Source organism: Cupressus sempervirens, chromosome 9, assembly GCF_028749045.1.
Source record: "Cupressus sempervirens isolate cs-2001-9-10 chromosome 9, ASM2874904v1, whole genome shotgun sequence".
In the NCBI taxonomy this organism is placed as follows: domain Eukaryota; kingdom Viridiplantae; phylum Streptophyta; class Pinopsida; order Cupressales; family Cupressaceae; genus Cupressus; species Cupressus sempervirens.
Window position 1 is genome coordinate 325,280,266 of NC_143126.1, and position 288,358 is coordinate 325,568,623.

Sequence of the window (288,358 nt, forward strand, 5' to 3'; positions counted from 1 at the left end):
CTATTAGCATTCATATGACATCTAAAATGATAAGATACTTCACTCAAAACATTTGCCAGGAACCCATTTAACGAGGTTCCTATCATATTGGTCGATTGTTCTCATTTGTTTACCATTAAACTTGTTGCACCTACATGTGTCCTGATTATCATAGATAACTTATTTGAATTTGAATACATGATTGTAAAAATAACTTGTTTGAAACTATTAAAAGAACTTTTTTAAAAACTTAAATTTAAAAAGTGATTATAAATCACTCTTCTAAAGTTTTAAAAAGGCTAAAATTGGAAGCTTCGCTTTCAAGCCTTAAATCTAGTATCTCTTCAGCCTCGTGGACATTATTAAAATCCTTCATATCATATCTTGCATATGCCACCATAGGATGGATCATAGGGAAGCTAAGAAAAATTTACATGAGTCCACAATGCAAATGCTGATTTGAGATAGGCTGAATATGGCGAAGGGTGATCTAAGAAAAATTTACATGAGTCCACAATGCAAATGCTGATTTGAGATAGGCTGAATATGGCGAAGGGTGATCTAGATGAAAATGCAAGGTAATCTGATAATCTGTAGCTAATGGTTTAACCTGTCCTTGCCAATTTCATATGAATAAATGAATGAATGAAATTTTAAGGACGTCCACAATTATTTTCATGAACTCCTAACTTCGCTTCCTTATCACACCGAGCATGTTTCTCTAATTCTCTTTAACAGTTGAAACTCACGTCCTCGGATTTATCGGGATTTCTTTATAGACAGGGAATTCTCCAAAATTTAAATGACCCTACATAAGCGTAAGCATCACGGGATGGTAATGGATCAGCCAGACGTTGGCTTCTGTAAATAGGAATTTAAAAGATCCCACATAAATACATGAACAAGCATTGTGTATGAGCATCACGTGATGGGGATGGTGATGATGATGGTGATGGTGATCGTTAGCTTTCCTATATAGAGAACTTAGCAACGTACTCCTGATAACAAGTTCAGCATTAAAGAAATTATCACTGGCCTCGTTTAACACTCTAATTTGCATTTACTTATCAGGAGACTGCAGGAACAAAGAGCATTATTCAGCTGCCTGGATTTTCATTGCCCTTGCTCTCTTATAAAGCGAGAAGCCCGTGGATTGAAATATCCACACTTATAACCACGATTTCAGAATAAAATCATTCACTTTTTCATCGTTGTGTATACTTCTGTGCAATGACTGCACTCTTGCATCATTTTCACATAAGAGTTATACGGGGCTCCCTCAAATCATTAGATAATTACATAAACCGCCAACTGGAAGAGCAGTACTAAAACTGACTTGCCCAAATTCACTCATATTTATTACCAGCGGCTTTTAGAGAGTAGGGGAAAGCCTCTTACAGGATAAGCAGAGGTAAAACATTTGAAATTTTACAATTTGCAGGCCAGGTTGATTCCTCCTGCCATTAGGCGTGATCCTTTGGTCACTAGGCTTACATACCTCTGGCAATTGGTGTGTATCCCAGCTGGATTCCGCAGCCAAGATGGAACCGGGTTAACTGAACGAGAGTGTGATTGAGTTTGAGCTCGTAAGAAACAGAATCAAAAATCAAGTAATTGAAGAACGAGTATTAGTGGCTGTTGTGTCTTAGGTTACTTATCATCCAGATAACGAATGACAGAAACTCGCAAGGGAGATTTTCAACCACTGTTTGTGCCGGCTGGGATTATTTATGCAATTATGAGTAAAACACTTCACTTGCATCCAGCAACGAACATAGCTGAATCGGTACAGTTTATAGCCCCTCACATCAAGATGGAATCAGAGAACAATCTTGAGCAACATGTAAACATTTGAGGAAAAAGTTGGCATAATTGATAATTGAGTGCCTACTAATACACAATCCCGATATATATCTAGCTTCTTTTCCTCCGAGTTTCCGTTACTCTAATCATAGTGTCTGATCCAAGGAAATTAAGACGCAATTATCAACTATAACCAGCAACATAATAAACACAAGAAAAGAAATGGTATTTATTTTCAGGACTAATTTTAACTCAATGAAAATCATAAACCATTACAGCCAGAGCATTTATTTTCTATGTTTACAATGGTACATATGAATTCAGATATGCAGCTTTTTATTTACAGTCCTCCCACTGCGGCTAACAGAACTTCCCGGAACTGATGCAGCTTCTGGTGGCTGCATTGCTGATAGTTCTCTTACACGCACCAAAATAGGTACTGGTATGGGAACTGATGCATGCTTTCTACGATTTTCTGCCTGCATTCAAAATATTATATATCTAATCTTAGCTTGTGCCAAACACAATCTTCATATGTTTAATAAAAGGATAATTGTATTAATATAAAATGATTCCAAAAACACAAGTGGCAAAGCGAAACAGGAAAAAACCTTAAAAAACCACTACATTCATGGGGAGTACTGTTGTATAAAATCTAAAATAATGGTTATTTTAGCAAGTCAGAAAATAGAGCCATGACAGAAAATGTGTAACTAATCAGTAAACCTACAGATAAGCAGTTAATTTTCAAGCCGGCACATGTTGGGGAACCCACTGCCTTTATCGCGAAGCATAAATCGTGAAGCATCGAAAGTCTTGTAGTCATTTGTTCCTATCATGAACTATGATAAAGTATAGTCTTCTTTTCTTTTCTGGCATATGGGGAACACAATGACGTGAGCAAAACAGCAAAGTGTTCAGTGATCTGTTGGCAGCCGTGAAGCATAACTTCAACAAGTTGATACCATTGACTCTCTGCATTCATGCATTTTCTGTGGCCTTTTCTCTAAGTATAAATATATATGGGGGAGAGGGACAAGTAGTTGTGCTGGGTTTAATAGTCCATCACCTTCTTGTGAATATATTATCCAATCCTATCACACATTTTTACTATATATTGTAATTAAATCATCCACATAAACCAAATATTAGTTGACTGAACTCCTTGCACCTTGCAAAATGTACTTTTCCAACCTATTTGAAAAGATTCTGAGAAGGGTGTGGGAATAAACATATATTGGCATGATTAAATCTCCATAATTCACATCTACTTTCCTTTATTGGCATTAAATATTCGACTCATATCAATTAAATTTAAAGGGTATATTGTAGGCCATTAAGCTATGTTAGATGGGGACTTGTCCGATGTTCCCACATCCCCGTCCCCAAGATGCCATGGAACATTTAAAAACCAACACAGGTCAATGGTTTTCTTAAGATAGGAAAGTTACGAATCCAAGTCGGCTTTGACATTGTCAGCATGCTTTTAGCACCTGAATTTTAAAATTCTATAACTGAGCCCATGGAAATTATTTCCAAATTTCCCATACCGTGCAGTGATTTTTGGTTAATGGTTTTGTAAAATGATGCTTTGTAAAAGGATAATGCAACAAGGGGATATTGAAATTGAATTTTGAACCTCAAAGTTCATATTTCAAGTTCAAGGTTCAAGTTTGAACTTCAGGTTCATTGGTTTGAAAGTGCAGGTTCAAAGTTCACACTCAGAGGATAAAGTATGCAGATCCAGGTTCATTACTAAAATTTAGTGATTCAGAGTTCAATACAGGTCATCATTTCAAGGACCACCATTCCAGTTCAAGTTCAACGTTCAAGTTCAGCAATTCGAGCTCACAGGTTCAAAGTACAGGTCTAGAATCAGAATTCAATAGTTCAGAGTTCAAAGCTCTAATCAAGTTCAGAATTTCAAAATTAAGATTCAAAGTGATTAAGGAAGTGAAAATTGATAACAGATCTTAGATGGTGGATTATTTGAAGTTACTAATAAACTTGGTGGGTCTCCAAGTTTGACTTCCATCCATTCATCTTGCTATGGGAAATGACAAACCCAAACCACGAGCTAAGTCATGATCCTGGGTAGATTCATGCTATTTTGAAAGTAGTTAAATCAGCCCATAAGGAATATAGAACAAATCCAGTAGATTAAACAGCAAAATAGTGGGATGATTCAAATGAAATTATTTGGCACATTGCTGATCTTGTTGTTGGCCAAGGTGTCTATGCTACGACAACCCAGAGCATTCTAGTGGAGAAGGTTGTCTTGTAGAATGAAAATGCACTCCAACATTGACAACAATGGACAACACTTCAAAGAAATTAATATTGCTATGAAAAGAGTGTAGGCATGCATGTACAAACTGTTTGACATAATGTTGACCTGAGCATGGCAATAGTTGGCACATTCTTAAGGGTAGACATGGCACATATAAATTAAATGGGAATGGTAACTGTAAAGTTTCTGCAAATTTTGTTATTAAATCAGACTTTGATAATATCCTTAGAATTGCTGAAGATGATCTTAATGTTCTGAAAGTATGAGGAGTTATCACCTTTAAATGATGTTCTGAATTTGTTTTATCCCTGCAATAAATTTGTATACGTAGTATTGCTTGAAGGAGCAGACTTATGTTTATTGTGTGTCCTCAAACTACAATAACACCTACCCCTTACATCAAGACCAAAGGGCATGTCCCTTAAAGGGACATGACCCTCTCTAAGTCAGCCCATACACCACTTGTAGAAATCGGAGCCTTAAGGAGATAATAAAATGTTTAACTAACATAACAATTAGTTATAGTTCGTACAAGATATATTTAGTGCCAAGGATTGCCGCCTATCCTATTGCCAAGTCTAGTGTATATATATTGCTTTCGTATGATATAATAGGAGAAGATTAAGGTCCACTCTGCACTTCTCAGACCAGTATGAATATCCTGGTTAATGTTTAACACTCCCTCTTAACTTGATAATCATACTAAGAAATAGCATATCTAGCATCATCAATTATGATGAATAAGCATAGATTGATACTCTATATCTATTTGAATCTTCTAAGAAAATGGTATCATGTAACATATGATACTGAGTCATATAACCATCTTGTGATATAACTTATCACCTATACTAGTGATGTCAATATTGCATGCAATGCAATACATAGGATAAAATCCACAGAACGATTGAGTTCTTCATTTATCTAGGTTGTGATTCATAGGAACCGGCAATCCTATATCACAACTTGATCTTGAGTTAAGATCTACCAGAACATGGGATAAAGTCTAAAAAATAATTTCTTCCTTTATCCAAGTTGTGATTCATAGACATGGAAATGTTTATATCACAAATGATCTTGAACTCACCTAGATCTAACAGTTATACTATTCAATACATTATTTGAGAAATCGTCATTTCTAGTAATATCTTTTATAAGTATTCATTATTTCAGAGATCGTCACCTCTTAAATAATGAATACAGATGGTGGAGCCCATAACAATCAATAGCCTTACAATAAAATTATTTTATTAATAATTTAAAGAATACAAATGAATTACAATTCAACTATACCAAGTCTTTTCCTAAAGTGATCTATCTTCACTCTAGAGAGAGAGTTGGTGAGAATATCTGTTGTTTGAACTGCAATGCAAATGTATTCTAATTTTATAGTATTCTTGTCTACCATATCTCTTACATAATGGTAAGGAATTTCGATATGCTTGGACCTGTCATGAAAAACTGGATTCACCGAAAGCTTGATGGAACTATGATTATCACAATGAATAATCATAAGATTCATGGCTTGCCCAAATAATTCCACGAGTAACTTTCTAAGCCAAACTGCTACCTGATAGGCCATTGCTACTGCAATCTATTCGGCTTCTATGGAACTTTGTGCTACTAAAGACTATTTTCTACATATCCAAGATATCATTGCTCATCCTAAACTGAAACAGCATCCTGAAGTACTTTTTTTGTCTTTAACACTTCCATTCAATCTGAGTCAGTGAATCCATGTAAATCTAAATCAACTTTCTCATATTTGAGCCCAAGATTAAGAGTGCCTTGTATCTCATAATGTGTTTGACTGCAACTAGGTGAATCTCCTTTGGCTCACACATAAACTGACTTAAGGCATTAACAACATAGCAAATATCAGGTCTTGTATTTACCAAGTACATCAAGGACCCAATCATTTGTCTGTAGAGAGTAAAATCTATGGAAGGTGATCCAGCTGTTGCTTCTTTAACTTTATGTAGATTAGTCTCCATTGGAGAAGTGATGCAGGAGCATCCTGGGTTTCTTTGTAATCCTTCACATTAGTTCATTTTGCCTAGTTCCAATTGGGCCGACTTTGCTCACATTTAATTTTGGTATAGTTAATTATATTTGATGAGGGCCGACTTGTGGTTTCTCTATGTTCTAGAATTATCCGTAAGCCATTTTGGCAAGTATAAGTAGGGTGTTTAGGTTTAGGGTTAGGGCAGATTTTTGGGGAGAGTTCAAAAAAAGAGATGTGGATTTAAAAAGCTGATTTGGAGATCTGAAAATTGTACATTTGTTGGCCGTAACCCAAAAGGCCTTACAGTTGGGCATGTATGCTGAATATTTGACGAATCAATAAATATATCCTTGTTCTCTCTCTCCTTGGTGTTGTTCCTCATGTTTGCTTCCGTTGTGTTAACTCTTGCAGGTGGTTTAGATAGTTGGGTGTGCCTTTGGCCCTAGTTATTCATCCCTTGCCTGCATCAAGAAGACAGACTTGCGATTCCATATTCCAAATCTCTTCAAAATATCTAATGTATACTTCCCTTGATTAAGTATAATGCTGCCAGAATTCTGTCATACTTCCAGTCCTAGAAGTAATGAAGGAGTCTCAAGTCTTTCATCTCGAATTCTCTAATTAGATCTTTCTTGCTTTGATCTATGAGATAATCATTACTTGTTATTAGTAAATCATCGACATACAGTATTAGAATTACCATATCATTTTTATCCCTCTTATAATATAGATTTGGATCGGCTTCATTTTTAGAGAATCCTAAGCCAATGAGATACTTATCAATTCTTTCATACCAAGCCCTTGGAGCCTATTTAAGCCTATGTTACCCAGTCACGCATTTCCACCCCTAAACCTGAAGTTTCGGAAACGGGGACGGTTTCGGGGACAGGGGACGGCAAGGGACATTTCCTAGACGTCCCCACTTGGAGAAGAAAACAGGAAACGCGTCCTCGAAACTTCGGAAACGGTCAACGAGTTTCCAAACTGCGTTGACCATTTCGGGGACTGTTTTTCCATTTCTTAACGTCCCGGGGACTGCATAAAAGGTTTCCTATTAAAATTTATTAAACTCAAAAAAACCATTAAAAAAATGATTTTCCAATCATCTGCAGGCCCGGACATGTAGAAGTCAATTTTTTTATAAAATATATCATAAAATGAATGATTAGGGACAACTATAATACCATCTTTATTTTCATTTTGAAGCTCAGGATGATAGTGATAGTGACTTTGATATGGATGATTAGGGGCAGCTGCCTTAGTATCTTTTGTTTTCATTTTGACTTTGATATTTCAGACTTGGAGTGTTCTGTCTTGACATTATAATATTATATGATCATTGATACACTATAGTTGATACTTCAAAAGTTTAAAACTTTAAAGTTTGAGTCTTTATCTATTCAATGTTTCCATTTTATTGAGAGTTGATGTTTTTCATTCTCTTATTTGACTCATTTCATTATGTGCTAATGGTATCTTAAGTACTTAAATGATGATTGAAAATGATGCTATTTAGAATTTTCTACGATGATTCGATTAGATGTTGATTGCTATGCTCTATGATCATTGATGAATCATTATTTGATGAATGAAATTGATAATTTTAAACTATGTTGCTATGATGAATATAGAATTGATGAATATATTTGAAAATTCAAATATATATATATATATAGCCGTCCCCTACCGTCCCCTGTTTTGGCAAAAAAAAAAACCATCTCGGAAACCCGTTTCCCCGTCCCCTCGTCCCAGAAACTTGGGGTAACATAGGTTTAAGCCCATAGAGAGCTTTCTTGAGTTTGCAAACAAAAATGTTAGGATCATGAGTTTCGAATCCTTCAAGTTGCTCCAAATATACTTCTATAATTTTGCCATTCAGGAATGTTGTTTTTAGATCCATCTGATGTACTTTCCATCCCTTCGATGCTGCAATGGCTAGGACTGCTCTTACAGAGGTGTATCTGGCAACAGGAGCAAAAGTTTCTTCATAATCAATCCCCTCTTTCCGAGAGAATCCCTTGACTACAAATCTGGCTTTATATTTTTCAATGCTACCGTCTGCAGCATGCTTTATTTTAAAAATCCACTTGGAAGAAACAACAGATTTTCTTTCAGGTCTTGGAACAATTTCCCAAACATCATTTTTCATAATAGATTGATACTCTTCTGTCATAGTGTCTTTCTAAGCTATATGTTTAATAGCCTCTAGAACATTGGTTGGTTCTGATTTAGACAAATCATTCATGTTTGTTGTGTAACTAGAAAATCTTTTGGGTCTTTTGCTTTCTCTGATTGTTCCAGATGGTGCAGCAAAGTCTTGTACTTCCTCTACTGTCTTAATGGCCCAAAGTGGTCTTTTCTTTGAATTTTGAGTTTCTTCAAGATTAAGATTTTGAATTTCATCTTCAATTTCTTCAATGTTCTCCCTCTAAGACTCAATTTCAGTATTTCTTTTAGAACTAGATAAAGTAGAGGGTTCTTCAAGACTCGGGGCATTTTTGAATGCTAAGTCTTCTTCAAAAATTATGTCCCTACCAAGTTCAATATTTTTCTATCAAGGTATGAAAATCCTATATGCTTTAGATGTTTCACTATACCCTACAAAAATACTTTTCCTCCTAGAGGGTTCTAACTTAGTTCTCTTTTCTTTTGGAACATGGATATATACAGGGCACCAAGAAATCCTAAGATGACTTATATTGGGTTTAACTTTAATAAAGACTTCTTCAGGAGTTTTATCTCTAAGGTAGGAGTGAGGGCTTCTGTTTTGAATATAGACAGTAGTGCAAGAAGCCTTTGCCCAAAAATAATATTCTAGATTTTGATCAAATATCATAGCTCTAGCAACTTCTATAATTGTTATGTTCTTCCTTTCTGCTACCCCGTTTTGTTGTGGGTTATAAGGAATGGTATACTCCCTCTTAATTCATGTTTCTTTACAAAACCTTTTAAACAAATCTCAGGTGCATTCCCCTCCATTATCAGTTTCAAGAGTTTTACTTTTATGTCCTGATAAGTTTTCAGTTAAGGTTTTAAATTCTTTAAATCTCTTTAGGATTTCTTCTAATTCTTTGCATTTTAAAAAGTAAATTCAAGTTTTCCTAGAGAAGTCATCTATGAATAGAATATAGTACCAGAATCCTCCAAGAGAAGGAACAGACATAGGTCCACATAAATCTTAGTGGATTAATTCCAAGACATTGTTAGTTTTTCTAGTGCTGTCGTGAAATGGACTTTTGGTGTTCTTACCCAGAGTGCATCCTTTGCGTATGCTTGAGTGATCTTTATTCAATTTAGGCAAACCAGTAACCACCTTCTCCATAGTTGATATAGTTTTGAAATTTAGATGTCCTAACCTTCTGTGCCATATTTCATTTATATCCAAAACTTCATGAATTAAGGCTTGAATAGGTCAACTGGGTTCTGAGTTTAATTCATACAAATACCCTTTACTCTAACCAATCAATTTTGCTTTCTTAATTGAGGAGTGTTTAGCCCATGTTATGACTTTACCGTCCATGGATGCAACATTATGTCCATCTTCAAGTGACGTAACCGAGATTAGATTCTTTTTTATTTCTAGTACATAGAGTACTCCTTTAAGTAGAGAACTACCTGGCTTTAGTTTCAAGGTGCAATTTCCAATTCCTTTGACGAAATGTGCTGAATTATCACTGATGGTGACTTCACCATTAACTTTTTCTGACATAGAGTCTAGTTCTTTTTTATATTTTGCAATATGTTGAGAAGATCCACTATCAATCACCCATGCTTTATTTGAGACTTCATTTGATAGTGCCTAATACAGTACACGATTCTCAAGATCATAGTTATCTTCTTCCTTGGTGATGTTTGTACAGTTCACTTGTGTTTTAGAATTCTCAGGGCTATTTGATCTACAGTGTCCAAATTTTTCCCATCTGAAACATTTTATTTTCGAAAGATCTTTCTTAGGTTTGTCATTCTTTTGATTTCCCCTTTTCTTCTTGAAATGCTTCTTTTTACCTTTATAGGAATTTGTATTAAGAACATGAAGTTCTTCATCTTCTATTTTTATTTTTCCTCCTTTCTTAAGTTTTCTAGATTCTTCCTAAAGGCAATCTCCTTTAAGTCTATTGAAGTCAAGAAGTTTGTCTCTGGCACTTCCTCCTTGTGCGAGTGTTTCCCATGAATCAGGTAATCTATCTATAGCCATTAGTGTTAGTTTCGTGTCCTAATGATGGTTCTTATACTTGCAAGTTCATCTCTTAGACTGGCAACCCTTAGGAAGAAAGAATTCATCGATTCTCCTTTCTTTATTTGTATGTGATTTTGTTGTCTTTTTAATGTGAGAACTCTAGTTGCATTGTTGACCTCATATGCATTTAGTAATGCATTCATCATATCAAATGTTGTCTGATGTTTTGTTAGCATAGGTACAATATCATTTTTCATTCCATCTAATATGATCTAAATGGCTTTTCTATTTCCTTTACTCCAGATAATTTTATAAAGTTCAACATTAGGTTGTTTGGATGCTAAATCAACAAATTGTTTTACATCATTTTCTTCAAGAATCATCATGATTCTAAATTTCCAGGCATCAAAGTGTTCTTTCTCATCAAACTTGTCCTTGGGTCTAATTGTGTATGCCATTGAAGGTAGGAGAATGATGTTAGATATATATCAAATTTGACTAATTAATTTGTAGACCCTAGGTTCGACTACCAGATCTCTAATACCATGTGAAGTTTCTGCAAATTTTGTTATTAAATCAGACTTTGATAATATCCTTAGAATTGCTAAAGATGATCTTCTTAATGCTCTGAAAGTAGGAGTTATAATCTTTAAATGCTAACATACCCTTATATATTTCATCATCAATCAAGATCATGAATCAACTTACATGTTTAAAGTTTATGCCTATGGTTTTGTTGTTTAAATGATTAACTAAGATTAAATCATATGATTTATGATACTCTATGCTTCTACGCTTCATAAATATATATATATATATATATATTCTTTTATTTACATGTTTTTGTATGAACGAACACAAAACCCTTTCCAAAATTTTGCTGTACCGGTGAACCGGTTCTTCGATTTTGTATTTTGAATCGAACTCAAACCGGTAACAAAGTTGAATATTTTTATAAGGGAGTTGAGCCTTCGTATTAAAACTCAGAGAACACTTACACATAGCCATTGTCAATGACTCAATTGTTAGTCACAAGTTGCACCTTGTTATTGTTGAAGTGTAGCTTCAGTAGAAGTGAAGTACACAGTATATTAAGTATATGTACTCATTATTCTACATATGCATTTGTTTTATATGTCTTATATTCTTGATAAGAGTTCTGTGTGTGTGTGTGTTTATATGTATGTATGTATGTATGTATGTATGTACACACACACACACATATATATTCCTTAACTAATCGGGCTCTTATCATAAGATGAATCGATCTTAATATGGTGATTATGAATAATGGTTCACCATATGGTAATCAGGTTTAATTGCCAAAGGTCATGTCCACATAGGGACATGACTCTACGTGGCCATTGGCCACGTAGAGTCACATCTCTACAGGGACATGATTTATCTTGTATTTAAGAAGGAGATCACTGATGAAGAACTCAGTCTTGCAGCGATCTCTTCTACCTGCAGTCGAAGACATCAATCGATCAGAAGTTGTCCATTCTTCATACTACTGTTTTGTTAGAGAGATTTGCAAGGCATATACAATCAGACTTATTACTGCAGACATTAGTCTGATAAGTTGAAACAATTCTGAGACAACATAATTCTAGTCTGTCATAAAAATTCTTATCTCTATCAGAGATCTTGTTTCGTTTACAGTTATTCGGGCATTCTTGAGTCAGTTTGTAATCATTTATAAAAGGAACAAATCTGTTTGCTAATAGACATTAACTAATGGTTCTAAGCCGACATAAGTTAAACCAATGTTTCATGCACCCACCGAAGTGTTGGAGTTGCAGGCCTATTTTGTGTCTCAAACAAGAGATTTTCTGATTTCACCATAAATGTTGTTATTTAAAGTTATATAAAACATAAAAGTACATATAATATATTGATATATATTAAATATCTCACATATATTTATATATTTAAAAATTTGTAAATTGTCATTCCCATTTTTGGCACTGTAGGGAACATCCCAAAAAGGCATCCCTTGCAGTCTCTAAAAACGTCATGAAACATAGCAATTAAGTAGATGGGAGGATCTTTTATCAAGCTAATTTGGAGTTTGGCAGCTTTTGGGCTTTCCACCTACTTACATGGTGTAAGGAAACTTGTATTTGTTAATTGATATCATTCCCATATACTGTCGTAATATTTTTGCAAGGAACTGATATGCTAATGCATTATTGTTGGGCATTTAGAAAAATAAGTCACTATTGTAAACTAGAGACCTTATGCTAGATGATTTATCTCATATAATTTGTGGAAATCAATGATTTGCTAGAACATGCGAGATGAGTATTGATTGTGTAGCTAATGAGTTGTGTTAGGGGTTGTAATGTCCCCTTTCTGAAATAGGATTTAATAATAATTAATAATATTAAAAGTGTAGCGGAAAAATGGAGACTATGTTCCGTTGAGAGTCAATTTCACAACATACATTTAGATATCTCCAACTAGCTAACAAACTGATGATATTTAATTATAGATAAAGACAATGAAGGTTCTAGTTACAGAAATGGAAAGACTAGAGGACAAAGAGTCTTTGGTCCAAAACTGAGTATCTCGGTTGAGGACACTAGCATAGTGCACAGACTACTGTGGCACATTGTAGTCTGGTACAGACCTAAACAAAAAATGGCAAAACCCCAACTTTGTTCTTCATTAAACCTGAAAAACCTAAGATCGGAAATATGGTAGAAAATAAAAAATAAAAGAAATAAACATAGATAATACAAGAAAATCTGTGTGTTTGAACACCTCCAATAAATCTGCAAACACACCACTCACAAGAGAGGAAAAATGTTTGGGGCTGTTTGGAGGCCTGCCTTAGTCAAGTTTATGTTTTGCCATTTCCACCTCCACAGTAGCCAGATAAATAGATAAATGAAAACGTAATACAAACCCACCCCACTTAATGCATAAAAACCCCTATTACATAAGACAATTTATCGATAAGGATGTGATAAATCCCAGGATGCTCAAAGATACGAGATAGAAAAATATTACCAAACATGATTGAAAAAGCCAAAAGCGCTATGGATATAATGGTAAGATATTGTTGTAGTGAGTGAGAAAGCAAGAGAGTGCAAGATATTGTCAGCAAGAGAACATTCACAAGTGTGAGAGAGATTTTCCAAGAGAACAAAAGAAAATTTAGTCAAAATCTAGGGAGTTTGAATGGAGCAAGAAGATAGATTTAAAAGAGAGAAAAGGTGGGGAAAAGAGGGTTCCAAGCTAGTCTACAAGATCCCAAGTTATTTCCACTAACTTGGATGGGTGACCAGTGGCGAAACACTTTGTACTGACATTTTAATGATAAGATGCCATAGGTTGAATGCGCAGCACGCTAATGTCCAAACAAATTACGCTAATTTAAAAAAAAAAGAACTAAATTAAAAGTTAATTAAGTTCATGAAATTAATAGATGTGACTTCCTCAAACATGGGATATAAAAAGGTAGAGATAATATTATTGGGAAGGGAACAAGGAGAGAAGAAGAAAGGAGAGAGCATAGTTATTAAAGAGTAATTAGAAGATTGCAATGGAAGAATTGATGAAGGGTTGTGACTCTCTTGAAAGGTTGTGACTCTCCCATCATGAAGATATAAGTAGGACAGAAAGTCATTCGTTGAAGGCATGGAAGAAGGGATAATCATAAGAGAGGTAATCATAGCAAATTCTATTCTAAGATATAAGACAGTTCTGATCTGCATAAAGGGTGCATAGGAATTGAGTAAGGATTAATGGAAGAAGGAAGTAACTTTCAAAGTGGCAACAAAGATGGAAGGTTGTGACCCTTTTGAAGGGCGGTAACTATGAAAGGGTGTGACCATTGAACAGGGCAAACCTGATGAAGAGGTGTGACCTTTCCTCACAAAAGATAAAAAGGAGGAAGAATTGTCAATATAGAATGAAATTAGAAACTTGTCTCTTCTTCAAAATAATGATAAATATTCAGGAAGAGAGAATAAGACATTCAATCAATCAAAATAAGAGATAGATATCTGCATATGAGCACAGATCAAACTGCTATAAGGAAAACAACAGACTTATGTATTGATATCATACATAATGATTTGGCTAACTATTATTGGTCTCTCATTTGTTATTTAGTAGAATAATACACATTGCTACTTGTGTGTATATATATGTATATATTCCATAAACAAGAGATATAAGTATGCTCTAACCATTTCTTAATCACTTGATATAGCCCGTTAAGAGGATAGGTTGGCGTTGTGTAGGGAGAGGCAGAGTAAATCCTCACAAGATAGGTGAATCCCATGATGGGTAAAGATATGGGTTTCCAATGCCTTCATGGAAAAGTCCCGAGATGGCTATGAACATGCATTCTCCATACCTTGAGAGAGCCTTCTTGTAGATTAGTGTCCAAGTGCCCTATAACAAGTAAATTCTCATTATCCTGAAGGTTGATGTTTAGGAAAGAAGTAAGGAATCGAGGATCAAGTATGTTAACTGCCAGATGTATCATGAATCATTCATTGTTTCTTAATTCAATTCGATGTAAACGCATAGTGATGTATGTTGGTCATTGGGACTAACTATATTTCTTGACTGAATGGTTGCAAGAGATGATTGTCCCCTAAAGAGGGAAGGAAAGTATCATCAAGTATTGGATGCAAACATGATCATGAGCTTTGAGTGAGTCTCTAAACTAATAAGTATTGATTAGGTCGAGGTTGATATTCAAACCTAGAAAGTACAGTTTGAGCTAGGTTCCTAATGGTCCAACTTTGTCAACTAGTGGAGTTGATAGTATTCTTTTGTTAGGATCTTATGTCTTGGAACCAGACCAATATTTCACCTATTTCCTTTTTAGAATTTAAAGTGATAATCTTTCAGTTATATCGTTTAATGATTTTAAAAATATATTATTACTCTTCATATATATGAGTGTACAATACGTAGTACGTATATACACAGTGGTATAAATACATATATAGGTGTGGACCATGGTAATACAACACACAACTATATATATATAATCAAAATTTTGTTCCATTTAGTATTCATTGAAGTTCATTTAAGTGATCTTTTTATAAGCCATGTGGACAGTGAATCCAAGGCTAAAGCAATGCTATTGTGTGCAACTTATGCAGGTTATTTATATTAAGCCACATGTGAATTTCAACTCCTTGAGCTTTCAACTTCAAATGTAATTAGCCATGTAAGGTAATAGGTGGCATTTGGAACCAATGGAAAACCATGCTTGAGTTTGTTATTAAATTGGCAAATTGGTCATTATTGCTGAACAATAGAAGATTTGTATCAAGGGGCAAACTGCCTTCGAAATGAAAGGAAATGCAACAAAAACTAAACGAAATGTGAATTAGAAACATTTGATGGAATTGGGACATGAACATTGAACATGAATAGTCAAACAAATAGTCAACATCGGGATGTCCCCCATCCTCGGCAAAGGTGGTGAAATCTGGTGGTGCCGCTGAGGACGGGGGACGGAGTTCCCAAGTCCCCAGTCCGTCCAAGTCTCCGAGACGTGGGGCAAAGGGGGGGGGGGGCACATCTCCGTGTTACACTGGTTTTCATAAGGTCAATTCGTTAAAAAGAAAGAGATATGCACACATAAAAGGATTGGATTCTGCTTTGGAAAGAGGATATGAATTATAATTTCAGACCCTGCATATTCCATAGAGCTGTGAGTAGTGTTCTTTAACATTTTAATCCCAGCCTCTGTGTACTTTACAAGCATGTGCTCTTCCAATTAGTTTTACTCACTTCACTTTATATCAAGCTAGTTCTAGCATGGAATTGTGTCGGTAGATAATGGTTCTTAGAACGTAAAGAAATTTATAGATGTATAGCTTTTTATCTTTCGAAGAGTTAATAACATGGTATTACTGTGAGAGTATCCTTTGAGAGATTGTTTCTCACCAAATACATCGGGATTAAACAAAAAAGTTTTCTAAGTTTGTAAAATATTACCAGAAATTATTCCTTTATCTATGTGCAAAAAATATAAGAACTTTTTATGAAAACTTCAAGTACATGGAGGGACAAGCTCAGGTAATTCTGTTAAATCTACTTATTTCAAGCATTTTTTGGACTCTATCTGAGTCAAATTGAGATCATACTGCAACTTACTTCTATGCAATGTAACTTCTATTTGCCAAAAAAGAAGCTAAAAAGAATATATCGGAATTTGTTATTCTCAAACAATATTGAATTCAATACCAAGACAAACAATATTGAATTCAGTACCAAGAACCAAATCCATTCTATAAGAAGAGTAAAACCTTGTATATATTTCTAAGCCAGGTAACAAAAATTACAGTGACTCAACTCCGGTGTGTAGGGTTATGTGACAGGTTTAAAATGAGAATATGGCATGTATTTATGAAGTTCAGATATAGTATGTTCATATGAGATTAGGTACTAGAAATGTCTGCATAATCCGATACACACCAATGTTGATTTCGACCAAGAGAATGTTTCCTGGCTAGCAAGCCTAACTTCAAGTTAACTCAATGAAAAAGCTGTAACAGCAACCTGATTCATTAAACAACCCAGAAGCGTTTGCTTAATAATGTTGATTACTAATGACAAGCGTGTCAAATGTAAATGTGAATATAATTAGGAACTCTGCTGCTTTTATGTACATCAAGACCAGAAAGATTAGGACTAGCTAGGTCATGAATCTTGTATGATGATGAACTAGATAAACTGAATTCATACGAGATGTGTAACCCAAGTTGGATAGCATGTTGAACTTGACTGCATGTCTTAAATGTTCTTACAAATCAGAAACCTCGGCCAAGGCACATTATTCTAGTGTGTCAGTTCAATTGCCTTAGATGCATTACCTAGTCAAAGATCATACTAGATAGGGTTAGCTTTAGCGTATGACCAACTAGATTTGTGAATTATCCACTAGTCTCAGACAACTTATATCATTAACATGTTTATATCCCTACAAAGGGATGGGCTACTTTGAGTAGGAAGCTGTACAAGATGGATCAGTAGATCTGTGGTTGGGTGGTAAAAACACCCTAGTGATACTTTTCCTCTTTAGATTTCACTAGTTCTGGAGACACTGAGCTTGCTAGATTAAGGTAAGAGGTCTGTTCAAATTTGTTTAATCTCTATAGCACATTTCTTGTGTTATCTCTGTATCCAGAATTATAATAGTAGTCTTTAATATTTGTAAGCCTTCATTTCCAAAAGAAAAAATGTATTGCAAGTGTTCTGACCATACGTTCTCTGTTTATGGTTTTCTGCAACCCCATATCTGGTTTCACATAAATCTGAGCCATTCATTAGTAGATAATCTGCCAATGTAGCCTGATCTAGATCAATTTCATCTTGACCAAAATCTGAAACGCTGCAAGTTAACTTTTTCCAATATGGAATCATCCTCAAGCAAAAGAGGTAGTGACTTTTCATTTTTGGTCACTCCCATTTGTGCAACTTGGTCTGAACTACCTTTATTTCAGATGTCTCTATAATAGTGTCTTCCTTAGAAACTAAAGGATTACTACCTGTGGTTTGGATATAAGGATCCACTTCCACACTGTCATGAAGACTACCTCTAGTGTGAACAAAAGAAAGTGCTTCTCCCACTAGTTCATAGCTGCCCAAAGCCTTAGGGTCATTATTTACATGTTCTTCCTCATCTTGTTCATAACCCATTGTTTCAGCATTATTCTCTGCTGCAAAATCAGTATGAAGGCCATATTTTTCCAACCCTTCCACATCGTCATCAACATACAACTGAAAAAAAGGGTTATCTCTGATTTCAAAGGCCTTGTTGGTCTGACTTTTTCTGCAGTAAAAAATTTTTCAGTTAAACCATAGAAAAGTTAGATGTTCTATGTCTAAGTGAAGTATAAGGTTTTGGATAAACCATCTATAAGAAATATTCGCCATATAAGCCCTATATTCATCCCTATTCATAAATGGTCGGGCGCGAAATTTTCAAATTTCAAAAGAAGCGAATATGCTTTCGTATTCCTTTTCCTTTCTCCCGGGTTACCTTTCTTCCTATTTGTCCCAACCGTCAGATCCGATTAGATCTACCGCTGGCGTTACCTCGCTATTGGGAGTTGCATGCTCATTAAGTATAGCGAGATAGCGAGTGTTGAGTTTTTAAGCGGTGGGACCATGAAGTGAAGGTGCGGCGATCGGAGATTTGCTTATTAATTGCTTTATTGTGCAGGTACACTTTGCAATTCGCCATAAAAAGGGGGAGAAGGACCCACTAGAATATCTGACATCAGAGCCGGAATGTTGATTTTTCCGGAAGTTCCGCTACCTCGCTATCGGAAAATTCAAGCACTTCACCGTTAGCGAAGTAGCGAGGCCACGTGAAAATCTAAAAATGATGACATTGCATCTTGCTTATATCATAATTACACCAGTTGGCATGACCAGTCATAAATACCGTTGTCAGAATCAGTTTTAATTAACAGAAGTAATTACTGGGTACCCCCTTGCTTTTTCCGGCACGGAATCCTTTAAAGTGCCGAAGCTTGCTACCTCGCTATCGGAAAATTGAGGTGCTTCACCGTTAGCAAGTTAGCAAGGCCCCGTAAAATGGTAAAAGATCGGCAAGATCTATGATGACGTGTAATGACAGATGACTGTGATAAATTTTGACATGTGCCAGCTATGCAGAGATCCGATTCTCATTAATACCTACCTGACTAAATGTACAAGAAATCTGGAACATCAGCTTGAAGTGAATCAACGGAGCTCGCTACCTCGCTATGAAGAGTTGCAAGGAAGATAATTATAGCGACATAGCGAGATGGGCCCACCGCCTTCTTTCTTAAGAAGTCCTGTAGCGTATCTTTCGATCATTTCTTGATCCGATCAACGGTTGTCGCCGCCTCGTCATGGCAAGGTGCTTGTTTTTTATGCATAACGAAGTAGCGACATGCTGACACGTGTTCTCCGACGTCAGTGGGTCTAAAGGTAAGCGCCATCAAAAGAAAGAATTATGTACGTGGCAAGCTCTCATTGGGTAAAATAACTGACATGGCAAGTATAACTCCTAGTTGTTCTCTTTGTACCGCATGATCGTAGGATCTTTGAAGATCAACGGCGCAGTTTTAAATTAAAAATGTAGTGCCACTCTCTGTATTAATTAGACAAGAAAGCTTCGTCCGTGAGAAAAAACAGAGTATAATACAGAGAGATTGCATCAGTTTCATTTCACGCGAGAAAAGATTTGAAGCCATTCTTGTGCAGAAGTTATTACTGAAAGAAAAGCGTGCCAAGGTTGATAAAAAATTGTCAAGTTATCTGTTCGCTGAAATTTTGCAGGAATACAGAGGAGAATTGAGACAGAATTCAAGTAAGTAAAATTGCCATCATCTTTGTGAGCTTTTAAGTTTTAAAAAGGATAGCCCAAGATGCCTCCTAAGAAGGGATTTACAGGAGCAGTAAACTACCTGGATAAAAATGTGCATGATGATTTGCTTGAGTTACTTCCTGAGTCCACTGTAGAAACGGTGCAAGTTAAGAGGTTAACCTCACTCAATCCTCGGCTTAGGGTAGCTGATGGATTGTATGATAAGGGTAATTGGGTCCGGGATGCTCAAACTGCTCAAACTGGTTTGAGTTTATTCAAGAAATGGTTTGCAGAGAGAAAGTTATATGCCCCTCATGCCAACATTTGGAATTTTGATCTTGGGAAGCTTGTTGTCCCCAGCGTGTTTATGGATTTTGACCTGCTTGAAGCCATAGCAAAAAACTATGACCAAGCCACTAAGGTAGTGAGAAGAATAGATGGTGAGGCTTTAGTTACCATCAGTCCCGAGGAGATTAGGAAGGTTTTCAGTCTAGGACCCCTCACCATGTATCATGTGCCCATTAATCTGATAGATTTAGAAAAAGAATATATATCCAAGAGGGATGTAGTTAGACAGGGTGCATTGAAAGCCCACATAGGCCGAATTGGAGGCCTCCCAAACATAACATCATCTTCTAAAGAGCCCTTCAAGAAATCATGTTTTAATGCCAGGGCAGTGGAGATATATAGGACCCTGTGCAGAGTCTTCGGAGAGGGCGAAGAAGATTTTATTCCGGTGAGCTTCATGTATATGATCACCCAAATCTCTTCTTTTGGTGTGGAAATAATTTTTGATTTTGCATCTTACTTGGCAAATGAGATCCATCATGGATTGGTGGGGATTGCATAGGGCAAGGTGGAAAAGGTTTGGGGTCAGTATTCCTTACTGATGCATATGTTTCTTTTTAAAGGGGCCACTTATTTTGGTAAAGAAATGGTTTTAAATAGAGAACAAGAAGGGGAAGCACTACCAATCCAATTATGGAGTGCAGACATGACCTGGGAAGCAGAAAATGCTAGCTTCGTTAGATTTGATAGGCACTTTGCCTCCAAACTAAGGTGCCTCTTATTGAGTGACAATCCCAGAATCCCTAAGGCATTAATGCACCTTATCAGGCCTATGGACAAAACCCACAATCTAAAAGTTTCACATAATTGGGGAGATATTATCCCATATTCAGTCTCAACGGTCATCAGGGTCTATGGTTTCAAAGGAACACCCCATGTGTTACCCTATCAGGTACCTTTAAAGGTAGGGATAGCTGAATTTTTGTGGCAGTTGGGAGGAGTGGAGGAGGCCTTTTTGCACAAAAGGGGGACAGGATCAATTTTTCCTACTTGTACTATAACCCACCAGTTTGTGATAACTAAAGAAGGGTGGGTCTTTCTCCATAAATTTTTGGATCAATACAAAATGGCAGTGTCTCACTCTCGTTTTTGTGATACAGAAGGTTTCTTTAACTCTGCCCTTAGATTGAGAATCAAGCTGCGCCCAGTTCAGCATGAATTCTATTTTCCTGAAGATATAATAAGAAATGAATACTCTCTCCATGAGCAAGAAATAAAGAAAGAAAAATGGAGAGTCTATTCAAAAGTTTTGGAATTCATTAATTGTTTTGATAAAAATTTCAGTCCTCTTAGTAATGCTGCAAACAATGCAGATAAAGTACATAAGCTCATGAGTAATTTCTCTGAGATAATGGAGGTAATGAATGAGAAGAAACAGCATTTTATTAATTCTTTTCCAGATAAAGCCAGAGAAATTATGAGAAAATTGGGTTTCACTCCCAACATTGGGATAGGTCCACTGGTGGTACGGAAGAAAACAGGATATACTATTGTCCGACAGCAGGTGCCCGTTGTGCATAAAGAAAAAAAGATTGTTGGATCTTCCAGCACTGTCCTAGAAGAAAGACCCCCTGAACCTTCCCCCAAAAGAAGGAGAATAATAAGGGAGGAAGAATCCCCTGATGAAAGTGGCTCACCTTCTCAAACCCCAATAAGAGTTGAGGAAGAACAACTCACCAATGAGCAATTCGAACAAATGGGGTCACAAGGAGAAATTTTTGTTACACAAGCAGAGATTGATGAAGGGAACCCTCAGGAACCCCCTGTACCAAGTTTTGAATTAACTACAGCAGATTTCAGAGGAAGGGAATTGGAACCTGTTTTGGAACAAGCCAGTCGGCATTTTTTGTCTGATAACAATTTTGTAAGATCTAGGGCTTTCCATCAGTTTGCGTGGAGAGTAAACATGCACATTTTTGAGCAAAGGTGCAATAATATGAGAGCAGAACATCCAGAAATGGATGAGACCTCCATTCAAAATCTAATAAAGGAACCAATGGTTCAAGAGTTCCAAAATATAACCCCTGATGAGGGAAGACAGATGGTAAAAAATGCTAATGTTTTATTATTGCCCAATTGGGACATTGCTGACGCATTAGTTTTTAATTCTGTTTCAAATAATTTAGGACTCCAGGATCCAAATAAAGAGGAATTCTTGGGTACAGCATTCAGCAATGATCAAGCTGCCCTTGTTATGTGGTCCCTGAGAAGAGGATCCAGAGTTACTTCATCACAGCCTGATGATTCAGGATTGACAGGGAGTATCATTGTAAGAAGAGTTGCTGACACTTCAAATGTACAGGCAGCCCACATGAATGTGGATTATTCTAAATTTGCCCTGGCTACTGCGGAAAGAGAAGAGAGGGAAATGATTGATATGCATAATAAATATGTAGTGGTGGAAGCCTATAATCAAGAGGTGAAAAGGAGAATTGAATTAGAAAACAGGGTATCTCAATTAGAAAAGGTACTTGGAAAGAGAAAAGTGGGAGAATCCAGTACATTAAGAATTGCATATTCCCCACAGTCATCTGTGGGATTAACCCCTATTATTGAGATACCTGACACCCCTGAAAGACCCCAATTCTATACTGCAGAGGAATTCGAAGTAGAAAAAACCAAATTACATGAGTGGCAGATAGAATTTAGAAATCAGCAGGAAGAGAAATGGAAGCAGGGTGTGACATACTTGAGGGATAAAATACAATGGTCAAATTTTTATGACCAGTTGACAAGGATTGTAGCCCTCATAGATGAGTTAAATAAAGAAAAGAATGGACTAGATTCTCTTGCACAGAAGTGGAGACAGAGAAATAATGATGTTACAATTATTTGTATATCTACAATTCAAATGCCTTATCATCAGGTTGAGAGGATTTTTGATTTATTGAATCAATTAGATAATTTTGAAAATAAAAGAGATTCTTTACAGAGGAAATTGACACTCTGTTTTTCAAGATATCTTGCTAAGAAATTCACCCTATTTCCTTGTGCCTTAGAATCTGTTGATACAGTAAAGGAAAAGGACAAATGGAAAAAGGAAATGGATGAATTATTCGATAACAGAATAACAAACATCATCAGTGAGACTGGCTATTGGTTTTGGGCAAAGACAAATGAAGAGCTGGTAAAAATACAATTGTATTATGCTGATATAAGAAAAGAATTCGATGATTTAGAAGAAAATGCCAATTCTTTAATAAAGATACAAAGAGAAACCCTAAGTTTTGATTGGCCAGATGATGATACTTTCAACAGATGGAAAGATCAGTTTAGTGAACAGATGTCAGGAGAAGATGACGAGGAAGATGTAAGAGTAATAGTTACTCTTGTAGTCAGCAATGATGACATAGAAAATCCCCAGGTTAAAGTGATTTTGCATGTAACAGAAGATGATACATCACTTGCAGACCTTATGGGTATGTACTCTGAAGATGAAGAATGATTGCGAGAGCAGATCATAACAACCAAGAAGCATAACAGAAAGGGACCCGCCAAGAAGTGCTGTTGTAATCAACCTTTCTGTTATTCTTGTTTTTTGTTTTTCAAAAGAAGGACACCTGTCACCTACTGTAGCCTGAAGCTTGTTGCATCTCACATTATTTAAGTGAGATCCCAAGGCTAAAGATGGGTCCGAATTTGGTTTTCACTAAGTATTATGCTTAGTTCTGTTTTTGGTCCAAACATTTTGGAAAGAAATTTATAGTATACCTTTTCTGTCAAAATTTCTGAGATATGGATGAATGTAGAAAGAACTGTGCTTCTTCTCTGAAGGTTTTTCTGGGTCTTTTGTAAAGGATGTATCATTTTCAAAGGAAATGAATACAAATTATGAACTGTCCCCATATCTGTTCTTCTCTGAATTTTGTCTCCTTTTTAATACTGAAATACCTTGATGTTGTGTGAGTAAAGGCTTATGCAATTGATTGCAATTTAGTAAGACTGTACATCCATTTGTTATTGCTGTTAATTCAATGGATTAAGTAAAGGCTTTGATGAATGTGATGAGGTTGCTCGGGTGTTAATAAGGATTTTTGAATGATAAATTCTGGTAAGAATTGCTGATGAAAATTCGTTGCAAGGCAACAAATTAGATCTAAGAATTTACTTGACTCTGAATTCCCAATGGATTAGGCACTGATCGAAAGTATTTCAGCCAAAAGAGAAGTATATTATAACTAGCTTTTTCAAAATACATCATAAAATCAATTTTCATTTATCTTTCCTGTAAGATTTTCAAAGTTGGCCAGCACTTGCCTGCCTAGATTGTTTTAGCTTCATTTAGCCATTGTTGTTGGAAACATCTGCAGAGCTATAGAAGATTTCTTGGCCATATCTGTTCAAGGGATGTGTTTATCAGTTATTTACCTATATGTTTGAGAATTTTAGAGATGAGAATCAAAATGAAACTAAGGATAATTCTCATACAATTATTCCATCTTTGAACCATCCCCGGGTGCACCCGCCCTGGTTTTACAGAGCCAAAAGAGTAGAAAACCGTCTAAGGTTTTGTTGAAGTTGGGCCCTAATACTTTGCATATGCAAGTGATAATGAGAATTGGCTATTCTTTAGGTTGTGTATGTACTGATATCTAGGTACTAAGCCTTTTGTCGCCTAGTAGTTTTAGTACTGTTAACATCAAAATAAAACACCAACAAAATGGCGACTCTGCTGGGGAATCTTTAGTGTCAAAACTTGCGAATCTAAAGAAGATATAAACCCAAGTACCATTGCTACACACTGACGCATCCAGCTTATCCGAGTGTCTTATCTAACAAGCAAGAGTTGCAGTCTTACAACATCAGTGATTGATCTATTCGTGCCGTATTTCTGTTTCCACTTGTGTATTGTTTTCTTTCTGTCAGTAAGAAGTGTTATCATATTTTCCCGAAAAAGGGTGGCGACTCAGTCAAGGTTTTGAAGCTAGTGCTTATTGTAACAAAAGGAGAATATGGCTGACAAGAGAAAAAACACAAGGGCTTACATGAGAGCCAATCCCGATGTATCAATGTATACTGATTTACCCCAAGGTGGTAGGAAGAACCAAAATAAGAAAAGAATAGATCCAAATCCTACTTGGAAGCCTAGAGGTAATGCCTCTGTAAATTCCCATTATCAACCGATAATAGCAAGAGAATCATCTTCGCTTAGTTCCGAATCCGAAAATACAAGACTTTTAGGAGGTATTTTCAGTACCCCATTACCAGATCAGAGAGTTTTTCAAGATAAAGACGTATCTACTATGGGAATTGCTTCACCCAGACCAGGGCCTGTAGCAGATATAAATTGTAGGCTAGGATTCAGGAGTTCATCTGATACCCTTTTTAATCCCAGAGTAGCCCCATATATGGAACCAAACCTTATAGATCTAGATGATCCTGCTGATTCCGAGGCAACCTCTGCTGATTCTAAAGAAGTGCAATCTGAAATAGGATTTTTGAAGAAATGGATTGCTGAGGAAGAAGCTAAGCGCATCCGTCTTGAAAAGGAAAGGGAGCGAGCCACTTTGGATGCAATAATAGAAAGAGATAATTTGCTAAGAAGGATGGCTGCTTTGAAAGAGCAAAATAAAAAATTAGAAGAGAATACCCCTACTCTCCATCAGGACGTCTTTGGAAATATTGATAATCTAAGAGCTAAAGTTCAACAACAGGAAAAACTCCTAAATCAAAGACAAGAACCAATTATTGCTCAAGTCCAAGCTTATAAACCCATTCAAGTTAATCCAATAGAGCCCACTGGAACAGTTCCAGATAAAGGGAAAGGCAAGGCTATAGGAATCCAAATAAATGAGCCTCAAGCCATACCGAGCAAACCTATACAACCCTCCATATCAAAAATAGATCTAGAACTAGAGAAGGCTCGAAAGGAGAAGGAAGACCTTGCAAAAGAACTTGAGAAGGTTGAAAATGAAGCTCAGGCCGCAGAAACCAGAAGGAAAATCCAATTCATAAAGTCTAATTCTGCATTGAATTCATGGCCTAGTTTGTCTATCCCACCTACAAATCCTGCACCAGTTAATGCTCCCATAATCCCGACTCAGAAAGCACCCCAATCTGCTCCTACCTCATCTTCCAATATTGGCACTCAAGTCCCATTTGTCCCACCACAGCTGTCCCAAGCTGCTCTCCTAACTCAAGCTAATGCAGCTAGTACCTCTAACGCTCCTGGTTTCCAGAAGAAGCCTATATACCTCGAAAAATATAGACAAATATCATTTGCCGGTATTCCTGGTGCCCCCCATCCCATATCTTTTGATTTAAGGGATAAAGTGGTTAAGTTTTCTGGAAATAATGCTGTTACTGGTGAAGAACATTTGAGAATTTTCATTGACATGCTCAATAATTATGAGGTTGAACATGAGGACATGGTGATGAAATTATTTGTGCATTCACTCACAGAGGATGCAAGGGATTGGTTCAGGAGGTTGCCTGATGATAGTATTACTTCATGGAGTGATTTGGAGAAATTGTTCAAGGAACAATATGGGGACAATACTAATGCAGGATTCATGTTGAATGAGTTCAACAATATCAAGAAGAATCCAAATGAATCCACATTTGATTTCAATGTGAGATTTCAGAAAGGGATGTACAAACTATTTCAGTTTATGCGGTTAAATGAAGACGTCTGTCTTACAACTTATTTGAATGCCTTTGATAGCAAAATGGCCTACCAACTGAGAGATAAGGATCCTAAAACTCTGAGAGATGCCTATAGAGTTGCAGTGAATATAGAAAATAATAGAAAGGCCTCTGGCAAATTAGGGAGGAGGGATGATCCTAAGCTTTTCAACCCTAAGAATAACAATAAAAGGGAAGGTGACAAAACTCCCATAGGAAAAAGGCCTGAAGAACCTACCATAGGCCATGTTTTAGAAATGCTTAAGAAAATGAATCCCACTAATTTCAATAAGACAAATGTTACTGAGAGAACCCCTATGAATAACAGCAATTTCAATAGACAGCCTAGGATGCAGAATTACCCTTACACCACCCAATGGAAAGATGGTAAACCAGTTCCCAACCAGATCCAAAATATGAAAGATAAGGGTACCCCAGACCCCCTGCAAAGGAACACTGTAAATATGAATGATGATGTACCTTGGTGCATTATATGCCAATCACCTCATTCTGCTGATTATTGTGCTGTTGCCCAATCATTCGCCCAAGCTCAAGAAGTGCAAGCAGAAGAAGAAACAGAAGAAAAAAACCATGATGATATAAGTTGCAATATGGCGAACACATCTGATGATTTGATAGATTCTGATTCAGAAGAACCTGAGAATGATGTTACCAGCCAGAGAATTGCTTACCAGTTACATCATCAGCAAATATTTTCAGATGATGAAAAGAATGATACAGATAAGGTATGCAATACATTTTCTGAAGTAGGTTTCACAAACCTAAGAATCCCCTCCAAGGAGGAAATTGATAGAATTACAGCCGAAATGATTTCACAAGTCCACAGTCATTACAATTTGAGAAATAGAGCAATAAATAATGAGGCAGGAAGGCCATCTAGTATGTTCATCAAAGACACCACTCATAAGACAGATGATCAATACAAGAAAGTCAGTATAGATGTGTCTAAGATCAAGGAGAACAAGGGTCAGAAATGGGAACCAAAAAAGAAGGTTCAATTTCAGAAAGGTGAAGCAACAAAGACCGTAGTGCAACCAGAGAAATCAGAACCGGATGTTGTCAAGCTAAAAGTGGTGCCCACTACTCAAAAGACTCTGATCCCAGGTACTATTGTAAAACCTACTGTGGTTGAACCTGTTGATATGATTGCCATGTTATCTCAAATTACTGTGAAAGTACCCTTGTCTGAGCTTTTTAGAATTGAAGAGCATAAAAATAAGGCTTTGTCATGGTTGGGTGGAATAGCAAACAACAATAGTATTGATAATCAAGCTGTAGCCCAACAGACCCCATCAATAATAGAGGACAGTGGTATTATATCCCAGATTCCTTAGATGTTCTTAGATGATTCATCAGTTGCGTTCATACAAGATATTGATCCTTTTTTCCTTAGTTTAATCATAAAAGGGAAAACCTTGAAAAATTGTATGAAAGATTCTGGAGCTTCCAACACTATAATGCCTTTTAAAGTAATGGAAGCCCTAGGATTGAAGGTGGATACTAAGCAAGGTAGATGCCGAGGGATGGATGCTAGAGAGGTTCCAGTAATAGGTACTATAAATGCCTTACCATTTAAACTGGCTGCATTTCCTGAGGTGGAATTAACCATGTCTGTCCTTGTAGTGGATATACCCCCACATTACGGGATGCTACTTTCCAGAAAATGGAGTGCCGCCATGGGGGGGAGCCTACAATGTGACCTTACTTATGCCACTTTCTATATAGGGGACAAAGCTGTCAGGGTAAATAGGGAACCAAGGGTTAACCACATCTTAGGTGAAGAAATTGACAAAAATACCACCTGTTTCCTAGACACGGGGATTAATGCTTTCAGGGCTGAATTAATTATTCAGGAAGTGGAAAACTTACCTGATATCATTGAAAATGAGGTTGAATGTTGCATGAATTCACCAAAACTGTGGACAATGTTCTTTGATGGGGCTAGTTCTAAAGAGGGTGCAGGGGCAGGTGTAGTCTTTGTGTCCCCTGAAAATAACACCTTCAGGTATTCATTCACCTTGAAGTTTGCTTGCACAAATAACATTGCTGAATATGAAGCATTGCTGCTAGGTCTCAAAGTGGCCACACATCACAAAATTAAGAAATTGTGTGTCATAGGGGATTCTGAATTGATCATCTCTCAGATTAAAGGAACATACTCCTCAAAAAATAGGAGATTAAAACAATATAGAAACGCGGTCTGGGATCAAATAGAATTCTTTGATGCATTTGGGATCTCATGGAGAGATAGAACCCAGAATAAAATGGCTGATCTTCTGGCCAATGTAGCTATCAAACCAAAAGAAATATCATTTGCAGGAATCTCCCAGATTGAGATTCAAAACAGACCTTCTATACCTGACAACATTGACAATTGGCAGGTGTTTGAAGATGACAAAGATATCACAAATTTTTTGCTAAATGAAGACAAATACCATGGGCAGGAGATGGACTGCAATGGACTGATTGAAACCATAAATGGGAAGGAAACCATTTTTGATCAAGAAATCATGCAATTAAAAACAAATAAGATGCCTAAGGGGTTGGTAGTCTTGGAGAACATTTTTGATAACCAAGACAGAGTAAAATCGGGAATAAAGGACCCCAAACCGCAGGAGCTAGAAGAAATGAATTTGGGAACGGATGAAATCCCTAAAAAGGTTTACATCGGCCAAGATCTGCCAGTTCAAATCAGAAAAGCATTGATTGACCTACTTAGAAAGTACAGGCATGTTTTTGCTTGGTCATATGATGACCTTAAAGCTTATAGGGAGGACCTTTTCCAGCATGTCATACCGTTGAAAGAAAATGTAAAACCTTTTAGGCAAAAGCAGAGGCCAATCAATCCTACCCTTGCCCCAAAAATGCAGGAAGAACTGACAAAACTGAGAGATGGTGGAATAATCAAACCAATTAGGCATTCCACTTGGGTTTCAAACCTTGTTCCTGTAAGAAAAAAGAATGGAGATATTAGGCTTTGTGTGGATTTTAGAAATCTAAACATTGCATCTCTAAAAGATAATTATGGCTTACCTAATATGGAAGCCATGTTGCAACAAGTGACCAGCTCTGAATTAATGTCAATGATGGATGGCTTTTCTGGATATAATCAAGTTCTGGTGAAAGAAAGTGAACAGTTCAAAACAGCCTTCACAACCCCTTGGGGAACGTATGTGTATGTGAGGATGCCTTTTGGCTTGATTAATGCAGGAGCTACTTTCCAAAGAGCCATGGATGTAGCATTTCATGAATATATTGACAAATTTATGGTTGTGTACCAGGATGATCTTACAGCGTATTCTAACAAGGCTGAAGATCACTGCAAACATTTGGAAAAAAAATTTGTAAAAGCCCTGGAATATGGGGTATCCCTAAACCCAAAGAAATGCTCGTTTGGGGTCACAGAAGGAAAGTTGTTAGGACACATAGTGTCCAAGGATGGGGTAAAAATAGACCCAGAAAGGGTAATAGCTATTGATAAAGTCCCTAAACCTAAAAACGTGAAAGGTATACAGTCCTTTTTTGGCCAGGTTAATTTTCTGAGGAGGTTTGTTACCAACTTCGCTGAAATCAGTAGACCCATTTCGAAAATGCTCAAGAAAGGAGCTGTTATAGATTGGAATGGTGAACCTTCACAGGCATTCCAGGATATAAAAACTGCGATAAAAAATGCTCCAGTGTTGAGGACCCCAGATTATACAAAACCCATGCATATTTTTTCTTTTGCATCATTCCATACTGTAGCTGCAATTTTATTACAGAAAAACCAAGAAGGGTATGAACAGCCTATTGCCTTTTTTAGCAAATCCCTGCAGCATGCTGAACTGAAGTATGAAATAAATGAAAAACAAGCATATGCTTTGGTAAAGGCTGTAAAAGCATTCAGAAGTTATTTGGTAGGTGCTACTATTATTGCCTTTGTACCTAGTGCTGCAGTTAAAGATATTTTCTCTCAGCAGGAAGTGTCAGGAAGGAGATGTAGATGGATCAATAGAATCCAAGAATTTAACATTGATATGCAGATAACTAAGTTAGTAAGAGGTCAAGGTTTGGCCAAACTTATGGCCGAAACTAACCTGGAAGCTAATCAGATAAACCTAGTAAATGATGATTTCAGAACTGATTTATGCGACATGGACCAGTGTGACTGGTACATTAATGTTATACATTATTTGCAACACATGGAAGTTCCTCCCCATCTGCCTGATAATGAAAAAAGGAATATTAAATTGCAAGCCATCAGGTATGTAATTGTTCAAAATAACCTACGGTGGAGAAACTTTGAAGGAGTTCTGTTAAAATGTGTTGACAGAGAAAGGGCAAAAGAGATTTTGAAAGAAATGCATGCTGGAGTATGTGGAGGACATTACATGGCCAAAACTACTGCGCATAAGATAATGAGAGCTGGTTTCTGGTGGCCCACTTTGTTCAAAGATGCTCAAATTATGGTTAAAAAATGTGATCCTTGTCAGAGATTTGCTGGGAAGCTGAAATTCTCAGGAAATACTCCACTGAAGCCAGTTGAAACTAAAGCACCTTTTCAACAATGGGGTCTGGACTTCATAGGCGAAATTTTTCCCAAGTCCAGTACTGACTATTCTTGGATTCTGGTTGCTACTGACTACTTTACAAAATGGGTAGAGGCTATCCCTACCAGAAATGCAACGAGTAAAGTAGTAAATAATTTCTTATTGAATAATATCATTTCCAGATTTGGATGTCCACAGAAAGTTGTCACAGATAATGCTATGTGTTTTAGGTCTGAGGAATTCATCAAGTTTTGTGATAAATATGGAATGACAAGAACAACGTCTGCCCCATATCATCCACAAGGGAATGGACAAGCAGAGTCCACAAATAAAAGCCTGTTGAAAATTATTAAGAGAACCTTGGACGATAATAAAAAGGCATGGGATTCCAAGTTACAGTTGGCAATATGGGCTGACAGAGTAACTGTAAAGAAGGCAATTGGAGTGGCTCCATTTGATTTAGTGTATGGAATTCAAGCTAGAATGCCCCAGAACAATTTGATGGGATTATACAATTACATCCAGTCATATGATGAAAATACTACTGATGAAATGAAAGAAAGAATGAATGAATTGGTAGGATTGACCGAAGCCAGAAGAGAAGCATCTCTGAGAAATCAAAAATTACAGTTACAAGTCAAAACACTCTATGATAAAAGAACTGTAAACAAGAAATTTGAAAATGGAGACCTAGTCTTAATGTGGAACGCCAGAATTGAAGATAAAGGAAAACATGGTAAATTTGATCCCATTTGGTTAGGCCCATATCTCATTGAGAATGCTTGGGGTGAAGATTCCTACATAATCAAAGATGTATTTGATAATATTCTTGAATTGCCAGTTCATGGACAGTTCTTGAAGAGGTATTTTTCTTGAAAAAATACTTAGTTTCTTCCATGAACATTAGTTTTAGGTTTTCCTAGCGTCCTGTTTTCTGTAAATCCTTGTACAGTCTGAGTTTTTGTTTTTGTGTGTTGCTCTGTGCTCTCTGAAGAAGTTGTCACTTCCCGGATGTGTGGTCTGCTCTCCCATAGATTCTGAATCCTTGCATAGACTCAAGTAGTCTATCATCCCCAGACAGAGCCACTGTTGGTCTGACTTTTTCTGCAGTAAAAAATTTTTCAGTTAAACCATAGAAAAGTCAGATGTTCTATGTCTAAGTGAAGTATAAGGTTTTGGATAAACCATCTATAAGAAATATTCGCCATATAAGCCCTATATTCATCCCTATTCATAAATGGTCGGGTGCGAAATTTTCAAATTTCAAAAGAAGCGAATATGCTTTCGTATTCCTTTTCCTTTCTCCCGGGTTACCTTTCTTCCTATTTGTCCCAACCGTCAGATCCGATTAGATCTACCGCTGGCGTTACCTCGCTATTGGGAGTTGCATGCTCATTAAGTATAGCGAGATAGCGAGTGTTGAGTTTTTAAGCGGTGGGACCATGAAGTGAAGGTGCGGTGATCGGAGATTTGCTTATTAATTGCTTTATTGTGCAGGTACACTTTGCAATTCGCCATAAAAAGGGGGAGAAGGACCCACTAGAATATTTGACATCAGAGCCGGAATGTTGATTTTTCCGGAAGTTCCGCTACCTCGCTATCAGAAAATTCAGGCACTTCACCGTTAGCGAAGTAGCGAGGCCACGTGAAAATCTAAAAATGATGACATTGCATCTTGCTTATATCATAATTACACCAGGTGGCATGACCAGTCATAAATACCGTTGTCAGAATCAGTTTTAATTAACAGAAGTAATTACTGGGTACCCCCTTGCTTTTTCCGGCACGGAATCCTTTAAAGTGCCGAAGCTCGCTACCTCGCTATCGGAAAATTGAGGTGCTTCACCGTTAGCGAGTTAGCGAGGCCCCGTAAAATGGTAAAAGATCGGCAAGATCTATGATGACGTGTAATGACAGATGACTGTGATAAATTTTGACATGTGCCAGCTATGCAGAGATCCGATTCTCATTAATACCTACCTGACTAAATGTACAAGAAATCTGGAACATCAGCTTGAAGTGAATCAACGGAGCTCGCTACCTCGCTATGAAGAGTTGCAAGGAAGATAATTATAGCGACATAGCGAGATGGGCCCACCGCCTTCTTTCTTAAGAAGTCCTGTAGCGTATCTTTCGATCATTTCTTGATCCGATCAACGGTTGTCGCCGCCTCGTCATGGCAAGGTGCTTGTTTTTTATGCATAACGAAGTAGCGACATGCTGACACGTGTTCTCCGACGTCAGTGGGTCTAAAGGTAAGCGCCATCAAAAGAAAGAATTATGTACATGGCAAGCTCTCATTGGGTAAAATAACTGACATGGCAAGTATAACTCCTAGTTGTTCTCTTTGTACCGCATGATCGTAGGATCTTTGAAGATCAACGGCACAGTTTTAAATTAAAAATGTAGTGCCACTCTCTGTATTAATTAGACAAGAAAGCTTCGTCCGTGAGAAAAAACCATAGTTCCAAAAATCGCCATGAAATCGCCGAAATCGCGATAAGATTCATGGCTCCCGATTTTTTTGGAATCGGAAATCGCTGGTGGCGATTTTTTCGCATGAATCGCCTGAATCGCCAAAATCGGCGATTCATGGAAAAAATCGCCAGAATCGCCATCGGGTATCGCCAGAAATCGGCCGCGGCAGCAAGGATAGAAAGTTCAATTTTTAAAAAAAAACACATGTTTTATTTGGTTTCTAAGTTGACTTTCCTCTTTGTTATAACCCTAAAGAGCCTTCTATTTGCTTAGTATGAGTAGAAGAGAGGAAGAGTGAGAGAGAAGAAGAGAAAAGAGAATCCATAGGTTTCCAACCGGCAAGAAGGAAGAGCACCAAAGAGATCAGAAGTCCATTTGGGGAGGCCATAAATTGCATTGGGAGCATTAAGGAGTCAATATCAACACTCCTCAACTCATTTGCAAGAGGTAAGTGTTGGTTTTTTTTTTGCATGTTAGTGTAGTATGCATTTTTTGTTAAATTTTTTTAGTGTTCATTTGCAAATCTTGAATGTTTTTTATTTTTAGTTTTAACTTTTACTAAATTGCAAACTAGGGTTTGTTGTTTTGTAGTTTTTGTTTATTAGTTGCAAACTTTGATTTTTTACATGAATTTTTTTATTGCAGCAGCCCTTTGCTTTTATTTTCCAATTTCCACAATGGGTAAAAAAGATGAATGCTGGAAATATAATGAAGAGTTTCCTGGGAGAACCAAATATCAAACAAAATGTATATTTTGCAAAGAAAAAATAAATTCGGGAGGTATCTATAGATTGAAATACCACATTGCTGGCATACCTGGCCATGATGTCACAGTTTGCACTCAACAAACCGCTGAGGCAAAACGCTCTTGTTTAGTGGCATTAGAAAAAATTGAACAAGACAAGTTGACTAAGAAAATGCAACTTGAAGGGTTAAGAGGTATTGGCTCCCGTGCTCCCACATCCGCAACCGCATCTACATCTGCAAGTGCATCTGCATCAGCTTCCGCATCCGTAGGTTGTGTTGGGGAGGGTTCTTCTAGGCCTCCTTTTCATCCTAGTGCTAGTGCTCATGTGAGTGTTAGTGGTAGTCGGTCTCATACTGAGACAGAGTCCAACACCAACCTATTGCGGCCTAGAGTGCGGAAAAGCAGAATGGATAGTTACTTTGTGCCCCGCACTACTCCTGGCTCCCAACCCACGCTTGAGGGCATGGGTTTGAACAAGGAGATTCATGATGCTGCCAGAAAAGAGATTTGCAAATTCTGGTACTTTTGCAACATTCCATTTATTGCAGCCAGGTAATTGATTCTTTATTCTTTGTTATCTTCAAAGTTAAAGTTAAAAGTAAAAGTAAAACTTTAATTATATCTACTTGTTTTATGATTTTAGTTTTTGACATCTAAATTTCTAATCAATATCATTATCTATTTGTGACAGGACTCCTTATTGGCAGAACATGATAGATGCAGTTGCCATTTGTGGTCCGGGGTTTAAAGCCCCAACTGAGGCTGAGTTGAGTGGATACCTCCTGGAGGAAATGGTTGAAGATATGAGGCATGAGCTTGAGGACAACCGAAAGGAGTGGATCGAAAAGGGTTGCACCATCATGACTGATGGTTGGACAGATAGGAGGGGAAGAACACTCCTCAATTTTCTTGTATCCTGTGGAGGTGATTGATCATTCTACTTTCCTACATACATAATTTTGAATCGTGATTGACTATTTCAAATTTTGATTTGTTGATTGCTAATAGTAATTATAATTCGTTGTTTTGTTACTTGTAGGATATACCATGTTCCTCAAATCCATTGATGCTTCTGCTCATGTAAAAAACGCCACATACTTATGTGAGGTTATTGAGGAAGTTATAGCAGAGGTGGGGGAACAACATGTGGTGCAAGTGGTGACGAATAATGCAGCAAGTTATGTTGCTGCAGGTAAACTTTTAACTTTTTAAGTTTTGAAAATAAATTTATTTGAATTTTGAACTTTTTCTAATTCTAACTTAGAATTTCTAAGTTTCCTAAGTTCTAAGTTCTAACATGTTTGAAATTTGAATTTCTAATTATCTTAAAATTGTTGTAGGCAAACTTTTGATGGAGAGGCACCCCACCATATTTTGGTCCCCTTGTGCAGCACACTGCCTTGACCTCATGTTGGAGGAAATTGGCAAACTTGAGTGGGTCAAGTCATGTGTGGAAAGGGCAAAAAACATATGTAAGTTTATTTATAATCATTCATTTGTCCTTAGCACAATGAGGAAGTACACAGGAGACAAAGAGTTAGCTCGTCCAGGGATCACGAGGTTTGCCTCGAATTTCATCACCTTGCAGTCCTTGTTGACATCAAGGGATGATTTGAGGAGCATGTTTGTTGGGCGGGAGTGGATTTCATCTTCCTATGCTACGACCACTGCAGGGATAGATGTGGTGGATTGCATATTTGATGATGATGGTTTTTGGAAACCTGCTAGAGAAATACTTAAGGTAATTTTATTGCAATTTAACATTTAATATTTTACAGTTTACTATGCTAATTGTTTAATGATTTAGTTTTACCTTATATTATTGAATTATTCTATGTTTAAGTTTTGACTCAAATTTTTGTTTTACTTTATATGTAAGCCACTGAGCCTCTTGTATCTCTCCTACGAACTGCTGATGGGGAGAAGCCCTCTATGGGCTACATATATGAGGGCATGGATAGGGCCAAGGAGGCCATTAAAGCTCAGTATGCAGGAGTGCAGGAGAAGTATGCCCCTATTTGGGACATCATTGATAGGAGATGGCAGAATCAGCTCCACAGACCCATCCATGCAGCAGCTTACTTTTTGAATTCGGCATTTCGTTTCCGTCCTGACTTCAAGGCGGATGAGGAGGTTCTCACCGGATTATATACAGTGATCCAGAGGTTGAGTACTGATGAGGATAGCAGTGCTGCAATTATTGAGCTTGATAAGTTCAATAATAAAGAAGGGCCACTTTTCTCTAGCAGGGTAGCCATAGATGCTCGGGAAACAATACAGCCAGGTAAAAATTAAATAATATATTCAATGTTCATGAATCTAGATTCTAAACTTAAAGTTGATTATGTAATTTTAGAGTTAACTTGTAATTTGTAATTTGTAAATGAGACTAATTATTTTTATTTTCCCTTATTTCAGATAGATGGTGGCAAATGTTTGGGGCCACAACCCCAAAACTTCAAAAAATTGCCATTCGTATTCTGAGTCAGCCAAGCAGCGCTTCTGGATGTGAGCGCAGTTGGTCCATGTTCGAGCACATCCACTCGAAGAGGAGAAACAGGTTTGACAGTGCAGAGGTTCAATGATCTTGTCTTCGTTCATTACAACCTCCGTCTTAGGATCAGACAGATTTTGGGCACTGACTCCTCTCCGATCATTCTGGAGGAGATTGATCCAGAATCAGAGTGGCTCACAGAGGTTGTAGATCCAGTCTTCACTGAGGAAGACCGTGCGTGGATTGACCAGGTGGATATAGAGGCTGAGGCAGCTAGAGCACGTTCTTCAGGCATTGGTAGACGCACACGTGCACGCACAGAGACAGGCCCTAGCGACATTCGTGAGCCCATCTTATATGCGGGAGATATGGCTCGACAGTCCTCTAGGACCTACATTAGACGCCTTGCTACTAGGCAGACTGGATACTCAGAGGCTGAGGCTGAGGCTGTAGCCGAGCTTGAGGATGATGTTGAGGATGATGATGACTATGAGCCTGAGGCTTGAGCTGGAGCCTTGTTTTTATATTTTGTTTACAGATATTGATACTGAATCATTGATAGACATATGTTTCAAAGTTTCAAACTTTCATGGATCTTCATCTTAGATTCTTACATAAATTTATGATTTGATGTCTTATGGATCATCTTACATACATTCTATGATTTAAATCATTATGATCATTTGATTTCTATTTACTTCAGCTAGCCTACAATTTACATTTTAGAACCTTAGATAACATAGTTATGTATGTGATGGATTTTATGTTTCATGTTTATGTATGTTAAGTTTTAACTTCTATTTGATGATGTTATAGTGTGCTTAAGTTATATTCAATAAAGGGTGCATGAAATAAGTTTTAAATTGTTAAAATCTTTAAATTTAAAGGGTTTTTTCAAATTTGCCGATTCATCGCCGATTCATTGCCGATTCATTGCCGATTCACGATTCGATTCGGCCTTGCCGATTCCGATCCGATTCCAATTCACGTTTCTTTGGAAAAAACAGAGTATAATACAGAGAGATTGCATCAGTTTCATTTCACGCGAGAAAAGATTTGAAGCCATTCTTGTGCAGAAGTTATTACTGAAAGAAAAGCGTGCCAAGGTTGATAAAAAATTGTCAAGTTATCTGTTCGCTGAAATTTTGCAGGAATACAGAGGAGAATTGAGACAGAATTCAAGTAAGTAAAATTGCCATCATCTTTGTGAGCTTTTCAGTTTTAAAAAGGATAGCCCAAGATGCCTCCTAAGAAGGGATTTACAGGAGCAGTAAACTACCTGGATAGAAATGTGCATGATGATTTGCTTGAGTTACTTCCTGAGTCCACTATATAAACGGTGCAAGTTAAGAGGTTAACCTCACTCAATCCTCGGCTTAGGGTAGCTGATGGATTGTATGATAAGGGTAATTGGGTCCGGGATGCTCAAACTGCTCAAACTGGTTTGAGTTTATTCAAGAAATGGTTTGCAGAGAGAAAGTTATATGCCCCTCATGCCAACATTTGGAATTTTGATCTTGGGAAGCTTGTTGTCCCCAGCGTGTTTATGGATTTTGACCTGCTTGAAGCCATAGCAAAAAACTATGACCAAGCCACTAAGGTAGTGAGGAGAATAGATGGTGAGGCTTTAGTTACCATCAGTCCCGAGGAGATTAGGAAGATTTTCAGTCTGGGACCCCTCACCATGTATCATGTGACCATTAATCTGATAGATTTAGAAAAAGAATATATATCCAAGAGGGATGTAGTTAGACAGGGTGCATTGAAAGCCCACATAGGCCGAATTGGAGGCCTCCCAACCATAACATCATCTTCTAAAGAGCCCTTCAAGAAATCATGTTTTAATGCCAGGGCAGTGGAGATATATAGGACCCTGTGCAGAGTCTTCGGAGAGGGCGAAGAAGATTTTATTCCGGTGAGCTTCATGTATATGATCACCCAAATCTCTTCTTTTGGTGTGGAAATAATTTTTGATTTTGCATCTTACTTGGCAAATGAGATCCATCATGGATTGGTGGGGATTGCACAGGGCAAGGTGGAAAAGGTTTGGGGTCAGTATTCCTTACTGATGCATATGTTTCTTTTTAAAGGGGCCACTTATTTTGGTAAAGAAATGGTTTTAAATAGAGAACAAGAAGGGGAAGCACTACCAATCCAATTATGGAGTGCAGACATGACCTGGGAAGCAGAAAATGCTAGCTTCGTTAGATTTGATAGGCACTTTGCCTCCAAACTAAGGTGCCTCTTATTGAGTGACAATCCCAGAATCCCTAAGGCATTAATGCACCTTATCAGGCCTATGGACAAAACCCACAATCTAAAAGTTTCACATAATTGGGGAGATATTATCCCATATTCAGTCTCAACGGTCATCAGGGTCTATGGTTTCAAAGGAACACCCCATGTGTTACCCTATCAGGTACCTTTAAAGGTAGGGATAGCTGAATTTTTGTGGCAGTTGGGAGGAGTGGAGGAGGCCTTTTTGCACAAAAGGGGGACAGGATCAATTTTCCCTATTTGTACTATAGCCCACCAGTTTGTGATAACTAAAGAAGGGTGGGTCTTTCTCCATAAATTTTTGGATCAATACAAAATGGCAGTGTCTCACTCTCGTTTTTGTGATACAGAAGGTTTCTTTAACTCTGCCCTTAGATTGAGAATCAAGCTGCGCCCAGTTCAGGATGAATTCTATTTTCCTGAAGATATAATAAGAAATGAATACTCTCTCCATGAGCAAGAAATAAAGAAAGAAAAATGGAGAGTCTATTCAAAAGTTTTCGAATTCATTAATTGTTTTGATAAAAATTTCAGTCCTCTTAGTAATGCTGCAAACAATGCAGATAAAGTACATAAGCTCATGAGTAATTTCTCTGAGATAATGGAGGTAATGAATGAGAAGAAACAGCATTTTATTAATTCTTTTCCAGATAAAGCCAGAGAAATTATGAGAAAATTGGGTTTCACTCCCAACATTGGGATAGGTCCACTGGTGGTACGGAAGAAAACAGGATATACTATTGTCCGACAGCAGGTGCCCGTTGTGCATAAAGAAAAACAGATTGTTGGATCTTCCAGCACTGTCCTAGAAGAAAGACCCCCTGAACCTTCCCCCAAAAGAAGGAGAATAATAAGGGAGGAAGAATCCCCTGATGAAAGTGGCTCACCTTCTCAAACCCCAATAAGAGTTGAGGAAGAACAACTCACCAATGAGCAATTCGAACAAATGGGGTCACAAGGAGAAATTTTTGTTACACAAGCAGAGATTGATGAAGGGAACCCTCAGGAACCCCCTGTACCAAATTTTGAATTAACTACAGCAGATTTCAGAGGAAGGGAATTGGACCCTGTTTTGGAACAAGCCAGTCGGCATTTTTTGTCTGATAACAATTTTGTAAGATCTAGGGCTTTCCATCAGTTTGCGTGGAGAGTAAACATGCACATTTTTGAGCAAAGGTGCAATAATATGAGAGCAGAACATCCAGAAATGGATGAGACCTCCATTCAAAATCTAATAAAGGAACAAATGGTTCAAGAGTTCCAAAATATAACCCCTGATGAGGGAAGACAGATGGTAAAAAATGCTAATGTTTTATTATTGCCCAATTGGGACATTGCTGACGCATTAGTTTTTAATTCTGTTTCAAATAATTTAGGACTCCAGGATCCAAATAAAGAGGAATTCTTGGGTACAGCATTCAGCAATGATCAAGCTGCCCTTGTTATGTGGTCCCTGAGAAGAGGATCCAAAGTTACTTCATCACAGCCTGATGATTCAGGATTGACAGGGAGTATCATTGTAAGAAGAGTTGCTGACACTTCAAATGTACAGGCAGCCCACATGAATGTGGATTATTCTAAATTTGCCCTGGCTACTGCGGAAAGAGAAGAGAGGGAAATGATTAATATGCATAATAAATATGAAGTAGTGGTGGAAGCCTATAATCAAGAGGTGAAAAGGAGAATTGAATTAGAAAACAGGGTATCTCAATTAGAAAAGGTACTTGGAAAGAGAAAAGTGGGAGAATCCAGTACATTAAGAATTGCATATTCCCCACAGTCATCTGTGGGATTAACCCCTATTATTGAGATACCTGACACCCCTGAAAGACCCCAATTCTATACTGCAGAGGAATTTGAAGCAGAAAAAACCAAATTACATGAGTGGCAGATAGAATTTAGAAATCAGCAGGAAGAGAAATGGAAGCAGGGTGTGACATACTTGAGGGATAAAATACAATGGTCAAATTTTTATGACCAGTTGACAAGGATTGTAGCCCTCATAGATGAGTTAAATAAAGAAAAGAATGGACTAGATTCTCTTGCACAGAAGTGGAGACAGAGGAATAATGATGTTACAATTATTTGTATATCTACAATTCAAATGCCTTATCATCAGGTTGAGAGGATTTTTGATTTATTGAATCAATTAGATAATTTTGAAAATAAAAGAGATTCTTTACAGAGGAAATTGACACTCTGTTTTTCAAGATATCTTGCTAAGAAATTCACCCTATTTCCTTGTGCCTTAGAATCTGTTGATACAGTAAAGGAAAAGGACAAATGGAAAAAGGAAATGGATGAATTATTCGATAACAGAATAACAAACATCATCAGTGAGACTGGCTATTGGTTTTGGGCAAAGACAAACGAAGAGCTGGTAAAAATACAATTGTATTATGCTGATATAAGAAAAGAATTCGATGATTTAGAAGAAAATGCCAATTCTTTAATAAAGATACAAAGAGAAACCCTAAGTTTTGATTGGCCAGATGATGATACTTTCAACAGATGGAAAGATCAGTTTAGTGAACAGATGTCAGGAGAAGATGACGAGGAAGATGTAAGAGTAATAGTTACTCTTGTAGTCAGCAATGATGACATAGAAAATCCCCAGGTTAAAGTGATTTTGCATGTAACAGAAGATGATAAATCACTTGCAGACCTTATGGGTATGTACTCTGAAGATGAAGAATGATTGCGAGAGCAGATCATAACAACCAAGAAGCATAACAGAAAGGGACCCGCCAAGAAGTGCTGTTGTAATCAACCTTTCTGTTATTCTTGTTTTTTGTTTTTCAAAAGAAGGACACCTGTCACCTACTATAGCCTGAAGCTTGTTGCATCTCACATTATTTAAGTGAGATCCCAAGGCTAAAGATGGGTCCGAATTTGGTTTTCACTAAGTATTATGCTTAGTTCTGTTTTTGGTCCAAACATTTTGGAAAGAAATTTATAGTATACCTTTTCTGTCAAAATTTCTGAGATATGGATGAATGTAGAAAGAACTGTGCTTCTTCTCTGAAGGTTTTTCTGGGTCTTTTGTAAAGGATGTATCATTTTCAAAGGAAATGAATACAAATTATGAACTGTCCCCATATCTGTTCTTCTCTGAATTTTGTCTCCTTTTTAATACTGAAATACCTTGATGTTGTGTGAGTAAAGGCTTATGCAATTGATTGCAATTTAGTAAGACTGTACATCCATTTGTTATTGCTGTTAATTCAATGGATTAAGTAAAGGCTTTGATGAATGTGATGAGGTTGCTCGAGTGTTAATAAGGATTTTTGAATGATAAATTCTGGTAAGAATTGCTGATGAAAATTCGTTGCAAGGCAACAAATTAGATCTAAGAATTTACTTGACTCTGAATTCCCAATGGATTAGGCACTGATCGAAAGTATTTCAGCCAAAAGAGAAGTATATTATAACTAGCTTTTTCAAAATACATCATAAAATCAATTTTCATTTATCTTTCCTGTAAGATTTTCGAAGTTGGCCAGCACTTGCCTGCCTAGATTGTTTTAGCTTCATTTAGCCATTGTTGTTGGAAACATCTGCAGAGCTATAGAAGATTTCTTGGCCATATCTGTTCAAGGGATGTGTTTATCAGTTATTTACCTATATGTTTGAGAATTTTAGAGATGAGAATCAAAATGAAACTAAGGATAATTCTCATACAATTATTCCATCTTTGAACCATCCCCGGGTGCACCCGCCCTGGTTTTACAGAGCCAAAAGAGTAGAAAACTGTCTAAGGTTTTGTTGAAGTTGGGCCCTAATACTTTGCATATGCAAGTGATAATGAGAATTGGCTATTCTTTAGGTTGTGTATGTACTGATATCTAGGTACTAAGCCTTTTGTCGCCTAGTAGTTTTAGTACTGTTAACATCAAAATAAAACACCAACAGGCCTCACCAAAGTTTTCCAGGTAAGAAGAGTGGGTTAGAAAGAGGTGAAATATACCCAAGATTTTCACCTATGGTTATGTCATCTCCCCACTGTTCATTTTCACTGAATGGCATACCAATTTCAGCCTCGAATAGTGATGGAAAAGCATTCATATCAGCACTACTTTCATATTGTTCCATACTATTGAGAGATTGTTTTCTTTCAACAACTGCAGCATTAGCACTTCTACAAGTGGAATCTTCAAAGTTTGAAGCCAAACCTGAAATATGTCTGTCTTCATCAGTGGTCTCTTCAGTTTGACATTCAAAGGCATCAGTGGCTGAACCAATGGAGGAAAATACTCATTTTCCTGTTCATCGCTTGAGCTATCATAATCATCATTTGAAACAAGATTAAATGTTTTTATTGTTTCAAAGCAGTCATTCAAATGGTTGATTCTATTCTCTTGAAAATGTTCTTGACTGAAATTTGTTAGAATTGACTTTTCAGCTGTGTGAGATAAAAGTTCAGGAACCTTTATTTCAAGATAGCAACAATCAGCACATCCATTATTGGATGGTTTGGTAACTATCTTTTGTTCAATCAACCCTGCTAATAATAGAGCATCTTCAATTCGGATAGCCGCTTGCTTAGCAAATTCAAAGTCACATACCTTATCCTTTTCAAAATGGAATCTAACCTCGGGATGTAATGCTGCAACAAAGGTTGACAGAAAGTTAGCTTGGCTGGGCTGATCAACTTGTGGAATTTTTGCTAAGGTCCGATTGAATCTATCCACAAACTCTCTTATTTCTTCATTCTCCTCTTTTTGAATCTGAAGAAACTGGCACAAGAGTGAGCCCACATCAATTGCTCTCTTGAATCTAGCAAGAAATTTGTCCTCCAACACATTCCAACTTGTGATACACCCATCTTCCAAATGTTGAAACAATGTAGCAGCATCACCAACAAGAGACTTAACAAACAAGTGGACATAGATATTTTTCTTCCAAAACCCCAAGAATCCCACAAGCCGTGTTCAATGCTCGGATGTGACTGTCAGGATCTTGGTCACTTCTTCCGGAAAACTTTGGAAAGTATCACTTTGGTCCTGCAGGCATGGTCATGTAACGAGGCAGACCAAAAGGGCCAAAATGTGACTGCCATGAATGTGCTGCAATCAAGGCCATGATTTACACTAGGGTTCTTCCACTAGTTAAATATAGAATCGCCAACCTCCGTCCTCAGGGACGCACCTTCAGATTTTTGAGAAAAAGAAAGCAATGGACCTTTTCTTTCTTTCCCTAGCAGAGTTGCCAAAAATCTGTTAATTAACAGATTTGTGTTTTACAAACAAACCTTAAAATGACTCTTGAATGCCCACACTAGGAAGACAAACACCTGCAACTAATAGTTGGATTGCTTTGCAATTGAAATGCATAATCGTCCTCTGAATTGTCTTGGTACAACTCCCTGTACAAGATTTGCAATGAATTCACAAGACTAACTATAGAGATGCTTTTAACCTGAAAGCAAATAGGGTATACAGACATCTATTCATAGGCATGGAATGGACGAGGAAGATTTAAATACAAACAAAAGGTGAACATAAGAAACTGATACATAGACCACTTCCTCACATTCACAAACTAAGACTAATTGAGATAACATGAAGAATGCACACTCCCTGTCAGCAAGTAGCTTAATCTGAAAACTAAAATTCTAGAATTAACTACACATATTGCCCATGATACTAAAGATGATTATATTCAAAACACAATTCGATACAATCTGAAGAAAACAATAACAAATTCACAGATTTAGGAATGCTGCCTTTATCTATTCAATACCAAAATAGATGAGCTCACATACTCAACATTTACACAACAATCTGTGCTGAAAAGAAAATCTACTCCCTCCAATTACATGAAAACAGGAAAACCAACTCCCTCGTTGAAGTACACAGGCCTGGCAAAGAAGCAAAACCCCCAAACCTTGAAAACTTCTCCTATTTTTGAGGCTTCAAAGAGTCTCTCATTCAGTTTTAATAACTGAATTTCTAACTTTTGTCCCCTTCCTTTTGATTTTGATGCTTTCCAATAACAAATATTAGTTGCTAATAACCGATTTCACTATTTCTTTAATTCTTATCCCCTTCATCTCTTCATAGGATGGGTATCTTATAAACATTGCATTCATGAGGATAATAATGAAGTCTTTTAGAGCCTCAGGGACAGACACTTGTTTGGATAGGTGGACTACAAAAAAAGAAATCAATTTTGCTAGGTATATTTGGACCTCTTACCACGTAGACCACCCACATGACTTTGATGCCTTTATCATTAAAGCTCTCGGAGGAAGTTTAAGACACCCATAATCACAAATCTTTACCCGAATCACCATCAAATTGACATGAACCTCCATTTTGGAGTTTGTGGGCTCTCCCCTTTTCTCCACATCCAATCGATTTTGAACAATTTTTGGTAGCTTTATTTGTCTCAAACTTTCACACCGACTTCATGAGCTCTATTGAGACATATCATCAAACACATTACATGCTTCCTCATTGATATGCGATGATCTTTGATTCATTGGTCTAGGGAATTGAATGGGGATCCGATAAAAACTACAATGATTATGCCACATAGGCATGAACCACCATTATCATCAAATGAGGAGGCTTAGCTATATTCCCATATCAGTGCATCCTACATTGATGCCACTATCAACAATATTGATTTCTTCCATGTCTATGCAGCATGTAACTTGGGTCTTTGTATCTACACATGTCGAAGCACATGCCTTCAAATTATTGCCTTTGGAGGTGACTTCGAAGCATGAACACGATCATGATGGCCATTTGACCATTATGTCAAACACCTCGTTTGTGTTCTCCATCGTGTCACTGGTTCTAAGTAATGAGTTACTTGAAATGATCGGGTGCTGATAGTATGAATTTGGCATCATGTTTTCGAGGCTCATAACTGCAAGTCAGGGTGATGATGGTCTTAATTGATTTCCGCTTCCCCGGGATAACTTCTCATACCTCAAGACATCGCAAACCATGTTGTCGATAAAACTATACTATTGCCGATGGGATTTGTTAGTCCAAAAGGTTGTGTGATGATTGAGTCACCCTTTCGGGAGATATATGTACATCATCCGGAAGGAATTATGAATCATTATTGTACTCGTGATTGTATACTATGTTTATATGAATAATGTACTTCCTTGTTCTGTGTCATATTCTAGTCTCTAAATGCAATAACTATCCGTTTACCCTATACATTAAACATTGGCACCGTTGTTAGGGATTGAAACCGGGTCACCCGTGTGATAGGCGAGAATACTCACCACTATACTACAACGAAGCTAGTTTGGTCATGCAACAGTCAGTTCAAGAGATTGAGCAGGCAACACTCATTGCTGAGAAGGAATCAGAGAAGACAATATTTGTATCTCAGTTGGGGGATGTGAAGAGGGAGTTGGATGCAAAGGAGGGGGAGCTTCGAAACATAGCTGAGGTGATGAAGAGAGCATTAGAATTTCATATATAGGCTAAGGTGGATTTGGATGCCCAAACGCAACAGGTACACAAGTTGCGGACACAGCTGAATGAGTTACGGGCATAGAGGACTTCTACTACATCGACCCTACCAAGGATGCACCCCTCTTCTTAGTTTTGTTCCTAGTCTTGATGTACTTAGTAGTTTAGTTGTCTCTATTTTGTTGTCCAGAGACGATTTTCTTTTGGGGGGGATGATGCTGTCGATAAAACTATACTATAACTGATGAAATTAGTTAGTCCGAAAGGTTGCGTGATGGTTGAGTCACCCCTTTGGGAGATATATGTACATTGTTTGAATGGAATTATGAATCATCATTGTACTCATGATTGTATACTCTGGTTACATAAATAACGCACTACCTTGTTCTGTGCATGGAACTCCGGTCACCTCTGTGCATGTAACCAGATCTGGAAATTTTTCACCAAATGTTTTTCCCTCAGCTGACAAGGAAGACACCATAAAAACTTTCCACAATAAAATAATTTTTCTGTTTTTATTTAGACTGTCTTTTTCTTTGTTTTTAAATTCTCACAAATTTAAATAACCAACATTGCTCACAGTTCTTTTTATTTGGATAACTTATTCATAATGTCTGATATTTTTGCAAGGAATTTAACTGATAATGCTGGATTGGATAGTGTGTTAGCCCAAAAACACAAAAAAATTTACTTTTATTTTGTCCTCATGATGTAACAGCTGGCACTTCCCCAGCCTTGAAGGGACCTGCTTCCTTTCGTATGGGGGATCAACATAAGACCCTCCACGTCGCCTAATTTATTTCTCAGGCCTGCATCAAAAGCTGTAATCTCTTTCTTGTCTTTGCCAACTCCAAATCCAAATCTTGTGATGACTTTTCCATTGATAATGATGGCTGTAGACCGTTGGAACTTCATAGTAAACACAACAATAAATGTTGTGTTTTATGTTGCAGTAAGCATTTGTCATCTGTTTCCCATTTGTGATCTTGTCATTTACCTGTCCCTCTTAAATATTTCAGACTTGTGCTGGTGCTGAAGATAGCGGGCTCATGGGGCAATGTAGGTTGCCCAAAAACACAATTAATATTGCAGTACTCTTCCAAACTTGTGAATTCGTTGACTTATGATTGCTTTTTTTTTTTGTCTTTTTCCTCAGCTTATGTAAGTGATGGGTCAGCAGGGTCTGCCTTTAATTAACTTTTCTAGTTGAACCCACCAGACTAATACATTGACCTTCTTTTCAATATTTTGTTCCTTTGCCTTTTCCAACTCCTATATGTGGATTTAATGACTACCCCAGCTGTGCTAATTTGTTTTTGCATTTCTCACAAAGTTTTCCATTTTTAATCATGTCAGCTTTTGTTAAACACTTGTGTTTTACGTATTTACTGATCTTTTAATCATATTTGCACTCTTTCCCACGGCTCTTTTGTTAAACCGTTTAAAGTTAATCCATTTTCTGTTTTCTCTTGAGTAGGTTCTTAAATCGCCGGACAATTTTCAAATATTCAATTATTCATTGTTTGTGAAACATTTCAGAGATTCTTGATAAAAACTTTATTCGCCAGGGCTTCTTGCATGTAGTAAGCCTTTGCTGGGTGTTCCTATCAAGCTTAAGTGTGTGTTCCTGTAGAGCCAATGTTAGTATTCCTACAGACCCCATTAAATTTTCACAAGTTAGATCCCTTTTCATGCCAATTCTTCCTCAAATAGACATTTTGTTTTTAATGTGCATATAGCCTTGAACCTTATTGAATCAGATTCAAATGAGTTCAACAATTCAAAGAATTCAATTGGTTTGAGATGGTTCAAGCAAGATTCACAGGTTCAGCAGGTTCATTGCAGGGTTTCCATGATTCAGAGTTCAGGTTCAAAGAAGTTTAATTTCAAGATTCAAGGTCAAGTGAAAGTTCTGAGAATTCATTGAGATCATATGATTCAGGTGTGCAGATTTAAGGGCCCAAGTTCATGAGATCATAATAGGGTTTCAAGGACCTTTTAAAATGGACTTAAAATCATTAATAAAGAGTCCACCAAAAGTTAGTAGACATGAAGATTTTCGACAGTTATTGAAGACAAGGAAGTGGTTTTAGGTTTTTGCTTGAAGATCCACTTGTCACAACTACAAAGGGAATGCATCTGCTTTATGGAGAACATTGTGTAATCCGTACCATTGGTCAAGATGCACACAGAGAAAGTTGAATATCTCGAAGATACATATGTTTCAGAATATCATGTTAATTGTCATAATGTGTTGTTTGGGTATTCATCTTACAAGCACCACGACCCTAGAATGAATGTCTTGCAATTTGTGTAGTGTGCATTGATAAAATTGAACGTACCCTATTCAACATTTTGGCGCACTTGCAAGAATCCGGGTATAGAAGTATGGAAGCCACCAATTTAGTTGTCTCGAGCACAAAATTAACATTTGGAAAGCATCAGGTCCCTGAATGACATACCAAAGGGGGAAATCGAATACAAACAGTTTGACAAAATGTCAATACAGTTTTGGTGCATTAGCAGTCAAAATACTAGTGGCCGAAAGTCCTTAGTTCAAACATTATTTAAAGACCCCGATCAAAGGGAGAAGAATTGGCTCTCATCTCATGCCTTAACTATCAGTTTGCACACCATCTTACAAAATAAGTGAATTTTCAAACACGAGAAATGTTGGAATAGCAAATAGCTTTCACATAAAATGCTCTAGGTTGGGATCCAATTAAACGACCGTGTACTTTGATTTGGAACATATTTGAATACATCAATACACAAAATTACGTGTCCTGTGTTTATTGTGTGTCCTATGTTTATTGTCAGAGACTTCAAATCAAATGATCCCTATTCATATTAGAACCCTATGCTTATGCTGGTCTCTATGAGGGATCGAAAATGGGAAATGTACCAATAACTTAGAATGCAAGCAAGCCCGCAACAAGGAATTTAAGTTTCTTTGATTTGTGCGATGAGAATGAGCATTATAGAGGATCGGGCACTATATCAAAATTATTGGCCCTGAGAATGTTCTCAAGATTTGGATGAGAGCACTGAATCTTATCTTTGTTGCTCCCACACTCCCATAGTCCCCCGATGGCTTGTCCTTCTGGTTTGCGGTGTCTTGAGGTAAGAGAAGTTATCTTGGGGAAGTGGAAATCAAATATGAGCATCATCAATCCAACTTGTAGTTATGAGCCCCACAAACATGATGCCAGATTCATACTATCAAATCCTGATCATTTCAAGTAACTCATTACTTAGAACCAATGACACGATGGAGAACACAGACGAGGTGTTTGACATAATGCTCAAATGGCCATCATGATCATGTCCATGCTTCGAAGTCACCTCCAAAGGCAATAATTAGAAGGTGCATTCTTCGACATGTGTAGACACAGACATATGGAAGAAATCAATATTGTTGACAGTGGCATCAATGTAGAATGCACTGATATGGGAATATAGCAAAGCCTCCTCATTCGATGATAATGGCGGTTTGTGCCTACATGGCATAATCACTGTATTTTTTATCGCATCCCCATTTGATTCCCTGAAACAATGAATCAAAGATCATCACATATCAATGAGGAAGCATGTAATGTGTTAGATGATATGTCTCAACAAAGCTCATGAAGTCAATGTGAAGGTTTGAGACAAATAAAGCTACCAGAAATTGTTCAAAATCAATTGGATGCGGAGAAAAGGGGAGAGCCCACGAACTCCAAGATGGAGTTTCATGTCAATTCAATGGTGATCCGGGTAAAGGTTTGTGATTATGGATGTCTTGAACTTCCACAAAGAGCTCTAATGATCATTTAAAAAAGGCATCAAAGTCATGATGTGAGTGGTCTACGTGGCAAGAGGTCCAAATATACCTGGCAAAATTGATTTCTTTTTTTGTAGTCCACCTATCCTAACAGGTGTCCATCCCTGAAGCTTTAAAAGACTTCATTAATATCCTCATGAATGCAATGTTTCTAAGATACCCACCCGAGAAAGAGATGAAGAGGATAATAATTAAAGAAATAGTGAGATTGGTTATTAGCAACTGATATATGTTATTGGGAAGTACCGAAATCAAAAGAAAGGGGACAAAAGTTAGAAATTTTGTTATTAAAACTGAATGAGAGCCTCATGAAGCCTCAAAAACAGGAGAAGTTTTCAAGGTTTGGGGGATCCGCTTCTTTGCTAGGCATGTGTACTTTAGCGAGGGAGTTTTTGGTTTTCCTGTTTTTCATGTAATTGGAGGGAGTAGATTTTCTTTTCAGTGCAGATTGTTGTGTAAATGTTGAGCCTGTGAGCTCATCTCTTTTGGTATTGAATAGATAAAGGAAGAATTCCTAAATCTGTGAATTTGTTATTGTTTTCGTTAGATTGTATCGAATTGTGTTTTGAATATAATCATCTTCAGTATTGTGGGCAATATGTGTTGTAAATTTTGGAATTTTAGTTTTCAGATTAAGCTACTCACTGAAAGGGAATGTACACTCTTCATATTATCTCAGTTAGTCTTAGTTTGTGGATGTGAGGAAGTGGTCTGTGTATCAGTTTCTTATGTTCACCTTTTGCTTGTATTTAAATCTTCCACATCTATTCCATGCCTATGAATAGATGTTCATATACCTTATTTGCTTTCACGTTAAAAGCATCTCTGTAGTTAATCTTGTGAATTCATTGCAAATTTTGTACAGGGAGCTATACCCGAGACAATTCAGAGGATGCTTATGCATTTCAATTGCAAAGTGATCCAACTGTTAGTTGCAGGTGTTTGTCTTCCTAGTTTGGTCATTCAGGAGTCATTTTAAGGTTGTTTTGTAAACGACAAATCTGTTAACTAACAATAGTATACCATTTAAAAGCTATAAAATTCCATAGTGTGCTTCAATATTAGACACCAAACATCCTACCTACCTTTCTTAAGCCTCTTGCAAACAAGATTCCTTTCTCTCCCTACTAACTGTTTGGTTCCAACAACTGGCTTTATTAAGAGTATTTTGAAAGATACCATAGTGCAATTTGTACAAGGGAACAAAACAATTTTTAAACACAACACTTATCAAAAAATAAAGTGAACATGTAATAAACAGAAGAGCAGAAAATTACCTCTTTGCTAGTCTGCAATTGCAAATTACTGGCCCTCAGTAGATTACGCCACTTATCCTTAAATCCAGTAAAATAATTGTTAACAATAAATACATAAATTAAAACAAAAAAGACACAATATTAAAACCGTATGGTTTTTCATGGATTTCATTAGCCACCTTGAGATCAACAGAGGTGCGATATGCAGATGAAGAGAATGCAACCTTCTTAATATCTGCCCACTTTCCAACACCACAACGAGAAACACCCTCTACTAGCTTCATCACGTCACGTAATGTCCAGGGGCGATGATGTTTTCTTCGAATGCCACCTTTTGCTGTTGGGACTGTTGGAACATATTCTTCATCTAGCAAGTGAGAGTTCAAGTACTCTGATTCACAATGTTTCTCTGTTGCATCTTGAAGCAACAGTGGCTCTTCATTCTCTACTGTTTCATGCACCTAACAAAGATGAAAAAAATTTAATGCTGAACAACCAGGCACATTTTCAAATGAAAGATGATTGCATTCAATAGACATAACGAATGCATATAAAACTGAATAATGGTGAAATATTCTATCCCAGCATATTGTTATTCATGTACAAGCACTAATCTTGAAGAAAACCTTTCAACGTCTCTTACAATTTGTCCTTGATTTGATTCAGTAACAACTCTGGCCTTTTGTCTTATTTCTGAGCAGATACCATCACCACAGATAGATCTCACACCTAGAGCTTTTTTCACAAGTTTGGCAGCTCTTCCACTGGAATTATATTTCTGTTAATTGTAAGAAAATGTGATCAGAAAAAAGTCCATAGCTATTGATTATTTTATACAAAATAATTGAATTTGCCAGTGACTATAACTTCACTAAAGCAAGCAATTTATGTAAATCATACTAAGTTTCCATTTTTCCTTTATTTTTTATGTTTAACATAAAAGCGTCATTCTTTCTAAGAAAACTACTCATCCATGAGACTAACATTCCCCCTTTTCTTTCAAGAAATGGAAAGATTAAATGATCATAGATATGACTGCTCCATATAGCATAGAATACAGTATTTGTTTTGTAATGCATCCCACCCCTAACAAGAGTTGCTGGCTTGGATTGACTGTATAGACTGCTTTTCATCCCCATTGTTAACTTCTACTGTAAAAGCAAACATTGAATGGCATAATTGAGGCACCCGTAATGCATCCCACCCCTAACAAGAGTTGCTGGCTTGGATTGACTGTATAGACTGCTTTTCATCCCCATTGTTAACTTCTACTGTAAAAGCAAACATTGAATGGCATAATTGAGGCACCCACACATGCACAAGCACATGATAAAGATATTGAAGGGAAGCTAAAACAAGATGGAGTAATATGGATAGATCACAATTCTAAAACATCATGTTGTATCAGTCAATACCAAAATTTTGGGTCTTGGCTTCCAAAAATGGAAAACAATACAGAAAAGAATAAATCCTTAAGAGGGAGAGTTAGCATGTATGCATTCCAACTCAAACACTACCTGCACATTGTGTTATCCTCACATATTTTATAGGTATGTTTCTATTAAATTTATTTATTATTTTAATTATGATAAAGTAAAGCCCTGATTCAAGATCAGGAGTAATGTGGTTCCCAATTTCAAGCACACTATAAAGGGAGTGGCAACAAGAAAATCATGCATACCCTGTGGGGGTTCACTTCCACAAATTTTCCACTCAAAGTTTCTTGTCATGTTTTACATCAGGAATCCTTATTATCCTAAATAAGGTTGCACCAAACACAATACCCAACAGTCTAATAGTTTCTTTTTTCATAGACTTTTCCAACTACTTTACATCCTTTTATAGACCAAGGGCTTTCCTTATCTATCCATAACATATACACCTCAAAATATGAGAATCTGTGCAGTATTAAAGTTCTATGAAACACAATACAGGTATGACAGGGTGACCCACATCACAAAGGTACAAACAGCAATATGATACTAGCAAGCAAGCCACACCTGTATTTTTAAGGACAGCCTTCCCTTCACCTACAAATACAGACACAATGTTTTGGATCACTCCCTTTCTCAACACCTGCACTGACAATAATATTAATCAGTAATCAAACACAAGGACTAACGAATGTGATAACCAACACCCAACCTACTTGTAGACAGGCACAATATATGTTCATCACTAGCTGTCCCATTCAAATATATTAATTTGCTAATTTAATGTTCCCACCGTCTCCTCAATGTTAACCGTTCCTTTTAAAGAATAAGATGTCTGGAATACCATCAAAGAATAACCTGTACAAATGTAAATGACCCAAAGGCCATAGGAGAAAATCAAATCGAACACTCTATGGATGTTGTAAAAACTTAATACCAATAGTTCCTACAGCAGCATGTGATGTGTCTGAAAAAAGCTCAAATGCAGCCCTAGAAGAGTAATTTCAGCATTAGATGTCCATGAATGTTAAATTCTTTGAAAACTATGTTGGCAAAAGTGAGAAAAACATGCGTCATAGTTTAACTCCTTTGAGATCCCAATGTTGTCCTGTACATCTGACATCGTAGATGCATATTGTATAGGTAGGGTGTGAACCAGTTTGACCATATTGCCAATTGAATGTAGGTCCAGTTTATCTACGCCCTATATGGATTAACAATTTACGTCCTTATGATGTAAATCATTGTTCTAACCATGTATCACAAAATGTATTTATCATGATCCCCTAGCAAGCATCAATGGAACTCAAAAACTAGGACAAGACCAAATTTTCTGTTTACTTTAACTACATACAGGTATCTTGTTGACAAGAAGCTCCCATTTGTGATTTCAGATGGCATAACTTGACTTTGTGGTTCTACCTTTTGGCTTCAGTTTTATTAGTTCCTTCAATTAAAAATTCAATATTTCTCACATATAAACTTATTGCCATTGATTGTTTAGAACTCTTCATAACATATTTGGCAAGAAACATCTTTTTAAAAAATTTAAAATGACAAGTTCGACTGAGTGATAAGAATGGAATTTCACATATGTTCCTCATTTTTGTGATAACTTTCTTTTATGTTGCACGAATTCTATCATAAGTTGAGAAGAGTTCGTAAATGTAAATCTTTAGAGGTTCTTTCCAACTTCGGTAACATTTGTGGTGTAGGAGCACCTAGGTAGGCTAGTGGTAAACCTAGGGCTTCTTAGATGTTTTGGCTTGTAGTCATGCTAGCCACATCACTAGATCAATAAGGGGACTAACTTCGTCCCAATCTGTGGATGGGTAAGTTAGAAGAGCCCAAAATGATGAAATTGCCATAGTTGCTCAAAAATAGCTCATTTGGCTTAATAGAGCATTTTTGGCTTTTGAAGGCTAAATAGGTCAATTAGGTGTTTTGAGGACCTTATTAGGTGTCTAGTATCCATCTAAGGCCTTTTGCATAGTTTGGTAACAAATAGAGCAAGTTTGAGAAGTAAATTGCAAAAATTGCTCATTCTTGCAAAGTTGTCATTGACAACTTTGGCAATTTTCTTGCAAAATGAGCAATTTCTTCATGCGAGCTCTTCAACCACCTAATTCAGTTGGGAGCGCTCTTGGGAAGCCTTTATAAGGCCAATCTCAACCTGTTCCAAGGGTTGGAGAAAGTGGATCTGACATTGTACGGACTGTGCAACAGCATTTCATATAACAGTTTTGTGTTTTCAGAGTTATTGGCATGTAAATGGATTAGCTCTACATATTTTTGTGTTGGGATAGTTAGGGTGGATTCTTTCAAGATTCTGTGTCAAGTTTTGAGAGCTTAGATTAATTAGTTTGCTTCGCACCACTTTGCTGGTCTTAACAGAGTTGCTAGGACAAATGGGGTTCCAGGGCCACTTCCCACTGTAGTTATTGTACGGTTTCTTGGTATTTGGAACTAGACTCCATGTACAGTAATAAAGGGCTCATGGAAAGCACAGCTGTGGCTTTTAAGGTGATGCCCTAGGCAAGCCATTCTAGCTTCATTAGGGATCACAGAGTAGAAAAGGAGCTATGGAGAGGATTGGAAGTGCAGATACTCCAATCCAAGAACGTGGAGAGTAAGAAGGAGGTGTGGGCTAACCCCAATCCCAAGGACAAGCCTTAGTAAGAACCCTAAGGAGGTTTTTGCATCGGACAGCAAGAAAACCCTTGAAACCCTTATATAAGGCTAAAATTGTGCCCATACTGTACGGACAAGTTGGAAACCCAAGACCTTCAAAATCTTCAAGATCACTGAAAAGGGTACTTGGAATGTAGTGTTACACAGTGACTCACACCCCCCTCTCAAACCTCGGAGTACCCGTCCCCGAGGCGTTCCCGCACCGGGTACTCACGTACCCAAGTACCCCCACCTCTACCATTCTACAATCATGTTGCCACTAGTATGGGGACTTGGATTTCTATTTGACTTTTGTTTTTTGAATGTTACTATTGGGTATGCAATATGTTACTATGTTGAATGTTCAATGGTTCTAGTTCATGTTCCAATTTGGCTATGTTCAAGTATTTTAATTTGGTATGTTCTAGTGAAACATCATTTTATAACAAGCATTTCAAGTTCTATATATATACTATACAACACTCCTCCCTGCCCCGTCCTCCCCTTGCCACCATCCCCTGGCTATCCCCCACCGTCCCAAAAATGAGGCTCGTTTTACCTTCGTCCCAGAAACTCGTTCCAACGTCCCATTGTCCCGAAGTACCCCAATACTAGGGTAACATTGTTGGAATGGTAATTTGTTTGGGTGCTTGTTAAGGGGTTTTGCATGATATCTTGGCCTTTGTGCATTTGGAGGGCTAATCCTTGTAGCCTTTTACCAAGCATTTGAGTGCAATTTCATTAGTGGATTGCAACTCGATTAGGGTTTTGATATTGATTTGGGTTTAATTTCTTGAAAAGAGACCTAAAGCATACCTAAGTGTCCATTTAATCATGTGGGAAGGGCCAATGAGCATTGGGGCTGTGTGTTGAAGTAAGTGATGAGTAAACTTGTACTATCCAATTGATGTGCACCAGTTGAAGGACTAGGATCTATTGGCTAGGATCCTTAAAGGCAATAGGGTGTGTAGAAGCTCTATTTGGTGAAGTAAATGACCTAGTGGAGACCCTAAAGAGTTTGGGGTTTGAGGGCAAGATTGGTTGTCACATCAATTTGCCAGGCTCATTGGATGGCCATCTGCTTCATTTTAGATAGTCTATTCAAGTCTTTCGTAGATTTATTTATTGGCGAATGATGTAAGCTATTTACTAAAGTTTTATTACCTTGCTGAATTCTTTCTTGTATTACTGGGTTGTTTTATAGGTAAGTTAATTTATAATGTTTGAACAAATAACAAATATAGAATTCACTCTGTCTAAGAGGATGATTTACCCAAACTTTTATCCTTTTGTAGTGTGATAAATTCAAAGTTGTTTGTTTGATCTGCTGAGGCGAGGAAAGAACTACCTATGATTCTTATTATAACTACGTTTCGCTCTTTAAGGTTTTCCTTAATTGTCATTGGTTAATAGAAGAGAAATGCAAACTGATAGTTGTCCTAAATCTCTGATCAGGTGGGCCATGTATAATAGCTCTATATATAATGTTGCATGTTAAAATCAAAATATTGAGCCACACAAGTGTCCTGATGAATTTCCTGACATTGGCCAGATTTAGAGGATATTGGGTTGCATATATGCTTAGTTGAGTAAAATAATCCAGCCATGGTGCTTTACATGCACGTCTAATTGAGTGTGGCACATGGTCTTTTACTTTTAATAGATAATGCTCTCATGCGTAGTTGACAGACTCAAACTCGGGAAAAACTCATCAGACCCAAAAAATATCACTTGGCAAAAGATTGAGAACCTTTAAAAATTGCTTAAATCTCTTTAGAAATGTTCTTTTTCCAAAAGCAAGGTATATCCAATGAATCCATAAACAAGTTCAAAAGTGTTTTCAATTAAATTTGATCAATTGAATAGATATTGAGAATCACATCATTATGCAGAGTCCTAAAAACTATAGCCTAATACAATGGATAGTCAACAAAATGAAAATAATAAATACAACATTTTACATCTTCCTCTCCCTAATCTGGTGAAAGCTTGGTGAGAGGTTGAGATCATAATCCTTGGATTTTGCTGGGGTTTCTTGCTAGGCATAGAAGGTTGTGTGGCTCAACCTACATCCTGGTACCAAATGGCAATGGCTCCTCCTCAACCTCACCAATGTCATCCAATCCTATATTATATAAAATAACAAATACAACATTTTACATCTTCCTCACCCCTAATCTAGTGAAAACATTATGAGAGGTTGAGGTTCTTATCATTGGATTTTGTTGGGGCTTCTTGCTTGGCATAGAAGTTTGTGTAGCTCAACCAACATCTTGGTAGCGGATGGCAATAGCTCCTCATCAACCTCACCAATCCCATCCAATCTTATATATCATATTTATTGAGGCACATCACCACTCCTCAAAGGGTGTTGTTGCTTTGTGGACTTCTGCAAAGCCTTTGACATTGTCTCTAGGACAGCTCTCTTCTAGCAACTTTGGGGTATTGCTGTCTTTGAGACTTCTAGCGTCCATCATGAGACTCTGAGATAATTTTGGGTCATTACAAGACCCCTTCTAGGTTTTCAGACTTTATTAAGAGCACTATCAGGGTTATGTGGGGTTGCCCCCCTATTGCCTACCATCTTTGGCATCTATATTGATGAGCTTGAGAGGTATCTTCAAGACCACATTGTCTCTGGTGATGGTTGTCTTCTTCACCAAGTTATAATTTCTATTCTACACTTTGCAGATGATGTTTCCCTCTTAGCTTCTACTCCACAAGGTCTACAACATCAACTTGATAGTCTCGCATACTTTTGACCAAGTTGATGGTCTTCAATGCTCTGAAGACTTCTCACCTCCATTTCTTCTCAAGAGGTTTAGAGGTAGAGATCTTGTCCTCCTATACATATCTGGGGGTCATGTTTTTGGAGCCTTGGTTTACCATGAGACCAATCCTTTAACCACAAATTGATAAGGGTTATGGCCCTTCTCGAGACACAATGCTTTCATCACCATTTTCAAGACACTATGTCCAGGATGACACTAATGGATATGCTTATCAGACCAACTGTCCTATATGGCTTTGTTGTGTGTGGTCCTTTGCTTGAGTTTGATTGGCCTTTTACCAAGAGGGTTCACGTTCTCCTTCGATGGATTATTTGGCACAAGCAATACATCCTGCACAACTTTATTCTTGCAAAGTTTGAGCCTCATCCCTTTAGTCTTAAGGTTATTTCTGATATAGTTTGGTACCTTTACCGACGTTGAGGCTTTACTAATACTTCAAAGGGCCATCGCAGATATCCTTATCTAGCCTATTACTCTCCAAAGTTTATGGTTTCTTCAACCCTCCCTTTTCATTGGGCTCATGGTTGGTTTGATAAGGCCTCTACCCTTCTTAGCTCCATTGGGATTAATATGGATAGCCTTCCCCCTTACAGTACTCAATGTACCTCCCCGTCATCTCCCTCACAACTAGGAGTTGAATGGGTACATCAAAGGTGACATTTGCAATCAGTTCATACATACTAATTGGGTCAATCCCCGTGGGGGTCTTTGCCCTAAGATGACCTTTTATGCAAAGCACTTTCTGGACTTGAAGGATGGACTCATTGTTTGCCCTTCTTACTATTCTCTCCATTGGTCCCATTCTCTCAAGATCCCCCTTAAATACTTTAGAGCAAGTTCTCATAGGCTTCGTTGTGAGAACAGTCGCCTTTTGGACAAGAGCATAGGATTTGTAATCTTTGCAACATTGGTGAAACTGAGTTTGAGGAGCACTTCATTTTTCACTATCCTCTATACTATGAGATCAGAGGGAGGTTCTACTACCTTTTCAAGGAGGCACAGTTGCTCTCCACCTTCTTCAGATGTACAGACCGTCAATGCCTTGTCTTTTATTTTCAAGAAGCCCTCAAGCTTCAGAACCACACGCTCCAACACCAATGTCCCACAACGTCCTCGCCTTGCCTGCTCATTACCTCCTTCCACTAGGACTCACTCGACATGTGGTGCAAAGTAGACACTTTGTACAACCCCTTTTTCTGAATCTATGAGATCCAAGACAATGTCGTATTTGATACAACCCTCCTCCCCCAAGATCACTACAAGGAGGTCCAAGACTTTGACAAGCCGTATTGATTATCCTTCGGTTTGGAAGTTCTTCACAATAGTTTGAAACTTTTAAATGGGTTCGAGAGGGTTCTCTCTTACATTTGTTTCTTCTTTGGTTGCTTTTTTCTTTGGACGTCGTTTGGTGTCCCTACGGTAGGCCCCCTATTATAATTGGTACTCCTTTATACCGTTATCAGTCTTTTGTTGGACATCAATAAATTTATCTTATCTTATTGCATCCACACCCTCTAATGCTTGTCAATCAAAACAAGAATCTCATCTTCAATAAATAATAGAGGTTGCTCATCTTTCCATGTTCAATCACTATACGAATCAATCTCATCCAAGTAATTGGGATCCTTTGATTCATCCCCTACCCTTCATTTGCACAACCAAAGGTTGAATTGCACAAAGACAAGGTTACTAAGGCATTTCGAACTAATTTGTTCCTATTCTTTGTGTGAACCACCTAAAATAAGTTTTGATTGCGCTCACAATTCGATGCAATACAATGTTGGCACAAAATGCAGACAACAAAGCTTTGGAACTTTGGCTATTTGCACCCGAATCTATCCACCAAGAATCTAAAAAATAAAATATTGGATAGTTAGAAAGTAATGTCAAAACATGTTGTATCAAATAATCAATAGTTGTATATTTAAAATTTGGAACTTGTAAGATGCACCCTATATAAAAGACTCCAAAGTTTAAACATGACATCTGAGTGAATCATCCTTTAGTAACTAGGTCTGAAGAAAAGAGCCTACCCCTTGCAGTCCTATACTTGAGTAATTCTTGGGTTGTGAGATATCTAACCTCAACCTGGGGTGTCATCCTCTAAATGCATGTTGTGAGGCCCTCCATAACTTGTCATTATGATCGAAGAAACTATCTAAATCGAAAAAGTAGTGTTGAAAAAGTACCCTGCTATATGGATGGGTTGGTGAAGTTGATTGTTCCACCTCTAATCAATGATCTCCCAAATGGGATCAAAGTTTGAGGTTGTCCCACTTGTAATAATTTTAATGGATTCCTATGCGTTATTTGTGTCTCATAAATATACTTCATTGAGCTTTGATCCTCATTTGCCAAGTAGAGAACTTTAACCAAGGACTCTTAACACCTACAATTTACAAATACAAAAAGATTAAAGTTACAAATGTATAATAAAAGAGTTAAGCAAAAACAAACCAATTTGAATTTAAAATCAACGTTTTGAGGTTACCTTCACAATCCTGGTATCCTCACTGTGGAAGAAGGTTTTCAAAGACTACACCTAAAATCCTTTCTCCTTAAAACTTCTTTGAATAAGATGACTCTAGCATTGCTTGACTCGAACATTTGTTTCAAATAAGTTAACAAGTCAATAGTGCATTGCAATGTTAGGAAAATTCTTTCAAACCTTGTGATGCCCAATCTTACCAACTCTTTCTCTTGGGTGTGATCTCTAATCAAATTAAGAAGCCAAGGGTGATGTAGGCAAATGTTGTTATGTTCCTTCCATCACTACAACCGGTCTCTCCTAGTCAAGTTTGCATATGTCCTCCAAAAGAAGGTTATTGTAATGTGTTGCACAAGGTGTCCAAAAAACAGTTTTATGTTTCTCTTAGAGCAATCTCCCAACTACCACATATGTTGTTGCATCAATTATGATCTATACCTTGAAATGAATAGAGTAAAGCATGTAAAACAAGATAAATGTTAATGTTCAACTTGCTTGCCAAACCTTTATAGATGGATTTGAATCCACTATGTACAAAGATGTTTGATTGCTTGTATATATGTTGAAATATAGAAGTAGAATGTAGGATGTCTTCACTTATGCAATAGATCAACTATTGTGATGAATCATGGATCATGGATCATAGAAGAAGAAGAAATGAACAATGTAGATCTCCTTCCTTGATGGCCAACTCCTTTGCTTCCTATGAAACAAGGAACTCGATCTATGGAAGGAAATACTTCAATGTTTGATGGATGAAAATGCTTAATTGTTTGAACTCCTTGAATGCACAATATCTTGATGGCTTGAGAATGTGGAAATCATAGCTTGCAACTCATGAACGAAAGACCCAAGGATTCGTTAGGACCATTAAAAAATTGGATCAATTAGGACCTAATTGGATGCCTAGTAGGTGAAATAGAACCAAAGACCCAAGAATTATATAAGGACTACCCTACACTCTGCATCAATCCTTTAGACTAGGCTCCAATCGGTTACGTATACAGACCAACCATCATATTGACAGGGAGGAGATGATTCCTCGTTTCTCCCCTCGAGGAGGAGGAGATAGAGCCCCATTTTTTTTTGTTGTCCAATCTGCTATGAGATCAATGGGAGGTTCTACTATTTGTTCAAAGGGTGCAGGTCCCTTTCCTCATTCTTCATGTACACTGTCAGCGGCGTCTTAACTTCTAACTTCAAGAGGCCATATGGCTCCGTGTTCACAGTTTATAGCTTCAATTCCCGTTGAGACACACTTTAGACCAGCTCATCACCTCCTTCTTCCCCTGGGTCTCCCACCCAGGGGATGAAGTAGTTGCATGGCCTTTCTTCGCATCACACCAAATCTGTGAGGCCTCACAAAGGGTACACTTGACAACATCACCCTATCTCCAACAGTTCTCTAAGACGGCTCGGGGTTCACCCTCGCCCCAAACCGTATCCTTTGGTTCTAGACTACTCATCTGTGAGGAGTATCTAGCCTTTTCTTGTTATGTTCTTTTTTTTCCCTATTTTTTCTTTCCACGGACATCGTTTGGCGCTATGTTCTTTTTTTTCCCTATTTGTTCTTTCCATGGACATCGTTTGGCGCTATGGCCTAGGTGTACGTTTTTTAATCCCTTAAACCATTATGGTCTCTTGTTGGAACATTAAAAAAATTATCATATCTTATCTTATCTTATCTTATACCCTCCATATCACCTTCACTTCCAAACTTTTTTTTTGTCTTCAATGGTATACCTTTTTCTAGGTAGTTTTAAAAAAAATATTCCTCAATCTCATAAAACAAGAAATGCCTTGTGAAAACTTATTTTTTCTCCAATTGGCAAGTCGTTACTAGGAGTAAGTATTTACATGTAATTAAGAACTTTCAAATCATTTTATCCTATCATGCAAAAGCAATCTTCTTCGGCATTTCAGTCAAAAATTCACAATTAAATATGCCATAAGCTTTATCTCTCTCTTGTTTAATCAGCATTCTCTACATTCTTGATTTTTTGGATTACATTAAGTACTTTTAACAATTGGTGAGTACTCACCTAACATTTGTCTTCCTGCCATAACACCTTTGTTCTTCTTGAAGGATGTTGTGTAGGCACTTTTTCATTCTATTTTCCATTATTTCTCACACTATTGTAAATTTTGTCATGTGGAGAGATTGGTCTAAAGGCAACAAGGAATTTTTTATCCTCCCTTTTAAGATCAAGGCTAAGACTATCTTTCATTTCTTCTGAAACTAGGTATTTTCTTCCAGAATTTTCAATTGGTTATGCTACTCCAATTTCACCATATGTCAAAAAATTGTGGAAAATCCTACTTGATATCCATTTAGACCTAGGAAGTTTTTTGACCTAGATCTACCATTGTTTTTTTTTTTTTCTTTAGGATCTGCTTCTTGCTTTAAAAAAAACTATTATTCTCTTCCAATAGAATTTTTGGAGTATGTTCTACTATTTCATCATTCTACTTTTATCTCCCCATATTTTCTTAAGCTAATAGATTTATAACATAATACCCAAGTTCTTTTTTTTTATTTCTCAATTGATCAAGATTTTTGTGTTTGAATTTCCATCTAACTATTTTACTCTTTGATTATTACTCCTATAGAGCTACTGCATGTTTTTCTTTCTTTCTAATAAGAGGAAAGGAAAGGGGCTTTTATAGTCCATGACACCAGCTATGGTTTTTGGGTTGACATATGGTGACACTGATATGGGACTACCTCGTACTCCTTTTCAGGAGGTACCTAACTGCACTACAAACAAGGCATACATACCCTACCCCCTAGTGGGATTTGAACTTGTGATCTCTCTTTCGAGAGTACAAGTTCTCTTTCCTTGTCCCTCTTTTTCTCCTTTTGTCATATCCTACTTCCATTATTTATTCATCTCTTCCTTATCTTTAAACAGGTTTCCAAAGAATTTTATTTTTCCATTTTGTAGCATTCTTTACATACATATGCTTTTGTCTCAAGGTATAACATTTAGTCCTACTATATTTTCTTCACCACTCCCTTTGCTTATTTTTCAGCATTGGTTCTCAGTTCAACGGTTAACCTCATGTCAACCTTTAAAAGGAAATTCTGATTTTTTTTGTTGTTTTAAATGCCCACATATATTGACTGGTTGATCAGATCTTGACTTCATGAAAATATGTGAATCCATCTTCTCAATTGTTAACGCTTCAGTAAGCCCTATGAGAGATAGCAAATTTGTAGCATTAATACTTAAACAGCTGACTACCAAACATCATTACATTCCATCATAACTGGTCAAAGAAACATTACCTATTTATTCCTTGATTACAGAGCCTGGGAACATAAGGATGCTACAAGGATTTGTCCCTAGCTTCAAAATTTGCATCCCCATGCCTAGTGGCATTTCCATTACAGCAAGATGGCAAGGAACGATCTCGGCTATATAGCTGTCTCATCAAGATTTTGGAGCATTCCTGAGTTTTCATAGAAACAACTGGAACATCTGTGAGATATTTGGTCATCCACCAGATGGCCAGGGATGTTTGAAATATCCCTTGACTGCCTCGTGGACATCTAGGAATCCCAGACAAAAATAAAATTGTTGATTTCTAAATTATTAAAAAATTACATGGCTTGTTTTTTAATAAACAAGTTTTGAAAGGGACATGGGTATGACAGGATGCTATGCTACGTACATCAAAATAGAAATAAGACAATTGAACAAAGAGATAAGACAGAAAAACTGGTGATGGAAAAAGCATAAGGTTTTGGTGGACCATATTTATTAGTGTCCACATATAATGATATGCACCAACACATGAAAGACAACAAACGAGAATAAATTGCTTGCCACATGATTTCCTGTGCCAGAAGGACAAGGAATATGGGAATACTTAATGTATTGCTAATGTCGGAGCTGGGATTCAACAACAAAGACGGTGAGTATCTAAATTGGCTAAGTGACCATCTTTTTCTCCTCCAAAACAGACAGAAATATTTGGCCTTGAGCTACTAGGGATCAGTTTCTATTTTACTCTAATCTTTGTATTGCTGTGATACTAGCAGCCTACCACTGAATGATTCAGCCATGTATATTCCACTTTTAAATCTTTAATTTTATTTTAATATTGAATTCAATACATTCAATGAATAATATATATTTTGATGGCATGTATAGTTAATTTTGTAGGAACGAGTCCCACCATTCCCTGCCATCCATGTCCCCGGAATGCCATGGAACATGGTAAGTAATATATAGATAATATTAAAAACGATTTGAGGATAGAATATTAGTTAGCGTAGTTTCTTCTTAGGGACTAAAGCGAGGAATATTTACTTAATGTCAGGAAAGTTCTGAAATCCCATTCAAATTTCCAATCTTAACATTTTAACAGTATGCACTGAAATGTAAACTTTCATAAAATCATGATAGGTTTAATACTAAATATAGACCAAGAAAAATGATACAAAAAACAATTTAGACAGACATGATTCACATATCAAATTATTAACTTATTCAAAATAACATCTAGCTTAGTTTTAACACAAAAGTGAAATCGGAAGTTAAAATAGAATGTCAAAAGCCACCTATTTGGAGTCTGGACTATGTTTTCTTTTGTGTGAAACTATAAGTATACACCCATAAATAAAGCTGCGCAAAATTTAAATTTGAAAATGTAATTATTTACACAAGAATGTAATGCATGGTTTCCAATCTGAAAACGTTTATAGACATTTTACTAAACAGTTTTAATATAATTCCTAAAGGAATCTGTGCTAGGCCTCATGGCAATTTTCAAGACTAATCAATATACATACCAGGAGTGCATTAAAATTTTTCCGTGGGCGTCCTCGGCGAACTCGAGAAACAAAAGGAACTTCGATTTCAGATCCTCCCAGAGGTTCGTGCCTACTAACAAACTCTGTTCCCCAGCCCCCATACAAGTAAGGTCTTAACCGAGATGTTGGTGGTGAATAGTCATCATCTGAATCCCCAGGCGTATCAACCATCTTTCCACTGTTTCCTTTTGATTCTACCTCAGATGATTCCTCAATGTATCTTCGAGTCGGTTTCCTCATTCTCTTTGCACCCATCTCTTCTCCATACTGATCGTCATCATCTATGAATTCATCTTCTGCTTTACCAACAATATCAACAAATGGCATCAAGAAAGAGCTCTTGTCATCAGGTTGTTTTTGGAACCCTGTGTCTGTAATAACATCTGTAGTCAATTTACTTTTACCAGCCTGCACAAATGGAGAAACAGGTAAAGGACTCTCTGCAGTCACAGAAATTCCAAGCCTTGTGCTCATCTCCTCTTGCTTCTCAGTGCCCAAAATTTTGTCCTCCAATGCCATCGCAATACGGCGCTTAAGCCACTGCTTGTCTTTCACAGAAGTCTCTCGTCCAAAAGTTGCCTTGAAAGCCTCATGAAGTTCCCTAATAGTGAGGTTGTCCAATGATATTTCACTCCTTATAAACTCAGGATCTTGTTTTGGAATGGCTGTAGCCTGATTTAGTATTAGTCGACCCTCATTTGGCCCATCGACTTCTGTTCTCATATTAGAATAATGACAGCTTTTTATTTCAAGAGCATCATGTCTAACTGGTTTAACACTCAATAAAGCTGCATTTCTACCAATGGGTGAATCTGAAGACTGCAGATTTAATACATCATTTGAAGACAGTTGCCATTTATTGGCAATAGATTTTTGTGAAGCAGCCTTACCAAGCAGATAACTCGAATGATGACTGTTTATACCTGAAGCTAAACGACGGCGTTCATCCTCTTTTACATTCCACAGCAAAAAATTAAAAAACTGCACATAAAGAAGATCAATCATCAGCTCAGTACAAACATGTTACTTCAAAAGCATCATGTCAAGAAGAAATGTATTAGAATTGCAATTGTCTCCTACAAGGCTCAAATTGTAGAACTACGGCTTCAGATCTAAAGCTATACAGTATTGTTCAATATCTATGCCACATGTTCAAGTCTATAAAATCACTACTAATCAACTTTAGTACAAATATAGAAACCAATATAAGATAAGCTTATGAAAATTGATGTTTAAAAGATATATGCTGCAGTTGAAATTGTTGAAATAGCCAACTAAAACAATTGAAAATTGAAGAATACATACATTATTGAAGAGAAAAATTATATATTGGTATTAACAATTTACAGATGATCCAGTAATGTAACATGCTGCAGTAATGTATCACTGAAAATGACATCTTTTTCCAAAACAAGGACTGTTTCAGAATAAGCCCTCCTAAACATTAGAAAATGAGTAAATGGGAATATACAGTTAAGCCATATATTTTCAAACAAAAACATACGTTGACAACTTGAAATATAAGTAATTTAGTGCAAGATAAAATAGTGTGGAAAGAGACGTAAACTAGTAACATTTATTTTCTATGTTGTTCCAAGTTTCCAAGAAGAAGACGAGTGGATGAATTTTCAATATGGACTTTTTGGAAAGCCAGTTTTGAGGGACAGTGGGGCTGAAAATAATAAGGAATATTTAAAAGTATAAGAAATTTTAAATATCCGTACAGTAACATTGATAAGGCATGCATGATATACATTATAAAACCTTGATAGTTGATACAAACAATTAGAGTTGAATTGAGATTTCCCATGAGAGTTGATAAACAAATTAGAAAAAATCAAATTACAACAAAATTCCCAAAGGCTGCAAGTTTCAACTACAAAATGACAAAAAACATAGAAAATATGCTGCTGCCCCTAATCAGCATCTAGTAACAACCAATCAAAATCAAATTGTAAGTCTAGCCATTTACACTTGTGTGTTTGACTCTTTTCCCTTCCTTCCACTATCATCAATTACAGCCTGGAATAGTGTGTCAAAGGAGATGGAAGTCATGCATCTGAATCACTGATTGCTTCATGTTATAGCTGCTAATCTAACTGCACTGATGACGTCGATATGAATAATGAGGGGTTATTATTTACAAAGGTTCTTCCAGCATGTTGTGACTGTAGAAATGCATTTTGGTATAGTAAACACTACTCTCCCATCAATAATCTTTTCAGGTATATTACACAGAGCTGGGATTCTGCTAAGAGAATCCAAGCTACTTTGCAGCTTTATAAATCTCGTTTGGTGGCAATCCAAGTATCAACAAAAAGGTTTTCTTACTTTCCAAGATGTTACAGATATTTTACTGTACACACTAAAACAAACATTAAGCATGCTATTCAAGTTTTATTTTGCTTCTAATCAGATCTTGTTTCACAGACCTTGACCCTTTGCCATCTATCTGCCTCAATTCTGTACCCTATTGATGGCATGCTGCAGAGATTACTTACAAACTAATTTATTCATGTTATTGTTATAGCCCTTCATCACTCCAAGCTTTCGTAGATTGCATGGGCATCCAAGAAAACATCCTTAACAAGAAAATGATAAGCAAAGAAGCAAAGCATCAGAAAAAGAGGTCAAGAGCTTTTGATTTGTAGAATTAAAATTGACGGCCAAAGGAAGCATCCTGAAGTCCTCATGACCTCACAAGGACATTCCGGATGGCAAGCCATCCTCACAACATCCCCCATTTTCGGTAGATGTATTCAGGATATCTCCAAAAAGATAACAAAAGTAAATGGGTAGGGGACATTCTGTCCCTGTCCACAAAACCCTACAGAACCCACAAGGTTGCATCCAAGGAACACTATTTATTACACATTGATTTTTACACTTTGGTGCCCCTTTAATTTATCTATATGCACATTCGATTTCCTGTGCATCCCCACTCCTTATATCTGTCACCATCATATCCCTTTCATCCCTAATCCTTGATAGAATAATCCCTTGCAACCCCACACGTACAAGAACTTCCCTAACACAATAACATCCCTTTGTAACTTGTCTGCAGCCTTCAGAACAGCCATTTGCCTCCTTTATTTGCACTTCACAAATTTATTTTTCCCGTGCCTCATTCCTTAAATTCCATTAACTCACATTTCAATCTATGTACTATATAAGCTAAATACACATCAACTTGGCCATGAGACCCTTGTTTTCCTGGGACAAATATCACAAACCTTCAATCATTTTCACTTCAGATGTAATTGGCTTCCCACACTCAAATAACACTAACAGTAACTTCACATTGGTTATGATTGATGAGGAACTGCATGCTGATCTTTGCTAACCCAACAACCAAACTCAAAAAGAAGTCATTTTCTTACCGAACAACTCTCTGCCAGTATATTCAACCATTACCTTGTAAATATCCATTCGTTGTTGTGGTAGATTGACAAGCAGGATACAAAGGGTTCACAACTGCATAAAGGGTTGAGGCACATGGTCTATCCCCAACACTCAGTCACAGTTTTCATTTCAAGTGGATTTTATCCCCGTACAAGTTGACTCAGCTGTGTCACACTTCTGCCAATCAACTCTTGTATCCCCTCAAAAGAGCCCCAAGGTAAGGCTGAGGCTCATTGTTATGTATTTATTGCAGTTTTGCAGAAGACATTGTTCTCATTCATTTTAGCATGAGTGCAAAAGAGAAAAGAACAATTATGCCAACATTCCCAAATGAATCGTTGGTTCTATGAAATAGTCCTCCAACACGAAATGCCAATAACACCAGTAAGATTGATAAGATAATAAACTAGGGTGGTAGGGCCCCCTACAGAACAAATTATAGAAGGTTTTTACGGAGTGGCCACAACAAGTGGAAAAATTGACACTTTCGACCATTTGGATATTAAGTCGATCATAATAATCTAGGAAGCTTGGAGGGAAAGAAAAAGACGAATCTTTCAAGACAAAAGGAAAGAGATTGATAGATTGAAATAGAGAATTAATAATGCCAGATAGGAAGCAACGGGGGCTGCAGCTTCAAGGTACTTCAACCTGAAAATACTCTTTACATAGTAAGACAAACAGATTCAGAAGGAATGGTACGAAATTAAAATTAGACCTGTGAACGAGCTTGGATGGATTAATCCATCATCTGAGGTGGTAACTCATGTAATGTGGGTAAAACCAATTGAGTGATGGTGGAAGTGCAATTTCGATGGTGCCTCTAAGGGTAACCCAAGCCCTTCAGAAGTAGGATTATCATTCGAGATTGGGAGGGTAATTTAGTTGCTTGTGGGGGTTAAAAATTAGCAATGGAATAAATAATGTAGCTGAGGCTCAAGCAGTGTTACTAACCATTAGAGCAATAAAAAATTGAGGAGATCAAACACTCCATGTAGAAGGAGATTCACAAATAATCAATGAATTGCAAGTCGCACGAGCCAGCAAGTCAAGTCACCGCTGCCAAGTCAAAATGACCCGTGACCCTGACCCACGAGTTGACACATGACCCAGAGAGTCTGAGCCACATGACCCGGTCACAGCTAGAGAAAATTCGTCATGCCATAAATAAATAATATTATGTTTTTTTCTTAATTTTTTTATGTTTCTTTTTGTTATAACCCTAAAAGGGCTTCCATAACATTTTTACATGAGAATCACACAGAGAGAGAGAGAAAGAGAGAGAGAGAGAGAGAGAGAGAGAGAGAGAGAGAGAGAGATTGTTTTGCAACCAGCTGAAAGGAAGTGGAGAAAAGCTTGCACAAAGCACATTGGAGCAGCTATTTACTTGCATTGAGATCATCAAGGAGTTTATAGGAGCTCTTGTCAACACTTATCAACTCATTTGAATGAGGTAAGAGTCAGTTATTTTGAATTTAGATGAATTTTTTCTCTATGTTTATGGAGTTTTTTGTTTATAACTTTATAGTCTTTTTTTTATGCTTGACTTTAAAATCTACGTTGCATTTTATTATCTCAAGTATTTGCAATTCTTTTTATAAAAAAATGTAGGGTTTGCTAATTTTTTCCTTTTAGTTTAAGTCTTCATCAAAAATAAAATGCTTATAAAGTAATTTTTGGTTAAAATTGTCTTATTGCAGCAACCTTGACATTTTGAAAACATTTTTTTCCCTAATCATTATGGCTCCTCCTAAAAAACCCAAAGGCAATCAAAGAGATAAGTGTTGGAAGTACACTATAGACTTCCCAAGTAGAGGTAGAAATCAAACAAAATGCTTATTTTGTAAGATCATTAATAGTGAGAGGATAAATAGATTAAAATATCATATTGGTGACATACATGGCCATGATACTGAGTTTTGTAAAAAGGCAACTGCTGAGGCTAAATGTTTTTGTTATATTGCCTTAGAAAGATATGAAGAGGCAAAGTAATTAAGACAAAAATAATTTGAAGAGTTAGCTCAGATTGGTTCTCGTCCACCCTCGTCTCCATCTGCATCAGTATCTAGTTTTACACCACTAGGTTGTGTTGGAGAGGGTTCTTCCCTTCCTCCCTTTCGTCCTTGTGCTTCTTCTTGTGCTAGTGCTTCTAAATGTGTTCCTACTAGTGGCTCTGCCCCTAATAGTAGTAATGGCATTACCTTTCATCCTAGAGTCAGAAAACCTACTTCTAGGTTGGACAATTATTATGTACCACGCACTACTCTTGGTGCACAACCCTCACTTGAGAGCATGGGTTGGAAAAAGGAGATCAATTTGCAAGTTCTAGTATTTCTACAACATTCCATTTATTGCAGCCAGGTAGTTCATTTATATTTGATAGTTTTACTTTTCAATTAATCTTTGAAAATAAAATTTTATAATTATAACTTGATGTTGGAATTTGCTAATTTAAATATTTCTATATATGTGACAGGACTCCTTATTGGCAGGACATGATCAATGTGGTTGTCATTTGCAATGTAGGGTTTAAAGCCCCCACTGATGTTGAGTTGAGTGGACCCCTCTTACTAGAGATGGTTGAGGAAAAGAAGCTTGAGTTGGAGGACCATAAAAAGACTTGGAGCCAAATGGGTCGCACCATTATAACAGATCAATGGACAGATGGGAGGAATAGGACTCCTAAATATTCATGTTTCCTACAGAGGTGATTGATCATCTTGATTTGTTTATATTTTAAAAATTTATTTATTGATTGGTCATTGATAATTATTTTGTTTTGTTTTCACTTTCAGGATCCACAATGTTTTTGAAGATTGTAGATGCTTCCTCGCATGTCAAAAATGTTGCATACTTATGTGAGGCTATCGAGGAGGTCATAAAAGAGGTGGAGGAAGAGAATGTTGTGCAGGTGGTGACTGATAATACAGCTAATTATGTTGCTACAGGTAAAATTTTAAGCTTCTAAATTTTTTATTTTAGTTTTCAAAATTTCAGCGAAATTATTTCTAATTAATTTTAAATTGCTGCAGGAAACCTTTTGATGGAGAGGCACCCAAAAATTGTTTGGACTCCATGTACAGCCCATTGCCTTGACCTCATGTTAGAGGATATTGGCAAGCTTGAATGGGTCAAATCATGTGTTGATAAGGCCAAAAATATTTGCAAGTTCATCTCTAATCATGCATTGATCCTTAGCATTATGAGGGATTACATGGGGCAAAAGGAGTTGGCTCATCCTGGTATCACAAGATTTGCCTCAAATTTTATCACACTAAAATCTTTGCTGAATTCAAGGTTACCTTTGAGGTGCATGTTTATTGGTCTATAGTGGACTTCCTCATCCTATGCTACCACCGTGGAAGGATAGATGTGGCAAAATTTATTTTTGATGAAGTTTTTGGACTCCTTGTCAGGAGATTGTGGAGGTAATTTAAAAACTCAAAATTTATAAATTCTATACATATTTTGTTTTATTTTCACAGTGCAACTTTGCAAAGTTTCATATTTTAATGATCATCCATTCAATTGGTTTTTTGTTTAACTGTTTTGTAGGTCATTCAGTCCCTCGTAGTCCAACGAGTGTTGACGAGGAGAAGCCCTCTATGGGCTACATATATGAGGGCACGGATAGGGCCAAGGAGGTCATTAGAGCCAAATATGCAGGAGTTGAGGACAAGTATGGCTTCATTTGGGACATAATTGATAGGAGATGACAAAATCAGCGTCATGTCCCATCCATGCAATAACCTATTATCTCAATCCGGCATACCGTTTCTGTGATGATCACAAGGAAGATGAGGAGGTTCTTAGTGGCCTATTTACTATGATAGGGAAGATGGTAGGCAATAATGCCACAAATACATTGCTTAAGATGGATGCCTATAATAATTCATTAAGGCCCATTTTTGGAAGCCAAATATGCAAAGATGGTCGTACAAAATTGGAACCAGGTAAAAGTTGTAGCTTATGCAATTTAATTTTATTATCTAGGTTCTAGCTTTAAAGGTGGACATGAGACTAATCTTTTTTTTCTTTTCCTTTTTTCAGATAGATGGTGGCAAATGTTTGGGGCTTCAAATCAAAAACCTTCAAAAAATTGCCATCCGCATATTGAGCCAGCCATGTAGCACTTCTGGATGTGAGCGTGATCGGAACATGTTCGAGCACATCCACTTGAAGAGGCATAACAGGTTGACTATGGAGAGGATGAATAATCTAGTCTTTGTGCATTACAACCTGTGCCTTAGGACTAGAGAGATTTTGGATAGTGACACCTCTCTGATTATTCTAGAGGAGATTGATCCAGAATTTGAGTGGGTTACTGAGGATACTGATCTTGTCTTCGATGATGAGGACCTAGAGTGGATTGACCGGGTAGACAAAGAGGTCGAGGTCGTGATTATGGCAGGTGACAAGCAAAGAGTTAATACTATTGATCCTAGTGGTACCTTGCAAGCAAAGACTATGGCTAATGAGTCATCCAAGACCTACCTTAGATGCCTTACTAGGAGGCTTAATATAGATTACTCAAAGATTGAGGCTGATGTTGAAATTGAGGATGAGGAGCAATAGCTATAGACTTTTATTTGTTTATGTATGTTTTAAACATTTGATGATGACTATTGATGTGATGGATTTCATGGATTTGATATACATTTTGATTTGACAATATGTAGAATTTTAAAATTTTATATATCTATGTTTGCTATTTCCTTCAACTACAATGTACCTTTGTACTTATTTAATCGATGTAAGTTTGTGTATGTGATCAAATTACTTTCTATTTCATGATGTCATTGTGTCTTTAAGCTTTATACAATAATGGGTGCATGGAATGTTCTTTAAACCCTTAAAAACCTCTAAATTTCAAGGGCTTTGTCGCTTTGTTGAGTCACGGTCGAGTCCAAGCCAGATCACGAGTCGAGTCGCCCTTGCCAAGTTAGAGTCGGGTCCGAGTCTAGGAACTTTGCAAATAATAGTAAATGCTATAATTAAAGGTGTCATGCAATCTTGGCATGTTTCGAAAGGCATAGAACTAATCAATGAGGAGTTAGCTCCCTTAGAATATTATAAAATCATGCATATTGCAAGACAAGGGAATAAAGAGGCAAACACTCTATCAAACTAGGCTTAATCATTTAAAGTGGAAGAGATTAGAATTGAGGACTTTAGAGGCCTATTGATGGACGGAGTTTGAATTAAATAATTGTTACCTTTCATTTATTTTAGAAAAACCCTAAGAGATGTTGTGTGATTCGGCAGTGGAGTACAGGGATAGAGATATTGTGAAAGAGGGGTAATGTGGCATGCAACTCTTTGCTGGGCATCGCATTTATTGCAGGGGAAGTCCGAAATTTTCACCTTTAAGAGTTGACATTTGGTGATTAATTTTGAATGCTTTAAAGTCATTTGGAATGTGTGTTTTGGCTTGACTGCAAAAGGATAGAGACAACTTCCATTTTCACCTCTTCCAAGCAACAAAACCCATATCATGGCCAGAGCATATAGAAAAGGTTGCATAAAATGTTTTTGTTTGAAGAGAACAAAAAATTAACAGATAATATGATGATTATCCTAGGAGAGATGTTTAATGCAGTGGAAAACCACCATAGAACAAACACAAATGTGTTCTCTATGATTATGGCTTGGGATTTGCAGTTAGGTGAAGCGAAGGAGATCGTCAGAATGGTGATGGCGACCATTGTCCCATGAAAATTCTTTGGGGGCATGGATAACATCCTTGAATGGTCAAGTCCAAGGTTGGGGATAAATTTGTCTAATCAACGAGGTGGACTAGAGAAGATTGAAGGGACCAAGTACACCACATTTGTATGGCAGTTTGATGAGAAACATTGGAAGCAAAGATTAAAAAATGTTTTTCGTGGATGGTTAGCACTAAAATCAGTTGTGATGATTCACTTGCTAGATGAAGACATTGAAGAAATGAAGAAGGCAATTGGATAGACAAAGGATGAGGATGAGAAAATGAACAAGTGATTCCAAGTGCGCAGAAATGAACGTTGTAAGAATAAAGTTGTTGGGGTGCCTGAGAAGAATGAGGAGAGAATGAATGAATGGCTACATGCGCACAAACGCAGAACAAACGAGCACAATGTTGTTCCAGCAAGATATGTGATGGCTTTTTGAAAGTTAAATTTTCTGTTTATAATGAATTTGGTCCTTTTTTTGTAAATTGTATACTTGTTTCTGGGGTTGGTGGCATGATAGAATGCCCCTTTTCTTTTTGAGAAAATCTAATGTGTTTCTATAATTGTCAGGAAGGATTAGCTATTGGCAGGGTTGGTGGAGATTTTTTGATGTACTAGTGAACTTCATTTTGGTGTTGTAGGGAGAGTTAGGGTTTCTGCTGTTGTTAAAACTACTTTGTACTTATGCTCTACTCTTAATAAAATCAAAATCTATTACGGAGGAAAAAAAAATGTAAGAACTGTACAGAATAGTGATAAAAGAAGATTGGGAGGTGGATCCTGGAAATCTTAACAATTTCCTTGGCTGCATTTGATAATTGTAATGCTCCACGCATGCACCTTCTACTGGAGCTACAGATGGTCGGTATCCTTCAGGTTCTCTTACTATTCAAAAAATAAATATTAAACTTTTAAATCACATTCCAAGTGAGTTAGGAGCTCGCATTTGCAAATAAGGTATCCACTTTAACATTTCCTCCAGCTTAGCTGTGAGTTTTTTTTATCGCTTTGGTTCTAGTGATATGCTTGTTTTCAATTTAAATCAATCATTTTCTGATCCAGAATGTTTTTTCTATGTACTATTGTTCTATTCAGTTTCAATATTAACATGTTTTCCTTTATATCTAACCAATAGTATATATATACATCAAACATAATATGTCTTGAATAGGACAACAGTTGCAAATAAAGCTGTAGTCTGTGCAGTTTTAAATTTCAAAACTACATCTTGGAATAAGTGGAGAAGAAACTTGTGTATTTGCAAACAACTAATTGAATAGTCGATTGGTGTCCCAGTATCCATTATTATTATGCAATTATGTAATCATACCTGAAGCTTGGCTTTTAATGTCTGATCCTTGTCTCTTAGATCTAAAGGTCCTGCCAAGCCAAAGGCAAATCAGAAATGTTTCAGATTCCTGACATAGTTGCATATAGGGAATCATGATAAATAACTAAAACTTACAGTACAAACATGTAAATGGAACTAACAATTAGGCACAGAAACTATTATAGGATATTGTTACAAGAAACAGAGAATGATAGATAAAGCATATTCTCATTTGATTGTGAAGGCACCCAAAAGTGCTACCCTTAATAGAACTCAAGAGTCTAGAATAATCATACTTGTAGCCATGTTTCAAGTCATTCTTCTCCTATCAATGTCAACTATGCTATCCTTCTTGTCAATCAATCAAGTCCTTGATGTTGGCATGTCTTGGTGTAGGAGGCCACCCCTGTTGCTACCAGAATTTCTTGCACCTATCAGATCTGATTTTCTAATGATTTATTGTTTATAACTTTACACACTAAGTCAAACAATTTGCATTCTCACTCATTTTTCTCCATTGTATGGATTCTTCAATGTGAACATTCAACATTCCGTGTTTGTGCTTGAAGATATGTGTTGTATTTTCTGAGTTTGTTTGAGGAAACGCTTTGCCAAATTTCTGTGCAATGTCTGATAATTTTTGTAGTTAGTTGTGGATTTCAGTGTGATTTGCAATTGCAATGCTCTTTAAGTAACCATAAAAACATAAACATTTATTTTCACAATGGAATGCTGCTATAAATAACAGTAAGCAAATTTAAAAGCTCTGAATGTTGAATTTCTAAGATATAATGGTGTTTACAGGACTGCAAATAAGAGCAGCACAACATACATTAACTTCTGACCTTTAAATATGATTGATCATTGCTCACCCATCAGAGGAGACCACGTCTGAATCTTTTTTCTTCTACACAGCAGCAAAGGCTATCTTGCACTTCATAGCAGGTTCAGTTTCCTCCAAAAAACATGTGATAGTACAAATGATTAGCTACTCTGATACCAGAAAATGCCCAAAACCAGCTATACCCTTCCTTGACATTCCATGAAAATGTCATGAACTTCAGAATAAACCCAAGTTGTTCACCCAATCATATGAGAGGCATGAAAATGTCATGAACTTCAGAATAAACCCAAGTTGTTCACCCAATCATAAGAAAGTCCACGCCCCAGCGAGGGCTCAAACTTCAGACTTATTCTTGTTAAGTTTTTTAAGATCGCTGCAAATGTAATAGCACTGCCTATTTAGTATGTATGTTTCAAATAGAGCAATCTCTCTAGCATTTATATTGTGGCTAAGACAAGAAGAAACATGTCCCTTCATGGGACATGCCTATTCATTGATTTATTATTTCCCTTCATGGGACATGCCAATTCATTGATTTATTATTTATGTTAGACAATTATTAATTATATATATTAATTATCTAATGATTACTAATCATAATAATTAACTAGTAATCATACCAATGTATCTCATGGTTAAATCAATCCCAACTGAAGCTACAACATTACCACTCCCTCTTAGCTCGGGACGATAAACACATGAATGGATACTACCTCAACATAATATCAGAAGTGGTAAATTTTAAGAATATCTTTGATCAGAAGATATCCACCATTTATGAGTAATGGCCTCCTAAATATCAGCACATGATATTCACCAAGCACTCTAAGCAATGGCCTCTTGAATATCAATTTATATGGTATTCACCAAGTACTAAATAATAACAATAAGCTAATGCCCTCCAGAATATCACGTCACATGATATTCAGCAAGTACCTATGACATATCTATACAAACAACTCATAGACCGTCAATGAAATGACATCCATCACTTAGTTCATATACAAGATATAATCTATCATGATCTAATTAGACATCATACGATATCTATCATAATAGAAGAGATTAAGTTATTGTAAGATCGCCACCTTCCAATAACTTTAACAAATACAAGTGATAATCATTTGGAAGTCGTCACTTCCTCATGATGTACACAGGGGACAGGCCCATACACACATGACATCAAAACTTTACATGAAGTCACCACAGACATTGTCATGTGGTGTTGTCATGACATCCAGCATGAACCATATCCGAGAATAAGGTTTTCACCTGAAACTTATCTCTGATAGAGACAAATGTATTACGAAGGATTGCACTAGTAACTTCTCCGTCACAAAGAAAAACTAAACTATTGATCCTCGTCAAGGTTACTTCTAATAAGTGTCAAACTCTCTCTAAATCTAATATCAACTTTTGAGTTCCTCATTCAATGTAAAACTCCCTCTGAATAAATATTATCAAGTTCCTCAAAAATCAACTGAAACATATCCTCTATCTACTCCCTCTCTTTGTCCAAGGTTGCCTCTAATGAACTACCAAGCTTCCTCTTGATATAGAAGGATACTCATAATCTCAATCATCAAGGATATTCACTTCAAGAGCCTCATTTAATCCAGCATGATTATCAGATGACTAATGAATTCTAGATCAAAACTTCTTTTAAGTTACTATCATAAGATTGAATTCTGCACAATATTTGGTAGCATGTGTAAAGTACCAATCTTTTCCTACAAGAATATCTCTAGAGACAAAAAAAAGATTAAAAGCAAATAGCTCTTGATAAATTGTATAGAAATACAAGTAGATAAATGTAATACTCAAAGATAATGAATACTTATCTGTGCGTCCTTGATACGAGTTGCTCCAATGAGGGTCAATATGCAACAAATCAGAAAATGTCTTGATATAAGCATTTGTCAAATAATGGGAATGGAGCATTGGTTATTATACACCCCCCCACCCCCGCCACAATGTAAAATTTCCACTTCATTTTATAGAGTTCCCAGTCACTTTAGAGGTCCACTCTTCTTTTCTACAAGAAATTTTTAATGCAGTATCCTCCATTCCATGATATTCAAATGTAATTTGAACTTTTAATTCTCTATCAATATAAGGTGTCACTCATGTTGTCATCTTCTTTTCTACAACAAATTTTAAATGCAGTATCCTCCATTCCATGATATTCAAATGTAATTTGAACTTGTAGTTCTATATCAATATAAGGTGTCACTCTTGTTGTCATCATCTGTGTCATTATCCAAAGACAAGTTTTGCAACATCTGGACCTGTCGTCATAGTTTCACCAATTCCTCATTTGCAGAAACTAAAACCTCGAAAACAGATCTATCATCATTGGTGACCTCTTGCTAAATATTATAAGGACACCACACATGCCGCCATGAGCACAATGTTTAATGTTCACAACAACCAGTAATGTAATTTTAAGATCTCTGTAAATAATAGATCCTGTAGATGTATGTGAAACCGAGTCCAAGTCTGACAGCTAGAAGACAAGCCATTACAACTGTTCATTAATCCAATTATATGCTGGCATTCGCACACGATAAATTATAAATGCATAATTCAATTCTTTAATCTCTAAAGCCATTCAGACTTCACTTTCTACAACGGTAGTCCTCTATTAAATCTTTCCCACAATAGGGATCAATAATAAATTGAAACGATATCATTGGTTTTGTTTCTCAATCAAATATGAAATCTCTGTATTCTTCCCCTCGAGAATGATACAAAGCGTAGATGTCTCTATTTTCGCACACAATGAATTATTAATTCTTAATTCAATTCTTTAATCTCTAAAGCCATTCAGACTTCACTTTCTACAACAGTAGTCCTCTATTAAATCTTTCCCACAATAGGGATCAATAATAAATTGAAACAATATCATTGGTTTTGTTTCTCAATCAAATATGAAATCTCTGTATTCTTCCCGTCGAGAATCATAAAGCGTAGATGTCTCTATTTTCCTTGATCAGGTTAAGGGTAATTTACCATCTTTGCCTAATAATTTCTCAACAGTCAATGATTCACTCTATAGTATTAGTGATCAATATCTAATGCAATAGATAATAAAGCTGCCTCAAACCAAGGATGGCCACTTTAAACTAGCAAAAGAAAATCACTACCCACTCCAAAACAGAATATTCCAAAATTAAAATGTCCAGATAAATAATATTAAGATCAACAATAAACGGCCGTGAAGCTTCCAAAATAACAATGTGGAAATTTGTCTTTGATTAAAGACTTCACTAACTTCAATCACTTAAAACCAATAAAACACAGCAAACACGAAACCTCTTTTTGCACAAATGCAAACGTTTCTGGATTTACCTCCAAAGATGCACCATGAACAAGGGTTTTCATCCCTACTCAAACATTGAGTACCCTGTCAATAGCTCTATAAAACTGCTCCGGTGAAGCAAGAGAGTTTCTGTTCTTGCTCCGAAAACCATTGGGGTTTTCATCCCACTAGCAAGAATTTGGCAATAGGCACAAAATGGAGAAATCTGTGCAGCTTAGTAAACAAGAGCTCTGTTGAGCTGGAGTCCCTGCCTTTTGCCCAAAAAGGAAGACAGATTTCAGATCTTACATCAATTTTTATATTTTACTAAATTTGTAATAAATTAAAGCTACGTACATGTATCAATAAAATTTGTGTCAAGATAACAATATCATAATCATAATCATTTTCAATGTTTAAAACAAAATTGTCACCTTGTAACACTTTATAATAATAATAAGCTACTTTTAAAAAATTATAATATTTATAATAAGATATTAACTACTGATTAATATAAAATAAATCTTGAAATCTTTCTTAATTTTTATATAAAATAAATCAATATGTGAAACTAAATTTTTTCCCATTTCTAAAAATAAGTATGCTTAAAATATATATATATATATATACTACTTCATTGTTCTTATCGAGCAAATGTTTCCTATTTGAATCATTTCAAGCAATGAGAATTAAAATAATAATAATAACTTAATAAATATATATATATATATATATATATATATATATATATATATATATATATATATATATATATATATATATATATATATATATATATATATATTCTGCCAAAAATAAGCACAAGTTTTCCCATCACTTTCATAAAAATAGACTTAAATAAAATATGATATATAGGTATTAAAAATAATTATATACTTTAACATAAGATTAGATTTTAAATTAAAATAATATTAATAAAATTTCATATGCACAAGAATAGATTTACATGAAATTTTATTCACAAAACATTAATTGAAAAATAATATAAATTGAAATATTGATAAAATATCATAATCTATTATTTTCCAAGAACTTATTCTTATACACTTAAAAATAATTTTGATTAAAGTTTCTACATTAAATATTCTTTTAGCGAATTATAAATATGTTTATAAATCAGCGGCAGAGTCCTCAGATTCATGCTAAAAAGCAATTATGAAGCTTGCATAGAAGTTTGATTCTCTCCATTAAAAAATATATCTTCAATACTTTGGGCATTCTTTAACTCTTAAAGTATTATGATTTTGTTCAAAAAGAAATGGAGCAACTTGTGTAGAAATGCTATGATTCTGAGTTTTAAACCAATTAATCTAAATGTCATGTCCGTTTACATTTCGGCCATAATAAATATGCCAATGCCCACCAAAAAAATAAACAAATAGTATGTATGGATCCTATGCATTATATATTTTTGGAATTGGTAATTAAAAGTTATTTTCTCTCTGAAGTTATATGTGCACACTGTTGTGACTATTTTAAATTGAAAATAATAATTAGTCTTTTTATAATTTGTAACACATTGGATTAATCTTTTAGAAGGACTAATGACATTAGTTAATAGAATGTATTTTAAGATTTATGATAGAATAATTTTATGGACTTGAAACAAATCCTTTTTCACACTGTAAAGAAATAATCATTGATAATATTTTGAAATCTAGACACTTTCTATTCTCTACTGTAATCAGCAGCAGATTCCTCAGATTCATTTCTGCCGCAGTTCTTTCCAAACAGTCACCTACTTCCTCATGCAGAAGGCCCAAAAAATACGAAAGCTACAGGTGGTGTTTGCAAAAGCCCTGAGCCAGAGTAATAAGGGTTTTTTTCCCCAATTCCATAGCTTGCCAAAGCCAGAGATGATTATATCATATCAGGATTCAGACGCATGTCTCAGTGTGCAGGGAGGGCTAATTTCAGTGGCCTGGCTATGGGGGGCAGAAGTAATGATGAATTCGGTGCGCTCGTTAGGGCAGCTTCGAAGAGCAGTAACAGGGCTCAGCATCATCCCTGGATTCTGGCTATGAAAACCCTCTCATCATTCTCTACCGCCATCACGATAGTTTCAGAATGCATAAGAAGCTTCCAGATAATTGGAGAGAATATGAAAACTAAGAAGTTTCTGGACTCTGGGCACACAATTGACTCCTTTTAACTATCTTTGGAGGTAGAACTTCCTAATTTGCAATAAATTCTTTCGCCAGCACCACTGGTCTGTAGTGACTTGATCCTTCTCTGTTGAATATATCAAACGAAATACTACTAATTCTCACAGAACTGAAACTCAAAAGGCGGATTTTGGCTCTGTGTAACCGAATGACTTCAGCAGGAATTTTGGTTCTCTCTACATTTTGCCCAAACCCGGTTCACCTAAATCTTGAGGATGCACATTGCTTGACAGATGGGATAATGGAGGTCATTGTGCAGAGGCTGCTTAATCTAACATACCTCTGTCAGAATTATTGTTCCTTCATGAATTTGAAGCAGTTGCACATAAAGGGATTAAGTTGGGCTTGAGAAGGTGATGGGAGACTGCAGATTGTTGTTGACAGAGCTTTGTGAAGCTTCCAGAAGACTAGCGAAAACAAGAACCATCGAAAGCTTCCAGATAAAATTAGAAGATTTTTGTAATTTTTTTAATTCAAAGAATAAATAAACCCCCAGCTAAATTGGAAACAGCCAATAAGAAAAAAAAAATGTTCAGAAATTAATTTAAAAATTAAACAGTTTCCAAACTTTAGAACTTAATATTTTTGTTTGAAAAAATAAATAGCCAGGGAGTCTGATGAAAACATTAGTTCCCTGCCATAGGCAGGTACTAACAAGTTTCTAAGTCTTCTGTGTGCAACAAATGTGCCCTTGGCCACCTTTTTATCACCATCCTGGGAACTTTCTAGAGAGTACAATATTAAATCACTTTGAGATTTAATTAAACCGTATATCCCTGAAAGTGATTTAATTTGCAACTTAATTATTCGCAGCACAAAAATCACTTTGTATGCATCTCATAACTTAAAATCATCTCATTTCCACCGAGCCATGAGAATAAAAATATCATAAAACTATTTTAATTAAAAAAGCCACCTTAGTAGATTTAATTTAATTAAAGCTCAATATCACACCACAGTTGCGAAAACAATCAAAATGCATCAGAATCAAAAATTGACTGTGCAAGAGTGATGCCAATGATGAATGATGATAATCAGAACTGACAAGGTGACTCATTATAAATAACTCACTCTCCAAGAATCTAGAATCTTGGAAAACACAGCAGACGTCAAAAATGACATCAAAAAGTGTCACCTGAATCCTTTAGACCATGGAAGTTCACCGTAACAACAAATAAACAGTCTGATAATTTTGAGACACACCCAGAAGGTCAAAACCAACTGCGAAACAAGAGAGCTGAAAATTGGGGACAGTACACATGGTTCACTAACAAGGTATGTAGGATAGCGATATTGCTATTAGGATTCAACTGTGTAGTTTTTGAGTCAAACTCATCAACCCATATTTAACGAGTAGCAGTTCACACAAACCCATCTCTCATGAGAATGCATGGGAACACTTAGCACTCATTGGATCTAGGCGATGCTCGCAAAGGTGAAGCACTGGGACTTCCCAGTAGGTCACCCATCCTCAGCTTGAGCATGCTTAACTATGGAGTTTCCTCCATGGTTAAACCCACTTTATTTGCAACCCCATTCACATGGGAAGGAAAGACTGAAGTTGAAAAAAAGACTGTAGTAGTAGGTGCTAGGCATATGCATGAAAGGTTAAGGTTAAGGTGAATCCACTCCACTCAATGACACATCATCATATATTGCAGTCATCTTCCAAGAATGAAATTGTCACTATGGGGAATTCTGAATTCAAGACGAGCAAATTTCAATGCTTACCAAAAATCAAAATCTCTATTTTAAAGAAAATATTTTGTTTTGGCATTTTCTTTATCTTAAATTGAGGAAAGAAACATGGAAATAAAAAACTCTGTTTTTAGAAAGTTATTTTTCTTTCTATGTTTTTATGGCAAATGTTGGTGTATGGCAATCACAAAAGGGTATCAATGAACTAGCATTCAGAAAGTGTTATTCAAACACTTCTTAAAATTTGTGTTAACCAAAAATTCAACTTGGCATTAAATGATCAATATATCCACTTAAACTTCCACCTAGAACCAACTTTGATGGTTTTCTTTTTCTAGCTTAGAGTAATATCCTGAAATAAGAATTGCAATGAGCATACTAGAGCAAATATTCCAGCCAACAGTAGATTAATCCTGAATGTAAGTTTTTACAAGGACTTAGGGATGTAAAGTTCAATTAGATTCGTGCTATGCAAAAATTTCAATTAAATGAAAGAAGGTACAGCTTGATCTAACACTCAAGTCTCAGGGCTATAGTACAAAAATTGAAAGATCCAAGAGCTGATATTTTGCACATGAAGAATGTCCAATGAAGAGCTTCATTTTACAAAGTCATCACATCAAGGAAGGGAATCAAGAGAGGAAGAAAGAGAAATCTGCACTCTACAATTTGATGGAAGTGGTTCATCCAAAGGAACAGCTGCCAGAATGCTATTGATATGTACAAAAGGAGTCATATCCTTTCTCATATAAAATACAGTTTAAATGCACAAACAATACAGCAGAATACAAATTGTCATTGCCTGGATCACTAATGCAAAAAACACCTATTAGTAGAAGAAGTTGTTGAGTTAAATATTATGGGAGTCAAACAACAGTTTCAACTGAAGAAAAATTGCTTGCATCACTACAGAAACTTCATCTGAGATGGAATAGAATATTTCAGTGTTTTCTCCATTTAGTATATGTTAAGACTTTCATTCCTATTGCTGATTTCAAACAGTATATTTTCATAGTGGAATTGGTTTATCAGCAAGCAGTTCCAGATAATGCAAAAAATTGGCAAGCATTCAGATTTATGAAGAGGTCATAGAGATTCTTGGAAAAATCTATACTTTTTAGCTTATTGTATTTTCATGGAAATACTTCAATATATGGTAAAACTCTGATGGAAATTGATAAAGATACATATGATGAAATAAATTCTGAAATTATTCAGCTAAAAAGGATTAAAATTCCTATCACAATATGTTCAAGAGCAAGTGCAATCACAAAACCAGGTGTCTGTAAATTATGAGCAAATTGATAAGTGATTATAATGAGCCTAAACTCGTGAATTTAAAAAATGTTGCATAGTTGATGAGAAAGAAATGTATAATTAGTCGTCTGGTCTTAAGCAAATATTAAAGTTTTTCAGCCCAAGGTATTCTCTCACACCATTCCAATAAAATTTTGAAATAAATCCCTTCAAGCAAAATCTGACTAGCCAATTCTGGTATGGGGACAAGGACAAGTTCGAGTATGCTACTACAACATTCTTTCTTCCCCCGAGCACAGGTATGTACACACATGTAATTTATAATTTTACATATATTAAACTAACGTTAAGGGATTTCCAGAATCCATAAATTTTTATGAACATTGTTTCTGGATCAGATTATGTGTAAATTTTTATATCAATGTTCAAATCACACTCCGTGATCCATCATCAAGATGAGAAGAGCTAACAGATTGTGTATAAGTTTTTGCTCTTTCAGCTCTTCACATCCTGATGATGGAATAACAGAGTGTGATTCAAAACATTAATGTAAGAACTTACACACAGTCAAATCCGGAAACAGAGTTCACTATATACTAGACTTAGAAAAAAAAATGATTTAATTGTCAATAAACAGAATATTTAAAACTAAATACTTATAATTTGCAAAACAGAAGATACTCATGAATGTAAAGTTTCTGCAAATTCTTAATTTTTGGACCAGACTTTGGATCAGACTTTGAATCAGACCTTGGATCAGACTTTGAATCAAACTTTGATTGCTGAGAATGATATCTTAGTATTCTGAAATATTATGAATTGTTTGAAAAAGCAAACACTTTGTATAATGCAGATCCAGTACTCTATGCTCAAACTTGTGATGTACAGATCTCTGCTATGTATTTGTGGGAAGAAGAATGCTTGGAAGATCAGACTGCTGTGAATTGTGTGTCTTCCAATCTACATTCACAACCCGTAGATATATCCTTCTAGAGGGTATGTCCCTCAAAGGACATGACCTTTAGTTTAGAATTAAAACAATATTATCCCTAAATTGGCGACTTCATTAATTCTGTTTAGTATTAACAAAACTTAATATTAGTTTAGTTAAATATAAAACAAGAATGTCTATTTGGAATCACCGGCTCATATAGGAAATGCATAATATGTATTACTTGCCATTCATAGGATATATCAACCATGCTAAGAAGGTACGGTCTGTACTTATCAGACCTGTAGAATTATTCAGGTTATATTCTTAACAACAAATTCATAATTTTTTCATTTGCAAAATGTTTATACACACTGAAAATTACAGTCAATATATTAATTTTCATATTGCTCTTCATCGAGAGCACCAAACTCGACATTATCTTCAAATTCATACAACCACAATCAACAATAATGCCACTTCCACTAGCCACATCATATGTAGAAGTTGCCTCATCTATAGAGATTCAAGTTGTGCAACAAGAGCATCTAAGTTCGCACACTCAAGAGTTGATCCCAATTCCTCATCACCCCTTCATTATAATCAGGTTTCTTCTGTGACAAGAAATGCAAGTTGGAGTGCACAAATACCAAATACTCAACTTCTTTTGTACCCAATTGGCTACACTTAACTATGTGGATAAATGAGTATATGCTCTGCTGACTCCCCGTTGAAAAGCACTTACATGTAGAAATGTTTAACTTTGAGCAAAATGAGCTATATGCCATGGAGTCTTAAGACAAAGCGATGGGGGGATGGGGTGACTAGTCTTGGTGATGGAAGTAAACAACCTAGATTTAAAGAAGGTAACAAAACGGATTCTATAAGTGAAGGCCTCAATGGGGTTGATTATTAAAATAATATCTCCTAAATTACATTATTTCTATATGGTCACTACTAGATATTTTAAATATCTTGTATAATAGATTCTTTGTATGCTTCTTTTTAGAAACATCTCTTTTGTAAACTCTATAAGAACAATTCTTTCTTAGTGAATAGATCATCCAATTCTTTACCAATAACCTCTAGTAATATGGCATCAAAGCTGAAATATAAAGTCTGTTTTTCTAATAAAATTTGATCAAATTTTTTTTGTGTTTTTTAATTTTTGGGGGCCTAGGATTTTCCAATGAAGAATCATATGCAATTCTTTTCGAGTTGCTTCTTCATTACAAATCATGGCTAGTTCAAACACCCTTTTTCATGTGATTTCTTCATTTTTGAAGGACACCTCTCCACAACAATCTAGAATGAGTTGTGTTTCCTTATAGAAGGATTTTTTTGCAATCATTTCCCATCTTTTACAAATGTTGGCTCGCGTTTGTAGTTGTTGGACGATATCTAGCCACGTTTTCTACAACATTTACCCTCATTGACGAGATTTCTCACATCGCTTTGCAGATACACGCGACCTTTTCAGTTTTTTCCACTGCCAAACATTGTTTTATGCAAAGCATCGACCTTTCTCCAAATGACGGGTTTTATTCACCGTTTTTGGCTCCACAAATCACATTTGAGGTCATTCATTGTGATATAAGTGGTTTACTTTGCAGTTCATGGCCCTTTTTTCCTCTACTTTCGTACACTTTCTCATCTTTTTCTCTGGAGTTTGCAAACATTTCAATCAGCCAACTAGGGTTTCTTTTGAAACTTCTATTTTTTCAATTCATTTCAAATTCCAACTACAGTGGGCTTTTTGAGAGCTCAACTAGGTTGTCTTCGATTTTTTTTGCGTGTCTCATTTTTCGTGCCTTGAATGTTGTGCCAACCCGATTCTTATTTTGTTTATAGATTTTTGGTGGACATTTTGAGAGTTCAATTGGGTTGTCTTAAGATTTTTTGTGTATCTTATGTTCTGTGCCTCAAATTTTGTGCCAACAGATTCACATTGTAATATGTGCTTGTACTTTTACCTACACCCAATTTAACACTAGCATTGGGATACGTCAGGATGTTGGTACGCCAGCACAAGTTTCTAGGACGGAGGACAAAGGACCCCAATTTTGGGATGGTGGGGGGCCAACGGGAGGAGGACAGGGGAGGTGTTGTATAGTATACATATGGAACTTCAATACTAGTTATGAAATGATGTTTTGGTATAACCTACCAAATTGAAATACTTAAACATAGCAAAATTGCAACACAGACCAGAACCATTAAACATCCAACATAGTAACATAGTACATGTCCAATAGTAACATTCAAAAATCAAAATTCAAATAGAAACTCAAATACCCTTCCTGGTGGCAGTGAGGTTGCAGAATGGCGAAGGTGGGGGTACTTGGGTACTCGAGTATGCGATGCGGGGACGTCTCGAGTCGGGTACTTCGAGGTTTTGTGGGGCGCCGTGAGTCCCTAGGTTTCACTGCCTACACCTCTAGTTGCCTTTGTAATAAACACATTCAAATTTGTGCATTCAACCATCTAGGCTACTCGTTTTTGGTGCCCTGAAAAGTGTGCAATGGCATCTTTGAACATTCTATTGGAAGGCAATCAAAATTCAATGGAAGGAACTATAATAATTGGAAGCAATACATGATGACAATCATAGAATACAAATGCCTTGACAAAATTGTTTTGGGCACGACTACTTATCCTAGAGATGAAGGTAAAGATCGGGATGAATTTGATGAGCAAAATTAATAAGCTATTAAACTCATCAAACTTTCAGTTACTGATGATTAGCTCCCGCAAGGTCCTTCTAGTAAAACAACTCCAAAAATTTGGAGCCATCTAAAAGATTTACCTGAAACCTTAGATAAGAGCAATGCATTCTTCCTAAAGAACATGATCTCGTCGATCATAATGGATGATCAAGTATCCCTGTAGGATCCTCTCAATAAAATCAAGGATTGTGATCAATTGGAAGCCACCAGACACAAAATGTAAGAGGGCACACTGTTGATCACCCGGAAGAGTCTTCCATCTTCTTATGCACTTTGTTGAGACTCTCAACAATGCTTCCACTCATTCTCATGTTTCATTTTCTAATCTTTGCATATTGCTTGTACAACAAGATCACTAGAAATAACAATTCGACAATGGTACCAACTCATCTCTAAACACCCAAACCTTCTTAACTAAATCTATAGGCAACTATCAGGTCTCTAAGTCTTCTCAACAGAATCCCTTTGCTTAGTTATCAAAAGGCCCCAAAGAAGACAAATTTCAATGCAACTACTACTATAAGTTTGGTCATATCAAGTTGGAGTATCATAAATGCTTAGTTGTTCAAGTCAAGCAATCTAGTTCACAGCTCAAGCTCATGCTACAAAGTATATTGAGCAAGGTGAATCTTCTTTTTAGGACTTCAATGGATAAAAGAGCTACAAATCATGTAAAATCCTTTGCCTAGTATATTGATCAAGGTGCCCCTCACCACTTCACTCAATGGGAAGGATTGGTTCACAGATTTTCAACCATTCTTAGATTTTGTTATTTTTGGAGGGAGAGAGTACACTATTGTTGGAAGAGGCAATATACAGATTCAGTCTAGAGGAAAGAAACTTATTTTCCTTGATGTATACTATGTTCTAGTAATGGAACTCAATCTTTTCTCCATTAATCAAATTCTCAGACATTCCCCTTGGCTTGACATGGCCTTCAATTCACATCAGTGCAGTATTGTTGGTTGGGAGACTTGGACTACTATTGTTATGGGTCTTGAGAGTCATGGCCTATTCAAACTTGTTAACTCTGGTGAATCTGAGGAGCTCACTATGGAAGCGCATCACTCCTTTGTTAGTACACTCTGGCATCAACGATATGGGCACTTAAATGTGAACTATCTTTCTCAGCTTGTTCAAGAAGATCTTGTCATTGGACTACCAGAGATTTAGACCCGGAACCTTGGAGTTTGTAGAGCATGTCAAACTAGGAAGCAGCATCGCACTTTGTTTTCAGATGGCAACTTTCAAGGTATAACAACTAGTCCATGTTGATATCTATGGAGGTATGGCTACTCCTTTTATTACTAGGTCCAAGTATTTTTTACATTTTGTTGATGATTTCAGCCATAAAATGTGGGTGTATTTCCTTCATTAAAAATCAGAAGTGTTTGTTTTGTTTCAAAAGCTCAAACCATTTGTAAAAAATGAGGCTAGCCAACATATTGTTACTCTTACAATTGGCAATGAGGGAGAATTTTGTTCCTCTGCCTTCTCTCATTTTTGTGAACATGGCATAAAGCACCAATTAACATCCTACACCCCTCAACAAAACAAGGTCGTTGATCATAAAACTACACGATTACCGAAATGGCCCAGTCTATTGTTGAACGCGAGTGTTCCCAAAAAGCTTTAAGATGAAGCATACCGTACTGTCGTCTATCTTCTCAATGCTCTCTTACAGTGATTGTCAAGAAGTAGATACTAGAAAAGGCTTGGACAGGATGTAAGCCCAAAATCAGCCATCTCAAAGTTTGTAGGTCCGCTGCTTTTGTTTGGATTCCTAATGCTAATCGCACCAAGTTAGATGTACCAATTACCTCTTCTAATATCAAGGCTTGGCAAACAACACCCCTTACAAGGTTAAGGGGCAACACCCCTTCAAAGGTGTCCAAGAAACTCTATTTTCACAATTTTATCATTTAAGCATGAAATTGAGTGTTTTGGCATTTTCCCCTTATTTGGGCATCATTAGGTCCACCGCAGTTTGCCCTAGTCCACCCCAAAATATTGAGTTATTCTAGGCAAACCCCCAAGTGAACCCCAAATTGTCCTAGTCTAAGATCCAACACCAAGCCCGATCCATATGAGTACGTGGGAGGGTTTGCTGAACTTTGCAACATAGAGCCAAAGAGCAAAAGCATATGCCATACAACCTATACTTAACTAGCAAACATACAACAATATTCAGAACAAATAATCTTACTAACATTTGCAAATTGGCTAAAGACAATCAAAAGATATGGCACACAAAGTTGTTCGGCGCACTTCGGGCTGATAAGATTACACCAAAGAGGTAAATTGGTGCATCACCCTTTTAAATCATGTATGGGACAAAGGCAGCATACCTAGATTGATAAGTAGGAGATATATCCCGCACCAAGTCAATTGTGACATTGCTATCTAGATTCAATTGTGTAGTTTTTTAAGTCAAACTCACTGACCCATGTTTCATGAGTAAAGGTTCACACAAACCCATCTCTCATGGCAATGGATGGAACACTTAGCACTCAGTGCATCTAGGTGATGCCCACAGAGGTGAAACACCAGGAGTTCTCAAGAGGTTAGCCATCCCAGTACTACTCCAGCTTAAGCAAGCTTAACTACGGAGTTTCCTCCATGCTTAAACCTACTCTACATGCAAATGAGAGTGCTAAGTGTTCCATTCATTGTCCTTAGATGGATTCATGTGAGTCACTGCTCATGAAACATGGGTCAATGAGTTTGACTCAAAAAACTACACAATTGAATCCTGATAACAATATCACAATCTAGAGATGTCAACATTAAAGTTAGTTTCAGCCATTGAAGATTAATGAATTTAAGGAATCTATTAAGAAACATATTCTTTACCTTCACAATTTGAACTAGATAGAGCAGACCCTCAATCTAATGTGAAACATGGTTTGGGCAGTGGTAACTATTGTATCCCTGTGTGCTTGACAGTCTGGTACTAATCTGGTCTAATCATTATTTTTCTTGATCTAAGTCTGGCATGGACTATCGATATCTTCTCTGATTCTTATTCTATCTTCGATCCTTGAGGCTTGTTATCTTGGGTAGAGTTTAGGAGCTGGTGCATCTGGTTCGAGCGGCAAACTGCCAAACCTGAAACATAACAGTAAGAGTTATCTCCATGAGTCATGAGTCAAGGAGAACCTAGAGGTATGGGAACATGGTCTTATGGCCTAAAGATATTGATAACATATTTTGTTTCCGGACAATGCGTCCATGAGACTCTGGAGACCTAATTAAGTAGTCATAATGACTCTTAACAAGTTTCGTGGTGACAATGACAACACGAAGTAAACTGTTTGTACTATTAAAATCTTGGCCAAGGTGGTACTATACTACAGGTAGTAACCATCAGTCACTAGAAACAGTAGGGCATTGTCTAGCTAGGAAGGTCATCCTAATAGGAGAAGATGTCTACAGATTGACCGCCTAAGAAAGTTGTGGCTTATGCAACATGTCTCTTATGCAACAAGTCTCAGATGGCATATGAAAATTGAATCCTATATATGCACACCTTGGGGAAGCGCTGGGTCACTTCCATATGGAAGTTGGGCTGGTGACCATTAGGCCAAGATCGAAGGTTGGGTGGCAAAAAATCGTGACGATATTATTTCTCCCGTGAGGAGCCAGAAGCCAAGAAAGATAACAAAGATTGAAGCACCAAGATGCCGAGTTCTACAGTTTACATTCTGAAAGTTATTTTAGATTATATTTATTTGTTTTCAATTAAAAGAAAAGAGAAATCATTAATTCCTTTTGCATGAAAGCATTTGTTTAATATTAGTAGTTAATTAGATTTTCATGCAAAGTTAGTTGCAAAACCTCTTCAGTTAGTTAACAAACTTATACATTCACGATTCATGCAAAAATTATATCAGTTTTTTCTGTTAAATTAATTTCATAATTATTTCATTTACTTCCAAGTTAATCAGATTTCAGTCTGTTTTTTCAGGTAGTTATGGTCTGTATGTTACAACCAGGCCTCTATTCTAAAATACCCCCCTCACTCTTCCACTATATAATAGCAAAATCCCATCTCGTCCACTATTACCGCATTTGTCTGTGCTTTGTTCAGATATCTATCATATACCCAGATCACAGATCTCTAATACATTCTACTAGAGTTTATATTGTACTGCATATTGTGCTTTCAAATGCAATCCAGATATTTTCTTTTCAAGTTGTATGCAGCCTCAAATCTACATTTCCCTACTTTGCGAACTGCACATGTTCATGTTATACATGTTGCTCATTTCCCTATTGCTAAACAGTAATAAAATTGTTGTTGAGCAATGTACTATTTCGCCTCCTATAATCAGTTTTTCCTTAAACTACAGCTTTGAAAAAGATAGGCAATTCTTCGTATAGGCCAGTAAATTGGGTTAAGAGACATCCTAAACCTATGGGCAAAATGGGAACTATTTTAATGATGGGTTTTGTTCTAGTGATCGACTTACAGCAACACATATGGAATCCAGTGTGTAGTCAAACTGAGCTCCTCTAATACAGTACATCAAATTGTATGGCCACTAGTGAATGCATATTCTGTATATTGCCCACATGTTTTGGATGTGCCAATTCTACTTATGCTCCAATGTACTTCAAATTTTCCTCAATCAGTTTCCTTTCTGTTTCCAACTGAAACAAGCATTGCAAATCTTTGTCATGGAACATTCACTAGTTCTAGAATGATCATGTTTTAATTAAATTGTTCTTGCTGCTAGTAGGAATGTCATGACAATAACCCTCCTCTGTCAAAAGTTTGTAAAACCTCAACGTTTCTTGATTACTTCTTTTCTCTGTCCTCTAGAAATGATGTTTGTACAATGCTTTTATTATGTTTTGTTAATATGGTTGCATCCAACTTTGTATAAATATTACACTACTTGTCCATTTTCTTGTTGTTAGTAAAATTCACTTGGTAGAATAATTGTAGTCTTGTCAGCCATTGGATGCTTTAGACAGAAATTGCATAGTCAAAGAAAGCCATAAGGTCCTTGGTTGATCATCTATAATGTAATTCTATAAAAGCTTGATATGAGTAAAGATTATTTATATTACTGTATCTGGTATGCATTGTTATTTCGGCTCAGTATTTCAAGTATTAGTTTTATTTGATGCAAGAGTAAACATGGCCTTTTTGCTTGTAGCTTGGTCAATACTTAAGGTGATTATTTTTACAATACAAAACTGTTTTTAATCTCTTTGCAATAGCTTCTGGATTTGATTGTGTTGAGTTTTTTTTATGCAAAAAACCTCAACACAATCAAATCCAGCAGCTATTGCAAATAATTATCATGGATTGTGGAAATTTGTTCTCATTGGTTTTGATCTCTTCACATTGGTCTGATCCATTTTAGGAAACTCTACATGCAGATCTGATATTTTTCCATGTTCTCAAACACCTTCTTGGCGATTTCCACTTACAAAACTTCTAAGGGTGATAATTTTCACCTATAGAAGAATTAGAGCTCCCTTATTTTTTGAAGCGCTTAATGTTTCAATACCTACGAGTGTAAGGAGAAAAACCTGTCACATTTATCCACCTTTTACTTGTAATTTGCAAACTCTTTTTCTTCACAATTTATCAATATTAGTACCAATATGAAAAAATGGAGGGAGAAGCTAGGGTGCTTCAAACACACTATTTAATGTCTAGTATACTCAAGAAGGTAGAATCGGCACCATTTCTTTGATAGGAGTTCTTTGCATTATGTGCAATGCTTTTTGTGTAACTCATGTCAAAATAGTAGTTACCTGCTTTGCTAAATTCACATAATTATCATTAATGGAAGCTTTCCATGATTAGCATGCTTTGAATCACATGGATTTATAGTGATGCAGATTGTTAAAGTAAATTAAATTTATATCAGACTTATGCAATTCTTTGAATATGCACATTACAATGTACTAATTTCTTCCTTCTTGATTGCAGGATAAATTCAGAATTAATTCTTTAACAAATATGAATCCTAATAATGTTATAGGATTGGTATGAAGCTGAAATGTTTCTTTTCTTCAAGTCTGAAATCCCCGATCCAAAGGGAGAGAGAGTATTTATCAATTTTGATACTTCTCTTTATGAAATCGGTATGTATAAATATAATGTGGAGGGACATGTCATGAGGAAACATGGCATGGAGCCAAGTCCACTCATGGCATGGCCCTCTCCAAACAACACAACACTTGCTGAAGAGGTGCTTTCAAAAGGCCTGATCCTTAATCGGTTTAGTTAACACAATGACTAACATCAATATGAGAAATACGCCGATCTGCTGTGCATTATATTTAGTTATTACATGAGATTTTTTTGTGCATTACATCTGATCATTACTCGATCATTAGTATGTTTGATATATGGTCATTTCTAGATCTGTTATATGTAGATCTAAGTTACCATATTTGGTCATCCAACCCCAAAAACACTAGTCGATCCGCTAGTCATTCGTATGCAGTTTGTATTCGATTCAAAATTGTTATTTTCCTGATGAATTCACTGCAAATTCGATGAAAGGGACCCTGGTCAAATTTGGCATCTTCTACAACGAATGCGGACTAGTCAACACATGCCCAAAACAAATTTCGACAAATTTCAAACCCATGTCAGTGATATTTGTCGTTTGTAAACTTTATTAAATTATTTTAATAGTTTTAACCTATTTGCATTTGCTTTTCTTCGACTTGTGCGGGCTTTCTTCTATTCACGGCACAAAGGTTTTTTTTCTCTCCTCACGGCAACAGTTTTCTTCTAATCACAGGCACGCACAGGTTTTTCCTCTACTCATAGGCACACTGGGTTTTACCTCTACTCGCAAGCACGCATCGACTTTTACCTCTACTCACTCCTTGCAGACAAATAGCAGGCTAGCAACCATAAACGATTTTTTGTGCAGCCATTTTTGCTTACTCATTGCCAACGGTTTTTGCTCTAGTATGTTTCCCTTTCTCAAAAGTTGCTTTATGTATCAGTTTTTGTGCTTGCATTTGTTTTGTTGAAAATGTCCCGAGTTTTTGGTCCATTTCTGTCTCAAGCTATTCATTTCTGTTAATTTATACATAGATTTTCCCCAGTGTTAAACTAATACATAGATTTCCTTCTATAAATAATAATAGTAAATTGATATTGTTATAATTATTACTAGTAAACTAATACTATTACTATTACAGTATTAACATTACATTGTTTATAAATTGATACTCCCCAAAACAAATTGTCCTACAAATGTATTTACTATTTACTGTTTCAATAAACTGATAGTATTTACTATTTACTACTACTGTGTTTCAATAAATACTTGCAAACACTTGTAACTTATAAATACTGTGTTTTGTGTTCTTTGTAGATTTAAATTTTAGAGAATGGTTGCAAGCGGTTCTAGCACCGCAAACCATAGTTGGCATAATCGCCGAATAATCGGCGAGTTTTTACTAATCGCCGAGTTTTTGGGACTGGCGAGTTTTTCTCAGATTTAATCGCCAGAAAAAATCACCGAGTTTTTGTTAAAAATCGCCGAGTTTTTGCAAAAAATCGCCGAGTTTTTCAGAAAAACTCTTTTTTTAATTTTTTTTTTTTTTTTTTTTTTTTTTAATTTATTTAAATTTTTTTTTTTTTTTTTTGGTTAAAAAAAAAAAGGCAAAAAGCCTATATATATTATGTAAGATAGAGAGTTACAATATGCTAGTAGAGCTAGGAAGAGGAAAATGTGATTGTAATGATGTTTTTACTTCTAGTTTGACACAAATTATTTACTATTATGCTTCCCGCCATCAGCATTCAGCATGAGAATATGATTTTGTACCCACTATGCATTTATATATATCTAAACTCCTGCTTCTTTCTTTTGTGTTCTCTATAATGAACTCATTAGATGCATCTTCTCATTGAAATTTGCAAAAAAATGTATTTTGAATTAAATTTTAGCGGTTTTTTTAGGTTCCCAAGTTTTCCCGAGTTTTTTTTTTAAATGGCCGAGTTTTTCCCGATTAAACTTTTGGGGGGCTCGGCGAGTTTTTGGATTTGGCGAGTTTTCCAACTATGCCGCAAACCACCGTTTCAAAATCGACAAATGCTCCCCATTATGGAAATATGTGGAAATGGTTCGACCAATGCCAAGTGGAGGAGGTTATGTGTGGATTTGCAGCCACTGCAGATAGGAATCTAGTAGCTCCTATAGTAGAGTGAAAGCACTTTTGTGCTTTATTCCTTAGAAAGGCATTAAATTTGGTACGAGGAAGCCAAGAGTAAACGGATTGCTACCTAAAATTCTCCTTCCAAACCACATTGTGAACAAATACATTCTAGAACAAAAGCAAGCAAATAAAGTTGTAGGGACGGAAAATGCTTCTCATCCGTTGCAAAGTGGTAGGCCTTCAAAGAAAGGGAAAATGTCATCTATGTCTTCAACTTCCGTTACCAATGAACCACTGACAGAGGATCATCCATTATTACATTTCATCAACATCAGATTGTAAGTAAGAAAGCAACTGGACCATTGGAAGCATCATTTCAAAATGAAGCTATAAAAAATGTTGATCAAGCCATAGCGAAATGTGTCTATGCAAATGGATTATCATTTAATGTTGATTGTTCACCATATCAGCAATACATAGTGAGAGCAATTAATGAGGCTCCAAAGGAGTTCAAGGGACTTGGTTATGAGAAGATACACACCACTTTATTGGATGATGAGGTGACCCATGTAGAGGTTGCCATGTTACCCATCAAGGATTCATGGACCGAAACAAGTGTCACAAAAGTATCGGATGGATGGAAAGATGCGAGGAACCATCCTTTGGTGAATGTTATTGTAGTGTCTACAAGAGGTGTAATGTTCCTGAGAGTTGTGGATTGTGAAAGAGAGGTAAGGGACGGTCCTTTCATTGTACATATTCTCATCCAAGCCATTGAGCAAGTTGGCCCTCAAAATGTTATTCAAGTAGTAACCGACAATGCCAAGAATTGTAGGGCTACCGACTTATCGATTGAGGAGCCGTATGAACACATTTTTTGGAAACCTTGTGATGTACACTCACTCAACCTAATAGTGCAAAAAATTTGACACTTAAGGTTGAGTGGATAAAAAAAAAGTATGAAGAGGCAAAAGATATCCAAATGTTTGTCACAAACCACCATATGACGCAAGCCATGTTTAGACAATTCTCAAAATTGGAGCTCTTGAAGGTAAGTTCAATTGTTTAAAATTTAAAAATATTTAGAAATCTAGTCACATTAGTTTAGTAAACTTTTAATGTTTTTAAATTTAAATAGATTACTTGATTTTTAATTTTTTAATCTGCTATTATTTTGATCTTAAAATAGGTTGTTGAGACCCACTTTGCCTCCAACACTACTGTTTTGAGACGCCTTGTCAAAGTTAAAGAGTCATTGTCTAAAATGGTAACCAATACTAATTGAAGCGTATGGAGGCAATCTAATAGTGAAAAGGCAGTTCTCATTAAGGCAAGGATAGTGAATACCTTTTGAAGATCACTGAGCCTATATTGAGCATGATCTGATACATTGACATGGATAGGCCTTGCTTGGGTGAGGTATATGATAGCATTAACTCCATGATTGAAGATATTTGAACCATCATAAATGAGAAAGAGCAAGATCCTGATGAAAAGTTCTTCAAGGAGCTACAAGTAATCATGGTAGAGAGATGGAACAAAATGACTACCCCTTTGCATCTACTTGCCTTTGCATTGAACCCCAGGTTCTATAGCCAAGTTGTCCTCAAGGAGAGTACCACTAGATTTGCCCCATATAGAGATCTAGAAGTTGCTCAAGAGTACAAGGGAGCCCTCCAAAGACTCTTTCACGAGCACCTACGACCTACAATGAGGTCTGAATTTATGAGTTTCGCGAGCACTGATGATTGTGGTCTTGATGCTCTTGAAGACAAGAACAATGTTGATGCTCATAAATGGTGGTATTTCCATGGACAAATGTATCAATACTTGCAGCCCATTGCCATCAAAGTTTTATCACAGGTAAGTTCTTTAATCTTAAGATTCTAATTTGTAATTTCTTGTTCATAAATATTCAAAACTCTTCATTCTATAATTTCAAATTAATAAATCTTGATAGGTTGCTTGTTCATCATCATATGAGAGGAACTGGAGCACACACTCTATCCACTCAATAAAAGACAACCAACTAAACTCCAAGAAGGCAGATCACTTGGTCTTTGTGCATTCAAACTTGAGGCTCACAACTCACAAAGAGAATACCTACAAAAAAGGGGATGCAAAACAACAGGATGTTGAACCCGAGTCTACAAAGTTGGAAGCCCACTTTGATGCACTTGCAATTGATGATGGCGAACATGAGAGGAGATACATAGTGATGTTGAAGCTGATCTGGAGGCTAAAACTAAGACTACTAATGCTAGTGGCACTAATTGTACTTCTAATCTACAACTTCCTAATGATGATGAATTCTTTGATGATTTTTTATTAGATGATTGATAGTGATTACTGATTAGTAACGTTGACATTACTGTTTTTGAACTAAAACATTGATATAGTGGTGTATTTTGATATTTTGTCACGCTATTCAAACTAAATCAGGAATACATATGGTGGCGTATATTGCTAAATTGCTTTAATATTAGCATAGTGGTGTATAAACTTATTAGCTGCAGCATATGTTTACATATATATAATTTTTTATTTTAAAACGTGTACGAAGGAACCCGAACCCAGCCCAAAAAAAATCGAACAAATGTCAAACCCGCAAACAAACAAAAATCTGAACCGATAACTTAGATGTAAATCAATGCAGCCACCAATGGTCATTGCTCGATACATGGCAAGAGAAGATGAGAGGAATCTTATTTCACAGATTAATATACTTGTATAGTGTTTCGATCAAATACAAGGATGATGGTTTGACAAAGCATTTAAAATTATTATTCTTATATACATAAGCAATGTGTATGTGTGAATGTATGTCAGTTCACATAGTTAAGTGACATACATACATACACATATGTAAATGATCAATAAACAATCATCCTTACCTCTGACCAAAGCTACTATGCATCAACATTCCTTCTTAGCTGGGGAAGATAACTAAGTATAAATCTATTTTGATATCACCAAACTCATGATATTAAGGAATATAGTGTAATATTCCTCCTTGGAACTATAGAAAGAAGATGAATTTCTAACCAAAGAATTTTATCAAACAGTTGGCATATGTAAACTATTGTTAATTGACTCGTTGTAGCTTGGGATTAATGATCATAATCCAATCTAAACAACAACTGTCTAGCATATTTGATTTAGTGTTTACAAGGACTCACAGTATTGATATGTTCGAATACATAAAATTTCAAAATAGAGTTACAGCAATGTAATAATTCAACAAACTCTATAATGACTAATACCCAGTCGGTTTCCTAGATGCTATGGAAAATCATATGGAACCAACTCAGATGTTAAGAAGTTCATAGAGATATAACATCAGGCTGAGTTTACAATGAGTAAGCCACATGAATAATTTGGAAATGAAAATACCCATTTTGGTTGGAAGAAGTAAACCCGTGCAAGCTGGTGAAGTTTCTATGCTACTGGCATGTGAATGACCTTGTGAACTATCTTGAAGCCTCCATTAATGTTCTCAGACTCTCTGCCCTGAGTTAGTTGTCAACCTCGAATCTACTACCCTGCTCAGTATGTATTGCGGCTGCGTGACTAGTCCTTAGCCGTGTGCGTATCACTGAATGACTGAGACTGCTCCAACATCCTTCCAAAGCCTCAATGTTCAGCTACCTGGTATTGTAAGTTGATTTCTATCTAAACTAAGGCAACACTGGTTGTCTGTGTTACCACATCCTCACACTATTGCCACCCCTGCGGATCACTTGTTCTGAGATGTGACCCCACGGAATGCAGATGGCATCGTCCAACTCCCTGAGTTTGCTCCTTATTGCAAATACAAAGATGTTCTCCTTGCAGATATTTTTGACCGTGAGTTGCCCCTATTATGTCCTCAACCTGTTACTCTTGATTGAGACACGTGAATAATGTTGTGAACAGAGCCGAGCTAATTCAAATTCCTCTTGGCGGCTACTCAATAACTGTTACCACCCGACACTAGGTATTCTATTCCAACTGACGGAAGAGGGAAATGTACTTACATCTGAAGTGTTTATCTATTGTCGTGGAGCAACTAATGCCATTCTTAGCCGTCCAGCCTTAGCTATGCAGATATCAATTTGTGTGTTGCTTAATCTCAAGAACTTCAATCACCCATTCTATCCTAGAGCTTCAATCTCAGGATATTAATGAATCATTCTATTCCTCAATTCTGAAAATACCACGTGAGTGCTAGTATTACGTCCAAATTCACTTTTTTTTCCTCAAGGGTTTTCGTCCTTAAGAAAGTCCAGTCACATTAAAGCAACATTTAGGATTTGTTTTATCACACATATTCGTTGTCTTTCCCAAGATGGAGTCTCTTATTTATAACATCTAAGTGAGGGAAAAGTGTTGGAGTAAGAGATGTGAAATAAAACACCAATTTCGTCTTCTAGTCACTTAAGTCACATTATAAAGTGAATGCCTTAATAAAACATAAAGTAACTTTATTAAAGTACTTTAATGCATTAAATGACGAACTTAAAACAAATCTTCCCTTATGACTGGTAGGCATCCTTACTGGAAAAGTCGTTAAATCTATCCGGAGGTGGAGATAGACTAACTAGGCGCCAAAAGAACTAGTGCAAAAGAGGGGACATGATAGTCCTCCCTTCCCAGGATTGCTTCCCCTCAAGCAATCTCAATGCTGGATGCTGTAAAATAGACTCATTTTCCCAAGTGGCGTCTTCATACGGTAAATCCTTCCAGCGTACTAGATATTCTCTAGCAGATCTGTTTCACAGCTTCTTTTCCCTGGTCTCAATCACCTCTATCAGCTCCAATACAAGTTCACCCTCCTCATCAAGTGAAGGCAAGCCCTCTAATAGTACAACCTGCTGACCAATTGCCTTCTTGAGGCATGAGACATGAAACACGTTGTGAATTTGACTATCACCGGGTAAATCCAACTCATAAGCAACCTCACCCACCCTCTTGGTGATGCAATAAGGCCTGTAAAATCTAGTCTTAAGCTTTTCTAACCCACTTTTCTTCAAGGAGCTTTGTCTATATAGCTAGAGACAAAGATAAACCATGTCACCTATCTCGAAGCTCCGTTCAATACGATGTCGATCAGCATATAACTTTTGTTGGTTCTACGACTGTTGAATATTATCCCTAGAAGATCTGAGAATATCCTATTGATCTAGAACCCAATCTTTGGCTAAAGGAGCCCTGCTGTCCTATAAAGCCAAATCAATAAAAGAGAGAGAGGTTTGTAGCCATAACGAGCACAGAAAGGAGTCATCTGAATAGACATATGATATGTGGAGTTATAGCAATACTCCCTCAAATACAACCATTTAACCCAAGCTCTTTGCTGACCTGCAATGTAGTTTCTCAAATACCCTTCCACCCATTTATTCACTATTTCGGTCTAACCATCTGTTTGCGGGTGATAGCTAGTACTAGGTGTCAACTCAGTACCTGCCAATCTAGAAATCTCCTGCCAAAAGGTGCTGAGAAACTTGTTGTCTCTATCACTCATGATAGTCCTAGGTAATCGATGAAAACAAAAAACCTCTCAAAAGAACAACACTGCCACCTGAGAGGCCAACCAATCCGTTGCAACAGCAAAAAAGTGCACGAACTTAATCAATTTGTCTACCACCACAAAAATGCAGTCCCTGCCCTAGATCATTGGCAACCCTGTGATAAAATTCATGGAGATACTCTCCCACCTCTGAGCTAGAATAGGAAGAGGCTGTAGTAAACCTACTGGGAAACCCTGTTCTAACTTGTTCTGCTAACAAGTCTGGCACTCTCTAACATGCTGCAATACATCCTCTTTAAGCCCCTTCCATGAGAATCTCTCTCTAATGTGCCTATAGGTTTTAAAAAAACCTGGGTGACCCACTAAAGGTGCATCATGTATAATGTGCATAATATTCATTTTAAGTTTAGATTCTGGTACGAAGTGGATTTTGTCCTTATAATACATAATATCATTCATTACCTTGTATCAATCATCCTAAAATAGACCATTCATAATCTAACAAGCCTGAGTATTTTTAGAACACTCAACTACCAGTTGGGACCTCCAATCTGCTGAAATCTCGGAAATGGCACAGCACTCCATCACTGAGGGTCTCCTAGAAAGTGTATCAGCAACAATATTATTTTTCCCCTTGACATATTCAATATCAAAATCATATGCTTCAACCTTGCTGACCCATTTTTGTTGTCTTCCATTCAACTCCTACTCTAGAAAGTAACGCAAGCTATTATAATCAGTCTTTACCATGAACTTACTTCCTACCAAGTACTGTCTAAATTTGGCTAAAGCGTGCATTATGGCCAGCATTTCCTTGTCATAAGTAAGTAAAAAATGCTGTCAGCTAATGGTTTCCCAATACCAATGTCGTATGAAAGCATCTAACCACTGAGTGCCCTACTATTATAGCCGGCCATTTATTAAAATAGGTAAATGGCCCATTTTTCTTATTGCCGAAATGGAATTGAACGTATAGACAGGCAAGCACAGAACATATTGGTATTGGATCATGGAAATCAGATTAGAATATAATAGCTCGATGCCCCTAAGTTTCCTGCTCTCAAAAGCTATGGGATGTCGATCCTACGTCAAAATCGCCCCGATTTCGCTCCCTGAAGCATGTTTACCGTACTGGTAAAGAAATCAACGCATACAGACAACGGAACATGAACAACAGAATTATATTCGCATATGCCAGACATACATTATGCTTCATAAGATGAATAATTGATAGATGATAGAAGATGATTTACAATGATCCCAGACGGGATATAAATACTATCCTCCGAACCTTCCCAGAGGAGTCCGTCGGCCACAAACATTATGTCCACTACAAACTATTTACCCATCGGCTACAAAATACAAAACACCGACAACAATCATTCGCCGGCTACAGAAACACCGTCAGGACCATCCAATCGGCTGACACCATCCCCCCCAAAAAGAAAAGTCGTCTCCGAACGACAATTACAAAATATCTGAAACAAATTAACAAACAAAATACATTAACAGAGTGACTACAACAAAAAATCTGCTGTTGTCAAATCACTTCCACATTCATCCCGTTACATCTGTAGCCTCTGCTAACACAATACTATCTCCTCAAGCTGACCTTGATAGCCACCCATGCTGCTTTCTCTGCTTCCAACACTGGGTCCACTGAGCTAAGTGTCGCTACACTGCCTCCAACTGGATGATTAGCTCCTCTCGAGCTCTCTACACATCCACCAAGACAACCTATTGGCCAACACCTACTCCCAGTGCCTCTGGTACACAGAAAGTCCATGTCTGCAACAACTTCAACTCTTCTCAACTAGTCAGACTCCCACGATTAATATCTGCAACGACTGGGGGTCCAGGGGGCAACGCCCCTGGCGGGGTCGAGGGGCAGCGCCCCTGCAGGGTCCTGGGGCAGCTCTCAATTGTTAATCGATGTTCCCAACTCGACTTCAAATGCTGGGCTTCAAAATCCCCAAAACGGTAGAAGACACACAGCAATGCCCAAAAGAAGATTTACGATGCTCAAGAGATTTCTACAGTGACCGATTACGTCATAATCATCCAGGCAGAGAGTTGCAGAATCCTTTAGTTGCTGGTGACGGCAAAAACAGCTCTGTTCCTCCCATGGCAACTCAGCTGGCAGGCAGATTGCATAACATGATGACCCTTGATCCTTCTTCGTGCCTATTACTTCATCACAAATTGTCGGATATGCACCTTAGATCACGAATGCACCAAAGGTCTGTGGACGCTGAAAGAAATTGTGAAATTCGTGGTTTTAAAACAACCCCGCAAGTTGCTTCCGCAAACAAGACAGGCGGGAGGGAGTCAACCTTTGCCCTGCTATCTCCCGCCGAGAGTTGCCTGCGGGACTCTCCCACGGAGAGTTGCCCGCTCGCGGCCCACTCAACATGTGCCCGCAGAGAGTTGCTCACAACCCGCTCAGCTTGCTTCTTATTTTTCTTTTTCTTTTTTCGTTTTTTTTTTTTTTCTTTTTTTTTCTTTTTTTCTTTTTTTTTGTTCTCTTTCTTTTTTTTTTTTTAAATCTTTTTTTTCTTTTTCTTTATTCTCTTCTTTTTCTTTTTTTTTGTCCTTTTTTTTTTTGTAGCCAAAATATATAAAATTAAAATTAAAATTAAAATTAAAAAAATAAACAGCACCTCAATTTCGCCTCCAGGCGTCGCCATTCTGCAACGACGACGGAGTCAGCTGGCCATTCTGTGACAACGACGGAGTCTTCCTGGCACCATATATTTGCAATTTAAATCCGTTGACTACCGGAGGCACCTCTTGCTCGTCCAATGTCTCCAATTTTATCACCCAATTGTCGCCGACCTCCTAGATCTGATATGGTCCAACCCATCTTGCCTAAAACCTTTCCTGTTTGATTTCATCCTGACCATCGTACTTGAGTAGCAACTACCCTGGCGAAAACTTGTTGAGTTTGAGATGTTTGTCATGCAAGGCCTTACGTCTGTTCTGTGTCACCTTCGTTGCCCACTGTGCCTGTGGTCGTCGCACATCTAACTTATTTCCTTGCTGTCGACACCCTTCAACCAATTTTATGGTGCGATGCATTCTTTTCTTCTTGTGCGGTCCGTTCACCGTGTACCGGACAATGGAATTTTTCTTTTTTCTAGGTCTGTATTATATGTCCTTCCCTTCTTCAGCTATAACCTCCTTTGCGTTATCTGCTTCTCTGTATTCCTCCGAACACTCATTTTCCTCCTTTTTCTCACCTTCGTCGACCCTTAGCATATTACAACTCGGAAAGAGTTCGTAATCTTCTATTTGCCAATGGTAAAGGCCATTCACCGAGTCTAAGTCGCCGTCATTCGATCCTCTGTCTAGTCTCAATATTCCTTCTTCGTCCGGTTCCATTCTCCTCTTTCCTTCATTGTCATTTCTTTCGTCGTCACTGTCGCCTTCACCTTCTGAGTCTAACGATTCTGCCTCCTCACCTACCATTTGTGTGTGCAGGTCAATTATGAATCTTTTGCCTCCGCGCTCCATTGATAGGGTATTTCGTTTCCAATCATGTTTTACTTTTGCTTGCACCAACCAATCCCGTCCCAGAATAGCATCATATCCTCTTCTTTTCAATGGAATGACTATGAAATCCAATAAAAATGGTTGCGTACCAATGGTTACCGGTTGCACTTTCAAGATTCCCAATAGTTTGATTCCATGTTGGTCTGTCGTGAGCAACTAAAATGTAGGTGGCCACAGCATCGGCTTTCCCAAATTCTTCCAAGTATCCTCCGGCAACACATTCACGCCGGACCCTCCGTTGACAATTATGTCTTTTAGAACATTTTCCAAAATCCCCATCTCAACGACCGCCGAATATCGTCCGGAGGTGAGTGCCAGCAGCATTGGGTCTGTTGTCATCACTTCCCTATTGTCCCTTCCTGTGTCCTCCGTTGCTTTCGAAAACGGTTTATGATTCAGAATGGCCGTCTGTAACTGGGGCATTGTGAGAAGGTCACTTATCTTGACCAGTATCTCCGTTTGTAAGATCTGTCGTACAATGTTTTGTTCTGCGAAGTTCTTTGCCAAGGTGTCGGTGATGTCCTTCAACTGAGATGTCCCTGCCAACGATGCCTTTCCAATTTCCGCCTGCATTTCCCCCAAAAAAAAATTTTCTTCTGCTTGCCTTTGTGTAATTGCCAGAACCTCCTCTACATCTGTGCTGACAGTGATCAAATTTACTCCAGACTTTGGGCACTTGGAATCTTCGTGATCGTCGAGTCCGCACCATCTGCATAATAATTTTGGTGTGCTTGCCGTTGTACAATCCCGCGCAAAATGACCCCACAAATTACATGCTCGGCATTGAATGATCGGTCGTCCGTTTGCATCATAGTGGGTTCGACTTCGGCTCTGATTATTATTGTTATTGTTCGCATTGTTGTTATTTTGCCCTCTGTTATTATTCATGTATCCTCCGGATGTAGCACCGGAGGTATTCGTGTTTCCGCTACTACCCAATGGGGAAGCCCCTTGTGTAAGAAACACCTGCGGAGATCCTCTTGTCTTCTTGTTAAAGGGGCACTCTTTTGTCGAATGGCCCGTGATCTGACAAATGTCACAAAATTGGTTCTTTGGACACGATCCTTTAGTATGACCGTCGGTCTTACACTCTGTGCACCACAATTCACTGCCTTTTGGTTCCTTCCACATCTTTTTAAACTCCATCATGCGAACCATATCCTTCTATAGGGCACGAACCTTCTTGTTGCTGCCTTCGTCGTCGTTGCTATCATCTCCGGCAGGCTCGTCGTGATCAGAATCAAAGGAGCTAGTTTTCTTCTTCTTTGTCTTCTGCTCACTTTCAAGGTCCAGTGCTCTGTTATACGAGTCCGCATATGACGACGGTGGCACAATTTTCATTTTCTTCCGCAACTTCGAGCGTAGGCCGTCCACGAACCATCTTTTCTGCAATCCGTCGGCCGGCTTGCTTTCCATTTTGCTTATTAAGTCTTTTAATCTCCTGGCTAGACACGGGCAATTTTGTGCTTCCCCTGTTTGGTATTGAAAATCTCTGCTACGATTTCATTATCATCCCGCAAGAGTTTAAATTCCGCCAGGAACTCCTTTTTAATGTTATCCCAGCTATTTAGCTTTTGTGGATCCGTATCCGAAAACCAATCAATCGCCACACCCCGTAGGGTTTTCGAAAATTGCCTGACCCATTCGTTGGCATCTGTGGTTCCATTTGCCCGCCAGATTGTCTCACATGTCTTACAATGTCGGATGGGGTCGACTGTACCATCGCCCTCAAACTTCGGCAGCTTTTCTTTGGGTCCCGCCATCACGACTGAATTTGGTAAAGAGACGTTACTGGGTCCTGCAACACTAGCATTGTTTACTCCCACACCGGAGGTCTGCACTCCCACACCGGAGGTCGGCACTCCCACACTGGCAGTCTGCACTCCCACTCCAGCAGTCTGAACTCCCACACCAGTGGTCTACACTCCCACACCGGAGGCGTCGACAGCTGCGAACTTTGGTGAAGAAGAAGGATCTTTTGAAGTTGTTTCCCACAGAAGTCTATCGCGGACGAAGAGGTCACTCCACGCTCGTGCTCCTTCGGCACTGCGAGCCGTGCAAGTTGATTGTCTTCTGTCTGAATTTTCTTCCGTCGGCGAACACAAATTCAAGAACTCCTCTCGTGCTTCTTCCACCAACTCCACCCGCTGTCGAGTCTCCTCCAACAATTCTTCGACACTCTGTTTCCGTCGGCAATCTTTTGAAATCTCTGCCGGCGTTCAGCTTGCTATGCTAGAATTAAATTCTCTTGCGCAGTACGGATTCCATCTTTTCCCTTGACCTTATCCCAATCCTTGTTAAGCTGATTTGGCATTAATCTTCATTCCTCCCACCTTCCAGATTCATAAGGCAACAGCACCAAATGTTTACCGTACTGGTAAAGAAATCAATGCATACAGACAACGGAACATGAACAGTAGAATTATATTCGCATATGCCAGACATACATTATGCTTCATAAGATGAATAATTGATAGATGATAGAAGATGATTTACAATGATCCCAGACGGGATATAAATACTATCCTCCGAACCTTCCCGGAGGAGTCAGTCGGCCACAAACATTATGTCCGCTACAAACTATTTACCCATTGGCTACAGAATACAAAACACCGATGACAATCATTCCGTCGGCTACAGAAACACCGCCGAGACCATCCAGTCGGCTGACAAAGCATCACACTCCAAAATAAAGGCTCTAGAAAAATCAGGAAGTGCCAAAATCGGGCACGTGCTCATCACCTATTTCAGTCTATCAAAGGCTGCATATGACTCCTCTGTCCATCTAAATGCCCCTTTTCCGTGTCAAATCAGTGAGGGGGGCTGCTACCTGGGAAAAACCTTTAGCGAATTGTCTGTAATAAGAACAAAGGCCAAGGAAGCCCCGCAACTCAGATACATCTCTCGGTGGTGGCCAATCAAGGATTGCCTGCATCTTTCCCTGATGTACCTTAACTCCCTCTGCACCAATCACATGACCCAAATAGAGAATCTCAATTAGTTCAAATTCACACTTACATTCCTTTGCAAATAAAAAGTGTTCTTCCATGAGGCTAAGGATCTCATCTAAGTGTTGCAAATGTTCCTCCCAAGTCCTGCTAAAGATCAAGATGTCATCAAAGAAGACCAGCACACTCTTTCATATCTACTTTTTAAAGATGTGGTTCATGAATAACTGAAAAGAAGTTGGTGCATTAGTAAGCCCAAATGGCATCACCAAAAACTCAGTGTCTGTAGTGGCATCTAAAAGCTATCTTATGCACGTCCTCCTCTCAGACTCGTATCTGATGGTATCCCGATCGAAGATCTATCTTCGAAAAATAAATAACTCCATGAAGCTCATCCAATAATTCATCAATGCAGGGAATCAAATACCTGTTTTTAATGGTCCTCTTATTTAGGGCACGGTAATTAATACACATCCGAAGGGTGCCATCCTTGTTTTTAACCAACACTATTGAAGAGGCAAAAGGGCTGGAGTTGGCCCTAATATGTCCCATATCGAGCAGTTCCTTAATCATCTTCTCTATCTCTTCCTTGTAATGCCTAGGGTGACGATAAGGAGTGGTAATGACGGGTTCGGCACCCTCCTCTAGCTCAATGATATGCTCAAACCCTCTATCTGGTGGAATACCTGGGAGTAAATCCTCAAATACCCTCCTATGTTTGTCAAGCACCGTCTGGATGTCACAATGTTACTGTTGTCCTATATCCTGTGTTTGCTTAGAAGAGATGAAACACTGTGTCACCTACTCAATATCATTGTGCCTCAAAATGGCTTCCATCCTGTGAGTTGTTATCAACCTGGGCTCCTCTTCTGGCATAGCCTTGAGGACCACCTGTCGGCCACCCTATAAAAACTCCAATTGCATCTTCTCATGATCAACCTTATATCTGCCTATGGTCTGTAACCACTGTCTCCCCAACATGGCATCTAGTCCATCTAAATCCACCACATAAAAATCTGCCTCAAGAAGGAAATCATCAAAATGAATCGAAAGTCCTGACACCTTCCCTACGCATCTCAATCTCTCACCTCCTGCCACCCTAACCTCAAACTCATGTATGTCATCAATCTGCAAATTCCTCTTGGTAACCCATCATAAGCCTATTAAGTTATGCAAGGCACCTGTATCCAAGAGACATATAATACGATGTCTCCTAACAATTCCTTTCAAATGAAAGGGGTGTCCTGTGGGATCACTAGTAAGTGATGCTATGATAGGAAGATGCCCCAAGGTACCTTCCCTCTTCTTCTCTCTAGGTGGTCGATCCTTGTTCTCCTCCTCATCACTGCTCTCAACATCATTGCCCTCTTGCGACTCATCCTCCTCTGAAAGTACATCTACATAATGTATCTTGCCCTTGCCAAGGCATCTATGATCCAGCGTCCATGGCTCTTTGCAAGTGATACATAGCTTCTTCCTCCTGAGTACATTCCGTGTCTCAAAGTCCATCCTCCGAGGTGTAACCTTATGTTGGTTTTTGTTCGTTTGGAAAGAAGAGGTCCCCCTATACGTTTTATTAGGAGGCAGTAATATTGAAGAGGGTGACTTAGATCGTGTGCAATCTTAATAGCATCATCCAGAGTGTTTGGTTTAAGTACCTTAACCAAACCTCCATATCTATCCTGCAAACACTCAGTGAACAACATTACCTTACGTTGTTCTATCATGTCAAAAACCATCACCGAGATCCACTGTAACTCCTCAATGAAATCATCTAGAGATCTGTCTTGTTGTAGCTGTGCCAAATCCCTATAATAGACCTCTATATCCTTCCTGTCAAAGCGAGTAATCAGCTTAGAGTTGAAAGTCTCATATGATGTAATGAGACCATGATCCTGTGGTGCCACCAATCATATGCCGCTCCCTCTAAGTGCATCGTAACAAATCTGATGGCTTTTGTCTCTGCCATAGGTTTAAGAGTTAGGTACGTGTCTAGCTTGTGAATCCAAGCTCTCGCAATTGTCTTACTACTGCCATCAAAAGTAGGTAGAGATAATTTGTTCATGGCATGCTTTAGGTCTCTGTTTGGTGCTCTAGGCCTCCAATCCTGCTGCTGTCTATCTGACTCCCTTTTCTAATTTAGATATTGGACAAAGGTCATATTCTGTTTAATAGGATTAGGAAACAAATCCCATTCATCATACATTGCCATAACATTGTCCGATAGTAAATTTGGTGTTGCTGGTGGTGCTACCTCTTCTTCTACATTAAACACTAACATTAAAGGCGTGTCAGTGTTACGTGTGGTAGCCCTAACAGCGTAGGGTGATCCAGCTACACTATTACCTCCACAGTGATGGCTCGGAGCTCTCCTATTAACAAGGGCTAATTGTTGTATATTAATTGCAAGTTGTTGAAGCGCATCAGCTATGTTATTTTGCCTATCTATAATAGCCTGCAATGTTTCCCTTACTTCCCTGTCCTGTTCAGTTTCATTATGTGCCATTTGAATGTTGTTTACCTGTTTCGCCTGTTCAAAATGATCAACCTGTTTAGTTTGTTCACCTATTCCAAAAATCAATTCCTCATCCACTGTGTAGCTATCTTCAATATCAATTTGTTCAGAAGACCATGCTTGTTTCAATAACATTGTGCGGTAGGAAATTTGGTGTTATTGGTCATGTTGCCTCTTCTTTTGCATTAAACACTAGTGTTAAAGGTCTGTCAGTGTTACGTGTGGTAGCCCTAACAGCTCAGGGCGATCCAACTACACTATTACCTCCACTGTGATGGCTCTGAGCTCTCCTATTAACAGGGACTAATTGTTGTATATTAATTGCAAGTTGTTGAAGCGCATCAGCTATGTTATTCTGCCCATCTCTAATAGCCCACAATGTTTCCCTTACTTCCCTGTCCTGTTCAGTTTCATTATGTGTCATTGAATGTTGTTTACCTATTCTACCTCATCAAAATGATCAACCTATTTAGCTTGTTCAGTTTGTTCACCTGTTCCAAAAATCAATTCCTCATCCACTATGTAGCTATCTTCAATATCAATTTGTTCAGAAGACCCTACTTGTTCTGGTTGGAGGTGACTGAAATTATAAAGTTTTTTCTTCATACCTTGCTGTCATTTTATTTCCTGTTTAACCCACAAGATGGCAAGACTTGTGGCTCTAATACCACTATAATATTCCTCTTTAGAACTATTGAAAGAAGATGAATTTCTAACCAAAGAATTCTATCAAACAGTTGGCATGCATAATACTACTGTTAATTAATGACTCGCTATACCTTGGGATTAATGATCATAATCCAATCTAACCAACAACTGTCTAGCATATTTGATTTAATGTTTGCAAGGACTCACAGTATTGATTTGTTCGACTACATAAAATTTCAAGACAGAGTTACAACAATGTAATAATTCAACAAACTCTATAATAACTGATATCCAGTCGGTTTCCTAAATGGTATAGAAAATCATATGGAACCAACTCAGACGTTAAGAAGTTTATAGAGATATAACATCAGACTAAGTTTACAATGGGTAAGTCGCATGAATAATTTGGAAATGAAAATATCCGTTTTGGTAGGGAGATGTAAATTCATGCAATGTTGGTGAAGTTTCTATGCTGTTGGCATGTGAATGACCCTGTGAACTATCTTGAAGCCTCCATTAATGTTCTCAAACTCTCCGCCCTAAGTTAGCTGTCAACCTCGAATATACTACCCTGCTCGGTACTTGTTGCGGCTGCATGACCAAGCCCTTAGCCGTGTGTGTATCACTGAGTAACTGAGACTACTCCAACGTCCTTCCAAAGCCTCAAAGTTTAGCTACCTAGTGCTGTAAGTCAATTTCTATCCGAACTAAGCCAACACCGGTTGTCTGTGTTACCACGTCCTCACATTGTTGCCACCCTTGTGGATCACTTGTTCTAAGATGTGGTCCCGCAGAATGCAGATGACGCTGTCCAACTCCCTAAGTCTGCTCCTTACTTACTGCAAATACAAAGACATTCTCCTTATAGATATTTCCAACCGTGAGTTGCCCCTATTATGTCCTCGACTTGTTACTCTTGGTTGAGGTGGACATGTGAATATAATGTTGTGAAGAGAGCCGAGCTAATTCAAATTCTTCTTGGACGCTGCTCAATAACTGTTACCACCTGACACTAGGTATTCTATTCCAACTGACGGAAGAGGGAAATGTACTTACATCTGAAGTGTTTATCTAATTCCTTGGAGCAATTGATGCCATTCTTAGCCATCCAGCCTTAGCTATGCAGATATCGATTTGTGTTTTGCTTAATCTCAAGAACTTCAATCACCTATTATGTCCTAGAGTTTCAATCTCAAGATATTAATGAATCATTCCATTCCTCAATTCTGAAAATACCACGTGTGTGCTACTTTTATGTCCAGACTCACTTTTTTTTCCTCAAGGGTTTTCGTCCTTAAGAAAGTCCAGTCACATTAAAGCAACCTTTAGGATTTGTTTTATCACATATATTCGTCGTGTCTTTCCCAAGATGTAGTCTCTTATTTATAACCTCGAAGTGAGGGAAAAGTGTTGGAGTAAGAGATATGGGATAAAACACCAATTTTGTCTTCTAGTCAATTAAGTCACTTTATAAAGTGAATGCCTTAATAAAACATAAAGTAACTTTACTAAAGTAATTTAATGCATTAAATGACGAACTTAAGACAAATCTTCCCTTGTGACTAGCAAGTATCCTTACTAGAAAAGTCATTAATCTATCTGGATGTAGAGATAGATTACCAGGCGCCACAAGAACTAGCGCGAAAGAGGGGACATGACATATAGAGAACATTGTCACATGAGATTCTTATATCCTAGTTATGGTATGTGCACTAACATCACGTCTCATGATGTCTATCATAACATATCATGGCATGTCCATAGATATTACATCATGTAATATCCACCATGATTATCTCATAAGGAACAAAATGATACACAACAAATATCACATCTCATGATATCTATCAAAATGTCCAAGAGATACTAACCATCATGACATGTATACGAATATCAAGTCACGTGATAGTCATCATGATAGTAAACATTGTAAAGTCATCACCTTACAATGTTGAATACAAGTGTATATTATCTGAAAGATCAACACCTTTCAATCATGTACACAGGGGGGCCATAAGGTCATAGAGTCACACATATGACAAAAAAATATTACATGGAATCACTGCAGATTCTCTCACATGGTTTTGTCATGACATTACACATATGACATCCACCATGAACTATATCAAAGGGTGGAACAAGGGTTCCACTTTAAGCTTCTCTCTCGAAGTGAATAATCCAATAACTACATTTCAAGAAATCACTGATTCTAAGACTGCCTCTCAACAAGGACTTCATTCTACAAAACTACAAGCTAGTCTCCAAATGCACATACTTTACTTTGGTGAGAATATTAGTTGTTCGTTCTTTGATGATAATGTACCTTGTCTAGAAACCATTCCCATGGTCTACTCCCTCCAAATTACTATGTTCCATCTTCTAGCAACTCTCTCTGTTCTGATAACAACATTATTCGTAGAAGTAGTTTCTCGTAAACAAATGTAATTGTCTGATTTCATAGTAACATGAGTGAATCTAATAAAGCATGGATTTACTCCCAGGCTTGGTGACGCCAACATTCATGAAAATGTGGCACCAACCTTTTGACCTTTTCGTCCAAGGTTGCCTTAGACCTTTTATGAATCTGATATCAACCTTTTGACCTCCTCGTCCAAGGTTGCCTCTGACTCCCTCTGAATTAGATGTCCATTTCCAATTCAATTTCATAACTTCAAGTATCAAGCTTTCTTTCCCTTGAGTGCAATTTCTTGTGCTTCTTGATTCGTCCTGAAGATATTCTTGCATTGCTTGCAGAGGGTGGTAGACTAAATGTATCAAAGAAGCAGTCTACATGATCCTCATCTAAACTCTGTTATGAAAAGAAATTACTCCTTCATAGAAGAAATATCAGACACATCTAGTACTCTAACCTTGGTGCCATCCTTAAACCTTTTCACAGAGATTAATAAAGTTCAAGAGAAATATCAATGCTTGAACCATACTAATAAACATGAATTAAAAACAGCACGAAGGATAGAAGGGCATTATTCAACCATAAGAAATACTTATCTCTTTACACTTCTTGGTTTGTCGTAAGTCAACAAACATAAACATCCAGCAGCATAAAAGTTGGACTTGATTATATGCCCTTTCCTCACCTCCGTACTTTAGTCATTTGGTCTCCTCCATCATTATTAAATAAATCCTTTCACAAAGGGATACACCAACTTAGACTGTAATGTTCTTGTGCCACTGTAATGTCTCCTCCAATATTTCAACCCAATTTTCTACCACCTAGTATAAGGCTCTTGCAGCTGAAGATTTCCCACAGACAACAACTAAGGAGTAACAAGGCTAGATCAATAACCAACATTGTATCCATGATTATCAATAACACAATCTAGAAACAACAACAATCAACACTTGGCCATACTGGAAATCCTAATGTTCAAATATGATTTTCTATTTCTATTCCCCAAAATAACTCATCACTCAGCAAGAATAGGAAGCGACCTCCATGAGTACTTCATGGCTATCCATCTCTGACAATTTCTAAGGTGTATACTCTACTTCAGATCGAACTCCTAAATACACCAAATTCCTTCTAGTTGTCATGCCAGGAGGTTCGTGGAATGTTGCTCAACTAATATTAGTAATTGGAAGGGGCTTGATTTTCCCATCCTCCATGCTCCTATTTGTCACCAAAATATGTCTGAGATCAGAGCTACCATTAAATGGCAGCCCCCTCACTCGAACCAAGTCAAATTAAACTTCGATGGCGCCTCGAAGGGCAACCCAGATAAATCTGGCATAGGCATCTGCATTAGGGATCATCAAGGTTCTATCTTAGCTATTAAATCTGCCATGATTCCCCAAGGGACCAATAATATGGAAAAAGTCTTAGCATTGTTTCATGGTTTAAGTTGTAGCAAAAAAATTGGTATTTTCAAGACTGCACATAGAAGGTTTCTTAACTGGCAAATTAAATATGTCCTCAAACAGATATGGAGCTTGCTAGATTCTCTGTTGGAATGCTATATTTCTCATACATTTAGAGAAGAAAAATTATTAGCAGACTGTCTAGCTAACTTGGGGACAGAGGGTGTATGTATTGATTCTTCAATTTCTCCAATTGAATGAGCTGACTTCCCACGACTAAGCCAAGTAATGAAGAATGAAATGGTGTCCGTGAAATCATAGGAGCATCATCAATGGGAGTGATGGTGGTTGAGCATCATCAATGGAGTGATGGTGGTTGATTACATCCTAATGGCTCATGACTTAGGATATTGATGGGACAAGGGATACAATAATTAAGTCTTTTCACGTATAGAATGTTTTGGCAAACAGCTTGTTATGTCAACCAAACAGTAAAGATTTTGTCCAACAGATTTCTCAGCACATTTTTTTTTAACAAAGTACAGTATGAATGCTGCTATAAAAGAATAGACCTGCTACAGTTTTCTTGATGATTTAAGAGATCCATGCATCACAAGAATCTTCTATAAAAGAACAGATTTGTTACAGTTTTCTGATGATTTAGAGTAACGGTCAGCATCTCTATATGTTAAGGACAATGACTTCCCAGCTTGACAAGAAAATGCAACAGAGATGTCCTAAATCGATTATGTGGACAGCGAGAATGAATTGAGATAAGTCAAACCAGCTGTTTCAATTTCCAATTGGCTTCCATTGGCTTCTTGGACCATCCCTTATTAATAAACAACGGTGATTTCAAGAAAGAGATTGTGTATGATGATTGCCATATGAGAATGTCATATAATTTTTCTACTGTACTCGAGCAAGGAAATAGGATTTTCTTACTGGTTCTTTCCCTATGGAGCTCTTGAACCAGCTTTTATAATAAATGTGTTTAGTGGTACACTCCACTTTCGGAAAAAAAAATCAAGACGGCTCCCACATAGTTAATCTATTGCATTGAAAGTTACAGGTCGCCTTATAGCAACAGAATGTATATTGTGGAGGTTTGCAATTAATGTCAAATAGGAACAATCGCCAAGATTAGTCCTTATTTACTATGTTCAAAATATTACAGAGGGTCATCGATTTGCCCATAAGGTGAGGTGTTGGTTGCTAATAGTTCTTGAAAGCTTCAATATCAGAACCATCCATCACTAGTCATCAATTAGCCTAATTTATTTAAGTCTCATTCAAGGATATGTTCTTGTCAGAATGATATACTATCATATAGACCATTCCCAGTAGTCACACAGGATAAATATTTTGTTCCATAGACGCCATCCCATGACTCTCTTCTGTATATTTTCTGGATGAATGATGAGAAGCATTTATGTTACTAGAGGTGTCGACATTGACAGAGGTCGAGGTCGAGATTTTTATAGCTCATATTGCATATGTGATCTGAATCAAGCCGACAGTCCATTAGCTCCATTTCTGCAATTCTAATCCCTTAGGTTATACTTCCATATATCCTGGTGTTCTTTCCGTAAATGAGATGAATCACCATTGCATAGATTCAATGACATTTATGTTAAGATATTAATATATCCTCATCAATACAGAATTATCTAACAAATGGTTCTTCCACAATATCAGTTCAATTTCTTGCATCAGCATTTAGGATTGTCTCTCTAATTTTTGCAATATTCGCAGTCATCATACTCATGGCTACAATCATTTTGTTAAGTTGTTCATAATGCAGAATGCTTGCTTTGTGTTATTAAAGGACTGCAATGTACTAGCAAAGGCCTTCAAACTTGACTTCACTCATATTGTCCTCTTCATTCTGATTGTATTGCTTGCTATCCTCTGTGATAATTATCTTTTACTGTGTATGACATATCGTCTCCAATATATACTGCAATCTAAAGATATTATCTTCTGTGATAATCTCGTATGTCCTCTGTGATAGATAGATACAACAAAATGAATATTATCCTCTGTGATAATAACTTTATATCCTCTGCGAAATAGTGTAAACAGTGACTTCAATGTTGTACATCGCCTGCAATGTGATATATATCTTCAGCCATGATCTGAAAGTTTTTGTTTTTTGTTTTTATTTTGAGGACTTTGCAAAATTCTTAGCAGTGTCATTGAATGAAATGGGTGAATCGCAGGTGAGGACAGGTAATAAATATAGATGATTGGGAGATTCTGCTCTATCCAGAAAAGACATGCGAATGTTACAAACCATCAACCACTGCTGATTCCCAAAATACTGACGACATGTCTCTTGCAAATCACAAAGTTCTGCTGCAATTTTATTCTATCCACCGCCCAGCTCATTCTATTGATTCTTTAATTGATCGTGTTTCCCTACTATTTTACAACATTTATTTATGTTTTGAGCTTAGGTTGATTCACTCATTCGATAGCAGATAAAATGTCCAGAGATCATGTGACAGAGAGCACTATGCACGTAGTAATCGTGCCATTCCAAATCTAACGCAGCTTGATAAGAAAATATTGACCCCTGCGCAAGCATTTTACCACTAATGCTGCCTACGTAATTTCTTTGCCAATATTTCTTCTTTTTAGCAACTGGGACTGTGTGAAGAATGTCATGTGACTGCAATATCAATATATGACAGTCTGATATCTCAAATTTAATCGAATCTTCTTTATCAAGGCTCTGATACCATGTTAAAGTAAATTAAATTTATATCATACTTGCACAATTCTTTCAATATGCAGATTACAATGTACTAATTTCTTCTTTCTTGATTGCAGGATAAAATCAGAATTAATTCTTTAACAAATATGAATGCCAATAATGGTATGGTATTGATATGATGCTGAAACATTTCTTTTCTTCAAGTCTGAAATCACCGATCCAAAGGGAGAGAGAGTATTTATAAATTTTGATACTTCTCTTAATGAAATTGGTATGTATAAATATAATGGAGAGGGACATGTCAAAAGGGGACATGTCTCCACAATGTGGAGCCATGTCCACTCATGGCATGGCCCTCTCCAAACAACACAACACTTACCAAAGAGGTGCTTTCAAAAGGCCCAATCCTTAATCGGTTTAGTTAACACAATAACTAACATCAATATGAGAAAGCCACCAATCTGCTTGCATTATATTTAATTATCATTAGTATGTTTGATATACGATCATTTATTGATCTATTATATGTAAATCAATGCAACCACCAGTGGTCACTTCTCGATACATGGCAAGAGAAGATGAGAGGAATCTAATTACATACATTAATATACTTGTATAGTGTTTAGATCAAATACAAGGATGAGGGTTTGACAAAGCATTTAAAATGATTATTCTTATACGCACAAACAATGTGTATGTGTATGTGTGTCAGTTCACGTAGTGAACTGACATACATACATACAAACTCATATGTAAATAATCAATAAACAATCATCCTAATATCTGACCAAAGCTATTATGCATCAACACGGATAACAAAGTCCAAACCAAGCAGTGGTTCTAAATAGACTAGTTGCTTCAACTTATGTCGTATTAGGCCTCATATGAATGTGCATCTTTGAAGAACTTAAGTTTCACATCCAGAATGTAACACCTACAAAAGCTAGATGGAATACACTTTCAAGTCTGTTTGAGAAAAGTAACAACATCAGTTATCCCAAGTATCAGGGACTACATGTCCAATTTTGAATCTTTGTGATAAAACTTGTTGGCTAGTGGATAAAATAAATGTGATATACAAGTGGTATTTGGTTATTCTAGCCAGATTAAAGGTCCTTATTAGGTCTTCAATCTACATTTGTCTCCAAAATAGATGCTTTAAAAGATACACATAAAATGCCATTTTTTGATGATTTATGTGGTTGCCTTACTCTAGAGCTATTGGGGTGATTATATCGATGGGTCCCAAAGATCAGGTCTCAATGGCCAACCATCCTATAGATGCAAAGAAAACCACGTTTACAATGGAAAGTGACTCACCAAATAAAGGTACCTTCAAATTCTCCAATCTCAACACTTTTAAAGAAGAAGTATTCTACCAAAAATTGTTCATTTTTTTTGGAGAAATAATCAACAAGAATCCAAATGTTCTAAGAAAATGGCACTTCTAGAGGACACAGTAAAGAAGCACTAAATTTCAAATAGTAACTCTTCCTTATCTATTTCAAGAGGCAAAGGCAAAGCACTTTGAGCAAATGTTTATGCCCTGACTAGAACAAGCTCCTCCAAAGATACATGGATCTTCAATTTAGAGCTACACATGATATGGAAAAGCCAAAAGATGACCTCAATAGATGCACGCTGAATCTTCTACTTTATCAGTCTTCAAATCAAGCTCTATTGACTTGCGAGATGGGAAGGAATTAATGTTTTGTACTTAATTGACCTCTCACTAAATCTTCTCTCCCTCTAGTATATAAAAATTAAATGTTGTAGTTTGAGAACTGCAAAATCCTACGATAGTCATTGGTTCCAGAACAATCAACGATGTCAACTGGATTCATAGGTTTGATCCTCTTGATGACTCTTTCAAATCCAATGCTCTAATTGATCATGCTAATACCAAGAGATTATAGTGGCATAATGAATTTGGACATCTCGCAACCTTAGTAGGTCTGTACATGTCATACCACTATGATTTAAGGGTCAAATGTGCTCACATTGACCTACCTTATCTCTCTCTACTGCCATATATAGAGGTGGTAGACATGGATTTTGATAGTCAACCTTGGAGAGCACTGATAGGCTTAGACAAGGCTCCTCCATAGGTTGTTAACAGGAAGTTTATTCTTAGATCATAGAATTGTCTCTCGTAGCATTTGCATATTCAATAGGCTCCTCCATAGTTTGTTATGGGAAGTTTATTCTTAGATTCATAGAATTGTCTATCATAGCATTTGCACATTCTTATTGAATCTAAATTGTTTACTGTGAAAGGTAACTGTCACTGGTGATCCTTGCTCATTGGCACAACGGAGATGTTCCAACTTCGTCATCCTTAAAGTCCTACTTCCTTCAATAGAGGTCAGAATTTTCAATGAAGATCACTTTCCAAAATCTCTCAAAGAATACTGTCTAATGGATTGAAAATCATTTTGATGGGAACTTGGAAAAATTTGAAATGCAAGATAATGCAATTTCTTTGGAACAAAAAACCAGCAAAATGACCAACACCAACAAATATAAGAAGCTGCTACAGTAAAGTTCTTGTAAAATCATTTTGATGGAAACTTGGAGAAATTTGCAGAGCAAGATAAAGTGACCTCTTTGGAACAAAAAACCAGCAAAAGGACCAACACCAACAAATATAAGAAGCTGCTATTATAAAGTTCTTGCAAAATCATTTTGATGGAAACTTGGAGAAATTTGCAGAGCAAGATAAAGTGATTTCTTTGGAACAAAAAACCAGCAAAAGGAGCAACACCAACAAATATAAGAAGCTGCTACTGTAAAGTTCTTGTATTCCCCATTAATCAAGAACATCATTGCAAAAATAACTTCCAAAATCTGAAGGTTATGGATAAATGTAGATCAAATGGAAGACAAGAGGTAGGAACCTGAGGGGGACTATAACCAGTGCCGTGATGGGGAAAGACCTAAAGTGTGAGAAACACAAAAGGTGGAAACTTCGAGAGAATAAGATCTAAAGGAAAAAGTCAATAAGCCTTAATAGGAAGCATAAAAATATAGATATGGAAATTATATGCACAAGTGAGACCTAGTGGAGCTTAAAGGTAAAAACATTCCATAAAAATAGTTCCCGTACATTGATCACAACAAGCCTCATGACTTTGGATATAGTAAAGTGAAGAAATGGAAACACAATTTCAAGATTTTGATAACTATTGGTACACAATTGTAGCCACGAGGAGAAAGAACACAAAAATATTATAGCAACCATAAATTGTTGGATGCCCATTACAAATGATATCTAAGGAGGCTGGTGCCTTGACTGGAAAAGGTGTAACATGTTAGAAACTTAGAAGTAGTAATCATATAAGATGGAAACTCTTGAGAGGGTTGGACCCAAGGTAGAATTTTGATAAGCTTGGATTTCAAATTATACCCACAAGACAGAGACCTTAAGAGGTAGAATCCTTCCAAAAAAATTGATCTAGTGCATTGATCACAAGAAGCCTAGTGACTTTAGATTTGGAAAAGGTAAGAGACAAGCAAAATTGCAAGGCTTTGATAAAAGTCCATACATATTTGAAGCAAAAAGAAGCAATGACACAGGATTCTAGCAACTATACATTGGAGTATGCTCAATTGAATTCTGTAAAGTGCATTGATCTTAAGAAGACTAGTGATTTTAGATTTAGAAAATGTAAGAGACAGAACCAAGATTGCAAGGCTTTGATAGCTATTGGTATGTACATGTTCAAAGCAACAAGAAGAGATGACACAAAGGATTCTTGCAACTATACATTGGTGTGTGCTATAAATAGATTACAAAGGAAATATAAGGAAGCTTCCATGAGGATAGAGGTGTACATAAAGATATACATTTAGTAACATTTAACATTTAACAAGTAAAAGATTTTAATAATTACACAAATCCCTGTGACTATAATTAACAAAAAGCGTACAGAACATGTGGCTATGCCTTATAGCAACATCTGATTTAATAAACTACACAAAACCCTGTGACTCTATTTAACAAAAAAGAGTCAGAACATGTGGCTAGACCTCATAGCACAAACTCTATAATAGAAGTCTTCTTGTACATCCTTGGTAATCTATATATGCATAATACAAATGAGAGCAGAACATGAACACAATTGCTACCCCACCAACTCATCTCCCTGCCCCTCCCTCTTGTACATCCTTGGTAATCTATATATGCATAATAAAAATGAGAGCAGAACATGAACACAATTGCTACCCCACCAACTCATCTCCCCATCCCTCCCCTCCACTCTCTCAATAGCTACCAAGAGTTTACGCCCCGAGACAATGAAAGCCTCACAACAACATACAACAGGACCACCGGAAATGAGTGTAATTACTTATTGGAACAACCAAATATCTCCTCCATGCTCATTCCTCTCTCGCCCTCATTGCTAGTGTAGCATCACATCCTTGACTTCATCTGGGTCCTGGAAGGATATCACAATCAAAACACCGATCTGTCTATCCCATCTGATTATCATCATGCTTTAGTCAAAGATGTAGGGTCCCAAGTCAGTCCGGTGACAGAATGACAAGTTTATCACTCAACAAGTATCCTGTTGTATATATCCACATTGACTGAAGCTGCATCATAGTCAGTGCCTCCACTACTGGGTTAAAGGGATTTCAGTCTTACAGGTTTACAGTGCCATTGTAGAGCCTGACACATTAAGGCCAGCAACTTGAGAGTGAAAACATCTAGTTATGTTTAAAAATCATATTCGATAAGTGAAACGGTTTTTTGTCCCATTGTCACCCCCTAGTCAGTAATAATTTTCCTGATCTTATAGTATACAAAATCTGCAAACAGTGAGCTCTTTGCTTATAGTTATATCCCAGTAAATGCAAACTCTGCAAGTGCTAAGCTCCTGAGTCTGTGTGTATGATTAAAGATGATCCATCTATTGAACTAAAGGAATTTCAAAATCCAAACCGAAATTAAGAGGAAGTCATACAGAAAAATGTATTATTATACTGAGAAAAGCAAATAAAGGGAAAAGTAGACACAAAGTAAAAATCAAAAAAACTCTCTAGTGACATGGCATAATTGAACTTTACAATTAATATTATCCATAGAAATGGAATAAATAAAGCATAAGGGCAGGATTGCTATATTTTGAAAATAAAGTTTATGGTCCAATCAAGGAAAAAAAGGTGGGCAGGCAACACAGAAAGTTTCCTGTGAAAAGTCAAATCATTGTCAAGATGCAAAATATCACGCCATGACTCCGTGCAACACAACCAAAGAGCAATTAAATTGCTTAACTGAGAATCTTGAAACAAACGATGAAACCTGTTTTATTTAGACTGAAAATAGCATTCTACGTGTTGCCTGTATCTGAAGAAATAGAAGTAACTGTATCCCACCATCATTGACTAGAAAAATATCTTTAAGTTCCCAAACTGGAACAGGCCTATGGTATGGAGATACGGCAGTTCTGAACAATAACTAAAAAGCAGAAATAACTTGGACTAAGTGGGCAAATCTAATATGTCTGAAATTTTTAGCTCCTCATGTTATCAGGCAGAGATATTCCTTGCAAAAGTTTCAGATTTCTCCTCTGTTTTGACTTTCATTTGGATAGCCTATATATAAGGCTTTAATCAACAATCACTTTGTTTCCATATACCATTACAACTCTGTATTCTATAGTTACAAATTCTGGATTTCTCAGTTACTTTGTCATTGTAGCATAGCTATTTTTTTACAAAATGCAGTTCTGTTAGCTGCATTTGTACTTATTAATTTATAACCCCGAGTCTACTGTTCATAGTTGCATGAAAGAACTTAGATTATTAAAGTCCAGTTCTTGACCAAATATTGACCTGGAAAAGTTCTCTCTTCAACAAAATTGTCTCTTTGAGACAAATCTTTGCTTGCTAGACTGTCTACAATTATCTCAGGGAAAGCACAATTTTGAAGGCTTTTAGAGGATTCAGAACTTCCATTATCATTCAACAAACATTCAACCTCCATAACATCATCGTCAGTAGCTGGCACCATTGTTCCGTCTCCTTCAACCTAACATGAGACAAAAAAAACCAATAAGCAAAGAAGCACAAATATCTAAGTTATTAAAAGCAAGATGTGGGACATATAGAGTTCAACAAAACATTAAAACTGGAAATTGTCATTAAAAACGTTTGATCGGATAAAATTACTCACTGATAATCTTGACAAGAGGGCTTAAATACATATTATATTCATCAAATAAATAATTGGAAGAAAAGATAATTGTCGACAATAAACAAAATTTATAAAAATAATGTGACAAAAAACATTGTTCGTAAACTACATCTAGATAGCTTTATCAAGATAAATTTTGAGCATCTAAAGGTAACAATGGTTTGCCTGGAGGTGGACTGTGAATGTGTTGCAATTCCAAAGGATCTCTTATTCAAGAGGTATTTTTCTTTTTCGCAAATGACTCATGAAGAAGCAGAATGGATGACAGTGATGGTGGATTAAATATGGCTCTAGATAACAGTTGCGGCAGGTTATTGTGGCAGGATATTCACTCATTGTTTTTTAGGGGTTTAAAAAACAAGCTTGTGTCAACTGGAAACATTGAAGCTTGATACAAGTGACAATTGATCTGTGTAAAATATTCTCCAATTGTTTTTTTTCACTTCTTTAGTTAAGGCAGTAAATTAGAAAATGCCTGGACAAAGCTGGGGTCAACAAAACTCCATTTTTCTGCTCTTCTGAGTTGCCCTAGTGACACATTCTCTCTTTTTAGAAAAGCCTCTATCAGATGATCGTCCCGCCTCTATCAGATGATCATCCCCCTTGATCTATTCTGGAGGACCCAACGTATCCTCCTTTCACCTTTAGGAATGTGTTCTTGTTATTCCAACTTTACATTTCCCTTACATTTCTGTTTCTAATCATTCATCATTGATCCTTTTAAATTGTGTTGCCATCACATTTATATGAGAGAGGTTTTATTCATATTGTCTGTCATTCCACACGTGCTAACCCGCTGTCCTCTCTATTTCAATCACAGCAGCAGTTAGTGTTAAAATTATAACAATGATATCATACTGGTCTGAGAGTGCAGACCGCACCATAATCTTCTCCCCTTGCATACCATTTAAATCATTATATACTTTACACTTGGTAAAAGGATGGGCGGTGATCCTTGGGAAATATTCATGTTTAACACTAACTATAACTAAACAGTCATGTTAGTTTTAATGTTTGTATTATCTCCATTATTGGACGCCGATTTATAAGTGTAGTATTGGCCGACCTAGAGAGGATCATGTCCCTTTGAGGGACATGCCCTTTGGTCATGGTATAATAGGTGGGTGTTATTGTAGTTTGAGGACACACAATAAACATAACTCTGCTCCTTCAAGCAATACTGCCCCATACGAATTTATTGCAGAGACAATTAAATTCAGAACAGCATTCAATATTCTAATAACTCCTGCATTCAGAATTTAAAGAAGATTATATACAGCAACCCAAGGGTATTTGAAAAGTCTGATTTTATAACAGAATTTGCAGAAACTTTACATGGTATCAGAGCTCTGGTAGTCGAACATAGGCTCTGCAAATTAAGTGATCAGATCTTATATATATATCTAGCATCATTCTCCTATCTTCAATGGCATACACAATCAGAACCGAGGACAGGTTTGATGGGAAAGAACACTTTGATGCCTGGAAATTCAGAATCATGATGATTCTTGAAGAAAATGATGTAAAACAATTTGTTGAATCAGCATCCAAACAACCTACAGTTAAACCTCATAAATCTATATTGGGTAAAGGAAATAGGAAAGTCATTCAGATCATATTAGATGGAGTGAAAAATGATATCGCACCTATGCTAATAAAACATCAAACAGCATTTGCTATGATGAATACACTACCAAATGCATATGAGGTTAACAATGCAACTAAAGTTCTCGCACTAAAAAGGAAACTAATTCATATACAAATAAAAAAGGGAGAATCGATGAATTCTTACTTCCTAGGGGTTGCCAGCCTAAGACATGAACTTGAAAGTATATGAACCATCATTAATGACACGGAACTAACACTGATGGCTATAGATGGATTACTAGATTCATGGGAAACTTTCGCACAAGGAGTAAGTGCCAGAGATAAACTTCCTAACTTCAATAGAATTAAAGGAGATCGCCTTCAGAAAAAATCCATAAGACTAAAGAAAGGAGAGAAATTGAAAACAGAAGATGAAGAACTTCATGTTCTTAATACAAACTCCTATAAAGGCAAGAAGAAGCATTTTAAGAAGAAAAGGGGTAATCAAAAGAATGACAAACCTAAAAAAGATCTATCCAAAATAAAATGCTTCAGATGTGAAACATTTGGACACTACAGATCTAATTACGCTGAGAATTCTAAACAAGTGAACTATACAAATGTTACTAGGGAAGAACATAACTATGATCCTGAAAATCGTGTATTCTATTCGTTACTATCAAATGAAGTCTCAAGTAAAGCATGGTAACCGATAGTGGATCATCTAGACATATTACAGGATACAAACAAGCACTAGACTCTATATCAAAAAAGGTTAATGGCGAAGTCACCATCGATAAAAATTCAACACATTTCGTCAAAGGAATTGGAAATTGCACCTTGAAACTAAAATCAGGAAATTCTCTTCTTCTCAAAGGAGTATTCTATATACAAGGAATAAAAAGAAATATAATATCGGTTGAAGATGATGGACATAATGTTGCATTCACAAACGGTAAAGTAACAACCTAGGCTAAGAACTCCTCAATTAAGAAAGCAAAATTTATTGGTCAAAGAAATGGGTATTTGTATGAAATTAAATTCAAAACCTAGTCGACCTATTCAAGCCTTAATTCATGAAGCTGCGGATATAAATAAAATATGACACAGAAGGTTAGGACATCTAAATTTCAAAACTTTATCAACTATGGAGAAGATGGTTACTGGTTTACCTAAACTAAATAAAGATCACTCAAGCATAGGTAAAGGATGTGCTTTGGGTAAGAACACCAAAAGTCCATTTCATGATAGTACTAGAAAAACTAACAATGTTTTGGAATTAATCCACTCGGATTTATGTAGACCTATGTCTGTTCCTTCTCTCGAAGGATTCTGGTACTATATTCTTTTCATAGTTGACTTCTCTAGGAAAACTTGGATTTACTTTCTAAAATGCAAAGAATGAAAAGAAATCCTATAGAGATTTAAAGAATTTAAAACCTTAACCAATAACTTATCAAGACATAAAATTAAAACTCTTAGAACTGATAATGGAGGGGAATACACCTCAGATTTGTTTAAAAGGTTTTGTAAAGAAACGGGAATTAAGAGGAAGTATACAGTTCCTTATAACCCACAATAAAACAGGGTAGCAAAAAGGAAGAATAGAACAATTATTGAAGCTACAAGAGCTATGATATTTGATCAAAATCTAGAATATTATCTTTGGGCAGAAGCCTCTTGTACTGTTTTCTATATTCAAAACAGAAGTCCTCACTCCTACCTTAGAGATGAAACTCCTAAAGAAGTCTTTACTAAGGTTAAACCCAATATAAGTCATTTTAGGATTTTTGGGTGCCCTATATATATCAATGTTCCACAAGAAAAGAAAACTAAGTTAGAACCCTCCGGGAGGAAAGGTATTTTTGTAGGGTATAGTGAAACATCTAAAGCACATAGGATTTTCATACCTGGACAGAAAAATATTGAACTTAGTAGGGATGTAATTTTTGAAGAAGATTTAGCATTCAAAAGGGCCCTAAGTTTTGAAGAATCCTCTCCTTTACCTACTTCTGAAAGAAACACTGAATTTGAGTCTCAAGAGGGAGAACATGGAAGAAATTGAAGATGAACTTCAAAATCTTAATGTTGAAGAAACTCAAAATTCTAAGAAAAGACCACTTTTGGCCATTAAGACAATAGAGGAAGCACAAGACTTTGCTGCACCATCCGGAACCATTAGAGAAAGCAAAAGACCCAAAAGATTTTCTAGTTATACAACAAACATGAATGATTTGTCTAAATCAGAACCAACCAATGTTTTAGATACTATTAAACATACAGCTTGGAAAGATGCTATGACAGAAGAATACCAATCTATTATGAAAAATGATGTTTGATAAAATTGTTCCAAAACCTGAAAGAAAATCTGTTGTTTCTTGCAAGTGGATTTTTAAAATAAAACATTCTGCAAACGGTAGCATTGAAAAATATAAAGCCAGATTTGTAGCCAAGGGATTCTATCAGAAAGAGAAGATTGATTATGAAGAAACTTTTTCTCCTATCGCTAGATACACCTCTGTAAAAGCAGTCCTAGCCATTGCAGCATCGAAGGGATGGAAAGCACATCAGATGGATGTAAAAACAACATTCCTGAATAGAAAGATTACAGAAGAAGTATATTTGGAGCAACCTTCATGATCCTAACGTTTTTGTTTGCAGGCTCAAGAAAGCTCTCTATGGGCTTAAACAGGCTCCAAGAGCTTGGTATGAAAGAATTGATAAGTATCTCACCAGCTTAGGATTCTCCAAAAATGAAGCCAATCCAAATTTATATTATAAAAGGGATAAATGATATGGTAATTTTGATACTGTATGTTGATGATTTACTAATAACAGGTGATAATCATCTCATAGAACAATGCAAGAAAGATCTAATTAGAGAATTCAAGATGAAAGATTTGGGACTCCTTCATTACTTCTTAAGACTGGAAGTATGGCAGAATTCTGACAACATTATACTTAATCAAGGGAAGTATACATCAGATATTTTGAAGAGATTTGGAATGTGGAATTGCAAGTCTATGTCTTCTCCAATGGAGACTAATTTACATAAACTTTAACAAGCAGCAACAGAATCACCTTCCATAGATTCTACTCTCTACAGACAGATGATTGGGTCTCTTATGTACTTGGTAAATACAAGACCTGATATTTGCTATGTTGTTAATGCCTTAAGTCTGTTTATGTGTGAGCCAAAGGAGATTCACCTAGTTGCAGTCAAACACATAATGAGATACTTACAAGGCATTCTTAATCTTGGGCTCAAATATTAGAAAGTTGATTTAGATTTACATGTATTCACTGACACAGATTGGAGTGGAAGTGTTAAAGACAGAGAAAGTGTTGTTTCAGTTTAGGATCAGCAAAGATATCTTGGATATACAGAAACACAAAGTTCCACAGAAACCGAATACATTGCAGCAACAATAGCCTCTTGGGAAGCAGTTTGGCTTAGAAAGCTACTTGTGGAATTATTTGGGCAAGCCATGAATCCTACGATTATTCGTTGTGATAATCAGAGTTCCATCAAGCGTTCGATGAATCCAGTTTTTCATAACAGGTCCAAGCATATTGAAATTCCTTACCATTATCTAAGAGATATGGTTGATAGGAATACTGTAAAATTAGAATACATTTGCACTGCAAATCAAACAACAAATATTCTCACCAAACCTCTCTCTAGAGTGAAGATAGATCACTTCAGGAAAAAGACTTAGTATGGTTGAATTGTAATTCATTTGTATTCTTTAAATTATTAATAAAAAAAAATTTTTTGTCAGGCTATTAATTGTTATGGGCTCCACCATTTGTATTCACTATTTAGAGGTGATGATCTCTGAGGTAATGAATACTTGTATAAAAGACATTATGAGAGATGGCGATCCCTCAGATAATGTATTGAATAGTATAGAGCTATTGTTAGATCTAGGTGAGTTCAAAATCATTTGTGACAAGCATTTCTATGCCTATTAATCACAACTTGGATAAAGGAAGAATTTATTCTTCAGACTTTATCATGTTTTCTAGTAGATCTTAACTCAAGATCAAGTTGTGATATAGGATTACCAGTTCCTTTGAGTCATAACCTAGATAAATGAAGAATTTAATCATTCTTTGGATTTTATCCTATGTGTATTGCAATACTGACATCACTAGTATAAGTGGATAAGTCATATCACAAGATGGTTATATGACTCAGTATCATGTGTTCCGTGATGCCTTTTGCTCAAAAGATTCAAATATATATATAGAGTAGCAATCTATGCTTATTCATCGTAATTGATGATGCTAGATATGTTATCTCTTAGTATGATTATCAAATTAAGAGGAAGAGCTAAAATTATAACAATGATATCATACTAGTTTGAGAGTGCAGACCGCACCATAATCTTCTCCCCTTGCATACCATTTAAATCATTATATACTTTACACTTAGTAAAAGGATGGGCGGCGATCCTTGGGAAATATTCATGTTTAACACTAACTATAACTAGACAGTTATGTTAGTTTTAATGTGTGTATTATCTCCATTATTGGATGCCGATTTATGTAACTGTAGTATTCGCCGAGCTAGAGAGGGTCATGTCCCTTTGAGGGACACACCCTATGGCCATGGTATAATAGGTGGGTTTATTATAGTTTGAGGACACACAATAAACATAAGTCTGCTCCTTCAAGCAATACTGCCCCATAAGAATTTATTGAAGAGACAATTAAATTCAGAACAGCATTCAATATTCCGATAACTCCAACATTCAGAATTTAAAGAAGATTATCTACAACAACCCATGGGTATTTGAAAAGTCTGATTTTATAATAGAATTTAAAGAAACTTTACATTTAGTTGTTATGTGATTCTCTGGCACATATTCATGACATCTTATTTGTACTTTTCTGAATTTTTGCTATAGTTAGGTGGCATCTGCTTGTGTCTGAATTTTTTTTTTTCTATGACTCTTAAACATTATTCAAGGGCTGCTAGGACCTTTTTATTTGTGGGAAAGTGTCTAATCTTTTTACCACTTAGGGTAAACTAGATTAATACATGCTACAGTAACAAGATATAAGACATAACACGAAAAGACATGTAATGCTTCAGGAACTAGATATATACTTCATTAATGCTTCTTCCAATATATCATATGCCAATACACAAGATAGATAGCAATGACTAATACTGAATGAATCCTTTCTCCCTACAAAGAGTGTACATAAAGATCTCGAAGGGGTGCGACCCAACCATCGCATCATAATAGAATGCCCTTCGGTTACTGACTAACACCCTTAACACATGTTTTACTATTTCCGATGCCATAACACACTTTTGCCAACAACATCATCCCCCCCAAAACGAAAGTCGTCCCCGGATGACATAGAAAAACAGAGACAATGCTACTATATAGAATACATCAAAACATAAGCTAGGAGGATGGAGGGTGCATCCCTGGAGGTGTTAATGCTACAGCCTGTAACTGTGCCCACAACACGTACACCTACTCGGTCCTCTTCTTCAAATCCTCTTCAGCCTACATCTAGATTTTTAGTGTTGTCTTCATGATCTATGCAATGTTCCCAAGTTCTACCTCCTTCGCTTCAGATTTCTCTAGCAGACTCTTCTCTTGCGTCACTGTCTTGAGCTAGGCTATGAATGTTGTCCTCTATGATTCTTTCTCCTACTTGACTGCCTCAAGCTAAGTAATGAGCGCTGCCTATTCTGACTCCTAGGTTGATTGTTGTGTAGCCAAGTTCCATTCTACTGCAACTAATCGAGTAGTTGTTTCTTCCCAAGCCCTCTCTATTGCTACTGCCTTACTTTGTCACAGAACATGGTATATGTCTCCACTTGGCTTTCCACTACCAACTCTCCAGCAATCCAACCCTATCTCATCTTGAGAGTCTCTATGTTAGGCCATCCTCGTGCCTTGAAGCATGCAGTGAATGTAGCCGGACAACCTACTCTCGTAAACGAGAGAACATGCTCCAACTTCTGAACTACCCCCTCGAGTGCTCATGTTTGAGCAAAGATAACCACCTGGTGACCTCAAGTCACTACATTTGCTAAGTAGGCCTCTACATCCTCTCCCATGTCCTTGGATGACCCTAATGTTGGCTACTCCTTGTTGCCCATCACCATGCTTACTGCCTCCAACATCATCTGAGCACTATCTATTGGAGGAGGTCACTCATCCGTAGGGGTGGGGTGGTTCTTTCCATTCGGAAAAATTGTAGGAGATACAATAAGTTCCCTAAACTCAACCTCAGGTACCTCCCTCATAGGTGAGAGAATGCTAGATGCTCATGCCACTGGTGTTCTGTCGAATCTCCAAGCCAAATAAGCACTTAATTTCTATGTTGTATGTGCCCAACCAACATCCTCTCTGGCAGGGGTGACTAGCAATGCGGCATCTACTGTGACAAAGGCATCTAACCCAATGACATCTAACCGAACCTATGGCTCCTCCTAGCTATTGTGTGTCTGCTCTTGCTCAGGCTACCTCCATCACCTCTTTTGATAAAGCCCTAGCTGGCGAGGTGTGGGACTTTGTTTCCAGTACAGTGATGGTCTTGTGTATAATTACTGCCTCAAGAATGGATGTTGGCTCAAGAATCATTGTGGGTGCTCTCTCTGCCACTACTACGATCAGAGTCATGTCGATAGGTTGCCTAATCTGTCTGAAAGCAAGACTGTGCATACCCACAGTGGTGGTCAAATGAGCTACCGTGGAGGAAAGAGGTCAAGTTAACAATAGTGGCGTCATCGTGATTATCTTGACCTCCTCCATTTGTATGTTGTCCCCCTCATCTGTGTCACTGGCACTTTCATACAAGGTGTCCTGTGCCATGCTCGGATCTTGAGTCCATCTCTTGTCTATGTCTTTTGTGCCCTGCCATGGCATTTTGTCCACCTGGTGTCCAAATGCCACCAACGCATAATGGAGGTTATCCTGGAGCTAAGGGTCCTGTCTTGATCTCAAGCCTATCAACTAGGCATAATCTTGTTGTCGCATCCAGAAACAGTCCAGTGGCATAGTAGAACATATAAATTATGTTGCATCGTCACTAATTCATACATACATTTTGAAAGCAGCGCGGTCCAATCATATACCCTTCCTGTCATAATCTCATTCATCAATGCCACCTGTGGATATAAGATGTCTGAAGCACAGCTAGATCCCGTAAGTCTCCTCTTTAACAAGTCCATAATGCAGCACCACGGTCCCTCTCTAATGTTTGATTTCTTCAGCCCTTTTCCTTCTCAAGTCTTTATCAAAGCTTTTATTCTTGCATCAGATAAGTCTCTGCACACCATGTTTACGAGTGGCTTCTTTGTCTCCTATTTCATTTTATTTTCTTTTCAAATTAATCTTTTTGCCACCTTTCGCATATCCAAGTATGTCGAATACTTTGGCAAAATCATGTGCCTTGAAGGAAATTTTTACATCATGGTCTAGATAAGAAAAGGTGCTTGTTTTCGAGTGCCTGTCATAGGTATCTTCCTTAAGGAACCCTCAAAATCTTTAATGCATAAAATTGGCATTTTTATCGCCCATTCTACCTATGCTCTCCTCATGCTACCCTTCGTAGGATCATCATCTGGAGTTTCCTACCACCACTTTCGGCACTCTAAGCCATTCAACCCTTCAAGCAATCTATTCTAAGGCGTTAAATGAGATGTTGCAAGCATGTGTACTTGTGGTCGCACCTTACTTTTCCCTGTGTCTATCTGTCCTGCAACTTTCGCTCCCAAAGGTAGTACTTGGGTATTCTTGGACATGGTGTTGCTCGAACTTGAACCGTTGGCATGCGTCTGTTGTTTAACTTTCCCCGATCGCTTGTCCATAATGGTTTCTTGATTTGTCCAAACGCAAGAAAGGGAAAATGATTAGGGCTTGGCTCTCCCCCTCCAAGTACAGCTAAAAAACCAAGTACAGTTTTAGTCTCTTCTTTGTTGACGTACAGCTGCAACCCTTGGCTATGCCTACGGTTGGTACTAGTCTCCTTCCACCCTGTAGCTTATTTGCCTTGAACATGTCTCTTCCTTGTAACCGTGTTATTCCTCTTACTCCCCAATAAAATAGTGATACAAAAACAATTTTAGGGTGCCTCACTCTGTAGTCGTGTGGTGTCCAATCATCCAAGAAATGAATATGTCCAGGCAATATGTCCTTGTATTCAATAAATATCTTGAATGTCGTTGCTTTCAACACAGGGTTCCAGTCATCACCGACAAAAATGTTCTTCGGATTGGCTTTGTCCCTGATGGAGCCTAATTTTTGTGCTTCCAATTGTACACATTTTCATTATGGACCAGTGCATATATTTTATCTACTCTGCAATTTGTTACATGAAAGGCCGGGTGACCAATAACAACATGGAGACATGCTGACCTGTTGATCACAATTGTTGAGTTTGTCTCATTCAGGAGGCCCCTTATTTGATGTCTACCTTACCAAATGGAGTATATGTGTATCAGCAGCAGGGGCAATGGACAAGGCAAATAGAGAACAACAAAGATTTATGCAACAATGAACAAAAGATGATTATGAGTGATGAGTTGTGCAGGGATATGTCATAACAGGTGTCAAAGACCACACAAATGTTGCTCTCAGCAAATATGTATATGATATAGTGTTTGAAATAGTATCTTGTATCAAGAGATATGTAGCAGCAAATTGAATGTGGAAATGATAATCACACATAAACATCGGCACACCTTGATAACCCTTGGATTTGGAAAGCACAAAAGCAGAAAAGAGGTATGGTGTGGACCAGTCATCAGATATCCAGAGATATGAAAAATCTCAAAACTGCAGACCAAAGGTGTCATGGACTACACAATATTATAAGCAAGCTATGGCTATGAGTAATGACAGTTAACTATTGATAGAAGGAAAACATGAAATGGAAACGACTAGGCAGACAAATGCAGTGGCACCTCTTCCTGAAGCTGACTCAAACATTCCTCCTAAATTTGATAACTGTGAAATAATTCAAACAAATGAGAATACCAGTACAGAAATAGAGGAATGCCTAACCTGGCAGGGAACATACCAAAAATTGGAGCCAAGTTCAAGAAATCAATGCCTGTCTGAAAGATATGAACAAGTTCCTTTAGAGAAGGCTTCCTGGAATAGGGCTCAATTAGCTCATGATTCTCAAAGTGATCATTTTGCGTCAGAAATCGATGTTGAGGCAAACAAAGTAACATGTCCAGAAAAGAGGACGAGATCATTATTAGATGTCCAAGAGCAGTATGAAATAATGCTAGCAGCTGCATTGAAGAAAATGCTATTACTGAGAATCGATTGTCTACTACAATAACAAGTAAAGAGGTAGCTGAAAAGAATCTCTCATCTGTTTTAAAACTCCAAAAATCTGAGACAGCACAGTCAGAAGCTCTGAAGGAGATTGAACTTTTGAAAGAAAAGGTTGTAACCGCTGAACTTGGGCAGGAAGAAGCAAACAATCTTTCAAATGTTGTTCATGCCGAAAATGTTAGGCTTGAGCATGATATGGCATTCCTTAAGGCAGTTCTGGATGATACTCAAAAGGAACTGCATACAACAAGAGGAATTCTTACAGGTGATAGTATCAAAGGATTGGGAAATTGAAAGAAGTGGACGGTATTTGAACAAATATGGAATAACAAGGAACAATTATGTCATCTCCAGCAGCTGTCAGAGATTGCCCTTCGTCCATGAATAACAGCATTTACAAATCTTTATAAATGATTTTTCTGATGTATGTCGTGTCTATTCCATGCTCTTGAGCGTTTGTGGAAAAGAGGACAGGTGGAGGCAAATTTATATGAACAAATGCTTCATTGCTATGTGGATTCAAAATCAGAGAATGAATCGAATACCCAACTGTCCCGATGCATAGAAATGCCATTAATATAAACCAGATGGTTATATGAAAAAGCATTGAATCCAAAGAAGTTGGATATAAACGTACAGGAAGGTCTAGACATATGCGTGCAGCAACATCTAGACAAAGTCTGAATGATATCTGAGGAATACACGGGAGAAAGAAGATCAAATTACAGAGAGTGTTGGAACGAAGTGGAACCTACGCAGAAGGATTTAAGGCCGGTAATTAATGGAGAGATGCAAGCATCCGAGCCTTTATGCATTCTACGGGAAAATCTTTAGAAAATTTGATTTTCTCGGACTATAGTCTTGAATGGAGTTTGAGAGCAAATATAAGCCCGATAAAATACAAGCCTTAAAATTATTAAACCATTGATTGTTTTAATCAGAATTATATTAAAATTTTATATTGGTGGTTATTTGTTATAAAAGGGTGCAATGGTTAATAATGCCCCTTCATCCTTTATAAATAAGGGATGTAAAAGACACAATAGACACAGTTCATTATTTTATATTTTAAAAGTGTACCTATCCTATGCTCAATGATATATTTTTATTCTTTTATTGATAAAGAAAGGATTTTTTGAACTAACCCTGTGGATGGTGGATTATTGAATAAATTATTGTGCGATTCTGGAGTCGAACTGTATTGGATGTGATGGAGCCCAGAAATTCGTTATTATATTTATTTGACCAATGTTGTGGAAAGGTTTCTTTCTTATATTTTGATGAAGCAATGATGTGTAAAAGAAGCAAGTTATTAATATTTGGTCAGCACATCACAAATGGAGGAATTAATGCAGCATGTTACATCTGTAAAGGGACCTGTCATGGATGTTATTATTAAAAATTTTAAGAAGATTACCACAATGGAAATATGAGGTCTGAAATCAAAAAAATCAAAAAATAAAATAAAATAAAGGATTGTCAAAATTTCTGACATTTATAGAATATTTGTTAAAAAGAAGGGCACTGCAAACTTGGATACTGCACTTTTACCAGATGACAAAGAGAGAACATTCACAGATTATTTGATCAGCCACAACAGCAAACTACCAAGATTCAACAGAGCTCCTCCTTGCAACATGTTGAATATGGTGAACTTCTTGATACTTTGGGGCTAATGCTATTCGCAAGACAACTATACTTAACGTCATGAGAAGACTTTTGCAGGCCAAAACATCATGGTATCTTCTTATGTACAAAGGAAACAGACCAAGCAAATTATATATCAATCCTGAACATAGTTCAAGGGCAAGTTGATCCCACACAGGTACATAAAAGTCTTTAGAGAATACGTGAAAGGAAACTTGCTAACTTTATTGAATGGGGTCCAGCAAGTATTCAGGTTGCTTTATCAAAAAAACTTCTTATGTACAAACTGCTCATAGGGTTAGTGGTCTTATGCTGGCAAGCCACGCAAGCATTCGGCATCTCTTTAGCAAGTGTCTAAGCCACTATGAGAAGCTGAGGAAGAAACAAGCCTTTTTGGACAACTATCGGAAGTTCCCCATGTGTGCTGACAATGATCTTTCAGAGTTCGATGAATCGCAAGAAATACTGCAGAGCTTAGTGGATGAATACGAAGCTTGTGAGTCACCAGATTATGAAAAATGGAGCAGGAGGATTCAAAAGCAAGTCGCAGGCGTATAGATGAGTCCCGACAAACAGACTAGGTGCAACCTAGAGATGCTCCTTTTGCTGTAGGAGTCCGGAAGTTCTCACGCGCAAGGCACCCGCGTGGATTCATTATAAACGAAACATTTGTAATACAAATCTTACGTTTGTCCATTTTTTGTTGCAGGTTAATGAGGATTCGCAAGGAGTAATGGACGCAGAGCATTCGTGGGTTGAAAATCAAATAAACCGCCACACATAACAGTTTGGGAAAGCAAATATTTGTCCACGCAAACAGGTATACGAGGAACGGATGAGGCACTAGATATAAGGCGTGCACAGCAGAGGCTTAAAAGACACTTCACGCAAAGTTATCCAGGGATGGACACTTGCCACGAATTGCAGAAAGAAAAAGATTGGTGACTGCCTTTGACACTAGTAAGTTTCAGATGGGCATAGAAAGAGCAGATGATGGTGGCCACAAGCAAATGAAGTTATAATGATTGAGCACGCACCCAGATTTATGAATCGTTAAAATGCAGAAGTATGAATAGATTATGCCTGCGTACACCAGGGTTCAGATGCGCATGAGTAAAGAGGCAAGAGAATATGAAGAGATATAATATGTTAATTAAACCGCCGGCTAAAGAATGGATTGTATTTTGATTATTTCATAAACACTAGCAGTCAGTCATTTGTTTTGAAAAGGTGTGATATTAAAACACAACTTTTCATAAAAGACATAACCTTTCAAAATATGACCTTTCATTGTCTATATATGTAAGATATAAAATGCAAACAAGGACAATGGGAGACCGCTTCCTTTGAAATCTATAAACTTTCTATTAGTATTATTGGAATCTTTTTGTCTGAGAGAGAGGCTGGAGATTTGAACAAAGCAAAGGGGAGTTCGATTTTTTGAGTATTGTTTCCAAAAATTGTATGGATTCAGTTGTGTTGGATTGAGCATCAAGATTTTGAGTGTCTTCATCATGATTTGTCCAGCAATAAATCAGTAAAAAATTTTATTTGTCTTAGAGTTGAACCATACATAACTCGTCCTTTATAGTTGAGTTGTTCATTTGTTTTTAATTTATTAATTTGATAAGTACATTAAAATTGTTCGCTGCTGTTCAGATTTGATCAATACAAATAGTGTAGGATATCATCTTGTTCTCATTATTTGTATCTATTATGCCCGTGTGATGGTTAAATCATAATAGACTGATCTAAATACGTTAAGTTGTGACAATTTGTGGCATGAAATTAACTAAATTATTAATAAATATCATGCCAACAATACTGTAAGGTTGTATGTAAGAAATGTATGTTTGGCTCTATCGCCCAATTAGAATTCAGCACTGATCATAAATCTGCTCATAAATTTTGAACCCAATGCTGGCATTTCTCTATTCTTTTCCTTTGGCAATCTGATTTCATTTAGTAATTTGTCTATTTTCGTTTCAGCAACATATAACATCTTAAATAAAGTAATTGAAGTTTGAAGATAAATAATCCAGAATGTTTCCTTGATGCTTGCCAATTGAGGAGTTTATTTGATTGCTGTAATCCGCTATAAATCGTTTTGGAAATTAAGTTTTGCCATCCAGGATTTAGGTAAACAAGCCTTGGTCCAGTGGAACCAAAAGCGCAGAGGATTGAAGTCAATCCTGTCAAGTTGGCCAAAATCAATTAGATACCCAGCATCGAGCAGGCAAGGCTCGTAGGTTTCTAACCGGTGATTTTGATAACCAACAGGATGGATCATCCGTAAGGAGTGTCTCCAGTACAATTTTATTTCCGGATCAGTAAGAAATATTTATTTGCATTTATTTGAATTAGAGTTTTAAAATTATTATTAAATTGTGTCCTTTATAAATGTTTTTATTATTTTCTATAAATATTTTAATGTTCCGACAAGTGGACTGGGTCATTATTGCATTTTAAAACTTGATAAACATAGATATGGTGAAATATTTAATTGTTTCCATATTTATGTCTAGTTTGTCTCCGCAGGAGTTAAAGTGTATCCTAGACTAGTTTAAAATTGCGTTTATATAATTGATCCAAAGCGTCTAAATTGTTAAAATTATTTATAGTTTAAATACATTGAACTTTATAAAGTTGTATGTTTCAACTTATAATATTGACTCTGATTGCCCATTTAATTAAGCACTGGTCTTTTATTCTTGATTCATAATCCATATGCTGGCAACTGTTTCATTTCTTTCCATTGAGAAAATAATATATTCATTTGTTGCAATCATCTATAATAATCACTTTTATTTAAAAAACTCTCATATTCTTTTATTATTCTTAATCTGTAATTCACAAATTTGAAGTTTTCTATATTTCTTACCATTATGAAAACTTTCATTGTATTCGTGTTTCAATCGATCTGCTTTAAGCATCTTGGATATAAGGTTGTTGTCCAGGATCAAGTACACCTGCCTCGGTTTTGCAAAGCAAGAAGCACAGGGGATTTGGATCGCATCAATCAATCCTGTCAAATTGGCCTTAACTGGTTGGGTATCCCAACATCGAGCAGACAAGGCTCGTAGTATTCCAATCTGCAGTTTTGGGAACCAACAGATTGGCGACTCTGCTAGGGAGAGTTGCAGCTCAAACCTTGAGTTTTTGGTTTTGATATCAGTAAGAGTTAGGTTCTATTTAATTTTTAAAACATTTTGATATATTTGAATTCTAAATTGATGAGTTTTTACACTGCATTTTAATTTCTTTAAAGATTGCAATCTCTTGGAATTATTTTATAAATTTAAAGTGCTTTATGAAGATTTGATTTGGTAGAAGCATTGTATATTTATTTTTAAGCTTTTTCTGCAGATTCGATCTTTGGTAAAGTATACTCTGCTGGAAGGAAGAACTCGGATTCTTGAAAATTCTTCATTTCCTCCATTTCGAGGTGGCGCCTCTATTCTATTTTAATTGGTACTTTAACAAAAGAAGTGCCTAAATCATTAGTGACTTTGCTAAGGAAGAAGACTCAGAAGAAAGTGCTATATAGTTTTTTCAAATGTATTGATCATGTCAGAGAAAGCCTTTTATTCTAGATGGCATCAAGCCATTGGATTTCAGCAATTTTGATTATGAACCTAGCAGGTTATCCCCAAAGCTTTCACAGCTGGTACCAAAGTTCCATGGAGAATGGGATGAATCAGCAGTTCGACATTTGGATGCATTCTATACATTTGTAGAAGATTATGAGATTTGTGCGAAAGATCAAGTGATGAAGTTGTTTGCCAGAACATTAAAGAACGATGCGAGGCAAGCATACGAATCATTACCCACACAGTGTATCTTGTCTTGGAAATGAAGATATGTGCTATGAACAATATGAAGATCAGAATTGCAGCATGGAAGAGGATCCTAATATGTCTCTACTTGATGCATTTTTCAATATAGACAGATATGTGTTGTGAGGTTTTCACAAAATTTTGAGGACCCCCTTTATTAAATCACTTTGGCAAATTTTTTGAGTTGTCCAAAAAAATTCGATTTGAGTCTTAAGAATTCTAAGTCTTGGACACCTTCAAGGTCAGAGGGGAGAGGGGTAGACTCATTTTCACCCCGTTTTAAGCTTGATTTTCCAGAATGACCGATTTCATCCATAGGCCGGACAAATTTCAAAAAACCATACTTGGCAGGATAAAATTGTAAAATTTGTACTTTGACGGTTTCTTTTGAAAATTTGGATATAATTGTGTAAATTTGGATAATTTTCAAAAAGTGAAATTTTGTTAGATTTGAATTTTTTGGAAAATCTTGAATTTCTTTGATGAAAATTTTTCTTTTGTGAAGATGAAATCAAATTGCAAAATCGATTTTAGACTCTAAAAATGATTTTATTGCTTAGCAAAATCGATTTGAATTGAATTGCAAAAATTGGCTTTAAATGGATCAAAATTGCCTTGAAAATTTTAAGCCTTTAGTGAAATTGGTAATTTAATATTGAAAAATGGTTTTTGGCTAGCCAAAATCCGATTTTAATGACATATTAATTGCTAAATCATCATTAAATGGAAACATTTAGCATCTCCAAAGCATTATTTATTTTCTTTTTGCAATTTTGGTCTAATTGGTAATTTTAAAAAGTAAATTTCATCTTGGCAAAGTTAAATTTTAACTAAGCATTTAATTGGGGGCCAGTTTTGTGTTCTAATTAATTCATTTCTTGCTTCTAGGGTCCCAGTCGGCCAGCTATGGAGAGTAGGAGAGTAGGAGAGTTGGGTATAAGAGGAAACTCTTTCCTCTTTTCTCCTAACTTCTCATCTTCTTCCTCTTTGGTGTTTGGCGATTTTGGCAAGGGCACTCTTCTCTTGTTTTGGCGAATTTTATTTTGGAGCAGCTCTTCCATCCCTTGGCATTTTTTTTCTTAAGGCAGATTTCTTTGTTGCTAGGGCAGAACTCTCCATGTTTGGCGATTTTTTGGAGGGAAAAATCTGCACTTTTTCTTGGCAATTTTGCATGCATCTAGGGTTTTGGGGCGTCATTATGGACTGTTATGGGCAGTATTTTCTTCATTTTCAGATTTGATCCTTGGCATCATTTCCAGTATTCAAAGGCAGCAAGATCCATCATATTTGGGCACCTTCATTTTGGGTGATTTTAGGAGGTTATTGTGATCAAAGGTCTGATTTTGGGCAAATGGTGGAATATTCCAAAGGATTAAAATTCTGATTTGCAAGGGATTTGAAATTCTCAAGTCTGATCCTAAATTCCAAAAGGAAGCTCCGGCTATTGGTAAAAGTAACTTTAAATCATTTAGAGTTGAAAGGGGTCCTTAAGCTGATTTCCTTCTTTCGTTCTTGTCTAGATATTGTCTCCCTTGGTTCTTCTCGCATTCATCATCCACCACTTCACCATACTATCATAGGTTGACAAGATGGTAGATGTTAATGCAAGCAAAAATCCTAAGAGAACAAACACTAAAAAAGACAAAGAGGATATGATGCCCAAAACAACTTTCTTCTCGAAAATGAGGCGAATAACTGATACCAATGTCGGTACAGTAAATATGCTATAGATAAAGGACAATCCCCCTTGGCAAAGAAGATACAGAAGGCGGTTGCACATCACGGCCCTAGCGTCGACACTTCTATTTCAACCATGATGAGCAACGTTGGGGTAGCACTTGATTTTGAAGACATCAAAGAAGAGAACGTCAATGAGGCAGAATTTGGGTCAAGATTGGATGAGTTGGGGAAGGCTGCCATCAAGAAGAAACATTTGGACACCCTTGCCTCCCTCAATGCCTCTATCAGATATGCAAAAGAGTATGTGAAGGATCGTGAGAAGACACTACAAGCAGCAAACAGCATGATGAAATCGGCTGAGCTCAAGACAAAGCATACACCTTGCCCTCCCATAGAGGAAGTCAACGAAACGCTAGCTAAGTTCATTGCCTTAGCTGAAAGAATGAAAGAAAAAGGGAGATTTATATTAGAAGATCATTTGATGTAAGCCCAAGTGGCAATTTCTCTTTCTTCTAGGATAGGACAAGTGTCTAATTTTAATTGGCCACCATTTTGGTGCCTCCTCATTGGTTGCCACTTTTCCACTTTTTTCATTGCTCCATTGACAAGGTGGCATCTTCTCATTGGCCGATGGGGTGGCAACTCTAATTAGGATTTCTAGGATGCAATCTGGATCGTTGATTTTTCTCTTTATCTCTACGTCGGTTGTACATTTTGGCCTCTATATAAGGCCATTTTGCTCTCATTTGTGAGGGAGTTATGTTGGAGAATTGTTGCCAAAATACTATCAAAATTGTTCTCTATTCATTGTTGTGGCTTGCATGGTGGATATATCTGATCATTTTGGTGTATTGCATGGTTCTTCTCATCTCTCAAATTAAAGTAGGATTTCATTTCATGTTGTTAGAGTAGAAGTAGATGGCTAATTGTATGGTGATGTTAGTGAATGTTTGATAGGGATCTACAACTAGGCCACTAGCATCTTAGCCGCTGGTTAGGGAGCTTTGTGTGGTAAACTAGTTCTCTTTTCCTTTGAATCATTGCATCTATGGAGGTGGAACCGCTGGTTAACTTTCATTAGATTCGATCCCCGTCCATTTGCTAATCTTTCCATTCATAGGAGTAGGAGTAGAATAGTGAGTAGTTGAGTAATCGAATTTCACTCTAAGAAAGTTAGGAAGGTAGAAGTCATTAGAAGCATTATTGCCTCCTCCTCGCGCAATCAACATTATCTGGCGCTACATCCTCCACCATCACTATCACCATCAACATCACCTAGCACTCATACAAAATCATCACCATCTCACCAAAAAACCCAAGTCATCCTTGAATGAACAACATAAGGCCGCCTACGTGATTACTAGCAAATCACATCGATAAATTGAGCTAGTCTCCACAGGTGTAAAGAAAATTGGAGTTATTCTCATGTCCCATGAGTATTAACTTTTTACGAGAGGAATTGTGTGTTTGATACTTTGTATCAGATATTCAATTGCTAACATGTTATGCAATGGTACAAAAACTCACATCAACAGTATGAAGGCGAGACTTCAGCACATTTGTTTTTAAGGATGATGAACGCTTACCATGAGATTTCATCAAACCTCAAACCTCCTTACAAGGAACTTCTAAGCAAAATTCTTGAGTTGAGAATCTCGCCAAAGAACCCTGATGTGAAACTTCTTCTTCAAATATGGGATTAAGCTATTAACAATGAAGCAAAAGATACTAAAGTAATACAAGAACATAATGCTGTTTTAAATTCAAATGTAGAAGAAATCGAAAAAGAATCTGATCATGATGAGACCGGTAAGGAATTAGACTATGAAGAACATGGAAATGATGAAGAGGATTCTCTCATTGTGGATGAGATTTCGATCTTGTTAGATATGGAATATCAAAAGTATGCTGAAAAGGGTGGTAAAAATTTTCTTCCTGTACACAAAGAAAATCAGATCAAGGAGAAACAAATTGATGTGTCCTATGAAACATTTAATGAACAAGAAAATCTATTCATCTCAACAAATCCATATCACTTTCATGAGGAGGAAAGCAATGAATCAGAAGGATCATACACTCCTCAGAAAGATGATATATTCGTTGAAGATGTGCATCAATTTGGACACAATTTCAAAGAATTTTCAGATCCCATATATGACAAATTAACACAAAGGAATGAAGAATTTAGTTCTTATATACTTCTAGATTTCGAAAACAACGTAAACATCTATGAAGAAGAAAGTGTATCCAAGAATGATCTCAAAATCATTTCAGACACCCTATGCAACGAAATAATGGAGAATCAGGACATAATATTTTGTGAAAGCAAAGTAGGAAAGAAGTTTCAGATGAAGGTTCTCACAAAGATATTTCTAAGGTTGCCTTCTTGAGTCCATTGTTTGAAGAAGAGTTTTTAGAACAAATATATCAGCACTATGATGATATGCCTAAGGATGATTCTGAAAATAATGAAAATCATAGCATATGTGGAGCAATATATTCAAAAGAAGAACTATTTTCCAATCCATTTTACGATCAATATTCTCATGTCCCCTTCTCCGCACTAGTGTTATGGCGCCAGGTTAATCTATCTCCACATCCGAATAGATTAACGGCATTAACTATCAAGATGCCTACCAGTCACGTCGGGGATTTTATCTTAAGTATTCCAGTTATTATATTAAAGTGTGTGGATAAAGTTACTTTATGTTATAAAGTCATTTACTTTATAAAGTGACTTAAGTGACTAAAGGACGAAATTGTTGTTTTATCCCACATCCCTTATTTCAATGTTTTTCCCTCACTTTGAGGTTATAAAAGAAGGGACCTTGCATTGGGATTAACAAAAAGAATTTATGAAACCAATACTTTGGTATGTCCTGGTTGCTTTAATGTAACTAGTTAGAACTCCAAGGACGAAATTTGTCGAGTTTGGCTTTTCCGAGGAAGTTGGACGCTACCCCAAACTCCTCTCTAGAAGTTCAGGTAGAAACTAGCGAGTTCAGATGGAAAGTAAGTGCATTCTATTTTGTTTACATGGAATAAATAATTTATTTGGTCTATAGTGGAAATGAGCAAGGATTGATGAACAATTGGCTACGAAGAACATATCAGTATTGGCACCAGCAGTCAAACACGCGGATTGAGTTTCAGTGAATGTGTAATCTCCATAGCACCTAGCATATGCAGACTGAAATTGCAAACAGGAGCTCCCAAAACGTGGTCAGTCCCTCCCCTTACGTAGCAAGGTGTGTTGACGGGAAGGTTGGTAACACGGGATTCTTAAAATCGTGAGTCTCATTGATTAGCCGCGACCTGGGAAAACACTCGAAAGGCATACACATGTCAAAAGCAGGGTGAAGGAACAACAGCAGTTGGAAATATTGGAGGAGACTTGGTTGTTTTCACAAGGATCTTGGTTAGCAGCAGCAACGTCCTCTACATCCTACCACGGGTCGAGCTGCCATCTTCCACAACACGGCTATTGGAACAACACATTGACAGTCAGCAAGCCGGGTGAGTGCTGGGTAGTGTGACCGGTTGAGTGTTGGGAGCATACATGAACTCCTGTAGGGTACCCTCCATTGTTATGGGTCTGTTCCTTATACGTTCCCATACATTCCCTCTGCATTATTTATACTGAATATTTTTAATAGGGAAGGTCTGCTTATCTTGTTTCTTCTCAATACATAGTTAAGGTCTCCTTGTTGTACTGTCATGTATGCATGATGAAGATTATTAAACTTTAATCTCAAAACATCTTCGATTGGTTGTGTTTCCGTTATCATATTTCATGGCCCTTGCTTCAGTAACTAAGTAATATATCGTGTATAAGCTGAATAATTGCTGAGGGACTGAGTTTTCATAACAACTGTTTGACATAATACTTCAAGTTCAGATTGGAAATTATTGCTCAAAAATAGCAAAGGTTGTTACAAATATTTTCATTCAAAATGTGAAGATGAGATGCAATCGAATGTACATAATAAGGAGGAAGTGTTGGAAGTTAGTCCTGAAAATTTTTCAAATATCTTAATTGATCAAATTCTTGACAAAACGGAAGTAATAATGCTTGATTGCAGGTTATATTCAAAATTTTCTTGTGAGGAAAATCATTTGGAATGTGGGGCAGATTATGTGCAAAAGGAAAATCAAACAAATGTGACTCGTTCTAATGAAAATATGACTTCTTACATGCATACGAACCTTCCATTCAGCAAAGATCACAATATATTTAATGACTCCTCAGCAGCAAAACAAAAGTCATATGCCAAGGATTGCATTGAGGAAGCACAATCAATAAGTATTGTTCACAAAAATGATGCATGTGATACAGGTATGAAATATGAGCAGCATACCGAGGTAAGTATCCTTGAATACCCTGTGGTAATATTTGTTAATAATATGGTTAAAGAATTGCTTTCGAGTTTTCACCATCCTCCTTTTGAGGATTTTTCTTTTATGTATATTAATCAAATGAATGAAGTAAGAAATCATATGCTTGAATTAAATAATCAAATTTATTTCTTTTTAAAAGATCCTATTGATAAGGCAAATGTAAAATCTAATCTTGAACAGGAGATTCACTTGTCGTGTAATGATTGTTTTCTAACACTTGTTAATGGATCAGATTTTATTAAGGAACAATATAATACTATATTCAGCAAGTTCAAAGTGTTACACAATCAGAACCGGGTATTCAATAGAGGAAAGAAGTGATGTTCACTTTTTGAGGGGCCTGGGGCCACCTTGTTTCATCGTGCACCATGTTAAGCATGGTGCTCGGTCTGCTCCTCCAGAGATAGCTGGAATCTCACTATGCCCACAAGGGGTATATGTCCCCAGCAAGAGCCACTGATAAAGCCTAATTTTTGTGCTTCCAATTGTACACATTTTCATTATGGACAAGTACATATATTTTATCTAGTCTGCAATTTGTTACATGAAAAGGCGGGCTACCAATGACAACATGGAGACATGCTGACCTGTTGATCACAATTGTTGAGTCTGTCTCATTCAAGAGGCCCCTTATTTGATGTCTACCTTACCAAATGGAGTATATGTGTATCAGCAGCAGGGGTAATGGACAAGGCAAATAGAGAACAACAAAGATTTTATGCAACAACGAACAAAAGATGATTATGAGTGATGGGTTGTGCAGGGATATGTCATAACAGGTGTCAAAGACCACACAAATTTGCTCTCAGCAAATATGTATATGATATAGTGTTTGAAATAGTATCTTGTATCAAGAGATATGTAGCAGCAAATTGACTATCGAAATGATAATCATATATAAACATCAGCACACCTTGATCACCCTTGGATTTGGAAAGCACAAAAGAAGAAAAGAGGTATGGTATGGACCAGTCCTCAGATATCCAGAGATATGAAAGATCTCAAAACTGCAGACCAAAGGCGTCAAGGACTACACAATATTATAAGCAAGCTATAGCTATGAGTAATGACAGTTAACTATTGATAGAAGGAAAACATGAAATGGAAACGACTAGGCAGACAAATGCAGTGGCACCTCTTCCTAAAGCTGACTCACACATTCGTCCTAAATTTGATAACTGTGAAACAATTCAAACAAATGAGAATACCAGCACAAAAATAGAGGAATGCCTAGCCTGGCAGGGAACATAACAAAAAAATGGAGCCAAGTTCAAGAAATCAATACCTGTCTGAAAGATATGCACAACTTCCTTTAGAGAAGGCTTCCTGGAATAGGGCTCAATTAGCTCATGATTCTCAAAGTGATCATTTTGTGTCAGATATCGATGTTGAAGCAAACAAAGTAACATGTCCAGAAAAGAGGACGAGATCATTATCATATGTCCAAGAGCAGTATGAAATAATGCTAGAAGTTGCATTGAAGAAAATGCTATTACTGAGAATCGATTGTCTGCTGCAATAACAAGTAAAGAGGCAGCTGAAAAGAATCTCTCATCTGTTGTAAAACTCCACCAAAAATCTGAGACAACACTGTCAAAAGCCCTGAAAGAGATTGAATTTTTGAAAGAAAAGGTTGTAGCCGCTGAACTTGGGCAGGAAGAAGCAAACAATCTGTCAAATGTTGTTCATGCCAAAAATGTTAGGCTTGAGCATGATATGGCATTCCTTAAGGCAGTTCTGGATGATACTCAAAAGGAACTGCATACAACAAGAGGAATTCTTACAGGTGATAGTATCCAAGGATTGGGAAATTGAAAGAAGTGGATGGTATTTGAACAAATACGGAATAACAGGGAATAATTATGTTATCTCCAGCAGCTGTCAAAGATTGCCTTTCGTCCATGAATAACAGCATTTACAAATCTTTATAAATGATTTTTCTGATGTATGTCGTGTCTATTGCAGGCTCTTGAGCGTTCATGGAAAAGAGGAGGACAAGCGGAGGCAAATTTAATGAACAAATGCTTCATTGCTATGTGGATTCAAAATCAAAGAATAAATCGAATACCCGACTGTCCTGACACATAGAAATGCCATTAATATAAATGGGATGGTTATATGAAAAAGCGTTGAATCCAAAGAAGTTGGATATAAACGTACAGGAAGGTCTAGACATATGCATGTGGCAACATCTAGGCAAAGTCTTAATGATATCTGAGGAATACACAGGAGAAAGAAGATCAAATTACAAAGTGTTGGAACGAAGTGGAACCTGCGCAAAAGGATTTAAGGCCGGTAATTAATGGAGAGATGCAAGCATTCGAGTCTTTATGCATTCTACAGAATAATCTTTAGAAAATTTGATTTTCTCGGACTATAGTCTTGAATGGAGTTTGAGAGCAAATATAAGCCCAATAAAATACAAGCCTTAAAATTATTAAACCATTGATTGTTTTAATCAGAATTATATTGAAATTTTATATTGGTGGTTATTTGTTATAAAAGCGTGTGATGGTTAACCTTCATCCTTTATAAATAAGGGATATAAAAGACACAGCAGACACAATTCATTATTTAATATTTTAAAAGTTTACCTATCCTATGCTCAATGATATATTTTTATTCTTTTATTGATAAAGAAAGGATTTTTTGAACTAAGCCTATGGATGGTGGATTATCGAATGAATTATTGTACGATTCTGGAGTCGAACTATATTGGATGGATCATCCGTAAGGAGTGTCTCCAGTACAATTTTATTTCCGGATCAGTAAGAAATATTTATTTGCATTTATTTGTATTAGAATTTTAAAACTATTATTAAGTTGTCCTTTATAAATATTTTTATTATTTTCTATAAATATTTTAATGTTCCGACAAGTGGATTGGGTCGTTATTGCATTTTAAAACTTGATAAACATAGATATGGTGAAATATTTAATTGTTTCCGTATTTATCTCTAATTTGTCTCCGCAGGAGTTAAAGTGCATCCTAGGCTAGTTTAAAATTGCATTTATATAATTGATCCGTCACGTCTGAATTGTTAAAATTATTTATAGTTTAAATACAATGAACTTTATAAAGTTGTACATTTCAACTTATAATATTGACTCTAATTGCCCATTTTATTAAGCACTGGTCTTTTATTCTTGATTCGTAATCCATATGCTGGCAACTGTTTCATTTCTTTCCATTGAGGAAATAATATATTCATTTGTTGCAATCATCTATAATAATCACTTTTATTTTAAAAACTCTCATATATTCTTTTATTATTCTTAATCCATAATTCACAAATTTGAAGTTTTCTATATTTCTTACCATTAGGAAATCTTTCATTGTATTTGTGTTTTAATCGATCTACTTTAAGCATCTTGGATATAAGGTCGTTGTCCAGGATCAGGTACACCTATCTTGGTTTTGCAGAGTCCGAAGCGCAGGGGATTTGGATCGCATCAATCAATCCCGTCAAGTTGGCTTTAACTAGTTGGGTATCCCAACATCGAGCAAGCACAGCTCGTAGTATTCCAATCTGCGGTTTTGGAAACCAACAGTCCCCTAGGTTCATTGCCTTCACTGGAGGTTATTGTTCTTCGCATTTGGTGGGTTTTTCCTTGTCAAATGCATGTGTTTCTGTTTCATCCATCCATGCCTCCCCTTCTTTATACTCACCATATTTCGTTGGTAACGAGTTCTTTTCATCCCCTTCATCTCCTTCATCCACCCCTAGCATTTTGCAACTCAAAAACAACTCTTAGTCTTCCATTTGCCAATGGAAGAGTCCATTTAATGAATCCAAGTCTCTCCAATTTTGGGATTCCCAATTTATTAGGTTCCATGCTTCTCTTCCCCTCATCATTTTCTTCTTCGACTTCAAAATCGGACAAGGATGTCATATCTTCACTCACCATCTAGTTCGTAGGTTGATTGTGAACTTGCGACCTCTTCTCTCCATCGAAAGAGTATTCCTCTTCCAATCGTGATTCACTTTTGCTTGCACCAACCAACCCCGTCCCAGAATTGTGTCATATCCTTTCCTCTTATGTAGGATCACTACGAAATCCAAGACAAAGGGTTGCATTCCAATCATCACTATATGTGCCATTAGATTGCCAATAGGAGAATAATACCGTGTTGGTCAGTGCCTACCAATTGAAATGTCAATGGCCACAGTGTTGGTTGCCCTAATTTCCTCCATGTTTCCTCTAATAATCTCCATCTACAATGGCGTCCATCAGGATGGTCCCAAAGATGCCCATCCCCACCACTGCAGGGTGTCTTCTCATATTCACCGCAAGTAACATCAGGTCCTCCTCTATCCCAAGAGGAATCTTCTTTCCGATCGAGTTTTCCCTTTCACTATAAGTACTCTTCACTGCCTCATCTAATGCCTTCGATGATGGTGTCTGTCATGTCCCCAATTTCTGCCCTTCCTTAGTGACAACATTTCTAGCAGGGTTGGTCTATTATCTGGTTCCCATAGGCCAGCAGAGTGTAGAGGGAACCAACCCAGGGACTTTGTGAGTCATGCATGAGCTTCCCAAGTAGTTTGGAGCAGTAGACAACAGTTTCCTACAATTTAGGAGAGATTCCTAATTTGTAGGGATTGACTACGAGTTGTCTAGGAGGCATTTGGAGACCTTGGCGAACGTTTTGGAGACATAGAGTGCATCTCCTATTTTTTTGGAGGCATTCCTATTTTTTAGGAGGAACTTCCAGTTCAGTGACAGTTCTCTCAGAGGTGCACACAGCAGGGGAGTCATTGGGACTCAATTTTGGTTGATTGGGGCTGTCTCCTACTTTTTAGGAGCATCCCTAGATTTTAGGGATGGACTACCAGTTGACACATCTTGTCCAACATCAGTCATAGACAGGTGACAAGGTCAGATTCATGTTTGATTGGTCATTTTGGGCCTTTTGGGACCATTTGGGAAATATTTTAATATATTTAAATATTTCCTAAGTTGGTGATTAAATAAATTAAATAAGGTTAAGTTTTAGTCATTTTGGAGTAATAAGGGGTTTTTTGGCCTCATCTGGATGTGCATCCTATGGTGTGATAGCTCGTTGGAAAGGTCTCAAAATTCTCTAAATCTTTCTCTTTGGTCTCAGGGCATTTCAGTGAATGGAATTCTATCTATGAGGAAAAAGGTCATTTTCTAGTAACATGACTACTTTAAAATAAGAAATTATAACATTTTCACTACACAACACCACTTGGAGACACTTAGGGTTCGATTTGCAATTGAGAGGGGGTTATAAGGAGATGGAAGCTTCATTCTAAGATCATCTTTTGCATATTGAAAAACTTGTTTTTGTGAATTGGCTCTGAGAGAGCAATTCTTCATCTAGGACGCAAACCCCAGGTTCTGGACTGGCTAGGACGTAGCCCTCAGCAGTTATTGGCATTGGATTCTGCAGACCGTGTGCGTTGCTATCAGGGATAGAGTACACCATTCTTTATTGTGGATTTAGGTTGCAGATTTATGATTTCAACGTTACAGATTGATTCTTTCAGCTGGGACGTGATTCCTTGCAGTCTTACGACTGCCATTTGCAGCAGTTTGGCATCATTGTTGGATGTAAGCTCCTTGGAACTGCATTGGATTTATTATTTGGCTTTATAAATCAGAAATTTGCCTGGTACGATTTATAGCAATTCTGATTTGGCTCTATGTTCTTATTTATTTTCAATCTCCTCTCATGTTTATTGTTTAGTAGTCATTACTATTGTGAAAACTATCAAAAAATACAAAACAAAAACAAAACCTTCTGCAACTTCTGTCTATTCTCAACGACCATCAAAGAAATCACAGGAAAATATAGTTTATTAATTTAAAAACTACAGCAGATCAGCAAGGGCATCCATCAGGGATCTTTCAGTGTCATGTTTAATATTGTTGTTCTATGTTGTGGCATTGCAAGAGGGTCATTTAGTTTTATGGGGATTTTAGCTTGCATCACCTACCTTATGATGTTTTGCTTCACCTAGGTCCTCATTGAGGTACTCGCAATATCATTTGTTTCCTTACTTTCTGCCATCATTTCTTTCTCTATTTTGACTTTTGCTTCCCGCGTCTTTTTTTCTTCAAGATTTGGGTACGCAGCTTTCTTCCCTTGTGTTTGGGTGACTGCTAACACTTCTTCCATGTTCCCTTTGATGTTCAAAAGCTTCACCCCTCACTTCGGGCATTTTGACTTGTCATGGTCTCCAGGACCACACCATTTACATAGTATAGTCTCTGGCAAAGTGGCCCCATTGATTACAGCTACAACATTGTATCATCGGTCACCCACTTGGGTCATACTGTATACGGTTGAGACCTTTGTTGTTATTGTTATTGTTGCTTACACCTCTTCTTCGTTGGTTGTTCCTATATCCCCCCGACGATGCCACGTTAGTGTTTGCATTCCCCATTCCCACAGCTCCTGAGATGCATTCTTCTTGTGTCATTAAAACTTGATAGTGGCCTCTAATTTTCATGTTGAACGAACATTCTTTGGTGGAATGCCCGGCTATCTTGCAGATGCCACAAAACAGATTTTTGGGGTAAGAGCCCTTCCTGTGGCCTTTCTCTTCACACTATGTAGACCATAAGTCCCCTTCGATACTTCAGCCAGGGTTAGTCTTCATGTTCTTAAATTCCTTCATCATGCGCAACATGTCATTTTGTAGTGCTTAGATCTTCTTGTTTAATTCTTCATCGCTGTTCTCTCTAGAAGAATTGTCTTCCTCATAGGATGATTTGTTCTTCCTCTTCTTCCCCATCTTGCTTTCGCTTTCGAGGTTCAACTCTCCGCTACATGCATCTATGTATGGCGTCGATGGTACCATTTTCATTTTCTCCGAAGTGCAGGTTTTAATCCTTCAATGAACCAATGTTTCCTCAAGTCATTGGCTAGTGGGCTTTCCATCTTCCCCACCAACTCCTTAAGTTTCCTCCCATATCCGCAGACGGTCTCATTCTTCGCTTGTTTGGTGTTGTAGATTTCCGCTACAATTTCATTATCATCTCTTAATAGTCGGAACTCTATCGCAAACTCCTTCAAGTCCGGCCATGTGGCTACCTTTGCCCAATCAACATCAATGAACCAATTGATCACTACTCCCCTTAGAGTGGTCAGGAATTGTCGCACCCAATCATCCTAGTTCGTTACTTCGTTGGTCATCCATATGGTCTCACATGTTTTACAGTGTCGCACAAGGTCTTCTATACCATCACCCATGAATTTAGGCAGTTTCTACTTATGTCCTGTCATAGCTGGTGTCAATTGTGTTGTTACAATTGGTTGTGTTGGCTGTAGCAATGGTTTTTATTGTACCTCGTGCAAGGTCTATGTTTGCACCTACGCTTGCTCACCCACTTCTCATTGTTGTGTGGTAGGTTCTAAACATAGGGCTCAAATACCAAACTGTAATTGCTCATTCGGTGTGTGGGGACCGAATGGAGTGTCTCGATTACCCCACGCTCGTGTTGCTTTAACACCTCTAGCTGTGTTGGTTCCCTCTTTACTCCTGCACCGGTTCTCCACCCATGGTGTGCAAGACAAGTTGATGAACTCGTCCCTCATTTCCTCAATCCAAATTAATCTTTGTTGTGTCTCTTCTATTAAATCTTGACTACTTCTCACCCACTGACGGTCAGGCAAACCATGTGCAACTGTGAATTGCTTCCTGCTAAACCAAGATATTATTGCAGATCCTAGACGGAAACAACATCATGTAGTGCTTTTCCTATCAATAGAACTTTCGGCCCAATCTGAATCTGAATACCCTTGAAGTTGTATTTCAGCATTATCATATTTTAGATTGAATCCAATGGTTCCATGTAAGTATCTCAAGATGTGTTTGGCAGCCATGAGGTGAATTTTCTTAGGTTCACACATGAATTGACTCAATGTATTTCTTGCATAATAGATGTCAAGATGAGTGTTTACCAAATACATCACTAATCCAATTATCTATTTGTAGTGTGTGGAATCTGTAGGTTCATATTCAGATGCATCACTTCTAAGCTTGTGAAGATTTGTCTCCATTGGTGTGGATAAGGGTTTACTATCCATCATTCCAAATTTGTTCAATATGTCAATAGTATATTTGCCTTGATTTAGGAATATATAGTTCTCTTTTTACCATACTTCTAGTTGCAGGACACTCAGATCTTTCATATTGAATATAGACGCAAGATCATGTTTGCAGTCTATAATGAGATGATCTCCTGTAATTAGTAAATCATCAACATAGAGAACAAGTATCAACATATCACCATTTGATACTTTGAAATATATATTTATTGTCTATCTTTTAATATCATGCCCTGGGGACTTGTTAAAGGCCGTAGAGAGCTTTCTTCAGTTTACACACATAGGAGTTCTACCGTTCTTGTCATGGATGACAAAGCCTTCTAGTTGTTCTAGATATACTTCTTCATTAATAACACCATTTAAGAATGTAGTCTTTATGTCCATTTGATGTATCTTCCATCCTTTGGATGTTGCAATAGCAATTATAGTTCTTACTGAGGTATATCGAGCAACAAGGGCGAATGTTTTTTCATAATCAATTCCAGCCTTTTGAGAGAAACCTCTCGTGACGAATCTAACTTTGTGTTTTTAAATACTACCATCTGATGAATGTTTGACTTTGAATAGAAATTTAGAGGAGACAACTGCTTTGTTCTTAGGGCTAAGTACAATGTCCCAGACATCATTTTTCAATATAGATTGATATTCCTCAATCATAGCCTCTTTCCAAGCTTGGAATGTTAAAGCTTCTTCAACATTTGATAGTTTAGATTTGATGAGCTCACTTATAAATGCAACATAGCATGAGTGACTTCTATTATTCTTACTTTCTCTAAAGATTTCTTTAGGGGCTACATTATTTTCGTCCATCATCTTCCTTGCCCATAGTGGTATTTTTCTGTTGTTTGAGATTTCAGCATTTTCAAGATTAGATGATATGGGTTCATGATCTTTTGAATATTTCTCCCTCTAAATTTCAACAATAGGGTTTTCATCTAAATTCTATAGTTGGTTCATCATTTGGTTCTTCAATATTTTTAGAAAGTTTATATGCAACATCTTCTTCGAATTTAATGTCTCTTCTGATTTCAATAGTTCTTTGCCCTGGAATATATACTATGTAGGCTTTAGAGGACTCACTATAACCAACAAATATACCTTTCTTCCTTGGGGATTCTAGTTTGGACCTCTATTCCTTAGGAACATGAATGTATACAAGACAACAAAAAATTCTTAAGTGACTTAAATCTGGTGTGTTTCCTGAGAAGGCTTCTTTGGGTGTTATATTTTCTAAGATTGAATGAGGACATCTATTTTGAATGTACACTGTCATATTTGAGGCTTTAGTGCATAACGTTGTGTGAAGATTTTGATCGTCCATCATGGCTTTAGCGAGTTCAATGATGATTATGTTTTTCTTTTCTGCCACTCCATTTTGTTGTAGATTATAAGGTGTTGTATACTCCCTCTTAATCCCAATAGTAGTGCAAAATTCTTTAAAGCTTTCAAAAATGTATTCACCCCCATTGTCTGAACTTAGAATCTTGATTTTTTTTCGAATTTGACTTTTAACTATTTAAATTTCAATAATACTTCACTTGATTCTTTAAGCTTTAAAAAATAGATCCAAGTTTTTCTGGAGTAGTCATCAATAAAAATCATGTAATACGAAAATCCCCCTAATGATTGTACTGTATGTTGATTTCCAAAACTGCAGATTGGAAATCCAAGAGCCTGCCACTTCTTCAATAGGACTTCTCAATCAGTTTTGGCCAATGAACGGGAATATTTCTTGATTCCCTTACACTTCAGGCTCTGCTACCCCTAGGCGAGTAAACCTTCACCTCAAATGCTGACTGTCTGGTTCAAGGCTTTTCTATAGCGAATTTAAACTTCTGGAGTTCTCCGGCTGGCAAGGTCTTCGAACTCAATGAAACTGAAATTGGATGTTGGATAATGGTTGAATGTTTTGTATAATTGAATAATAATTAATTTGATGCTTGTAGGAAGGATGTTATAGATTTTCTAACTTCAATAATAAAAAGACCAGTGCCTCTACTCATCTGAGCAATAGAGTCAACTTCAGTGAATTTCTACGTACAACTTCATAATGTTTTACACACTTTACTACCAACAATTAAATAATCAAAATGCGACAGATCAATTATTACGCAATCTTAAATTAGTCCAAATTGAATTTTAACTCCTCTAGAAGACAAACTGAACACAGATATGGAAATAATTTAATATTTCACAACATCTGTGATGATCAAATGTAAAATGCTAAATGACCATGTCCACTTATCCGATATTTAAATTGTATACAAAACTCCAAAAAATAATTACAAAGGACGATTCGCTTGCAGTTTAAATCTCCATGCCTTTAATAATAAACAAAGAACATTTTATTTTATTATTAAAATAAAATAATAGAATTTATATTACAAAGTCACAATGAGCCCCTTATTCCTCCATACAATAAAAAATATGAAATACTTTCTCCTAAATATCTGAATGAAATGTTCCAATATGTCTTTCTACAAATAATTCATTTATCTTTTATATTCTCCTCTAATAGAGCGTGACTTTTCAAATCTAATAACTTGTGTCTCTTCAAAGATAAATCGCACCAATTAGTTTCATTTGGTGCCTTTGTATTAGACTTCACATAATGTTTAGACTAATATCTTCCAACTTTAAAACATTAGCTTTGAAATAATAGTGTAATTGTTCTTACTTTTTATCGCCTTAATAGAATTGGTTTTTATTCAACTCCATCCTTTCAATGCGTGGCATATCTTGGTCACTTCATTCTGTGGGTAATGCCCAGCCGTTTCTTATTAAGGATACATGATTCCTTCTGAAATCTGGGTGTCGTATTTCCTAAGACATTTTATTGCAATCATAAAAATATACGAACATCTACTTATTACCACTTCACCATTGCGGTGACTTGATATCCATTTGTATATCTACGCATCATTTGTTCTCCTTATTGAACAGTACGTCAGTAGAGACGAGATGAATACATTTTGCAGGAACGAATCTTCATTTACACTGTCGCCAAAGGTATATGAAACGTTGGGTATCGAATTTAGTGTTGCTTGGTGTCCATTAACTCTGCATATACAGGTGACTAGCTGGAGGGCTCAAATTGCACACTGAAGGGCCAATATTCATGTGCGGCTGGATGATTTTGCTATATTCTATTTTGGTTAACACATGATAGACAACATATTGAACCCTATCAGGTGCATGATTAATTCACCATAGTTGGACAAATATTATCTCTGTGACTGGACATCTTGACTTCAGCATCCCTGGTATCAATATTTTTATTAATCTCCCCGATTGGGCTGCAATATCTTCTGCAATTTCAAGCCATTTGAGCCTACTCCCTGGATAATGTTTTTCTATTCTCTGATGGGATTCCATGTCCGTTGCCACTGTTTCTATTTATGCTTTCAAGGATTCAGGAATACAATAGGCAGACTTTTAGTTTCAAATCTGGAGATGGATAGGTTTCATTCATTCAACTTCAGCGAAGCTGCAAGTGTAGCTAGCTACATCAAAGAGTTAGCCTGTCAAAATTTGACTAAAGGTGGAGGATGGAATATGGAAGAAAGTGCTGAATAATGAGAATATTACATGTTATTGTAGAAGATGTTCTTGAGTGGGTCATATTGTATTAGAATTTAGAATGCAAATCTGGAAACCCTCATTCAACAAGCAACAGGGTGGAAATGAATTCAGACTCTAATACAACTATAATAATTGCTTCAATACTGTATCCTGACAACAGTAATTTTCAGTGGACAATAAGCATTGCCTTTTTTTGCTCACTTGTGTTGAATTTTGTTGTTCCAATCTGAACTTACTGTTTTTATTTCTATTTATTAACTGTTTTATATTCCCCATCTTTATGTATCAATAACAAAACTTCATCAGCTCTCAAAATTTATTCTTCAAGTGGAGGCCCTAATTTTTGTACAAAAGTAGGGCTCCATCACTGTAATTGGACCACACAGATCAGTGTGAATAAGTTCAAATACAACTTTTGATTTATGTTCGCTACATGGAAAAGATCTTTGGAATTCTTTCCTAAAGAACATCCCTTGCAGGTTCCAACATGTTCAGATTTTAGACTAGGTAAGTCGGTCACAATCTTTTCTATAGAGGGTGGGGGCATGAAAATGGAGGTGTCCTAGCCTTCTGTGTCAAATTTCATTAGTTTTGGAAATTTCATCATTTAATACTAGGTTTTGAGTATTACAAAGTTTATATAAACTTCCATCTCTATATCCTATAGCGATTGCATTCTTAATGTTAGAATTTTTAGTCCAAAATAGAACTTTCTCTTCCTACACAATACCCTTGGTCTACTAGGCCAAAAATGAAGACCAAATTCCTCTTCATGCCTGGTACAAATAGTACATCTTTTAGTTGCAGGGTTACTCTTGTTTCCAATTGTACTGAACAGCCCCCAATTCCTTTCACTAGATAGGTGGAGTTATCCCCTATTGTAACTTCTTCAGTTGAGTGTCCTTCAAAAGTTTCAAACTGATCTCTGAATCCGGTTATATGTCGAGATGTAATGTCCCCTTTAGCATTCATAGCATGATGTTGTCGTTAACCTATTTCCCCTCGGTCCCATAGGCTAACCAGGGCATTAAAAGGACTTATAGGCCATTTGGCCTAGATAGTTTCAGTTGCAGGTCTTTCTGAGGGGTTTTCAGGCAACTTTGGGCGTACTTACTATTTATATTAAGTCATCTTGGACATGGTCAGACATCCAGTGGCAACGGTATGTCGATGGTAATTGTTTAAAATCAACAAGAAGACTTGTTTATCATTGATAAGATTTGTTATGCATTGATAAAGCTATTTTATAAAGTTAAATTTAAATATTTAACTTTATTAATGCATAGACTATAGTTTGTGGGAAATATTTAAATTAAAAGAGTACCCTTTATTTTATAACACATTAAAGACATAAGTTACATAAAGGGAGTTATGTTTTATCCCACATTAAGAAAACGAAGGATTGAGCTCTTGTGAGAACACTATAAAAGAAATGGAAGAGTTTCTTTTTAGTATGCTTGGATGAAAATTAATGTTATGTTGCTGGATATCTGATTATCAGGCTTGGAGGACGGAATCCCTCTTTGCTAGCATTCTCTTTGCTGTTGAAAGACACAGTTAGGAGGATTAACGGCGTTTCCAAACACTGGGTTTCATTTAGTGTTTTGCTACAGTACGGATGAATAGTGTTTTGCTACAGTGCGCATGAATAGTGAATTTGCTACAGTGCATGAACAGCATTTGCAACAAGTTTATTGTTTATTCTTGCTGATTTGGGGGTTTGGAAGGCTGCCAACTACATCTGCAAAAATACTACAGCAACTAATTCCAGGTTTCTTCTGTCAAATTTTTATACTTTTGCATTGTAGTTGTTGAATACGAGACTAATATTTGTCGCAGCATGTTAAACAATTGTATGAGCACATTTACATGGCAAAAATCAATATTTAATTAGCAAATAAGAAGTTTCAGATTTTCCTATATATTGTAGTATGTGTGCCAAGTGTTTGACAAAAATGCTATGTTGAGTTATTAAGCAAATGAATTGATATCATAAAGTAGCTTGCAAGTTTCTTTATTTGGGAAAAAAATAGGGGAGGATACTACAGTGGTATCAGAGCTATAAGTCCTGCCATCCTATGGGGGTCTTATAGGGAATTTGGAACAGCCGGATAGAAGGGAAAGTGTTTGACGAAATGTCAAAACACTAAAATCAAAGCATTTATGTTTGAGCATGCGACAGGGGCCTTATAATTTCCGCAATACCAAAGCAAGACAAAATAGGATTTCAGACCTGCAGAGCGAATAGTCTAGTTCATCCGTGCAAGTGGACATAGAATCCAATCATACAGACACAGAGGAGGTATTCTTTGATCAAGATAGCAATATGGGTGACCGAGATGACAGGAATACAAGATTAGGCAAAGGCGGGAATGCCGGTCCAGATCAGGGGGAGGATACTACAGTGGTATCAAAGCTATAAATCCTGCCATCCTGTGGGGGTCTTATAGGGAATTTGGAACAGCCGTATAGAGGGGAAAGTGTTTGACGAAATGTCAAAACACTAAAATCAAAGCATTTATGTTTGAGCATGCGACAAGGGCCTTATAATTTCCGCAATACCAGAGCAAGACAAAATAGGATTTCAAACCTACAGAGCAAACAGTCTAGTTCATCCGTGTAGGTGGACATAGAATCCAGTCATATAGACACAGAGGTATTCTTTGATCACGACAGCAATATGGGTGACCGAGACGAAAGGAATACAGGATTAGGCAGAGGCAGGAATGTCGGTCCAGATCAGGGAGAGGAAAGATTCTTATAGTTATTAGACACCTTGGCACAGGGACAGCGATTAACAAAGCAGAGAACACAGGAACAGAGCCAGAGATTGGAGCTTATGATGTAGATGATGGCTCGTCAAATGGGATTGAATGCTAATGTGGGTGGAGGAAATAATCAGAATGGTAATAATCAAGATGGGACACATAATGGAGGCGAACAAGTTGGCAACAATTTCGGTCATGCACCCCAACAAACTAGGACAGTGAGTTCGAGGCCCATGATTCCCACATTTACTCCTAGAGCTCCAGAGTAGCCCATACCAGAGCCCCAGATCACTGATATACAGGACCAGTTGAGGAGAGATTGGGAAGCTGGAGGTCCAAATTTTACCACTGCAATTACCTTTAGGGATTATATGGATGTGCGGATGAAGCATATGCCACGTGGACATGACAGGAACCAAAGCTATGAGCTACGGAAGAAAGTAGGGAAACTTCAGTTACCATATTATGATGGCTCGGGGAAGTCTACAACAAGAGCTTGGGTTCAAAAGCTTGACACATACTTTCAATTGAACCCTATGCCTGAGGAAGAAGCTATTAAGTATGCAGCAATTCACCTGGATGGGTTAGCACATGAGTGGTGGCATCATGGTATGGCCACTATGGGTCATGCACACATTACCTCATATGTGGAGTTTACGAAGAGACTGATTGAACGTTTTGACAGGAAGGATCCAGAACTCCATTTCAAGTAGTTAGCTCAACTTAAACAGTGGGGATCATTGGAAACATACATTTTAGAGTTTCAGAAACTTGCAGTGTTAGTAACAGATGTATCTGAACGGAGGATATTGGTTTCATTTATGGATGGGTTAGCTGATCCGTTGAGAGGGTGGATTAAAGCTCTCAACCCTCCCACTTTGCAGGAAGCCATTAAGAAAGCTCGTGACATGGATTCCTCTTTAGCTTCTAAAAATAAATTTCAGGCAAAGAGTTTCCCTTCGAGAAAAGATAAGGACAAGAAACCTTTCCATAAAGAGGCTCAGCCACCTAAGGAGGAAAAGTGGAGGAAAGTAAGAGGTTGGACAATGAGACACTTAATGATCTTAGGAAGAAGAAGCTTTGTTTTCATTGCAGGGAGCCTTGGGATTTGTCACATAAGTGTCCATTGAAAGCAAAAGCTAAGTAGATGGAGTACTTTTCAGCCGAAAAGTCAGTGGATGGAGATTCAAAGAAGTCATCAAAATCAGATGGAGATGATGATAATTCTTCACATGAGGAAGCACACAGTGATAGCACGATAGCTCAGCTGTCCAGTATACAAGAGGTCGTCACTTTCAGAGTTAGGCGAACTTTGGATGGACAAAGATTTGTGGCACTCATTGATATAGGGGCAACACATAACTTCATTGATGAGAAGTTTGTGTCATGCAGAGGGCTACATACAGAGGAGCATAGGGGATTTAAGGTGATGGTTGCCAATGGCTTCAAAATCGACTGTACCAAGAAGATCTCCAACTTGCAGCTTCGTTTGGGAGATTATGACATGACAGGAGATTTCTTTGTGCTCAACATTGGTGATCAAGATATGGTGCTTGGGATGAACTGGATGAAGTCTCTAGAAGAGTTCACATTTAACCTCCAAAAAATGGAAATGAGGTTTGAGGCAAATGGTAAGAAGATAGTGCTCAGAGGTTTGTCAGATGGGAGACTTCGAGTGGTGTCACTCAAGTGGATGCATAGTTTATTTAGACATGATCAGGTACAGTGGGCAGCAGAGTTCAGAGCAATGCCTGAGATGACAGAGCAGCATGAACGAAAGTATCCACCTGATGTACAGGAACTAATAACCAAACATACTAAGGTGTTTGGTGAGATACCTCCAAGGAGACCCCCGGATATGGGAATCGAGCATGTTATTGAGTTAGAGGAAGGGGCTAAGCCAGTCATCATCACACCCTACCGCCATCCAAAGAGATATAAGGATGAAATAGAAAAGGCAATCAAGGAGTTGATTGACATGGGGCACATATGGCCAAGCAAGAGTCATTTCACTTCTTCGGTGGTATTGGTGAAGAAGAAGGATGGTACAATGAGGATGTGCATTGATTATAGGGAGCTAAACAAGGAGACAATCAAGAACTGATACACTATCCACGCACATCGATGAGCTTATTGATGAATTGCACGGTGCATGCTACTTCTCTAAGATTGATTTGAGATCCGACTACCACCAGATACGGGTTAGAGAGGTGGATGTGGAGAAGACAGCTTTTAGATGCCACTACGGACATTTTGAGTTCTTAGTCATGCCCTTTGGGTTGACTAATGCCCCTGCCACTTTCCAGTCCTATATGAATAGAGTATTCAGAGATCAGTTGAAGAAGTTTGTGTTGATTTTTTTTTATGATATACTGATATACAACCGTACTTGGGAGGAACATTTGAAGCATATTGATGCAGTGCTCAGCATTCTAGAGAGGGAGTCATTATATGCCAAGATGAGTAAATGCGAGTTCGGGATGACAGAGTTGCTCTATCTAGGGCATACTATTAGTGTAGGAAGTGTTCGAGTTGACCCAGACAAGATCAGGGCCATTCTGGATTGGCCACCGCCGAGGAACACTTCACAACTCAAGGGATTTCTTGGGCTTTGCGGATTCTACCGCAGATTTGTGAAGGGATTTTCACAGATAGCAGCACCACTTACAGATTTGACACGGAGAGACAGTTTCAAGTGGTCAGAGAGGGCTCAGGATTGTTTTGACAGGGTCAAGGAGCTGATGAGTACATGTCCTGTTTTAGCCATTCCAGATTTCACCGGGCCTTTTGAGCAGCAGTGTGATGCCTCGAGAGAGGGTGTAGGAGCTGTCCTCATGCAAGACAAACATCTCATCGCATATGAAAGCAGGAAATTACGAGGTTTTGAGAGAACTTACAGCATCTATGACAAAGAAATGCTAGCAATCATGCACGCGCTAGCTAAGTTCAGGCAATACTTAGCAGAGAGCCGATTCACAGTAAAAACAGATCATAACAGCTTGAAACATTTCCTTGGACAGAAGGATCTTAATGACAGGCAACAGAAATGGGTGAGTAAGTTACAGGCCTATGATTTTGACATAGTCTATGTCAAAGGGAAGAAAAATATTGTCGTAGATGCTTTATCCAGAAGGCCTCATTTGCTTGCTGTTGGGATAGTCATGGATGATTGGAGGGAGTTGATCTTGGCAGAGTATGCCAAAGATAGTTGGGCATCTAGTGTTATTGAAGGAGCTATTCAGGATAGTCAATACACTGTTGTAAATGATTTGATCATTTACAAGGGAAGGATTTATTTGGTACCTGGGTCTGCCATGAAGCAAAAGATCTTGAGAGCATTTCATGATTCACCATTAGCAGGACATCCAGGATTTTTTAAGACATATCGGCAGGTGAGAGAGCGCTTCACTTGGAAGGGGCTTAAGTCAGAAGTGCTACAGTTCGTTAGGGAGTGCCCAGTGTGTCAGCAGAACAAACAAGAACATTCCTTTCTAAGTGGTTTACTACAGCCCCTACCTATACCAGAGAAGAAGTGGGATAGCATTTCCATGGATTTTATCACAAGCCTTCCAAAGGCACAAGGTCGGGATTGTATTTTTGTTGTGGTAGACAGATTGACGAAATTTGCACATTTCTTTGCGATTTCGTCCACATATTCAGCAGTACAGACAGCAGAGCTATTCTTTCGAGAGGTATTTAAATTACATGGGATGCCACGGAGCATAGTCAGCGACAGAAATAGTAGATTTATGAGCCACTTTTGGCAGGAGTTGTTCAGGTTGTGTGGAACAGCACTAACTCTGAGTACCAGTTACCACCCCCAAACTGATGGGCAGACAAAGATAGTGAATAAATGGGTTGAGGGGTACCTTCGAAACTACATTGCAGGAGAACTGAAGGCTTGGGTGAAGTGGCTATATCTAGGGGAGTACTGCTATAATACCTCTTTCCATATGTCTATTCAAATGTCCCCTTTCATTGCACTGTACGGGTATGATGCCCCTAATTTTCTAAATTTGTTATTTGGGGACAGTAGGGTGCCTAAGGCCAAGGATATTTTTCAAGAGTGTCAGGACATTATGCGATCCTTGAAGGAAAATTTGCAAAAGGCACAAAATCAGCAGAAGCAATATACTGATCAGCACAGGGTTGAGAGGTCTTTCGAGGTAGGAGACATGGTGTTCCTCATGTTACAGCCATATAGACAATCCTCTCTCAAGAAGAGTGGAGCAGAGAAATTGAAACCACGCTACTATGGACCATTCAAAGTAATCAAAAGAGTGAGCGAAGTAGCTTATGAGTTGGAGTTGCCTGCAAAGAGTAAAGTGCATAATGTGTTCCATGTGTCACGCCTTAAGAAGGCATTGGGCCACAATGTGGTGCCTTCAGTAGTATTGCCACCTCTTGATGATGAGGGAAAGCTTATCTTGGTTCCCGAGGCTATACTTGACTCCAGGGAGAGGGTGCTTCACAGGCGGATCATCAAGGAGTACTTGGTCAAGTGGAGGAATCTACCAGTGGAGGATGCTACTTGGGAAAATGAGCAGATATTACAGCATCCAGAGTTGAAATTGCTTGAGGACAAGCAATTTTGGGAAGAGCGGACTGTAATGTCCCCTTTTTAGCATTCATAGCATGATGTTGTCATTAGCCTATTTCCCCTCGGTCCCGTAGGCTAGCCAGGACATTAAAGGGACTTAGAGGCCATTTGGCCTAGATAGTTTCAGTTGCAGGTCTTTCTGAGGGGTTTTGAGGCAACTTTGGGCATACTTACTATTTATATTAAGTCATCTTGGACATGGTCAAACATCCAGTGGCAGCGGTATGTCGATGGTAATTGTTTAAAATTGACAAGACTTGTTTATCATTGATAAGATTTGTTATGCATTGATAAAGCTATTTTAGAAAGTTAAATTTAAATATTTAACTTTATTAATGCATAGACTATATTTTGTGAGAAATATTTAAATTAAAAGTCCCCTTTATTTTATAACACATTGGAGACATAAGTTACATAAAGGGAGTTATGTTTTATCCCACATTAAGAAAACGAAGGATTGAGCTCTTGTGAGAACACTATAAAAGGAATGGAAGAGCTTCTTTCTAGTATGGTTAGATGAAGATTAATTTTATGTTGCTAGATATCTGATTATTGAGCTTGGAGGACGGAATCCCTCTTTGCTAACATTCTCTTCGCTGTTGAAAGACACAGTCAGGAGGATTAACGGTGTTTCCAAACACACTGGGTTTCATTTAGTGTTTTGCTACAGTACAGATGAATAGTGTTTTGCTACAGTGCACATGAATAGTGAATTTGCTACAGTGCGTGAACAGTATTTGCAACAAGTTTATTGTTTATTCTTGCTGATTTGGGGGTTTGGAAGGTTGCCAACTACATCTGCAAAAATACTACAGCAACTAATTTTAGGTTTCTTCTGTCAAATTTTTATACTTTTGCATTGTAGTTGTTGAATATGAGACCGATATTTGTCGCAGCATGTTAAACAATTGTATGGGCACATTTACATGGCAAAAATCAATATTTAATTAGCAAATAAGAAGTTTCAGATTTTCCTATATATTGTAGTATGTGTGCCAAATGTTTGACAAAAATGCTATGTTGAGTTATTAAGCAAATTAATTGATATCATAAAGTAGCTTGCAAGTTTCTTTATTTGGGAAAAAAATAGGGGAGGATACTACACGAGATGCTTCACTATTAATTATCCAAGTATTCTTGGTAGTGTTTAGTTTACTCAATAAGGTTAAGAAGAACACTTCATTTTCAACTTTCTTGACTTCGGCTGTAGAGGCTTGGGTTTTGTTTCTTTCTGGGTAGTACATGTGAGTGTGTCTGAGCTTATCGCACTTGTAGCATTCAATTTTAGACATATCTCTTCTTCTGAAGGTTTGATTAGGATTATTCTTCCCCCTTTTTCATTTGAAATTTCTTTTCTTTCTTTAGTTGTTTGTGTATGCACGTAGGGCTTGTATTTCTCCCTCTTGATTAAAACCGATCCCTCTTGTGATTAGCCTCAATTCTTCCTCAGTAAAGTGATTCTTAAGTTGATCAAATTTAATGTAATGTCCCTAGGTAGGATTAGACATAATTATTTCAATACATATTCTAATAATTAATTGTTTACGAAAAAAGAAATAATTATTCTTCTAACGTGTCAATAATATTATCATTTAATTTGGGGGTCAGAAAGTATAGATGTTATCCAAGTTGCCTAGATGCCAAATATGCAAATATATTCCCTCAAAGTTTACAGGTCCAAGCCCGTGTCCCGAAGGATCACTTGGCTGCTGACCCCTACCCTATCTTGGAACAAAGGTCCAATTGCTTGGACTTAGACAAGCCCCTCCTTCATAACATCGTAACATGGTAAAATATTGATAGTTTCCCTTTAAGACAATATTGGAAACTAATTTCAAAATACAAGAAATTGACTATAATAATGTTTATTCATTCCTTTTTACCGGCTATATAATTGATTATATTTATTCATTCATATTTATAAACTATATAAACTACCCATAATAATAGTTACTCATTATCAATAACCATCTATATTCAATTGGTTCATTTATACTTGCCACTATGATTCATTTATACTTGCTTGCCACTAATGACTAAGTCTGAATAGAGAATAATGTGCAAACCTTATAAGTAAGCAGCAATGAAGAACCGATGTCCTTACGTACTTGCAGGTCTATGTTGTGTCTTATCAAGTGCCTTTATAGGGTTTATAAACCTTTTCTGTTGCTTCTCCAATCAAAAGGCTTTGTAGGATATTCACTTTTCGATCCCTTCAATACCCCATGCGGTGAAGTATTTATATCCTACATACCCCATCGATCCCATTGTTTTCCGATGTCGTGGCATCCCACGTGTGCAAATGGCCCGCCATATTTATTTAATCTAATTAATTTGTTTATGTGCGAACGCAATGCATTGTTTGGTATACTTATGTTTATCATGTGCTCTTAGGAAATGATTGAATATTTATTTTATTTAACTAATAGAATATTGATAATTGGTTGTTTATGTAAAAATATTTATTTATCTAATTCATGGTCTTAATAATCAAATATACTTCTCTTAATTATAATACATGTTCTCTAAAAATCAAATATACATTATCAAATAATCAAATATACTCCTCTAATCATTTGATTGGTAGATAATTATTACCATTACATTTAATAAATAATTACTAAAAATACATTTAATTAATAAATAATTATTACACAGGGCTATCACATTTAGGGAGTTCAGGCCAAGCACTGATCCCTTGAATAAAGGATTCCCAAGAGGTTGGTAACCCTTTAAGGGCTATCAAGGATTAAAAAAAATTCATCTACATGATTTCCAATAGTTGAAAGTTGTTCTTTTAATTCCGAAATTCTCATAAAATATGATGTATTTGTCTCCCTTTTATTCATCTTGATATGAAGAAGTTGTTGTTTCAATTTAAGAAGTCTGCTTGTATTATTGATTTCAAATGTATAGTCATGAACATATCATAGGGAGTTTTCAAATTTGATATAATTGGTACAATATGATCCTTTACAGCATCTGTAACAATTTTCATGGCTTTATTGTTATGGCTTTCCATATGGTTTTATCTGGTTCATTGTCTGGCATGGATTTGTTTTCTTCCATGTATGATTATAATTCAAGTTGTTGAAGAATGATCATTATTCAAATTCTCCATGATACAGAATTTGATGCTCCTTCAAGTCTGTCCTCGAGTCTAACACCATTTGCCATGGTTGAACTTCAGAATTATTTGAATTCTATCAGTTAGGCTCTGATACCATGTAAAGGAAAATGGATCCAATAGAGTTTAACAATAAACTTGTATTCAATTGTTCTACTGAACAAACTTGTATTTGATAACCTGTGATATAATCCTTTATACTGTTTTGTGCCTTTATTACATATTAATAATATCTTATATCCTCAGAGAGTATTCGTATACACTTGATGTGAGAGAGAGATAGTATTACAGATTTTTTAATATTGATATATACCCGTAGCAGAGAATGTGATAGAAGATGTATATAAGGTTGCAGATATTATCAATGCCGGTGTATATGTGTTGATGATTGAGGAGAGTACTGTCACAGAGATTATGTCTGAGATTGCTGTTGCTGAAGATATGTCTGATATTACTGTCGATGAGGATGTATGCAGAGGTAATGATATGTATTTGTTATGATACTTTCTGAACACATTACAGACTTATAACATGTGAGAAGACCCTACGTAGGATCATGACACTATGATGTGGCTTATGCCACATAGGGTCATGACACTACATGGTCCCATTAACTTAAACATCATTTGAGTATCCCATGAATAATCGGGTCTATACAAATTTTACATAATATGAGATAAAGATAATGTTTATTCAATCGGATGTAAATCATAATATAATAATTAGTTAGCCAATTAATATATATGTATATATAGGCACAAATATATTCAACATATATATCATATGAATTCATGATTTACAATATAAGTCAATCTGACTAAAGCACATCATTAACATTCTACACTATATCACCAATGTGAGATCCCAACATAGTTAAAAAAAATCTCATTCCTTACAATGTTATTCACTTCACGTCTAGGGACGTCCTACTAACATAGTCAAAAGGTAAACCACTAATCCCAACATAGGATAACTCACTAACAGTTTAACAGTAACCAATATAAACAAATTACAGAAGTTATTCAAATGGCCCACTATAACTAACTAAAGGGATTTGTGCTTCATGTCAACATCTCCATCCCAATCATATCAAATGCCAAGGTAAATAAGATGTGATCCATCCTTGGCACATTTTGCCCCTAAAACAAGAGAAGAGACCAAATAATGAGTTTTCCACAAAGCATTACACACATGATGGTGCCCTCTATCATCCAACCATCCATGTGTGATCTTGTGATTTCTCTAGTCATGTAAAGCTCTTTTCTAGTCATCTAGAAAAAAATTTAAGTCTTCAAGGATAGGACTTGTGCTATCAAAATTTGCCAAGTCACAGGGTCCCGAACTGTGATCTACTTAGATTTCCTCATATCTGTTCTGAAATCACCTACAACTGTCTCTCACAAAGTGCTGCAAGCCAAGGGAAGATTAATACCTCAAATATAAGCCAATCAAAGGACGTACCAACTAACCCAATTATCTTTCATTTGGGTAGCTTCTACAGTGTATATGTTGTTCTTCAAGCATTATATAGCATAGTATCACAAATTACTAGACTGACATGGCCATAAACACATATCCAATAAACATATAACTATTTTTCAAGACCCATCAGCGCACATACTAATTATATTATAAATATGCATGAACCATAAGAGAAGAATAATTGTGAACTGAATTAAATCTAACTTATATAATATCTCAAAAAATTAAACAAGAAACATGAGTAAATTAAATTTCAAAATATAATCTAAATTTTTAAAAAAAACTAAAAGACTTAAATAGATTAAAAATAAATTAAAATAAACATTATTATATAGTTTTATTATAATAAAACATTAAATATATTATTAAATAAATTCTTATATTAAAATATAATATCATCACACGTAGAAATTATAAATTAGTATTGTATATCTTAATGATAAATTTATTACTACTAAATACAAAATGTATAAAATTTTAAATATTAGTTAAAAAGAATTGATATACATAAGAAAAAATAAAGTATGCATATTTTATAGTTTATTGATTTATTCCAAAACAAGTTCAAGGATCCAACTTCTCTAGATATGATGAAGAGTTCAATGATTGTTGCCACAAGGCACCCATACAAATCTTTGCCTTCGTATATCACAAACTTTGTTTTAGGCTTTCTATATCCTAGTGGCTTGAATCATGCCTTTTCCAAACTTAGCCCTACATAGACTCATAGCGTAGTAGTGCAATGACAACATACCATTCAATGTAAACCTCAAAAAAGCTAGCAGAAAACCAAGGAAAGATCTTGATGGTATAGGCCTCCCAGAAGCTTATCTATGCCAAATTTGTGGGTGGAACTAGAGATACCTATGTGAATGTCTTTCTTGTGCCCAGATTTGGCCAAGCTTAGAGAAAATAGGTAATCGTGGAGACTTCAGCATATCTTGACAAAAATTCAACGAGTACCTATTAATAAAATCTTGACTAGTGATTTTGACAGCCTTTGTTTCAAACAGATGCTTATGGAACACCAAAATGTTGCTCATTTCATTCCTAGCCAAGAATGAGAATGTTTTTCTAAATTAACATGGACACATCTTTGTCAATAAAGGTTCGATGTTTCCATATATTTGGCTAGTAGTTTATAATGGTTTGCGGACAAGAGGATATAGTAGTTGACTTCTATCTAAATCATCTCATACCATATTTGTGTTCATGCCCAGTACATTGGCATGCATACCAAGGGACTAGGAGGTGTATCCTACAACTCCACTAATTACATCACTTTTTGTTCTTATCGATTGATGATATTCATAACGCATCCTTATCACCTGATGGCATCTTCTTTTTCATAGCTCTTGCTTGTTGCCCAGTGGCACCCACGCTTATAATTAATTCTTAATAATTACAAACCCAAACCACTTTGTGAATTGGTATCTTTTGAATTGTTTTGAATCTAGAATGACCTATAACCTTATCCTATATAGAGAACTATCATATCACGAAGACCTATTTGAATCCCAATATAATTTATAGGACCTTCGTGTAAAACTTAACCCATCTTTGATTGAGTTAGTTTTCATATTTTCACTCATTCACGTTTTTTAAATTAGATACATTCACTTCATCCAATTTTTCTAGCATTTCTTGGTTTCCAAAAAATTCTTCTTTCAAAATTCCTACAAGATATTCTCTAATCCTAAAATTGATTCTTTATGACAACCAAAAGGAGCCCATACAATGTTATCCCTTCCTTCAAACACAATCTCTTTCTAACACGGATGCAATTAACCTTTAACAAGACCCACAAAAGCATAGTTTCCCCTGCTAAGAGTACCACTATATCTAGAAAAATTCAAATACAAAAATCTCTTGAAAGGAAGCCAACCAACAAGGAAAACAAGATGATTATGTTGATTCAACCCCAAAAAGAAACATTTTTTTCCAAATCAACCCTCAATACATCAAGAAACTCTCAAAGAGATCCTATCCTTAACGAATAAATTCCATTAACATGGAGGCAAAACATGCCCAAGTATGACTTGATCTATCTCACCCTCATCCACAATCCCCTCAACATCAACTACCATCGCAATGCTACAAGTACCTCACCCCACAAAATAAGCACCAACACCTAAAACTTCATACAAATCCAAATACTCCAACAAAACACACCCAAATGTCAATGCATGTATTAGACATAAATAAACACGTAAACCTCAACTAATATTCAAATAATGCAAATACAAACCAAAATCATGCAAATGAATATTATAACCCAACAAATCCAACAGGGTCGCTATCACTTAATCAATTCTCCCATATCCCCACTTGAAAATGCTAATGCAAAACCAATGCGAAAACCTATCATCCAAAACAAATTACTTCAAAACCTATAAAACAAGCCATTAGCTCTCTACATTGATAAAATACACAATAGAGGAATAATTCTAACCATCTCATACAATAAGTCCATTGCATTTTACATCTCAAAGACTTTGGCAACATCTACAAAAATTGGCTCAAAACTATCACTTATGCCACCATCGACTTATTATAAAACATTGACTAGGGACATTCTAGAATGATATAATCAACTTAACTAGAAAGACCTAATAGATGATCTTGTCTAAGAATTTTAATATCATGATTTGCCCATGGATAACTTGTGCGACTTTGTCCATGCCAAACAACTAGATCATGAAACTGCACATTATTTCATCAACAATAAACGTCCTCAACACATAAAGTCAACAATGACATGACGAAAAAGCATTCAAGTTATTCACTACAACCCTAGAACCTAGGTTACAATGGAAATCCAATCCTCCCCTCCTTAAATATTGGAGGAAGACCTTGACCAAGCAAAACTACAAGAATCTCATGAACCAATTTGAGATTCTTCAACCTCTAAAACAATGTGTAAATACTTGTGACCATGGCCTTGTAATGAAAAGGACTATCGATAGATTCCATACAATCATACCTAATGCCTACCAAAACACAACCCCTTCTCAACCAATCATTAGAAATCAATTTCAACCTACCTCTTAACCACGTGCATCCAAACACAAACCCTTGTGTACAAAATCTACTCCCATAACAATTGGATTTGTTCTCATTTAAGTTGTCCCTCCCCTAATTGTCTAGCCTATTTTTTCTTGCTTGACCACAACTTTGATAATGAGACCGTGATTGGAGAAAAGCATCAAGAATTTCTAATGCAAAATAAAAGTCTTCTAAGAAGCAAAAAAATGTGACTCCATCCACCAAGGCAATTCCATTTAAGCATTTACACTAACCCACAACCAGTTCACTCAGAGTACCATCCAAGCCTCTGCTTTACCCAATAAATCATCGTACGACAAATATTTTCCTTAATCTAGCAAGGCACACAACGCCACTGAAATAATGGTCATCCCTACCACTTCAACCAATCAAAGAAAGGTTTTCCACATACAAGAGTATGAAGCATATCATCTCTTACATTGATCCAATTAACAAACAAAGCAAAGCCTACTCTTCCCCCCAACAAAACCTAGAAGATTATTCATATTGATCCAATCCCTCAAGCAATCATGAATAAACTTTCAACCAACTTGAGTATTGGAATTAAAAAATATTCTAATAACATTGATTAGGCCAACATCATCATCATCGAGTTTGTCTTATTCACGACTTGTTATTACGAATTATTCGGTAAAATACTTGCTTGTTATTAACGGAGATCGAGAGGTCTATATATATAAAAGAATGAAATGATGTTTCCTTAAGAAACGATCGTAAAGAATAGAAACTTTCTATTCTAGCTAAAAGAAAACTAACAATTATCTACAACTAACTAAATATTAGAAACATTCTAATATTTACAATAGATTACAAACATATAAACATTAACTAATAATAGAAGCTTATCTATTATCGTAATACCCTCCCTTAATGGTTAATCTATCCACAACACCAAGTTGTCCTCTAAACTTGACAAACTTATTAGGACCAAGAGGCTTGGTGAGAATGTCAACAGTTTGATTTGTGGTAGGAACATACTACAAGTCTAATAGTTCTGCCTTCAACTATGTCGTATGTAGTGACAGTGAACATCCACATGCTTGGTTCGTTCATGGATAATTGGATTTCGTGCTAACTTGATAATGCCTTTGTTATCAAAAAAACGAAGTAATTGGTCATGCTAGTGACATTTGCATATCCCCAAGCATCCGACGAACCAAACAACTTCACAACCTACCTTAACTTTTCCTTTGTATTCAGCCTCGATGGAGGAGAGAAATGGCTTGTTGCTTCTTACTAGTCTAGGTGACGGCACCAGATCCCAAACTGAACACATCCAGAAGTTGACTTTTTATCATCAACAGAGCCTATCCAATCGGAAGCCGTGAACCCACTGAGTCTAGGATTAGAACTTCGAGAGTAAAGAAGTCTATAATCTGAGGTGCCCTTCACATAACGAAGCACACGCTTCGCTGCCATCCAATGATCAGCCTTAGGAGTTGTCATAAAGTGTGAGATATAGCTGACTGTGAAGCTGATATTAGGCCTAGTAGTAAAGAGGTAGATGAAATTGCCTACTAGTTGCCTGTATGTAGTATCATCAACGAGAGGAGACTGGACTTGGCTGATAACTTGAGACCTTTCTCCATGGGTGTAGATGCAAGTTTGCAGTCTTGCATACAGAATTTGTCTAACAGAGCCCTAGCATATTTGGACTGACAGACAAATATACCAAAAGACTATTGCCAAACCTCAACACCGAGGCAATAATGCATGAGCCCAAGGTCAGTCATATCAAAAGACTAGCATAAATTATGTTGGATTCCCTGAATCAAAGATGTCAAACTGCTAGTGATGATCAAATCATCCACCTAAATAACTAGAAGGATGATGTCACTATAAGTAGTCTTGATGTATAAATTTGACTCTGAAGAACTCCTTTGGAAGCCTTGATTACTGAGGTACTTATCAAGCCATAGAGAGCTTTCACTAATCTTAGAACTTCTTGTTCTTTACCGGCAACCTTTGAATCGAGAGGTTGCGTCATGTAGACCTCTTGATGGAGATCACCATTTAGGAAAGCACTCTTGACGTTCATCTAATGTACCTTCCAGCCAAATTGTGTTGCCATAGCTAGGACTAATCTGATAGAGCTCATCTTTGCAGTAGGAGCAGAGGTCTCCTCATAATCAATGTCCTGACGCTGAGAAAAGTCCTTCGCAACTAAACGAGCTTTGTACTTATCCAAAGTACCATCACATTTGTGTTTGATTTTATAAACCCATTTGCAACCAATGGGTTTCTTCCCTGGTGGAAGATCAGAAAGGACCCAAGTGAAATTCTTCTGCAAGCTCTAGTATTCAAATGTCATGGCCTGTTCCCACTCTAGAATTCCTATAGTCTCGGAATATGTTTGAGGTTCAAACAAACTATGAATGTTGGCCATGAGAGCAAAGTTAATAGACTCTGTAGGTTTGCTCTTTTTCCGAACAATTCTCCCACCAATGAGCTCATCATCACGAAGATCAGCGAGTGTTTTAGCCCACCACTTAGATCAGAGAGAAGAACGACCAACATTAGTATCAGGAGATGCCTAGTGATCAAGTTCCTCATCAGAAAAACTCAAGTGAAGCATCTACAAATCGAGGTGATCCTATAGGAGAAGCTAGAGGTGTCTGTACAGGGATCACTAGTATAATTGGAGTTGCATGAGGTACTAGAGCCCTCCCATTAGGTGGACCTAATGGAAGCCTGACTCCCAAATCATGAGCCTTAATAGGCTGGTTTGTTGGATCAGGAATAGGAGAAACATGCATGAATGATCCTCACTGCTCATCAAAGACTACATTGCGTCGGTGCAGGAGATGAGATGTCTCAATGTCGATCAAGCAGTAGGCTTTGTGAAGACCACTGTATCCAACAAGCATGAGTTTCTGACTCTTGGCATCCAACTTAGTGCGTGACACATCCTTAGGGATCCAAACAAAATCAAGGGAGCCAAAAACCTTCAAGTGACTAATTTTGAGCTTGCGACCTGACCAAGTCTCTTTCGAAGTTTTACCTTTGACCGCCACATTGGATGACCGATTCAAAAGATAAACTGCAGTGCTAACTGCTTCTGCCCAGAACTTCTTCAGAACATGTCTGTATTTGAGCATGGATCGAGCCATCTCAGTGATTTCTATGTTCCGATGTTCAACTTCATTGTTTTGTTATGGTGTGTGGAGTGTGGTTAGCTGGTGTTTGATGCCATGAGTATCCAAGAAGCTAGAGAATTCGTTAGAAAAAAATTCCCCCACATTGTTTGACCTAAGAGTAATAATAGATTTCCCAGACTCTTTTTCAACTAAAGGTTTAAACTTCTAAAATACAGGAAATGCATATGATTTCTTTTTAAGAAAATATACCCACATTTTTTTACTGAAATCAACAACAAACAACAAAAAAAAACCTGGACCCAAGAACAAAAGGAGTGGCCATAGGGCTACAAATATCGACATGAACAAGTTAAAGTACCTAAGAATCTTGCCATGAATCGCCATTGGTGAAAGGTCTGCGATGTTGCTTCCAAACCTAGCATGCATCACAAACTCCAAGCTGTTGAGTCTGAATCTCTAGCAAACCAAGGACAAGCTCTTCCCCAACAAGTTGAAAGAGATAATGTACATTTAAGTGCCCATACCGCTGATGTCAAAGTGTGCTAACAGAAGCCCACCGAGCAGCCATAGCTAAGTCCCAAGAATCACCAGAATCAATAATGCGGAAAAGACTACAATCCTCAAGACCCACTGCAACAATTGACTGAGTCGCCCTATCAGTAATGGTACACTAATGTGAACTGAAGGTGACATCCAATTGTGGAGAATGTCGCAGGAACTGACTAAGAGTAGATTTAGTTCCATCCCTGGAATGTAGTACCCATCGAGGAAAATTAGATTCCTCCCAATAGAGTGAATCTGAATGTTTCCTTTACTGAGAACGATGTACTCTTCTTCGCCAACAAAAATAATAGAATCTAAGTGAGGTTAATGGTCAATGAACCAGTCTCTACAATGGGTGAAATGACTAGAGGCGCCTGAATCAATGTACCAGGCAGACGACTTCACATGATCCGCAGGTCTTTTACCCATGAAGGCGTAAAAGGCAGATTTTGTCTACTTAGTGTGCTCTGCATTATTCGCTTTAGGCTACGAACCCGTTGCTTAGATTGGGCAGCTAAGCGTTTCCAACATTCAACCTTCATGTGACCAAACTTGTGGCAATAGTTGCATTGAATGTTCTTCCGGAAGCCTTCTATAGCTGGAGCAGAGGACTTCTGCTAAAAAGACTACTGAAACTTGCCTTTATCCATCTAAAAGGATTTAGCAGCAAAGGCTTGTTTTGTGGAGATGGAGTTGGAACTACTACCAAACTGTTGTTTCCACCGATCTTGCTGAAGCAGAAGTGTGTGGAGATCGGTGAACTTCGGATCAACACCAAAAGATGTGATGTTGAGAGTCTCAATAAAATGCTTGTAAGATTTGGGTAAACTCCGGTGAATAATAACCAAAATGTCCTCTTCCTCCATCTTGCAACCAATGGCAAACAACTGATCACGGATTTCCTAAATCCTATTCAGATGAGCCTAGAGCGATGTTTGCTCATCCATGATTATAGAAAACAGAGTGTTCTTCAAGAAGAAAGCTCTGCTTTTGTCAGAAATCTCATGAAGATTTTTGAGATGTGCACATATCTAGGCAGTTGTCTTGTCGAATGGTATCTGAGAGAGCTGATCATCAGCTACGGATAATTTGAGAAGCATCACCGCCTCCCAATTATTTAGATCCCATGTATCCTGATCAGTACCAGGGGCAGTCGGACGTTGTGTAACACCCATAACAATCTAATCGGTATTCCAATATTCAAAAATTGCTATTATCCGTTGCTTCCAAGTGCCATAATTCCTACCATTGAATTTTGAATTGCTCTCCAGTAGAATATTAGTCAATGATGCCATAGCACATTTTTCAATGAAAAAGTGTAAAAATTTGTGAAGGCACGTTCTTTGAGGCAAAAAACAAAAGACCCAAAAAATTTGAAGGGTGACCTAGAAGAGAGTTTGAAAAACCTAGAAAGAATATGTTGTCGGTTTCTGGATCCATTGGCTCAAAAATTGAGGCACCCAAAAAATTGGACGACAACCCAATTGAGCTCTCAAAAAATCAATCAAGAATCTGTGATTAGAAGAAAAAAAAATTGAGCTCAAAATTTAGGGTTTCGAGCAAAACCCTACTCAACTGCAAAGCAAGCTTCAACAATGGCAGATGTGGGCAAACAAATTACAGAAAATGACCAATCATGAGCTGCTTCATTTCAGAGTCCATAGGTTTGCTTCAGGCTCCAATACTGGCAGATTTGGGAAAAAAAGAGGGTTTATTCCATATGTTTGTTGCTCCAAAGAAAAAAGAAAAAATGCATGTCGCAAGCTACTTCAAACGCGCGTTTTAGACAAGCGATTTGCAAAGAAAAAATACGATTTTTGCCGCGATTTGCAGTTGAAACGAACCCCTCCAGCGAGTTTGCAATGGATGCTGAAAAACTCACACGATAATCATTAAAAGTCACATTTAGAATAAATGCAAAAATAGGGCAAAAGTCGCGTCTGGAAGAGACACAAATGTATAGAAAAAGTTTGCCATAAACCCTGCTCACAACTTTTATCAATTAGATCTCTCAAAACGGAAACCCTATTCAGGTTGTAGAGAGAATTTCAGAAAACCTCAGAAAAAATTTCAAAAAAAATTAGCAAATAATCTCAAAAGAAATTATAAATTTTTCAAAACAAATTGAAGTATTGGCCTTGATACCATATTCTGAAGTAATTGGTAAAATACTTGCTTGTTATTAACAAAGACCGAGAGGTTTATATATACAAAAGAATGAAATGATGTTTTCTTAAGAAATGATCATAAAGAATAGAAACTTTCTATTCTAGCTAAAAGAAAACTAACATTTATCTACAGCTAACTAATATTAGAAACATTCTAATATTTACAATAGATTACAAACAGATAACCATTAACTAATAATAGAAGGTTATCTATTATCGTAATACTTGTTGCCAATGCAATTTAGTAATATAGAGTTAGAGGTCCAAAATCCAAAAGACTCCAAATTTCGGCACTCGAAATTTGGTGCCTCCAAGAGATCCATCAATAGTCGCAAAAGAATGGAAACAAATGCGACACAAGCTTTTGATCCTCCATGTTTTTTGCATAAGTGTGGGGAATGCATTGGCTAGCCTCATGGTGAACCACACTAAGGGTCACTTGGAGAACTAAAGTTCTTCACTTCCCAACATTTTGTGTAGACAAGTTAAACAAAGCTCAGCAATAACTAAACCCTAATACTGTGGAAGTTGAAGATTTGGAAAGATGAAGAGTGATTGAGAAAAATTAGTGTAGGGTATGAGGGAGAATGTTAAATCTGCATCCCCTTGTTTCAATAGTGTTGGGTTTTATATTGTCTTAAAATGGAGCACCCATCATTTAAGACCTTTTCGCTCTCATCCTTTAGTGATTTTATGGACCAAGGATGCATTTGTGCTCAATCAACTTTTTATGCTGCTCTATTTCTTCTTTTTCGAATCCGTATGTACAGTTTTTGAGACCTCGGGGTTACCCCTTCTTGGGATAAACCCACTATAGGTTGTTGACCCAATTGACTTATATTGGTATAGGTTCACTAGGCCGACTTGTACCCTAGCCAATTTTGTTCCCAAGGCCAATTTTGTCTAGGGGATTCAAATTCGAAAATCGGATGACCCTGTTGTCTTGCTTTGTTTTCAATCTTGAAAACTGGTATAAAAAGAAGCTTGGGCACATTTCACATAAGAAGACATCTACAAGCAAACATAAAGCCTCTAAACATGCAAATTCAAGCACTTTTACAACAAGAAAGGATATTCAAGGCAATTTTCATCAAGCAGCCAAGGTGTTTTCAAGATTCAAGGATCCTTTGTGAGCTTTTCCTCTTCAAAATCTAGCATTTTGTTGACCATCAAGGGGGATCTAAATTGAGGAATTCATCTTTTTCTTCCTTTGTGCACGTCTACAGCCATGGCTCCATGATTTAGTATTAGATCCATTGAATCAAAGGTCGACCAATACCCTGACCAATTTTGATCCTAGGGCCATTTTTGTCTCGAGAATTCAAATTTAACAATTGGGTGACCCCATTGGCTTGCTTTGTTTTCGATCCCAAAAACTAGTATAAAAGGAAGATTGGGCACTTCTTTTTTGCACAAGAAGACATCCACATGCAAGCGTAAAGCTTCTACACATGTGAATTCAAGCACTTTTACAGCAAGCAAGGATATTCAAGGCAATTTTCATTAAGCATTCAAGGTGTTTTCAAGATTCAAGAATCCTTTGTGAGCATTTCCTCTTCAAGATCTAGCATTTTGTTTGCCATCAAGAGAAGAGATTTACATTGTGGGATTCATCTTCTTCTTCCTTTGTGCAAATCTACATCCATGGCTCCATGATTTGGTATTAGATCCATCGTATTTGTGGACATTTCCTACATCCTTCATTGAAGATTCAACACCAATAACATTCAAGCATTACAAAATCCTTATTGACAAGGGTTTCATCACGTAAGGTGAATATTCACATTTGTCTTACTTATTTACATGCTTTTACATCCTCGTCTCTTTCAAGGTTAATTCCTAAACGAGGGTTTGACCAAGGCAAGCCCCTCCCCCCAAACAAAAATCATTTTTTCTTGTGTAGGAACAAGTTATCGGAATTACAAATTCAGATCTGGAAACTATGAGCCAAGGACTTCAGGAAAATCTTGGTTGACTTTGTTTTCGTGCTCTAGGAAGATCTTCATCATCTCGTAAACTTACCGGTACGCGTCACCCAAATCGACCTATACGTGGAGATCTGAGATTTTTTGGGCTTTCTGTTCTAATCACATATCCGCGATCAGAAGTTTTGGTTGCAGATCTGCAATTTTCGAAGCAGAAAAGCACTTTCCCTTTGCACATTTTGAGGTCAGTTTTCTCTCTCCTTTTTATCTGATATCATAGATATGTTTTCATGCTTTAATTGGATTGATTGCATACATATAGTTCCTAGATCTACCTCATATTTATCATTTAAACAATTAGTTCAATTTACATTCACATTGAACAGTTAAAATTAACGAGCATTGCCTGAAAGAGGACTTGCTTGCATACTTCCATAGTATAATTTGAATTTAGCATTAGCATCCCTTCATCCCATTTGGTTTTGCTAAACTAGCTTGAGTTATATTGAGAGTTATGTTTGGAAGCCCCTCTTTCTCTACAGGTGAAATTGTTTGACTAATTAACTTATCTCATCTAGTTTACATTGTTAGACTCATTGATGTCATTTTCCTCTAAACATTTTGGTGAGCCCAACATGTCTCCACTTTTTTATTCTGGACTTAGATCCCTTGATCTCTCTTACTTTTTTTCCTTACATTAGGTGTTCATCTTCTTTTGGTGAACCTAGTGTCCTATACCTCTTTCTTGCATTTTGGAATTAGATTGGCTATTTGGAGAAGCTAGATCTCTCTATCTTTCTTGTTGCATCTTTCTACTTTGTATGCTCTTTGTTGAATTGATACTTTTTAGATCTCCTTTGTGGTTAGATCTCATTAGATTCTCTTTTCGTGATCTACCCTTTTGCGAGCTTTATCACAATAAATCCAACCTATAGTATTCCCATTAGAAATCATAGACTCATGGGCTCATTTGATCATGATTACTCTTTCTTTACTAGGACCCATGATGATACCAACATTTACACTCATGATCTCAACCCTATCATGGAGAATAACTCTTCTCACTCTTCCCATGATGAAGGTGAAGCTTTGAGTGTTCCTCCTTCCCAAGTTGACAAGCTCAATCATGAATTTGACAAATTGAAAAATTGGCTTGTGTAAGAGAATCAAAATCTCGAATAGTGTTGTCGCTATTGAAGCCATAAAGAAACTTCTTAATTATGATGACAATATCATTAATATTTTGTATAGCATATCTCATCTTATTAGTACTCATGCTAAGCCTTTGACAGAATGTGTTCAAGGGTTAGGATACAATCCTCCTTCCACAATTGTTGAACTTTCTATTCCCAATTCAACTTGCATTCCTAGCATTCTCACTTATGTGCCACCTCTCATGACGGCTTCTACACAAGTCTCTCATCCTCTAAGTGTTGGTCTTCCTAACCCCACACTTCCCACGAGTATTCCTCCTACTTCCAAACCTTCTTCATTGCCTTCATACAATATTGTATCTTTCACATATTCCAGTCCTCTTCCACTTCTTCAAATCTACTGCCTTCATCTTGGCATATTCTCTTTGCTTCCTACAACAACATTGCTAACACGTCTAGTGTGTTTATGCCTAATATTGCATCCTCCAATCCCACCATTAGTAGCTTGCTTCAAATTGTTTCAGCTTTGCAACAAGTGGCTCAATTCGTTCAAGCTTAGTACAACATTCCTACATGTGACATTGCTAATCCTCTCTCTCTAGACATCATTTGTGTTGTTATCTCCCAACGTGTTGAGATAGCTCGTCTTGAGACATATCATGGTATAGGTGATCCCGTGACTCGTATTAGGACTTTTCAAACTATATGTAGTGACTTTGCTCGTGACTACAAGTTCATGGCTAAGTTGTTCATGCAGACATTTTGAGACAAAGCTTCGCAATGGTATTTCTCTTTACCCCCTTATTCCATTGATTCCTTTCAAAAGCTTGCCAACACTTTCATTCAACAATTTCTAAACAACATTGGTGCTTAAATTTCTTTAACTAATTTGATGCATTGTAAACGAAATGTTATGAAATAAGTTAGTAATTTTATTAGTAGATTCAAACATTTGTATGCTCAAATATCCTATTGTGTGCCTAATAATGATATTCAACATATTTTTATTTCTAATTTGCAAAAAGACATTAGAGACAAGATTATCCTAAGTATACCTCCTCACATTGTGCAATGCTACACTATTATCAATTACAAGTGAATGAACTTGAGAACACCACTCCAATGGCTCATGTTACTCTTGATAAGAGTGATTTAGTCGTTCATTAAAACAACTTTTCTAAGCTTAATAACTACATCAAAATCAACAAAACGACAAACACAGTAGATGATCAAGTTATTGCCGCATCTAAAGGTATGACTACTTTTTTCCTTTGTATATCATCCTAATCATAGGTACAATGTTTTATTTGAACCTTTGCATGCGGTGATGTCAAGGTTAATTAATGCTAATATTATTAAACTTCCTCCTATCCACCCTATTGACACTAGCAAACCAAAGCCTAAGTCATTTGTTCAAAATGTTTTTTGTCAATATCATCATCAACTTGGCCACAATACTCAAAAGTGCTATGCTTTGAAAAATGTTATTTAAGGCCTTATCGATTCTAATGTTATATCCATTGATGTTGAGGTAAATAATACAAATAAATTTGTTGCACTTGCTAATTAGAACTTGTAAATTTGCACTAAACCTTTACCTTCACATTCAACAAATGTCATTAATCAACCTTCTTCTATTATTAATATCACTTATAAAGAAAAGGCAAAAGAAGCTAATCGTGTTTAATCTCAAACTCAACCTCCGATTTCGCCTCCACCCAAATCTAAATAAACCTTCGCTTCCTATCACCTTTGATCATCCTAAGATGACTAAAGCACTTGATAGTCCTCTCTACATTATTGCTAGGGTTGCTCATATCCCTTCCCGTGGTTTTTTGATTGATCCCTCTTCCACAGTTAATATTTTAACTAAAGAGCATATTTTCAACAAACGATTGCATAAGGAATCCTCTAACATATCTGAAGTGTGGATTCGAACTTGTCATGGGTTCCTTTATCGCCCTCAAGGTTCTATATCTCTTCTTGTGACCCTTTCTGGTAAAGTTGTCGATACTACTTTATTGTCATCTCTACTTTTGATCAATTTCAAGTTAAGCTTGGTATCCCATGTCTTTCTTCTAGATAAGTGGTAGCTTATCCTATCCATAGACTCCTTAAATTTTCCCACAGTGGAGAAATTGTCACTATCAATCATTCTCTTTATCACCCTTCCCACCCTTGAGATTGTGCTACAATAGACTTATTTTGGCCTTCTCTACCTCAAAACCACCTCCTCATCATGATCATCTTTATCGATTTTATCAGAAATTCAAAGTAGATAAGATTCTTAAGCTTAGTCTCCCTAAGGTTGATCCTTTTGTAGCTATCTTACCTATTACACCTATTCCTCCTTTCCACAACATCTCTCAACCCGTAGATGTTCCTTCTTCGAAACCTATGTCCATTGATCACAATCCTTCAACTTTGTCTTATAAGACTTCATAATCAACATGCTCGTAAGCATCACAAGAACCATCAAGCTACAACCAAGGTCCGCGCTCTTGCTTCTCAAACTACGTCATCTTCTCAACCTTTGCCTCCCTTCGATCAACCCATGATTAAGTCCTTGGAGGAAGTGAACCATAATAATGACATGCAAATGGATATACATGATGGTTGTATTCATATCTTAGATTTTGTTGTGATTAATCTTGATCAGGAAGATACTCTAGATGATGTTATTGATGCTAATGATAATGCACATGTTAGTGATGATGAACATGAGACTATTCATATGGATCATGATTTGCCTAACATGTTTTCTAAACAATTAACGCTTACTCCTAGTATCAAGCATAGTGACTCCCACCAAAGTCCTTGCTTGGGTCTAACTATTGTTCCTATGATCTAGCGTGTTAAATGTTGTTCCTCTTGCAAGTTGCCCACCTTTCCCTACTAATACAAACCAAGTTGGGTGGAGGGGGGGCTGCATGCTTGAAGTGGACTCCTCTAGCATGGCAGTATTTGTGTATGTTGTGTTGTGTTTCCCTATATTGTGTTTCTTGTTATATGTTTTGTCCAGATTGCTTTAAACAATCCTTGTTGCTCTGTTGGCGCAAGGTGAAGTAATCAAACATGTTGTACACATTCTTCTATTTGTATCTCTTTTCTTCTATATGTCGTCACATGTTGTGTTGTATAAGTGCTATTATTCATAAATGTGCCCTTGTGTAGTCTGCTTGGATGCTTGTGATATGGTAGCATCGATTCTTTTTGATCTTCATGTTGTTGTCCAAAAAAAAATCTTTTGATATCTCTTACGTGATCTTCCTCCATTGTGTTGTAGTTCTACTTCCTTTGGGAATGATCATATTTCATATTTGATATAATATTACATGTTATCATATGAGCATTCTAACCCCAAAGTTGGTAGATCCCTCTTGTACTCTCTCTTTTGTTATGTTTTTATTTACCTTAAAATTTTCTCTCTTGGGGGCATTTCATACTAGAAACATCTCTAGTAGATGCATGTACACTTTCATTAAAGTCATTGCTCTTGCTGAGGCATTTGCAATCGCTTTTAATGTGGGGGCATACACTCTGCTCACTTGTGCATACACGCACTTTGATGGTTGGTTGTTTATAGCTTCTTGGATCCCTCTATCGAACTATGAAGAGTTCAAGAGGCCTGGCCCTATAGCTCTTTTTGGATCCCTCTATCGAACTATTAATAGTTCGAGAGGCTTGATCCCTACTTTTGATACCTTTTTGGATTACCAAACAGTCTGAGAAGCCTTATTGTTGCTTTTAAATCCTTCCTTGGTTTACTAATAGTCTAGGATGCCTGATTTTATTTTCAATCCCTTAAGGGTACACACATCCTTATGCCTGGGTCGTTTTTCTAGATTTTCCTTTTGGTACATGGGGTTCCTTAATGATGAATCTTTGATGGATTGACTAGCATGCCACACACTTGCTAGACCATTCAACGCCATCTTGTGTTGCAACATGCCTTTTCATATAGTTGACAATAAGGAATGCAAACCTTATTCAGCAAGTTGACTGCACTTTTTCTTTTGTTAATGACATCTCTCTTGTTATGGTTTTGGATATGATGAAGACTCAAGTCTGTTGAGGGCTTGGTAGTTTCTTTGTCTCCTTAGTCATGATAAGATAAGCACTTGCTTTGATCTACATTACTGCGAGTATTAGGTAGCTCATACTCCCACTAAAGTGAGGGCTAAATGTATGGTCTTAAAATGGAAGCACCCATCATTTAAGACCTTTTAGCTCTATCCCTTTAGTGATTTTATAGACCATGGATGCATTTCTGCTCAATCAGATTATTCTCCCGCTTTGTTTCTTTTTTTCCTGTAGTTTCTGAGACCTCTAGGTTATTCCTTCTCCAAATAGCCTTGGTATAGGTCGACCAAGTTGACTTATACCTTGGGCAATTTTGGTCCCGGCTCCAGATTTGTCTCGGGGATTTAAATTTGAAAATTGGGTGACAAAGTCGGCTTGCTTTGTCTTCAATCCCAAAAACTAGTATAAAAGGAAGCTTGGGCACCTCATTTTCACATAAGAAGACATCCACAAGCAAGCATAAGGCCTCTACACAAGCGAATTCAAGCACTTTTACAAAAAGAAATGATATTCAAGGCAATTTTCATCAAGCATTCAAGGTGTTTTCAAGATCTAGCATTTCCTCTTCAAGATCTAGTATTTTGCTGGCTGTCAAGGGAGAAGGTCTACATTGTGGCATTCATCTTCTTCTTCCTTTGTGCACATCTACATCCATGGCTCCGTGATTTGGTAATAGATCCATTGCATTTGTGGAGATTTCCTGCATCCTTCATTGAAGATTCAACATCAACAACATTCAAGCATTGCGAAATCCTTATTGAAAAAAGTATTGTGAATCTTTACATTTGTCTTACTTATTTACATGCTTCTACATACTTGTCCCTTTCAAAGTTAATTCCTAAACGAGGACTTGACTAAGGCAAGCCCCTCCCCCAAACATAAATGAATTTTACATGTGTGCAAGAACAAGTTACCGGAATTACGAATTTGAATCCAAAAAATATCAGCCAAGGGCTTCAGGGACAATTTGGGTCAAATTTGCTTCTATGCTCCAGGAACATGTTTGTCATCCCACAAACCTATTGTAGACATCACACAAATCAACCTATATCTAGAGACCTGACATTTCTAGGGTTTTCTAGTTTGTCATTTTGATCATAGATCCACACTCAGTATTTTTGTAGCGCTTACAGATCCGTAGTTTTCAGAGAAGAAAGGCACTTTCCCTTGCACATTTTGAGATTAGTTTTCTCTCCCCTTTTCATCTCATACCATATATCTATTTTCATGCTTTAATTGAATTGATTGCATACATATAGCCCCTAGATCTATCTCATATTTATCATTTAATCAATTGGCTCAATTTACATTCACATTTCACACTTAAAGTTAACGAACATTGCATGATAGAGGACTTGTTTGTGTACTTAGTATAATTTGGGGTTAGCATAAGCATCCCTTCATCCAATTTGGATTTTGTTGATCTAACTTGAGTTGTATTGAGAGTTATGTTTGGAAGCCCCTCTTTCTCTTCTATTGAATGGTTTAGGGTGATATTGTTTAACTAATGAACTCATCTCATCTAGTTTACATTGTTAGACTCATTTCATTTTCCTCCTAAACAGGTTTATTATTATTAACTTTGGCCGAGTTGATCAAAGAGTAACATTTTTGTTTTGATTCCATATTTTCTTTCAGTATAAATATGGTACGCCCAGCATTATTTTATTTCTAATTATTATGGTCATTTTATCTCTTATGTTTGTACTATTCATTTTTTTTTCTTGGGTGGAAGCAGATCAGAGAGCAATACAATCATCCAATAATTGCTTAAAGGAACTGATTTAAACAGTTTACCATTCTCCTCGACTCGATAATAATTTGGTTTTAGGATAATCTGATTTTTGTGAGTAATCTAAAGTGTTGATCAGTTGGTACAAATCACAATTTCATGGGTCTGTAGCATCTTTGATCCTGGTGCCATAGTAAAATATAAAATAGTACTATAAACATGTACAAGTTCAGTCCTATGTTCCTGAATCAAATATAAAAGATGATTTTCAATTCAAATTATTCTCCTCTATGTAAACACGTCCAGGTTTCACTTTTGGTAAACAAAATATGTGAGCTTGCACAAATACATCCGAGTTTCATCTGAGTTTCACTTGGTCATCTTTTTAAACAAGTTACGCAGTTTGGCAATTTTAAACATCTAAAGTTCATATTATTTTATTTTCTATTATATATACAAACTTCATATTTCTGGGAATGTAGACATGTCCTACAGTATCCTTCCCAATATCCATATTTGTATTACATATTACACCAAAGCCCTTTATGTTGAGGCCACATGGCACCAGAGGCATAATGATATCATCCATAAGATATTGTTTCAAGTGGAAAATGAGATTAAGAGTTTTAAATTATGAAAAGCAGCAGTACCATGATGCAATGACAGAAGAAAAGGTATTGTTAGAGCATACTTCCAAGTGACAACATGCTCATACTGACAAACACATACCAAACTACAGTTATATATTAGTAAATTGAATAAGTATTTCACAGCAGCCCAGGTAGTGATTGGTAGCTCGAAGACACAAAGACATGGGTGGTATGTATTTGTCATGCCTAATCCAGTTGACCAATTTGCAATGTCCTATTTGCAGCATGCATTTCAGGGTCTGAGAGAAACTATCCTAAATTACTCTCAGATATCAGCAGGACCAAAGGCAAGAACAAAAAACTGCATAAAATTCATGAAGAAAGTCACACCCAGAGATGAGCAGCATCCAGAGACACGTTGGCTGTTGGAAAAGATATTCAGTAAATGAAGTGGCATTGGCTGCAATATCACCATTTTCATCATCGCAGGAGGACCAACATCCTAGCTCCCTGGCCAAATTAGGGTGGTAGTGGACAAAGCATTTAGGTTATTGATATATTTTGCATGTTGATAAGAATCGTACCTTATTTTTGTAATCTAAGTTCATAAAGCAGACCTTGAAGATGTTGCATTAAAAATAACTGTTTTAAGTCTGGAATTTGTTCTGAAATGAGATCACCAAAAGGTTTGAGACCTTGACAATGACTGCCAATTTATACATATGTCCAAACTCCTTAATCAACCAATCATAATTTTCTAGTGAAATTCATTGCTTGTATTTGTTGTGTGCTTTTGCAATTGTTCAATGTAATAAAAATAGCTAAATATAAAAGGTATATTTTTATATTGTTATACTGTTATAATTTTATGAAAATCGAAAAATTTCTGTTGTGTATACTTCATAACTGTTATTCTTACATCTTTACCGGTATGTTGTATTGTATCCCGTTTGCTCATAACAAATATATTGCAATCAATGCATCTTTGCATCATCCAATATTATGAACAAAATTAGACTACTCCTCTGACTGCCTTGACCTTATTAACAAACCAAACTCATAACTATGCCTTCTTGAGTTTTTTTGCAACAGTTTAATGTTATGAAAATCGCGTATAGATGATATGCTGTCATATTGTTACACTGTCTATTTATTGGTCCAATAATATGCAAACAGAAAAATATCTGTTGTGCATACTTTTGCAGATATTTATGGTTGTTGCATCTTTACATGTGTATGTTGCATTCTATCTTATTGCTCTTAAAGAATACCTTGCCACCGGTGCATATTTACATTGTCCAACATCATGAACAAAATTAAAATAATACCATGACTGACTTAACCTTGTTAATAAATTCAGACAAAAGAATGCCTAGCTTGAGTATATTGCAACTGTTCGGTGTTATGACAATAGCAAAATATAAAATGTATTTGTATATGGGAAGAAGAATGTCGAAAGATCAATCCGTGTGAAAACTGAGTATAACATATATTATATTAGTTGACAACAAGCATTCATGGCAAAGTAAGTAAAATCATAGTTAAAAAAGGGAAGGACTTGTAAAAGCAAAATGTCAAGAGAATTTGAGAAAATAGTCAGAAATACTAAATCAATGTGATCAAAGAATGTATGGGTGAATTGATTTGTATACATGGATTCATAGATGCAACTTATAGCAACATAAATAATGTAAATCTATTCTCTTTTCTTTATCAGTGTATAAATCTCATAACAAAGGTCAAGACTCCTGTTCTGTTCACACTTCCCAGCTAGAGCATCCATTCAAGAATGCAATAAAATTAAGAATAGTATCAAAAATAGCCAAAACCTACAAGTTAGTCATATAATATTTACTAATACACCATTTACATGCACTGAAGCCGGTAACAGCATCTTGGAATTTCTAGATACTTATCCAATGTGTAAGTTAGGTCTGACCATTCATAGTGTGTCCTTTCTATGGAGACTGGAGTTGCCAAATTTGAAAATAGTTGGCAATGATTCGTTGATAGTTGAAAACCCAACAAATGATCCATACCAAAGCCAAGAGGTTGTTCCAATGAGAGATGCTATAAAAAATTCTTAAATCAGTTTAACTTCCTGGGAGAAAGAACATACCCGAACAAGTTTGTATACAATAGGAGTTGCAGCATTGGGTGATGGCAAAGACATTTCTTGCTCATCTGTGGCATCCTCAAAATTTGCATTATCATGCCCATCTTGATTGTCCAATGTTGCCATGCAGAAGTAGCTGGGTGCAAGCTGCATATTACATACGGTATACAGCATTAAAAATTAAATCAGAGAAGACAATCATAGTTAGTATCTAAGGTAGACCGGATTTTAAATAAAATACTTAGGAACAAAATTACATCCAATGCTGGCCAGAAGATAACTATTTCTTATTGTTATTTTTTTATTTTGAGTCTTTAATAAAATAGTTTTCTTCTTTTTAATCTAACAAATGCGTGCTAATTCCAATCTTCCTAACAAGGCACTTAATGCATTTTTCTCAGTTAACTCATAAGTATACCCGTAATATTTAGCTACCTTTGGCATGTAGAAAAACTAACATTCAAATTAACAGACTAAAAGTCAATTCCTTGACTAAAATGACTGCCTGAGAAAATCCCCCTCATTTGACAGCTTGAAAACAAAGAGCTTGAAACAGACACAAGAGCTACTCTTTTTTTACCTACAGAGGAAAAAGACTATATTACCATCAACATTAACATAGATTCCATGGATGGATAGTAAAGTTTCTCATCCCATGTTTAACGGTTCCTGCTCATCAATGCTAAACACTAATGGTTTCCATAACAGGAACCACAAGTAATAGTCACTCTTGAAAGGTGTATTACTTTCCTGATAGTGGCACATCTGGTTATAGTTGCATAATGTACCACTTTAAACATCAAAGGCACTGCCTAAGCATAATAGCAGTACACAGACTAGTAATTGGCATATTCGATGGTAGCAAATGCAACATTATTGCAATGTTTTAAGGGCATCAGTCTCTCTAAAAATAGTTAAATACCATGACAAAAAAAAAATTCTGATCAAAAACAAAATCTTGCTCATACATGAGACAAATACAAGCTCCTTACAAATATGTTGCTCATATGAGCAACAACATGAAACAAATACAAGCAAACATACGAGAAATCCCTAGGGAAGATCAGAAGTCGCAGCTTAGAATCTACTTTTATTTGAAAACTACCTCCATATTAGAAATCAACTATGGAATACCAAGAGCCACAGCTTAGACTTCTACTTTTAGATGTCCCTATAGAGAATCAAATTTCAATCTCCATAATGAAAACTCAAAGTTTAAACAAATTAAGCTCAACCCTTTGGCAATGATAGAAGCATCTGATTAAATTAATCTTGAAAATCAAACAGATTTGAGAAGCTGTCAGGTATTCACAATTGAACACTACTAGAGAAAATGGACATAAGGCTAATGTTGTAGTTAACCACATTATATTGAGTTAATTCAAATTGTAGCGAGAATGCCAAAATATACTATTAACTTTAAATTTGTAATGTAAAGAATATATTCATCTCCGTTTCTCGCCTTATTCTTCATATTCCATGTTCTTGATCAACACATGCATGTATTGGCTATTTGGCCCTACTTTAAACTTGTTTAAAAGCTTGGAAAGAACACTTCATGCATGTATTGGTCATTTGACTTATCTTTTGAACCGGGAAAGAACCACTTCATACCCTAGGTGATGCTCCTTAGCTTAGTGTTTATATAGGATTTGGTAAATCGTTAGGGAGCAGTTAATTTTTAAATAAAACTCTCAATCAGCATCAGAAGTAATTGTTGACTTTTGTTTTTCTGTGTAGCTTGGAAGGTGGAGCTGCTTTAAAGCAACTCGAGTTGGATGTTTGGCAACAGCTTTAGTTTATTCTTTAAATAGGATAATTATGAGTTTTTGAGGTTGCATAAAGCAAGAGCGATTTTATGTGTTTTAAAGCCAAAGAAAGCAAGGAAAGAAACTTTCCTTGCTTGCTAAGTAAAACAGCTGGGCTCTATATATGTAAAGTTGCTGTAGCAAACTGTATTGTATTCTGGAAGAGAAAGTTTGTCGTTAGGCTGAATAGAAGATCCAACAGTTGCAGGTTTTTCCTCAAGCTGGGGTTTCCTGGGTTATATCTGTGTTATTGTCTAATTATGTTTGGCTTCAGTTATTTTGCTTCCGCTATTTAGGTTCAGTTAATTAACCTAGAGTATTAATTGTTATAAATCTGATAGAGCTTCTTTCTATGAATTTATTGTGCAATTGATCTATAACTGGGTTATAAGAAGTTAACATGGTATCAAAGCTCTAAACTTAGACTATAGAGCCAAGATTTGTGATGCAGATTTCATAAGAAAAAAAAAATCAGTTTTTGTGTCTCCAGGTTTCTTGTGGCTATGGCAACCAGTCTTTGATACGAGGACAGACTTGAGAGTGCGTCTAACTTCTTGCAGTGGAAGGTTCGAATTACATCTGTTCTCAAGGAAAATAGGTTGTGGATCTATGCTAGTACAGTAGTGACTCCACCTACGAATGATCCTATTGCTTTGGATTTGCATGAGGTCAAAAAGGCCAAAGCTCAAAAAGTCATTCCTGACGGAGTAAGAGATCATTTAATTCCTCACCTATCGGGCAAAGACACTGCCAAGGAGATGTGGGATATGCTCACAAGACTCTATTAAAGCAACTACCAGAGTCGTAAGATGATGCTCAAGGGCGAATTACATAATACCAAGATGTCTAAAGGCAAGAGAGTGACCTCTTATTTGTCCAAGCTGACACAAGTCAGAGATGAGTTGGCTGCTATTGGAGAGACAATTACTGAAGATGAGTTTGTGCGTATAGCCTTGAATGGTTTTTCAAAGCACTGGGAAGTTTTTGTCAAGTGCACGGTCAGCAGAGATCGACTACCTAATTGGGCAAGACTTTGGGATGATTTTGTTCAAGAGGAAATCTACGAAGGTGCTCATCAAGGAGATCAGACAAAGAAGGGTCAAGACAAAGAAAATCTTGCTCTTGCAAGCAAGGGTAATAAGAAGTCTAATAAAGGGCAAACAAAAGGTTCTTCTAAGAGTGGGCAGAGGAAAGATCTAAGCAAGATAAAATGTTTTTGCTGGCATCAAATGGGTCACTATGCCAGTCGATGTCCGCATAGAAATAAGAAAAATAAGGACAATCAGAAGAACCAAGTTGCTGCTACAGCTGAGGTGGAGGAGTTTGCATCACGGTTTGAGTTTTCGCTCATCGTTTGTCTCTCAAGCTCAATTGCCAACAAGGTTTCGTATATTGACAATGGGGCTTCTTGCCACATGACGAGAGTCAAAGATTGTTTCACCAAGTTGGAGGAGAAGAAGTTGGATTTCTTTATTGAACTCGGTGACAATGCCAAATACCATACAACTAGTATTGGCACTATAAAGTTTCAGAGGGAGTCTGGCAAACCCTTGTTGTTGGAGGATGTGTTGTATGTACCTGACATGACAAAGAATTTAATTTCAGTTTCTACTTTGGAAGACAAGGGTTACATTGTAATCTTTGAAAGGGGAAAAGTTTATATTTGTCCCAAGGATTCCAAAGTTGCAAAAGTGATTGGAGTTAGACATGGCAACTTGTTTCGGTTATAGTTTGAGCCTGCACAAGCATTGGTAAGCAATTGTAAAGGGCAAGGAGAACTGTGGCATAGGAGGATGGCTCATCTTCACCATGGAGCACTTCATGTGCTCAAGGAAATAGTGACAGGGCTGCCTGAAATGAAGACAGAAAAGCAGGAGATGTGTAAGGGTTGTGCTCTCGGGAAATATGCCAAGACCAACTTTCCAAGTAGTGACAGTAGATCTGAAGGGATTTTGGATCCTGTACACTCTGATGTGTGTGGGCCTGTGTCAACAGGATCCTTGAATGGGTATGAGTATTATGTTACTTTCATTGATGATTTCTCCAAGAAGACATGGATGTATTTTATAAAGAACAAGGACAAGGTCTTTGGTAAATTCAAAGAGTGTAAGGCTCTTGTGAAAAACCAAACAAGGAGAAAGATCAAGATACTAAGGTCTAATAATTGGAGGCGAGTATACCTCAAATGCCTTCAAAGATTTTTGTATTCGAGAAGGCATCAAGAGATAGTTGGCAATTCCATACAACCCTCAACAAAATGGGTTTGCTAAGCGGAAGAACAAGGCTATAGTTGGAGCAGCCAAGGTTGTGCTTCATGATCAAGACTTGCCTTGGTTCTTATGGCCAAAAGCTTGCATTATAGTTGTATATTTGTAGAATAGGAGTCCTCACAAAGTGTTGGGAAAATTGACTCTAGAAGAGGCGTTTAGTGGTAAGAAACCAGATTTGGGCCATGTTCACATTTTTGGATGCCTTGTGTATTCACGTTCCTGTGGAGAAAAGAACAAAGTTAGAACCAACTGCAGATAAGCGTATCCTTCTTGGGTACAATGAAACTTCTAAGGCTTATCAGGTTTACATTCCCTCCCTAAGGAAAATAGTTGTTCGCAAAGATGTAAGGTTTGAGTAGGAGAAAGCTCTTCAAAAGTCTAGCAACTTGATGAATGAGGAGGAGCAATCATCCACAATTGAGGTAGCACAAATTCCTCAAACTTCAGGCACTCGAGATGGAGAGAAAGACAAGCAAACCGAACAAGATGATCAAGAGGCTCAAAGGAATCCTTTGCCTCATATCCCTATTACTAAGAATAGAAAAAATAAGGCATTTGAGCAAACTTTGAGAGAGGCTCGGGAATATGTGGGTGATCTACACGATTCAGTCAGACAGAGAAAGGCTCCCAAACGTTATTCTGATTATGTAGCACTTATGAGTGAATTAATTGAAGTAGAGCCTTCTAGCTTTCAAGAGGCATCCAAGCACCAAGTTTGGAAGGATGCTACAGTAGAAGAGTATTCTTCCATCATGAAGAATAGCGTGTAGGAGATAGTACCATGACCAAAAAAGAAGTCTATGGTGAGCTCAAGATGGCTGTATAAGATTAAGCATGCTGCAGATGGTAGTGTGAAAAAGTTCAAAGCTCGTTTTGTGGCTAAGGGGTTTTCTCAAAAGGAAAAAATTGACTGTGACGATACATTTGCTCCAATAGCCAAGTACTCTTCCATAAGAGCTATAATTTTTGTGGCCGCACAGACAGGTTGGAAGATTCACCAAATGGATGTAAAAACCACATTTCTCAATGGAGTAATTGAGGAAGAAATTTAAATTGAGCAGCCTAAAGGATTTCAAGCACATGGGAGGGATTCTCATGTTTGCGGGTTGAAAAGAGCACTATATGGACTCAAGCAAGCTCCTAGGGCATGGTATTCACGTATTGAGAATTACTTGCATAGTGTGGGCTTCGTGAAAAGTGAGACAGATTGGAACTTGTACTATGTTCAGGTGAAGAATGAACTTCTCATACTGTTATTGTATGTTGATGACTTATTTCTTACAGGGGCAGAGGAGCTCATATCACACTGCAAGCAAGATCTTGCAGGAGAGTTTGAGATGAAGGATTTGGGATTGATGCACTACTTTTGGGGATTGGAGTTGTGGCAGAAAGAGGGAGAGATTTTGCTTGGACAGGGGATATACTTAATTGATATCTTGAAGCAATTCAGGATGGATAAATGTAAGCCCATGTCAACACCACTTGTTACCAATTGGAGGAAGATTGATACTTCCAGATTAGAAGCAGTAGACCCTACTTTATACAGATAGTTGATAGAGGCTCTTATGTATCTGGTCAACACTAGGCCAAACATTTATTTTGCAGTGAACTCTCTTAGTCAATTGATGGTGGAACCTTATTGTGTGCACTGGATAATTGCAAAGCATGTTTTGAGATATCTCCAAGGCACAATTGATTTTGGGCTGACATATGTTCAGCATGATGGCATGAAGCTTGAGGGGTTTACTGATGCAGATTGGGCAGGCAGTACAGTTGACAGGAAGAGGACTTCAAAGTGTAGTTTCAGTTTGGGATCAGAAGCTATCTCTTGGTACAGCAGGAAATAAAAGTCAGTTGCACAAAGTTCTGTAGAGGCTAAGTATATGGCTACATGTGAGGCTATTTGGCTTCGTAAACTTCTAGTTGGGCTCTTTGATCAAAAGCTAGATCCTACAATCATTTACTGTGATAATCAGAGTTGCATCAAACTTTCTAAGAATCCAATGTTTCATGACAAGTCCGAGCACATTGAGATCAAGTACCACTTCATCAGAGATTGTATGGAGAAGGGGATGGTTAAACTTCAGTACATTCCTACAAAAGAACAGATAGCAAACATCCTGACAAAGGCTTTGGTGAAGAATAAGTTTGTATTCTTCAGGGATAAGCTGGGTGTTGTGCTAAACACCTTCCTCGCTAAGAGGGAGTGTTGATTTTTGTTTTTCTGTGTAGCTTGGAAGGTGGAGTTGCTTTAAAGCAACTTGAATTGGATGTTTAGCAACAGCTTTAGTTTATTCTTTAAATAGGATAATTATGAGTTTGTGAGGTTGCATAAAGCAAGAGTGATTTTATGTGTTTTAGAGCCAAAGAAAGCAAGGAAAGTTTCTTTCCTTGCTTGCTAATTAAAGCAGCTGGGCTCTATATATGTAAAGTTGTTGTAGCAAACTCTATTGTATTCTGGAAGAAAAAGTTTGATGTTAGGCTGAATAGAAGATCCAACAGTTGCAGGTTTTTCCCCAAGCTGGTGTTTCCAGGGTATATCTGTGTTATTGTCTAATTACATTTGGCTTATGTTATTATGTTTCCGCTATTTAGTTTCAATTAATTAACTCAGAGTATTAATTGTTATAAATCAGACAGTCTCTGAATTTATTGTGCAATTGATTTGTAGCTAGGTTATTAGAAGTTAACAGTAATGACCCTAGTTTAGAGATAACAAATGCTACTTGTCGTCACAAGTCTGAATTTTGAGACGCACCAGCGTTAAGGGAAAGGAGAGATCACTATTACTCCATTTCTCCACTTTCCTTGTAATTTTCTTGCATTATAACTGGCATCCAAAAAAGGTTGCATTAACAGTTTAGTCAACAATAAATAATCCTCTATACCCGGAGTCCAGACTGAAGCTCTCGAAGTTTTTAGGAGTAACATCTCCAATGCCCTTGCATACAGACTACTTGTTGCGATAACAATGCATCCTATGATACACTACCTAAGGATCATAATTACACAATGAAACATATTATTAAGAAAACAACCACTTCAAGTTTCTGCTATATTGAATGCAAATACAGAGTTATTCGAGATGGCAACGGTTCTATGTAGGTTGCTTATAAAACTTGTATTCGGTTGCAAAATCAGTATCAATCACTAGTAATTCAATAAAGAGTATGCTTACTACTCGTTCAAATCATATTGTTTGGTTCATAAAGCGTCCATCCGGGATCAAGGTTTGTGGATGGCACTGGTCTACCCCCAATCTTTAATGCTGAATAAAAGAAAAAAAATACTTATTGTCATTCCAATCATACATGAAAATAAAATAAACAGTGAAATTTACTGAAAGGGAAAAAAATACTGCGGACATGGTCCGACAGTTCTGCATTGTATTCATCTTACATCCCAATATTTGAAGCTCCAAAGTGTCATTGTCAAGGGGAAAGCAATATCGTTGAGCAAATTGCCAGTAGTCTAGCAAAAAGAATAAAATACATCGAAATCTGAGGCCACCGTTAGTCCAAATACTACGAGAAACAGATCGCGCTTAAATTTCAATGTCTCATATTCAGATGAAAAATACATGATAAATGAGCATATTCAGATGACAAATTCATGATGAAGAACATATTCAGACGAAAAATACATAACAAAGGAACATGTACAGATGAAAAATGCACAATAAAAGAACATGTTCAGATGAAAAATACGTGATGAAAGAACATATTCAGATGAAAAATACATGTAAAAAACAATCATATTCACCTTCTGGTAAAGCTGAGGAACACGTTAAGAAACTGTATGGTAAATGTCAGGCGGAGCATTCTTAACTCACACTCCAGGGCTGCCGCTGCTTCCTTTCCTAAACATTGTCGGATTTCAAATATTTTTGTCCAATGAAGTTTAACGTGAAGCTTTGAATCCGTCCGACGGAGCCTGAATACTGTAGAATCCGTCAAGTAACGCGGTTCACTTTATTCTGTTTTTAGCGATCTCACAATACGCCATTATGGAGCCCGCAGAGCACAGTAGGAGTCCAAATCATCGTAATTTACAGTACCGATGGTGAATCAAAAACAATTATTAAAACCAAAGAGCGATGGCGATTGTTAGCACACGTTTCAGTCACACCCTTCAAATAGAAAGGGATGGTAGGTAACTTACCTATTTATCAAAATCAGCTATGATTTCTTGGTCTTGTGGATGTTAAAATTTTATCTATTTTACAATTTAAAGAGGTTCTATATTTGTGGAGGTAATGGAAAAGAAATAGTTAATAAATAGGAGATTTTTTCTACAAAAAGTCAATGTGTTAATGTTTTTACGATTTAACTATGTACTTTTTGAGTCAAACTCATTTATCTATGTTTCATGAATAGTGATTCACATTCACACGAATCCATCTTTCATGGGAATAAATAGAATAATTAGCACTTATGAGATCTAGGTGATGTTTATAGAGGTGAAGCACTAGTAGGAGATCACCCATCCTAGTACTACTCCAATTTGAGCGGGTTTAACTACAGAATTTCCTCCATGGTTAAATTCACTATGCTTACAACCTTGTTTGTGAAACCTTTACCAAGTGTTGTGCCTTATGAACCATTCATTATAAAGCCCCTTAAGCTCATCAATTGACAAGTGGGAGATATTTTCCATAGCAAGTCAAATTGTGATATTGCTATTAGGATTTAACTATGTAGGAAATGACTCTTTATTTAGAAGATGTAATGTTGTCTCAAAGGTTGTCTCGAAGGTTGAGGGATCATAATGCATAATAGTGTTGATAGTTAAATGTTATAGTAAAGTTTGGGAAGAGAAGGTTTCTACATTGTGTACTTTGGGAAAAGCTTTTTATTATAAAGCATTCAGTGACATTAGAATCAATTATGTTGATTAGCACACAGTTTCACTTCACCAACCTTCAAATCAAAGGCGATGGCAGGTGACTCACCAATTCATCAAGTCGACTATCACTCTTTGGTATTCGAATGTTAAAAGTTTTCTATCTATTGTATACATTTGGAAGAGGTTATAATTGTGAAGGGAGGAAGTGGAATGGTATGTAACTCACTAATTTATCAAGTCGAGGATCATTCTTTAGTAGTCAAAGATTAAAAGTTTTTTATCTATTTCATACATTCGAAAAAGGTTATGTAGATGTGAAGAAAGGAGGTGGAAAAGGTCAAAATAACTTTACTAAGAGAGCATTTGTATCATGTGCACTCTATAAAAGCACTCCATTTTAGATTGCAAAGCATTCAATGACTTCAAAATTAACTATGTTAACTAGCACATGATTTCACTTCAAAACATCTAAATAGGGGGACAATTGATAACTCTCTAATTTATCAAGTCAACTATCATTCATTAGTCTTTAGATGTCAAAATAAAAATAAAAACCATACATTTGGAAGGGGTTATATATTTGTGAAAGAGGGAGGTGGAAAATGTTAGTTTGTGGCGACTGATCAGGGAAGTGTTGTACACTCTCCATAATTTCTTAGCAGGCCTATTTTATCGGCTATTTTTTCACTAGGCAACATGTTGTAATTATTCTAGCCCTAATTTTGTAAGCGGCAAAACTTGTGTATAAAATGGCTTAGGGTTAGGGATTTCATAGTGTGATGTGATAATAGCTTCTTGCAGCGGTATTAAGTTGTAAGAGATTATAGATTGTAATCAGGTTGTAATCACTAGATAATAAAAATATTGGACTCATTATTTGGTGGATGTAGCCTAGGGATTGGGTGAACCACGTTAAATCTTTGTGTCTTGTGTTCACTTCTATGTGTTTTACTATTTTCTAATATTAGATATATATTTGCATGTAATTATTATTTATGTCTCATTAATCCTAGCAAGTGGTATCAAAGCAAGGCTTTTTTTAGTTATCCTCTGTAGGAAGGTCTCACGGTTGAGTGGGAGGGTCACAGTTGAGTGGAAGCGATGGCAGACAAGGGTAAGCTGAAAGCTGAGAAGTTGAATGGGCAGAACTTTCAATCATGGAAAATGAAAATGGAGGTGTAGATGCTTAAAAACATCTCAAACACTATATTAATTTATTTAATATTTCTTGTGATATTATAATTATTTATTTATTAAATAAGTATATTTGTCATATTATTTTACTTAGTTAATTAAATTTATTTAATTAAATAGGTTCATTTCCTAATGTATTTAAATTTAGTTTAAATACTTCCCCTCTAATGTATTAAATTCATTTAATACATAGTGCTCCATAAATCTTTTTTTAAATAAATTCTAATTTATTTAGTTCCCTGCACTTTATTAAATTTGTTAATCCTATGATTAAGTTATTTAACTTAATCCTAATCTCATCCTAACACCTAGTCTACACCCATCACTCTCATCCTTCTAAACCTACCCACTACTTAATCCCACTTTATTATCCTAAACCTCTTTAGATCACTTTTTTAGCTCCTAAGTGTTTGCTCACACATGTGGGAAGCTCATGATCCAATAAAGCTTCTACTTCATTTACACCTCTTACACCTTTGTCCCCCACTCCTTCCCCCAAGGTTGCTCACACGTGTGTGAGTAAACCTTGAGCCTCTCAATCATAAAAGCTAGTTTTGACTTTTGCATGGCTTTGTCCTTTAATCCATGTGTCTCCCTTGTGGCGCCTGTGTGGATGCCACATGGATGCCACCTCCCCAAGGCCTCTCTCAAACTTATAAATAGAGCCCTTGTCTCAAGCATTTTCATCTCCCTCATTTGCATTGTTATCATGTTAGTTTAGAGTTAGAGTTTTCTAGTTGTTTTAGTGATTTGCATATTGCTACTAAACTTTGGACTATGTTAAATTTCTTGCATTTATGCTTGCATCTTTCATGATAGATTCTTGTTACTAGTTTGGTTCTTTGCATTTCCATTTCACATCCTAGAATCCTTTGAGGTTGGCTGACTCATAGCCATTTCTTGAAGGTATTCTTCACTCATTTAGTCTAGATTCACTTATTTCATATTGCATTTTCATTACATTGAGATTCAATAGTTGTGTTTGGGAGAGCACATTCACATCCCTCACACTTGAGCACACCAACAAGGCCTTTTATGGGCGCCCTTGTTGGGCTGCTTTGAGGCTGTATGAGGACTTTTAATTTGTGGTTGCATAAGTTGTTAAACTCAGGCTTTTTTTAGTTGTATTTCAATTTGTTTCTAATCTTTCATATGCACATGTTACAACTAACGTTTGCTTGTTTACACATGTAACCAATAGGTTAGGTTTTCTTGTATACATTTTGGCATGCCTGATGGGACCCACATCCCTTTTTCCACCTTCAAATTTCATAAAAAACCATTAACTCGTTGCAAAAAACCTATGCATTGTCATCTCTATTAGGACACAATGTTGTCTGCGAAGATGTTTTATTGTCTGTGCAGATCAGCATCCTCACAGATCGACGTCTCCATAGATTGTCGTCTCCACCTGTTAGTTAAAAAATGGTTTAATCCTACAAGCAAGCGATGTTTTGTTGTCTCCATTACCATGTTGGTGTCTCCAGATCCTAGTTTGTTGTCTCCAATTATTACCATCATGTCGTTTGCATAGCGGGCGATAGGAAACTATCTATTTTATTAAGTTGATGTCTGCGATACTGACCTAGTTCTATCATCTCTAATACATCAATTATCGTCTACGCTTAGAAAACTATTGTCTACGCCAGTCAATATCTCTCGTATCCACTTAGAACTCTGTCATCTCTAAAGTTTTGCGTCTACGATTATGTTCTATCGTCTTCGACTGTAAAATTGTTAGTGCAAAATAAAATATACATCCATGTGTTCTATTGTCTGCAGTTCTAGCATTTGCGCAATTTTGTCATTTGTGCTTGGTGTCTATCGTCTCCGATTTTTGACAAATTGACTCATATTATTTAATGCTTAACTCATTATTCAATTGATTGATAGGGATTTCTAATATGTTTTTCATTGCAAGAGACAAACTTTGTAATATCTTTAGTGATTCTAATCACGTGGAAATTTGTAGTGATTTTAATCACTCAGGAGAATTTGTAGTGATTTTAATCACTTGTAGGAATTAAATGATAAATGAACTTGTATGAACTAATCATTTTTCCTTGGAATGCATGTTACAACTAATATCAAAAGCCAAACACACTCTTGAATGCATTAAGATAAAAGATTACACACTCTTGAATTATCTAAGAAAATTTACACACATTTCATTGGAATGAATGATGTTCAAACAAACTCTTGAATGCCTTAATGAATGAACAAGTTTTTCATTGGAATGCATATGTAGAGTAATCAAACCCAATCTTGAGAGCCTTAAGGAAATTGACATGCATTCATTGGAATGAATGGTTAGATAACAAATACACTCTTGAATGTCTAAAGTCAAATAACCTTGTTATGAAATATTTGGATTTGGTGCTTAAAATGAATTCACTCAATCTTGAATGACTTAAAGGAATTTGTTTATTTTCAACATTTTGCTTATGTTGAAGATGACCAATTTACTTTATGTTGATGAATCTTTGCTTTTATAATGTTGATGACATTGTCAAGTTAGAAAGAATTCTGCGTATTTAAACATGAGTGTCTTCAAAGTAGATAGAAAATCTAAGCTTCATTGGGAAAGAACAAGTGTTTTTTAAACCTTGAGGCGACTTACGTATTCTCTCCTCTCGCACCTTTGATTGATCTTTAGTGCACAAGAAATAAGTGGTCTTGTTTATATCTTTTAGGAGGCCTGCTTGGGGATTTCATCACCCCTTGGGATGACATCAACTCCAGCATTCTGACGAAGTATAAGAATTGGTGGGTGAATCGAAAGACACCTCTCTTGAAAGCAAAATGTTATCACTTCTAGCTAAGCCCCAAATAACTTTATACCTTTGGGAAGTGAAGGTAGAGATTTGGGTTACCATCTCCTCCTAACTGTGTGGCACTATTTCCTCTCATCTATAGATTTGGGCCTTATGTACCTTGTGTATATCGAGGATGCCCTCTAGATAATCCTTGTACATCCCAGTGGTAGCCTTATTAAGATTATTGATGTGTTGATTGTTTAAACATTCAAAACCAATACCAAACATCAAACAAGTTCAAAAATGAGTGAAATGGTGAGCTAAACTGTCATGTCCCCTTTTCAAATAATTAAAAAATAATAATCTTTGCTAAGGCAGGCAGGCCCAAGAAAGTGAAGTTTCGAAAAAAGGGGGTTAATCTTTGGAAATCGTTGGACTAATAAATGAAAATTATTATTAAAATATGTTTCATTAACCTCTCTTGGATGTGAGTTACAGTTATGCCCTCTTTTAAGGGGTTTGGAGGCATTTTGGGGAGATTCCAGAACTTGATTTTCGCTCATTCTTTGTTATTCTTCAGAGGCTGCCAAACCTGTGGAGAAGGAGACCCAAAAACGGGAGTTTGCAGGTTTCCAGGGAGACCCAAGAACGGGAGTTTGTAGGTTTCCAAGAAGGCTAAGGATGGGAGTTTGAAGCCATTCCATGTGCATGCTCATACAGAGTTTGCCTTTGTGCTGAACAGTGTAGATTTGTGAGTTTTTGGGTGTGTTTTTTGCATGAGTTTGGTGTTTTCAGTTGAGCATTTCATATCAGTTTTGGTTGCTGTTGTATTTCAGACTTTAAGCTGTTAAAATAGAGCTGAATATATGTATTGGGATGTGATTAAACTTCTGAGATAGTTTATTAGTATTTTTGTGGTGTTTTCGAGCATTTTTGTGTTAATTTCGGGAGCCCGATGAGCACAGTTTTTGTCCTACATTTGTGAGCTGTTGTGTAAAGGCTATATAGATCTGGAAATGTCATTTTGTAGGCTGTTATGCTACTAAAATTTCTGTAAAAATATCCATTTTCAAATTTATTAATAATAGGTGAAGCTGTGAAGCTTTTGGCACCATTTCTGGCATACCCGATTTGGGGTTTCTTGAGAAATTTGGAGGATCTTTGTGATATTAGTTGTTTGATCTTAAAGATCTGATTAAAGGTTGGAAATATCATACAAAATCAGAAAAATGACATTTCAGTGGTATCAGAGCCATGATCTTGCTAGCCTAAGGGTTTGTAGAAGTTGCATGTCAGTTTTGACAACTACCCAGATCTTGCATTTCAGTTTTTAGAACTACCCAAATCTTGCATGTCATAATTTATGGTTGCATGTTGCTTCTAATCAGATGCATGTCAAAATTTATGGTTGCATGCTACTTCTAATCATTTGCATGTTAGTTCTTGGTGAATTTGGTGGTTGTAGAAGTTTGCACGTCAGTTTTGACAACTACCCAGATCTTGCATGTCAGTTTTGACAACTACCCAGATCTTGTATTTTTGACAACTACCCAGATCTTGCATGTCATCATTGATGATTGCATGTTGCTTCTAATCAGCTGCATGAAAAAATTTATGGTTGCATGCTACTTCTAATCATTTGCATGTTAGTTCTTGGTGAATTTGGTGGTTGCATGTTGCTTCTAATCAGTTGCATGTCAAAATCTATGGTTGCATGCTACTTCTAATCATTTGCATGTTACTTCTTGGTGTTTGAAGAAGTTATATCCTATTGGGGTTACACTCTACTTTATCCAGAATGGACAGGTATAGTACAGAGTCTCAGAGGACACGATCTTGGACAATTGATATCCAGAGTCAAAAAAGTAGAAAGGATGGTTATTTAGACATTCGAGATAAACTTATGAAAATAAGCCATGACATGTCTAAATAGTTGATTGAGCACCACCGTATAATGAATGACATGTTGTCTGACCCAGCTAAGGTGGATAAGTTGACTGGATTTCTATTTGGCAGATTTTCTCATAGGGCAGATGACACAATTACCAAGAACTTGCATGAAGAGTTTGAGAAACTATCTGATAGCCAGGTAGAGGTCTCAGATTCTACTATGCTACAGGAGGTGGTGGGAAAGGATATTACACAAATTGATAGTAATGGTCAACTTGATACTCAAATTGAGACAATTGTTTACAGGTTGTCAAAGGGTGATGCCACAAGTATTCAGGATGGTATAGTTACAACAAGCAGTGACTACAGTGTAGTGGGTTCAGATGATGATTATGAGGATGTTGTTGTGCAGGATGGTGAGATACCTAGTAGAGATGAGCAGACATTGAGCATTCATGATTTTGCTGAGAAAGAGTACCAGGCACAGTTAGAAGCTTCACCACATGAGGTTGAGGCTAGTAGTACTTCACATGATTTGTCCAGCCAGCTGAAGGTGAACAAAGATAGTATTGTGACTTCATTATCTCATCATGACAGGTATGTGGAGTTAGTTGGTATTGGTCATATTACTCAGGTGAGGAGTTTTCTTGAGTTACCAGTTGATTCTAGTTTACGGATATGGACTCGAGATTGTTATATTGGCATTTGGGATTCAGTTGACTGGAGATCTTTAACACTTTTTGGTAGCAGTGTTTGTTTGGGTGCTATCATGGATTTGATTAACAGATTACACGGTGTTGTCTTTTCTTGTGCCAGTATCTTGTCTAATGTTGGTATTAGTTTTTATACACTGATGTTGGGCTTTGTTCATATATCCAGTCGACCATATTTGCTGGAATGTGTTGATGATCTTTCATATTTGGCAGTGTGTACAGATGAGTCCCAGGATCATATTGGCATTGATGACATCCAGGAGGATGTAGTGGGCAGTTTTGAAAACTTAGTTTCCTTGGGTGTAGAGGAGTTGGACAGCAGTGCTAATGTTTTTGATACTCAGTATGTTGATATGAGCTTTAGATTTGATTCATAGGATATGGATTGTAATACTCTAGAGACTAGTGACTTTGATTATACTCCTTTAGATAGTGCATCAGAGAAGGTTTGTAGGAGACAGTCAAGCCAGTGCCATCATGTGTCTAATTAGTTGAGAGTTAGTGATCGAGACATTGCTATCACTTGCCAACATTTTGATGCTGCTCGTCAGTTGTTAGCAGTTTATGGATGGGGTTCTCCTACTAGTGATGAGCAGGAAGGAAGTTATCTTTCCTTGACAGAGATCCACTCTTTATGGGAGGCTATTCGAATTTTGAGACAGAATTATATGCAGTTGGTAGCCGACAGAGATTATCTTATGGAGTGGGGTAGTACAGCATATGATGCATTGTTGGCCAAGGAAGATGAGGTGAGTGAGCTTACTGAGCAGCTTGAGGTGACTTTTGAGATTCTTGAGAGTACACAGTTGGCTTTCAAGGAGTCACAGTTTCATTTGGCTAAGGTGACCATGGAGTTAGAGCGACTACAGTCTTTACCTGATTCTATACAGTCATAAGCTATGGTGTTTGGTGATTCGAGGATGTCCATGGCCGAGATTGTCAGAGACAGTGGAGATGGGGATGCATCCATCCTTGATACTAACATTGGCATATCAAGTTCATTCCCACTAGAGTCAGGTTTAGTTGAGTTGTGTGTTGTAGCAAATTGTTGTATGCCTGACAGGGTGGTGGCCTCTAGTATTGAAGGCATGGAGACTAGAGATGTATCAAAGATCATGTGTGATGTTGGTGAGTTGGCAGTTGGCATGGTTCTTGCTAGTAATACTACTCCCTTGGTGATATCTTCGGAGGTAGTAGTTAGTTCCAACATGGTTAATGATCAATTGCAGTTAGTTTCATCTAGATTACAGTCTGAGCCACTGACTGAGATTGGCGCATTCTATCGGCATTACACTATGAGGTACACTCATCAATTTACCTTTGATGAACATGTTGATGAGATGATGATACAAAGATGTACTTTGGTTCCTAGTGCTTATCATCAGTTATGGGATAGTTTGACACCTCAGGATGAGGGTTGTGATGGGCATGACATGGCGATAGGTTCTACAGTTGACAGCTTGATAATACATGACTTAGAGCAGGAGTTTCAGAGTGATGCTTCAGCGGGTGTTGTTATTGATTCTACTCCTTTGGCTATGACATCTCCTGACTTAGCTGGTGATCAGTCACAGTGGGTTGTATCACTTGTTCATGGTGAGTTGTTGACTAAGGTTGGTTTTTTTTATGAACATTATATTGCAAGGTATGTACATCAGTTAGCATTTGATCCTTGTGTTGAGGAGTTGATGGCAGGAAAATTTGGTTTGGGTTCCAATTCTTGCTATTTATCTTGTGATGCTTTTCACCATCAGGGGTGCATGGTAGTTATGGTTATGAGATAGTGGTCGGTGATCTACAGAGTTGCGTTGATTGTAGGCATTATATAGTGTGTGGATTCTCCATACTTGGTACAATTTCATTCGGGAGCATTCACCATTGTTGCAGAGTTGGATTGTACATTCCGTATAGGCCAGTGGAATGCATTGATGGTATTTACTGTGTTGGTAGTCCACTTTACTTGGGTTTTGATGTTCTAAGAGTTTGTGTCTCATGGGTTTCTAACTGTGGAAGTTGTGATTTTGGAGTTTGGTGGAGCTATAATTATCCGTTTGATTATGGATTCCTCTTGGTCATATTGCAGAGGATATTGCAGGAGCCTGTGTTAATTGGTAGTAGTATAGTTCATGACTACATTTGGGATCCAGGTGGATTGATTGCTTTATTGTTCAGCCATTGCTTGAGGACAAGCAATTTTTGGGAGGGGAGGACTTGTCATGTCCCCTTTTCAAATAATTAAAAAATAATAATCTTTGCTAAGGCAGGTAGGCCCAAGAAAGTGAAGTTTCGGAAAAAGGGGGTTAATCTTTGGAAACCGTTGGACTAATAAATGAAAATTATTATTAAAATATGTTTCATTAACCTCTCTTGGATGTGAGTTACAGTTATGCCCTCTTTTAAGGGGTTTGGAGGCATTTTGGGGAGATTCCGGAACTTGATTTTCGCTCATTCTTTGTTATTCTTCAGAGGCTGCCAAACCTGTGGAGAAGGAGACCCAAGAACGAGAGTTTGCAGGTTTCCAGGGAGACCCAAGAACGGGAGTTTGTAGGTTTCTAGGAAGGCTAAGGATGGGAGTTTGAAGCCATTCCATGTGCATGCTCATACAGAGTTTGCCTTTGTGCTGAACAGTGTAGATTTGTGGGTTTTTGGGTGTGTTTTTTGCATGAGTTTGGTGTTTTCAGTTGAGCATTTCATATCAGTTTTAGTTGTTGCTGTATTTCAGACTTTAAGCTATTAAAATAGAGCTAAATATATGTATTGGTATGTGATTAAACTTCTGAGATAGTTTATTAGTATTTTTGTGGTGTTTTCGGGCATTTTTGTGTTAATTTCGGGAGCCCGATGAGCATAGTTTTTGTCCTACATTTGTGAGCTGTTGTATAAAGGCTATATAGATCTGGAAATGTCATTTTGTAGGCTGTTATGCTGCTGAAATTTCTGTAAAAATATCCATTTTCAGATTTATTAATAATAGGTGAAGCTGTGAAGCTTTTGGCACCATTTCTGGCATACCCGATTTGGGGTTTCTTAAGAAATTTGGAGGATCTTTGTGATATTAGTTGTTTGATCTTAAAGATCTGATTAAAGGTTGGAAATATCATACAAAATCAGAAAAGGGACATTTCATAAACATTCAGTGAATGAAATGGTTGTAAGTGGGTCCTCTTGACCTATGGTTATTGCCATCAGTTTTTACATTTGGTCTAGCATTTGAAATTCATTGGGTCTTTTAGTCACAAGCTTATTTGCAAAATTTTCATACTTGGTCTTGTAACTGGGTTTGTTTTGTTCCTGCCATGACTGACAAAGTCAAACCTAAGAAGGTGAAATTATCCAAACCATTTGCCTACAAGGAAAGGAAAAACCTAGCATATGGTGATAAACAATTTTGATATGCCATCAAAGACATCAAGAAAGAAAAAGTTGAATAAGACCGTTATGGCAGAATCTTATACAATGGTAAACTTCAAAATTGGTCTGGCTTCCCTAGAGTAAACCCAAGATTTTTGTTTCTAGTGAGAGAAGATTGAGTTATCTGCATAGTGACCATATCACCCTCATTTTCCACATCAACCCATTAGTAAAATTCCTAGTCTTCCATTTGCAAAATTTCCTCTAGAGAGCTTGATCATTTGAACCTTAATCTTTTGGCCTAAGAATATCTTAATCATAAAACTTTTGAGATTACAACACTAGACCTTTATCCATAAACAAACATTTATTATAGTTGCACTCACTCATTTGGGATCACAAGTCCATCTCCAAATAGCAAGTAATCTATTCGGTGTCTTATCTTGCCCAAAGATCACTTGTCCATCTTTGGTAGGAGAAAGATACTTTTTATCCTACATCACACTTGGTTTGCCAAATAAACAAGCTCTTTTGTTTATATTTAGGTTGTTGCCCCTTTTTATTATATAAGGTTCAATTGCTCTCTCACATTTTCTTTTTCTTCTACAACCTTCCGCCTATTGGTTTGGTCACAATTGTATGGTACAAACATGATCTGACAGATTCACATTTAACCCTATGTCTCATTTGTTGGAATCACTAAGGCAACAAGAGATGGTGAATCTTTTTCCTCCATGATTAGCCTCATTGGGCAACACATTTCCCCCTAGTACAAACTTTGGTATGCCTAGCTCAACATCCACACAAGAACTAGAGAATCCTTTCTAAAACACCACTCTAGGGAGTAATTCACATGATGATGAAGAAGTGTACCAAGATGAAGATCCCATTGACAATAATAATATCCCTAGTGATGTCCAAACATTTCCTACAGATCCATACAACTTGAAAATGTTAGAAAAGTCTATTAGGGCAAACAAGATTAAGATCTTCCTAAACCTGGTTAAAGATGGTATTAATGTCCCTACGAGTTTTGATGAGAGCACTTTGTTTAGACAAATTACCAAGGATGGTGCTTCTGTGTTGACAACTTCACACATAGCCCAAACATTTGGCAAGGGCAAAGAACCTGTGGTGAGAACTAGTTCCATACCTACATCAAGTGTCTCAACACAATCTATGTTCCAATTAAGTGTGGAACATATTCAAAAAATCATTAGTGCTATGCCCAATACTACTACACATGATAGTATTCTGCAGTCAACCTTGACAGGTCCAACTATAGGATGCTTAAACATTGGGCAAGTATCTACACAACAGATGGCAATTCCAACACAACTTATATATTCCTCTTATTCATAAATGCCAATAAGTATGATGAAAACATCTGTGCCAATTTCCATGACTGCATATCAATACATTGGCCAAAGTGGAGCACTGCCACCTCACCACCTCATAATATGTTTGGAACTCCATACAACTTGGGAGGGGGGTTCATCAATTCCCAACAATCACAAATGCAACCAAACCTAGATCTAGCCAGCAGTTGCATGAACTCTAAAATTTGGTCCATACCATGAGCAATGAAGGGGTGAAGGATTTTGCTTTTGAGGAAATTTGTCTCTTTCCATTTGACAGATCCATTAACATGACACCATTTCCACCAAACTTTGAGATTCCAAAATTCAACAAATACATAGGAGAAACATGTCCCATCACACATCTCAAGGAATTTTCCTTCTTATGTCAAGAAGTAGCCTATAGTGAGGATTATCTTAAGAGGCTCTTTACAAGAAGTCTTGGAGGCCTTGCACTTGAGTGACTAATGAACTTACCCAAGGGTTCCATCACCTCCTTCAATGATTTGATAGGAAAATTTGTAGCACAATACTTTTACAACATTGAACATTATGCCTCTTTGAGTGATTTGTGCAACACAAAACAATGAAAGGTGAAACATTTTCCAACTTTCAACAATGGTGGAGGCATCTTGCTAATCGCATGCCATACAAAATTGAGGATTCCCACCTTGTGGATATATTTATCAAGAATTTAATACCAGAGATGTCTTTCCACATGAAGATGGCTGCTCCTGAAGACTTTGCCACATTAGTCAAGAAAGGAAAGAACATTGAAAATGGACTCTTAGACAAGGGTTCCATTAAACATTATAGCTCTTCATCCTCAAACAATGACATGAACAACAATAGCAAACTCAAGTTTTGGTCCAAAAACAAAGGTGTTACTCACGATGGTGTCACTGATGTCAAAAGTGTACAAAACCTCCAAGGTGGAAACAACAACAACAACAACTATCGTAACCGAAACAACAACAATTCAAACCATAATAATCAAAATCAAAACAACAATCAAGAACAATCAGCAATCTCGTAATCAAACACAATTTTTTCCTCACCACAACAACAATACCAATAACAATTACAACGATGACTATGATCAAAATAGAAAGTTCACTAACTTTAGTGAACCCTTGGATGCCATATTCCAAAAACTAGTGGATCACAATTTGATGGTATTCCCAAACACATGACCCTTCGATGAAAATCAAACTAAATCAAAATTGTATAGGGAACATGAATATTGCAAATACCACCACATCAAAGGACATAACACAAACAAATGTATAAAACTCAAAATATTCATCCAAAATCTTGTTGACGATGGGGAAATTGAGGTTGAAGGAGGACCACCCTCTAAAAATGCTAAACTGAAGATATTTCAAAAGCCATTCCCCAACCACAACAATGACAATAACAATAATAGAAACAATGTAAATCGAGCTTCCACATCAAACGCAGTCCACTATGACTATTCTACTAACCACATATGAGGATTTGACTCCTTGTGTGGTAAAATAGAAACAAATGATATACGTGGTTTTGATTCCATGTGTGGCCGCATTGAAGAAGTGGACACTCACGTAAACACCCTTATCCTAAAAGTAGCCAATTGTGATGTGACCACTCGGCAAGGAAGAATTACTTTGTAAGCTACCACTCCCAACTCCACTAATCCATTAGTTCCACATGCACTTGACGTGCCATCCACTTCACAAAGACCCACTTTGCGCTATTATGTATTATCCTAGTTAGGGAAGACTCCTACACAAATATCCATTCTAGAACTTCTCACCACCTCACCCTACCACAAAGAGATTTTGAAGGCTGCTCTTTTAGAGTCTCGTGTACCTAAAAATATTAATGCATCCCAATTCATCCCCATGATTGGAAATATCGTCACCCAACAACACCTTGTCTTCATAGATAAAGATTTCCAAGGTCCTAATCAACACCACAATTTGTAGCTCCACATCAAAGTCATTATACAATGATATAAAATAAAATGAGTCCTTATAGATAATGGATCCCATTTGAACCTTTGTACATTGAATATGATCTATTTCTTGGGGCTTCCAAAAGGCCTCCTAGATATCAATAAAATGATCACAATCAAAGCATATGATGAAAGAGAAAGATTATCAAAAGGAGTTATCATGCTACCACTAAAGGTTGGGCCAGCTGTAATAAATATTGAATGCCATGTCCTAGATTTGGACTTGCCATACAACATATTGCTTGGTTGACCTTGGATACATACACTTAAAGTGGTATCATCTACATATCATCAATGCTTGAAATTTCCTCACCAAGGAAGGGAGGTCACAGTTCTAGGCGATCCTTTACCTTTTGCTTTTTGTAAGAGATTGGAGGATGCCCTAACCAATTTTTGTCCAATTAGTGAGTTTTCTAAGGTTATACCTAGATCTCTCACAATAGCAAAATCACCTTCTACAATAGTACCAAAGTTAGGCAATATTGATTCCAGTTTCTGTAAAGGAAAAGAGAAGGTTGAAGATATTAAGGTCAATACTACAGTGAAGAAGGTTACTTTTGCTGACCAAGGAATGGGAGAGTATAAGTTTGAAAATGCCTTGTGTGTGGGACAACTACCACTCTCCCCCTGATCCTTTGGAAAACCTTCTAGAATACCACCTTCTACAAACAAGGATACTATGCATGTTAATAAGACAACATTTGAACATTGGGGTTCACTTAGTGATGAACACATGGATTCTAATAACTTAGATTGGCTATATTTTGACGGAAAAGATGATCTTGTAGAATTCCCTAAAGATAAGTATGTCAAGGCTCCTCCCATCATTGAAAACATGGGATATCATGGTACCGGCCTTGGACTTAAAGAAGATGGAATCAGACAACCCCTTGAGGCTAATAGCTATCCTAAAGGACATGGTTTGGGCTCCATTAAACCCAAGGTGTCCTTTGCTAATAACTATTGTACGGTTGAACCTAATCCTAAGCTTGAACAGGAGGAATTCTTTGAAGTACCCTTCCAATACATTGAGGATGACCTAGATAATTATGTCCACACCATTACCATAGCCAACCTTTCATCCACCGACTTACCCTTCACCAACCCTGACATGATATATTGGGACCTTCAAGACACACCATCAACTCTTGATATCTGTAACTCTAACAAAGTAGTGATGGCACTCTTTGGCCTTAAGGATCTCCAAGATTATGAACATGAGATCCAATACAATGAGGAAGCCTACTTTGGTAGCCAAGTCAACTCTCTTAGTCACAAAAGTGAAAAAGAAAAGAAAAATAGAAAAATAGAAGAAACATCCTCTAGTGAAAAATCTTTTGGAGCACTTTTGGATGAAGATATAGACAAAATAAAGGATGCATCCTCTAGTGAAAATCTCCTAGAGGTGCCAAAAGAGGGAGAGATTAACTTGCCATTCACATCATTACCACCAGAAAAGTCATCGATATTGAATGAAGAGACAATTCCAGTTAACTTGGGTACAATAGATAATCCACAAATCACCTACATTTTTGCATGGACATACAAAGACATGTCTAGTTTAGACATAGATTTGTTTGTGCATCACTTAGTAGTAGATCCAAAGATTAAACTTGTGAAACAAAAGTTGCGCAAGATGCATCCTAAGATAACACTTTTGGTCAAAGCAAAACTACAAAAAATGCTAGAGGAAAAATTTATCTGACCTATTGATTATGCTGAGTGGGTTTCAACATTATTCTTGTAGGGAAAGCATCTGGAGTATCCACATTTGTTTAGACTTTCAAGATTTAAATCTCACATGTCCTAAGGATGATTTTCCACTTCCTAACGTAGACATCATAGTGGATTTAACTGTCGGACATGAAATGTTGTCTTTAATGGATGGTTTCTCCAACTACAATCAAATCAAAATTACAGTTGAAGATCAACATAAGATGACATTTACTACCTCGTGGGGAACCTTTTGTTATCAAGTCATGCCTTTTGGCTTGAAAAATGCTGGTGCCACCTATCAACGTGCAATGACTACAATCTTCCATGATCTTCTACATGTCATAATGGAAGACTATGTTGATGACATTCTAGGAAAATCTAAGACACACCATTCCCACATTGATGTGCTCACCACCATTTTTGAAAGGTTGGATAAATATAGTGTGCCTAAATCCAAAGAAGTGTGTTTTTGGGGTCAAATTAAGCAAGTTGTTAGGATACATAGTGTCAAGAAGAGGCATTGAGGTAGATCTAGCCAAAGTGAAAGCCATCATGGAAATGCCTCCACCTACTACATTGAAACAACTCCGTAGTTTTCAAGGAAGGTTATAGTCCATCAAACAATTTGTGTCCCAGTTAGCAGATAAGGTTCATCCACTCCAACGTTTGCTTCGAAAAGACACTAAATTTCAATAGGATTGCCTATGTTAGAAAGCATTTGAGCAAGTTAAAGTATACTTGGCTAATCCACCATTTCTAGTTTCTCTCATTGCAGGACGACCATTGATCCTATGCATTTCTACCACTTTAGTTGCCTTAGGTGCTCTTTTGGGACAACTAGATGACAAAGGTAATGAGCAAACCATATACTATGTCAGTTGCACATTAGTTAGCTATGAGTTGAACTACACTGCTATTGAGTGAGCTTGTTTGGCGGTAGTCTTTTGCACACAAAAACTACACCATTAAATGCCTAATCACACTACACATCTCTTTGCTAAGATAGATCCACTCAAATATTTGCTATCAAAATCTTCCCTCACTGGTCGAGCTGCAAAATGGGTCTTGATTTTAAGTGAATTTAACATTGTCTATAAGGATCACAAGGCTATTAAGGGACAAATAATTGTAGACCGGCTTGCTAAAGCTCCTCTTCAAGGAGATCATCCTATTATAGTAGATTTTCCATATGACACAATTATAACTGTTACCCCTAGTACACAATGGAAGCTATTTTTTGATGGTTCCTTCACATAAAAGGGATCGAGGGTAGGAATTTTGTTTGTTACACCACAAGGATACCTCATTCCTAAGTCTTATCAAAATTTGTTCCCTTCCATAAACAACATAGTTAAGTATGAAGAATTGGTAATAGGGCTCTATCAAGATATTAGATGGGATATTAAGAGCCTTCTTGTCTTTGGAGACTCTCAATTGGTCATTAAACAAGTCACAGATGAATACCAAACAAAAGATGAAAAGTTGTTGTCATATCGTCAGATAGTTGAAGATCTTAAACAACACTTTACTAAGATAATCTTTCAGCAGATACCAAGGGCTAATAACAAAGCAACAAATGCCATGACCACCATTGCCTCCATGATCACCATGCCTGAGTGTAGTCCTAAGTGTGAGTTTCTTGTTGAGAATCTTTTTCTTCCTACTTATGAGCAACTTGAATCAAAGTTGGTGTGTGAGATTGTTGGTCTTGAGTCTCCATGGTATTCCAACATTTTTGCCTACCTCCATCACAAAATGATCCCCATAGCCCTTTCCATGAATCAAAGCAAAACCTTCATCTGTCGCACTGCCTGATATACTATCTTATGTGATACACTTTTCCAAAAACACTTCGATGGAACCCTCCTTCAATGTCTCAGTTCAGATGAAGCCCAAACGATGTTAGAAGAGGTTCACCAAGGAATTTGTGGTGCCCATTCCAATCGCCTTACATTAGCAAAAAAGCTCCTTAGAATGGGTTACTATTCACCTGCTATGGAAATGGATGCATATCATTTTGTGAAAGGATGTGTTCCTTGTCAGCAACATATTGATTTGATACATGCCCCTACCCAACACCTTCAACTCACCATCACACCATGGCCCTTTTCCTTCTAGGGATCTGATCTTGTTGGTCAAATGTATCCAAATTCTACAAATGGCCACAAGCATATTATTGCCGCCACTGAATACTTCATAAAGTGGGTCGAGGTTGTCCCATTAACCTACACTACCGAAAAACAAGTTTCGAAGTTCATCTTGAACTACATTATCTATCATTTTGGTATACCTCAAGACATCATGACAGATAATGGAACTCCTTAAAAAAATTAGGAAGTTGCCACATTGTGTAGGAAATTCAAAATCACCCAACATTTTTCCACCAAATACTTCCCCCAAGGTAATGGCCAAGCTGAAGCAACCAATAAAACCATTTTGAAAATCCTAAAAAAAATCGTTGATGTAGCTGGTCATGACTAGGACTTCCAAATTGCTCACCTATCACACCTCCATATGTATCCCCATAGGAGCCACTCCATTTTCCCTTGTTTATGGTTTTGAAGTTATCTTACCCATCGAAATTGAGCTCCCTTCCCTCAGAATCTCTCTAAAGAATTTGATATCCAAAGAAGAATACCGAGTTGCTCACTTACAAGAGCTGTAACTCCTCGATACGAGATGCCTCAATGCCCTAAATCACCTCCGCATGTATCAAAATCACCTTCAACTTCAATTTCACAAAAAAGTAAGACCTCAAGAATTTGAGGTGGGTGACTTAGTTTTACAGCATAACCTAAGGAACCTCCAGAACTGTGAAAAGAAAGGAAAATTTGAACCTAATTGGCTTGGTTTGTTTATCATTACAACCAAATATGGTTTTGGGGCATATTAAATTGCCACTTTAGAGGGAGATCTACTCCGTAAGCCTATAAATATCCAACATCTCAAGCAGTTTTATGCTTGAGTGCTGCAGTTCCTGTATAGTGTTGTTATAGTTCCACAAAAATACAAAAAAATCAAAAAATAAAAAAACTCCAAAAACATTTGTAGAATGTTCTTGAAAAAATGACTAAAAAGAAGAAGTTCCTAAAAAAAGTTGTAAGGTCCATTATCTATAAGGCTCATTTCACTTCACTACATTCCACCATTTCATCCCACCTTTGTTCAGAAGTCTTATAAGACTTGTGCTTTTCATGCATCCAATAAAAGATCTCTTGTCTGTGAGGCATCATGTCACCCCCATTTTTTAAAGACCTCTAGTCTGCGAGGCATTTTCCCATCAAGTGTTTTTCCTAATCCGATTACACTAAGCTTTTTCCCATAACAGTGATCACAACAAAAAACCTAAACAAAATCACCATTGGGACTTAACGATTCAAGAAAATTATTCTTTTCACAACCCTTGCTAATAAACATTTGCAACAACATCAGACCAACACATAGGATGAATCCTTCCTACACATGGCACTACAACCTTCACTCTTGAGACTTAATGTTCTTGGCAAGAACTATGGACTAAATGACTACTTGGTCATGCGGTCTCTTTTGGTTGATTTCATTTTGTGTGTTAGTAGCAACCTTTTATAGTGTACCTTGATCTTCCATATTTTGGTATCACCTGAATGGTTCCAACTGATTACACGTGTCATTTGGAGTATGATCTATTCGTTATACTTTAGTACATGTATGTTAGTTTCAAGTTATGGCTATGCATTGCTCAATGGGGGCAACGGGTTAGCACATGTTCCACCAAATATCCCTAAAAAGACTTTGGATGTGCCTAGACCTCTCCAAGGTGTATATGACATTTGTTCCATCATGACTATGCAATCTACATCTATCATCTTAAAGTATCTATTTTTTTGAGAGTCTAGTCCACACAAAGGAACTTTGTCATCTATGCTTCTATAGTATATGGTGCATAACTCCTTTTGCAAAATCAAACTAGGGTGTGCTCTCCCATATGAACACAACTGAATCCCTCAATATCATGTAGTTAGGATTCATTTAGTATAGGATTTCATTACGCCTTTCTTGAGACAAAGTTTCTGTTTATTTCCCCCCTCCTATGCTAGGCTACTTGATTCCTACGAGTGAAAAGTTTGACACATGTCCATTCATTAGTTTCATTCATTTCACAGTTGCATATTTTATATAAGTTTGCATCATTTCACATTTCATTCATGATTAGTGTCTTTTTCTGTTACTAACATTTTCATTTAGGGTACATTCATTGTCATATTAACACATTCATTACATTAGGCATTTCATTCATTATTAGATCTCATTATTCATCACATTTATCCATTAAATACATACATTATAGCTATTACATTTAATGACATATACATCAAGATACATCTCACAAAGCATATAGTAAATCCATACATACCACATAACAAAATGCATACATCGCCATAGGACCTGCATCATCCACACATTAGTCATCATATATGCATCATAGGAAACATAGAATCACACACACCCTGCATCACAATGTCAGTAACAACATCATAGACATCACATGCATAAGAGACAATCATCCATATACATATAGGCCCATCAAATCATGTCATATATATATATATATATATATATATATATATATATATATATATATATATATATATATATATATATATATATATATATATATATATATATATATATATATATATATATATATATATATATATATAAGTGTCTATGTACAATCCATATATAAAAATAATCATGTAGTTTATCATGCATAATGCATCATCAAAAAACTCATTGTATCTACATCACTGTGTCAAAACTGCTTATTGTAGAAATCGTGGAATTGGCTAAGGGCCTAGCCCCTCCTATACCCCCTCCTCATGGAGGCCTGCCTTGTCCAACTGATGCCTTTGATCTTTGGCAACCACCTGTGGTCAATGAGCGAGATGCATCTCAAAAATCTAGCTGATGTTGATCTATCAGCATACCATCATGATATAAAGACCTATAGTATACCTTGCCTTGTGATAGGGCATGTCATGCCTATGTGCTCCCATGACCACACCATCAACAATGTCAATCTTAGACCTATAGTTTGTTGTGTCTTATAGGCACACATGTGTAGATCATGGTACAACTTAGCCAAAATAGTCTAACCCCAGCAAAAAATCATGCCATCATCCTGTAATAGAGTGCTCAGCACTCATGTCTAGCCAATCGGGAACCCATGCCCAGCATGGTCCGGCACCATCCTCCATATGAGTGAAGCTAGATAAAGAGAAAGTCATGGCAACCTCTAGTCTAATGCCTCTCTCCATCCCAACCATGATCTCTAGATTGGTAGCCTCTATCGTTGGCACCTGAACCACTTTTGTAGATAGGGATTTGCGCCCTCTAGTACATACTCTGGATATCTACCATAGATCAACACTCATAGAATCTGCCACACATCCAATAGAGTGACTATCACCTCTCTAATAGGTAGATGGAGGCTCGACGTCAATGTATGCCACTACTCTATCAGTGCTGACATCTGCACTGAGTGTGCCCTCAAATTTGGCCACTCGTGGACATGCTCCAAACCAAATATTCTCACCTGACCCCACTCTACCTCAGTTAGTGTCTCCCTTAACACCATCATCACTGGATAGTGCTCCGATGACCAAAACATCACTGTCACCATCTGCAGCATAGACATGCAATGGTCAATATATCTAGTTTCTTGTGCCTTTTGCTTATCTAAGCATGGGGCATCCTACCTTTGTTCACCCCCGGTCATCCTTGTCACTCGATTCTGCCAATTTATCCCAATCAGTGAAGATGCCAATTCACAAAGATGTCAATAGACATAGACACTAATCCACGCAAACATGGATCAACAGAGATGACAAACCATAGAGATGTTGATCTGACATCTTCGACAGTTGCGCAAATGTCAGTTTCCCCCTAGCGGCTACCTAGACTGTCATCTTTAGAGATGATGACACAGAGATTGTCATCTTTGACCCATCTCCACTTCTCATTTCCCCATTTGGCATCTGCGAAGACAACAAGATGCATCTTGTTGTCTCCGTAGAGCCCTGAACCCTTGTTTGTCATTTGTACAGATGATAGAGCAGAGAATTGTCATCTCCGCCCTTACCCAATTTTCCCTTCATTTAATGAGAAATAAATGCAAAAATTAAATGTGTAATCACAATTTTGACTAGGACGGATAGTTGACTTACCAGTGGATCCATCTTGGCTGACCTCTAGTGCTCCCGAACACGTTCTCCAAGTTGTAATCTCTCAATTGAATCCATCTTTCACTTTGGTTCTCTACTCTCTAGGTGTCCAAATGACTCTTCTTTGAGCCCCTAGGAAGCTTATATAGGCCCTCTGAGGTTCCCTTTTGAGCTTGTACCCTTTTCTTGAATGTGTTGACCCCCAAGTCATGAAAAAGTTCATTTATGCCTTTTTCCTACCATTTCTTTTCTTCTAAAGACCTTTTCATGAAAATTGCTCAAATTTTATTTTTTGCGCTATTTTCGTGAGGGGGCACCCTCTTCCCTTGTCATCGCTATGACACAACTCCTAGGACTCCTATCCTTTCTGGGGCAACCTATATATTTTTTTTCTTTGATATAATGTCGTTCCTACATCACATCAAAGAGGAGAAAAATGTAGATGCTTAAAATTGTCCCAAATGCTATATTAATTTATTTAATAATTCCTATGACATTATAATTAATTAAATATATTTTTCATATTCTTCTACTTATTTAATTAAATAGGTTCATTTCCTAATGTATTTAAATTTAATTTAAATACTTCCCCTCTAATGTATTAAATTCATTTAATACATAGTGTTCCATAAATTCCCTTTTAAATAAATTTTAATTTATTTAAATCCCTCCACTTTATTAAATTCTTTAATCTTATGATTAAGTTAAATCTTATTTAACTTAATACTAATCCCATCCTAAAACCTAGTCTACACCCATCATTCTCTTCCTTCTAAACCTACCCACTACTTAATCCCACTTTATTATCCTAAACCTCTTTAAATCACCTTTTTAGCTCCTAAGTGTTTGCTCACACATGTGTGAGAAGCTCGTGATCGAATAAAGCTTCCACTTCATTTACACCTCTTACACCTTTGTCCCCCACTCCTTCCCCCAAGGTTGCTCACACGTGTGAGTAAACCTTGAGCCTCTCAATCATAAAAGCTAGTTTTGACTTTTGCATGGCTCTATCCTTTAATCCATGTGTCTCCCTTGTGGAACCTATGTGGATGCTACCTACCCAAGGCCTCTCTCAAACCTATAAATAGAGCCCTTATCTCAAGCATTTTCATCTCCCTCATTTGCATTGTTATCATGCTAGTTTAGAGTTAGAGTTTTCTAGTTGTTTTATTGATTTTCATATTGCTACTAACCTTTGGCAGATGCTAGATTCTTGCATTTATGCTTGCATCTTTCATGATAGATTCTTGTTACTAGTTTGGTTATTTGCATTTCCATTTCACATCCTAGAATCCTTTGAGGTTGGCTGACTCATAGCCATTTCTTGAAGGTATTCTTCACTCATTTATTCTAGATTCACTTATTTTATATTGCATTTTCATTACATTGAGATTCAATAGTTGTGTTTGGGAGAGCACATTCACATCCCTCACACTTGAGCACACCAACAAGGCCTCTTATGGGTGCTCTTGTTGAGCTGCTTTGAGTTTGCATGAGGACTTTTAATTTGTGGTTGCATAAGTTGTTAAACTCAAGCTTGTTTTAGTTGTATTTCATTTTTTTTCTAATATTTCATATGCACATGTTACAACTAATGTTTTCTTGTTTATGCATGCTCCCAATAGGTTATGTTTTCTTGTATATAGGAGGACTATCTTTTTCAGAAGGATTTATGGCATCCATTGCAAGGAAAATCAAAGAAACTAACCGCCATGTCAGATGAGGTTTGGGATATTTTGGATCAAAATTCACCTAAAAGTATTCACTTATCCATGGTGCAATCTATGGCATTTAATATTACAAAAGGTAAGATGATTGAAGAGTTGATGCAAACCCTAGCAAAGTTGTATGAAAAAATGTCTACTTCAAATAAGGTATTTCTCGTGAAGTGTTTATTTAATACGAAGATGATAAAAGGTGGAACTATTGTAGATTATTTAAATGAGTTTAATAGGGCTACTAGTCAGTTATCTTTTGTAAATGTCAATTTTGATGAAAAATTTAGGGCTATCTTGATTTTGTGTTCTTTGCCTCAAAGTTGGAATGTCTCAGTAATGGATGTGAGAAATTTTGTTTCTAGATCTAATACCCTAATTTTTGATGATGTGATTAGTGTTATTTTGAGTAAGGAAACTCATAGGAAAAGCTTAGGTGGATCTACATTAGGAAGTGTTTCGAACGCACCAAGCAGTGGCAGAATGAATGAAAGAGGAAAAAATTGGAAATCGTGGAAAATCAAGAGGAAAATAAAAGGGGAAGAGGTCTTAATGAAGAGGACAAAGAGATTGTTGGTATTGTGGGAAAATAGAGCATAAGAAGAAAGATTGTTGGACTCAAAAGAACAACGAAGGAGAAAAACATGAAGGGAACAAGGAGGAAAATGTGGTAAGTAACAAATCCAAAGAGGATGCTTTGCTTCTTTCTTTAGAAAATGATCATGATCCATGGGTTTTAGATTTAGGGGCTTCATTTCATGCTACTCCCCATAGAGGTTTTTCATGCCCAAAATATGAGGGCGAAAACACACAATTTTTTTTTTAAAGTAATAATAATTAGGTTCACTAAGGTTTAAGAGTTGATTCACAAGTGAAGGAATAGGTTTACTACATTTCATCTTAAGTTTATAATCATGAGAAGGAATACATTGTTAAAGTTAAATTCTCGTTATTAAATTGGTATCAACATTTGATTCGTTATTACATTAAGATCACAATAATATTGAGATTATTTGAATAACAATATAAATTGAACTTAAATTGAACTAAACAAAGCAAATTAACATTATCTATTAGTATATCATATACTAACACATTAAGACAAGATAATAGCTCACACAAAGTTTACTAACACCTTAAAATATATTGATAAAATTTCTACTAAATCAGAACTAATTTCTAAATTAATCTTATAATCTAAACACTATCAACTAATACTAATTAATACTAATAACTTAACATCCTAACACTAATAACAAAACTTAACTAACCATTCCATAATTTATTTAATTTAAAACATACTAAAACAAATATAATTAAAAATAAGACAATTATTAAACCCTTTTCTAATCACTACTTTAATAATGCTTAAAAACATTAATACTAATACTAAACTAAATTTAATTGACATGAATTCAAAATAATCATAAATTACAAGTAACTTTAGAAAAAACTTTAAAATAAATAACAAACTAACCAAAATACTAACTCAAAGATTTAAACTAACTTGTTACAAACTAACCTAAGTTAAGACAAAACATTAACCAAAGACAAGTAACTTAAAAGAAAACCTTTTAAATAAATAACAACTAAAACTAACAAAAAAATTAATAACTTTAACCAGAACTAACTAACTTTAAAATATACTAACATAAACCTAATTCAACTAACAAAAACTTATCTCTAAACCCCCCTCCCTACACTAATCGTGACCTCAACGCTTCCCAGGCATTATCTAAGGGACAAGGCTCAATGTCCCATTGTACCTAGGCACTAACAAAGCTACCCACATGACAGGTACAACCCTACCACACGCAAAGCAAGACTCCCCAGGCGATACAAAAAGGTAAGGAATAAAGGTTGAATGTATTATCTTAAGCATTGAATTAAATGCCGCTTTAACACATGCCCTTCCAAACCAAGCTACATGGTCAACAAAGGGGGCTGTGAATTTCTAAGGTGGGAGTACAGAGGTAAATTCCCATCAATGCATAAAACTTGGGTTACACACAAACTATCCCCCCCCACCCCAATCCCATTAAATTGTGTTAGACATGACAAAGCAAGGATGCACCCATCTTAGGAGGGAGGAAAAAAAGGGTAAATGCTAAAAGAAAGTTAGGTGAAAAAATAAGATATTTAAGATATTTAGTTTATTAGCTCATTAACTTTATGCATTTTCCTTGTTAATATATATATATATATATATATATATATATATATATATATATATATATATTTTTTTTTTTGAATTTTTAATTTTAAACTTAAAAAGATTCACAGAGAATACTCTCTATTACAATGTGGAATTAAACACCAACCCCATACAAAATCTAGAGGGTTTTTGCTCTAGGAAAAATTAACACTATTAAATCTTGCTAAAACATAGGTAAGCCAAGAAATTGAATAATTCTTTTAAACAACATTGCAAGATTGATCTTTTTTTTTCCCCTATTACTACGAAATTGAATCAACATTCCATACATAACATAATATCATTTATTTACTTATTTGTTAATTTGCCTTAACATATTTGCACTTGAAATTCGCAAAATTGAACATCATCATTCTATCTTATCTTGATATTCATTCCTATAACTGAAAAGAAAATAGGAAAACCTCATAAGAACGATACCACTCAAAACACTATTTTATTGACAACCTGATTCAAAGGCTCTGCCAAGAAAGAACCATGAAGAAAACCCGACATTTTTGCCACTACAACAAAAAAGTTCAAAACCAATTTACATAGGATTTCAATCCTGAACATGACTGAATTTCAACAATGAATTTTAAATTTCCTTCATGGCCCTTAACAAGGAACCTGTCTTATTTTCTGTAATACATTGCTGATATCGTGGAGAGAACAAAAACTGATCAGGTGGCAACAACCATAACAAGAAGACAAAATCAGACATTCATTTCTATACTAGGTTTTCACAATAGGTTTGACATTGAATCAAAACTAGGGAGAAGGTGGATTTTTCCAATAGGAGATGTCAGACGCAACACCAAAACAAGTGCCCAATCGGGGCTATAAATCAAGAACTTATGTTCTTCCATTCTTACATGCCAAAACTCATACATGGTTTGTGCTGATAGGTAGGGGCCCATAACACCCTGTCCTCTCTCCCTCTTCTCGTCCTGAGAAGAGAGTCTACACTGTTGGAGTCCAATTGAAGACCTTTTCCCAAAAATGGCCATTTTTTCCCTATCCGAGGGTGAGTAATGCCAAACACCCACGAAAGGAAACTTCAAAATTCAAGAAAAACATGAAAAAAAAGCATTCAAGAAAACATGTTTCAATCCTTCCCAAGCATACCCAACATACATACAAGCATACCAATGAACAACACAATAACATAAGCATGAACCAAGCATGAAACAACATGAGCAACATGAAAAACATGAACAACATGAACAAAGGAGATGAAGAAATCCTACCTTCACAAAAAGGTTATGGTAAAATGAACAAGTTGAGAATAGCTTTTCCTTCCTTTCCTTCAATCTTCCAAAACTTCACTTTAAAACTAGAGATTGGGTAACCAACAAAACTTCTCAAAAATGCCTCTAAAATAAGATCCAAACTCAACCACCTAAAAAGGGCAATAACTTCCTCCACTTGCCTAAAAATTTAGAGGTTTCTAACTCAACTAAACCTAAGGCTAACCTCCAGGTGGGGTTAAGGTCATCAAATCCATGGTGAAATCATTCAATTTTCGAACTAAGGCAAAAATGGACTTTTTGAGTGACCTCAAAAGTCAACAAAAGGGGCTAGGAGGGTGGAAAATGCCCCCAACCCATACCCATACCCCATTGGGTATTAAGATTTCATGATATTAAGCCTTAGGGATTGATTTGGGACCAAACAAATGCTAGGAATTTTTGGGACTATCTAACAACTCCAAAATGCAGATTAAGCACTAATCTAGATTAGGGGTAACTAAACTCGATTAAAAATAAATTAGCAAAAAGGGCACTAACTTAGTTAGACTTAGGTCCAAAGGTTACATAGTTAACCCTAACTAGCATGTTGGAATGCATATACAATTCACTAGTGTCAAGTGACACTATAAGAACATGGTTACGAAACATTAACATTTATTGATCACAGAAAGATACATTCGTACATCTCACAATACAATTAAGACACAAACAATGAGGTTTTCACAAATGGTACATAGGGTTTAGTTCTATTTCTTCGTCGAGTTTCTCGACTAAAATATCCTGCACACTCATTGCACACATCAGTAGCTCCATAAAAATTATATCCACATATGTATATACATATCAGGGAAATCACATAAATTAAAACATATATCTTTCAATTAATTAGGGTTTCTCTCATTCTACTCATATTCTTAATCATTAAAATTGCATTCTTAAAGTGTTAATTATGCAGTTACTTACTTCATCAACATACATGTTCATAAAGCATTATATGACGAACTCAAATATCTGAAAGTAAACATCACACAACATAAAATAATATAATATGTTCAAAGTAGTTGGTAGTGTCACAACATATTGAGTCATGAGTAACAAAATAATAATGTATCACTATGCTATGATGGGTCAGGGTGAGGCCTCACAAGGTTATTTTCTTGATTATGTCCAAGGGGATTTTGGGCTTGTTTATTTTGGGGATAATGAACCTTGTTAGATTGTTGGAAAGAGAAAATTTAAGATAATGTTGCAGAATGTGAATCATTGACTACTATAAGAGGTAAGACATGTTCCAAGGTTGACTTGGAGTTTAATTTCGGTAAGGTAACTAGGTGATGAGGATTGCATAGTTAGTTTTAATGATAAACATTGGAAGGTTTCAAAAGGTTCCTTAGTAGTACGCAAAAGGTATGAAAGTAGGCACCTTAAATCTTTGTATAGGTCATATTATTCCTTCTACTTTGATTGTTTTAGATAAAAATGAATGTTTAGGAACAATTGTTCCATTGAGTAGGGAGAAGAAATAGATGTTGTAGATCTTGATACAACACTATGGCACAACAAACTTGGGCACATGAGTGTTTAAGGTGTAAAATTACTTCATTCAAAGAAAGTTTTACCAAGTCTGAAATGTATCAATATAGATTTTTTGGAAAGTCATATGGGAAAAAAATAGATTTAGTTTTGTGAAGAGTGGGAAAGAAAAGAAAAATGAAAAATTAGAGTTTCTACATACAAATGTATGGGGACTAGCTTAGGAATCTTCCCTTGGTGGCTCTCATTATTATGTTGTATTCATTGATGATGTAACTATAAAAGTATGGGTTTATTTCCTTAGACACAAATATGATGTATTTATAACTTTTAAGAAATGGAAATGCTTGGTTGAAAATGAGACTGGTAAAAGATTAAAATGTCTCAGGTTTGATAATGGTGGTGAGTATTGTAGTAGTGAATTTGAAGATTATTCTTCCACTAATAGTATTTGTAGGCAGAAAATTATTCCAAGGACTCCACAAGAAAATGGAGTGGTTGAACATGTGAGCATGACAATAATGGAGTGTGCAAGGAGTATGGGTTTCATGTTGGACTACCCTTAAACATGTGTGGGTGGAGGTTGTCAATACTATTATATATTTGATCAATAAAGATCCTTCTACTCCTTTGGGTTGTGGTATTCCAGAGGAAGCATAGACTAGTAAGAAGGCGAGTTATTATTATTTCAAAACCTTCGGTTAAACCTTTGGTTATGAAGCATTTATACATATAGATTGTGAAAATAAAACCAAGTTGGAAGCTAAATCTAAGAAATATATATTTATTGGATATGGCATTGATAAATTTGGTTATAGGCTTTTGGATTTTGAAAATCATAAAATTGTAAGAAGCATGGATATCATATTCAATGAGAAAGTGTTGTATAAAGATATGTTGCAGCAAAATGCGAAGAAAGAAAGTGATTATTTAGTGTTGGATGATACTCAACATGTGAAGAAAGAAAGTGATTATTTAGTGTTGGATGATACTCAAAAGGATGATGTTCCAGTAGCCCCTCATGCTCTACAATAAACACAACAACAAATATCACACACCCCAGTGAATGTTAGCTGGTCAACAAGGCGAAGTAGATTTCCAAAAAGATTTTCTCCCTCTTTGTCTTCTATTTTATCAACAAATATTGGTGAACCTAAATGTTATGATGAAGTTGTGCAGGTGGATATAAAGATTCAATGGGAGTTTGCAATGACAGAAGAAATGGACTCCTTGTTGAAAAATTAGACTTGGGATTTATGTCAGTTATCTCCAAATAAAATGGTGAAAGAAGAGGATGGATGTAAAAAAAAATATTCAAGGCCAGGTTAGTTGTAAGGATTTGCAAGGAAAAAGGGAATTGATTTTGATGAGATATTTTCTCATGTTGTTAAAATGACTTCTATTTACAATATTTTAAGTATTGTGTCTACAGAAGATTTGCATTTGGAGAAGCTTGATGTTAAAACAACCTTTCTTCATGGTGATCTAGATGAAGAAATATATATATGGGAAAACAATAGGGATTTGAGGTCAAAGGCAAGGAGAATTTAGTGTGCAGATTAAAGAAAAGTTTATATGGCTTGAAGCAAGCTCCTTGACAATGGTATCTTAAATTTGACAATTCTATGAATGAGCATGGTTATACTCGGCATCATTCAGACCATTGTGTTTATTTTAAGAGGTTGGATGATGATAACCACATTATTTTATGTTTATATGTTGATGATATGTTTGTCATTGGGTATAACATGGATCACATTAAGAGGTTAAATCAAAAGTTAGAACATTCATTTGCTATGAAGGATTTGGGGGCAACAAAATAAATCTTTGGTAAAATTTGCAAAGATAGGAAGAACAAAAAATTAACATTATCTTAGACTGATTATATTGAGAATGTAATGTTTCTCTATGGAGAATGTCAAAGTTGTCAGCACACTTTTTCTTGGTCATTTAAAATTGACTAAACAGATGTGTCCAAAGACACAAGAAGATCAAGAGGATAAGATGTTCAAGGTCCCATATGCTTCAGTTGTAGGGAGCTTAATATACGCCATGGTATGTACTAGGAAAAATATTGCACATGAAGTGGGACTTATTAGTAGGTATATGAGTCATCCAAGGATTGAGCATTGGAATGTTGTCAAATGGATTTGTAGATATTTGAGAGGAACATCCACTAAATGTTTGCATTTTGGGGGCTCTACTACCAATTGACAAGGTTGCATAGACTCATAATTGGAAGGGGATCTTGATACTCAATGAAGTACTATAGTTTATTTATTTATTGTTGGTGGGACAACAGTGAGTTAGATTTTTCAGTTATAGAAGGTGAATGCTCTATCCACTGCAGAGGTGGAGTATGTTGTTTCTAAAGAGGTAGCCAAGGAGATGATATGGATTCACTTTTTTATGGATGATTTGGGACACCCACAGAGGGACAATTATCTATAAATAGATAGTAAGAGTATCATTCATCTTGCCAGGAATTCTACTCTACATTCAAAGATAAAATACATCAATTGCAGCATTTCCTTCGGTTAGTTTTGGATGATGGAAAACTAAAGTTGGACAATATGCATACAAATGATAATAAAGAAGATATATTTACAAAGGTAGTGAAAAGGGAGAAGTTAAACTCCTCTTTAGCTTCAATTGGTCTTCTAGACTGAATAAAATAAAGGAACAACTAAGTCCAGAGTGGTTCGATCTAGTGGGAGTCTCATGGAGTAGTGGTATCACTATAGGAATAGGCTCCAAGTGGGAGATTGTTAGTTCATAGTGACTGATCAGGGAAGTACTATACACTCTCCATAATTCCTTAGTAAGGTTTGGGGTCAGGCTAGGGCCCGAGTGGGCGTTTGGGGTTGGCAAGCCCTAACATAGTCAGGGGCAACAATCCACAACTATTGGGGGTTCGGGAACATAACCCCTAAGGAAAAAAATTGGTCCTATTTTATTCACTATTTTTTTGACATGTTGAAATTATTCTACCCCTAATTTTGTAAATGGCTAAAATCTTGTATGAATGGCTTAGGGTTAGGGATTTTGTAGAGTGTGATGTAATAATAGCTTCTTGTGAGGGTACTGAGTTGTAAGGATTACAAATTGTAATTAGGTTGCAATCACTAGATATTAAACATATTTGACTCACTATTTGGTGGATGTAGCCCAGGGATTAGGTGAACCACATTAAATCTTTGTGGCTTATGTTCTCTTTTGTGTGCTTTATTATTTCTAATCTTGGATATATTTGCATGTATTTTTTTTTTCTCATCGATCTTGATAGAAAAGGTCAAAAAAACTTTGTTAAGAAAGGGTTTGTACCTTGTGCACTTTAGATAAAAAAAAAACTTTATTCTAGATTCAAAGCATGCGATGATATCAAAATCAACTACATAAGTAATTCATTAATGACTTGTTTTGAGAAAGTATTCAACCAAAAATAGGTGGAGAGAATGAAATAATTCATTGTAAAAGATGAAATGAAAGATTTTAAATAACATCCACAAGACCAAACAATTTGTGGGATTGAGAAGAAAACCCCTTCAATTCATCTTCATGCTCTTTCCTATATCTCTCCTCGTGCTATTAATTTTGATCATTTTGACAAAGGGAGAAGACCATTTCAGAAAACTAAATCCCTTTGTAGAAGGTGAATACTTCATAATGAAAAATAGCAAGATATATTGGCTTATAGTCTATCTTTGGTTATGTAGACTTTAAAATTCCTCTATTCTATTATATCACATTGTAATGCGATCCTTAAAACTAGTATATGTCAAGTTAGTGAAGTGAATGAAATGATATATAACAATCTTATATGAGACAATTGATTGTTTCAAGATTCATAAAATAGGCAACATATTTTAGAAGAAAGTAGAACAAAATTAACATATATTAAATAAAAAATGGTTTATGGGAGAGTAGACCCTTTGATTTTAGTTTTATTACTTGTCAATATTACCTAATTAAGCTCAATGATGAGCTCTTTGTTTTCCCAGTCGTCTTTTCAAATGTAAAAAAAAGTATTGAATGTATTTATTTCCTTAATAAAAATGTCAATGTAAGCTTTACACTCCAAAATGTGTAGAGTAAAGGATTTTCTACCCTCGGGATATTGAGATCCCAAAGAAAAATGCACCTTAAACTACCTAACTTCTATTAGTGATATGGTCAAACAAGATGATTAAGACAAGTAATGGGATAAACTAGAATGTAGGACTTAAGGGATCTAATATTGTGTAAAATAATTGAATATGTTGTGCTACACTAATAGAATTATCAAATTTAATTTAGAAATTGGAAAAGTGGAATAACTAACAAATACAAAAGGTTGAAAATATTGTGACTAAAAAAACTAAAATGTGAATGATAATCTACATGTTCTAAGACTAGAAAACTCTCAACCTTGGACACCAATGTATTGCATGGATATCTACATACCACATTGTAATTTGTATAGTTGGAAATAGTAAATTACTCCTAGTCATTTCTTGTACACTCCTCTTTTCTCTACAAATTGATTATCACCTAATCACATAGGAATAGGAAATATATTGAAGGTTTGTAGGGACTTTCCACATTAAAAAAAAAATTGTCATTTCCACCTCTATGGATAACTAGGAAAAAAGGCATGGAATAAAATTGATAGACAACAAAATTATGGAAATAAAGTTGACTTAATGAAGGAGGATGCCTATTACATGAGATAAATTGTATCAAAAAGTAATAGAAATAAATCATTCTTAAGGGAGGAAAACCCCTATTACATAGAGATCGTAATACAAATGGATAATGCATTTATTGACAAGATGGGATGATATAGAAGATATAAACTTACACAACATAGACCTATCCCTTGAGATGATAGCTTTTCTTGGATAGATAAGGAGAATAAGCTACCATGAGATGGAGCATACATTTTAATATAGATTTTTTAGAGAGGTCAAAGTAAGAGCCAAGAGTGAGAAAGTTTCTAGAGAGTTGGAGATTAAAGAGTAAGAGAATGAAAAATGAGGAGCATGGTGGGTTTTGTTGCTTATAATGGCTAGTGGTAGCAATTTCAAATGCATAAAAGAGAAGGGGCATGTGTTAGAAGAAATCTAATGTGGAAAATTCCCTATTTGAAAATAGAATCTTTTAAGGATAGACATGTTTCATGTAGATGTTTGCATGTTCCATTCTGATCCAACCAAATCAAATCCAAATTTGGATATTGATATATAAATGACCCATTCATAGAATCCATGATATCAAAATGTAGATGTTTAACTATGGATTTTATCATAAATGAATTTGACTTGATGCTTGGGTGTCATAAATGCATAGGGTGCAATAGGTGACACTAATTTTTTTGTCACTTTAGTGAATTGATCGACTCTAGGGATCAGTGCACTAAAGAATATTAGAAGATATATTTATTAAACTCAAGTGGGCATGAAATGCATTAATTACCTCTAAAAAAGATACCATGGTGACTACAAAATCCAACTAGGTGAGTACAAGTATCATTACTTTGTTTGGGTTTTTTATGTTGTGGTTTTAGAACTAAGATTTTAGGGTCCAATTAATTTGTGGAGATACACTAGAATTGACATTTGCATATTCTAGATTTGAAAATTTTGTGTTTGTGTAAAAAATGGAAAAATGGAATTAGAATATCAGACTTCTAGTTTTGCATCAAAATCAAATTACTACACTTGCTTCTACATACTTGGAATTGAAAATCATCTGCCAATTCCACTTTTTTGAGGAGTGTAAGAAATTACATTGAACTATTTTTTGGAGTCGACTTGCTGCAACATTGTTTTTTTACTATTTCAAATTGGTTTAGTTTGTAGAGAGCTTTGATCCACTTCTTCATGTTGATCCACCACACACTCAAAAACATGGTACATCCAGCTCGTAGTATTCAAAAAAGACATTCATGTCTATTCATGACAATGACATAGGCAAGGGAAAATGTATTGTCAATGACTAGAGCACGATATTTAAGATAAATCTATTGCCGTTGATGGGTTTCAAATGTTGCCCTCTTTCTGTAATTGTACATTTGATTGGGATCCAACATGGAACATGGTTTGTGATTAATCTTTTTACACAATGCCAAATAGGGTATGCATAACATGATCATTTGGGTAAAAACTTTGAAATGAGCATTGCACCTACAGTCAAAACCACTTGGTGTTACAATGATTAGAATAAGGGTGGGGTGAATCAATTATCTTCGGTTCTAGATGTACTTATTTCAACTTTTAACAACTCCAAACAATCTCAATAAAAAACTCATCTTATATGGCATATCATCAGCAACATAACATTCTTTAGCTCTCAATTTTATATATGTGTCGACTAACAGTAAATAAATAACTATAGAAAAAGCATGGATAAAGTAGCATTCACACAAGTAAATGACACCAAAATTTATCATGGAAATCCAATTTTGGAAAAAACACCAAGTAACATGATACCACTTTTCACTCTTCTGAAGTGAGCTTGGTTAAGAGCCAACCCTGTTAAAGGTTACAAAACACACTGTTAGGTGCAACCCTATTAAAAAATTTAATCACTTTGTTAGGATTGGACTTGTTAGAGGAATTTGGATCATTCCATTAGAATTTCACCTTGATTAAAGGATTTAGAAAATGATTATTTTGTCAAAATTGATTAAAGGATTTTAACCATCACAATGGTTAGAAAGTAACAACATGTTTGATATGTAAAATATAACTCACTTTGTAAATTCATATCTCCATTTTCTTAATTTTTGATTCATTCACTGGCCTCCATTATCTTCTTCGTCATTGATCTTCTTGGCACCTCTTTAAGTAATCACACTTGACAAATCTTTTCACTTCTCCTCTACTACTCTACTCTTCATAGGTTCTCCTTAAGATAGCTAATCAACAATGAACCAACCATAGAAAACATCTCTTTTGCATCCTTAAATAGGTAATTTTGATCTTTTTATGCTTAAACACCATTGCAGATCTTAGGGTTAGGTCATATTCATTGAATCCTTCCATCATTTTGTTCTCCTTCTCTTTTCTTGATACTTCAAAAAACTTCTCTTCAAATCCTTTCCTTTGATCAATTAACAAATTCTCATCATGTATCAAATGTGCCAGCTCATCAATCCTTATCATCCATGCATTTTGATTAATCAAAAAAATTAATTGTGTTAGCCTCAAAATTGATTCTTTCACAAACTGTAACTATTGTTGTCACTCAACAATCATTGAGTTCTTCTGCTTGGTCATTACTGTATAGCTTGACATTCATTGTTTTGTCTCGTTCAGCTTCTACTAACTCACTTGACCATTATTATGCTCGGTCACTATTACAAATTGCTCGACCATAACTTGTACTCAACTTATACTATTTTTTCAACTTCTTTGTAAGTTCCTTAATCTTCTATTTCAGCTCCTCATTGACCGACCAACATTGGTACTCAGTCAAGCTAAGAGTTTTACTCAACTTTTTGTCATTTCATTCATGCATCAATTCAATTGTCTTCTTTACTTCATGTAATGATTAAACAATGCATTATCTTGTCAATGACTAACTTATCAAGTGCCCAGTGTAATTTCATGATACTTAAATTCTTTCTTCTCAACAACTTGACTAGCTCACTTTGCTATCTCCTCTTTTCAAATCCTTTTCATCAATCAAATGATATGGGACTCTACATTGTTAGTAAAGGTCTCTCCAATAGGTTTGACATCAATGACAATGTAATAATTGTTCCAATTGTAGTGTCCAACAATCTCTCTCTTTTGCATTGATGGCAAGACCTCTGGTCATCATGCAATCCAAAAATATTTATTGTGTCTTCTTCAGACTTGTACTGTCAACTTCCTCTATGTTTGTTCTCTCTTTCTTTGTTTCATTCTAAGTCTCGTTCAATGAAATCTCTAGATGCTTCCTATGTGATCAATTTTATATATCTTCTTGTAATTTAGTTTCTCCTTCTAATCTTTGGATGAAAACACCTTTGGAAACATTTGTCTCCCTCTTTTACCATCAATCACTTCATATAGATAAGAATGGTAACTACATAACTTCTCCCTCTTTGATAACAATGCCAAAGACATCAACCATTAACATACATATCTTCTTAGTAAAAAATAGGTCATCAACATATCAGATCCAATGAAGGTCATCAATAGTAAAAAATAACGCGGAGAGAGGGATGGGTACGGTGAGAGAGAGGGATGGAGCGGGCGGGAATTGCAATTCGAATCACATTGTTTCGAATCTAGAGAAATGCGGGAGACAAGAGACCACGTCTGTAGGAGGGCATGCAGCAAGGCATGCAACAAGCGCAGGGCAAGAAACGGAGGGGAAAGATGAGGATGCCTCAAAGGATGGGGACCCACGGGTTTTGATGCCCCATCCAGGTGAGAAGATTCCCCCTCCCCCCCATGTGGGCAGTGGGCCGTCTGGGGCATGGGGACGCTAGTCGAATCTATTCGGGATAAAACCATCAGGTAAATCGTCTTTCCCAAAAGTCATTGACAAATCTGATAAGGAGAAAGGTATTTTTGCTCTGGAAATCCCTAGGGAAATTATTTACCACAATATCCTAAGCATGACGAACACTCTGGTAGGAAAATTTGTAGGGCCAAGACCTAATATTGATGTAGTGAGGACATTTACCAGGAGAAAATGGGACCTTAAAGGGCATGTAGATGTGACTGCTATGGCCAAAGGCTTCATGTCTTTCGAGTTTTCTTGCTCGAAAGAATTTTCTCGTATACTATGTGCTGGGAACTGGTCTTTGGGCAGATCCAACCTAATATTGCAAAAATGGACATCCAACTTGGATTTGAACAATGATTTCCAATCTCAGGTTCCAGTTTGGTTAAGACTTCCGGAACTTCCTTTGGAATATTGGCATGAGGATGTCTTTGATGGCATAGCCAGGACCTTTGGAGAGCTCCTCTCTATTGACCCTGTCACAGCAGCTAAGAAAAGATTGAACTACGCAAGAATCTGTGTAGGAGTCATCGAAGGCCAGGACATGCCTCAAGTTTTAGAACTACAATCTCGTCTGGGAAACAGATCTCAAAAGATTGACTATGAAAGTGTGCCTTTTGCTTGTTTCCATTGTAAGAAGGCTGGCCACAAGGCTGGATCATGTCCACTTTTCAAAGGGAAGAGTACGGTGGGAAAGGCTCGTCCACAAGGGGGGATAAAAGATTCTCTAGATCCCAAAAAAGAATGGAGGAAAAAAGCATCGCAAGTCAAGGCAAATGGAGAGGCAGAAGGAAAAACAAATACTGCTCCTAATGCGCCCCAAGAGGAATCAGGGCCTCCTCGAGTGACTGGAAACGTAGGAGGGGGAGAAGAGAAAGGAGTGAAAGACGATTCAACACCTCTCCCCAATGCGAAGGAATCTGAGAAGAAACCTGAGGAGATAGGTGAAAAAATGACTCTTCCCCCTCTGGATTCTCAGGAGGATGACTTGAAACTATCCTTTGTCCTGAACTCCATGGAAGAACTAAAGGAGGGGGAACCCATGTCCCAGGACCCTAACCTGGTGTGCTGTCCCCCCCCTTCAACAGTAAATAGAATCATAGAGAGGCTGTCTGCATCGACAATGGAAGATTTGGCGAGAATTGATGCTTGGCTGGACAAAGGACCAAAGGGAGAAGAGAATCCCTGGACGGAAGTCAGGAGTAGAAAGAAGAAGAATAGCAGGGACCCTTCTCCGGTATCTCCCCCTTCTACTAGAAGCATGGCCAAGGCTGATCTCGGCCACAAATCTAACCTAGTGGGAAGGAAAAAAAAGAATGAAATCAGGAAAGAGGAAGCCAGAAGAAACATTAAGGATGGTACACAGCGCACCATCTAGGAAGCATGTTCAGTAGTTAAATCATGAAGATCTTATCTTGGAATATTCGTGGACTCAATGGAATCCACAAGCAAGAAGTTATTAGAAATATGATAAGGGACCAAAGGCCTGATGTGTTTCTAATCCAGGAAACTAAAATGAAGAAGGAAAGGATGGAAAATATTAAGTTCAACAATAGCATGAAGGGCATAGCCTCTAACTTTGAAGGAGCGTCTGGAGGACTGCTGTTACTTTTCAATGATAAGTATTTCAATATAGTAGCTGAGTATGATGAAGATAACATTCTTTTCTGCAGAGTTCAACATTTGCACACCAATGATTCCTGGTTTTTAGTGAATATTTACGCCCCCAATAATAAGAGAGATAGAAAAAACTTCTTGACCAAAGTTGGTAATATGGTGCAAGATTGTGACATTAAGAAAGGTATAATCATGGGAGACTTTAACACACTACTAGAAGATAAAGAGAAAAAGGGAGGTATGCCCCCGGATTGGGAAAGTAAACAGGATCTTTCTAACTTCATAAATAATTTGGCCCTTATGGACGTAGAGCTTAAGGGCAGATCCTTTACCTAGTCAAACAAGAGAAAAGGCCATGATTGCATTCAGGTTAGGCTGGATAGAGCTCTTATATCTTCGGACTGGCTTCAATCCTTCAGCTACAGACTATCTCTGCTTCCCAGAATTGGTTCGGATCACTCTTCCATTTCTCTTTTAGTTTCCCCTCTGGTACATAGGAGATACCATCCTTTCAGGTTTAAGAAAATGTGGACCTCTCACCCTGAACTCCTGGATAATATCAAGAAATGGTGGGGGATAGAGGTGGAGGGCTCAGCCATGTTCAGAGTCACCAAAAAACTTAGCAATGTGAAGAGGATGATTAAAATTTGGAACAAGTCTGATTTTGGTCACATCTTCCATGAAAAGAAAGAGTTATTTGATAATCTAACTATTATCCAAGATTGCATTCAGAAGGAAGGTTACACTGAGACCAACAGGGTTTCGGAGCTCAAGACCCTGTCTGAAATTCATAACATTATTAATAAGGAAGAAAAATTTTGGAGGCAAAGATCGAGGATCACCTGGCTAAAGGAAGGAGATCGGAACACTAAGTTTTTTCAGCTAACCACCCTCAAGCACCGTGCTAGTAACAGGATCTATGGTATCAGAAAGGGGCAGGAGCTGTTAACTGAAGAATCTGCCATCTCGAAAGAAGCTGTCTCCTTTTTCTCTAGCCTTCTCTCTGAGGACCCAATGCTTTCCAATTTGGACCAGGAGGAATTGTTACACCGTATCCCTCAGCTCATTCAACCTATCCATAATAAACAGCTCTGTGCTATTCCTAATGCTTCGGAAGTTAGAGAGGCTCTCTTTTCTCTGCCTGCTGACAAGGCTCCAGGCCCGGACGGTTTTCCCACTTTTTTCTTCCAAAGGTTCTGGCCGGTGATCATGGGAGAGGTTGTTCAGGCTGTCCAGGAATTCTTTGGAGCCAAATCTATTCTCAAGGAGCTAAACTCGACTTTTGTGGTTCTCATTCCTAAATCCCCTGGGGTGGACTCGTTGGACAACTTTAGACCTATTAGTCTGTGCAACTCTCTCTACAAGATCATCTCTAAAGTTCTCACTTTAAGAATGCTCAACATATTGCCCATGATAATCTCGCAGCATCAATCGGGTTTTGTTCCAGGGAGACAAATTTTGGATTCTGTCCAGATGGTGCACGAAGTCATCCACTCTCTTGAGGCATCCAATCGGGAAGGTATGTTTCTCAAACTGGATCTTTCTAAAGCTTATGACAGGGTGGACTGGTCTCTCCCTGGGAAGGTCCTCTCGACTTTTGGCTTTGATAGTAAAGTTTGCAAAATTATCTCTCAATTGGTCTCCACCTCCTCTTTGGCTGTTCTAGTTAATGGAGTCCCTTCTAATTTTTTCAAACCATCCAGAGGCCTCAGACAAGGAGACTCCCTTTCGCCCATTTTGTTCATCATTTTAGTTGAATGCTTAGGAAGGATTATAGACTATAGAAAGCGTGAGGCTTGTATCATAGGGATCCTTCCCTCCTCTAATTGCATTCCCTTCACTCATCAGCAATTTGTTGACGATACTATCTTGGGGGGGAAGCTTCTGTCAAAGAGGCCAGAGCCCTGAAGAAGATTCTTGATACTTACTCCAGTGGGACGGGTCAGCTGATTAATTGGAACAAAAGCTCGCTCTTTTTCATCAACACCTCTGAGTTTAGACAAAGGAAAATCGCCAGGATTCTGGGTTGTGGGGTAGGCTCTTTCCCCTCTACCTATCTTGGTCTTCCTTTGGGATCCTCACCCCCGGAGTCTTTTTGGAATGGTATTTTGGACAGATTCAATAGGAAGATGGTTGGTTGGAAAGGGGTCTCTCTTAGTCAAGCGGGGAAATGCCTCTTAGTCAAATCTTCTCTTCAAAATCTGCCAATCTACGCCCTGAGCCTCTTTGGAATCCCGGGGAAAATAGCTGAAAGAATGGAGAAAATCCAGAGAGACTTCCTCTAGAATGGTAATGAAGGGAAGAAAAGATATCCTCTTGTTGCTTGGGAGAAGGTTTGCCTCCCTATGAGGTACGGAGGTCTGGGCATTAGAAAGATCACTCACCTCAATAAGGCTCTCCTAGCTAAACAAATATGGCGGATCTTCAGTAGCACCGGTGAATGGAGGGACACCTTGGTAAACAAGTACCTTAGAAGACCCACTCTTCTTTTCACCCTTTTTAATGAAGATATCCCAAAAGGATCGAACATTTGGAATGGGATCATGAAAGCCAGGGACCTGGCTAAGGCCAGGATATCATGGAAATTGGGAAATGGGAAGGACATCCAGTTCTGGTCGGATAGATGGCTTTCCCAAGATCCACTTATCAATAACCCTATTTTTGAGAGATGGATGCAAGCTTGTACTGATCAAATTGGGTCCAAAGTTTGTGATTATTGGAATGGCCAGGAATGGAGTGACCTATCCCTCATCTCTGAGGACTTGACTCCTATAATGCTTATGGTCAATTCCATGATTCCTATCAATTTGGGGGATGAGCTGGTCTGGAGGGATAATCCCAATGGAAGATACTCTGTTGCCTCAGGCTATAATTCCCTTTGGAGCTTAAAAGAGAAGGCCCCTTGGGCGGAGGCTTGGATTCTGGGTCTCACTCCAAAGATCAACATTTTTTACTGGCTGGCTCTTCAGAACAAAATCCTTACTCATGACAATCTCATGAAGCGAGGACATGTTATGCCCAGTAGATGTCCCTTGTGTAAGAATCAGGCTGAGACCGGAAATCACATTTTCATCTTATGTGAGGAGGTGTGGAATGTCATCACACATGATAATGAAACCCTCTGGTGCAAACCGGATAATCTCATGGATTTTTTCCATCAGTGGAAAGGTCTTTGTAAGATTGCTGGTCGACAGGATCACTCGGACTGGATTTTACCCCACTTTTGCTGGGGAATCTGGAAGGAAAGGAATAATAGAATATTTAGAGACAGAGAGGAGCCGGCTATAATCCTTGGCAGGAAGGTCTCGAAGAATATAAAGGAAAATCTCCAAGTGCTGAAGGAGGAAGAAGAAGAAGAAGGGGACAGAAAGATAGCTAAAGAAAAAGACAGGAACCTCAAAAGGCAGGATGCTAGCTAGCTTCTCCCCCCAGATGGTTGGTCAAAATCCAACTTTGATGGGGCTTCTAAGGGTAACCCAGGCCCTTCAAGCTGCGGTGGAATCATAAGAAATAGCTATGGGGAGGGAATAGCTGCCTTTGCTTCCCCGCTGGGAATTCAGACTATTCATCTGGCTAAAGCAAGAGCTACGAGTAAGGTGGTCAAGTTGGCTTTTGAAGCTAGGATTACTAAACTCTGGCTTGAGGGGGACTCCAAAAACATTATTAATACCATTAATGGTATTTCCCCTCCCTCGTGGACGATTGCGAACATAATTGCTGAGACTTGCGCCACTCTCACAAAGTTCGATAAGGTCCACGTCACTCATGTTTACAGAGAGGCAAACCCAGTCACTGATTGGTTTGCTAATAAAGGGGTTAACGCCACCAATAATCTGTCCTGGCATGCCGAAAAAGATTTTCCGGTGGAGGAAAAGTTGCTCATCGACCAAGATAATATCTTGGGAAGGACGGCTCAAATCCAATGCAATTATGGATAATAAAGATTGCTTAATAAATGGTAAGTGCCATTATTGGCATCGTGATTTGCACCAGCAAAAGGGGTTTTCTCTGACTTTTCGACACGTTCGAAAGGACGATACCATTATTTTCAGAAAGAGGTTTATTCACGGGTATCATAAAAGAAACATCACCATTTTTTCGAATGCAAATAACTTGCACAAATCAGAGTTCATGAGAATTGTGGAAGTTGATCAGGTAAACATGACGGGTGAGAGGAGCAGAAAGGAGCTGGTGGGGGAAGTTCAGAAGTGGAAGAACAAGGCCAAAGTTTGGAGAGAGCTGGAAAAGGGTGGGGTTACTAAGTTCTTCGAGAAACTTCATGGCTCGGATCCTGAGATCACTAACAGCATGGTGAATTCGTGGAATAATGGTAAGGTTAAGGTGAACGGGGTCTACTTTCAAATTACTGAGGATGTGGTTGCTGAAGTCACGGGGATTCCGATGGAGGGGCATAAATTCTTCAGAGACAAGATGTCTTCTAATGCAATCAAGGCTTTTGTGAAAAACACTGAAGAGCTGAACAAGCTGGGCAAGAAAGAGACGTTTTTTGTAATGGATACTATAAAGAAGCTCTGGAGGTATGTTCTCTACGCTGTCATTGAATATATAACCCTAGACCCCAGGTTTGATAGGGTTAGGACTCACCATTTTGTGATTCTGAATCATTTTCGCCATGGTAGTAAGATCTCCTTCCCGTATTATCTTTTTAACTCGATGAACAAGGCCATTTCTAGTTTTAAAAAGAAAGCTACCGTCAACCCGGCACTGCATGAGGGTCTTCTGCTTCTGATTCATGAGCATTTCCATGCTCAAACCATTAGCAAAAACCCTATCCAGGGGGCGGATGTTGACAAGAGCAGCTCTAGTTTTTCCTCAGATTTCGACAATGTCGAGAGCATCAGCTCTGATGAGGTTTTTGAGCATTCAGGTAAGAAGACTAAAAGCCATAAGAAGGATTACCCCTCTATCAAATTACCCAGCAGAAAGAGCCCTAGAGGTCATACCCCAGCTAAAATTGGCTCTGCTGAGGTGGAGGAGGAAATGGATACTGATGATTCTGACAAGGTTTCAAAGGAGGAGCTGGATGAGGAGAAACTGAGAAAAAGATAGAAGAGGGAGGGAGAGAGCATGGAGCACTCCAGCAGTTAGGGAAAGGATTCTCTGCCCATTCCCCTCTCCCCTATACATCCTCAGCCTCCTTTGGAGGAAAATGACAACTCTGGACAGATTGAGGGGGAAGTGCAAGTTAATAACAGAAGGAAGGCTTGGAAGAACTTCAATGTGAGAACGGCCACTATGGGAATCTACAGAGAGGTGATGAACCCCCAACTCCTGGTGGACGACCTCGAGAAGCCTAGACTCAATGAGCTAATTGACCCGGCTATGGTGGCTATTTCTGATAATGCAAGAGAAACGAGCATGAATCTGTTGAACAATGCCCGCAATAGCATGATCGACAACTTCAGATCAATTAAATGGCTTTTCCATGAGCTTGAGGACGTCAAAGATAGGGTTTCCCAAATGGAAAAAATCAAGAGCAAGACAGGTGCTGAAAGCCAAGGCGACCGGAACAGCTAGGAGACTCTGATGGAGATGAGAGTAAAAAATATTGAGAACTACAATCACAACTTGGCAAGTCAAATGATCTCCCTCCTCGCTTCGATCAATGACAACATCCTCTCTCTCTTGGATAATCTCAAAGACAGGAACCAGATGGAGGAAGATGATAAACAGAACAGAGACAAAGATAGGCTGGATGTGGATAAAGCCAAGGACAGCACTATGGAGCAGGATTTGACGAACGCCCAGGATCATAAGGTAGAAGAGCAACAAGAGTGCGCCGAAGCTGCCCAGACCATGCTTGAGATGGAGAAGTAGTCTGCTAGGTTGGGTCTCTGTCCTTTGGTTTTTGTTTCTCCTAGCTTTGGCTTTTTGTCTGGTCTCTGTTTTTCTGGTTGGCTCTCTGGCCTTTTTAGTGGGCAGTTGTTTCGGGCTGGGCCTTTGGGCTTCTTTTCAGCCGTAAGGATTATGTTTTGGCTGGGCATTTTTTCGCTTATTTTCAGCCTTTCTTGTTGTTAAACTTATGGGTTTCAGGACCCCTTAAAACCTGTTTACCTTATCAAAAACATACATATCTTCTCTTTTCTCGGGCATACATAGTGCCTTCATGTCACTGCTCTGACTGATATAGAAATATAACTACCACTTGTTTACCTTGACTTCTTACAGTCTCATCTACTCCATGCTTTAGTCCATCCTTTCATAATATTTAGAAAGATCCTAAAGTTTGACCTCCTGCATCAATTTGTAACATATTTTGATTATAAAAATTGACGCAATAGTGCATCTCTTCTCAGCTTTCTTTAGGTAGAGGAATGACCCCTAACTCATCTCTTAGATACTCAAAAGCATCCTTAGGTGCTGCCTTTGTGAATATGTCATCTATCTATTCTTTTGTGTTCACATATTCCAATCTTACTTCTTTGTCTTGCACTACATCTCTTAAGTAATAATACTTGATCTCAATATGTTTAGTCTTTGTATGCATCATAGGGTTCTTTGATATGTTTATAGCACTTGTGTTGTCACAATATATCACTACAGGTTTAGCAATTTATTCCTTCATACCTTTCAAAAAATTCTTGATCCATACAATATTAGAATAATTGACTGTTGTAGCAACATACTCAGCTTATGTTGTAGATTGTGAAATACAATTTTGTTTCTTGCTTGTCCACAAAATCAATCTCTTGCCTAGAAAGAAAGTGCCTCCACTTGTACCCTTTCTATCATGAACATTTCCAACCCAATCTACATCAATGAAAACCTTTAACTCAAACCTATCATTTTTCTTGCACCATAATCCATAGTCTTTTGTTCCTTTTAGATATCTCAATATCTTTTTCACTACCATCATATGATTTTATCTAGGATTAGCAGAAAATCTAGCAACAATACCAACTACTAATGCAATATTAGGTCTACTATGTACAACATATTGCAATTTTCCAATCATTGACTCATATAATGTTTGATTCACCTCAATAGAATCATCATTCTTTGAGAGCTTATGTCTAGTCACCATAGGTGTTCCAACTAGTCTTGAGTCTTCCATTCCAAAAGTGTAGTGCCTGCCCCTAGTTCGCATTTTGCTTTCATTGCCAAACTCTTTTAGGCCAATCTTATGTTTGATGATTAGTACTATTATTTTGGAGATTATTAGATATTATTTTACATTCAGTTTATTATATGATGAGATTACTTGGTATTCTATATTCCATGTATGTATGATGATTATTCAGTATTTTTAGTTATCGATGATGATTAGTTAGATGGTTTATTATCACATGTGTTTTCTTATAGATATTTACCCCATACTGCATGTGTATGGTGCGCGTGTTTATTTTTTTTATGTATGGCATTTCTGATGTGGTTAAGGAAGGGAGTCGTAGTCACCTGCTAGTTCGGATCTACATGATGCACCACTTCCTGCCATTGATTGTTTAGCTTAGAATATTGTGTCTGTACATGCATGAATTTTATGTAGGTTGCAGGTACCGGGTATCGACTTCTTTGAATTGCCAGGATGAGCGTACGCTATCACATTTTCTCAATGGTAAGAGAGGGGAGATAAATTCTTAAGTCCAAATCCTAAACCGTTAAGCCATTTGTCCTAATTGACAATTAGGACAAGTATCTAAGTCGTGTACCCTCTGAATGTGTCGAATGACGTTAATTCATGATTATAACCCTTTTGTTTGATTTAGTATGTGTTTTTCTATGATGGGTTTTTCTATGTTGTTTTATGAGTCCTTGGTGTATTTTCTATTAATTAAGTCTAATTAAAAAGATTAATTTATTATTTAATTTAATGAAAAATTAATATGATATTTTTAATATTTAATTAATTGAGAAATTAATTAAATAAAAGAATTAAATTTGGAGATAAGAGTTTAAGGATAAATTTAGAATGTGATAATATTTATTTAATTTAATAATAATATATTTAGAGTTCATTTTTAAATAAATGCTAAAAATTATTGTATTTAAATTAATTAAATATTTTATAAATTAAAGTTTCTAAAATAAATTAAAAGTGGGAAAAGATATTAAATTATTAAAGGATTCTAGATCACATGATATAAGCATGAGTTTAAATATGAGAAATTAATTAAAAGATAAAATAAGTGAAAATAATAATGTTATTTAATTTCATAAAGTGCGCATGAGATTAAAAGTAATAAAGATTAAAAATAGAAGTCAAGTGGAAAATTAAATAAAGTTATTTAATAATTCAATTTAATGTGCATCAAAAGATTAATGCAAGATAAAGAAAGATTAATAAAAAGTTAAAGTTTGAGTCTGGTGAGCAAGGAGTCCTCTCGGGTGAATGCACAATTAGTGCCCCGATTTGAGGAGAAAACTCCTTATCACAACTTTGGGGTTCATTTTTGAGGGATGACGAATTTTGGAGACAGGAATTTTGGGGGAAGAACTTTGGAAGCAAATTTCAGGAGGAGAATTCTTGGAAAGATTTTCAGAGGAAAGTTATTGAAGGAGAGCGAATTCTCTCACATTTTTTGGGGATTTTGTATTAGCATCAGGATTAGGTAGGGTCTTGTGCTTTGATCGCTGATTAATTTCGCAGTTATCTTTTCCTGTCTTCTTCATGACTGTGTATCTGATTGTTTGTATTTCATTGCAACGAATCTTTCAAACTTGTAAATTGGAATTTGGGCATGCATGTTGTTTTCATCTGGTTATGGGAGATTAAAATATCACTACAATCTTCCCTTAATAGAATCAAAATTTGGTAATTAAATTGAGATTTGGGTTGAATTAAAATAGGATTGAGAAATTTAAATTTGGAAAAATGTTTGATTTTGGAAATGAAAATTCTAAATTGAAAATTCGAATGGTTGGAATTATTTTCTCTATCAGATTACAATTGTTAATGTAAATAAATAAATAATAATAATAATAATAATATTATTATTATTAAAATTTTATGTGAGGAGGTAATTATATTAAAAACGTATTTAATAAATTTTAAATTAAAAAAAAAAAAAATTTAATGAAAACATTTAAAATATATATATATATATATATATATATATGAATTTGTGAGAGGGGGGGTTTATTCCACCCCATCCCCACTTACCATCGGCAGCCTTAATGCTACACTGACCGCAGTACAGACTGTGGCAGCAGTAGCAGTACATAGTACTGTTGCTGCGGCTGCAACTATATTAAATAAGCCGTGCGGGCTATAAACGCAGGTCGCATAGTATTTTTTAATTATGATCATTTTAAATTACTAAAATTTGTTAATAGTTATTTTATATATTTATTAATTTTTAGATATCATTTTTTAATTAATAATAATTAATAAGTTTAATATTATTAATAGATTTGTATTAAATTTGATATTATTTAATAATATTTTATTAACCAATTTTTTTTACTGTAAACTTTATTATTATTTAAGAATATTGATAAATTTATTATTATTTAAATATTTTTGCATTTAAATATAACTTATTTTTAATTAATAAAATTATTGATAATTTTATTAATTATTAATAATTGATATTTGTTGAAATTGTAATACAAGTATTTAGCTTTATAATTATTAATTAATTTAATTAAAAGTTAGTTTAATTAAATTTAGTTAATGATAAATATAGTTAAATAAAAATTGTAAATTTATCCTAATATTATTTTAATAATATTGTTTAGATTTAAACTACTTTTTATTTTGATAAGTAACATGTCTTTAGATCATTTTAGAAAATTGGTTAAACTATAAGGATTAAAAATGCACCTCTTTAAATTCGAAAACTCACACTAAAATGAAAGTTGGAACTTTACTATGAACTGTGAGATTATGATGCTTTCTATGTTATGTTTATGTTTTGAGGTTTGTCCTAGTGTTGGCCAGTTTAGGTTGTTACCAAAGGCTCGGGGTTTGTGAATGTGATGTTATGATGATTTAGTCTCGATCTTTCTTAACCCAACCATGGTAATGTGATGGAGTGCTCTATGATATGTTGTATTTACTAATTGTTATTGCTTTCCAGTTTCCTTGTGTGAAGCTGAAGTGTATGTATTTGAGTTACCTGACTTAACCATTTTTGAGTCATCGATCAGTTATACTTGGGTTTCTTTCTGTAATCACCTAAAAATGGTCATCTAGACTATTAGCCCCCTTCTCAACATTTTGGCTAATTTAATTTAATCACTTACCTAGGCCAAATTGCTAATAATCAATTAATTTGACTATAACTTATAGTTTGACTATGCTATCCCAAGTTCATTATTCGATTAAAAGAACATGTCCCCTTTTAATTAAATAAAAGACCCCATTCTTCTAACCCACTTAAAGTGCACACATAAAGTCCTTTTTCTATTTTACAATTAAAAGAAAGGGCTTGTGAGACTTTTGTCTTATATGACAAGTCAACTTATATTCTATTGGTTGACTTGTGTGTGCACATGGATCACACCTATTTTTGAATTCCACCGTTGATCATCCACCATCTTCATCTTGATCTCTACTATCCGTACGAATTTAAAAGGGAGAGAGCTTTCCTCCTCAAAGGATCCATCTTCATTCGAATATTGTTATGTTGCAAGTTTTCTAACAGGTTTCTTTGGAGCTTTGTGGAGAACTTCTATTTCTTGTTTACATTCTCTCATACCATAGAATTTTAGCTTAGATTCATGTTGCATGTTAGTTTAGCTTCTATTTTGCAGTAATCTATCTCACATAGCTTAATATTTGGATTGTAACACTCTCATTTATATTCTAGCATAGCTACATTTTGCACCTCCCTTCTAGTTTAGTCTTTCCATCTTGCATTTCATACTTGAAGGATTCCTTGAGATATTTGCACTCTTGCTCTTGTCTCAAAGAACCTCCTGTTGCATGGTTTACTAGCAAGAACCACATTTCCAAGGCTTAGCTGAGAGCCTTCATGCTTGAATACTAGCATCTTGCACTCTATGGATAGGTAGCTCTAAGCCAACATCCAAACATTCCAACTCATGGAATCGTTTGAATAGAATGGTTTAGAGTGTGACACATTTCTAGTGTACATTTTTGGCACCCACAGTGGGGCTTGAATCAAGTTTCTAGCTCCATTTGCTTTCATTTCTTATCTTTAGTTTTTTTTACAACAGCATATTGGATCTAATCAAGTGCTTTTGTAGAATTATCACTTTGGTTTTAAGGCCAACCCATAAATAGATTGGTTTGAAGGCCAAAAATCTAGTTGGTTTAAAGACTTGATCATATCTTTTAAACCGCTTGGAGTTTGGTTCTGAAATTTTTTTTGCAGGTTGCATATGTGTCCAAAATCTCTTAGTCTAATTTGCAGAGCATTTTGACATGATTTTAGGGAGTTATGATTTTTTCATTTTTTTTTTCATAAAAAGCTGTTTTTGATCATAAATCAGTGCATTTTTTGGAAAAACTTACATTTTCAAAAAGATTTTTGAATTCTAAGAGGGGTACTCTCTTTGTGTTTTGACTTTTGAGGTTGTATTAGGGATCAAAAACCCGATTTGATAAATCTGGAATGTTTTGACAAAATGGGTCCCTAGGGCACAAATAAAGAGATTTTTTTGAATTTCTTGCATTTTTGGAAAGCTCTCTAATTTTTATCATGGGTCTCTTCTTTTCATTTCTATTTTTGGATCCAAAATCATAACAAACAAGTCCAATCTTATTGACTAGGTCAAAATCAAAGAGTAAAAATGAGAGCATTTGTGATTAACTTGCACTTTCTTTGCATGCACTTGGTTAGAAGATAAATTGGCTTTTTGAGGCAACTAACCACTTTTTATTGTAGATTTTTATATTATTTCACACTAAACTTTGGTGCTAACAAGTTGTGATTTCAGGTTGCCATCCTTGTGAAAAAATTGAAACATTGCATAAAAAGAACGCATGTCAAAGCTTCAAATGCGCAAGGGCTACTAACATTGTTTGCAGGGCTGCCCAAAGCATAAAAAATCAAAATTTCTTACTTTTTTGTTTTCATGTGTGGCATTGACTAATTTCTCATTTTTCATAGGCACATAAAACTTGTGATTGGAGTCTTTTGGTAATAGGAGAGTATGCTCTTCACCCTTGTGGTGAATCAGAAATCTTGACTTGCCATTTGGTTTCAGAAGCAAGGGGTAACTGAATCTCCCTGGTGTGTTTGGGAGAAAATTATTGGAATAGGAGAGTATTCTCTTCACCCTTGTGGTGAATCAGAAATCTTGACTTCCGAAAGTTGTTCCACTCTTTGTGTAGTTAGAATCCTTTAGAGGGCCTGCTCTTGGACAACCTGAGAGGAATGACCCAAGTGGGGACAAGTAGATTACCTGGCTCTTCCAACCCACTATAAACTCAAGGCTATCAAGGAAACAAAAATTTGGTAGATGTAGTGTTTGTCTTCGCCTAGTGTGATTGCTTATGAGATTTTGACCATAAGGAGATCACTAGCCAAGAATGCTTAAGGTACTCTTGTGGTCGCGAGATCGGTTACTCATTGCAAGGTGAGGTGTCCCGTAATTGGGACCAAGAGAAACATTAAGAACGAAAGCCCTATCTAAACACCCTAAGTTAGTAACTACCCTTTTTAGCCGCTCAACTTCTTGGTGCAAGGATCGATCCTAGTGGACTCCCCGGATCACCCCAAGATTTTACACTCACCATATGTGTTCCCTTGGTTGTGCTTATGTCACTTCCATGACAAAGCCAATATCTTTTGTGGGAAACCACTTGGTGTGAGGTGAAGGAGTATCAAGCGTGGGCCAAGTTGTTGAGTAATGAACCATGTCCTTTAGGTAGATATTGCTTGATGTGTTCTTGAATGTGGTATACCTGTGAAAATCTTTTGAACATACACATGATGATAATTCTAGGGATTTCTTTTAAGACCTTACATATGCTTGTATTATGCAAGGTTGCTTTGTCCCTTGCTTGATTGTTTGAAGAATACTCCATGTGTCACTATCTTGCTTGGAAAGAAATTTCTTTTGAACATCAAATTTGCTATGCTATCAATTATTGTCAAACTTTGTCAACCAAGTCAAAATCTCAAGTGCAAACATTTTCTTGTGTTACTTACTAAGGGGGGTTTCATCATTTGGCTATGATTTGTTATGTCTCTAGTGCTTAAACATGCTTAAAGTGGCTATTTGGTCTTAGTGCTCTTGGTCTTTTTGTCTTCATGGTCTATGCATGCTTGCTAGTTATCCTTTTGCTAAAATGGTTGCCTTGATTTCTTGACTACACTCTTGGGTTGGAGAGTTGTTCACTTGTCACCCTGCTTGCTCTATCTATTTGGCTATTTGGGCATCTTTCCTAGCTATTGACTTGAGTCATTCATGTTGTAAGTTTCTTGGACATATTGTTTGACAAGTCACTTTAATCTCTCTCTACTATCTTGGCAAGTGAACACTCTACCTCCTATAGTTTCAACATCAAGTTATCTTCTAGGCTCTTTTTTGCTTGGCTTTGCATCTAAAACTATGGAATTCAAAGCTTGTGCTACCAAACCTCAACCAAATCTAGATGATCATGATATCCTCCATGTCACTAAAGAGTTTCAAGATCTATATGCGCCATACAAAGAACTAGAAGACACAAATGATCTTTCTTACCTTCATCTCTCTAAGCGCATGACATAAATGAAGTCTAAACTTGAGAAAAGGTTAGAGGAGAAGATTGCATTATTACATGAATCTTCCTTAAGGTCTTTACATGCATGTGAGTCACCTTCTTTGAGGTCATCCTCTTCTTCTAGGTCTACATGCTCTACTTCAAGACATCAAATGTCTTCATCTTCTAGATCTAAAGACCTCTTTAGAGAACAAGAAAGTGATACCTCCTTTGAGCCTATGCCAAAATTTCATGATGGACCTATCTTTGACCAAGATAATGATGAAGACATGGATGCATACCATTGACTTGAGAAACAACATAAGGACTCTAGACATACTTCTAATAGAACTTTTTCTCCCTTGGAAGATTCTTATGATGACACTTTGCAAAAAATTATTGGCAATAAGATCATCAAGTTACCTAAGTCTAGCTTATATGGATACCCATTCTTGGATATCTATTGTGATTATCATCAACATAATGAGCATAGTACTTCAGATTGCATTGAGCTAAAACATAAAATCCAAGATCTTATTGATAATGGAATTATTGGAACCTCTAGTGAATCATGTGCTGAGGATACTTCTCTTGAGCAAGATCATATTAATGAACCTATGTCTAGTGATGGTTTCCTTGATACCTCCACTTCTTCCAACACTCATGCATCTCCCAACACTTCAAAGCTTTCCAACATGCCTCCATCAAACAAAAAACCTATTGCTTTCCATATGCAATATGCGTACCCTCAAGGGCTACCTCTAAAAGAAACTCAAGCTAACCTTCACTTGGCTGCAAACCTTTTCCATGCTACTAATCCTAAACATCCTCAACCTTCATGCACTACTATGCCTAATCCAATCACTAATCCATTCACTCTTCATTCTCCCTTGTCCTTAGAAGTGGCTCTATGTCAAGAAGACTCTAAAAAAGAAAAAGCTATAAATGTCAAGAAAGATCAAGATCAAGCACCCTTTCATCTCTTTCAAGATTTTCCCCCTCCATATCCTATATCTTGTCCACCCCCCAAGTTTGATGAAGATACCACTTCCATTATCTCCCTTAAGCTTACTGAAAATTATGAGAAAAGTTCTCTTCATATGCTATCCAAAGCTACTTGTCAAGATCAAAGCATCCCCTCATGTTCTACTTCTCCACATCCACTTCAAAGTTGTGCTCAAGCTTCAAGTGCTTCTATTAAAAATATTGTTCCTATCAAAGGTACTCATGAGTCTATTAATGGATTTGACCATGTTGCTCACTCTAAATATGTTGATATCCCTTTTCACTATCCCTTTGCATCTTCTAATCTATCCTTGGTCCTTATCCATCTAAGCTAAAGCATTCAAACCTTCCATCCATATTGGGGCCCTATGTTCCTATATCTCCTACATTCACTCCTAGCTCATTCCCTAGCTCTCTTATAATACCTCAAGATCAACAAAGACACTCATCCTTGATGACTTTTCATCCATCTATACATCTAAACTAGTCATATCATCCTTATTCATCCACAAATCCCAAGTCCTTTGGAAGTGAGAATAAACATAAGAATCCATTGAAAAATGAAGATCACTATGTCCCATCTAATCGACATTTGAATGCTAAGAAGGAAAATGCACAAAAGAGACTGCAAAGGTCCACTATTAAGAGAGCTAAATCAAAGAAAATATGGGTTCCTAAACCCATTATTGAAGAAATGTGTTTTGAAGTATCCAAAGGAAAATATAAAGCTATATGGATTCCCAAGTCTCTTTTAAAAGACTTGAATATTGAAAATACTTCAAAGTTGACATTCAAGCTTCCAAAGGCTTCCAGTCCATCTTCTTCCAAAAATCTTCCTAAAAATATTCCAAAGCCTTCCACTCCACTTTTTTCCAAATCTCTTCTACCACCTCATACATCTAAACCTCAAGCTACTTCATCCACGATTCCTCCATCATTCCAATACCCTTCAAGGTGTGTGTCAATATTGATCTTGTCCAATATTTCAACTACCCTCATGGTTACACTTACTTTCTATACATGAACTATTATCCTCCATATACTCTTCCTACTACCATTTTTCATCACCCTATCAACATCTTTGAGTATACCTTTCTATGGTCTTGGCTTATCATGACTTATCTTTTCTATAGGAGCACTATCTACATTCAAAAAGCTTGAGCTCTTTCTAAAAATTCAAAAAATTTAAAAAAAAAAATGAAAAAAATTGAAATTGCGCCTTGGTGAAAGCCACTTCTTGTGGCACCTTGGTAGCAAAAGTAAAGAGAAATGAATCCATCCTATGGTGAAAACTACTTCTTATGACACCTTGGATAAGTACCATGATGAAAACCTAGCAAACAGGCGTCATGCGTAATTCTTCCACCATCCATCTATCCCCTCTTCTCTCTTTGATCTTCACAATGTTAAGCTATCTTTGCATATTGGCTATCTTATCCATGAGATTCTATATTTGTGCTTTCTCATTTCCTCATAGCCTCCATCTTGAGCTTTATTTTTATTGCTCTATCCCATTACTATCCTATCTAGTTGAACCCTTGGTCTTGATCATAATAAATGAAAATGGTTCTAATAGGTCTCTTGACATGGCTACTCTTTTGGACTACACACTTCATGCTATCTCACTTGTTGGCTTCATTGCTTATCCTACATGTTATCTTGCTCATTTCTTCCATTGCTTATCCAAAACCTACTTTATATGGCTATCTTTCCCTAGCTTGGGTACTCTTGAGAAGTGTGTCCTTAAGGATCACTTTCACTTGCTTCATACTCCTTTCTTATCCATCTTTGTCTATCCACCAACTTTTTGCTCCATCATGTCCTACACCTTGCTAGACATTGGGAGAAAATGATGTGATCTTGCTTGAGAACTAGTAATCTCTAAAAACTTTCAAAAAAATCCAAAAAATCATACATGATGATGAAAAAATCCTAAAAATCAGAAAATGCCCTGAAAAAATGATCATCTTAGTGAAAACCTAGCAATAGGTGCTTTGATGTATCACCAAAAAAAATCAAAAATACAAAAATACAAAAAAATTGAAAAAAGTCTTGAAAAAAATCTGTCAAGTGGTGAAAACCTGGAAATAGGCACTACTTGAAACCCTTGCACCTATGTCTATCAGCCTCAATCACCTACTTCACTACACATTTCCTAGCTTGGAATTGTTTCTTGTCCTCATCTTGGGGGCACAATTGCTTAGCCTATTAAGGTATTCTTGTGCATTAGGGTTTCTTTGACAGCTCACAAAATAGTGTTTCTCAACACTTCCCCCACCTTGACATCAAGTGTTTTTCAACACTTTTCAGATAGTTCACCTACGGTCTTCGATGTCACAATATTTCTCACTATCAGAATCAAGTCTTGAATAAATGGCCAAGTGACTTACACACACGCATTTTAACACTTAAACAACTGAGCTATGCTGATCTTTATGTACTTTGTGTGCTGTCTATGATGATTTCTTTACTATATGTTCCCTCCCTAATAGTCTTTCGAGGATGTCATTGACTAGAAGAATGGGGGCATGGAGCATTTTTTCTTGATTTCTGCTTGTGGGTATACTTTGTTTGTCTATAGTGTTGTAAGCATTTTTGCTTGACCTATTCAACATTTTGACTTACAAATGTATCATCCTTGACTGTTTCTCAAGACCACACTTGGGGTTTATCCTGGCACTTGTGCCTTGATACAGGTGTAATCTTGCTAAATTAAACTTAGGGAATCTAATCACGTAGTTATCTTGACTTACATGTCTCTGATGCTTAGATTGGATTTCCACATACCTATCTGATATTGATCATATTCATATCCTCATAGTTATACTAGTGATGGTTGTATGATCTCATGATGTCCCTAACAAATGCTCAATGATGAAATTAAGAGTCTAAATGTTATGCACTTCTTGTTGGTAAAGCACTTTTAATATTAGCTTGCATTTTAGGTTCATTCTCTAGCTTAGTCTTACATTCTTGCATATGGGGAGAGCTCTCTCTTCATCTTTTCATAGACATATCGACTAAATCTTTTCATATATTTTTTTACTTTCTTCTTGTTCATGTCTTTTCACCTTCTTAATCTTTTGCTTCATCTCTTTTCTATCTTATCATCACATTATATAAAGTTTTGACCTCTTAAATAATTTCAATGTCTTAGAATCATTTTCGGGATAAAAATCCAAATTCGAGTTCATCTTGATGGTCAAAATTGTCTTTTAAAATTCTACTTTCTTCTGAGCAGTTAGCTGACCTTTTGAGGTCTAATCTCTGAATCATCTTTCTACTAGATTTGACCTAAGTTTACATTGTGTCCTTCATGGTCAACTCTAGTCAAACTGGGGCATTTTATCACTTTCTTATAGTCATTCTTGGGCTCTAATAATTTATCTATCATATCGGACATTGCTATATCTTAATTTTCTCATGTCTAGCTAGTTTCTGCATCCTCTTACCTCATTTCAATTTCGATCCCGAGGGGGCAGAAATACTCTATTGTTGATTGTTACAACTATCTATTTCTTAAGAGCATTTATTTGATCTTATCACTTGCTCTTGATCTATTCGCTTTGCTAGGTGTTAGAATTCTTTTCGGATCCTAACATCATCTTCCTAGCGTTCAGTACTACCACTATCAAGCTGTGCATTCAAGACTTGCTATCTATTTCTGCATTTCATTCTTTGGAATCAGACATCCATATCTACCACTACCTACTTAGCTTCGATTTTCTTTGACATAATGTGTTCCCAGATTGATCACACATTAGTCAAAGAGGGGAAAATGTAATCACCTAAAAATGGTCATCTAGACTATTAGCCCCCTGCTCAGCATTTTGGCTAATTTAATTTAATCACTTACCTAGGCCAAATTGCTAATAATCAATTAATTTGTCTATAACCTATAGTTTGACTATGCTATCCCAAGTTCATTTTTTGATTAAAAGAACATGTCCCCTTTTAATTAAATAAAAGACCCCATTCTTCCAACCCACTTAAAGTGCACACATAAAGTCCTTTTTCTATTTTACAATTAAAAGAAAAGGCTTGTGAGACTTTTGTCTTATATGACAAGTCAACTTATATTCTATTGGTTGACTTGTGTGTGCACATGGATCACACCTATTTTTGAATTCCACCGTTGATCATCCACCATCTTCATCTTGATCTCTACCATCTGTACGACTTTAAAAGGGAGAGAGCTTTCCCCCTCAAAGGATCCATCTTCATTTGAATATTGTTATGCTATAGGTTTTCTAACAAGTTTCTTTGGAGCTTTGTGGAGAACTTCTATTTCATGTCTACATTCTCTCATACCATAGCATTTTAGCTTAGATTCATGTTACATGTTAGTTTAGTTTCTATTTTGTAATAATCTATCTCACATAGCTTAATATTTGGATTGTAACACTCTCATTCATATTCTAGCATAGCTGCATTTTGCACCTCCCTTCTAGTTGAGTCTTTCCATCTTGCATTTCATACTTGAAGGATTCCTTGAGATATTTTCACTCTTGCTCTTGTCTCAAAGAACCTCCCATTGCATGGTTTACTAGCAAGAAGCATGTTTTCAAGGCTTAGCTGAGAGCCTTCATGCTTGAATACTAGCCTCTTGCACTCCGTGGATAGGGAGCTCTAAGTCGGCATCCAAACATTCCAACTCATGGAATCATTTGAATAGAATGGTTTAGATTGTGACACATTTCTTGTGTACACTTTCCAGTTGTCTTGATGGGACTAAAGTGTTTTTCTATGCTCTTAATGATGTCATGTTGTGACATGTTTGACTTGACCATTTTGGAGTCTTCGATCAGTATTGTGTCTATTATTGGGATACTTGTCGATTGCTCATTGGAGAACCATTGGATATTGTGATTGATCATTGATGTCTTCAGTTGCTGATAGAGAACTATTTTAGATTATGGTAAAAGTAGGTGTTGAAGGGACCCCGAAACCCTTTAACAAAAAGCACAAAGATAAAGCATTAAAGTAGAAAGATAAAGTTGATAGAGAACTGTTGTGATTATTATGATTAACATTTGATTCTTTCCAGTCACTTGAGGTGATTTTATTATGATTCTTTGGTTTGTGATTTCATGAGCGTAGGGTAGGTTACCTATGTGTAGTGTCGGGAAGTGGCTTGCAATGGCGGTCGGGGCCCTAAGAGGCTGCTAATGTAAACCCATTGTAAATTATTTTAATAAGTGAAAACATTTACACTAAATGAGAGAAAAATGAACCTAACAAGATAATTGTATGTTCTCTCCCATGCCTTGAGTGCTAGTACAGACTAGGATGGGGTAGAGAGAACGCTTGGTTGCGACCTTGCATTTCATAGTATGCCTCGTCAGTTCGAGAGGATACTAGTGGTCGTAGGGATCACTAGGGACCTAGAATTCCTAAGGGATTGCTCGAGTAACTTCTACATGACTTTTGTGATGACACTTTCCTGCTTGCATAGTAGGTTTCCTACGTGTGTCTTTGTGGTGTCTCTTGGTCTAGATGTCTACCTACGTTGGAACCTTTGAGTTAGTGTACTTTTAGGATTCCCAGGCTTAGAGAGTACTTGTGTTTTGTGTTTTGATATCTTGTTTGGGACTTGAGACTATCTCCCCAGTGTAGTGGGAGTGGGCCATTTAGGTTCCATGCGGTCGGGTGGTAGTGCTTTTTACTCTTACCATTCAAATCCGTCGATAGTCACTGTGGCTAGAGCATTCTTTGTTGGCATTTACCTTCATTCTGTTCATGGATTATTATGATGGATGGTTAGATTTTATGATGGATGTATGGATGTATCATGTATGGCAAATGATTTCATTTATTTTATTGCACGTGTATCATGGATCCAAAGAGGATGATGTATATCTATTTTTACTTATGTATATTATTTTAAGCCTTTCATACCCTGTGACATGTACAGTGGATGATTGAGCATTTCAAATTAATTTGCCAAAAGGCATTCAAAACAAATGTATATTATGGACATTGGACTTTCTTATTATTCTTTCATGTGGATGTGGTAGTTGTTAGACTTAGAATTAATTAAATTTAAATGTGACTCAACGTCTTGGGATCCTTAAGGAATGTAACCTATTATGTATGTTTGTTGATGATTACATATTATTTCTTCTGCTACTATTTGTTTAATGTGTATGTTATACTTTCTTCAAAAAAAAAAAATGTTTAACAAACTTAGTAAAACTTTAGGTTAATTCTTTTGGATCCCTTGGCGGGGTGTTACAAAAAGTCTTTAATATCTCCTTGATGTACTTTGACTATGTAATATATATGTCACCTTTCATTTGATAGACTCGCAATCCAACAAAAAGTTTGATCACTCCAAACATTGACATCTCAAATTCCTTCTTCATTTCATTAGCAAATGACTTACACAACAAAATTTCTCCTCCAAATATGATATCATCAATGAAAATTTCAGCTAGCAATATCTTACTTTTAGAATCACTTTTCAATTACAAATTGTTATTGTCATTAGTTTTTGAAAAACTATTTTTTATCAAATAATTTTGTGACCTTTCATACCATGCTCTAGGGGCTTGTTTCAAACCATATAATGCTTTGTATATCTTACATACCATATTCCTCTTGCTAGGATCAACAAATCCTTCAAGTTGTTCAATGTAGACTTCTTCCTCCAAGATTCCATTTAGAAATGCAAATTTGGCATCCATTTGGTATAATTTGAATCCTTTATAAGGAACATATGAAAGCAAAGTTCTCACTCCTTCCAACCTTGCATTTGGGGCAAAAGTCTCACCATAATCAACTCCTTCTTGTGTATACCCCTTAAAAAACTAGTATTTCCTTATTCCTTGTGACTTCGTCTTTATCACTTAGCTTGTTTCTAAAAACCCACTTAGTTCCAATCACATTCTTATCCTTTGGTCTGCGTACCAATTTCTAAGTTTTATTTTTCTCAATTTGCTCAATCTTTTCATTCATTTCTCCTATCCAATCTTCATCCCCCAAAGCATCTTTGACTTATTTGGGGTCAAACTCACATAGTAAACATGTATCATTCTCTAGTCTTTTTCTTTTCATGAATCTTGAATATTTATATCCAATAATTTGATCTGATGTATGATTTATTCTCACATACTTTTCCAAGATAGTTCCAGATCTTATTTCTTCTTTTTGTGGTTCACTTGGTTCTACTTGTTTATTTTCATCTGGTGTATTCTCTTGCAACTCAACTTCCTCTATCTGATGGTCAACAATCTCTATTTGTAACTTGGCTCCTATATGATGATGCTCAACAAAACTCTTTTGCTAAACCTCAATAGTGCCTAGCTACTAGTGCTTGGTAGCCTCTTTCTCTGGTTTAGGTAAGGTGCTAGGTTTACCTTTATAAATGTAGACAAATCTCTAGTAGTCTTTAGGTTCTTGCTTTCATTCTTCTTCATTCATTTTTACAAATTCATCAACTCTAACAATTTTACTTTCCACAATTTTGTAAGTGATAAAATTCAAACACTTTTAAGCCTTCGTTTTATTATAATAACCTATATATATATATATATATATATATATATATATATATATACCATCATCACTCTTTGCATCAACTCCTTTTCTTCCATCCTTCAATGTGCAACACTTTCTTCCAAAAACTTTGAAATAATTCACATTAGGTGCATAGTACCAAAGTTCAAAAGGTACTTTGTTTGTACCTTTCTTGTCTTGAACTCAATTCAAAGTATAAACTATAGTATTTAAAGCTTCTTTCTAATACTTTTTTAAAACACTCTTCTCCATCATCAATGTTCTTGCATAATCCCTAATTGATCTATTCCTTCTTTCAGCTATACCATTCTATGGTGGTGTCCTTGGTGCACTCATTTGTCTCTTGATTCCTTTGTCATTATAGAATATATTGAACTCATTTGATATGAATTCACCTCCTCTATTTGATCTCAAACACTTTAGACTCTTTCTTGTTTCCTTTTCAACTCTAGATAAAGACCACTTAAACATTTGAAATGCATCAATTTTTTCTTTAAGAACATCATAGTCATCATTCTAGAAAAGTCATCGACAAATATAATGAAATATTTGTCATTGTGATAGCTTTGCATTCCAATAGGACCACATAAATTAGTATGAACCAACTCCAAAATATCATCAAGAGAATAAGTCTTTCTCTTGAAACTAGACATTGTCATTTTACCCTTTTGACATTGTTTACACATCACTTTATCCAATTTTCTTAATCTTGGGAATCCTCTAACTCTTTTCATCTTACTAATGCTTACCAAATTATCAAAGTTAACATTACATAGCCTCTTATGCCATAACCAAACATCCTCAAAGTGTGCAAATAGACAAGTATCTTTAGATAGGTATAGATAGAACAAGTTACCTCTTGTTTGTTATCCACTACTAATTAGTTCACTAGTATCATTATAGATCTTTACCTTCTTATTTTGGAATTAAATTAGTAGCCTAAATTGATCAACTGTGCCACACTAAAAAAATTGTACTTTAGTCCATCAACCCAATTTGCATTGTCACATCTAGTCTTATCATTAAGTATAATTGATCCTTTACCTTTCACATAATATGGTGCATCATTTCCAAACTTAAAAATACTTCTATTATTATTTATAGTTTCTAAAACTTACTTGTATCACCAGTCATATGACGTGAGTAACCACTATCACTTATTCATCTATCATTCTTACTCACATGTGAAATCAATGAATTTTTCTCATCTTCATTAGAATCATCTTTCATTCAAACATAAACAACTTATTCATCATGATCATCATAATCACTATCAAAACCATCTTCTTTAGCAATTTAGCAAGATATCTTACCTTTATCTTTGTAGTCTTTGTTACCTTGTTGGTCTCCATTGTCTCTCCTTCTTCAGTACTTGAAGTCTTTCCTTTGATCCTTCTCAGCTCTATCAGGATACCTTGCAATAATATGACTAACTTTGTTATATGTAAAGTAGATTTTTGGAAATATAGATGGAGTAACTGAGAGGGGGGGTGAATCAGTTACCACAAAAACAAATCCACATATCTCTTAGATGTATGATAAAACTACTTGTTGCTGTCACTCGAAAAACATACAAAAAAATGTTGTAATTTGGTAGATGCAGTGTATGTTAACTTTAATAGACCTTAAACATTCACAGTGATTAATATGCAAGCATAAAAGAAATAACATGAACACATTAGACACTAGATTTAACATGGAAACCCAATATGGGAAAAACCACCAAGTAATTGGCTACTGATTTTCATTCTTCTTAAGTGAGCCCTATTAGGAGCCAACCTAGTTAAAGGTTACAAAACACACTGTTAAGTGTGACCTTGGTAGAGGATTTAATCACCCTATAAGGAGTGGCCTTGCAAAAGGTCTTTAGAACAATTCAATTGAACTACCACTTTGTTAGAGGATTTATAAATACGTTTTAAACCAACTCTACTTAGAGATTTAGGAACCACTGTTACAATGGTAAGAAAGTAATAATGAAATGACCTGAATTAGATGCAACTGAATTGTTGATACAAATCTCTATTCTGCTTCACTAGATCCTTCCAGATCAAATGTAACTTCGCTACTCCTCAAGGATATCTTACCATCTTTCAAAGTTTTCTCACACTTTCCTCTTCAAACAATCAATACACTTACATACTTGCTCATACACTTTAGAATTCTCAATTTGACCTTTCATATATACCTTTCAGATTATCATTTCGGCTACAATCATTACTTGAAATGATTAAACTTTATTTACCAAATTAACAAAATCCTTCATTGGCCGACCCTGCTTGGTAAACATTGTTCCAGAAATGATTTTATGTGTTAACAAACAGAAGCTCGGTTAACATTGCAAACCCTACAAAATACTTTGGAGACCGATTGAACTCAATAAACACCAATTTTCCTTTGTTAACCATGTGAGCTTGGTTAACACTACTGTCTTCCTCATTTTCCTTCGATGTCTGAGTGAACTGGGTAAATACTGTCTACGCACAGTAATTTCCAAGAATGCTCAGTAGACACTGAAAATTTCTTTGCTGACCAACTGAGCTTGGTAGACATTAAGAATTGCTTTGCTAATCAACTGAGCTTGGTAGACACTGACTGATAATTGATATGACATTTGTGTAACATCAAAGACAACACACAATTAGACAATTGTATCCAAAAATCTTCCTCTTTGGTATTGATGGCAACACAACATGTCACAACACAATGAAATTTGAAAACAAGTCTTTCTCTGATAGAAATTTTCTCCCTCTTAAATTTTATGCCACAAACTTCTCTAATGCAGTAATCTCCCTCTATGAAGGAATTACATAGCTTCTTTTCCAAATAGTAAACTCTGCCTTAAAAAAATTCAAATTTTAGAAAGATATGATAGTAAACTCTCCCTCTTTGACAACACATGCCAAAGATAACACATACCAAATGAGTAAAAATGTACCTTAAGTACTGATTCATATGCAATGTTCCCATGACTATGCTACATCAACTAATAGATCTTCAACTTGGTTCCTGTTGATGCATCACTAAAACTTTATTTTAGTGAGCTTCAAATAGGGGAATGACCCCTAACTTACCTCTTAGATACAAGAATGCATCCTTAGGTAATGGCTTGGTGAATATGTTTGCAATTTGTTCTTTTGTATGGACATATTCTAGTCTGATCTCCTTATCCTGCACCATTTCTCTGACAAAGTGATAATTTATAGCAATGTTCTTGGTTTTGGAATGCATCACTGGATTCTTTGATATGTTAATTGCACTTGTATTATCTCAGAACATAACAATTGGTTCTTTGATTTCAACCTTCATGTCTTCCAACAACTATTTAAACCAAACAATATTAGAATAGCTCACTACTACTGCAACATATTCTGCTTCTACTGTGGATTGGGATGTGCAATTTTTCTTTTTGCTTGTCCATAATACCAACCTCTTTCCTAGAAAGAATGCTCCGCCACTTGTACTCTATCTATCATCAATGTTTCCTGCCTAATGAGCATCAGTAAACACTTTCAAGTCCAAATTTCCTCCAAATTTATACCACAATCCATAATCATTAGTGCCTTTCAAGTATCTCAAGATCCTTTTGATTGCCATCATGTGATTTTCTCTGGGTTTTGCTGAAAATCTTGCCACTATACCAATTGCAAGAGCAATATCAGGCCTTGTATGAACTACATATTGCAATTTTCCAATCATTGATCTATATAAGGTCTGATCTACCTCTTTTGAATCATCATTTTTTGTAAGCTTTAGTCTAGTACACATGGAGTTCCATCTAGTTTAGAATCTTCCATACCAAACTTCTTGAGTATCTCCTTGATGTATTTAGACTAAGTGATGTACATTCCATTCTTGCTCTGTTGAATCTAAAGACCAACAAAGAACTTAATCTCACCAAACATAGACATTTCAAATCCTTTGTTCATTTGCTCTAGAAAATCTTTGCATAGATCATCATTCCCTATAAAAAAAGTGTCATCCACAAATATTTCTGCCGAAACAATCTTGTTATCTGGTCCTTCCTTGATGTACAAGCTACTGCTATCATTAGTTCTTTGGAAACCAATCTAAATAAGGTAGTTATGCAATCTCTCATACCATGCTCGAGGGGCCTGTTTCAGACCATACAATACTTTGTTTAATTTGCAAACCATGTCCTTTTTATCTGGATCAACAAAAACTTCAGGTTGCTCAATGTAGACTTCTTCGTCCAAAATACCATTGGGAAATGCAGATTTGACATCCATATGATACAATAGGAGCAAAAGTCTCTCCATAATCAATTATTTCTTCTTGAGAGTAGCCTTTACATACCAATCTGGCTTTGTTTCTTGATACCTTACCATCTTTATTCAACTTATCCTAAATACCCACTTTGTTCCAATCATATTTTTATCTTTAGGCCTAGGTACAAGAGTCTAGGTTTTGTTCTTCTCTATTTGTTCCATCTCTTCATTCATAGCCTCAATCCAACTTTCATTCTCTAATGCATCTTTGACATTTCTAGGTTCAAAATCAGCAAGTAAACAAGTACCTTTTAGCTTACTTCTTGTCATAGTACCTTCTGATTTGTCTCCAATAATTTGATTTGGTGCATGATGCCTCCCAACATACTTGGCCAATATAGGTTCCTTGCCTCTTGAATGAATTGCATTATCATCCTCTTGTACTTCAACTTTAGGTTCTGGTTGCTCTGACTTGGTAGGCATTGGCTTGGTAGCTTTAGAATGTGACTTGGTTTGAACTTCTTGCAATTCAGTGACTGATGAAGACTCAGGAGTAGAAGTCTCCTGATTGACAGATGTATCTAGAAATGTATCAAGTTAAATGAAAACAAATCTCTTATAATCTTCTGGTTCCTTTTTGCTTTCTTCTTCAATCCTTTCTGCAAACTCATCAACTTTCACATGTGCACTTTCTATGATTTTGTGAGTAGAAAAATTCAAACATCTATATGCCTTACTTTTGCAAGAATATCCCAAAAATATACCTTCATCACCCTTCACATCAAATTTGTGTTTTCTAAATTCTTTCAAAATGTAACATTTACTTCCAAATACTTTCAAGCAACTTACATTGGGTTTACAGCCATACAATAACTCATAGGGGGTTTTGAATGAGTCCTTCTTCAATTGTACTTGGTTCAAGGTATGAACTGCAGTGCTCATAGCTTCCTTCCAGTATTTAATAGAAATGTTCTTTTCAATCATTAGAGTCCTTTCACAATTCATGATAGATCTGTTCCTCCTTTCAACTATTCTATTCTACTCGAGAGTTCCAAGGGTTGATACCTATCTTTTGATCCCTTGTTGAATACAAAAGTTATTGAATTCATTAGAAATGAATTCACCACCTCTGTCTAATCTCAAACATTTTAGTCTTTTCCCTATTTCCTTTACTACTCTAGCCAAATACCATTTGAACTTTTCAAATGCTTCTAACTTCTCTCTCAGATACATAACAATCATCATTCTAGAGTAGTCATCAACAAAAAGAATGAAGAACTTTTCTCCAGTATAGCTCTCAATTCCAATAGGTCCACATAAATCAGTATGCACAATTTCCAAAATATCTTTAGAGTGATAGTTTTTACTTTTAAAGCTAGTCTTTACCATCTTACCAATCTTACAATTCTTGCATAGACCAACATCAGGTTTCTTTATACTCGGAATGCCTCTTACTTTCCTGAATTTTCTTATCTTTACCATGTTATCAAAGTTTACATGACATAACCTTCTATACCATAACCAAATTTTTTCAACTTGAGCAATAAAACATGAGCACTCACCAAGATCAAGATAAAACAAGTTACCTTTTGTTTGTATGCCTAATTCAATAAGCTTTCCTTTCTCATCCAGTAGACTTGCCTTTCCATGCACGAATTCCACCTTGAATCCAATATTGATTACCTGTACCATACTCAATAGATTATGTTTTAGTCCTTCAACCCAATAGGCATTATCACATACAAGTTCTTTGGTTAATGAGATTCAGCCTCTTCCTCTTATACAACAAGGTTCATTATTTCCAAACTTTACACGACCACCATCATAGTCTTCAAAATGTTCAAACTTAGTTTTTTCACTAGTCATATAATGTGAACAAACACTATCTATGATCCATGTATCATTTGTGCTCACATGAGAGATAAGTGCCATCTTATCTTCCTCATCATTATTAGATTCATCTTTCACAAAAATGTAAACAATTTCATCTTCACTATTATCAGAATCCTTTAAGTCCTTAGCCATAAAACATGTTTTCTTACCTTTTTCCTTGAATGATTTGAAATCTTTCTTGCATTGCACTTATGACCTTTCTTCTTATCCTTGCTTTGCTTGTTTGGGCACCTAGCTACAATATGACCAATTTTCTCACATGAAAAATAGATTAGGTGAACCTTACCTTTGTATTTTCCTTTGCCTCTAGAATATTTCCTTGCAAGTAGAGTTTCAACAACTTCAAGATCATTGTCAGAACTTTCTTCTAATTCTTCTTCACTTTCTAACTGAGTGTCCTTTACTTTCTTCCCTTTTTCTTTGAGTGAAAGATTGGCTTCAAATGTAGATTCAATGTTCTTGGAAGCTAGAACATAATTGTCATAGCTATCTAGCTCAAATGCAGTCAATCTTCCTACTATGACATCCAATTTTTTTTTATGATTTGCTTCACATCTTCTTTCTTGAATTGCAGATACTCTAATTGCATAAATGGGAAACAATGTTCTAAGAACTTTACTTACAACTGTTTCTTCTTTGATGTCTCCTCCAGAAGCTTTGATTGCACTGACACTTGCTTTGACTCTTTTAACATATTTGGCAATGTTTTCATCCTCTCTCATTCTCATCTGATCAATTTGTCCTCCAATACTTTTTTCTTTGGCTCTCCTCACATTGTCATCACCTCCATAGATATCTTTCAATTTTTTCCTCATAGGAAAGGTGACTTTGTAGTCCTTAACATCATCAAATTCTTCATACCTTAGAGTAGATGCAATGTCTATCATCATGGTGTTATGAGTCTTTTTCTTAGCAATGTCATTAACAGATAATGTACCAAAAGGAGTTGTGTATTCTTCATCAAGGTATTTCAATCCTATATCTCCAATGGAATCCAGATGAAGCCTCATGAGACCTTGCCATGCTGAAAAGTTATCTCTATTAAGCCTTGGAATTTCCCTCTTGTAAGACATCTAGATCTTTAGCTTATGTCCTTGAAACCCTTCCTGCAAGCACCAAAAGCTCTGATAGAAATTTTTGGAAATATATATGGAGTAACTGGGGGGGGGGGGGGCGCGGTGTGTGAATCAGTTACCACAAAAAAAAATCCACAGATCCCTTAGATGTTTGATAAAACTACTTGCTGCTGTCACTCGGTAAACATACAAAAAAATGTTGTAACTCAGTAGATGCAGTGTATGTTAACTTTAACAGATCTTAAAAATTCACAATGATTAATATGCAAGCATAAAAGAAATAACATGAACACATGAGACACTAGATTTTATGTGGAAACCCAATATGGGAAAAACCACCAAGTAACTAGCTACTAATTTTCACTCTTCTGAAGTGAGCCCTATTAGGAACCAACCTGATTAAAGGTTACAAAACACACTGTTAGGTGTGACCTTGGTAGAGGATTTAATCGCCCTATAAGGAGTGGCCTTGTAAAAGGTCTTTAGAACAATTCAATTGAACTATCACATTGTTAGAGGATTTATAAATGGCTATTAAACCAACTCTGCTAAGAGATTTAGGAATCACTGCTACAATGGTAAGAAAGTAACAATGAAATGACCTGAATGAGATGCAACTCAATTGCTAATACAAATCTTTGTTCTACTTCACTAGATCATTCCTGATCAAATGTAACTTTGCTGCTCCTCAAGGATATTTGACCATCCTTCAAAGTTTTCTCACACTTTCCTCTTCAAACAATCAATACACTTGCATACTCGCTCATACACTTTAGAATTCTCAATGTGACCTTTCATATATACCTTTTAGATTATCAAGTTAGCTCAATTATAACTTACAATTACCAATAATCATTACCTTAGTTGGCTACAATCATTACTTGAAATAATTAAACTTTATTTCCCAAATTAACAAAATCCTTCATTGGCCGACCCTGCTCGATGAACATTGTTCCAAAAATGATTTCTTGTGTTAACCAACAAAATCTTGATTAACACTGCAAACCCTACAAAATCCTTTGGAGATCGAGTGAACTTGGTAAACACTAACTTTCCTTTGTTGACCATGCAAGCTCGGTTAACACTGCTTTCTTCCTCATTTTCTTTCAATGCCCAAGTGAGCTCGTAGATACTATCTATGCACAATAATTTTCAAGAATGCTCGGTAGATATTGAGAATCACTTTGCTAACCAATTGAGCTCAGTAGACATTGACTGATAACTAATATGACATTTGTGTGACATCAAAGACAACACACAATTAGATAATTGTATCCAGCAGTAGATAATAGGAAGTTTTCCTTTGTATTTGCCTTTTCCTCTTGGTATCCTTTTGGGCAATATGCCTCAAGTTCATCAAGATCATCATCTGATTCACTGTCACTTTCCACATGTATGCTCTTCTTCTTCTCTTGGATCCATCAAGGGTTAGTTGATCCTTAAAATCATATTCAATGCTAGTAGAGGAATAATTATCAAAATTTTTAAACTCAAATGTAGTGAGTCCAACAACTAGACTATCCAAGGTCAGATCATTACCAAGTGTACATCTCAGTTCTTGTATTATAGAAACCTAAAAGCATAGATATGTAATAAATTCATCAATACCTTACTTATCACAGTCTCATCATATATATCTCCTACAACACCTCTAATAGCATTCAAAAACTCTTTGATTCGACCACAATATTGTGCAATAGTTTCACCTTATTTTATTCTAATATCATCAAACTTACCTCTCAAGCTTTCTATCTTAGCCCTCAATAAATTTTTGTCTCTATCATAGATTTGTGCCAACTTATCCCACATTTTCTTTGTAGTAGTGTATTCCTTTAGATCATCAAATTCAATATAACTTAGGGTTGCTACTAGTTCAATCATCATTTGGTTGTGCTCTTGCTTCTCTTTCATTTGTTTAACTGTCATAGGTCTTGGTACTTCAATGTTTTCATTGTCCATGTAGTATGATGTATAATCTTCAATTAGATAAGTTCAATCTAATTAGGCATTGCCATGTTGAGAAATTTTCCATGTTCAACTTGGGCATCTCTCTCTTGTACATATTGATCTTTTGTTATAAGTCCCTTCAAACTTTTCTTACAAGCACCAAAGCTCTGATACAAATTGTTAGAATAATTAGAATAACTAAGAGTGCAAGGAGGGGGGTGAATTAGGTATCCTCAGGTCTAGATGTACCATTTTCAACTTTTAGCAACTTCAAAAAACTCAAACAATCTCAATAAACAACTTAGATTATATAGCATATCATTAGCAACATAACACTCTTTAGCTCTTTGTTTTATGTATGTGCCAACTAATAGTAAATAAACAACTATAAAAATAGCATGCAAAAAGTAATATTCACACAAGTAAATGCCACCAAAATTTAATGTGGAAACCCAAATTAGGAAAAACCACTAAGTAACGTGCTACCACTTTTCGCTTTTTTGAAGTGAGCTTGGTTAAGAGCCAACCTTATTAACGGTTATAGAACACAATTTTAGGTGTGACCTTGTTAAAAGATTTAATTACCCTGTTAAGAGTGGCCTTGTTAGAGGACTTTGGATCATTCCATTAGAATGTTATGTTGATTAAAGGATTTACAAAGTGACTATTAGGTCAACCTTGATTAAAGGATTTTGATTGTCATAATGGTTACAAAGTAACAATAAGTTTGATCTATAAAACAAAACCCACTTTGTAAATTCAATTCTTCATTCACTCATCTATTGGTTCATTGAATAGCCTCCATTATCATCTTCAACACTATTCTATTTAACACCCTTTCAAGAAATCACACTTCACAAATCTCTTCACTTCTTCTCTGTGTAGTACCTGCCCCTAGTTTACTTTTCATGTTATATTGTCTTATTCTTTTAGGTTAGCTTTTATGGTTATGTGATATGATTTAGTGGTACTTGGTTACCTAATTTGATTGATGTTATATTATACTTATATTACATATTTGATGAGCTACTTGATACTTGGTTATTTCATGTGTTCATGGTTATTATTGCAATGATAATGCTTTGTATACTTCATATAGTGATTTCAATTATTTTCATGATTATAGTTAAATGGATGCTTTATATACAATTTTTATGGTTACTTACCCCATACTTTCATGTATATGGTGTACATGTATGTTTTACTTTATGTTTGATGTTTTTGATGTGGTTGAGAGAGGGAGTCGTAGTCACTTGCTAGTCGAAATCTACACGATGTACCACTCCCTGCTATTGCCTGTTTAGTTTAGATATATATGCATATGTGCATGTTCGACTTTTATGAAGATTGTAAGTACTAGGCATTGGCTTCCTTGAATTGCCAGGATGAGCATGCCCTATCACAATATCTCACTCATAAAAGATAGAAGATAGTTCTCAAGTCCAAATCCTAAACCTAAGCCAATTGTCCTAAAATAGAGGACAAGTATCTACGTTATTTACCTTTCTAAATTCATCAACTGATGTGAATTCGAGATTTTTTTACATTTGAGTTTGAATTTGTACTTTGTCTTTTAGATGAGTTTTCTTAATAAGTTTGTCGGTTATCATACAAAGATATATTAAATGATTTAATTAAACAAAAAATTTATAAAGAAAGATCAATTTTTAATTTATATTTAATTAATTGGAAAATTAATTAAATAGTAGAAATAAAATTAAAGATTTAATTAAAAGACCAAATTGGGCACAATTATATTTATTTAATTTAATAATAGTAAATTTAGAAGTTTCATTTGAGTAATGAACTTTAAATTTTATTATTAGTTAAATTAATAAATATATTTTCTAAATTTGTCTTCTTGTTTAATAATAAAAGTGGGATTAATTTAAATCAACTTTATTCTAATTAAGAGCAAAAAGTGTGCACCAAGAATTAAAGAAATTAAAATAATAAAAGAAAAGGCTTTTGCATGTTCATAAAACCAAAACCCTAGGATGAAAAATTCTTTATTAGGAGATTAGAGCTCATTTCTTCACACACAAGTTTGGAGGAGCAATTTGCAGGAAGGATTTTGGCAGACAAGAAACTTTGCATTGTTCAAGTGTTTGTCAGATTTTAGCATTAGATCAAGGTAGAAATTATGTAGAGTTTATCATAGTAAATCTTTTGATTTACCTCTGTCTTCTTTGTGCCTGTTATATGGATCTTTGTTTATGAAAATTGTGTGTTAAAATTGAAATCCTTGTTCTTGAAACATTTGTTCTTCATCATTGAATCATTTGAGAGAAACATAATTGAAACCCTTATCAAAAAGCTTGAATTTAAGGAAGAAATTCATGGGTAGGGTTTGAAAATCGAAAAAAGATTATTACTTTATAAAATTTGATTGATTGAAAATAGTTTCCCTATAAGATCTAAGGTGATTTTTTATATATTTATAAACATCTATATACAAAAATATTAAATTACCATAGTAATAAATATAATACTGTGATAATTTACTATGTTTAGAAAATGGCATTATTTTATAAAATAGGGGGAGGTTATTTTTTTAATAAATATAAGTTATATAATTAATGGTGGATGAGGCCACCATCCCCACCCCCACCCCCCATTCCTTCCTTCCTCACAATGACATGATTTGTTGACAGGCTTTTAAAAGCTCCACATGACAATCTCTACTGTTGTAGTAGTAGGTACTGTCGTAGGTAGTATTTTTTTGTTGCGTTAGTAGAGTTGTTATGACAACTTTAAGCCAATGAGCTTTAAAACTTACGAAAGGTAAAAAAATAATAATATAATTTTATTAAATGGTTTTTTAAAATTAATTAAAAATTAATTATTATATATATACACACACATAGTTTAAGGAAGTTTAAATTGAATTGAATTTTTAAGTTATAGTTTAATAATAGTAAATTTGATTTTTGAAATAAAATTTAATATTTATTAAATATAATAATTATTTGAATTCTATAGTGGTACATAAAAAAAATTGTAAATGGGTTTTATTGGTAGATTTGAAAGAAATATATTTTCCACATATATATTATCATTGGTCTGATATAAACACATAATTATTTGGAAAACATAGACGATTAAGATTTGAACATGAAACTTTTATTTTGATCAATCCAACTTGGAAACCTTTATCAACTGTAATAATTTTGAAAGCAAAAACTTGAAACTTTATTTCAAATAGATTTTGTTATGAGATTGTATCAAAAATTTAAATGGTTGATTAACTACACATGTTTTATATGCCCTTTGAGGTTTTGTGTTTTATCTTGTGATGTTTTTAGAAAGACCTAGTACCTTGACTAGTTTGGTATGTTTACCAGAGGGTGATTTAACCTTTTAGGATGATAAGTTATTTGTTGTGATTTCCAATTGCTTGTATAGGATTGATGTGGACATTGTGATTTTATGAGATTCTTTATTATGAGCTTAGGGTGGGTTATCTTTATATATGTTGGGAAGTGGATTAAAATGGAGACCATAGAACTAAAGAGGCTACTTGGGTAACCCGTTGTAAGTTGTATTAATAAGTGATAACATATCATTAATGGGGTTAAAATTAATTAAAAACAGTTAGTGTATTACCTCACTCATGCCTTGAGTGTTAGTACAAGCTAGATGAGAGTAGAGAGGACACTTGGTTGTGACCTTGCCTCGTTATTATGCCTTGTTCATAAGAAAGGATACTGATGCTGCATAGAGTCACTAGGGGACTAGAATCTAGAGAGGCTATAAGGGTACCCTTAGAGTTGGCTCATGCGATAACACTTTCCCACATGCATATTAGGTTTTGCATGTGTTTTTGTTACCTTTGGGATTAGATGTTACTTGTGTACTTGGGACCTTTGAGATAGATTTCTATCATGATTCCTTGACCTAGATTCTTGTTATGACTTTTCAATGTTATATGTTTGGGACTTGAGATTATCTCCTCAGCAGGGTGAGAGTGGGACATTTAGGTTCCATGAGGTTGGGTGGTAGTATTTCTTATGCCATTGAGATTCGACAACTAGATGCCAATGCTAGATGTATTTGTGTAGTTTCTCTATCCTTCTAATCTTGTGATTTTGTTCTATGATCATATTTATATTTATTGTACTTTGATTCTTTGAGATCCTATGAGATCTTGTATCTTATCTTGATGTATATTCTTTTAGCATTTCATACCCTGTGACTTTTAGAGAGGATGATTATGCATTTTGGTTATGCCATGTGACATCTTAAGTACTTGTATATTAGTTCAAATGATTTCATACTCATCGTTATTCTATGATGTGAATTTTCTTATTTATCAAATTTAATCTTAATGAAACTTATGTATGTGATTCATCATCATGGAACCCTTGAGAGATGTAACTATTATTATTTACTTATGTATGTATGTGAGTTATTTCTTCCGCTATGTTATCTCTTGTTTTTTTAATCTCTCAAAAAAAACTATCTAGAAAACTTAGTGACGTAATAGGAAAATTTCTTTTGGGTTCCCTGATGGGGCGTTACACTCTTCTACTCTACTATTCACAAGTTTTCCTTAAGATCACCATTCAACAATGAACCAACCTCGAAAAACATCTCTTATGTCTCCTTAAATAGGTAATTTTGATATTTTTCCACTTAAACATCACCGTAGATCTTAGGGTTAGGTCAGATTCATTGAATCCTTCCATCATTTTGTTCTCCTTCTCTATTCTTAATACTTCTAGTAACTGTTGTGGTGTCCACAACACACACCCCATTCCTCACTAGGAATGGGGACCCCCTATTTTTTTTGACTTTCGGACTCACAATTCGAATTAGGAGAAGGATTTTAGAGTTGAGTTAAAAAATCACAAAAAAATCAAAAAAATACAAAAAAATCAAAAATTGAAAAAACATAAAAAAATTTAAAAAAAAATCACAAAAAATCAACCAAAAAAAAAAAAAATCAAGCGCGCAGTTGAGGGCGCGCGCGCCGCCAAGACGGAGCAAGCGCGCCCCAACAGAGGCCGTGTGCGCCTCCAAGGTGGAGCGTGCATGTGCCTCCAAGATAGCATGCACCAAGAGAGGCCGTGTGTGCCTCCAAGGTAGCACGTGCACCAAGAGAGGGCCTCGCAGCGCGCGCATGATGAAGGCGCCTTGTGTGCATTCGCACCGCCGCGCACCCAAGGGCCTTGTGTGCTTGTCAAGCTATTTTTTCACCTCCAATTTTGTCCGAATAGCCATAGAAGGGGTTTAAAATATATCATTTAAGTATAAGTTGACGTATATTTAATTTTTAAGATATATTTTAATATATGCGACAAATCTTTTGAGATAGGTTTCAGACCTCCCGGAGATAAGGTAAAGATTCTAGAAAATTTCAAGGCTTCAGAAATCCAAACTTAGCCAAATTTCAGGGCTTCAGGAATCTAGACTTAGCCAAATTTCAAGGCTTCAAGATTTCAGACTTAGCCAGATTTCAGGATTCACCTCCAGTTTTGTTTGAGTAGCTAGTATGTCTTTACTATGCATTGTTAACTCTACGGACTTATGTTTGCTTCTTTTGTAGGTAAAAAAATTGCATCCTCAACTTGTCAAGATTATAACTTTTGACTGAAGCCTCAAAATTCAGAACCACTTACATCGTTGGAAAGAAGAACTGAAGATCTAATTTTAGTCCCTAAAATAGTGAGCCTTCGATTGCCTAGTTTTAGGGACCGACAAAGGTTTCGACTTGAAATTTTGAGCAGAAGACCTCCAAAAAGGTCATTTAAAAATGCCTAGAAAATTTGTGAAAAAATATGAAAAATTTGCAAACATTTGATCATCTTGGATAATCTGGATCACTTGGTTTCTTGTCGAAAAGGATTCGACAGGTGGAGAGAAGACAAAGGTCAAAGATACAGAGGTTTGACACATAAAGCAAATCAGGTTCCTCGTCTTATGCAGCTATTGGGGGCAAGATTCAATGCAGGTGCCTTGAGATTTTTCGATTGAAGAAGTAGAGGGAGTGTAAATTTATGAAAGTAATTGGCTATAAAGAGGGTGTAAATCATCAAAAAAGGGCATGGAGCATATACAAAAAGTGATCTAAAACTTCATTTGAACAAAACTCAAAAACTGTTTTCAAAATTGAGAACTTTGATTTTTTGGCAAATTGAGCTCCGCAGGTATGCAGGTCCGCAGCTCCACATTTTCATGTAACTTCGCAATTCAGAGGTGCACCGACAGTTGACTACCAGTTCCTAAAATAACACTTTGCATGCATTGGGAGCACATTCTGATGGCAAGTTTAACAATGACACGTGCCTAGTGAAGGGCCAACTTCTATTTTTGGTGTCTCCATGCACTTCCACTTCAACTGATGGCTTCCTCCTACTTTCTCTCTCATGCTTTCATTGTTTTTGACATGTAAAGGGCTCATGCAACCAATTAATGAATAAAATATGGATGGAGTCCCTCTAAGCACCAGTTATATTATCAGTTTGTATATATTTAGTTTGTTTTTAATGTTTTAAAAGCATTTTATTGCATTAAGATATCTCTCACTCTCAACACAAATTAAGGAGACAATTTCTTATAAATACCCCATTGTAAAATGTAAAAAGGGCTACCGTTATTATGCAATAAAATTATGCTTTTGGTGCTAGTATTCGGAGTATAGTTATTCTTGCCTGGATGTGTCATTGTTTTGTGGATTTATTCATGATATTTTGATTGAGCCAAAGGTTTATTGCGTTGTTTTTGGTTGTGCGATCTTTTAGTTCTGGTCTTTGCTACAGATATATGAATTCTGTTGACATAACGAGCTTGAGAGGAGATCACTTGATTGTGTCTACATAGCTTTTTGTCTTGCATGAGCGCACTTTTTGTGGCCTTGCGATTTGATGAAGAGTGAAATATCATTCGATTTGTTACAGATTCTCATTGACGATTGCATCAGTGGATTCTAGGAAGCACTACTCCTGTTTTCATTGGTTTCCTACCGATTTCTTCAAAAGTTTAACTTGCAGCGTGTTGTGTTCTGTAGCTTATGTCCATTTAGGAATTTCACTTTCAAGTTGTTTGATTTCATGTTATTTGCTTTCAGTTTCGTTATTTGCTTTGCTAACCCCCTGTTAGAATAGGACCTCATAGTAGCTGCATTGTTAGGATTGCATTCATTGAAAAATATAAAATACAAAAATATTGTTCTTTTGGTGTGATATTTTGAAACACCAAACAGATTTTACTTGATTCCAAGGTAAAAGAGTTTTTGGAACCAGCAAAGGCCTCCTTGTGAACATTCACATTTATCTTCTACTGAGTAGATTTTGGTACGTCGCAAGACAAACATTGAACCTTGGAGCGGATCCTTTAAAAGATTTGCTTTTCAAGAGAGGAATTACACTATGGATTCCTACCGTTGACCTCATGCAAAACGAATGCCCAACAGAAGTGGCGCTAGAAGGAGGGCCCAAAAAAAAAACCTACTCTTGGAAACAAGAAATATTTGATAACGTTTTGAAAGTTTTGCACTCTTGCAATAATCTGCACTTCGCTCGAGTTCAAATTTTTTTTTGAGTTTTTCAAAAATTCAGGTGCGCAGCTCTGCAGATCCGCAGATCTGCAGCTTTGCAAAATTTTGTGGTGCACTATTTTGAGAAAGTGTGCTTCTCCAAAGGTGCACTTTTCTAGAATAAACACAAGTTCCTACAACTCAGTCACTTTCATAAGCATCATAGTGATAAAGGGATTCCAAGAACTCCACCCATTCACATTACACATTTCATCGTCATCATTCGCTTTACATTCCACTTCACACATTCCCATCATTATGCACCATGTCTTTCTTTAATGCCCAAAGTTCACCTTTGAACCTAACTGGACCATTACATGAGTTGCCCAAAAATCCTGAAAAGTTTTGCCCATGGTTCATCTATGGAGAATCATGAACAGTAGAAGATCATATCAAAATTTTCAAAGAGATTTGTAATCGAAACCAGATTCAACATATGGATGTGGTATGTTGCCTTTTTCCTTACACTTTGGGGGAAATGGCATTCAATTGGTACCTCAATCTACCACTAGCATCAATAATGGATTGGAACTCCTTTGAGAGCAAGTTTCTAGAACAATTCAAGATTTATGTTGATCCAACTCTTCTATATCATCAGTTCATCTTGATTAAGAGGGGTCCCCATGAGACTATTTCACAGTTTAATCATCGCTTCTATAGGATGTATCAAAGAATGGAGTTTCCATACACTGTACCACAAGAGGCTGCCATCTAGATCTACTTTGGAACAATGGATTCATTAACTTCTATTTTTCTAAGAAGGCTTCCACCTACAGACATTGATACCATTGAAAAGGTTTTCAAAGAGGCTGTTACATTCACAAGTCAAGTTACTGCTACTCCAATGCCAACGATTACATATTCCGGATATGGGTATCAAAAGAACGCTTTCTTTGAGCAAAAGGCAGTTGCATCCTTTGAAGTAGAAAATGATGTAGCTAGAGAGCTTAAGGCCGTGAAGGAGACGATGTCTCTTTTATCCAATGAACTCATTAAAATAAAGTCAAATTCTTCAAGAGACCAAGGCAATCATCCAAGACAACTTTCTACTGGGAACAATTATTCTCAAAATCAGAGCAGAAATTTTAGCCTCTACAACAACATCAACAATGAGAATAATCATATTATAGGAATGAGTCCAAGTAAAGATGGGTATGGGCACAATAATGTTTCGGATCAGACTCCCCAAATCATGGAGAAACAACCTTTGTAGTTTAGTGCAATGATGTTTGATTCATATGATAAGTCCACAGGAGGAAAATTTGATGAAGATGATCAAGAGGAGTTTATGTTCCCATTCAATGAAGAAATTCTTCCAAGTGTTGATGTTGCAATAAGTGTGGATATGCCAAGAAGTTTTGAGGACATGGGAAATTTTGAAGTTCCAAAACTCCATGAAGTTGCAAAAGCTGATGGAAATGCAGAAGATCCTGAAGTTGGTGAAATTTTTGAATCACAAAGTCACCAAGAAGAAGACACCAATTCTTCCTACGGTGATATTGATTCCCCATTGGATAACGATAAGCTGCCTCCTTCAAAACAAGATATGTCATTAGAAGAGATGGATAGAGTGTTCAATTTGGTCTCAAGTTTGACTAAGGAAATGTCTATTTGTGGGTATTCTACACACATATCAAACCATGCAATAACTGAGTCATGTAGGATCCATCCATTTGGGTTCCATTCAGAAGAAAGTTGCCCCAATTTCTTGTTAGCTTGGGAGATCAAAATGGAGGGAAAGTATGATTTTGAACAAACTTCTTTGAGATACGAGGCAGAAAACATATTGGTCGATGATAGTAATGAATCTTGTAATTCGAAAGGGAGGTTGGGAATTGAGTTTCCTAGTCCAAGGGAGCCTAAAGAGGAACCGAAAGTGTTTCCATGTGTGCGTGAAGTGGTGTACCATCAGATGAGACCACCAGAAGGAGAAATTACAATATGTGAGTGTACCCCTATGGTGGGGGACTCACTGGATCAGGTGATATCTTTCCACTATCCCTCTCAGTTTGATGATTTTCAATTTGAATATGATGCTAAAGGTAAGAGAACTTGTTTGTGGATTAACCATGGCTATAAAGAGTTACCACAACTTCTGATTTTGTGTGATTTGTGCCTAGAATTTGAACCAATATTGTCCAAACTTTATTTTTCTGAGTACAAAGACAAGTCAGCATTTTTGAGAACTATATGGGGTGGTTCATTACTATTGCATGTAATAAGAAATTTACTGACAACCACCCCACATTCTTGTTATTCAAGGTTTTTTGTAGATAAGTTTTTGTTTTTGTTTTTGTTTTTCTTAGTTTTTTATTTTTATTTTTAGTCTTTCTAGTTAGGTGTTGCATGTTTGCTTTCAGTCGTGTGTTCATTTTTTTAAAGTTATGTCAGTCCTAGGGGGTAAGGTGTACTTGGGATTTTTCTCAAGACTTTACTAACCACTCTTTGGTTATGATTTCAGGAAGAGGTATTTCTTTGTCAAAATATTTGGATGATTGTGTGTCTTATACCAACCGAGCAACTGACATTTCTTGTGGAAATAGGGGACTTTCAGTCTGAAAATCAGAAGTTTGGACCAACAAGTTCTCAACACTTTGTAAATTTTAAGAATTGATCGTTTTGGGTGCTGTTGAATTTAAGTCAAAGATGATGAGGAATGATCCAAACTCTGACTAGTCCAAGCAGGAGGGGTCTCCTCAAAAGGTTACTAAGATCATTGTTTGCTGTGAGAGTTTCCTAAAAAGTTCTAAAAGAGGAATGCAAGGGATGTTCATAAAAGATCGAATCCAAGAAATGACACTAATGTTCTGACTACATAGTCTAAGCGTAGTCAGGATATAGAATACAAAAAAAAAAAAGGGGGGGAAGAAGAAAGAAAGAAAGAAAATAAAGTGTTAAGTCTAAAGAATTCTAAAGATTTGAAATAGCTAAAGATATGTTGCAAAACAAAGTGTCTTGTATTCAAAAATACTGTTTCATCAAAAATAACATGTTGAATGACATGGACCAATTATGCAAAAGGCTAGAAATTAAAAGAACGTGACATCCCGCCAAGAGCCCTCGAACTGATTCTCTCATCTGGTCAAGAAATTGATTGATAAAGAGCCTTCGTGGAGATTCTGAATGAATGAGCTAAAAGGAGTGGAAAATTGTTTTGAGTTGTTAGAAAACTCTGATTAATTGCATCCTAACGCATCAAAGGGAACGAATACACAATGCACACATTAAGTTTGAAGGTTTCGGCTTCTAAGATTTTGATTACAAAGTCATTTGAAATATGCTCAAGGTGTTCAAAATTCGATTGGTGTTTGACACACATTAGAGAAATGTTTGCTGATGAAGAAATGCCTTGGTCATTTCTTCCTTTTTTCGGAGCTATTTGTTATGGTGTCCACAACACACGCCCCATTCCTCACTAGGAATGGGGACCCCCTATTTTTTTTCGACTCCTAGACTCACAATTTGAGTCAGGAGAAGGATTTTAGAGTTGAGTTAAAAAATCACAAAAAAATAAAAAAATTGAAAAAATACAAAAAAATAAAAAATTGAAAAAACACAAAAATAAAAAAAAAATAATAAAAAAAATCACAAAAAATCAACCAAAAAAAAAAATCAAGCGTGCCATTGAGGGCGCGCGCGCCGCCAAGACGAAGTGAGTGCACGCTAATAGAGGCCATGCACGCTGCCAAGGCGGAGCACGCATGTGCCTCCAAGGCAGCGCGCGCCAAGAGAGGACGCGCGCGCTGCCAAGGCAGAGCGCACGCCAACAGAGGGCCACGCACACCGCTAAGGCAGAGCGCGCGCGCGCACCACTAGAGGGCCGTGCGCGCACCACTAGAGGGCCGTGCGCGCACCGCCAAGGCAGAGTGCGCGCGCGCGCGCCATCAGAGGGCCGCGTGCGCATCGCCAAGGTAGAGCGCGTGCACCATAAAAAGGCAACACCACGCACATGATGAAGGCGCCTTGTGCGCATTCGCATCGCTGCACTCCTATATTTAATTTCTTATACTTAAGATATATTTTAATATATGCAACGAATCTTTTGAGATAGGTTTCAGACCTCCTGGAGATAAGGTAAAGATTCTAGAAAATTTCAGGGCTTAAGAAATCTAGACTTAGCTAAATTTCAGGGCTTAAGGAATCCAAACTTAGCCAAATTTCAAGGCTTCAAGATTTCAGACTTAGCCAAATTTCAGGATTCACCTCCAGTTTTGTTTGAGTAGCTAGTGTGTCTTTACTATGCATTGTTAACTCTACGGACTTATGTTTGCTTCTTTTGTAGGTAAAAAAATTGCATCCTCAACTTGTTGAGATCATAACTTTTGACTCGGGCCTCGGAATTCAGAACCACTTACACCGTTGGAAAGAAGAACTGAAGATCTAATTTCAATCCCTAAAATAGTGAGCCTTTAGCTGCCCAATTTTAGGGACTGACAAAGGTTCCGACTTGAAATTTTGAGCAGAAGACCTCCAAAAAGGTCATTTAAAAATGCCTAGAAAATTTGTGAAAAAATATGAAAAAGTTGCAAACATTTGATCGTCTTGGATAATCTGGATCACTTGGTTTCTCGTCGAGAAGGATTCGACAGGTGGAGAGAAGACAAAGGTCAAAGATACAGAGGTTTGACACATAAAGCAAATCAGGTTCCTCGTCTTATGCAGCTATTGGGGGCAAGATTCAATGCAGGTGCCTTGAGATTTTTCGATTGAAGAAGTAGAGGGAGTGTAAGTTTATGAAAGTAATTGGCTATAAAGAGGGTGTAAATCATCAAAAAAGGGCATGGAGCGTATACAAAAAGTGATCTAAAACTTCATTTGAACAAAACCCAGAAATCATTTTCAAAATTGAGAACTTTGATTTTTTGGCGAATTGAGCTCCGTAGGTCCGCAGATCCATAGCTCTGCAACTTCACAGGTATGCAGGTCCACAGCTCTGCATTTTCATGTAGCTTCGCAATTCAGAGGTGCACTGACAATTGACTGCCAGTTCCAAAAATAACACTTTCCATGCATTGAGAGCACATTCTGATGGCAAGTTTAACACTGACACATGCCTAGTGAAGGGCCAACTTCTATTTTTGGTTTCTCCATGCACTTCCACTTCAACTAATGGCTTCCTCCTACTTTCTCTCTCATGCTTTCATTGTTTTTGACATGTAAAGTGCTCATGCATCCAATTAATGAATAAAATATGGATGGAGTCCCTCTAAGCACTAGTTAGATTATCAGTTTGTATATATTTAGTTTGTTTTTAATATTTTAAAAGCATTTTATTGCATTAAGATATCTCTCACTCTCAACACAAATTGAGGAGACGATTTCTTATAAATACCCCATTGTAAAATGTAAAAAGGGCCACCATTATTATGCAATAAAATTATGATTTTGGTGCTAGCATTTGGAGTGTAGTTATTCTTGCCTAGATGTGTCATTGTTTTATGGATTTATTCATGAGATTTTGATTGAGCCAAAGGTTTATTACGTTGTTTCTAGTTGTGCGATCTTTTAGTTATGGTGTTTGCTACAGATATATGAATTTCGTTGACGTAACAAGCTTGAGAAGAGATCACCTGATTGTGTCTACATAGCTTTTTGTCTCGCATGAGTGCACTTTCCATGGCCTTGCAATTTGATGAAGAGTGAAATATCATTCGATTTGTTACAGATTCTCACCGACGATTGCATCAATGGATTCTAGGAAGCGCTACTCCTATTTTCATTGGTTTCCTACCGATTTCTTCGAAGGTTTAACTCGCAGCGTGTTGTGTTGTGTAGCTTATGTCCATTTAGGAATTTCACTTTCAAGTTGTTTGATTTCATGTTATTTGCTTTCAGTTTCATTATTTGCTTTGCTAACCCCCTGTTAGAATAGGACCTCATAGTAGCTGCATTGTTAGAATTGCATTCATTGAAAAATAGAAAATAGAAAAATATTGTTCTTTTGGTGTGATATTTTGAAACAGCGAATAGACTTTACTTGATTCCAAGGTAAAAGAGTTTTTGGAACCAACAAAGGCCTCCTCGTGAACATTCACATTTATCTTCTACTGAACGGATTTTGGTATGTCGTAAGACAAACACTGAACCTTGGAGCGGATCCTTTAAAAGATTTGCTTTTCAAGAGAGTAATTACACTATGGATTCCTGCCATTGACCTCGTGCAAAATGAACGCCCAATAGTAACTTCTCTTCAAATATTTTCCTTTGATTAGTTAACAAACTATCACCATGCATTACATGTGCAAACTCATCAATCCTTATCATTCAGGCATCTTGACTAATCCAAAAATTGAATTATGTTAGCCTCAAACTTGATTCTTTCACAAACTGTAGCTTTTGTTATCACTCGACAATCACTGAGTTCTTCTACTCGATCATTACTATGTAGCTCGGTATTCACTATTTTTTCTCACTCAATTTCTACTAGCTTGCTTGGCCACTACTATGCTCAATCACTGCTACAACTTGCTTGGCCATAACTAGCACTCAACTTATATTGCTTGTTCAACTTCTTTGTAAGTTTCTTAATATTCTATTTTAGCTCCTTTGTTGACCAACCAAGATCAGTACTCAGTAAAGATTAGATTTTTAATCAACTTCTTATCATTTCACTCATACATCAATTCACTTGTCTTCTTTACTTCATATAATGATTAAACAACACATTATCTTGTCAATGACTAACTTATCAAGTGCCCAATGTAATTCCATGATACTTAACTTCTTTTTTCTCAACAACTTTACTAGCTCACCTTGCTATATTCTATTTTCAAATTCTCTTCATTAGGAAAATGGTATGTCATTTTGCATTGTTAGCAAATGTCTTTCTAATAGGTTTGACATCAATAACAACATAACATTTGTTTTAATTGCAGCATCCAACACTTGTCATACATTAGATTAGCATCCAAGCACACAAGGTGTTTACTAGTGTTAATATGTCTAGTCAAACACACTTGGAAACAAGTTAGTAGACTAACACACACATGATTAAAAGATAAAATAGGGAAATTTCATGGTGCTTGCTAAATCATTAAGCATAATCAAAACTTTTAGACATAGAATAGTATGTATAAAGTTACTCAGATATGTGAAGTTGTGAAGCTTTAGGAATTTTCATAATTCAAATTCAAATTTGAGGAACCAAATGTAGAAAATGTATCTTCCCACTCATGTTCTAGGCGAACCAAATGCTTGTACTAAAATTATAAATCTCCTTTTTAAGATTTACAAATTCTTGAGTCAACTAATTTGATATTTGTAGAAATCTTGATTTCTACAATTTCACAAGCGAAACAAACCCTCAGTGTCCTTGGCTTATTCATTTTAGATTGTACAATTTTTTGGGTTTCACAGACATGACTTCAAAGTTCAATGGTGTTCTTACTTTATTTTTGGCCAACCTTGGGTGTTTACATTTTGTTAATTATCTTGGCGAGTACACAAAGGAGTATAAAGTGTATGGGTATGTGTAGGATCATGGTATGTCAAAAAGTGGCGATGTGAAAAAAATGACCTTTTCACTCATCCAAAAGTGCAAATTCATGTGTTGACCTTTTGAGTAGACTTGGGTGTCAATACACCTAGCCAAAGCATACACCAAGACACAAATCATATTGAATATCTAATATGTATCGAATATCCTATATGTAAAGTATCATATAATTGATATTATATAATAATATAATATTATGAATATTAGATTGTAATCTATAATAATAAAATATTATAATATTATATTTTGTATTCATACCTCGTTATATTTTAATAGTATATTATAATTTATTAATATAATATTTTTTAATTTTTTAATTTTTGATCGGTAAAAGGCCAATGACCTGATAGTATTACAAATTTACAATCTATCGTGAGGAAATGAATTCTTCATTTTTGAGGAGATCCTTGATTTCTTATATTTTAAAAATATTATTGCCTTGAGAGTCTTCCTTGAAAATTACTTTCCAAATTCCATCTTTCCTTTGAATTATTTGCTATTTGAATTGAAGAATTTTATAGCAGTTTGTGGATTACATCCTCAAAAATTCAAATGCTTGGCCAAGATCATTGCTAGATTGTAAAATCTACCTATTGTAAAGCATAGAAACTTAAAGAAAACTATTTTATTAATCGATCCTTATTCCTTTAATGATTTTGAAGATAACAAAAGATTTTCCTTTATTTAGTTTGTTCTTATTATTAGAATTCTCATATATCATTTTGAATGTATTAATATTTAAATGGTAATATGTTCGCTCTTTTGAATTTATTCAGTTGTAATCTAAAGTTTGATGTACTCTGCTTAACATTCCTTGGTATTTGGTTGAAGAAATTTTAACAAGAAGATGCCTAATTAAAGAGATATATCTAGAAGGAAATGATTCAAAAATTTTAAATTATCTCGAATAAAAACTTGTTTAAAAAATAATCAAAACTGTTAAGAAGATAGAGTCATAGATCGAGTTTAAATGTTTTGGAAATCTAGTATGTTATATCTAAACATTAAAAGGAATACATGCACCGAAAAGACAAGGAAAGAACAAGAGAAAAAAATGAAAGCAATCATCAATAGGAAAAGTAGAAATTACCCAAAATAATAACATAAATCCAACACAACTAGACAACCAAAGGGATAAAAAAAATGAAGGCTAAAAGAAATAAGAAAGAAAGAAAAGAAAAAATGGAAGAAACAAAGAAAAAATAACCGCACAATGATTAATGGAAAATTTTGAAACCAAAGACTAGCTACTACAACGTACTCCATTCATGGAAGCAACTTGAGAAAAAAGACCAAAGAGAAAGGAAGAAAGAGGGGAAATCGATTATAAACAAACAAAGAAAGAACAAAGAAAAAGACTAGAAAGGACAAGAATTGAAAATTGCTTCCTAAATAAATAAAAAGAAAGCCTTTCCTCCATAAGATAAACAAAAAAGGAATGACAGAAGGAATGAGCATGAGCCATATTTAGAAAAAGAAGGGGAGGGAAATAAACTGAGAGGGAAGGCCCATTGCAAGAAATAAAACAAGGTCCCAGAATCAAAACCTAAACATATTCTAGAGACCAAAAACTTCTTAATAATGTGATATTAACAAATCCATATCACATAAGATCTTCTGTTGGAAATATTCAAGACTATGCTAAGTTACTGAGAGGCGAGTGGTGAATCAGTAATTTCTAAAACTTTAACAATTTCAATACTTAATCTAATAATCCAATTAGCACTTAATTCATCACATCTGATCTAATTGCATGCATGAGAAGCCAAAAACATGAAAGCATCCATAACACTTGAACACAAAGATTTGGTGACCCAGAAACCTTCCAAATAGAAAGTAAAATTGGGGTGGGGATGATACCCACAAACTGATGGGGACACAACCCAAGAACAAAATGGACACAACAGAAAAGGGAAAATTATATTAACTGAGAAAATAAGCTAGTACAAACAATACAGGAAAATAAACTTCAAAACATGCCCTAAGGGCTTACAATAGCATAAATCTGGAGATAATTTCTCCTTTTAGTACCTCCTCTCAAACTCCACTCCGAACTGCCTTTTACAATGCCAGAAATCTCCTTAAATAGACCCCGGAGGGTTAAGGACTAGGAGTACATTCTAGAAAGTGCTAGTAGGCATCCACCAACCAAATAGAAGGTTCCAGAAGCTGCATTGAAAGTCGGTGCAAATCTAGAAGAATCCAGAAACGGTAATTGAACTTTCGGGAGGCATAACTTTTGAACCATAGCTCCGATTGACAAACCGTTTACATTTTTGGAAAGCTCTCAAAGTGCTCTATAGCCCTATGGAAAAGCTTCAATCACCCCCCCCTTTTTTGACCCTTTTCAAGGTCATTTAATGCCCCTAACTTGACTTTGAAGCATTCTTATTAGGTCTCCAAAACTCGAAAAACTGCAATAACTTTCAAACCGTGGGGCCTTTTGACCCGATTCTTTTTTTGGAATGCTCTAAATCACAATTACATTCATCTAGCCAATTCACACCTTCTAGGTCACCAAAATGATAGCCAAATTGCATGCTCCTATTTTTTGGGATTTTCTAGCACACTGATAGTTGAACTATGAGACTTGGAACCTTCATTTGGCCCAAATGGGTATCCAAAAATGAAAAGACATGAAACAGAAACTAAGTCTAAGTACATTTTTTGGGTGACAAAGGATTGCCCTTATACCTCTGGATGCTCCTGCATCACAAACTTTAGTACTGCAACATAAAGTTGGCCTGTTAAGGCTTACATTGATCACTTTTGATGATCTGCCCTATTAGGAGCAATTAGGACTACTAGGTCCACCTTGTGAGAGGATTTACAAACACACAATGAAGTATGCACTCAATAAAGAGATTTATAAAACACTGTTAGGTCTACCTTGTTAAAGGATTTTGATTGGTTCACTTGTTAGGATGAAGCAATAGATCTCTGATTTGCAACTGAGTTTTCTGATAGAGATTCCTTAGTGTATTGATCACCTTTATGTGATAGATTTGTCTTTACTACTCCTTATACTATTATGGCCTTCACAATTTTCTCTTTATCTGTTGCATTCATAACTTGAACTTTTCGCATCCACTTTACAATAGATATGCTTACACAATCACACTCTTAATCATTGGATATGATACAATACATTACATATATATACCAGTCCAAATTACAAAATTACAAAGTCAACCATGATACAAGTTACCAACATATTACAAAGTCAGCCCACATGAAGATACTCAAGTTATGAAGACTGACTTGGTGAGGTTCTGATACTTAACATCCATTGTCA

General features: G+C 36.5%; 2 protein-coding genes and 1 long non-coding RNA gene across 9 annotated transcripts; 2 read left to right on the forward strand and 1 right to left on the reverse strand.

Moving 5' to 3' along the window:
* Nucleotides 1-1,984: 1,984 nt before the first annotated feature.
* LOC149538676 (uncharacterized) lies at nucleotides 1,985-200,075 on the reverse strand. 7 transcript variants are annotated; one of them, XM_089800009.1, is made up of 11 exons: nucleotides 199,699-200,072; nucleotides 199,336-199,407; nucleotides 199,115-199,204; nucleotides 191,862-192,005; nucleotides 124,913-125,108; nucleotides 76,277-76,326; nucleotides 65,813-66,814; nucleotides 52,275-52,409; nucleotides 51,811-52,092; nucleotides 51,653-51,709; nucleotides 1,985-2,261 (listed from the first exon to the last, which is right to left on the reverse strand). In XM_089800009.1, exons 4-11 carry the CDS (start codon nucleotides 191,982-191,984, stop codon nucleotides 2,103-2,105), a joined length of 2,004 nt encoding a protein of 667 aa, XP_089656135.1. In that variant the 5' UTR covers nucleotides 191,985-192,005; nucleotides 199,115-199,204; nucleotides 199,336-199,407; nucleotides 199,699-200,072; the 3' UTR covers nucleotides 1,985-2,102. The 7 variants fall into 7 exon arrangements, with proteins under 7 accessions (XP_089656135.1, XP_089656136.1, XP_089656133.1 ...); XM_089800010.1 differs by having other exon boundaries at nucleotides 199,336-199,436; nucleotides 199,699-199,767; XM_089800007.1 differs by lacking the exon at nucleotides 199,115-199,204 and having other exon boundaries at nucleotides 199,699-199,812.
* LOC149538677 (uncharacterized) lies at nucleotides 32,586-36,927 on the forward strand. Its single transcript, XM_089800213.1, has 5 exons — nucleotides 32,586-34,894; nucleotides 35,034-35,266; nucleotides 35,382-35,534; nucleotides 36,222-36,626; nucleotides 36,761-36,927. The coding sequence occupies exons 1-5, from the start codon at nucleotides 34,221-34,223 to the stop codon at nucleotides 36,925-36,927; spliced, it is 1,632 nt and encodes a 543-aa protein (XP_089656339.1). The 5' UTR covers nucleotides 32,586-34,220.
* On the forward strand, nucleotides 137,624-139,203 carry LOC149538678 (uncharacterized). Its single transcript, XR_016356573.1, has 2 exons — nucleotides 137,624-138,408; nucleotides 138,537-139,203. It is a non-coding gene; the product is annotated as an uncharacterized LOC149538678 (long non-coding RNA).
* Nucleotides 200,076-288,358: the final 88,283 nt, after the last annotated feature.

Bases quoted from the DNA above. Each gene is read 5' to 3' on its own strand.
- LOC149538677 (XM_089800213.1), top strand. From the start codon at position 34,221: ATGAATTTTTTTATTGCAGCAGCCCTTTGCTTTTATTTTCCAATTTCC. The intron at 35,535-36,221 runs GTAAACTTTTAA...TTTATATGTAAG, and splicing joins AGCAAGTTATGTTGCTGCAG to CCACTGAGCCTCTTGTATCT. The intron at 36,627-36,760 runs GTAAAAATTAAA...CCCTTATTTCAG, and splicing joins TCGGGAAACAATACAGCCAG to ATAGATGGTGGCAAATGTTT.
- LOC149538676 (XM_089800007.1), bottom strand. From the start codon at position 199,365: ATGACACTTTGGAGCTTCAAATATTGGGAT. The intron at 66,815-76,276 runs GTATGATTACAT...CTTTATGTGCAG, and splicing joins CATTAAAAGCCAAGCTTCAG to TTTTTTAATTTTTTGCTGTG. The intron at 52,093-52,274 runs GTAAGAGACGTT...CATCTTTGTTAG, and splicing joins AATCAAATCAAGGACAAATT to GTGCATGAAACAGTAGAGAA.